Consider the following 288358-nt stretch of genomic DNA (forward strand, 5'->3'; position numbering starts at 1 on the left):
ACTTCTGGATTACTTCTGAAGAAAAGACAGGGGCAGGATAAAGAAGTCTTTAACTTGTGTTCCCTTGAGTAATATCTTCTGCTGGCCAGGATGAACAGAGAAAATGTCATTTTGGGCAGATTATAAGCAAGCTCCCTGACAGCTTTCTGATTACCTGGTCCCTTCTCTGATTTACCAGCTTTTGAGATAACAAAAGCATCTGGTATTATCTAGTCTTAACTTTCCTCAACTTGCCATGAAACTTGTGATTTTCTGTAGATTAGGATGCAGAGTTTTAGAATTCAAGCAATGTCAAATATCTTGAATTTGGTAGTGTCAAAAGCTACAGTTTTATGTGTCATGGCTTTGCTTTTTTCCTGGATGTGCAGACATGTGTGAGTTGATGGTGTCTGTGAGTTAGGGCCATTGGGGAAATGTGCAGGAGTTGCAGTGCATTTTTACTTATATTTTAATATTTGTCTTAGGAAACAGGCTTTAAGTACCTCTTCAACAAGTGGCTTGATGGCTGGCATCGCCATTACTGAGATAAAAAGTACTGTCTGTTTCTGCAGGAACAAATCTTATTTCTGAAAATGCACTAAGTAGTTTTATTAGGTTGATAACACATGCAGTTCCTTACACTGACCAACTTTTACTGTTCTATTTTCGGCCTCATTTTTAAAGAAAATATTTTTATAATTTCTTTCTCACCCTTCTTTCTGTTCTTCTTGGGAATAGAGTGAGAGCAGATTAACTTCTGATACAGAGAAGGTTGCTCCAGTCCCTGCAGAGCTGGGCACAGCTATGCGTATTTGCGTGGTTTGCAGTTTATATGCTATTCTGGTGATTGTCAGAGGTTTCCTCTGCTCCTCCACATAAAATTCTGTCTGAGATTGCTCACAATTCAGACTAAGGATGGCATTTGGAGAAAAGATGACTGTCATCTCCTGAAACCACGGAGAGAAATATTAGTGAACTAGGATGAGATTTTTTTCAGCTCTAGGTTCCTCTTATCTTTCAAAGTCTTCCATTAACACGTCTTTAACATTCACACCCTTGCTATCCATGTACCCTGCACCATCCATTTGTGTTCCTCTCATGGCACATTCTTTTAAGGTCATCTACAGTTTTCCACCATCCTGCCAACTCACAACCAAACACTGGCCTCGTTTCTTTATTTACTGCTTCATTCAAGGTCACTGTTGTGTTGTGTAGCAACACCTTCTCGTGGTGCAGACAGGGCTGACCCTTTTGTTGGCATCTTCTCTTGACTCTCAGATGAACCAGGAGGTCTGCCTCAGGTTACTCTGCCATGCATCACACTCAGCAAAATGTCATTGTTGTATCTAGAGGTGGACATGTTTGTAAGAGCTACAGAAGAATAGTAGCTGAGATGGTTATATAGGTACCTCTGTGGGTGGCATAGGCAAACAGGTTTATAGGTAAAGTGTTGTAATAAAATAATCAAAGTTCTGTGGTATTTGAATTCAAGTCAACTCACTTTCTGCACTTGAAAGTACCTCCTCTTTCCCAGCTTCTGGTGAATAAAAAAGTGCTAATTAAATACTCCAAATTTGACAATGAAATTTAAATTAATCACATGTCATGCATCTTTTGTTGATCAGACTTCTACAAGGCTTGGGATCATTACTGTTCAACCTAGATTTTGTGCATTGCAGATTACTAAAAGATTGAATTTCCTTCCAAATATAAAAAAAGAAGTTAAATTGAAATTTGCAAGGGCTAGAAGTGACTTTGTCATCTTGTGTAGGTGGTTAAAGTATATCTGTGCAGAGTAAAGCAATACGTCTTTATATTATAAATATGTAACATAATTTATAGCATAACAATGTTATAAGTTGCATAAATAATGTTAAGTGGCCAAGAGTTTGCTTGTCAGTGGTAAATAGGACTTGAATTCCTCTTTGGATATAGTGTATGTGCTATGATCTTCTAAAGCCTTATTCATACACATGAGGATTATTTATGTGTGTAAGGCTTTAAAGGATCAGATCCTATCATCTAAATTTGCAAGGCTTCGTGACTCTTTAGTGTTTGTTTTTTGGGGTAATTGCTGACAGAAGAGGCCTAATGTAGTAGAAGCCAAAGTAAATATCACAAAGTTTGAAGCATTAAAACTTCCATTTTAAAAGAGTATGGATCTGTGCAGGGAGGAGTAGGGGTCCATGCTCCTTTGTGGTGCTTAATACCATATTAGAGGTCTGACATGTTTTCAAACCAGTACTCTGGAGTGTTGAAGCCTCACCAGCTGCAGGGATTTGCAGAGCTGGAGGTGGAGAGGGGCCTACAAAGAGCCCATCAGCTCCTCTGCACAGTGCTGCCCTTGCAGGGGGCCATCACTGCTGTCTTCTCATTTGTGCCAGCATTTGGGAGAAATAAGGCATGGTCTTATATCTCTCATCTAATCTGGCTATTTGCTTTGCTTTCTGTGTAAGTTCTCAGGATTCTTTGTTTGTTATTTTTGCTGCCCTTTTAAAATGGAATAACATGCAAATAGATACAATTTCAGAGAAGCTTTTATAAATTTTATACCCCCGTCCATATGGCAAGAACATAAAATATCAGCAAATAATATTATTTTCTGGATCGCTGGCAAAATTTATGGAGGGAATCTGCTCTTAAACTGCAAGACAGCAGTTTGCAGTCTTTTCTGTACAACATACTGTCTCTTACTGTGTATTTTGGCAGCACTTGTAATCTCCTCCTGCTCTGTAAAAATATAAGACCCTTTTGTACAAAGATACAAACATTCAGAAGGGAGCCTCCACATGCTTGTCTTATTGGTCTGCTTAGTATGATAGATTTTTCTCGTACCCTTCTCTGAAGCATTCAAACCTACAGTTTTGCTTTGACAAACTCTATTATATAGAAGTTGGTAGCAGTGTTCAAAGCCAAGGACTTGATTGGCAAGTTTTAGCTGTGAGTAAATTTTCACAGCTGATCCATAAATCCCCAACAGACCATTAGGAGCTTCAGAGAGGCTCTGGCAAACTCCCCTACAATAATTGTAGTTTTAAGTTTGTTATATTTAGTTTTCTCACCTCTTAGCTGGATGCCAGGGGGACCTCACTAGAAGTAAACCAGCTCTGTATTTACTTTTTTTCTCTCCAAGCTAGCAGTTTGCACAAATAGCACAGCATGGGAGGAGGGCTTGCTCGTTGCCTCTTGGTGGACAAAACAGAGACTGACCAAGAGTTGTGTGAGTTGTGACAAATGGACCCCAGATCTGGGGTTAGACATTTTAGTAATTCGAGGAGACTTAAGTACATAATTTTTAGCCCTCCACCTCCAGCCCCTGTTCTTAAGACGTAACAAAACCATCAAGGGAGCAGAAAAAAATGCATCTTCAAGAGTTGTATATAACTGTGTGAGACAGAGAGGCAGCTCTTAATTTAAGTTCCCTGAGGTAATTGTACTTATTTATCTGTAGTGAAGCTGGCAGAGTGACCAGCTTTTAGGAGTCAGCACTACTCTAAGAACAGAACTGCATGGGTGGCAGTGGTGAGGGCAGCAGGCGTTGATGGTGGGAGTATTGCTGGATCTCCTGGAAGCCTGGCTTGGAGAACACATCCCCCTCACATGCAGGAAAGCCAGTGCTGTAGGGACTGCATTGCATCTTCAGTAAGTCCTGGAGAATGCTTCTTATATAGTACTGCCAGACAGCCTAATAAAGCCAGAGAGGTTCCTATCATTCCCCTGCATTTAGATCCTGCTGGGCAGGCTCCAAAGGAAATTCAGACTTGACTGCTTGTTTGAGCAAGCAATGAATATTTTTGTATGTTTCCTTCTGAAATCAAAACTGCTTTGCCAAAAATGTACTTGCCCCTTGATGGAGTCTGGGTCTCTTGCTGGAGGGCTGTGTGGAAGGAAGGTGTGTCTGCATGGCAAACTCTTTCAAAGAGTATTTTTCCTTTTTCAGAAGATAGAAAAATAAATTCAATGTCTCTGTCTTCTGCCACAGAAAACCAGCCTCTCATACCTAGAATCCATGAAGGATTTGTTTACACAGGAAGTTGAAGGAGAAGCATTACCTGAATGATTTAGGAAGGGAAATGAAAAAGAATTGGTCGTTGAATTTTCAATATTTTTTTTTTAAATTTAGAGCAAGAAAAGCAGAAATCTCATTTATATTAAAAGCTCTTTCAAACAAAAATGCCTTCATGTTACAATTTTAATTTAGGAGGATCAGAAGCTTTGTTGATTAAGGTCTCGTTAGGATAACGATAGAGTAAGTAACTATAAATAGTGATGCGGTGAGTGATGATCTCTTCCTACAAACTTTGTGTTGAACTTAAGCAGGAGAAAGGAAAAATATCAGCCAACAACCTTCTTGCGAGGGAGCATCTCTAAAATAGAGGGGTCTGTAGTAAAACAAAAGGACTTGGTCATCTCTTCAGTCTTTAATTTTAAGTGCTTTAACTCCATTTGATGCAAGAAGTCAAGTGGAAGTTGTCATTCCAATGGTGGGGATAGAGTGCTCTTGATGCCTGGGCCTGTTTTGGTATCTGACACTTAAACTAGAAATGCTAGGAGTGATAAGAGTAAATGAGCTCATTTCATGTGTACAAATGTAATGCAGAGCGTGCTTCTGCTGGGAGAAAAGACAGTGACCTTCATCTGAACAGCATAATGGAAAAAAGTTTTCAGAACTGTATGGAACTTCTAACATAAATTGGGATTGGGTTCGGTGGGATTGTAGGAAAAAAACACATTGTGGTAATTAAAAATGCAAAACTGTGTTAAGATTAAAACCAAAAGGTATCAGTTATATGGATGTAAACAAACTACACATCTTCCTAGGCTTAGCTGCCTAAGTATTGTGCTCTGCTTTATTTCCTCAAGAGCTGAATGGATGGGAAGCAGGTCACTAAAAGGGATGGCATGGTCCTTCTGTGCTTTTGGAGACACAGTTCACTAAGGCACTCACTGAAGATCATAATGGCAGAGCATCCTCACCTAGGAAGTGCTGACCAGCAGGTTGTTAATGCAAATTTCAACTGACTTGCTTTTCACTTCCCTGGCAAATAAAGTTTGCAAATGCTTGTTCACAGAAGGAGCTGGAATGAATCAATGGCCAGTATTAATGCATGTGAAATTTTGCAGGTGGAGCCTCAGCTGAGTCTGTAAATAAATGCCATATGTAAGAGAGGGGATGTTTCTGATTGTGGCTCTAAAATACAAGCAAGGGAGTGTGACTGTTGAAGAGGATGAGAGACTTTAGCAGGCTTGTTTTCACTGCAGGATTAACTCAGACTCCTGCCTAAGTTTTAACCATTGTCATCTATCAAGAAAATGAGTCTTATGTAAAAATGTGCTTTTGTGACGCCTGAGGATTTGGGGGAGAATCTGACCTTCACTTGCATAGCTGACACTTTGGGAAGAGTATGTCAGAAAAATAATCTACAAGCTGGTTAGCCTTCATTTCTACTATTCCCTGAAGGACAGAAAAGTTTTCAATGTGATACCATTGAACAAGAAGAATTTCAGTCCTGCCCTGCTGTGAAAATTTGCCAGCCTGAAACAGTGTTGGATAGGCAGGGCTCCATCAAAAGGGGGAGCTTTTGCTTGGATTAGGTTAATCAGAGAAGTGTCAGGAAGGTGAAATGTATGAGGGAGATATACCCAGAGGAAGAATCTTCCTTTATTTGGGAAAAGTCTCTGTACTTCCCCCAGCTTCTTTGGGAGAGCCTAGGCGTTATGCCAGCATTAAGTCAAACGACATTTCTTCCCTCCTGCACCCACCCAACTTTCTGGTTGGTGTTGACATTTTTTTCCCAACTCTTAATTAAAATGAGGGTGAAGTTAAGGTGCAAACTCAATCATTTGCTTTTCCCTTCTTATGATAGAAAACTACAGCTTTAGTCATTGCAGTAGGTGACTGATGGGAAAACAAAATGTCTGTTCCTGCGTGGATGTTATCTACCTGTGAAGTGGCCAGAGCAGTAGGGACGTTCTCTAACCTCTGTGTTTGTCTTTGGAAGTGAAGTGATTTGAAGAAGCAAACCAGAACTTTTTCCTGGTCGAAAGGGTGCCTAGGCTTATGTACGGCCACAACAGGATATTAATAGAACATACTGCATTTCCTTCACATAAAAATACGAAGGGCACTTTGCTGAGAAAAAATCCTGCTGTCCCTTTCTGTCTTTGGGACCAGCTCATCACCCAGCTAAAATTAAAACATGAAGTCAGGCAGTTCTTGCTCTCTATTTTTAAACTGCCTCAGCATATGAATGTGAGTGTGAAATCTTTCTTTAGGCCTCTCTTAACTTAATTACCTACTTATTCAAAATATTCTCTTCTCAAATTGCTGAGCTATAATTATATTAATCTTTTCTGTAGACACACTTTTGCTACTTGATGTTTGTTTAATTAGTTTTATGCTTAATTTGTAGTTTTGTTATTATTTACAGTGATGGAAACTTCATGGTAAGTGTTTAAAATCTATTTTGATATGTTAAAAAATTAGCAAGTAGATAAGGTTTTTGTGTATCTGCTCCATGTGTTCTTCTGGAAAATATAATGAGAAAGTGCACTTCAAAAAAAGGTATTCATATTAAATTAAAGGGAATGTCTTCTTATTCTTTTTATTCTTTCATTTCTTCACATCTTTTGCTTTGTGCGGGGTTATTCCTATTTTATTTTTGTTTTATGTCTTTTCTTTTGTTTGTGTGAAAGGGGTGATGTGATCCCAGAACAGGAGGTGCAGTGGAACTGCTTATACACCATAGATTTGTAGCATTTTTCTGCTGATTTAGATATACTGAATTCTTCTTCTTGCATTTCAGTTTGGAAAAAAGTCTGTGCAACTTCCTTTCAAACTGAGCTGCCTTTGCTTGCCTAGAGCTCTGCTGTTTTCCAGTGGCAGACTCAGCCTGCAGAGGGTGTGCTTCCTCCTGCAAACCTTCTCTGCTCCCAGCTCAGTGACCAAAACAGCCCGTCCATGAACACGCTGTTCAGAACCCAGGGTGGCATCCAGAGGTACCAAGGAAAAGGCTGTCTCTGTTCCCTGTGGCATTTGTCCCTTGACTTCCTTGACTTTCAGCTGCTTGAAGCACAGGCTGTGTGACTACCTCCCAAGTGACCCCTGTCACTGGAAAGGACACTCCTTAGAGAATACAGCGCTTCTTTGCGTACTCACGTAACTGCTCTTGGTCCTAAGCAAAGTGCAAAATGGAAAAAACCTTCTCAGTGTTTTCCTGGTTCATTTGCTTTTGTCAGTGGGGAGTAGCTGTGGTGTCAGGGATTTTGGGAAGAGTTTTCCCTGCAGTTTCCTATGTCTGGCTAAGCAGTGAACACATTCCACTGCGTGGGGTCCTTTGTGTTCTGTCAGGTAGATGAAGTTGGGTGAGATGATCGGTTTTAAAAGGCATCACCTTCAACATCCACATAATCCTGCAGGGTGCATATGGGAGTCTGTTTGCACTCCTACCCTTGACAGCTAAATGAGTAAATGGCCTGCTGTAAACTGTCTTTAGGGTGGCTGGTACCTGGGCATGGCAGTAAGTGTGATTACATCTGCCCAGGCAAATCCCACTTTGGGATTCAGCCTGTTCTGACTGCTGGACTTTCACACATCTTCTGCTTACCAGAAATACTGGGGATTTCATAGATTTGGGTATTTGGATGACAGCCCGTTTCTATCACTGGTGAGAAACATGTTGCTATTCACAGTGGTTTGTGTCAGTATAGTTAGATAGCCAGACAGTGATGTTAAGTAACACAAACCTGGAGTCACAGTGTTTTGGACACGTCTTCCTGTGCCAGTCTTGGTGCTTGGAACAGTTTGCCCATTAATTTGTTCCAAGCTTCCACCCCCTCCCTGCCCTCTCCAGAAAACCCTTGGCAAACCATCTCTTCTGTAAATCCTCCTGCCTTGGCTGGCTGCTGTCTCTCTGTTCATGCTCTCCTGTACTGCTGCCCATTTTTTACTTCAGACTGAAAATTTGTCAGCACAAAGATTTATGTAAGCATATTACATCCTGTAAAGAAATACACAGACTGCTTATTCTTTGAGAAATGTAAAATTTAATTTTCAGACTTCAACAGAGATGTGATGCTCACCTAGACAATTTTAAAAAAATAATGCTAACTACATTAATAGATTGCCTTTTCTCCAACTGAGACTGTAGTCCAATGTTAAAAATGCCAGGCTAACAGTACCTGCAGAACTTCTGCTTCTGTCATCTTTGTCTGCATCTTCTGCTGCTGTTTAGCTTTCTAAACTGGTTAGTTTTGTATGTTATTTTTGTAAACGAATTAGTGAAACACATGCTTGACAAAGGCATCTTGGCAAAATCAGTGGGTTTTAATGGTGTTCACATACTTCTGTGCTTGAAATGAAGCCTGAAAAATTTGTCCTCTGGAATGTTACATTATGTTTTGGCCACTGGAAATGAAGCACCTGACAGCGTTAAGCTATCAGAAGGATTTCCAGTCATGGGCAAGCAGTCATTATGTATATATTGATCCACAGCAGGAGATCTGGACAGCTTTTGATGTACTAGTGCTCATCTGTTCAATATGAGCTGGCTATCAGGACAGCAATTACTTTCAACATTGATTGAAGAGTACTGAAAAGGAAAGGAGAATTCTATGCATGCAAGTCTAGAAGAATTGCTGATTGTTCTTCTAGATTATCTTAAAGGTGCATTTCTCAAGGTGGCAAAAAGAACTATTTTTGTTATATCTATGCCTGTTTAAAAGTTTATTACCAGCTTTATTTTATTTTAAAGCAGACACTTTGAATTCTCTAGTGTCCTTTTCAATAGATGGGGTTAAATAAATGGAGAATTAGAAACTATCTGTTTTTTAGCAGCTTGAGCATTTATCCATTTGTTTGAATGCTGCAGAGTTCAGATGAGCAGATTTATTAGCTGAGCTTAACATTTGGTTTTAAAAAGACTATAAAAATTCTAACATTTTTTTCATATTTGGGCTTTAAATTGTTGTAATAGTAGACTTAATTTGAAGAATTTCTTTTTATTCCAAAAACAGCACATGAAATGTATTTGTTTAAGTGGGTAATAAAACTAAGGAGCCAGGTCATAAAGGACTTTTCACTGAAATGAATAAAAATAATGGTAAAATTCCTGTCATGTGATCTGATAATGAAAGCAGACTTTCTTGTGTAGCATATCATGCAGGTGGAATAGAAAACATCTATCTCAGTGTTAGTAATAGAGATGTGTGTAGCACATTAACATTTTTATGTGTGTGTGTGTTTTTTAGGGTGTGTATGTTTGTGCACTTATATGCAGTTTTGTTTTTGTGAGGAGCTCTTGTTTTAGATATTATGCACAATTTTAGCTATTAATATTACTAACCTTTCCCAATGTATAAATACTCCTGGTCTCCCACACAGCTGCTGTGTCATCCAAAAAGGCCTGTGCTCCTTTCAGCAGTCAGTTGTGTAAAATCAGTGATGGAACAAGGATGTATATGATAAACTACATTGTCCAAAAGATCTTTTAGTCTCTTACCAAATTTCTGGGGCTGCCTGGGTCAAAGCATTGATACGGTGGAAACTGACTTTATATTTCTAGGGCACAATTTTAGAAACAAATGGTTTGCTTTTTTCCATTTGAGATTTCAGATTATTGCATGACCTGTCACATGACCTAACTTTTACAGTAACTTCTAGAAAGTACTCCTTCTGTAGGTTTTACCACATTTGTAATAAATTTGTGACAGGGTTAGCCTGACCTGATTGTTTGAAGAGCTGGAGATCATGGAAGAGTTGAGATTGTTGTATCAATGTGGCTTTGTATGGAGAGTGTGTGCGTGTTCATATATATATATAAAAACACACACACACACATATATATATATATATATATATTCATACACACACAGACATAGATATATTTTCTTCAGCTGTGGATAATCACTCTGTTGCATATCTCCTTAGGGATACTGAAGTCTTGGAAGTAAAATGGGAATGGCTGCCTGGGAAAGCCAATTCAGAGGTTTCATTTACTGAGCTCTCTGCAGGTTGCCCTGTTAAGGGCTTGGCTTTATCTTACTGGAAAAAATATCTTAAGGAGCATGGTGGGATTTGTCAGCCCAGGGCTATTTGTAAAGGGGATTCACTGTGAAACTAAACTGCTGCGTGCTGTTGACCCCTGTTGGCTTTCAGCTGTGGAACAAGTTTCACAGAAATGGATCTGAGGGCTGTTGGGCAGAGTTTGCTTCGCATGTCAGAAGCTGTGCTAGTCCCTTGCTGGCAAGGAGCAAGGCTGGCTTCTCTTGTAGTGAGCACGTACATCCTGGGCCAGGAATAAGCTAGGATGCTGGACATTCATCCTGGGAAAAGTGGGTGACACTGAAGGCAACTGTGACTATACAAAACACAATGCTGAGTTGCTCTGAGGTGCATTGTTAGGGCAGCATTTCTCTTCAGCAGCTGACCATGAACAGTTTTTTCTGCCCATCAGCACAGGAGTAGTGGATAGACCAGGAATACCCTATAGCCCCTGGGACTGCAGTGGCTCTGCCCACTGCCAGCCTGTTCCACCCACTCCCTGAGCTGTGACCCAGCTTTCTGTGTTGTTGTCTAATGCCATCACTCTTTAGAGTCTCTCTGTACACCTAATTGAGGGTGCTAAGCAGGCACTGGGGAATGTTCAAATCACCTTGCTGGCCCTGGAAAGCTCTATCCCAGTATGGTTTCTCTGAGCTAACTAATCCACTGCAAGAGTGGATTTAGCAAGAAAATTTACCAGTGGAGATATACATTGGTACATAATTGGTTAAGGATATAAGCTGAAAATCGAGTTTGTACTTAGGTATGGTTTTTATTAAGAACAATATCCTACTTAGGATTTCAGTAACATATTTTACAAATCACTCTTCAGATGCTCTTTCTGGAACTCAAACAGTCGCGTTATAAATGAAGAATGGATTCAGGAGGCTTCACAGTATTAGTGATTATATTGTAATGCTTTCCAGATGGTAGAACATGATGTAATCCATACTGCCCAGTTTGTTTCACTGCACTGGATACTGTTATACTCTGTAAGTAACCAAGAGACTCTAAGAAGCTCATCAGGCTGTTACGAACAATAGCTGGTTAATCCATATGTTCTTTATTATGTTATGAAAACTGCAGATTAACAAATCACTTGGTGAATGCAGGAAGATTGATTGCTGCTCAAAGCTCTTCGAGAACTGGATATGCAACTCGGATTAGTTTAGCTCAAGCTACACATTGGTGAATGAATTCCATTTTCCTCAGGGCTATGAAGTAGTTTGCATCTGTTCAATTGCAAATTCCCCTAGCTGCACTGGGTAGTTTTGATTCCTCTTTGGAGAAATGGCAGGAATGTTGATTTGTTGCTGTTTACATTGATCTGAAATAAAATCACAGCATTAGCATCACTGGTTGTGTGGGCATGGTAGCTAAGGTCAAATTAATTGCTGCTTGCAGTTGCTCATAATTCTGCCAGTGTTCGTGCAGTAATGTTGTTTACTAACTGCTGCTTTTATTAGGCTGACAGACCATCATTTGAATGGCAAACCCATCAAATTTAAGTAGGCACTTAACTCAGGATTTTCTCAGCATTAATTGAAGGCGCCAGGGGTACTGTGGTGGGACAGGTGCAGTGTTGCTGTGAAGAGGGAGGATTTGAAAAGTACATGGGGAAGGAAAACTCCCTGTGCATCCTGACATTCAGCTGTGTAGGGTTTCTCACTTGAACCCACATACAAGAATTGTTCAAGGGAGATTAGGGCTGGGATAGGAGGTTTCAGTCTGCTGGCAGTTAACCTGTAGTGTGGGTTTTGTAGGCACTTCTTTAGGCTATCCTACCCTTTGGTTAAATCCAGAAAAATGGGATTGAGAGAAGAATAGCAAAAGAGACATAAATATATGGTTTTAACTAGCTTCTGGAAACAAGAAAATTTGCTGAGGTGAGTTTAGTATCTTGTAGTTGTCTAAATATCCATGGAACATCTGCCCATAGGTTGCCATTGGCAGGCTCACATCACTGGGTTAGTTGATCTGATCTGGCATAGCACTTTCTACCCTGTCTGTAGACTTTCAGGCAAGGAGAGTTGGAACAGGAGCTGAGAAACACTGGAAAGAAGAGCAATTTCCAGCACAGTTATTTTTTAATGGTTGTGTGATGCTGTTTTGCCTAGTGACTCCCTCATCTGGTTTTTATCATGCATGGCATTAACTGGTATCTGTTTTTATTTTTTCTTTATCAAGTCTCTGGGGAATTCCACAGTTCAGTGTCAGATCTATGCCTTGTAGGGAAGGATGGAAAGAGGAGAGCTTTGCACGATGCACATGTCTCATTTTACAGTTTCCTGATGATCTTCAGTTTGGCTGCTTGTAAGGAGCATTTGTTGTTTGTAGTCACTCAGCCAGGCTTGTTTATTGACTTAGGTTGTCTTTGCTCACTGCAGTGTTGGTGGTGATTCAAGAGCTTTGCCATTCTGTTTGCTTCGCTTGTCCTCTGAAACAAAATTAATGACAGTGGCTTTTAGAAATTGAAGGGTAGCAGAGGCTTATTTACAGTTTTCATTAAATATTCCTCCAAGCCCAGGGCAAGAGCTGTGATGCTCAGTTTCATGTAATCTCTTTGCTTCTTTTTGCAAAGAGTTTGTGGTGAATGGGCTCACCAGTGATTTAAGGGCTGAGGGGACAGAGGTGGGAAAAGGTCTTGAAAGGATGCTGTTTTCATGCCCTTCTCCCTTTCCTCCTCTGCTCCTCAGCAACTTTTTCATCAGGTTTTCTCCCACTCAAAATCTTTTTAGTCTTCCTGATGTCCTGCCATATCTGATCTGCAATATTCCTAGTTTCTTCTCCTTTACCAAGCCTTCTTTGATTTTAGATTTTTTTTTTTTTTTGGTGTAATAATTTGCTGCTTCTTCCTCAGCAGTTGAACCTTGTATATAAAGCACAAAGTAGAAATATTCATTGCATCTTCCTGTTTGTAAGAAATGCCACAGCAGATTGGACACCTGGAAGAGTTTTTGCACAGAAATCCAGCTCACTGAATTGGTTTAATATGGTAGGAATAGAAATTCAACATTTGTTTGACTGAGAGAGACCAGAGATTTTCAGACTTGATAGAAAGAGAGTACTTTATGTTCTGGAAATATAATATGTATCCAAAGCCTAAAAATGTTCTATTAACAGCAGCTTTCTAGCATTACAGGGTCTCTCCTCAAAAAAACAAAATAATTACTTCTTGATCAAGGAGAGAGCAACTGCAAAAGACATTTATCTTCCTGAGGAGGAGTAGGGAACCTTCTGTGATTCTAGGAACCCTTTGCTGTATTTTAAAGAGGCTATAAACTGAGTGGGGATCCTGCCTGGGAGGATTGTTGGTGTGCAGAGCGCTGCTGTAAGCATAGATTTTGTGTTGGCTCAGCGCACAGACTGCCGGGCTCGCAGCCGTAAGCGCAAAAGGTCAGGATCACATTTAGCCCATAACTATCAACTCTGTGATACACTATTAGTCATAGAAACTTGAGAAATTTGTTAGATACTCTGAGTTTGATTTGGATATCTCAGGACAGTTTTTAAAATTCCACTGTAGTTTAAAGTGGTACTGCCAGTAGGAAAATCAGTTGATCAAAATACATTGTCTTTAAAATATTTTACTTCTCGTCTGCTTTTTGTGTATTTACCATCATCTTCTAATTTTAAAAGAGCAAAGTTATATGTCAGTGTAAAAGCTGTCTGTCTAGAATAGGCATATATGGCATAATATAATAGATGCATGAAAATACTTTCATGCATCTATTCAGTTGCAGCAGTACTACAGGATCATTTTAGCACAAATAGGTTAAACAATTATTCAGATACAAGTGAGATTTTTTTTTATGATGCAAATGTTCCTTTAAAATTCTTAACTACATTTTTCTCCCCTCCTCAGCTCTCAATTTCTAATTAATCCAAAATGGGCAATTTTTGTTAATCAGTAGTGCTGTACCGTATTTTGTCGTTGTTTCTTAGGAGCTGTGTTTATCTAAATCCGCCATGTCAAACTGTAACATTTATAGGAAAGCTACAGAGCAAACCATAAACATTTATCCTGCATAAATCACTTCAGTCATTAAACATCAGGTTGTGCGTATTAACCTTGCCCTTTTTCTGTTTAAAGGGGGAGGCTTTTATGAAGCAGTCACAGGACATGGTCTTTTGTTCTACTTAGAGAAAATTTTTTTTGTGTGCAGAAGTCATAGGACAGGATATCAAACTGTATTGTTTATTTATTTCCCATTGATAATAGATAAGATCAAACCAATAACCATCCAGAAGTCTTGTCCTATGCAGAGACTCTTTGAGTAGGTTAGTGGGAAGTGGTGTGCAACTGCCATGTGAATGGGACAAGCAAAATGGAAAATCATTTAAGTTTATCCATCGGTCAACAGTAACATACTGCGGCACATCAGACAATTTTATTGTAATTAAATATTTTCTATTTAGATCTAACAAAATATTGTCTCACATTTGTTCATATTGTAGCTCATTCTTGCTTACTCTATCAGTGTATTTCTTACCTCCAAGACAACTGCAGAAATGTCCCATTTTCTGCTTGTTCTCTAGATATCTGGAGCACAGAAGGTGAAATCATTAGCTCAGGAAGCCGATACTTTATGAGTAAATTTAGAATTGTTTCCCATTCTTGCATGTATATGTAGTGAAGAAAGAGAACACATGTTTTTATTTGTATCCCATCAAGAAGATTGCATGTCACTGAAAAAACCCTCTTCCAAAAGCCGGAGTTAATTTTTCTAGCAAAAGAAATTCCCGTGGGGTTAGAATCTCAGATTGGAGACAGGCAGGTCAAATTCTTTATCACTTCTAAACTAAACATATATAATATTTAGCTTAGAATTTAGTTTCATTTATATAATGAAAGCTATTTAGGCATGCTATTTAGGCATGTCTAAATCTTCTTAGTGCTATTTTGGATTATTTTTTAGAGTATATACTGGAAAAACTTTTTTTTTTTTTTTACATTAAATGACTTTTTCTTTAGCTTAGGCTTGTGTATAATTCATTAATTTAATTTAGTTCAAATTTGTGAATATAAATTTTTTACGTAAGAGGAAGTCGCCTTCAAGAACAAATGTAAATGAATAATGTTAATTTCATTGGTTTAGTGGGTGTTTTTGTTCTGTTCTATACACTGATACATTGTCAAATGTGATTAGTTAAATACTAGTTAAATTACTTAAATAATTAACTAATTAGTTAAATACTACTTAATAGTAACTGAAAGCACAGGTATTATTTACATATGATTTCCCTCCTTGATTTAGTGAAATTTTTGTTCTCTCTGCAACTATTCAATGTCTTAGAATTCCATTGTACCTGAAGATTTTGAAAGGCAAATATTAATTATTTTCTGAAGCTTTCTGATCTTGAATTTAAAACACACTATGAAATTTATGTTTGTGTATAGTGTTGGAAAACAACGTTTCAGTACTCAGTCTATAGAACAGATGATTTTAGAATATATGATTTTAAAATAAAAGACTTTCCTTAAAAAAGAAGAAAAAACTTTCTTATGCAAGAGAGCTTTCCACTGGAAATGTTCTTTCTTCTGTTGGTTTGCAAGGAAATCTGCATGTCTCAACTAAAAAGCATCCCACCACCTTTTTATTAATCAAACTGCATATCTCAGAATCTGGTTTATTAATTTTATTATTAAATTATGAAATTCTGTAGTGGAGAAAGTGTGAATCCAAAATCTGCCTATTCGACTTAGATAAAATGAATTGATTTGTAATTGAGAACACCTAGTGGAACCTGACAGATAATCTTGTTCAATACATTTACTAGGTCCTTCATCAACAAACTCTAGTTTACATTAACCTACAGATTGTCCTGACCTTAAGTTCCGTTTCAAGCACTCTGTTCCCTTTCAAAAGATAAATTTTCCATAGGCCAGTGCTTATCTGCCTGGCCTCCTGGCTGGCTGGGATTTAAGCTATACTGGCTTGGACAACACAAGCAGTTGAACCGTGTGTACTCACATGAGTGCTCAGCAAGAACATGGGGAATTACTGAGTTTTTATCAGAGGAAAGCAGACAAAATTTTATAAGAGGAGAAACGCAAAACCAAAGATAATGAATCAGAAAAGGTAGTGTGTTCATTTGACTTGATGATACTGGTTTGTTAAAATTGCTTGAAATAGCATTTGGTAGTTAATGCTATTTTTTCCTTGATAGATAAGAAGAACACAGTGTATCTCACTGCTGTGTGGCTATCCAATCTTTTGTTAAGCATTTGTACCTTCGGTGTGGGATATTGAGATGAGTAAAAAGGCAGAGGGAGGTGTATGAGTTTTGGTTTTAATTTTCAGTGGAATAGGTTAGTGGTGGTTTTGTGAAGACACTATTGAAAGCATAATGTACAAGAGAACAGTCTTCACGGTAGGATTTATTTTTCTTAATTGCTTCTATTGCTCTTGAAAAAACATGCTTTTTATTAAATAGAATTCAGAGTTGTTCCCAAATGATTCCACAGCAGATGTGGGTGCTGTTTTTCTGAAGTGCCTAATGTGGTTTGCAAAACAACTAAGAATGAGATAGCTGTGGAAATGTTCTCTGCTGCTTTCAGATGCAGACAGTCTATTTTTGACCTGGAGACCAATATCAAGCCCTTTGGGTTTTTGTTAGGTCAAGGGGGTGGGAACAGAAGGCCTTATCTCTTTTTTCCTTTGTTGACAACATACCTTTATCCTTCCTGGGTCCTGGCGTGTCTGCTTGATAGTGCTGGCATTTAAAAGACCTAGATAGGAGAAGTCACAAACTTTTCTCTATTTTTAAGGATGTTCATTAAAGTCTTTAGCAAGGCTTACTGAGCTACAGGGCTGTGGGAGAACACTTGCTAGTGACACCAGGAAGTCATAGGAAATCATGCTTCCTTAAACAGAGATCTGTTAAAAGCATGAAGTAGTGTAAACAATTTGGAAGTATAAAAAATTTTTTTAAACATGATTTATTTGTTTGATTATTGGTTTTGTACAATAGGTGTACTTTCAAAGTGTATTTTTATGGTGCATTTGGGATTTTTTTTTTAAATTAAGTAGTTAATTCCTTTTAACTCATTTTTAAGAAGGGCCACTGCAATTACATAATGTTTCATTTAAGGAGAAGTTAGTTACGTGCATTATTTTAAAGATTTTTTTTGTTAGATAAGTGGTGAAAACTTAATATAGACCCTCATAAAGGTAAGGCATTGAGGGAAGCTTTGGAAAGAACACGAAATTCTGTACAAACTGTTAGAATGCATGAAAAGATGCTTTGTCTGTGCTGGCATGTGCTAGTGGGCAGATTCACTCACATTGTTTTATGATGGGTTTTGTTAAACCATTTAGTATTTGGCTGGACACTGCCCCCTGCCCCAAATTCTTGGACCCTGCAGTGTTGAAAGAGCAAAGCAGTTTACCTGCACAGTTGCTTCTCTGTCTCTGTTTGTGGGTTAATAATAAAGTATTATATCTCTCAGAAACTTTATGTTTTGATTGGCTTTATTTATGTTGGTATTTTAAAAATACAATTAAATAATGTAAATAAAATGTAACTGTGAAAATTTATTTTTTATTTTTAGCTATAAATAATGCACAAGAAGAAAATCCCATAAGAGACTGTGCATTCTTATCACTATGAATAAATATAGGTGGTTTTGGCAAAGTGGTAGTTTTCCCTCTGATTTCAGTCTCTTACATATTATAGCAACTTCCTTTACTGGAAGGGAAGGGGCAAAGAGAAGAAACAATTTATTCAAAATAGACATTTAACTGGTGAATGGTTCCCTATCTAAAGACACATTTGCAAAATTTAAGCAGAACTTTGAAGATGGAAATGAAAATTCATGAACTTCTGTGTTAACAGAAAAATGAAATGTTCTTTGTCTGTGTTCAGGCTGTATAAAAATGTAATTGTTAATAAGTAATGACTAAGTTGCTTTTGTCTCTTCAACTTAATCATACCATGGAAAATAAATTACAGGAATACTTTCCTCATGGTAAATACAGAAAACACTTTTCAGGAGTTATGGAGGTTATTTTATGCCAATTGTTGACATGCCTACCAACATGAGCAATTATTGTGTGATTTGCAATAGTGGAGAGTTATACCTGAAAAAGAAAATTAAGGTGACAGATAATACATATTTGACCTTGTGTTAGTGAAGCCTTGCAGAAACTACTATTTAACATCTTCATCTATGTAATTTTATTAGTCAGTGGGCAAAAATCTCTGTATGAGGGGAGAATTCTGCTGTGAACAAAGGAAAACTGAAATTCTTTCAAAATGAGTTCTTAATCAGAGAAAACATTGTTATCATAGAGGCAGTTCATACAGTCCAGTAGTGCCAGTATAAGGTCTTCTCTGATCATCTTCAATGTATTACCTGCTTTCTGTCTAAATGGTATTTACGTGCAATATTAATCTCATGGACGGGGGCAAACTGTTTTAAAATGGTTAGAACGAGTTTTATGAAATCTAACTCAGAGTATTTTTGTACTGAATGAAAAAAAAGTGCTGCAGGTTGGTATTGAATAAGGTTAAAAAATAATTAGAAGAGCTGAACTGATATTTCCTTGATATCATACTTCTTACTTACATACTATAGATAATTTCTGAGTGTCAGGCAAGAAACAGAAGTTAAGTTGAAACCACAGAATAAATCACAGCCTAATTAAGCCCCTGTTTTTCCCAATGCAAAAAAGGTCTTCATATCTTTCTGGAGAAATTTGTTGGTGTATCTCATTAATAACTATTACCATAAATGGTTTCTCTTGCTGTCATCCCCACAAGTGATACTTCTATATTGACTAAAAGTGGTCCTAGTTATTTACTAAAAATCCGAATCAGACAATGTGGTCACTCCTTGTCCTGGAGTTTGTAATTCTTACTACACAGATTTGTAAAATGCTCTTATGAAAAATTGCAAATGCAGCAGCATAGGCTGCTCTGAAGCACTCCCTAACCCTGTGGAGTGTAAATGGAGGTTAATCCCCAGTGCCTCCTAGGACTAGATGAGTAGATACAGAAGTGTTACCTGTTAAATACTGTGCTGTCGGTTTGTTCGATGCATTGTACGCGGCTCCTGGTTAGAGATCTGTGGAGTTGCCGAATGAAAGTGTCAACGATTTTTAGTGTCGTTCACCCATTTTGCAACTGTCAAAAAAAGGAAAAAAAGGTTAGAAGGAAAAAAAAAAAAGGCAGAAAAAATGAACTGTGGTAAAGAATGAGCTGCTTTGGTCCCAGCCAGGTCCTCGCCACCTCTGCAGTTAGAGAATTGTGATTATTTCTTTAAACCACCTATCTTGAAGGATTTAAACAGCCAAAATATTCCGCTTGACTAGCAGAAAAGGCTTAACATCTGCAACACATTGATGTTTTTTATGTTAAAATTTGTCATGGTGACTTTTAAAATTTTCCAAACCCCAGCTTTCAGGCTCTTCATGTATCAAACAGGTAATACAAGTCAGCAGAGTATCAGAACCATTCCTTCAGCAGTATTTTGCTGTCCTTCGCTTGGAGTTTGCTTTCTAAAGCAATGACCCGTGTGTTTTTATTTTAGCTGGACTGAAAGCTGGAAAGGTTACTTTTTTATCAGATCTTACTGGTTTGAGTAAAATGCTTCCCAGTAAATGGAGTGGCAAAGAAAACTCATAATTTTGTCACTGTTGCAGCGTTGTGTGACTGAAAACTGGAGCTGCTAAACTGCAGCAAAACTTTTCAGTACTGGCAGTGACCTGCTGTGTACAGCGCTGGGAGCAAACCTGTGAAGGAGTTTAAGGTGCAAATTACTCATTTGCACAATACATGAAATATCACATTGATGTGACATGAAATTTGTTTATCTCAAATACTCCAAAGCCATTGTTAAAGTACATTTAATAAAATCAGAATGGAATTATATCCTGTAGGAATAATTAGTTCTGGAACAGTTCTTTACATGTGTACTTAAAAAGTGCCTTTTTACTCAGTGCATATATATTACAGGCATATAACTAAGCAAATCATGCTGTTTTAGAACTCCAATAAATTAACAAATTATCCAATAAATTTTACCAATAGATATATCCTGTCTTATTACCCTCAAAGATCAGGAAGCAGCATGAACCTTTCTATTTGAGGAACATGAAAATGCTTTTTTTATTCCTCTTATTATCTTCATCATATCTCTCAGTGAGATTGTACCAAAAATTAATATTTTAGAGACTCCTGTTCAGCTCTCTCAGAATTTTAATTTTATGCAAAGTTTCCAAAATCAGTTGCCTTGAGATTTTCTGTATATTATTCATTAATTCCCCTGGAACGTGAAAATTTCTATTTTAGAATTAGCAATTCTTTCTCTGAATCTTTGCTTCAGGAAACCTCCCAGGGAATCTTCTGCATGCTCTCTGGCATCTGAGCAAAATAGGTGTTAATATCCATTATTAAGATTGGTTAGAGAACCAGCAGAGGGAATAAATGCTATATTTCTCAATAAAATGGCTAAAGAAAGAATGGGAATGTTGGCTTTGTTGTGCAGGAAAATTGTCTCATTGCATTCAGTTAGTGATTTCAAATACTCCTTTATGAGCAGACTGCATGAGACAATTTAAAGCCCAAGCCCAATTAATTCTCATCAATAGATCTTCAATCCTAGAGATGTTATTCATGAAAATTCATTCACTTGTATTTTTGGGCTTGAGAGAAAAACAAAACAAAAAGCACCTTAAAATGAGCCAACTGTGAAACCTGTGGAGATGTTGGTAACCTTGACCATTCTCATTGAGAAATGCCCCCTAAAGAGCCAGTGGAATTAGCAATTTTCCTTCCTTCATAGCACAATTGGGACAGAGAAACCCCGTTTTCTCTAGCAGAACGCTTGGACGCCCTCCAGTCAACTGGGAACAAAGAGTTGTCTGTCAGGGTCCAGGGAGCCCCCACATCTGCTCTTTAAACAGGATGTGGGGAAGGGTAAAATCCTCTCCATTTGTGACGCTAACACGGCTTTGAGAACACCTGGAATTACCAGACCCAGCATTTGAATCGTATCTCTCAAGCTGATTTCTGATAGACTAAATCCCTTTGGAGGCCAAGTTTCTATGTTGTGTGGGAGATTGGAGTTCGGGCAGATTTTCCACTGAAGGTCCTGAACCCTAAAATCTGAACCCAGCCCACTCTTGGAAAACTGTAAAATAATTTAAACAGCTTCTGGGAGACTGTTTAGCCTGATTCTAGATTTTATTTAAATAAAACCAACAAAACAAATGATAAAACAAAATAACAAACAAGCAAAATCTTTGAGTAGTTTTTACTGCATTTCATTGTCCACTCAAAATTTTGTAAGCAAAAACAAATTGATGCCTTTTTTTTTTTGTTGATTGCTTTCTGGTCTAGTTGATTTAATTTGTGTGAATGTTCAATGAAGCAGAGTACATTAAGCACAATCAGGTTGTTTAAGGAAGTTCTTTCTGTGCTTGAAAGAGTGCTAAAAAATACCTGCACATTTTCAGTAGAGCATGAAAGTGTTTCCTCTGATCAATGTGCAGTGAGAATGGCCCAAGTACGTCATATTAGCAGTCAGATTTTAGCGGAATGTATTTCAACAGTTTCTCAGATAAATGGCTAGTTAATAAAGGGAAGAAATATTTTGGCAGACAATTTGTATTTTTATATTCTTCATATAAATTCATCTGTCTCTCTTTCCAACTAAATATGCTGTCAGATAATGCTGTCAAAATTTTACATAATAGTGCTGTTTACTTTTGTTATACTCAAGTTTGGTTTTTGTAGATCATGTCAAAAAGATTTGTTGGGTATGTATTATTTTGTTTGTTTCATTTGCAGTGGGGAAACCATAAATGGGCTACTCTGGCCTGACTCTGAACACTGCTAGATTTAAGGAATACTTGTTACAAACTTATCTGGAAACTTATAAAAACTCTGCTTTCTATTTCAAAGATTTTTTTTTTAAATCAGTGGCCTAATTGCTTGCATATTAAGTAGTAATATAAAATAAATTTTAATATAAAAATAAAGAATCTGCTTCAGAATACATGTTGTGGTAAATTTTACAAAACAGTTGTAGTAAAAAATAGTGGTTACAGTCATCTTTATTTCTGGAATTTTGAAGTTTGTAGGAAAGCTCTGAAAGTAAAGGGTTGACAACCATAATTGAAATTGTGTTATTGAAACTAGTAGATAAGTATATTAATGACCACTTTTTGTATTGATTCCTCGTCATATATGATAGCATATAATCTTAAAAGTATATAAACTTGTTTTTGATGTTTTTAGTATTGGAAAAACCCTGCAATTAAGGGGGTGATGTAGTACTTGTTGAGGGGCAATTGGGTGTATTTATTCTTGCTGTTTCATTTCTATGGTAAATCCCAAAAGTTAAGAATGCTCATGGATATTTCAATCATCTGAGTTTCTGCTGGTTTTCTTGAGTACAAGTCTCAGTGATGTGCTGGGAGTATTAAAATTTGTTTGTATTCAGCTTAGGTTGCTAAGAATGAGTTTTGAATTTCATCATATAATTGTCATCTTAAAAAAAACCTTTAAGAAGCCACAAATTACAAAAGAGTTAATACCCTAGATGGATTTGTTACATCCTTCTTAGCAGAGAAGTCTGCAAAATACTGAAACTATAGCACTGGACATATCATAAGTTCAGATAAAGATAAGATTGTTTGAAGGATTAAATTTTAAATCTAAAAAAGGAAGGAATATTTTAAATGTAAAAAGTTAAGCGCCAGAAGGAAAATCCTGGTGACACCATTGGTGTTAATCTGGCTGGTTCACAGTTTGCCTTCACTCTTTCTTCTGACAGTCCTAATGCCGTGTAATCCTTCATAACCTAAAACTGGCCATGCACTTCCTTTTACTGTGAAATAAAATATCACCTAGAGGTAAAAAGAAAAGAAAGAGTAACTGTTATAAACAAAAAACCCAATGTAAATAACAGATGTTTTTCTAATTACTTGGGAGAAAGTATCGTGGTTGCTATACCTTTAGAATAATTTTCCATTAGTATGCTGTTGGCAATCTATTAAACATTTAAGAAATTTGTTTTTCTGAATTGCTGTTCTGAGATGATTGAGTTGCACATACAACTAGAAGCTGCTATGCTGTTGGCTTGTTGGAATAAAGCACGGTGAAAATAATCCTAGGTGTTGGCTGTCATAGTAGGAAAATCTTATTTAAAACACTTCATTCTTTGTGAATTCTCTAAAAGTGATTTTTCATATGTTAGAAGCTTGTTTTTAAAAAATAGTAATACCTAGCTTGAATTGATGTTTTGTTACCTTTTTCAGTCAAGTATTTTCAAACTTTTTTTTTGTAAATTTTAAGTGTTTTTCTAAGAATGATGGTATAAGGAAAGTATGGCAAATATGAAGGACCATTGGTTGGTAGTAAAGGAAAAACAGTATGTGAGAGTAGTTAAAATGTTACATAATTTCTGTTTCTCAGGAGTTAATATATACATGTCAATACTGGCAATGAAGAAATTTTCTTGAAGTCCTCACTGAGCTCAGCAAGTTCTGTGCTGTCCAGAGTGTACAGGCAGCAAGTGCAAACACATTTTGATGTTATAGTTAAAAGTCAGTGTACTACAAAGATTGAATAATATCAGCTTTTTGTGTCAGAAAATTCTTTGATGTGTCTGGCATTAGATTTTTGTGGGGGGATATATATATATATATATATATATATAAAATAGATCATTACACAAATATTTTTAATTACTACTAGTCCATGTTATAATAGAGAAGTCAACTAATGGTTATGCTTAACTATTACAGTGGGTTTAAGGGTGCATTTTAAAATTTTTAAGGATATAAATCTGGTTTTTTTGCATGTGTTTAAATATATTGAAGGTAGATGAGTTTTCATTCAGTTGTATAATTGTACTTTTTCTTTATCAAGCCATTTCTATTCTTCTACCTTAGGGGAAAGTGTTTGCCAAACAAAAAATATCGTAGTGTGTTACCCACACACTTGAAAACGAACTGGAAATAAAGAGCAGTCATGTATTTTAAGAATTCCCTGTCTAGAAACATGCATATTGTGCAGTCTCTTCTTTCTTTTTTCTTTGTGTTTAGGAGGCTTGGAACTAAGTGGCTTTTTAAAAAGATAAAGTTTATATTAGATTGCCTTCAATTTTTATATCCAAACCAACTACCAGTGCTTTCTTTTCAAGTACTTTTAAGGAACATGCAAAATAAAAATACCTGACAATTATTTTGTAACTCCTGTAAGATCTGTAAAAAGCAATGGCTGGAATCTACGGCAGATGAAATTACAGACATAGCAGTAACCTACCATGATACTGCAAGAATTAATTAAAAGTGTAATAACTAAGTAAAAGCATAAGGATGTTATGTTTCCCACGATATTTAGGGCGGGAGCAGCCTGTCGGTGCTAGGACAGAGCGGGCAGTTGCGGTAAAGCTGTGGAATTACCCACCTGCCTCGGCCGTGGGGGCTGCTCGGCCCTCGCTCCCCGGTGGCACCGCTCGCGCGGCCGCTGGGGACAGGCGGGCGTCCCGCGGCCACCTCGGAGCCAGAGCTGCCACCCGCGGCACCGCCACGGCACCGAGAGCTCCCCGGGCCGTCCCCCTGCGCGCATCTGACAGCACTGGGTGCCTCCACCTCAAAGACTTTGTCAAGGATTAGAGGGCTTTAGCAAGGGTTCTGTGGTTTCATTGCCCCGAGCGCTGGAAAATGCAGTTGCAGCTTACACGGGTAGAGGTTACAATCCGTTTTGAAAAATGAGCTACTAGAGGTCCCCGTTACTCTGTGGATTAAATAATGTGAGTTGAAGCACCACAAAAAACCAAAATTGGGGTGGAGAGAACAAAGGGGAGAAGTAACACTGACAAGTAAACTGGGCACACCGTCTACTTCTGGAAGTACTTGGGTTGTCTTGACTCAAGAGTAAATATCTTAATAGTTATTTGCCAGTATATATTTGGCTAGTGGCAAGGCTCTGCAATATCTTGCATCATTTTAAATTTACATATTAATTAAAAATGGAATGTTTCATTCCCATGTGAATGAACTGGCATATTCTCTGAGTGCAGTTTAAAAGATCAGTATTATAATTTAAGCCATAGAAAACACAGGTGCAGAGAACATAAATAAGATTGCACATGTTATAGCCATTCCATATCATGAACTGTTTAATTATCCTTCTTTGCTTGTAATTGAATATAGCCAAACCAGGCTTGTGTTTATGAATAGCAATGGGTGATCTTTCTTACAAGGTTCCTTTATGAGATTGCTGTCTTAACTGACACTCTTGACCAAAAGTCGTTTTATTACCTTTAAGACTGTCAAGATCAGTAGGGGATTCTTTTTTCACAGCTTGATATCAGATGAGACTAGTGTGGCACATGGAAATATTATTTGTGCTAAGATGTAAATGATTAAGTTTTATAGCAGAGAGTTAAGAAAGCTGGCAGCTTTTTCTTTTTAAATAGGCATGAAAAGCATTGATGTGCGTCATCAATAGTAATAATCGTCTCTAAGGAAAAAGCACCTGCCAGGAAGCTTCATGGGGCAGGGAAAGACTGTCTGTGCTCACACCATGGCTTTTAGTGTAAAGCCCAGTTGGAAGTATGAACTTGGACGTTTTTGTTGACATCTGCGCAGCAAACAAAAAGAAAAAAAAAAAAAAAAGATATGTCCGATTTGTATTCCCAGTGAATAAACATCTGTATGACCAAGCCTGCCTATTGTTCACAGCAAACGAGTCTGCAGTACTTTAACCTCTGGAAGAAATCAGCATCATATGGTGTGGGAGCTACTTGGGTTTACTTCGACCACTTCTGGCTGTGTGGCTGTTGCTTGGTGCATCAGTAGGATGAGGGTGGTTGGGATGGCTGTGTTTTCCAGTAGTCTGAAGACCTCTGGATTTCAGCTTTCTTGACAACTGGGATTGTATGGGGCTTTTGGTGGCCTTCTCAAGCTGCTTAAATGGCCACGTTTTGCTGTGAGTTTGCCCATCTTGGTAATGTAGAAGATGTTGGACAGAAAGAAAATATGAAAGAGGGGTGAAATTCAGTGTCAGAATTGCAGTCAGCATGTTTACTAGTAATTAAGAATAACACTTCAGAAATAACCATATTGCAAAACAGATTTGCCCTCACAAACGAGAAAAGAAAATATTACTTTTCTTGAAGTTCACTACATGGAAGCAACATACGCACATTTTATGTGCATTTTTCAGTTTGGGGAGGAGCTAAGTTTTTTCAGGCTGGTGTTAGGCTGGAGAGAGGTTTTCAAAGAGGTCACCAAACTGTTGGAAGAATTACTCTGACATTGCTGCAGTTAGTGAGTTTGTCATGTTGGGGCACTGGAGTGACATTGAGGCTGGTTGATCTCTTCCAGAAACGTCTGAACTCGGAGAATGACTTTAGAGGTGATTGTAGTACGCTGTATCATTTACATAACTTATCTATCAGTAACACTTCCCATATTGTCAAGTGTGTGTGTTATAATATGCCTGCTGAAAGGATTGGGTTCAAAGGATAAACTCTGACAGTGATGTGGACTCTATTTGACCTTGGCAAAAGGTAAGTACCTCCTCTGTGGTTGTACTGCTCTTCATAAAAGAAAAATTAAATGTCTCCATGAGTCATTTCTCCTTCCCCTACACAGGCTATGCAGGACTTGTAAGAAAAAGGAGCAAGTCTGATTATAACCCTTAAGCTTTTGATGACAATCTATTTTAGTTTTTGTTTATAAGCATTTTATACTGTTAAAGACTTGACTCAAGTTTAGGATAAAGGACTGAAATAGCGGGGATTTGGGTCACTGTTGATAGTCAGCAATGTCTGTAAGTGTGGCTTTTCACCAGTTTTCATGCTATATTAATAACAAAGTTTGAGAGCAGTGGTGGGACCTGTCTCCTTGCCATCAGCCCTCAGCCTGTGTGCCGGATGTGTCAGCACAATGCCGCTGGCAGATGGAAGAGTTGCAGTAAATATGCACAGTTATGGTTTAAGTGAAAAAGCTGTGGGAAAGGAAATACATTAATCCACTGTGGCTGTTTTTGCTTTTATGTAAGCCTCTGTAATAAATTGTGAGTTTTTCCTGGACTAACCCTTTAAATTTCTAGATTCCTTTCTTGATTGCAGGAGGGAGTAGAGCAAAAATTGAACTGTAGCATTAAAAACCTCCCAAAACCAGAAGCAACTGAAAATTGGTGTAGCAGATCACAAAATGCACTCTTGCCTACAAGTGCATTGTTTATTTAGGTAGTATGGAAGTGGAAGTGATGTTTAGGAAATGCTTTAAACCTAGTAAAGATCACATCCCTGCATCTGGGAAGAGATAAACTTGATGAATGATTGAGTCTGAACTTGATATTTGAAAGTATACTAAATGTTTGATCTTTTAACTCTTTGGGGTTTTGATACCTTCTTCCTACATAATCAGGAATTTCACTGAAAGAGTGTATCTGATTCTTTTTCTTTGATATTTGCAGTTTTAATAACATTTAGCATATATTTGCTCAGGCCAAAAAGGAGAATACATTGAAAATTTTACAAAACTTTATTTTTTAATTCAAAAGTATTAATATAGTTTTGTGCCTCAGACACCTAATTTTAGTTTTGATTCTTATGTCATCATCTTGTTATTTTTGCAGTCACTACCATTTTTATATCCTGAAAGGACCTGGTATGCTAAGAAGGAAATTTCATGTGCCATACAAATTTGGAGGAAAATAGCTTTTCCTGTCCCATTTCCCCTTCTCCACTTGTTGTAAATCACCTTTGAGGTACATGAAATCTTTATTCCTTACTTTTACATTGACCCCTGCCCAGTGTGGCAGCAGTGCAGGATACCACAGTGGTTGTTCCAGTGCAGGGTCTCCAGTGTCTCCATATGGTTCTGAGGGAGGGGTTTAGGCTCCTGCTCTCTGCAGATGCCACAGCTGCTGTTGTGGCATGTGGTATGGCTGGTTTGCCTGTTTGATGTTGGTGTGGGTGTTGCTGCAAGGGCTGGTGACAAGTGGCTGTGCATGGAGGACATGGGTAGCAGGAGCCTAAGCTTTCTCTGCTGAAATGCTGTTAAGGTGGAATAAAACGCCTGCTCAGAAAGGGGTAGGAGTGGCAGAGATTGGCAGTCATCCAAGCCTAATGTATCTGCAAGCTGTGCCAGTTGCTTTGGGTACTTGTTGGGATGGATGGAACTGTGGGCAGAGCTCTGTGTTGTTACATCTCAACCCATTTCTTGTGCTCAAGCCAGTTTATTTTAAGCTATCTTGAAATATCTCTATGCTGCACCATAGTGGGTAATGTATGCAAAGTCATGCATCTCACTGCTATCAGTTGCAAATTACTCTCCTGTCACATGCAAACCTTACAAGGAAAAAAAGATAAATAGATGTAAATAGTGTAAGACTCAAGTTAAACTGTTGCTGACTTTTAAATATTGCTCTCTTGCTTTCCAGAAACTTTTGTGGAAGCTGGAAATACTCTAGGAAAAGGTGGCACCTAAGGACACTGCTGAATTAAGCCATGGCTTATGTGTGTCCTGTTGTGCCAGTAATTTCATATCCTCCTAAGAGCTTGTCTATCTTCTTACAAGGGTTTGATGTGAACAACGTCAGGGCAGAAGCTGATGTAAAATATGTATTACACAGCCAAGTCATGCACAGTGAAATGGGTAAACCCACATGCATATGGCCTGTGGGCACCTCCTCACTGGTTAAATGTTATTTTTGTCAGGTCTCTTGTGGTATTTATATACACAATCAGTTTTGTTCACCTACTTGTGGCTTCTCACTGAAAGCACATTGAAAAAATGCAAATATTACCATAACAAGCTAAAGATCAGGAAAACTGCATCAGAGATAATTAAAAAAAAAAAAAGTTATGTAAGTATATTGTGAGCAGAATAACTTCAACTCTCAAAGCAGCTTTTGTCCTTAGGAAAAAATCCTTTCCAGAGGAAAATTTTCTATTGGCCAGTGCCAGCGCTCATGCAGATGGGCACCTAATTCCCTTGAGAAGGGGCCATTGTAGCCATGTAAAAAGGAGAAGATGCAGATGTTTTCCTTGTTCAGATCCTCTCCTCAGTTAATGTCATACTATGCACCATGTGTGCACCGTGCCATGCGGATCCTGCAATTCTAAGAAAGGCTTTCTTTAAACATACACTGCAGCATTCCAGAGCTCTGGCAACATGGATCCCCATCACAACCTTTCTCCTTCATGCGTCTTTTCTAGTGCTTGACCCGTGCCAGATCCATAAGTATCTTAGGAATTAAGTTTTACAGACTAATTTCCCTTGCTGCTTGTTTTCTCATGTAAGATGTCTTTCTTTTCCTGCATGAGTTGCATTTATTGGTAGTTAGATACAAGGTACAATTTCTTTTTCACAACCACAGGATAGCAATCCAAAATTCCATCAATGTTTGCACAACTTTCTGCCACCTTTGCATTTTGGGATACAAAATGTGAATCTCTTTTACCCCGCAAGCCGATAGATTGCTTTTCTTCTTAAGTGTTTAATTGTTCTGTGACTTGTCAAAGTGAAATATGTTTCCATCCTACTAGAGTAGGGGAGAAGTTTTTTGACCTCAAGAAAACAGCCTGAAGAACAGCCTAATGTTTTGTTCAGGCAGTAAATTGTGGTTCCAGCCTCTTGTCTGAGTGCCTTGTAATCCATGTCCCTAATGGAAATATCCACTGGCATATGTAGAGACTGAGAGGAAGGATTATATGTGTTACTGAGTCTATTTCAGCATCAAGGAAACAAACTCATCAGGTGGGGGAATGAATTCCTCAGTCTTTTGTGTTTCAGAAATAACGTATTTAATTACTTAAAAGCATTTTTAAAGTACCTTTTGTTGCATGAGAGGACAATGCTGTCTTTCTGATAAATGCCCCTACACAGACTACCACAGGCCATGACATTCCCCTTACCCCATCTTGATGATCTGAAAATCTTCCGTGCTGGAGCATCTGCTCCAGGGCAGTTATATAGGAAAATCAAATAAATTCTGTGCTTTGTTCCCTGGTGGATACATTTGCCAGCAAGTTATACAATAAGATTGTGTGAGAAAAGGGTGTTACACCAAGTCTTAATGGGATCTCTTCCCTAGGAATAAGAAAATTAGAAAGATATTAATGACAGTGCATAAAGGTATTGATGACAAGAAGAAATGGGACTGATTCTTGACATAATTATATTATCTAAGAAAGGAATCTTACACTAATCTTCAGAAAGGTATTGGAAGGCCACTGCTTAATCCCTGTACATTATATCAGAGCCGTAGGTCTGCTGCACTTGAGCTGAAGAGCTCCCATTCTCCTTGGTCTGTAGCAGCTTTTCTTGGGCTGTCCTGGAATTTGGGGCCTGATTGCATGATGGGATAAACCTTCTAAATTTGGGGATCATCTGCTGTTTTGTTTCCCAAAACACATTGTTCTTCTACCATAGTTTTAATTCACATTTTACTGCCTTTTTTTTTTTTTATATGAGCATGTGGGAGTAGCACTATTTTTCTGATCCTACCCCTAAAGCAGCAGGAGCCATGAATGTTCACCTGTATAGCATTGAACCCCCTTTAGCTGAGCAAAACAGAAAGCTTGAAAATGAGTTTAAAGGGGACAAGAGAGGCAGGGATCTGATGTACAGGAGATATAGATTACCCTACACATGCAAAGGTCACACTGCCAAAAGGGCTTTTAATCTCTCATCAAGACATCATGAGAGTCTGAGGAGATGTACATCAGCCAGTTGAACATAATCTTTAAATTGCCAATTTCAGTTTCTTACTGTTGGTTATCTTGGTGTATTTTAGCACGTTCATCAGAGGGCTGTGAGGCTTTCAGCCTTTCCCTGAAGAAGTGATTATTGCTGACAAATGCGATGGAAGGTTTGTTCATCAGTAAGTGAATATTCATCGTAATGAATGACATTAAGTATGCTGATTAAATAGTAGTGGCAATCAGCAAGTTCTGACAAAATTAGCACAAAGTGCCCTGTTTTTTCTCTTGATGACTCAGATCTCTGAAAACCTGTTAGAACTGAATCTCTTTCTAAAGAGTTTCCCTGATTGTTTATGAAGGCATACCTCAACACATCAGCGACATCTTGTCCTTGTTCATCTCCCCTCTGCTCTGTTAGTCCTCAGAAGCTTTCCAGAGCCCCAGGCATGGCTCTTCAGAGGGTTGTTCAAGCGTGCTGGAATGCAAAGTGACCTTTGCTATTAACCAATGCTATGGAGATCAGTGGGAATGCAGCAGAATATCCCAGTGGTAAATCTGGAATCCTTAATTTCAGTTGTGTGTATTTTTCTAAATCACTTGTGCAACCAGGCTGAAGTTTGGGCTCCATGTGGCTCAGCAGTGTAAGCTAATTCAAGAATTGTGAGCAAGTGTTACTTTTTAAAGTCTTCTGCAGTTCAAGCTGCATTGTCAGGAATATGAATTGGGAAGATATTTAATGGTATCAATAACCAATTGAATGACACTGCATAAAATTTAATTCACTTCAAAGATTTTTGTAACAAACTTGGCATCTCACACAAAAGCTTCATAGCACAAAAGTATGTGACAGTGATCCATAATGAAATGTAATGTTGTTGCACAATCCAAAGTGTTTGCCAAGGAGCAGAGAACTATAATCTTCACAGAAGAGAGAGATAATAAGTTGTTAATCTATTTATTGTTCTAGCTACTACTATGAGCAAACATCAGATTATTTTGAGAAGTACATATGTATGTGAATATTTGTAGTAAGTAATTTCTCCCGCATTCCATTCCAGGGCAAGATTATTATAATGTGCTGATTTTGGCACAGAAACTGAAATCATTTAGAGGATAAAGCCAGTGTAGAATGTGTCAGCTTGCTTGTTAAAACAGTGTCCCTCTATGAAAAAACACAGCAAGTATTGTGTGATCATAACTACTCTGCTGCTTCTTGCAAGCATTTAAGATACAAAACTTCTGACTTGTTATTTTTTAATTCTCAAATGAACCAAGTAGGATCTTCCTTTTTGGGAGAGGCACTGGCTCTGAATCTGTTGCTGCATTGTGTCTGAGGTCTTTGCTCACAAGGCTGAGCTGGAGGAGCTCTTAACAGAGAAGCAGGAGTTCCTGGCAGTTTCAGCAGCATGTGCCTGAGTTCCTCGGATGGAGCCAGTAGTGGAGCCAGTGCTTCACGTTCCTGCCTCCACAAATGCAAAATGCAATCATGCACTGCCCAGCACCTTACTAAGATGGAGTAGATCAGCCCCAAAAGCCCTGTCCACAGCCAGCTCTCCTAGGGCTTGCCAGGTTGGTGGTTGATGGTGGAGAAGCAGAAGCCCAACCTTGAAGACTTTAGTGGTCTGGCAGGAAACCACAGGAGACCTGCGAGGGTTGTCTTGCCCTGTTCTTTTGCAAAGAATATTTTGATTGCAAGTGAATTAAAGACTCAGAGGCAACATTTTTAAAGCCATGAGTATATAGTTAAAATAATTTATTAATTTTGGAAATAAATAGAAATCTTTCTATTGGCTTCATCAATCCTGTTATTCCAAACAGCAGGATAGTTGTTTCTAATTGCTCTGAGTGTACTAAGGACTGACATTGAGGAGGTCATGGTAGTTATTTACATGATAGATAATCACTGTGTAAAATTATTAGTGTTAGTATTCATTTAGGCATGACAAGTGACACAGACTAAGCTTGGGTTTTCATGGACATTAATTGCAAGAAGACTTGTGTTCACCCAAATAACAAATAGGAATTCATCCAGAATAATTTGTATGGTGAACTGGAGTTGGTGAGGAATGGAGTGATCATTCTGTTTTGAAAGTCAGATTTCAGATTTGTTTTCTGTGCTTATAGGATGGTTCCAGGTGATGCTCTGCACCTGGTTTAGACACAAGGTGATTTATGCATTATTTTTCATTAATTGATTATAAAGAGGAGAAAAAATGGGATTCCGTTTTGACTTCAAAAGCTCTATTCTATTCATTAGGCTTATTAAACAATACTAAACTTGTTTTTGTTTCTTGTGGTAAGAAGTCTTAGAGAAATGTTACCAATTGTTCCCAATCCAGGCAATCCAAAATCCAAATTATAAGCATCATGTGACTTTATTTGTTGACCACCAGTTTTATCTGTTGACTGTAGAGGAAACCAGGGGTGATTACAAATCTAAGCTTATCATATTTGTATTGAAGTAGGTAAATATAACGATGGCAGTATTCCCAGGGAGAACTTCCTTGGTTTGCAAAACCATTAATTCATTGTTCCATCCTTTTTTATTATTACAGGGCTGAACTGTAGAGCAGGTTTTCTGGGCTGAGATGAAGTCACTGTTTAATAGAGCAGAGAAAAGCTGCAATAGAGCAACTGAGTCCTGATCCTGTAGATCACTACCTCTGATCAAATTCTTGTATTTGCCCAAACCTGACCAATTTAGATCTTTTTGCCCTTTGCAACTTCCTTCAGCCTCCTACCCTGAAGAGTCAGCAAGGGAGAGGTGGGCCAGGAGACTCTTTTAGAAACATCTTCATGAATTTGGAGTGTTAACGGTGGAAAACAGGAAACTAATACAAAATCATAAGTAATAAAGGCAGTAGAGATAATTGACAGTACTGTCAAAGTAAGTGGCTTTGCATTTCATATCTGAATACTTCACAGGGACTTATAATTATCTGCAAGGTTAATTTGAGATGAAATAATACTGAAATTGATAAAATGTGAAGCGGTGGATATACAGTAACATATGCAGTTCTCAGGTCTGAGTTCTCAAGTTCTTTCCACTATCTTCTGCAGATGGGCTTGTTTTGCTTTCCAGGTAATTTGCCTGTTGTTTCTCAGGGGGTTCCTGAGGGATTTTGGCCCTGCATGTCCGAGCCCTGCATGGGGCTTCCCTTTTGATCTGAGCAGTAAGAAAAGCCTGTAAGTCTGAAGGCAGCTAGTCTCCTGTATGTTTCCAGAGGCACAAGGATGGAAAGACACTCTTGAGAAACACACAAAGGTCACTACTGCTGTGTCCATTCAAGAGCTTTATGGCTGATGGAGAAGGGTTAAATGTATTTGCCTGTTGGAGAGTAATACCCAGTTGTCACTGATCATAAATAACCTAAACTGCAGGTGGTCTTTGGTATTGACAAATGCAGACTTTATGACCTATGTTCAAGCTAGTAAACACTTCGGTGCATCTCTGTGCTAGCTGGGCTAAAAATAGACCCTAACTCCAGTGAAATCTACTTTAAGAATTTCTGTGTTTAAATAACATTTATTTTTTACTATCTGCACCGCAAGAGAGAATGAGTAAGAGGCCGTGATCAAAATAAGTAAAATCCTTATGGAAAATTAAAAAATTTAGGAGAGGAGTGATTGCAGTAGCCAAGTGTGAAGGCTGGAGGCCAACACTATAAAGATGTGTTTAGATTTGTGTCTTAAAATTACAGCAGTGCTAGAAGCAAGGAAGCAATATCCTTGCAATATCTGTAAAATCTCAGTCAGCAAGACTGCCATTCGCTTGAAATTGTTTCTCTGTGTTTAGATTAATTTTATGGTGCAGGATAGTTACTTTTATATGATCATGATTCCAATTAATGATTAGAAATCAGGGCTTCTGCATATAGTTATGAATTGTAGATGCAAGACAGGAAAATGCAACAAATCTTAGAATAGACAGGCAATCCACCCTTGCTGCCACGTTTCTAGAATTTGCAGTTATTTAATCTGTGCATTGTTTCAAACAGTAGCTACCTGAGCTTCAGTGAGCAATGAACCTCTCTGCTGTAGAGCACTATTGATTTAACTTGTGGAAGGCTTACTGAAGTCATGTGTCTACACCTCCTGCTAGTTAAGTATGTGTGTTAATTTGTTAAGATTTATTGAAGAAAATGCCAGTGTCATGGTCATGCTTTGGGTGGGTTTGCTTGATTCCTGTCTTTCTTCTCCTTGCTCTCCTGTAAAAAGTACATTGTACTCAATAGCCAACAATCCAAAATAGCAAAACATCATTAAGCAGATGTACTATAGCACATAGGAGTTCTTGAATAAAGAAAAGATTTTGCAGATTGAAATACCAAAAGCTAATTATGGGGAGGCAAGACCAGCAATAGAAGTCTTTAATGTGGTAAATCCAGATTGAGGTGATTTCTCCAGCTCTTAGTGTTGCTAGATGGGGGGGGGGGGAGCTGAACAGCAAGAATTGATTCTGTATACTTCTGCATAGTACATACCAAAACCTCTACATTTTGGGGTGGCTGCCAGGCAGTAAGATATCAAGAAATATTTTGCCTGGAATTTGTAGCACTGGAAAGTGCTATCCCCATGCAAGCAGGGATGTTAGTGGAAGGGGTGGGATTCACTTGCATAATTTTTCAACATCTCAAGGCTGTTGCTTATTCCCTGCGGGGAGTGGGAAGGAAGAAGGAAAGTTACTAAAGATCAGCATGGAGAAGTGCTAAGAATATTCCCAAAGAGGTGTTTGCTTTTGGTTTGTTGTTGGTTTGGTTGTTTTTTTTTGTTTTGTTTTGTTTTGTTTTGCATTATTATGAATTCAGATTTATCAAATTGTTTGGTCTGACAGGTCAGTTTGTCTACTCACACTTATTCTGAAAACTGTGTGGCTGCTAAATTGACATTTTATTAATTCTAGTGCCCAGAAATGAATCCATGCTGTCCTTTTTAATTAATGGCATAAGATACCAATAGTTTTGGACAAGTGTGGTCCAGTGTCCTGTGGATCTCAGTAATCTATGCCTACCTTCATCCAGGGAGCTAAGTCGTTCTTTTATAAAAGCAGAAGAAGCAATAAAAGTTTGTATAGAGTTAATTTAAGTGAAGAAGCACGTGTGCATATCTACTCCAAGAAGGACCTGTAAGACAGGTTGTGGTAATAAAATTATTCTGTGTTTTTATCGTTGCAGGGTCTGGCTCTAAGTATTGAACCACTTGCAAATGTGTTTAAAATAACCCAAAGGGATGAAGGGAGGTAGAGTGTTTCTATTGTAAGGTTGGCTAGAGAATTTTTTATAAAGGTTACTCATACTAAATTGCAGCACACAGAGTATTTTCTCTTTCTAGAACTACTCTGAATGGGAAATGGAGAGAGAGGAAAAGGTTCCTTACATACATTCTTGGATTTATGATTTTTGGCGTACTGAGTTAGGTTCTTGTGCTATGCTCTGCATCTTGTAACAGTCACCCTCTGCCCTTCATGTAGCAATGTACAGCCCAATTCTGCCAGATCTGTTTTGGCTCCTGGGAAGCAAAACACAATTTGCTCATCCACACGTAAATGTTGCAAACTGCAAATTACACAGGAGCAAATGAATCCCTTTTTGCATCTGTTTCTGTGAAAGGTTTGATGTTCACATTTATTTATATCCCCCAGTCCTTGCCAAGTGTATGATGTAATTTCCTAACTTGTGGCCTCATGACTACTTACTGATGTTATTCCATTTCAGAAATAGCATGAATGAAATACAAACTTTGTACACCTAAAAGAAATCTTGTCTTGTCTGCTTCTTCCACCTGTCATGTCTCTGTATCTATAGAAGATGCTGCTGCCATTGCTGGCCTCAGAGATCATGTGGTGAACTGCTGCTCCAAGGACAGTTCCTGTATAAATCATTCTGTGAGAAATACAGAATACCTTTTCTCTTTTGTGCATAAATATATGTTGTAGCTTCAAGGTTCAAATACATCCCCAGACACTGGTGCATACGGTTTCATCCATTTACATGTGCATTTAAGTTGGTGCAATAGCCTTCCATTTCTTCAGTTGAAGGGCTTAGGCAATTTTAAATCCACTGCCCTTGTAAAAACAATAATTTTATGGTTTGTAGCTGTGTGGCGTGTGCACAGTAGGCTAAGCTGATTGGTAACACCAAGGTTTCCCGTGAGGCTGGTGGGATTGACAGCCACAGCTTGGTGATGAAGACAGATGGAAATCTGCTGTGTCTGCAGGCTGTCATGCCCAGCAGGTCTTAAGGCTGCAGCTATGTGAACACCAGTCACACAGCAAAGCCAAGGCCCCAAACCCCTGGTTCCTGGAACTGGTGGGATATGGAGGAATGAAGACAGTTTTCCTTAAATACCTGTTGTTGTTAAGCCTCTTGGTTTGCTGCTTTGGAGAGCCAATGTTGGTATTAGGCCAGGCCACGATTAGTGCAGCAATCCCATGGAGGTGAGGAGGTATATTCATCTAGGTATATTTCTCATGCTTTCCCTAGGGAAGGTCTAAGCAGCATCTGCTTCACTTGTGTTGTTGATGCATCTGCTGAGTGTGTGTCAGGTAAAACTGCTGTCACTTGACATTGCTTGTGTGGAATGACTGTTCCCTCCCTCCATCAGCTGGGCCAGGGCAGGTGATGGCCAGGGTTAGTCAGTGGCTGGATTTGGTCTTGTCTCTCCTGAGGCACTGGGATCTAAGTTCCAGTTTTAATCACTATGAAGAAGTTTTCCCTTACTTGTCTGTATCTTCTATGACAGATAACTAGAAGTGGCACATTTTTTTCAACCAAATATAAAAAAAATGTTGTTTCATGCCCATCACTCATCTGCAAGAACATTTAGAAAAATATGTCATTCTCATTTTCCTTTATGTTTCACATATTTTTGGTGGGTTTTTTTTTGTTATTGGTGTTTTCACTAATTTTAAATACAAGTAGGGACCATGTAAATAGGAAATATGTGTGTAATTCCTTTATATTATCTCTTTTTTTTAAATCATGCAGTTGTAGTTACTAAGTATGAGAGAATGTAATACAATTGTTACCTTTGCATAATAATATCCATGTTTTGGTATCTGTCCTTAGTCTCTCCATCATAACTTAATTTTAGGTTTGCAGTTTGGACTTTCTTAGCTTTTTAGTCTTACCTGTACAAGATGTCTTTTGATGTAGTTAAGAAAAAAAATCCTTGTTTTCATTTTAGTTCAGACCTATAACCAGAAGATAATTGTCAGGAGAAAGGAAGAAAAGTATACAGCACCTTATGAGCTGTTTTCTTATAAACCAGTAGAACTTGCCCTAATAGCAGAGGCCAGGCACAGCTCTGGGTTGTATTCCAGGGAGCTGCAGATCTCTCTGCATGCAGTAACCTTGTACCTTGCAAATTGGAAGGCAAAGCATGTCTAACATTACAAGAAGCAGATATAAAGGCATTAAATTAACATTTAATTTACTGCATTGGGTGTTATTGCTAAGTCAAATGTACAAACTGAGCTTGGCTTGCAGTGAGCAGATTGATCCCCTAATACAAAATATGTGTGCTCACATAGCTCTGATGGGCTGTGGGAGACCAGCAGGAGGGAACTGATATTCTCAGTGATTTTAAGAAATGTGTATTACTAAACCCTCAGGGAACTATTTGTGTGATGAGGGTCATAAAACTCATGGGATACTTCAGTGGCTGAACCAGTGCCAGGTCAGGCTACTGTGACTGAACAGCAGCTTTGAGTACTCAATGCAACTCTTGCAAGGGATCTCCTTGCAAGCAGCCCCAGTGGAAGCAGGTTTTCAGAGCTCTGTCATTGTTCTTTCTGGTCCCTGCCTTGCTATATGGTGCCTGTTCACTTCTCATGCTTTCAAAGGCCCTGGTAGTGCACGTGTGTAGTGCAATGCAGTTTGCTGGGGGTGTACTCTGTGACTTCTCTCTCTGCTCATGTGCTCATCCAGACCCTTAGAAAGGATGAGCACAAAAATAAAGGAATGAAGCTGGATGTTATAGTATTAAAGAATTGATGAGTAATTCATATCCACTGAGTTTTGACTGCATGAGGATTAATTTGATAATCAAGGTCTGGTAAAGAATCCATTAAATAAAGCCAGAGACCAATGGGAACTCGTCTGTTGTATGGCAGTATGTGGGAGGAGAAGGAAAGCAGATATGGAATATTTAAAAATGGGCCATTCAATGTGCTAGAGATCTGATGCAGCCAATAATAACTCACTTAGCATTGCTAAAAAAAGATAATAATCTTTTAATGCAAAAACCACAGCACACAATACCAGCTGAACCCATTTCAGACGTCATGAAGAGGGATGCAGATGCATTGATCAAGGGAGTGAGATTTGGTGGTTGCCTAGGGACCAGTGAGCCTGACCTACTTCCCAAAGAGGAGGCAAATGCTGGTTTGGATGGCTAACATGCTGATGTGGCATTTCAGAAGTGCTGAATTTCATCTCTCTGGGGAAAAATCTTCTGAGCAAACTTGATAGAGAAGAAAAATTTAGAAGTGAATAACTTAAATTGAGATTTTGTAAAGAAACCTTGCAGAATATTTACTGCACTCTTCCCACTCAATAACAGAAAAATCATCAGGGATATTCGCTCTGGGAAGTATAAAATAAAATCTATGGCTTATGGAAGAATTTAGATGTTTCAGGAGAATGACACTAGAAAGGACTGAGACCCAGTTCCAGATAAAGACTGTACAGGAGCTAGAATTGATGCAAAAAAAGCAGAACTGTTTGAGAAATGTCTTGCTTTCCAATATATATTTAATTTCCCCTTGGAAAAGAGCACGATAACCTTGTTGTATCGAATCAAAAGGATACAGTACACTGAAGTCAATATTTTGTGAGAATGTGGTAATGTTTTTCCTAGTAGGACTGCCCTAAAAATCAACCCATTTGGCTACCTGCACTAAAGAATCTGAAGTTGGATCCAGAAATTCCCAGGCATTTTTGCCATGAGAGTTTAATTTAAAAAATCATGGAATGTGGCAAAAAAATTCAAACAGAGGAAGAAGGCATATGTGTTGGAAAATTATGACTGGAATTGTCTGTGTAGCTCTAGTGTGATTAGTTCGATACAAGCAAGGAACAATATTACAGGAAATTTTAAGGTGAATACAGTTGATAAAGACTGAAGAGGGTAGAAGTGTAGTTGTTTCTGTCAGTGTAATCTTCTGTTAAAAGGAGTTGGCTGATTTTTTTTCCCCCCAAGATTTTTGTTTTGTTTGTTTACATTTGTATATAGATAATGAGACTTCATGTTTGCCATGTATTTTGCTTCATATTTCCCAGGCCTTTTATTTTTAGGGAAGAACCACATTATCTCTACAGCAAATTTACTGTATTAAAAGCCCCAAACTTTGAAATGTCTGAGAAGCATTGGCAGTAGTGAATTTCTTTCAAATAGAAATATTTTCATAGAAACTTGGAAACAGTCTTATTCAGCAATTCCACCAACAGTTTGGAGTAAACCTAGATGCTGCTCCCTAGAAGCATAAAAATTGCTGCAGTTTTGAATAACAATATTGTAACCTCAGTTTGTGCAGCAAGCTGGGCCCTTGTTAACGCAATATGTTCTAAAGCCAAATCCAAAGCAGTAAGTAGAGAAAAGGATATTTGAGTTAAATTTGCACTGCAGTAGTAAGGGAAATGAGATCAAAACGAGTGGTGTTTTGCAGAAAGTCTTGCTTCCACTCAAATACGTGTTACTGGGTTAACAAGGTGAAGCCTCCCAGGCTGTGGTTTGCAGGGTAATGTAGGGTGAGCCAGTGGTATGTCCAGACTTTATTTTGCAAACCTGTGATTTTATGCAGCGTAATGAGAGGAGGAGTGGAAAAGGCAGATGAGGCAGTGTCAGGATTGAAGCAAAATTTACAAAAGGAGAAGACTGAAGAAGCTGTTTTCAGGTAAAGATAGGAAATCAAGTTGCATTTATCCAGTAGGGAGGCAGTGAAAGGATTAAAAAGGTGAAAGTGGTGAAAAGTAAAATCTCTCATCATTCCCAACTGCTTTGCTCCCTCCTCCACTTTGATTTGTGGCTCATGAGCAAACATTTTTGCTAAAATCCTTTTTCTGTTCCTATTTGTGTCATGGAAATAATCTGATCACCAGTAGTCAGCTGTGAGTACTGGCTCCTCACTCATACCACAGCATCATTTCCTTTTGTATTGCCCATACCTGTGTGAGAACTAAAACCAAGGCAGGTTGAGGATAACCCTGATTTGTCTGTCTTGCTGGAGCAAACTGAGCACCATGTGAAGAATGCTGAGATATTTGATGGCATGCTGGTCTCCAAGCTCTCAGACAGGGGATAACTTGCAGGGGTTTGATGATGCCATAAATAGGGTTGTCCACATGCTGGTGAGCAGCCTGTGATGGGCTGTGATAAAGGTCACAAGTCTGTGAGTGTCTGGATCCTGTGTGCTCACTGTGGCAGTATCACAGGATTGTCTGGAGTTCTCTCTCAGGCTGAAGATATTTAGGCTCTGTAGGGGCATTGTCCACTGCAGAAGAGGACATCCTGCAAATACTGCATGTGACTCAGCTGTTTTGTGTTGTCTTTGATGTGGAGGAGGCTCATAACTTACTGGAGTGTGAAGAGATGTTTATCTGGCTCATTTGGTTCATACTGAAAGATTGTCTTCTCCAAAGTGTGTGTGTGCATGTCACCACAAGGATTTTTGCTTTCTTTTCCTGAACATTTTATCCTATGGTGAGGGTGAAGCAAATGCTTCCTTGCAGCAAATGTGTAAATGTAATTCCATACTACAGAGCTTCATTGATGTGTAGTGTCTGGGGCTTAAACTGACCAAAGAATTCCAATATTGCTCTTACTGGAAGCAACAGAAATGGTAATTGATTTCTTCCACTGCCTTAAATCCACCAATAACCCACTAAAAGTTAGACATATGCTTCAGTGGCTGGGAAGAATTAGTGAATAAGAAAAGAGTGACATGATTTAATTTTTTTTATTTTTTTATTTTAGTGTATAGCCTTTTCTTCAGCAAGTTTTCAGCTCTAATCATGGATGATAATGCCACTTTGAAGATACTAGATTATCTTGTGAGGGGTTTTTATAAAAATTCGACAAGGAAATCTTAAGTTTGTGGTCCTATTAGGTGTCCAGTTCAGCATTTGAGAAGGCAGATGTTTGTACGCTGTGAAACATCAGATTACAAATGATGAAGTTCCTCTGTGCTTCTCCTAAATCAAGTTACATTAGCTGAATGAGAGTCTTGAGCTGAAATTGCTCTGGTTGTGTAGAGGATCCTGTGCTTTTGCTGAGGATGTAGATGTTGTGAAATATTGTGAAGCCAGTGAGCTTTGCCCTGGGCCTGGGAGGTGAAGCATTTGCTGTTGATAAACCAAAAAAAGTAAATTTTAATTCAGAGCTTTGAAACCTTTCATAGGTAGAACTTCTATGTTCATGTTAGGCTTCTTGAAAACACTGAGATTTTTTTGCATACCCCACTAATTTGTTAGATTTAAAACAGGTTCTTTCTCTTTCTTCTTTTAACAATGCTGTGAGCATGTAAAGGAAAATTTCCTCTGAACTTTTTTTCCTGGGTTCAAGCTGTTTTAGCTTGAGCAGATCCTGCATTGCATCCAGCTCATCTGTGTGCTGACTGGTGTTTGTAGGCAGCTTTCTCTTTGCCTCCTCTTTCAGCAGTAAATGGCTGCTAGGCCTCCCTGATGGGGTCTTTTAAAAAGTAAAAAAGATCAATGTGTGTACAGAGTACTTCAAAATTACAAGAGAAATGAATATACAACATTATTCTGTTGAAGAAAAGTTGTATTGTTGGTAAGCACTCCCCACTCTGCAAGAAAGTCCCACGCTGGAACAGAGAAGGTACAAGGGCAGTATTGTTTGCGAGTCCTGGCATAAATCTCTGTCCTTGCTGCCCCAGCACACTGGAGCAATGCAGAGGCAATTGCTTTAGTGCAGCAGGCAAATTGCTTTGTGCAAGCAATTCAGCTGCTGCTCATGAGAAACAGAACTGCAGAAGCTGTTTGACTGACTTTCATATAAATGAAGCGTGATCAGAAGACATTTCTGGTGGAGTTTTGAGTCCCAAAGATTTCACACTTCTGCGCTGCCCTGTGCAGATGCCAGGGTACTGATCTTGAATGCTGGCCCAGAATTCCCAGAGAGTCAGTGTTCAAGTGCTGGATGCAAGCTAAGAGACCTCTACAGATGGTTGCAAGGTGGTTTTTTAAAACACTTTTGGGAATGTGAGAGCTGGCACCAAAATTATTTTGGAATGCAGTCCATCAGAAAGATGTGATGCAAACCAGATTTCCGTGTGCTGTTACAAGTCAGTACAATATTAATCTGGTTGAATTAGAATGAGCATTACTTTATAAAGAGAGCCTGTTTTATGGCTTCTCACTGATTTTTATGGAAGCCTCTGAAACACGCCAAGGCATAGCAATAATTTTTGGAGATGAGCTGAATTTGTTCACTGGAAGAGAAGGCACTTAAAGGGTTGCTTTCCTCACTGGTGTGAATTTTACAATTTCACTGGAAAATTGGCCACTTAACTGTCTGTGAACTGGATCAAAATGCTTGTCTAGCAAATCTTCATTCATTTTGATGATGATCCAAGAACAAAGGCAGGGAACTGGAAATACCTCTACCAATTCATGTTCTGGGTAAAACCCTCTATGAATATCATTTCTTGGCTCGATTTTTATGGCTTCATGTGTCTTATAAATTACTCAGACATATCTGTAGCTGTAAAATTATTTAGCAAATGAACTTTTTGTGAACTGGGACATGGAGTGTTTTAAAACTTTAAATGGCATCTTTGGTAGAAGAGGTTAAATGCTGAACATTAGAGAACTTAAGGGAGATTCAGAGCTTTGCAGAGGCTTGGTAGGAAGAGGATGCTCTTTTATGGCACAACATCTAAATCAGGATGTATTTCTGTGTCCCAAAGTGTCATCCAAATCACATGCTGCAGCTTGTCTCTTTCCGGTAATGCTGTTGGACATATTGTCAGCAACACCGAGTATGTTTTTTCCCTACCTCACTCTGTGTGTGTCAACACATTTAAAGCTGTGATTGAGAATCCTCTGTTTAATGTTTCATAAGTTTTTGGGTTACCTTACACTGAAATAAGCCAGTCTTCATCTGAGAGCACTAAACTTCATGTACATCCCATTGCTTTTTCAAAATAAAAGAACTCTTGAGAATGAACCATATGTGAAATAATAGAATCAAGTGTGTACTCCTAGGGAAAAGGTTGGTGAGGAAGCTGAAGTTGTGTAGCTGAGTGGGAGTTTACTTCTACAGTATGTTGAAAAATGTCATAAATGTATTCACAAATTGTTTAAATTCTTAAGGGAGGCTGGAGGGTTTCTAACATGGCATGTGAAGATTTACTGCCATCTACTGTGCAGTTGAACACTGATTATGTGTAACAGATAAAACAAAAGGAATGAATTGGGTTAGTGTACATTTTTTGGAAGGGGGGCATGGGTTAGGATTTAAGGTATTATCCCAGACAGACTGTGGGGTTTGAAGTTCTGGCTGAGCAAGGGCAGGGTGATGATGCAGAGAAGAATCCAGTGCATCAACTTCCAGACTGTGTGTGTGACCAAGTGGCCAGGCACAGCCCCGGGCTCTCCCACCCGGCACTGCAGCTACAGATCCGAGGGGTTTCTTTAAAGATGCCCTGCAAGTGTTAGAAGAACCTGCAGCTGTTTCCAATGGATCTGACTTTTATTATCTTCATAAGGTAGGTACTTATTCCTAAAAACCCTTCTGAAGGTGATACTTCTTAGCACATTTATACAAAATAGACTCTTAACCAGAGATAGAGATTTTTTTTTTTTAACCCCAGGTAGAGTGGTTAAATTCCTTAAAATTTCTGCATGTTTTATTAAGATAAAAGGCAAAATGCTGAGTGAGAAATAGTTGAAGTGTCTCAATGCTCTGGCAAGGAGGGGAAACCTAGTAAGTGGATTCTTGTTAGTTACTGCCCTCCCACCTGTAATAAGGAGCTTTTGAGCTTCTCTCACATACGTTTTGCCATGATATGTGACTTTTTACTCCAGTGTGGATCTCTCCTTAGTACATAAATGAATGGGCTTCTGAGCTCTTTCATCCTGCAGCTGGGGCTGTAGGTCCCTTCATGTGGGCCAGGAATTCAGCCCTTCAGATTACTGAATTCCTGTGCCAATCTCAGGCCAGTTGTCTGCCTCCTTAAACCTGCTTCTGGCTCTACTCTGCCTCTCGTTCATGCAGGCTTGTTCCAAAATTTGGAAGATGCTAGTTAGGTGTCTGTGCTGGCTGCTGAATCCATAGCAGCTTGGCAGTGGGGGGAAGCAGGTGGGTGTTTAGATGTGGGTGCTGCCATTGAGACTTTCCTTTCAGGATCATTATTGTGCTTCAAACTTTTGCTAGACAAGTCTTTGTAAGCTAAGAGAGAGATTAAATGGTCCTCCAGCATTAGTGGATCTTTTCCTTACATCAAAACCATGCATTTCTTTTAAGAATTATTTAAGCCTACAACTAGAATTGCAATTTAAGGCAGTTCTAGGCAATGAGGAAGCTGTGGTGAACTGATCAAGAAACTCAGGCTGTTGTTAAATCCTTTTCTCTCCGAAGCAGAAAAGTCCCAGGCCTTCTTCAAGTAAATAGGTCTTCACCTATTTAGATTCAATGTTATTCGGGATAAAAACTGAAAGCTGAGTTTAAGATGTAGAAAAAAGCCCACACAGGTTTATAGTGCTGCAGTAGAAGGAATAATTTAGAAAAGTATTCAGAAGGCTTCTTCTACCTTTTGCTTCTTGCAAGATTGCAATTTTTTCCGAAAAATTCTTACACATGGGCTTGCAAATGTGCTGTACCTCAGTGCTGTACCTTGTAGTGTTTTGGCAGTGTGAGGAGTTCTCATTTTCTGCTGCATCATTTTCTTCTACTCTGTAGGATCACTGGTGTGGGTCTTATTACAGCTGTGTACAACCACAGCTCTATTGCATCTAGTTTTATGTCCTTCACTTTAACAGTGCAGTAAATTCTGATAGTAATAATGCTAATTATATCAAGAAGGAAAGCAAACAGGGTGGCATTAGTGAGGAGTACTTTTTCACACTTCTAAGACATCATTACAACTATCTGAAATTTCTTATAAAAATGCCTCAAAAAAATTGCATCTCTCTCCTCTCCCCCTTTCTACCATGTTGTATAATCTATTTATCCTAATTTTTCTAGCAGTTTGCTACAATTAGGAAAGATTTCCAGAAGGATAAAATTGTCTGATCTAACTGAGGCTGTTCCCTTCTTCCTATAGAGAGTTGAATGAGTCTTTGTAGTCCTGTTGCTGAATCTCTGACAGATACAGGTGTATGTCAGTTGTTAATTTAATTTCTCTGTACTCACTATCAGATTTCCTGATAGATCACCCCTAAGGCCTGCAAGGCATGTTTAAAAAAATCCCACTGCTTATAGAAAACAGATCCTGGGAGACTGATGACGCATTCAGATCATTGTGAATCATGATGTGGAAAAATAGATTTTTCTGGATTGCTTTTAAGAGTTCTGCTCAGCTTTATCATAATTAAGCCTTTTCACTGTGGTATTGGAGTTCAGTGTGAAACACAAAATAACTAGTATATTATTAATGCTGTTTGCTCTTACTCTGTCAAAAGAATACCTCAGGGTGCCTACTATTAATGAGATCCTAGGATCATGGTAGGGCCTGTGCCTTTTTGTTTATAACCATAAAGGAACCAGTATAGTAGAAGTCCCAGTGTGTATTTTTTGCTGGGTGACTTAATATTGTGCTATTTCAAATAATGCTACTTAAAATTGATGGGTATTTTTAGTGGCATTTGGAGTTTTCCCATTTAAAACACAGCAGTGTGGAATTTGGTCCTTTGTGGGGAGGATCTACAGCATCTGCTTATCTTTTCACTCTTGCTGTGCACCCTGCTGCTCTAAAACCTGTGATTCCCTGGAGCAAATTGGGGTTGTAAGATGCAGATGTAGAAAAGGGACAAGGATTCTAATCCCGAAGGAATTTGGCTTTTTGGCAGTCACTATAGGCAGACAGGTGTGGATGACTTTGGAGCTGGCTTTAGGTCTGTCACTCGATAGGGCTGCTAATGAGCTGTTTTATGCTTCCTTGCTGTAGTGGATGATGTTGTAATTCCGAGGATAGAATCAGGTTTCCTTTCGGGAGTATTGTCTGCAGCTCCTCAAGAGATCTCTGCCCAGGATCTTTCATGGAGCTGTAGTTAAAGTCTTTTCTTATGCACACATATAGTTATTCTTTTAGTAAATAGCGGTGCCCACCCAGATACTGGTATGCTCCAGCATAATGCAATGAATTACTTTCTTCATGCCTGATGGGAGGGAATTCCACAGCCTAATTGGCTGCACAGAGCACTGAGCAGGACCAGAGCATGGGGAATGCTGTCTTGCAAATGACAAAATGCTCCTTTACAGTCAGATGCAGAGCGTGTCAAAGTCTGTAATGAGCCTGACTGAATGTTTAGCAGTGTAAAGGCATGGAAGTTTGAGAATTAAATTGAAAAATTTAATTCTGTCACAGTGGTGTGACAGAATTGCATTGTAAATGCAGAGGCTCCCATGTGACCATTAACAGCATCTCCTCAGATCTCTAATATGTTACAGCAAATGCCCAGAGGAGGCTGAGTCTGTACTGCTGAGATCAATAAATATTTTATCTTTGGGTGAAAAGAATGGTGGTGAGGAATACAGCCTGCAGTGCTTTTTGTATTTACCTTTGTTTTCCAGCAATTGAAAGCTATGACAAAGCATACTGAACATTTTTGTTTGTTTGCTTACTCAAGAGTATGAAAGCCTGACTAAATATGTGTCATCTCTGAAACACAGCTTTAGAAATAAATCCAAGATTTTTCCTCTTAAATTGAAGGAAACTTTTAATAACTTTTTAAAATTTTTTTCTTCACTCCTAATTTTCTTTTCTTTATTCACTCTTACACAACAGTGTTTTAAAAGGAGATGGCCAGCTACTTTCAAAGCATTGAACAGTGGTGTTTTGTTTGTAACCTTTTACCTTGGGACAAGAAAAAGCAATCACTGAAAAGTTTAAAAGGCTTCATGTGTTTTTTTTAATGTGAACAGAAATCAATTAGAAAGCTTTTATGGGAGTAAATAGTTTTCAGGTTTGGAAAAAGGAAGATCCAGTTTTTTTGGAACATGCCCAAATCTGTCTGTATTCCTAACAGGGCTCCCCAGGTGTCTTCTGTAAAAGAATCTGACTTCAGAGTGCAGCCTTCACTTGACGTATACTGGAATTTTCAAGTGATGTATATGAAATATTTAAGTATCTCTGAGTAATCCCCCACTGCTCTGCTGCTCTGTGATTATTTAGCCACTGCTGGGGAGGAGGGTAATGCTGGAAGGGAGGATTTGAAGGTGGAGGGAAAAGGGACCTTGGATTTTAGTGCAGAAGGCATTGCACTCACAGGGAGAAAGAGGGACAAGAGAGCAAGTGGGCCCCAAGGCTGATAAAGTGGTAAAGAAAAAGAATTTCCTGTGCTGTGAAGAGTTTGAGGGTGAGGACTTTTAAGAGAGGCTTCAAGCCCTGGGATCTGCAGAGCCACTTGAAGAGCTCTGTCAGGGTGGAAGGGATGAGGGCCATGCACATCTTATGAAGGTGTGGGTCCCATTAATTTAGACAGGTGATGCATATTGAAGTTCTAGCTGTAACCTGATGAAAAGGCATGGATAGGAGAGTGGCAGGATTTGGCAACCAGATGCTGGAGGGAAGAGGAGAGGATCCATGTGGATAGCAGGGGAGGAAAAAGGACAAGCAGGTGGAACTGCAAAAGATCCCTTGTCAGAGAAGAAAGAGGGTCAGAAGTAGGAGAACCTGCTAGAAGGTTGGGGAGATACACCAGCAGTTTGCTCTTGCCTGGATATTTGTTGAAACTATTTTCAGGTCAGTTTGGGAATACGCACATTGATCTGATACTGTTTTCTACCTGTTTTCTCTTGTACTCTTTATCCCTTGCACAATATGAATTAATTCATGGTCTTTCACTCAATCCAGTGGAAGACATGGAGAAGGCAAGTGCATGTGTTCTCTGTTCCTCTTACTCCTTTTTTTTCTTTCCTGTCAATACTCTTAAAAGCCTTTATTGCAGTTTGTAACGCTGTTTTTAACTCTTGTCTCTTTAACATTCTGAAGCCAGACATCCCCATCTAGTGGTTATTCCACCTTCACTCACTATGTACCACTTTGGGAAGAAGGATGCCCTGCACATAGAAGACCAGCTGTAGCCCCTCTGTTACTTCAGTGCATTCCTTATGGGTGTCTTAAACTGCTGTGAGTCCAGAACAAAGTACTTACAATTTTTTTCCCAAAGGAAATTTTTTTAGTCCTTAGTGGGAAAAAATTTGCTGGTATATGGAAGGGAATATTTTAGTACTGCTTATGACACAGCAAATACATATGAAGATGCTTGTCATCATAATTGTATGCAGAAAATAAAGCAGGATCAGTCTTGTTTGTTGACAAGAAAATGACAAAAAGAACTAGTTACTAGACATTGCTTTGTGAATTAAATTATTGCATTAAAGTAAAATTGTTGGGACCTTGTAGCACGTATAATAATGCAGAGCAATATTTCTGCTGCGTGTAACCCTTTGTGCCTTTCAGAGAAAAACAAAATCTCTTGTTTTTCTTGTTGGAGTCCTGCTTCCAGAAGGCCTCACCATAACTCCCTGTTGAGTGGCTGATGGGTGTTGGTGGTGGCTGTGAGTCAGGAGTAGTTCAAGGCTGGTCTTTGACTGAGAGGTGCCCAGGCTGGGGCTGTAGTGCAGCCATCTGACCCTCCTTGGCTGTGGGGGAAAGGGTGCCAACAAATGCAATCATGCTCTCACAACCTGGGATGGAGAGACATTTTCAGGACCTCTTGGGATGGGAGAAAGAGGGCAAACCCCCCTTTTATTCAAAGGCAAAGTCAAGGTGTGCACCAGGTGTAAACTCCCATCTTCTTCCTCACAGGAAACTTCATTGTGCTTTCCCCACCATGGGGTCTCCTCCACTTGGGGGCAAATAAATCTCTCATGGACTTCACTGCAGGAATGGAAACAGGGTTTTCTATTTCTCTTCAATCTTTAATTAATTTTGCTTCTATTCTTGAAGGCCCTTTTACTTTCTCTACATACAAACATACATATTCAGAGATCACAAGATAATTTGTTGGATCCCTCACCATGCCCTGAATTAAAAAGTCTTCAGGGTCAATCAGACTTGCTTTATGTCAAGAAGTGCTAAGTGTAGCCAGAGCTAGAAAGCCAGAAAGGAGAAAGAGAAAGAGGCTCTCTATCCCTTCTCCTGCAGTGGGGGAACATCTTCAGAAGTGCCTGGCTGAGGACTGGGTGCAGAAGCTGCTGTTTGTGTCAGCTGAATAATTCACCCATGTTTATTGCTGGAAATGGTAGTAAGAATATTCATCTGAAATTCTGAGAGTTGGCTCCATTTCCACCCTCAAATGAGTATTTTTAACATGTATTCTATATGGAGAGAGCTATTTACTGGAAATGTCCTACTATGAAGGTGCTTTCTGTTCCCGAAGCTGAAGCACAAGTAGTTCTGCATTACATCTGCTTTGATTTTATTTTTTGTAATCTGTTAATGACTAAAGAGCCATTGGGTGGCAGTATCAGCCAGTGGGCACCACCAATAGTTGCTGAGCTAAATGCAAAAGTCTAGGTAGGAAAGCTGAGAAATTACAAGTTTCTTAAGATGGAAAATGTACATTGGTTTCTGTTTGAAGAGGCTGTGTTTGACTCCACACCATATGTGTTTTGAAAATCTTTTAAAATTAAGTATGATCTCTTTGCTCTACTTTCTTCAAAAGCAGAAGTCTTCATTTGAAATATCAAGATTTTTTTTTTTGAAGAAACACCTATGAATGTGGAATAAAATTAATCTCATGCTAAGAATAAAGGAAACTGCAGTGCAGGAGCTCTGGTTGGTGTGTGCCTTTAGGGTTTGCTTGCACAGGGGCTTAGGTGCTGTTTGAGCTTGGTGTTCCTGAGCTGAGCACATGCATCAGGGTAATAGCATCTGGGATTCACATCATACATTTATTTTCATTTTCATTTTGTTCAATTTTTTGGTTAATACAAAGCTCACTTGTGTGTTCAACTTCATGACTGGAAAATAGCATTTGTGGTGACTTACTATTTAATTCTACATTTGGAGGCAGCAGACTTAAAATACCAATGTATTTGTGATGATGTAAAATTTGCAAAACTGAGTAAGAGTGCCTAATTTTAGGCTCTATTTCTAGCTAAGCTTGTGTTTTCTGTGATAGGAATTGTAGTTATTTTTGTCATGGGGATGGTGTCAGTTCCATTATAGGCATTTTGACAGAATTACTGTTGTATACTTTCATGCTGTTAGATCTCAGTGCTCTCTCCTAAGTTCAAGGCTGGCTAGACCATGAATGCTGCAAGCAAATTTAAACTTGTTCATAATATCCTTCACTTCACAAACCCCATCCTGATTCTGAATGAGAACATTTTGAGAGGAACCAAAAAAAGCCCCCATGATCAAGCTGTTCACATCTTGCTTTCAAATGCAGCAGATAATGCCACTTGTTTTAGCTTAGTCATGTCTGGGGGAATGTCAGGAGTCTGTATCACATGAGCTGCTCCTCAAATTTCCCAGCCTGCATCAGCATGTTTTCCTGGGTAGAAGCAGAGTGGAGATGTTATTAAAATGGTTCATCCTAAATGTTATCATTGATATTAATTCTCAAGCTTATTCTGTGATTTTCATGCAATATTTCACATTTACATTCAACTGATTTATGTGAAAATACTTTAGTATCTTTTTTCCCTTAAAGTATGTGCCTCAGATGGAAGAACATACATTCTAACCAACCACTCTCTTTGTGTTTTTGCTGACAATTTCATCTTCTGCTCAACCCCCAGACTTATCACCCTGGGGCATCTTCGAGCCAACATTTAGCTTAATTTTAAACAGGTGTATCCTTCCCCTGATCTGTTTATAGACCTAGTGCTGCTTGTCCTCTTTCCCTCCTTGGAGACCAGGAAGCCCAAAGGACCATTGGCATGTCCTTGCTCATGCTCCAGGTCAGCAACCTTCTCCTGAGCAAATCCAGACTGCAGCAGAGCAGGGAGCCACCCAGTACAATCTGGGTTTGTTCCCTCCTGCCTTTGTGGCACTGGTGATAAATGCACCCTGCCTGGACGTACTCCAGACTGGTGAGGTCTTTGAGCCTTTCCCCCTGAGCATCACTTCAGATGCTCAAGGGCTGCTGTACTCACCACACCAGCTGTGCAAAACCTGGAGAGGGTGAGAGATGAGGAACCAAAAAGGCTGGCAGCACCAAAATGCTGGGTTGTCTTATGCCTTGCCATCAAGTGACTCATATTCAGGACAAAATCTGCTCAGTGTGTTTGACTCTGCTCCAGAGCTCTGTTCCCAGGGTCTCTGATCCTGTTTCAAGAGGCAGGAGTAGTTTGGCATTGATTCCTAGGGCTTCAAGCCTGTGTTTTGTCTGTCCTCTCCCTGCAGTCCCTCCCCCATGGTGCACTTGGAGTTGGATGCCCCTCATGTGCCCATATAGGGAAGGGTGTAACTATCTTGTTGACATTGGCTAATCCAGGCAGGCATGTGAAGGGGCAGCAGAGTGTGATGCTCACATGTAGAGTGGCAGATGGCACTTGGGACTGGCTGTCTCCATCACACCCCTCAGGACCGACATATAAGACAGGGAAAGAGCTTTTTTGCGTACCTCTGCGTGCTCCTGACAGAGTTGCTGAAGAGGTGGGCTGTCTAGCTCTATCTACTGAGCCACACTCATTCCTAGAGGAGAAAATTAATGAATCTTTCCTGTGCTGCAAATTCATGGCAGTTCTGCCATAGTTTTAATTGCCACAACATCAGTGCATTGTATTAGGTGAAAATAACTGAGCAGGACCAGATGTCTTGCAGAAAACACCATCCTGTATTGGTAAAAGCTGGCCTAGCTGGCCATGCCTTTTTCCAAATGTATGGCCAAATGGGACAAAACTCGATTAAATGATTTGCTACTGAGTTTTCATCAATGACATCTATATAGCCCTCTAACTTATTTGTATGTTAATGCTGGAATGGGCAGTGGAGCTTATTGTGTGTATTATTCTCTCTGAAGCTCCAGCAATGACCAAAGGCTTTGCTTTGAGTAGGCAAGTCAGAGGGTGAAAGTGTCTGAAAGTATTACCAACACAGAGAACACAGGCCTGGATCATAGCTGGAAGACCTGACTGAAGGCTTACTAAATCTGACAAGAGACTTTGAGACCGATCTGTTGTACAGGAGGATTTTAGATACTCCAATTAAGTAAATGAAAACTGATACACCTATGGAAACTGCTCAGGATCTCTTTATAATGGTGCTGAGCACTGAACACTATCTTCACCTGCTGTCCCAGCCACCAAGTTATTTCCCTGTGTGATAATGAACCACTGCATTCACTGTGGAATACAATACAAAACCTAGTAGGAACAGCAGAGAAATAGGAAAAACATCATTAAAGCAGGTGACTGTGCTCTGCCCTTAGATGGAAGCAGCCAGCAGTAGTGCAGGGGGCCAGCATTTCTCTGCAGTGAGAAGGCTTCCACCTCTGTTACACATATGGATGACTGGGGATTTATTGGTTCCACTTAAAGTATAACTATCTTCTCTGCTAAATTGTATTTTATGTGCAGCAAAAACACTTGTTAGAGTATTTTATTAGCACAGTCTTTGAACCAGGTGGAGAAGAAGCGTGAATGCTGGACACATGAGCAAATCTCAGCTTGGTAGAGATTTTCCTAGCTAGAAAAGACAACTAAACAGTTGAGTCTGACCTCAGGTGTAACACAGATATTTCATACTGTGTGACCCAGAGGGTCCTTTGTCATCCCAAACCCAGGTTTTACAACTCATCCCCTCTGATATCAGGATTGACCTGGACTCTGGCAGCAGCACTACACTGTGATTTCAGTAATATATATTGGCAGATTTGATGCTGCCAATCTTTAAAGCCTCAATCTCTACAGGCACTTGAGCATCTAAAAAAAAAAAATTAGAAATATTGATGTGGCCCTGTTTTATTATCAAACGGTGATTGCACTTATAAACCCAGAACACTATGTTAAGGTCTGTCATTGTTTCTTGATGTCATGTTAAAAAGTATTTATGAAGTTTGAATGGTCTCGCTAGTGGTTGTTCAAAAATGTCAATGTCCAGATGCCCAAACATTTTGGAATCACAGTTGTGTGGAATATTTCTGATCTTCAACTTACTAGTTTAGATACAGACATGCAAGACCCATGTTTAGTTTTCCTGTCTATCATAAAGAAGTTGTAGATGAGGTTGTCCAATTCCAGCTCCAGTGAGGAAGGTGGTTTCCTGTCCTGGTCTGTAGGACCAGGCTTTAATGCTTAATTAGGCTGTAATGCTGGCTACAAAAAGAATTGTAGCTTCTCTTTTTAAAAGAATTTGTTTGATTATTGCTATATGGAGCTGGATGGGAGCTTAGGAGGAGTGACTGTCTGTGAGTAAAAGCAGAAGAAATATATGTGAATTTTCTGCATGCACTGTGAAAACAATTTATTAAGGTTTTTTTCTTGGGTGAAGAAGATAATCTCTGTTTTACTGTGCATTACATTGTAGATGTTAAGATAGATGAAATGCACTCCATTTAAAAAAAACCCACTCATTTGGTTGTTTTAGAAATATGGGAATTCTTACAGCAAATCCAACCACAATTCTCTCTGCCAGCATCTCATTTCTTAGATATTATAGAAGCATGACACTAAAGCTCATTTTTGTGGAATATGAAGATAAGCTTCTTCCAAACCCCAGTCTGTAGAAGGTGGTTTATGCCAAGAGACTTTTAGGCTCATATTCCATCCGAATATCAGGATGTGTTCTTTATTCAGTAGTCTTGTCTGAGTGGGGATGCTCTCACATGTGGAGATCTTGGTCCAATTCTTTTTCTAAATTCTGCTGTTTAAATATTCAAATTGATCCGTCACATTTCTGCTTGGCTTGCGCTGATGCATCTGACTTCTCAGGATGTTTTCAAAATGACGTACTGATGGTTTTTGTAACAGTAATACTATGATCCAGAAATTCTGGAGATGGAGGCAGAATCTAAATTTTTTTTGATGCTTGCTGTGATAAAAAGAGATTTTTAAACAAGTGAAGAGACTTCAGAGCCCAAAATTTATGCTTAGGTGATTTATATAAAAAGATTGACCGCTAAATTACAAAGTCAAGTGTAAACAATCCCAAATTAGAGTGTTAGAGAGGAAATTTCCTGAAAAGCTGCATCAAAGGACTTACAGCTCCTCATCAAATATATTCTTGCCTTTGACTTGATATCTCTCCTTGTGTGCCAACTGCTTAGCTAAAATCTGTTCTCACCTGTATTACTTCATCTATGCTTTTTCATTTTTTGATCCAAGTGGTGTGAATGGTTTTTTCCTGACTCCCACTAATATTTAAAGACTGCCAGTGAGCCTTTCTCATCTCACCAGCCCCAGAGAGCATCATATTACCTTAGCAGAGGGCATAAGGCAGTTAGGAGGCCTTGCATGTGCCAAAAAGGTGGGTATTGGGACTATCTGAAAACAATGGAGATGCTCCCAGCTGAAATTGAACCAGCTGAGAGACTTCACAGTCTCTCTCTGAAGTGCATCCACTTTCAAAATTAATGGGTTTTTTTGATCCCTTCTGATCACTTAAGGTTGCAAAAAACCCTAAATATGCAGATGGAAGTGACTGTTAACTGATTTATTCTGAATGGCACGTCTTTCCTTGTGGACAAGTAGGGAAAGGACTAGTTGCTGGTTTCTTTCTCTTTCTTTTTTCCTCCTAACTTAGCAGATAGATGAAGTGAGGACACGCCACAGGGATGAGACTTGCCAGACTGCCAGGAATGCCACAGTTTTGGGGCACGTTCTTTCCCTGGGCCTGAAGGGAAACACAAGTATCTGATGACAGATGAAAGTGCAGGTTGGGGAAAACTCCATAACCGAGAGAGTGAATTTTTTCCCTCTTTGGAGAGATCAGCAGCCACGCAGCCTGTGTGTTAGGCAGTGTTTTCTGCAATCAAACTGCCTGTGTTACTCTCCTTGCTTTTCTTCACCGTTGGCCTGCCCTGACTCGGTGGAAAGAATGCCAGTCCTCCTGCTGACAGGGTGCAGTTGGCTGGGCCGGCAGCTGCGGGCAGGGAGAACCTGCAGCGCTCAGTCACATGAACCTTGTGCGGGCAGCGGTGGGGATTAGCTCTGCTCCTGGCCGGAAAGGTCCCCGTGCGGTTCCCAGGCTGAGCTCGCCATATGTGCTTCACATGATTGTCCTGAGGGTGACACGAAGCTGAGAGTTCAGATTCGAGTGAAAGTTGGTTTGTGTTTCTTCACCCCGTTTAATGTAATGCAGATGCAGAGCAGAGCATGAGGGCGCCTGTGCCGAGGGGAGATGTGACAGGCTGTAGAAAAGCCCTGTAGCTTTTACTAATTCCTTCTCCTTCCCCTGAATTTTACGCTGTTTCCTGATGGGAGTTGTATGTGTGAAGGAACCCCCTTGGACCACCTGTTAGGTGCCTTTCCCCTTTCAGTCATGGTCTTTGCCGTGTCTTAAACATTGGGGGTTTTGTATTTGGAGAAAAGCCAAAAACTTGAACAATAGTTTTCTCCTTTTGAGGGGCGGGGAGAGCTCTCCGACGTGGAGCAGGAAGGAAGAAATAAGGCAAGAAAAAATTAGAAAATATGGATGGAGAACCCTCCGGTCTCCACTTTGAGTGAGTGTGAAGTATTGCAGGATTATAATTTTTTTTTTTTAAGGTAAGAGGTGTGCACTTGCAGGCTGATTTAGTTTGTGGTTTGCCTTACTGTGAGGTAATTTTGGAAATGGCATCTTCCATAGAAGGATCATGTCACATACGGAGTGCCAGTGCTATTGCAAAAGGTTTCCAGACTAATGCTGGAAAAAGGAAGTTTAACAAGCTCTTGCTGTAAGAAACATTGTCTGATGGGCTGAAGAGGCTCATGTTCCTGTGGCAAAATGGGAATATTTGCCTTATTTTGATCTTTGGATATGAGAGAACAGCTAATTTATTTATTAATAATAGAATTTATTTCTTAATTGACATGTGTACTATGTCATGCTAGAAGCAGAGACAGCAAAATGGAAGGTTTTCTGTCTAGGTTAATTTTTTAATAGTGTGAAATATGGGAAAGATCCTCGATTTTACCACCTAGATGTAAGGCGTAATATATTTGGGTTTATGGAAGTGCAAAATTTGTTCTTGGAAAGCTTTGATTTTTCAGGAAAAGGTGGATCAGCAATAAGAAGCCTGCTGAGATAACTTGCTGAAGGCTGCATGCGGGTGTGCGGGCTCTGCGCTACCTCTTGCTCTTGCTTTGGGGTCCCAGCACAGGGAACCTGTGGCACAGGTCAGCACCCGTACACTTATGGGGCAGTGGATGATGACTTTTCCTTTCGCTGAGTGTTTCCGAGCGGGCGGAGAGCTGATTTGAGCGATAATATGCTCGAGCTAACAAATATCAGCAGTGTCTTTCCTCAAAACCTCAACTCTCCTTAGGAAGCAGCTAGCCTGAACATGGACAAATTGCTGCGGGGATAAAATGTGATGTATTTGAGTGCGTGTTTTAAGAAACTGTTAAAACTTCAGCTGGTTAATGCTTGTTGCCTTTCAGAGCAAGGGCTTGCTTTGTAAAATTCAGTCTCCCTCAGTCTTCATTAGTGAGCCGTGTTTTTTCCGCAGTTTGCGTAATTAGAGTGTGACCCTCTTCCCAGTAGGATCCCATGGTATTACACTGTACAGGAGCAGGGTTTTGGTGCTGATACTTGAAAAGATCAAGAACATATGGCATAAACATCAACCGATATTGTTTGCCATCCACACTTGCTGCGTGTAATGCAACAGGACCGGCTCCTGGTGGCCACGTGATCCGCCTTCCAGTCCTCCATTTGGGGTGGGTTTTTTTGTTCCTAAAGTTGTGACTTTCTGGAAGGAAGCTTGTAAATAATCAGGGTGCAGAGAGCAGGTAGAATGTCAGTGGGATGTTACTGGGAGGCATGTGCGCAACGCTGACATCGGCTCCTGGCCGCGCTCCCTCCGCACCAGCTCGCTGCTCCCGGCAGCCCTTCATGTTGCAAGAAGGTAAGATCATGTCGTGTCACCCGTGTCCACCCACCGAAATGCCTGTGTCCCCGTCCTCTCAGCAAGGAGGGACACTAATATGCCAAGTGGAGTATCTTAGCGATCTTTAAAATTGAATTTTGAAGTTCAGCTCATTCCGTAACGAAGGGAGAAGACAGGGAAGTGCAGCTCTGGCGGCAACAGCTAACTGGGATTTCAGATTAAGGATACGGTCTGCTTTGGGCAGTAGCTTCTTATCGTGCTTAGCTTTTTGTAATAAAGGGCTTTTAGACTTTAAAAGACATTCCACACCCAATTGTATCCTATTGATTTGCCATGGTTAACCACCCGGTAATAAGCCTCATAGTCTGTGTTAGTAGACACAAAGCAGAATTATATTAGTGCTGTTTACAACCAGTGGGCAAAGAGTTATTTGCAAATTGTGGAAGAACTCAAAATACCAAAATTTTTTGAAGATGTTTGAATTTGGAAATGCCTTCATTAGGCTATGAATAGAGTTCTTTGAAATAAAAAAAGAAAAAAAGAGGAATCAAAGCATTATTATTTTTTGTTTGTTTTGTCATTTTATCGTTTGGAGTTTTTCTAATTACTGATACTTTATACTTTGAGTTTTTTATTTTCAGAAATAAAGTCTGGTAAAAAAATACAATAATATTAAATACAATAATTTTTTTTTTTAAAGAGCAATAGCAGTAATGGCTTTCTTAGACATCTTTCCACACAAAAATGAATCTGGGTCCTAGGGTGTTTTGCAGATAAAAGATACATCAATAACTCAAGGTGTAACATCTACTGTACAGGCCAGTGGGATAAATATAAACTTATTTTTCTTCAGTCATGTAGGCTACATAGACATTTAGACAATAGCTACTCAGCAGAGCATGTGCATTATAGTAAAAATGGACAGACCATCAAGCAAAAATTGAGAGGAAATAAGGCAGTGTTTAACCAAAAAGTAGTGGCCGGCCGTCTCCATTGACAGTTCTGTCAGCAGGACTGGGCAAATGCCCAGCTCAGTGTTGGGGATAGGTTAATATCTTCACACTTTTTCCTTCCTCACAGCTGCCACATGCAGTGCTCTGAAACCTGATATTTTTCATCAAAAACTGATTCTTATTTTCTGTCTTAGTATACTAATCAATTTTACTGTGCAGAGCTTGAAGCATATTAACTGTCAGTAACTCCTAATTAATACTGAAGGCAGACAGAAAGGGAGTACAAAATAATTGACGTTATTTAATACAAAATGCCTCTTCCAATTTTGTTTCCTTTGTGGAAAACTCTTTTGGTTCCTGTTCAAGATTTAAGTACAGTCCTGTTTTATGTTTTGTTTCACAAGGTTGATTGAATGACAGTTTATTATTTAAGACAATAAATTAAACTTCTCAAAGCCAAAGAGTTGCAACAGTTCTGGCACAGGCTGTTTTCTGCCAGAAGAAACATGCTCAGGTCTGATTCATACAAGTGTTGCCCTCTAACTTAAGAAAATTAAGAAAACCCTCTTCTATATCTTTTAAGATACACATTAAATTTCTTTAGCATAGAAAATGGAATTCATTAAAGAAAACAGTGAGCAACATTCATTGCAAAACAGATAATGAAAGCTTCTAGGCTAAAATACACTGCGTATTACTTCTGTGTAACAGTATGAATATTGTGGCCTAGTATTAAAGCCTGATTTCAAAGAGATCATGGAAAGAGAGCAAACTTCTTTGATGTTTTATGCTTAAATTAAATATAACCAAAAAGAGATACAGAAGCATTGCTCTTGTTACAGTGAAATTAGGAAGGCTTTGCAACATGCTTCAGTAACAGCTGAATTAGATTGGGGTTTCACAAAGTTCTTATACAATTTATATATACCAGTAGCATGTGAGAGTACCTAAACAATAGGAATTTATAACATTTATGTTGTTTTAAAATATGCATAAAAGGGAAACAGAAAAATAGGCCGAAGTATATAGTCATGTAATATAAACATCTTAGGAAATCCACAGAGGTTCTGGTTTTCTAATCATAAATCTGATTGAAAAATAGCTGAAGTTTCAGGGGCTTTGGTTGGGTTTTTCAAAAAAATTATTACTTTAAATTGCCAACATTTCAACATTAGCAGTAAAAAGAAAGTAAATCATCTCGGCCGCTTCAGATAGGAGCTATTCCAGCATTTCTGCTCCTGCACTCATGTGCTATGTTGGTTAGTAGCTCATAGCATGTAAACAGCTTTTAGGGGAGATGGTGATACTAGATTAATTCTGAAATGATTGTGATGCCCCTGGGTGACTTGTGGTCACCAGCTGTCACTTTTCAGCTGACCTAGGGTACAAACAGGTACAAAAAGAGCCCAGGTTTGCATGTGATTTCTGTAGCCTCTGCCAGAGACTTAGTTTACTAATATGCTTTTTCATTAAACTTTTCAAATGTATCATTGGCACTAATATTTAAAAATAAAAGGAGAGTTTATTTTTTTTTTCCCCACAAATGGCAATCCTTTCTTTGAACACAAATGAAGCTACTTTAGAAATAAAAATCCTTCTTTGTACTCTACGCTTTTCACAGTTATATGTCATTTTCCTGTCTACAAACTGAAGATATTACCTTGGTAAAAGGGCTTTTATATTGTCTTACATTACTGTGAAATAGAAATGGCTTATTCAAATGAGGAATTATCCACCTACCACATTATGGCTCCTACTTTCAACAGACAAATGAAAACAGCTGTGCCTCTAGGCACTGCAAGATACTGATACATTCAAACTTATTATTATTGTAGTGGTTAACAATGTCATGCAGAGAACACATTAAAATGAGGTGTGGTGAGATATTACTGTAATATCTCTTTTAGTAAATACTATATGTCAAGGATTATTTTTCGATTGGGCATTTGTCTATGCACTCATGTAATAAGCTTTAAAGGGTTTCTGACTGGAGTTTTTTCTTTTTTAAAGTCTGCATTTTCTTTTCTTTGTTACATTAAAAGGAGGTTTCCAGATCCTTTCTCCCCAGAATTCTGTTCTTTCCAAGGGGAGGCCGGGAGCAGTGCTGGAGCACGGAGCCGTGTGGCAGAGCAGCAGCGCTGCGGGGCAGGGGTGCATCTGCTGGAGCCCCTGCCCTGTTCCCAGCAGTTACCTGGCTCTGCCAATGCTAATCCTTGTCCCTGCCTTTTTGCTAACCCTGTGGATTTGCATTATGGTCCATATCACCTTTTCTCCTGCTTTTCATCCCCCAAAAGACCTTCTGTGCTCCGTGGTCCCAGGCAAGTCCCTGGTGCTGTTCTGTTGGCAGCTTGGGGCAGGAGCAGGAGGGGGTTGAGCACTCAGCACCCCGACACCACCACCTGCACAGGGCCCATGGCTGTTGGGGTCCTGAGTTGTTGGGGTCCTTCAACACCCCTCCTTACAGGACCCCTACTGGGATGCTGGTTTGCAGGGATCATCCAACCAACCAGGACTTTGGTCAGTAAAGGGTATTTGAAGCCTAGTTGATAAGAGCTGTTGCAGGAAGGGGGCTGGGGGGCAGGCACGGGCAGGATGGCACTGCCAGACTGTTATAGCAAGCCCTGAAACTCCACAAAACTGTGACACAATTTCTCTGCTAATTTAGAACTTTGCAACATGTTACTGAGGTCACTGATCTGGTGCTATAGCTATTTCTGACAGGTTTTAGTGTAAATTTAAAATCAACTTTGAAAAATATTGTTATTTAATTTCAGTAAATAAAGGATTGCATTTCCTTGGGAACCACTTGGAGCTAGATGCTTGCAGTATAGCTGAAGGAAATAGTATGGCTGCCTACTGAAATTTAAAATACAGACCAATGTTCCTATATGCACACTAATGCTCAGAGACATCTTTGACATACTGTGGCACATCATCAAAACCAAACAATATTTAAATATCATGAAACATACAATAACTTTCCCAGCTTTTGGGAAATAATGACTTGGAGCCTTGGGTTTATGTAGTACCTCTGCTAGACTGTGTGCCTTATTTGATGAACTTTACCAAACTAAATATTTGTGGAGAGTTGCATTGCGTGAGGGAAAGCAGAAATAAGCTCAGGATGCAATCTGGAGTTCCACACGATAGAAGAAGCATATTTTCAGGATAAAACATGTACTAAGTAACATATACAGAAAATGTGATGGCCAGCACAGACCTCGGTGGTACCTGATATTAGTCTTGTGCTGTAAGTGCCAGTTGTTTTCTATGGCAGTGGATTCAGCAACTGAGAGCAGCTAGAACAAAACAAAAGCAAATGTTGTTGCAAAGAAGCCAGAACACGTAGTTGATTTTAAACAACAATCCAAGTAACTTCCCCAGAAATATAGAGCAATAGTTGTTAATAAGAAATCAGTCTCACCAGAGGTGATCCACCCTTTTATTCTTGCAAATGCAAATATGTTTTGTTGGTTTATTTTTTTAGCAGAAGTGACTTTCAGGGAGGAAAAAACATGGTCTCCTAAGCATGCAAAGCAGAGCTTCAAGGTGGATAACATGTCCTTGAATTACTGGTGTTTGGAGAGCAAATGGAGAGTGTGCCACAGTTTCCTTATTGGGAACATCCTTAGTTTATTTGATGCCTTCATTGAAAACTTGGGTGAGCAAATTATCCATTAAATTGGTGCCAAGAGGAGAAGGTTTACAAGTGCTCTGGAGGCACCATGGAAATTCAGAGTAATCCTGACAAACCAGATCTGACCTAATGTGGATGCAATATTGATGAGGATAAAAATGAAATTGTGATACAGTTAATCCTTTGGACAGTCAAAAAAAGCAAGGACTGAACTGGTCCTTATTGTGTGGGAGGTGAGACCAGCGGAGCTCCCAAGATTGCTCCCAACCAGCATATCTGGGCAATATCCCTTCAGGAAAGGGGTTGGGTGTAACAGGGAACCACAGGGCTGTGCTGTTATAAAGAAAAGCAATCAGCCTGGGATTGCAAACAAGGGCAGCACACAAAATGTGTAGAGAAGGGAGCTGGGATGATTGCAGAGAAGGTAGGATAGCAGCAGCTACAGGTGAGAGAAGCCCTTCTCTGTGGGCATGGGGTGATGGGCCTAGGGTGGCAGCAGACAGCCACCATAGGCTTATGGTGAGTTTTATAAAATTAAGGGGATTTTAGCAATTAATTATCCCTTGAGGTCATGAAATATCTTAACCCAAGATTAAACAAATATGTCCCAAGTGGTTGAGTTCAGCTTGATCCTGCTTCAGGAACTGGTCTAAACATCCTTCTAAGATCACTTCCAATTTTATTTCTGTGATCAAAACAAAGAACTGTTATCCAAGAAAAAGCTACTGTGTTTTGCCCCTTTATCTTGTTCCTTTCTTTGTGAAAATTGCCTGGCAAGAGAACCCTTTGGCTTGAAAGTTTCAAGCCAAAACGAGCAGAAGGACTCTTGGTAGGAGGCAAGCACTTAACTCCCATTAGCTTTGTAAACATCAGGGTTAGCAGCTCTGTGATAACATTTTACATTTCATCTTCTAGATAACTGTTAGGTTAGATAATTGTCTGGTTAGTAGAGTTTAGCATTGCCAAACATGCAAAACTCACTTGGCAAAGCACATGTATACATTGGCTGATGTTTTATTTTGCTCTCTCAGTAGTGTAATGGAAAGCTTTAGAAATCATTATTTGGGAACAGAAAGCTTTTACTTGCAGCTTATACATGTATTAAAGTAGCTTAAGGTTTTTAGTGCTCCCCATCATTAGCTGAACTTACTGGGAAACATGATATCTTTTTTTTATCATTTCTAACCAGAACTCTGGAAAAAAAAAGTTTGGTGGTAGATGATTTCAGAGCTTAAATTATGAAGGTGAAGGGTTTTCTCCTTTCAGCAGTCTTTCCAAGCTTTTATGACCAAGAAATTAATTTTACTTAAACAAAAAAAGCCCAACAAAATAACTGCTTGTGGAGCTGAAGGGAAAGTGAACAGTTATTTAGTATCAGCCAGAAACAATCTAAGGAAAAAGTTCCAGAGTTCATTTTTTAACCGATGCTCCAGTCTTTTTTGGTATAATTGCTGGATTTATTCAACAGGCAAAAGTGAATAGAGACCCTGTATTATTTATAAGATCAGCAAAACAGCATCATATTAAATATAATAATTAATTTTCATTATAATTAATATATGTTGTGGAGTTTGCTAAACTTTGTCTTTACTCCTAACAGTGTTTGAAATATGATGTTGTAGTTCTCTTGTTTTCAAGAGGCTGGATTCTGTCCTCACATACAAACATGCAATTTTAATGAAGCGCTGTCAAATTATACATTTTAATTTGAAAACCACGTCTACCCCTAATATCTTGCCAACGTCATCATCAAACAGTTGATTTGTATATTTTTAAGGCATTTTTATTTGCTTTTTTTGTACAGTGGCAATTGTTTTGGATGAGTTTAGAGAAAGCAGCTCAATATATTTCTCATAAGTCATGCATTACAGGGAATGTAATGTGTATGTTCACCTTTCTACATAACAGAATGATTTTGTGCTTGCATAATTAGGAAATGGTTCTGTGTGATGTATTCAGGAGTCCTGGCTCATTAATTTAAAGTTTGCTAACTGATTCAGAAGCAGTTTTAGAAAAACCAGCATGCTACTGCACACATTTAAATCTAATACTCTACTAGTGCAGAGTGATGATACGTTTAGGATACTTGGGTACATTAATGTCCTTGTCATTTTAATTCTGAAATTTTAACATAGTAATGCAGACTGCTTGGGGGGAAAAAAGGGCACACTCTGGAACAAAAATTATTAAAAATTTCTCATGCGAATATTTTGACAGGTGTAATTATATGTAAAGACTTGTCTCGGGGGGGAATGCAAAAAGTCTTAGAATATATGCAAGATTCGTGGAAGATACAAGAAAAATTCTGCACTGCTATGAATTAATTTTTTTTTAAGAATTCAAATTCACACCTTATGTGGCATTTCAAATATTGTGAATATATAAATAGTTGCAACTCAGATCATTAATTTATTAGTCCAGATTTTTTTTTTCTTTCCTAATTTTGAAAAGTGCTGGGCAGCATTTTGAAACCCTTAGTTTTGTCAGTTGAATATCAAGCTCCAGGTTGCTGGTCTGTTCTAATAGACATGTTTTGTGGTCAATCTTTTCATCACTCTTGTAGACAGGATTGCTCAAATAATCCAGCCATCTAGATACCTTACCTCTGACACTGTTCCTGGATAATAAAAGCATAATAAAGATTACAGAGATAGCAGGTGGGCTGAATTGATTTATGGTGATATTGACCTTGCCAGTGTTTGCAATCCCATTGTGAGTGCTGCGATATCAATGTACAATTTCAACTCTCATCTCAGAGCTGTGTGAAAACTTGTCTGGATTATGGATTTCTTTGCCGAAACTGTGTGGCAGCACTCCTGCCTGTCATTATTTCAGCAAAGAAAGACCATTTCTGGCCTTCCTTGTGGTGCTGGTGTAGGCCAGCTGTACAGCGGGTGTTAAATAAATAATTGCAGAGGACAAGTTCTGTTTACTTTTTACATTGCTGACCTTATAATCGGGAATGTTTTGCACGGGATAGAGCTAACTCTGTCTGACGCAGGCCAATTCCCTGAGCGCTTGATGCAGAATGAGAGCTTCATTCAGCTGCTTTCAATCATCTTGTGGCAGAGACCCCCCACGAGCAGGTGGAGGCTGCCTTTTGGTAACCTGAGGATGAGCTGGGGGTGGGAGGTGTGTCCAAATGGGGAATGGCACCCACAAAATACCTTAGCTGAGTGCTATCCTTACCTTGTGTTTCCACTTTCCAGTAGGTTAGTCAGTAGCAAGATTATTTACAAAATTATGTTATGAAATACATAAATATTTTGGTAGTAGAATAGAAAGAAAGAAGCTTTCAAAGCTGTGCACACTGGTCTGGTGTATCTCTTCCATCGTTATTTCACAACAGAACAGAAAACCTCAAATCTGGGTATCTCTCTAAAAGATGCTTTATGTACAGCTCTTCGCCAACCTTCTATCTCCATATCTGCTTTCCCACTGACCCAAGAACAAGCACTTCCTTCTTTGCATTGGTTAGATGATAAAATATTCTGTTTCCACTGTGGGAGGATAAACTTAGCAACCTGAAACACTGCTAGACATGGATTTTGAAAGTTTGGCCATTCCCAAACCTATTGGTGCATGGGAACAACTGTTCCCTCTTATTCTGTCCCTCTGTAAGTGGGTTGGAGGCTGTGGCTTTTTCATACAAGGTTCATTTTTGGTAAGGTTTCCTGCAGCCCCAGTCTTTCCTTGGTTTGAACTGCTGGCTTGCAATCCAGGGATGAAGCCAGCAGGCACAGGGAGCTGGTGCTGCCCTGCTCCACAGCAGGGTCCAAAGGCTGTTGGTCTCAAGTGGCCAGAGCATTTCCAGTGCAGCTGTGCAGGGCACTCCTGGCCTTGCCTTTGCCATACCCAGCAGCAGATCCCAGGAGCAAGCACAGAGCTGGGGAGAGCCAGCACCATGAGCATTGCCCAGGCTGGGGTGCAGGTTCTTGGAAACGGTGTTCCAAACTTGGTCAAGACATGAGGCTGAGGCAGCTTCAGGCTTGTGGCAGTATCAAGTGAGATGGCTTAGCTGGAGAGGGAGCCTGTGCCTGTGTCCAGCAGGTAACCACCAGAGCTGGGAAGTGGCTGCAGTTGTTGGGATAAGCACACTGCTGCATAGGCTTGCAGCACAGTGGAATTGGTTGCTGGGAACAGGAGTCATCTGTGGCTCCTGAGCTGAAACCATTGTACTCTGCTGGCTTTTCTTTTTGAGACCACTGGGCAGATCTTATTTGCATGCTTTGTAAAAGTTTTTAAAAGAGTTTTGCAGCTACTTAAAGGACAAAGGGTATAACTAGCTATAAAATGAAACTGTTGTCAGGACTGTGGTAAATGTTAGAAAACACACCATGAGTCAGGACACTCCAGATGCTGGTGGCACAATACAGCCTAGGCACAGGGCCATGCCATGGCCCCGGTGGCAATGACAGTGTGTGTGCCATTGTGGCATTGGGGCTCATTGAGCCCCTCTCACCACATGCACCCCTCAGCAGCTTTTGTGGGTCCTCAGGATCTCATGGGCTGGGGTTTGTGAGGCTCTCCATGTTTTGACTGTACTTGCTCCCTGACTCTCTTCCATAATCAAATTTACAGCAAACTGGGTTGTAAGTGCAAGTCAGAGAGTAAGTGATGGAAACCACATGGGGAAACAAAAGGCACCTCAGCTCTGAAGCTGAGCACTGGTGTCAGCCTGTGCTGGCAGGGAGTCTGTCATTACATAATGATGCATTTATCCGAACGGTGGTTTGTGTTTTGGGAGACAGATGTGCCTTGCAGTTGCTAGTGGAAGTGAAATGTTAAATATGAAACCCATTCATTTTCTCTTAGTCATACGTTGGATTTAAGCAGATGTTTTCCTAATTTGTGGTTTTCAAATGTAGCATGCTGACAAGACATTTATCATTACTACAGCTTCATCCATGCAGTTTAGCAAATTGGCCAATTATTAACAGTGAGGGTTGCATGGTGGTTGATGCATAGTTCCTGCTACTTTGAAAGGCCTCAATTGAAACTCAATACATTTTTACAATATAAATTAATTGAGCTTTGGACCACATCCCTGTTGTGTGAGTGTTCTCTGCTCTCACTGTCAGAATGAACAGCCATTTGTAATGCTATGAGTAGCTGTGCTGTCTGTGAGCAGAGGTGGTGGAAAGTGAAGGATAACATTTTTCCAGTAGGAGCATGAAAATGATAGTTTGATGGTGGTGCTGTGAACTGGTGAGATGTCTCAAAGGTGTTTCCCAAAGCAAAGAGCCACCATATGCCTGAAAAATTCATCTTATGTTTTCCCAGCTCTCAAGTTCAAGCAGGCAATTCAGTAATTTATTCATCCCATGTATGAGACTTGAAGGACAACACTCAGTGTACCTTTTATTTCTAGGAAGTATAAAGACCTTGAATTTCACCAGCTGGCGCTGCAGAAATTTTGTCGTATATTCAAGCTGAGCAGGGAAAACTCTTGAGGACAGCTTGTTTGTAGTTGCTTCTCATTCAGTTTTTTTCCTCCTCTATATTTGCATTTGCAAAACTATAGGCTTTGTTACAGAACAAGCTGCTGTGCAGATTAATAACACAAGGACTGTAAACAAAATAAATGCATGTGGAATATTTTCTCTTTATATAGCTAGATGTGCTAGGTGGGAAATACCTGTGGGGCTGGCTTTAAAATTCTGTTTGATGTCCTCTTCTTCACATCTGTCTGCTTTGTAGGAAAAGGAAATAATTATGGTATCACAAAATCAGCCAGGATTAGTGATGTCTCAGCAGGGAAACTGGAGGTTGCATGATGTGCAGAAAAAGGGGAAAATTGCTGATTTGGGGATGGTGTGGGAGGGCCTGTATGGCCTTTGCTTTCCCTGAGTTTGGATACACCAAACCTTTGGCAGCAGCTGTGTATCCCATGCTGGGTTTGAACAGGAGGTGGGTGTAGGTAGGCATGGGGTGAATTTGGCTAACCCAGATGCTGATCCTTTGCAGCGCTGCCAAGCTCCTGGAGAAGAGTCCATTCTCTGTTGGCGCCCCGAGCCCCCTGCTCCCCTCGCCGGCGAGCCTGCAGCTGGCGCAGCTCCAGGCACAGCTCACGCTCCACAGGCTGAAGTTGGCTCAGACTGCCGTCACCAACAACCCAGCTGCTGCCACTGTCCTCAACCAGGTGCTCTCCAAAGTGGCCATGTCGCAGCCACTCTTCAACCAGCTGAGGCACCCCACGGTGATGAGCGCCCCGCAGGGCCACGCTGCAGGCCCACCCCAGGGGCCAGGCATCGCTGGCTCGAGGTTCCCCTCTGGTGGCATTGCCTTTCCTGGCCAGAGCCCGGCCTTAGCTGCCCCAGGGGGAGGTCTGGGAGCCGTCCAGGCCCAGGCGCCCAACGCAATTGTCATGAATCCCTTTGGAAGTGTCATGGCTCCGACCTCTGGCCAGCAACCCGTGGTGGTGGGTCTCAACAAGGCAGGTGCTTCCACATCTACTGCTGCAGGGGGCTTTTATGAGTACAGCAAGCAAAACGCTGTCACTGCCACTTCTCAGGTGTTCGCCTCAGAGGGGGAACAGTCCAGCCAGCACGGCTTCCTTGCTGGTGGCAGCCACACTGCCACCCCAACAGCAGGGCCGCGCTACGAGAGTCACTTTGGGGCTCCCGGCCAGCTGCAGCACGAGGCGGCAGCGACGTTTCCCAAGGAGTCCTACGGGGCAGCAGCACAGCACGGTGCAGCACGGGCCTTCCCCAGCGACCCACACACGGGCTCCCATCCGAAAGGAGATCCCGGCCCTGTCTTGCATGGCAGCAGTACAAGCAACCAGTGGGAAAATATCCCTAATTTCCCCAGCCAAAACAAGTCTGACCTCATGCCCGGCGACAGCCTGTGGCCGTCAGCGAGTCAGCAGCAGTATGAAATAAGAAACGAGCTGTACAACCCCGAAGAGCCGACACCTGACACAAAGTTCAGCACGGCCGCCCCCCCCGCCTTCGGCCGCCTCAACCACAGCGCGCAGAGCTTCGGCAGCCCTCGCATGAGGCAGAAGGAGGAGCGCAGTGGCGGCACGCCCGAACTGCCCACCCGCTCCCTGCCGCCGCACCAGCTTGGCGACCTCCGCGGCGTGGCCCCTCTCCACTTCCCCCACATCTGTGCCCTGTGCGACAAGAAGATCTTCGATCTGAAGGTGAGTGGTTTGAGGGTGTCCCTGGGCACGGTTCATACCCTTGAACAGGCTGTCAGGTGACTGATCTGGCCACCAGCTCCCACCACCCCTCACTGCCAGTGTCCATCACCACAGAGGTGCCCTGAGAGACCCAGAAACGAAAGTTTTGCTGAGGGCATGGTACATCTGTTTCATGGCAGTTACTGGGGCTTCGAGATCCAGTTTTGTTCCACGTGCGCCGTGAAAGACAGTGAGATTACAGCACTGAAGTGAGGAACGTGAGGTCTGAGCTGAGGTCCTAGCTCACCTCATGGGCCCGGAGCGAGGCGGGGAGGAGCTTGAAGCTGATCACCCAATACTCAAGCCAGTGTTGCAACCCCACATCCGTAGTTTCATCTGCTTCTTTTTTTCTGATCCCAAAGGCTTCCCCCTAACACAGCCTCATGGAAGCAGCTTGCTTAAACAAACTGGTGCATTTTTTGGGTAAACTTACTTTAACAATTCCTCTGTAAGAAATTTTTCTTCCTTGTGTCTCACAAGAAAATTTAGGTCTCAAGGTCCCCAGGGACTTTGACCTGAAAGCAAGAAGCTGCTCAGCTCATGTGGTACAGACTGTGTTCTCTCTCACTTTTCTATTCATACTGCCAAGGGAGCTCCAAATTCAACCTCACCCTCAAGAAACGGCTTCCCAGTTTCCCAGGCAGCGTGTTGTAGGTCACGTTATTTAGGTCACGTCTGGAGAAGGCCACTTAAGTGGCCCTCTGAACCCCACAGCCATCCATGGTTGTTCTGGCCTCCTGGTGAGCCCTGCTCTACAAGTCCTTATGACCTTTTCTGTCACATCACAGGACCAGCAGCTAACCACAAAGGCATGTGTTCTCATGCTGATGGTGGCCTGACAATAAAGATATAACAATGTGTATGTAAGAAGGAAAATGGCCAGCAGATTAAATAGTACCTGATCCCTCCACACCCTGGGGATTTGGGATATTTGAACATAATTGCTCTCATGTTTACCTTTTATTCTATTAGCAACTGCTTGCAAAAAGTTTTGCTTTGGTTACTGCAGCTTGTGGGGCTGGGCTGAAGCAGACCCTGTCTTGGGCATGCTGGGCATTTCTTTTTTTCATTAAACACTTAAAAAGTGCAGGGGGAATGCCATAGCAGTGAGTTTCAGATCTGTTAGTTGGTATTTAATGCCCTGCCTCAATTGAATCATAGAAATGTAAATAGCTAAGTGTACTTTGACAAATGTTGCCAATCTAGTGAAATAATAAGCACTGTCCTGGCTGCCTTGAATACTGAACACGTTCTTTATAGACATTGCAGGAATTGAGGGTGCTTAGCACCTTGCAGGATGAGGTCTTCAGCAAGAGTGAAATAACTTCATTACTAGAAATACCCTGAATTTAAAAGCTAATACAGAGAAGGTTTCCTTTTGTAAAATAATTGATAGTTTAACATTCAAGTAATGAATCAGTAAATGCTTGGCTCTGACATCACATGGTTTCTTCAGCATCTCAGTATTGTTTTTAGAATAAGGAAAACTGAATGGAAGAATAATCTTTTGTAAATTTGTCTCAGAATTTTTCCTGTGTTCATCATCTCTTTGTTTTAACATAGGACTGGGATCAGCACATTAAGGGAAGTCTTCACATTCAAAAATGTATGGCTTTTTCAGATAAGTAAGTATTATTTTAAAGTGAATTCTTCAAACTGCATTGCTAACAGAGTATCCCTTACTTCAGTGGTTTTCCATTGGGAATTTATTGCCTAACAATGAAGCTTTAATATTTTTGGTACATCATGCATGTCCCTAAAGTTCTTTTCTTTCTTTTCCAGCACTGGTATCCGGTGTATGTTAAGCTCAGCAGATGGAACATTGCATTTATCGCCCAATAATGCAGCAGTTTTCAATCCATCCAGTATTGAAGGTGAATGATTGTATGTGCAGTAGTTAAAAACACTTCTTTTAATTGAAAGGGAAATCAGTCTCTGAGGAGAACTGCGTTTTTAAAATGAAATGTGATAAAAGTTTCCAAGGAAAAATTTTGAGAAGTTGAGTACAAAAAAATTGAAAGCCAGTACTGTACCCTTTAAAATATGAATTTATTTTTCTTTCAAACAATAACTTGTTTTCATACTACAACAAAACAGTGTATAATTTGGTGTAGAGACTATGAAATTATTTACTATGTAAATGGGGCATTGCTTACTGAGCACATTAATGCAATTAATATGAGCCAAGATTTTAATGAAATGTGTGTGTGTAATCCATTATTTAGATTATCCACCAAATGTTGGCGCATCTTTTATCACTACACCAACAAGATCCTTTGGCCAGCCAGGTCCTACATTTTCTTCTCCTCCATCAGGGGTAAGAGTGAGTACCTAAGCAAATTGATGTCTATGTTTCTTGTAGAAGATTGTTGTAGAAGCCACTTCTGCTTACTGGAATTAAAACCCTGAAGGCTTTCTTTTAGACAGTAGTCAGTATTTACTCTGTTATTTCAACTTCTCTGCAGTTCTTTTATGCTTCTGATTTTGACCAAATATGAACTTGGTTGTAGTTTTTGTTTTGCTTTGTTTTTTCCAGTGCTAACAGTTGTTTGCTTGTCAGAGTTATTTGGGGAAGTGGGTTAACAGATTTGTGTGTGTTTTCCATTGACTTTTTCCCCCCATATCTGAATCTTTTTGAAGGTCAGCTTAAGTTTAGAATGAAGATTTGGATTAATTTTGAGTTACCTTCAATATTGAGCCACCAAGCAACCTTCTATCTTTCTGGTTATTTGTAGCAATTGCTCTCTGCCTCTCTCACACTGAGGTCCTTCTCCCAGGTAGCAACAGTGGCAAAGACAGTGGCTGCAGCTTCACTGTTACTCTCCTGGAGGTCCCAGATCAGCTTTTCTGGATTAGCTTTTCCTTAGTTTATTTTAGTGTAGTATCTATATCCTCTGCTGTCACTGGTAGCCTTTCAGCAAGTTTGTTTTGATGTGGAGCCTTCCATGGTTTAGGTTTATTAGTCCCTGCCCTGCATTCAACACAGGTACCCAGTTTTATATCGCTCTAATGCACACTTGAATTCCTAGCTCTGTAGTCAAAAAATGGCAGAAAAAAGAACCAACATTAAAAGGAGTTCTTACACTGACAAAGCAGGAACATTTTAAAAGAGAAAAAAAAGGCAAATAAAAGCAAACCATATTCATAATGAAAATACAAAGCTGTTAGGGTTAAAATGAAACTCATCACATATCAGAAAGTTACAACTAGAGCTGGACACACCAAAGACTTATGTTAGGGCGTTCATGGAATAGCAGCAGTAATCCAGGGGTTCAACTTTTCACCTTGTTAACTTTTATGTATATATCTCTCCTGATGTGGTCTCAGACACTCTGAAAAGCCAGGCTGAGTTGTGTCCCTGTGGCACTCCAGTTCACATCAGGCACTGCTTGCAGAAAGTTCACCCAGATTTCCTTAATCCAGCCAATTTTCTACAGTGCAGTTTTACTGTGCAAGAGGTTATTTGAAGGGGTTTCAGCTTCTGCCTGTCACAGCCACTGTGAGTGCAGGCCCGCAAAGAGCAGAGCTGCTCATGACAGCTGCCTCCAAGGTCAGAGGTGGACTAGTAGTGGGTGCAGAGGAATGTTCCTTTTCATCATGTCTGTCAACTTCACAACAAATGAAATCACTGCTAATACCAGTGTCATTTCTCTTTAGAATCTGTCACTATTTATCATTTAAGCTGCCTGAAGAAGTCCTCTTCTGAATGACCTGCAGTATTTTGAGACATAAAAGAAACAATAACTTTGATTTTCCTTGATGCTGCAAATCCCTTTTTTCTTCAGAAGCCTATTGGATGAACAGGGAGCTATATTAGAGGTGTTAAGACTGAGTTTGCCAGCTGTCATTCACTCTGCAACCCAGGTGGCTTATAATTTATTACACCTTTGCACGGTAGTATTCACTTTCAGCTAAGCTGCTGCCATTTAACTGAGCAGTAGGAGATTACACTTGACCCTGCATGTAATCATAAACAAAGTGTTCAGATTTCTGGAAGAGCTTGCTCTGTGCTGTCCATCTGCAAATAACTCTATCCCTCTGTAAAAGGCAAGTGCTACCAGTCTTCACTTGGGCATGGTGAGCCATTAGCACTGGAGGGATGAGGTTGGCAGTTTCTTACTATCTTTAGAAAAAATTTCCTGAGAAGCTTGAGAAGGGGATAAAAAAATTTGAAAAGCAAGAAGCAACAACAACAAATGTAAGAAAGCAGCTGTAATAAAAAATCACCAAATTGGATGGGTGAAATAATATTGTAAATAATATGAGGTACATTTTGCTGTTGTACATAATTTTTTTTAGATTTTTTTTTTTTTTTTTTAATAGGCTTGCAGCTGCATTGGTAACCCCTGGCAGACATTGGTTGCCAAGAAAGTTAACTTTGAGTCTTACTGAAAATTACATTCAACACCTGGCATGCAACAGCTCCTCTAACTTCCTGATAGTAAATAGGGAAGGTGTATATTCCTTTTCTGGCCATGATTTACAGCTCTGTTTAATGAATGGATCCAGTTTAACTGCAATCAGCTGACAACATTATTGCTTGGTACAGCCTGTTGATTTCTGGCATGAGTATGTGACCACTTCTTAATCAAGAACTACAGCAGGTTCATGGCATAGCATTTTAATTTAAGCCATTGACAATTGTGGGGAAGTGGCAATCTTAATCAAGAACTACAGCAGGTTCATGGCATAGCATTTTCATTTAAGCCATTGACAATTGTGGGGAAGTGGCAATGTCTTGCAGTTTTTTGATTTAATGTACTGAGGGCTGTGTGTGGGAACGTGGGCTCTGGAGCCAAGGCACTGAAGAGCTGAGCCTTTCTAGTCCAATAGACTCTTACATACCATCTTTTAAGAGAGCTAACAAAACAAACAAAAGAAGGTGACTGGTGACCTGGGGTGTTCTTACACTGGGACTGCATTTGATCTTTCCTTTTCCTCTAGCTGTGGTGGTGTTCTTCTATTCTGTGCTACATGCTGCCTTGCCAGATGGGTGCAGACATCACTACCTTTTCTGTTCAACTGGAGTTGAATTGCTTCATCTTTTTTTCAGGATCAGGTCTTAGGTTTTTATTCTGGCAGAAAAATAACATACTTCTGGACTTTTGCATTTCTTTGACTTACCTTATGCAACTGAGTGGGCTCTGTGAGATGCAAGCTCAGTAGTAGATCACTGTGTAATGCAGGGTTCTAGTGCAGCAAAAATACAGAAATGGTTGAGTGGTGAAGTGTGGAGGGAAGGCAACAGGATGGAGGTGTAAATAAGATAACATTAGCTCTGTAACTTGTGAACTTGCTGACAAGCCAAACATTTGTGATGGCTCTGGTGAACATGATCCCACAAGATTACATGATTTGCATCTTCCCTTGAATGGCACAATTTTAACTGAAGGTAGAGTTACTTCTTCAGTAAAATCCTAGTGCAGAGGTCATAAACATGGAGGTAGTCTGGAAAGATTTAATCCTGTGTGAGTGACGTTTTGCTTGTCATTAGCTATGGTAAATTAACATTCTCTCTGGCTGTACCCTTGATGCCTTTTGCACAGGGAGTGTAGAGCCTGCTTCCCATGCCAAGGAGACGGGCAGCTCTTTCGGAACTGCCCCAGCACTCCAAAATAGACTTCCACCCTTGGGAAGTGATCACCACTCCAGTGCTCTGTGCCTGAGCCAGCCCAGTTTGGGAGCTCTGCCTCTCTGCATGTCCACTGCTCACTGTGCCCCCAGGGGGAAGTCCTTCTTCCTGTTTGTTGTTGCAGTGAGAGGGAAGAGTAGCAGGTTTTCTAACCTCAGGTTCAGCTGTGTGTCCTCTCACAAGTCAAGTGGGATCACTTTTACCCCAGGCCCATTCTGTTCCATGAAGAAGGATTTAAATTTAGTCCCTGCTATCCTGAGCATCCATGGAGTCACATAAACTGATTTCCAATATCCATTAATTCAGCAAGGACTGCAGTGAGCAGTTAGTTTTTGCAGGAGTATTGTTGATCCTGTTTGAAGGACAGTCTCCCTTCTAGAAATCCTCTCTGGACTTTGCAAAGTCCAAGGATGGAGACTCCATTGCACTGCAGCTAAACATTTTCATTTCCATTTGTACTTCTAAACCAGGATTGTAAAATGCAAGTTTTAAAGATTATCTTTTCTTAATAGCAGGTGAGCAGAGCATTTAATTTTTTTGCGGAAATGTAAAATGTAACATAAAAACATTGGTTTGAGTTGGATTTTTTTCCCCCAGTTTCCCCAGAGGAAATCTACGTTGGGTCGAGTTGTTCACATTTGCAACCTCCCCGAGGGAAGCTGCACAGAGAATGATGTCATTAACCTGGGCCTCCCATTTGGAAAGGTCACCAACTATATCCTCATGAAATCTACCAATCAGGTACTGTACATTTGGAGTTACCAGTGTTGACATCTGTTGGCATGAAGACATAAACATGAAGACAAAGTCTTTGGGGGAAAACCTCTTATTTAGTAATAAAAACTTAAATATATGGAACCTGTTCTCAACGTGAAAAAAAAGTTGGTGGTCACTGAATTAGATGAGGCTGTAAACATGACCACATCTAAACAAGTTCTTGTTTAAAAATCCTGGCAATCTCATTGAAAAAGTGTTGTGAAACTGCACTTTTACTAATTTTTTTTTAAAAAGTTAATTACTTCCTGCCTTCTCTCAGCCATTTGTTAGCATTACTTTCAGACTTCTCTTGTTCTTTATAGTAGCTTAAGTATACCCTAAGTATTTTAAGTGTACCAGTGGTGTAAGCTGGTAAGAATATAATATCTTCTCTCACATTCCTGCAGCAGACAAAATGGGTGGATGTAGAATCCATGCTAGTGGAAAATGTTTGAGATTATAATGTGTAAAAATCACAGAATCATAGAATGATTTGGGTTGGAAGGGACCTTAAAGACCATCTAGTTCTAACCCCCTGCCATGGGCAGGGGGACACTTTCCACTGGAACAGGTTGCTCAGAGTCCCATCCAGCCTGGCCTGGAACACTGCCAGTCAAGGAAGATTAGATACCAGTCATTTAGTTTTTGACTGAACCACCTTCTAAGGTGACATATTGGCTTTAATAGCTGGTTTGAAACCATTATTTGCAGTTAAAGAAAGAATGAGAAATGGACTGAGTATTATCATTTCAGCTTCAGGCCTGGAAAGCTACCCAATTTTGTACTATCAAGACATTTTGCGTGAGAAGCATCCAGAGAAAATTTACTGTGCTGCCTTTTCTCTCTTTTACTTTGTATTCTTAATTATGTAATAGATTGTAAAGTTCTCTCCATTTGTGCTAGGCCTTTCTGGAAATGGCTTACAGTGAAGCAGCCCAAGCCATGGTACAGTACTACAAAGAAAAACCTGCCATGATAAATGATGACAAGTTACTTATTAGAATGTCTAAAAGATACAAGGAATTACAGCTGAAGGTAAGATGGTCATTCTTGATCAAATTATATGAGTTTCCATGGCACATCTGGAGAATACATTTTAAAAGATTCTTGCTGATTACTCCTTTCTAATTAATGCTTTAATATGATGGAAAAATAAATATATATAAATTAAGGAATGTATATTATTGATCTTTTACACTGGCTCTTATTTTACATTGTATCTCTTGGAAGAGACCCCATTTTCTATTATCCTTTCATATCATTCTTTCAAAAATCCCTTCTGAGCTTCCTTGTGAGCAGGCTCCCTACATTGCTTGGTCTAACAGATGTCTAAAACTCAGCCATGTGTAAGATACAACATGTCAGCAAAAATAAGATAGTTCTGTGCTTTTAGTCAGGCATTAAGCCCAGAACAATGCCTTTTTCACTGCTTCCATGCTTGAGCCATAGCAGTCTTGACACCAAGCAATGGTAACAGGACTAAACAGAATACTGATTTCTTTTTATTTCTTGTGAATGATCTAAGTTATAGAGCAAGTGGGGTTTTTTTGTTGTTTGGTTGGTTTTTTTGTTGTTGTTGGTTTTGGGGGTTTTTTGTTGTTTTTGTTTGTTTGTTTGGTTGGTTGGTTGGTTGGTTTTTTTCTTTTAACATAGAGTCAAACCAGAGCAATATTCTTTAGACTTTCTGTAGAGTGGGTGACACTTCTGTTCTGGGCACTTGAGTGACATCCAGAGATCGCTGCTCTTGTGAAAGTATTTATAGAGTCTTATATACTGCCATGTAATGCTAAGAGAGTAATTTTATTTCATGGTGACTTGGACCAGAACTGGCAATGCAGAGCTTAAGAGCTCCATATTGTATTACCTAACACAGCACAAAGCTATTTTGTAGAACAGCTCTGTAATGTTCCAATTTAATGTTAAGAGTCCCTTTATGAGCCTTGGGGAAAAAAAATGAAGGAACTCGGATGGTTTGGCTTGATCTTTGGGAAAGCCTCTTTCTCTCCTGTATGTTTATACTAGCTTAAGGAGACTTAAAATGAGTTGCCAAAAGTTCATAAATCAGGGCAGACTTTCCTAATGTGGTACAGGGAGGGGTTCAAATGTTAGGTGGTGGAGATTGTGCATCTTGACAGAGAGGCAGGAGTTACACAGGAGAATGTGATAGTTTGCCAGATTACAGAAAGATTTTTCTGCTTTTCAATGGCAGCTTTTCACATCATAGAATTCTTTTGCTTTGCAAAAAAAGAAAGCAAATAAAAATATAAAGAGGGAAATATGCATGAGCTAGCATATACTGCTACAAACTGCTGACTTCCTGCACAATTATGTTGCTCCTCTGTGTGTGCTCCAAGTGTTTGAGCAATTGCGAGCACTCCAGCCTGTGTAGGGCATCCTACCTCAGAGTAATCAACACCCCAGGATACATCTTGCATTTAGCTTGTCTGAAGCTCTCCTTGTCTAAACATAGTCCTTTAGAGCTATACTGCAGAATGAATAACTCTGAGATTAAAAGAAGGCAGTTCATACCTAGAGGATCAGAGATAGGCTGCTATACATATTTGATTCTGTATCAGAAAAATAGTCTGGTTTGTTTCCTCTCCGATCCAATTCCTAGAAAATGCTCTGTAGTGATTGTGTAACAAGGTTTGAAAACAAGCTAGTTTTCAGAGCCTGTTCAAGCAGGCAGATATGAGGAGAGACTGCTACAACGTAATGGAGCAAATTTTCTGTTTGTATCATTTTACTGCTTTGATCGTGCTGTTGAGAAGGCAACTGCAAACGCGAGTGTAACCACAACACTGAAACCAAGTATTTCTAATCCTAGTATAATTGAATAAAGCATGGATACTGTTTCTTGAAGGACAAATCACCTGTATCAGCTTGGAGAGTAGAGCAGCGTGCTAAACAGTGTCCTTTTTTTTTATTAGAAACCAGGTAAGAATGTGGCTGCTATAATCCAGGACATCCACTCACAGAGGGAGAGGGACTTGCTGCGTGAAGTGGACAGGTAAAGTTTCTCCAAAGTTTGGAATTGGAAATCTATAAATCTACAGGTAGATGGAGCATTATCTATGTGCTTCTCTCTTGTATTTAATTTGTTTTCCTAATTGGGATTTCATTTATAAAATAGTGTATATTTTTATATAGTTCAGTAGTTGGTACAGGGCCTGTATAATGAGATCCAATTGAAACTGTGCATGTTATGAAAATAATTCTTTCCTACTGATTATGTCTCAGAAAGTATGTCTGGCATGTGAAGAGCATAAAAATGAAACTGTTCCACTCTCCTCCCTGTTGACTGAAAAGCATAAAGGCTGGGGATGCTTTGAGACCAAGTGGGAAGGAGGTAGTTCAGATTAAAATGTATTTGGGTACATTTCTGATCTCTCTGACTTCTGGAACTTTCAGCAAAACTGGAGAGGAATCACAGTCCTAAAGCATCTCTTTTAAACAGGTGGCCTTTGTCACTTTTGTGTCAGAGATGCCCTATCTGAGTGAGTATTATGGGTATACACATTAGGGTCATTGTAAAGGTATTAACATATTATAAGCTTTTAATGCTAAACCCCTATGAGATGCTTTTAAGAATGAATGAATATATTCTTGACAGTTCTGTGGGGATTTAGTTAAGCTCTGTGGCTATGACACTGCCTTTTCTCCTGTTCACTGTTTGCAGCTGTGCAGTGCATGTCTGTGAAAGGCCTGGGGTCTCAGGTTCGCAGTCCCCGGGGCAGTCCCCATGAGCTTCCAGTGTACAAGAATTGGTAGGCAGCAGTGGGTCAGCCAGTTACAGTAGCTGCCTTTTCCCCCTGCAGCAGGTACGGCACTGAGAGGCCCCGCTCCCGCAGCCCCATAAGCCGCTCGCTGTCACCTCGGTCCCACACGCCCAGCTTCACTTCCTGCAGTTCACCACACAGCCCGCTGGGGACCAGCAGGACCGACTGGGGAAATGGGAGAGACGCATGGGATCAGTCCCCCTATTCTCGACGGGAAGAGGAAAGAGATAGCAGAGAATGGCGAGAGAATGGGGACGAGAAGAGGGACAGGACTGACACGTGGGTACACGAGAGGAAACATTATTCCCGACAACTGGACAAGTTTGATTTGGATGAACGGCTTGAAGGAGGCAGAGGACACCGAGAAAAATACTTAAAGACTGGTTCCCCTGGGTCCCTTCACCCTTTATCTGGCTACAAGAACAGGGAAGATGACTATTATCGAAAATCCTCTAAGTCAAAATCTGACAAGTTTCAGAGGCAGCTGCAGGATTTACCTGGGAGATCTAAGAGAAAGGAAGAGGCAAAGTTAAGGGAACGCAGGCATTCTTACAGCGAGGACACTGCCAGGGAGGATGCAGCTGAACAGAAGCACAGCAAATCATCCGAGGGCTCCAGGCAAAAACAAAGTGATAAGAATAAGGTGAAGAAAGCTGAAAAAGACCAAGAAGATGCTACTGCTGAAGGCAGTGATGTAAAGGAAACCAAACCTCCTGAGAACGAGGTAAATAGAGATCTAAAGGTATATGTAAGAAGTTTAAGTGGTGAAGTAATACATTTTCTGAAATATCTTAGAGAATTTGTTGTGGGTGTGATGCCAGCAAGATGATATGTTTTTCCATAATAAAATTAGGGAATGTAGTCATAGAAGAAGTCTTGGGAGGCCATGTTGTCCGTGTTTTTGCCTAGACCATGCAGATCTATTACACTCTTGTGGTGTTGGGTATATGGACATTATCATTTTGTGTCTAGCATAAAACTTTTGAGTTACAAATGAGGGGATGGAGTCAGACAGCTGAAAATGAAACCAAGTGACAGTCTGCTATTTGCATGCAGGTTGTGTGTGAAAAGGCAATTGTCCTCCAGCTAACTCTGTGCAGAATTCCCCATAGCTGCTCTTTCTGCATCCATCACCTGCTTCCGCTGCCAGTGAGGAGGATTGAGTTATCTGGAAATTAAGTGATACTTTACAGAGGTGCACAGTATTTATACAGGGAGGTGGTTCCTATTCATTCCTATTCATTCCTATTCATTCCTATTCATTCCCCCTATTAAAATGGGGAATGAACTTTTAATGAGAAACATGTCTTTCTGGATAACTCAACAGAGCAATTGTTTCTATTAATCATGTGTCCCTACCCTCAACTGTGGCAGAGATAATTCATACCACTCCCTTCAATGTTCTGGCAGAAATCTCTTCCCATGACAGAAACCACTGAATCAGCTCACCTATAAAATTATGCAATCTCTGGAGAAATACTTCCAGTGGTAAAGTGGCAATGTTTGTGGGTTTGATTCTCCACTGGGAAGAAGTAGGAGGGGGAACACATCCAGATGCCTCATTTGCTCCGTCTCAGTACAGCCCATACTCACATCCCTACTGCTTGGGGATCTGGTTACTGGCTCTTGGCCATCTTGCTGCCCCTGGAGTCCCCCAGGGATAGCTGCTGCCATCCACCCCCAGGTCTGTTGGCACAGGAGGCTGCAGAGGTGCTTGGCTGACCAGGGCTCTACCTCTTGCTTGTGCCTTTGTGCTGCCGGGGCCATTGTCGGTTGTTTCCAGTTGATCTTCGTCTCCTGTGGGGCTAAGTTGGTGGAATTTCCTAGATTTGTAACTCGCTAGTCTGTAACCAGCAGCAGCACTGCCTCATGCCATAGATAAGCATGTTTGTACCACCTTTTATCATCTTTCTCCTTTGGCTGGTATTTTACTATGATGTGTGGTTCCTTGGGAGGAGATGTCAGAGAGAAATGTCAGACAGCATCCTAAATCACACTCCTCTGCATGTTTTCCAAGTTGTTTTACAGTGGCTTTGCTAAAGACACACCTCTCTGGGGACTATTGCTAGTAATTTATTTTAAAAGGAAGCATTAGTTTTGTATGTTTTGAAGTCACTTTTGCTTTGTCCCTCTTTTACTAAATACGAGGTAGTACTGTGGTTTTCTTCTTCCCTAGTATGAACTGTACAACCATTTCCATTTTCAACTGATCCTGTGTCAATAAACAAAATGGTTGAGGTCTTCTGCAGAGTTTAACACTGCTGCTCTCCTTACCACATCTGAGCCAACATAACAAATGTGGGTAGAGAACAGAAGAGTGGAGGCTGGAAATTTAAATGAATTGACATTCTCCCCCACCTGTCTTTCAGCCAATTCTGTGATATAAATTACACCTCTAATTTTGTTTAAAATTCTTTTTCTTAATTCTTGTTTGTACAGCTCTACTAATGGAATTTATTGTTGGGTCTTTTCCCACAGCCTAGTTGACTTGCATAAACTTTAGATATAAAGAATGTGACCTTGTGAGTGACTTTCCTTCTCTAAACCCAGAATAGAAACATACTAGAGCACCACTGTGTGTTGCTATACGTGTATATGTATTTATTTTAGCTTGAAAAAGAGGAGCAAGTTCCAGTGAAGAGCTCACCTTCAGATAATAAACAAGGAAAAGAATCTGGAGAGATTCTGGAAAACACAAGGAAAGAGAAGGTTGGTGACACATTGTTGGTGTAGCTTCTTTGAGAAAATGATTGAAACCTCAGGTTTGGTAGAAGGTTCTCCCAAATGAAATATTAACCCCTCATGAAAAACCACATAAAGGGGCTAGAGAAGGAGGTTGTCTAAATTAGCTTGCCTTATCTTGACCTCTGCTTTAAGGGACAGCTTTTCCTGAAGTCTCCAGAACTCTTTTTTTAGTTACTCTTTGCTCATGTACATTGCTTCACATACATAGCGCTTGGCAGGGGCAGCTGTGAGGAATGTATGCCCAAGTGAACTGGGTAACTTCACAAACCGTGCCCAAAAATAGGAGATGTGGTCAGTTAGTGGGGAAAGAGGGGACTATGATGAATACTTTTTAGAACATTGGCCTTATGAACTATAGATAGTAGTCTCCTGATTGTTTCTGGTTTTAATTAAATAATGCCTTTACAGCACCCCTACTGCTGCATTGCAATCGGGGACAGCAATGTCCCTGGAATTCCTCCAGCTTCATTTCTGTAGGGTCATGGGTTGATGGTCAAATATGGAAGATATTGATATCTGTTGCTGCAGAAAACTGATCTCCTGGCAAGAGCAGTGCCACCTCACAGAGTTTTCATGCTGTTTTAGGATTCTAGGAGGGGAAGTGTGGGAATGGCCAAACAGGAGGAGAATACAGATTATTAATAGATTGTGTGTACACAAGGAGTCTGGGAGTTGAAATCTAAGATGCAAGTGTGCCTTAAATGTAAGATATACCTTTTAATTCTAAAACTTCTCAAGTCCAGTGTTAGTGCCTGTCTTGTAAGTCTGAAACTGCATGTATGAGGTATTTCAGGATATGTGCCTTGGGGTATAGCTGTAAACCTGCTTTTTCCTAAGGTTTAGGCCAGTGGCTCCCAGCACAGTCCCTGGCAGAGGGATTTTGCTGGTGGAGGGAAATGACTGCAGAAGGAAGCCATGTTTTCTCAGTCACCATGTGAATTTAAAGGACCTGGTCCAGGAAAGTGAAAGCCACCATGGCTTGAACGGGGTTCAGTATATTTTCATTGCACTGAGAAGGAGGCAGAGGAAGGGCAATTGTGCTACGTAGTAGCATAATTGCATGACAAAGGGTGCCTTGCAAACGTTGTGCCTTGCTCTATTGCTTACAGAAAAGCAAGAAGCAGGGGATTGAAGAGACTGCAATCCCCAAGGCAGTTACAGAATCTTCACAAAGAGAAGTTTATGTGATAATTCAGTAGCGATTTTTTGTCTTTGTGCCTAAGGTTTAAAATCACAGCACCAAGGCATATCACTCTTTGAAACTAAAACACAATAGGAGTTAGGCATGGCCATATCAAGGTTCTTCCTGGTTTCAAGGACCACTTTTTACAGTGATTGTCTATAATCACCAATCTCTCAAATGTTTTACATCTGTGACAGGACCGAGACTGGGAGAGCGGAAGTGAAATAGAAGGTGAGACCTGGTATCCTGCTAACATGGAGGAATTAGTCACAGTAGATGAAGTGGGAGAAGATGATTTAATTATGGAGCCTGATATAACTGAGCTTGAAGAAATAGTCCCAGTTGATCAAAAAAATAAAGCTGCTTCAGAAATGTGTCCCTGTATGTCAACCATGTTAGAACTGAAAAATGATCACAGCCACTTAACAAGAAGTAAAGACAAATTTGCCCATAAAGCTTTAGAAACAAACTTCAGAACAGCAAAGGGCAATGCAGCTTCTAGTGGCTGTCAGGAAGATGATGAGGATGATGATAATGATGATGCTGTAACTGAAGCATCAAGCCTAAATCTGGACCCTGAACAGAAGCCAGAGGAATTGAAAGAAGACCAATCTGCTAAGGAGTCTGATTGCCAGCAGAAGGAAGGAAAAATTGATAAGAGCTCCGACACTCGTTTAGAGCCTGAAGATCACCAAATACCTTCTGTTCATCTGAAAGAAGAGACTCTCCAGCTCCCTGATACATTTATAGATGATTACAAACAGATGGGATCACAAGAAGCTGAGAGCAGAGAAGTTACGGAAATGCTCATTAAAAACGCTAGTGAAGAAACAAGACATGGAAGCCAAGAGTGTCCAGAGGCCAAGGGTAACTACTGCTTTTTTTCCCTTCAGCCTGCAGAGAGCCTTGCATGTTTTCTCTGAGAGTAGACTGAAATTTATTGCTAACGAGAATAAGTGTTGTTAATAGTATCAAGGCTTGTCCTTGGAGCAGCTTAGTAAAAGAACCCCAGTGCCTTTGGCCAAACTAAATCATTAGAGCCTCTTAGATGAATAGTGAAAAGGAAATATGATAAGCAGCTTGCAAGCTTTCTGAAAGGCATAAGCTGCTATAATTGTCATGTCAAGGTTCACATGAGTTTAGCTGAAGTCTTTCAGTGCCTTGCTAAATTTATTTTGAATTGTCAATGAAATGAGTGACAGTCTCTGAAGGTCAACAGAAAAGTATCTGCAATGTCTGGCTGGCTCCTGGACAAGGTGGGTATTCTTACACACTGTACTGAAGCATTATTAATGTGGATATCATGCATAGATTGTTACTTCTCAGTCCCTATTCATGCAAATATATGCCTTTTGCCAGGACTTGCCTTATCATGTCCTGTTATCTACTGCATGATGCCTTTAATATAACTGATAGGATATGCTGTGAGATAATGTCAATAAATGTAATCATAGCTACCTATTTATATTTTAGCTGTCAGGAAAAAAGGGATCTTGAGGTCTGAAAGTCAGTTCAGTTCCTTATCATGATACTTCAGCAAATGGGCTGTGCATAGTGAGATGAAGTGAAAAACTACATTGAGTATGTTGGTCAGAAATGCTCTTTTTTAATTGCTGCCAGAGCCCATGTGATGGACAGGGGCTTTTGAAAAGAAGCTGATGGAAGATTTTTGATAGTGCAATGCTGGAAACATTTCACGTGAACAATTGATTTTGAGCTAACTTCTTCCTCCAGGACAGATTTGAAACTCATTGGTTTTTAATACTTGCCTGATTGGCCTGAAGACACCTTGCCAGACTTTGCATGTTTGGAGATAATATTGCCATGGGACTGGGCAAAGTTGGCTCTCCTGGGCTTCCTGGGCAGCCAGCTGATGAAAGAGTTGGGTGTCTCAAGAGCATATTTACTAGTGTTTCCAGCATCTCAGCTTCCAACTTGTCAGCAGGGAGCCTGGAAGCTCCAGGGCCTCTCATGCTTCCCAGGTTTCTGACATGGACTTGTTATCTGGGATCTGCAGTCCAAGGCTCTAGGCCCTCTACAAATGCAGCTGCCTGCTCAAAAGCACAGAAGTCAACTGAAGTGGGGCTTTAGTTGCTGCAAAGGCCCTGAGTGCCTAAGCTTGCCAGCTTACTGGGGGTCTTCCAGGTTCTCTGCTGCAGTATTGGAATCCTGGGGTAGGTTTAAAGTTAACTTGAAAGTCAACCAGTTAGGATTTTATATTCTTTTCTTTTGCATTGTGCAATAGACATATTTAAAAGTGAAGAAAAATTCATTCTCATAGCCAGAAACTGTAGATCTTTGAACTACAGACTTGAAAGACAGGATGGATTTAGTTTGGGCAAAATGTGCTTGTTTTATAAGAAAATATATCCCTTATTTAGGTGAAATTTGCAATGCAATAGAAATTTTGTCAGGGCAAGTGAGGTAGTTCTTTGATGTAAGGACTGAAAAAGAGGAATCATACCAGTTTATCTGTATTTCTGTAGCTCTGTGATAGCAAATTCCTCTTATTTTAAAATAAAACTAATCATGGGAAGGGACATCATCTGTTCTTTTGACTGGCTAAATCTACCTCAGCAAATCAATCCAGTGTTTCCACATCTTGAATCTACTGCTGTGTCAATTAGCGTCAGCCAGCAGGGACCAACCATCCCATCCCTACTATTCAGAGACCAAAATCTTTCAGTAGCTGAGAGCCATAAAGCAGGTACCATCCCTTGGAGAAGTGAGGATGGGAGAAGAGTGGCTCCAGGGAGAAGATGCCAATGATGCTGCAGGGATCCTACAAAAGGCAGGTTTGGAGAATTGTATTCATCAGGTCCTGCTGCCCCCACCATCTCAGCAGCCCCTGTGTCAGCCCCGCTGCAGCACTGATCATGCAGTAATATATGTGGTTATAAAGCTGCAGTCAGGCCATGCTTCTGCCAGAGGTGTGTGATGTTATAGCTTTAGATAGAGATTAAAATACAAAACCCCTCCAAACATAGCATTAAATTAGAAATAGAAAAATGGTCTCCTGGGAGAAATCAGAGTGACTACACACCATAGTACAGCTGCTGGAGTTGCACCAAACAGGCCTCTGATTGGAATGGAAAAGCATTTTTTCCTGATTTTACTTCATTTATAGATCCATCCAGAAAGTGTTCCCAAGAAGCTTACAAACGTCTCTTTAATAAACTGTTCTCATTCAATACATTTATTTATTTGTTAAGCAAATTCTAGGTACTTGGAAATGAGATCTCTGGAATACCCGGAGGTAGAGCCTAAACAAAGGCCCTCTGCAGCAGGCTGGGAACAAGAGGACGTCTTCACCGAGCTCAGCATTCCCCTGGGTACGTTGGGCCGCCCACTGCAATACCCAGGGCTTACAACAAGATGTCACTTTAAGGCTACTTGCTATATTTATTTTTCAGAACAGATGTGGGGAGGGAAGGAACAGAGTATATGGCAGACGGGTAGCTGTTGAAAGAAACAGCCTTTTGATTCTAGATCATTGCTAATTCATTCCAAATGAATGGCAAAAGGCAGCTGATGAGATGAAATAAGTTCCCTTGGACTATATATGAAATACATATGAAAAAATACTTAGTAATTTAAAAGCCTTTGGCATGAAGTATAAACAAAAGTATTGGCTTTACTGTGTAAATACTGATTATGAGCAAAACACCTGGAAGAAGTACATCCTCAAAAGCAATCTGTGTAACTTGAACATGTATTTACTGCTAAAAAGTATTATTGCTTTTATAGCCTTTGAGGTTACAGAGTGAAGTTTCCAGTCAGTATTATGACAAAATAGATTTTAAAGCATGTATATGTAAGAGAGAAGAGAAAAGGTATGTTTTCAATGCACAAGATTTTAAAGTGCAGCTCAATATTGCAAAATTAGGGAAATCAGAGAAGTGAATCCAGGATTCATTCTTCCTATTCCTAATATTTAACTAAATAGCACATTTTTTCTTTGAAAACAAGTATATTATGGGAGGGATAGGATTTCAACTGACATTTCAACTTTAATGTAATTCAGAATTTCTCAACAGGTGTGGAATTTGTGGTGCCTAGAACTGGGTTTTACTGCAAGCTCTGTGGGCTCTTCTATACAAATGAAGAGACAGCAAAGACAAGTCACTGCAGGAGTACTGTTCACTACAAAAATCTCCAGGTAAAAACACACCTGAAGCTACCTAACAACAAGCTTGTGGAGTGGTTTGTGTGTAAGGTAGATGATCCGATAAAAAATTAGTTTTTAGTCTGTGGACAGAATTCAGACGAAGTGAAATTCAGGCAAACAAACTTTTCAGTAGTTCCAATCATTAGTATGCTAATTTCTCACTCTCAGGTCCTTGAAATCAACTTCTGGATCATAGGTAAAATGAGGCCAGGTGATAATTTGGTCTTCTCATCTACATTTGGTCCTTGTGACTAGCACAGCACGCAACTCAGATCATTAATTCCCTGTTTCAGAGGGTCCCAGATGTTTCTGTCACTGAGAGTGACCCCAGCAGTAGCAGTGTTCAGTACATCTTAATGTCAGGAGCACTAAACATGGCATTTGTCTGATGACATAGCCAGAGCCATTTCTGTGCTGGTGTGGGTTTCTCAGCGTGTTTCAGCTCGCAGCTCTCTGTGACATGCAGGCTCTGCAAGGCGTTTCCTGTGACCCGCTGAAATCCCCTCCCTGTGTGCAGAGCACCCACTGCTGGGTCATTTCCATCGGGATATGCAGGAGCCTGTCAGTGCTTGTTGCTCCATAAGAATGTAACAAAAACATGTCAGCAGTTGATAACAGTGCAGGGAGACCATGTGTGCCTGCAGTTCAATCAAAGACCTGCCTCTATCACTTTTGAGATGCACCATCAATAGAATCAGTCACAACGGCCTGACCATTACCTGTCCCATTCTCAGGGCTCCTCAGAGGAGAAGGCCTTGGCTCCCACCCCCAGTCCCTGCCTGTGAGCAGGGTGTGTACACTACATACACACTTGTGCTGGCATTCTCATACTCTTAGCAAAAGTCATGGCAGAGCAAAACAGAGCTGCTCCTCCTTTCTCTGCTTCTTCCCTCTGCCCACAGTAAATGCAGTAACTCTGCTTCTGTTCAAGTAATAGCTCTCTTTCTTTAGGTGGCTAGTAGGCATTGACACTCACAATCAAGTAATTTCTCTGGGAGAATTTTCTTCTTGGCTTTCCTGAAGTTCCATAGCTGTAATTATACAAAGGCCTCTGGCCTCCAAAGGCTTCCTACAGGGCTCTGATGCTTGCTTATAATGGACCCTCCAAGTGCAAGCTTGAAAAACAGGTGCCCACTTTGCATTCTTTTTTTCGCTTCATACAGAAAAACCCAGAGGGTTTCACCAGAGGTAGCATCATTCAGTGCAGGCTGTGTATCCCATGCAAGTCTGTCTCTAAGAAACTCATTCTAAAGAAAGATTGCAGCTCTTGCCCCTGCCCCTGGAGGCTGGTTCTCTGCGAAGAAGAGGGATTTTTCTTTTTTACTTCTCTAACTTATTTTGTTAAAGTCATAAGAAACAGGCCGAACTAAAACTGACTTAGTGTGAAAATAACCTCCTTTTCTCCCTATTAAGCCATTTCCCATGAGTACTGTGGTAGATAGCTAACACTGACTTGAGATAAAAGAACAAAGACTATAAAAGCTGTTAAAATTAAATCTGCCAAATGCAGTAATAAAAACAGGCTGTTCTGTTGAGCCATAACTCTTATCTTGCTACATACAGGAAGCAAATGTCTCGTCCAACTTTTGCCTGCTCAAATGGAAACTTAGCAAATTTCAAATCACTGTTCTGTGTTGCTAGAACCATTTTAGTGTCCATAATGATCATTTATGCATTCTGCAAGGAATACGAGGCTTCTCCTGTGATGATGCAAGTTAACAAGTGTATCCATCAATGTAGGAGCTAGAGACTCTGATTGTAGTGGAGCTATGGGAGTGCTGCTGCAGTGTTCCTGTTCTCCTTCCTGGATGCCAAATGCCATCAACCAGCGCCAACAACAGTGTCCCAAATTGTGTCACAGCTTTGAGTCTTTTACAGCTGATTTGCTACTTGTTGTCTTTCATGTGGTCTCCTTGAGCCGCATCCGAAATATACGTTCAGTGCTTGGATTTGAATGTGACACTGAACAGCTTGTTTGCCAATTTTCTTCCAAAAGCCTTGTTTATATGATGATAGTTCTGTCTTGAAGTAAGTTTAGTCAACTTTATCTAACTATGATGCCCCTCAAATAACATCAATCACTGATAAAAAAAAATTAGCTGTTTCTTTGCCAGCCTTGCAGACTTTTTGTAATTTTTAATTCTCTTCATCATAATGAATATTTGTGATATTTGTATTTACAGATACACTGCAATTCCTATGTCCAAAAAAATCCATATTTTTGCCATTCCTTCCTCCACTTCCTCCAGCTACAGAAAGCTGTCACCATTCATCAGGTGGTAGCTACCGTGGCAACTCAGTGCAGTATTTCGTACTGTTTTCCTCTGGCTTTATGCAGTATTTGTCAAAACTTGTATTTAAATAAAAAAAACGTACATTTTTTGCTTGACTCCCATTTTGCTATATATTAATCTGAATCTCAAATTTCAAATCTGGTCTGTTTGATACTCATGACAGCTGGCAACATCAGCTAAAGGTATTGGATAAAACTCAGTCTTATTTTGGTCGGTGCTCATGAAAAGCCCCAAAAGCTTGGGTTATCCGATCCAGGGACAAGTGTTAGTGATTTATTACAGTTCACGCTGTACAGAACACGTATCCCAGCCTTTATGGTCCCTATATCTCTGTATACTACTGTAACATTTACTCTGGCTTTTTGCCACGTGGAATTTTGCACCCAGAGATCAGGACTGAGAGTTGTGTAATTTCCACAGCCCAATGTCTCTAGTCAGAGTAATAAGGGTGCAGTCCATGGGTATGTCCATTCATTACCATTGCTGAGTAACTTTCAAATGAACCTCTTTTTTCAAAACTTGTATTTATCTGAGAGAATGTGGCAATTCTAACACAGCCCTTATTTTTACAGCCATTTCTCATTTAATCTCTTTCCCATGGATGCCAAAGAGTAAACTGTACTCTGGGGAAATCCTGCCAGTAGAGAGAATATTGCAGTGATGTGAAAGGATCTTTTCAAAATAAATCAGAACGAGTAAATAGCTAGGAAAGGAGTTTTATGATCCTAATAATGTGTAGATCAGTTATTCTTGAGTATGATGAAGGTGATGTGTCATTAAGAAAAATACCTCTACATTATTATGTTGGAATTTCCCAGGTGTCTTTGCACCAGCTGCTGCTGAAAAAGCTTCTTTCCATCTATTTCTATGTCTGCTGACCTTGAATAAAGAGTTTGAGCACTATTTTGAGACCCATACCCATTCATCATCCATTTTGTGTGCAGCTCTGCCAACTAAGAGCACTGCCAAAAGGCTGAAAGCCTCACTGGCCATGTCTGTTCTTTTAAATCTCAGTGAAAGGCTTTATCTTAGAGAAACACAATAAAGGTAAATACTCTAGCCAAACTGCTAAATTGTGTTGATTATTACTGAGTGTGATTATTCCCTTAAAACAAAATGTTCTCATGCAAAAGGTGTATCTCTGAGCTGGACATGCTGAAAATGTAATATATAAACTTTAAATCAAGACTCTGAAATCACATTTATGTTCTGACACACCAGTACTTTCCTGGCAGAATCCAGTTGACTCAGTGGAGTAAGTTCCTGCCCTGTAGCACAGGGCAGTAGAGAAGAGGTGAGGTCTGGTCACAAAGACTGATGGGGAGTAGAGTCCTCCTGGTTTGGTCACCAGTTCCCCCCATGGCACACAGTAAAGCTCTGAACTTCTGAGGCTCTGCATGTATTCAGGTAGTTTACCTGACACAGCCATGTTTTCTAGCTTGAGTTTTCACCAAAATGGGGCTTCTGTGTGCTTTCTTTCCTTTTGAGATATTGGAAGAGTTAGAGCTCTGAAGAGGCATAAAGAATCCTGTGTTGAATATTTTCAGTTTTGGTAACAGTGCTTTGGTTTTTTTCTGTGATTGCAGAAGTATCTATCCCAGCTTGCAGAAGAGAGCCTGAAAGTGAAGGAAGAAGGCAGCCCTCTGCCTCAGGATGACACTGGCATTGTTCCTCATTTTGCAAAGAAAAAACTATGATGCTGATCAACTGGAAGAGCTGTAATGAGTGAATGCTGATACATTTTGTTTTTTTTTTTTTAATTTCTATGATATAACTGTCAATTTGCACTGTACAGAGGAGGGGAAATAAAGAGCATGTTCCATGCATCTATGCCCAGAGTGCCATTAAAAACCAAAATGCCTGAAACTGTTTCCCACGGTGAAGCAATGCTGGCATATCTGTTAGAAGTGGAGCAATTCTTTCTCACACTCTGCGTGCTGGGAGTGGTTTCCTAGATTAAATCAGAATTCTCAGGGATTCTTAAAGTTTTAGTTCTGATGTAACATGTCAGGTCAGGTGGAGTACTTAGCAGCACTCAGCATCCTCCAGTGGACGCTGGAAGGAAAGGAGATGTGACTATTTATAGGCTTTAATGTTGCTTAAAATATCTTCAGCCATTTCACTCATTGCCCCAGTGAAAACTAGGATTTGCATTGGATATCTAAAACCATTTTGCAAAAACTAGTGAGTAGATGGCATAATGTAAACCCCATCAGCACCCACCTCCATGTCTTAGAGCTTGGTGGAATGACAAATGTTTGTGTTGTCAAGCACTGACTGTACACTGCCAGTGTTGTGCCAATTCCGGGGGAGCCACAGTCTGTCCCAGGGACCTCAGAGCCTGAACCCAGCACAGCAAGAGCAGTTCAAATGCACGTGCTGACAGCCAGCCTGCTCTGGTTTCAGCATTTTCCATGGTGTGGTCAGGGTGTTCTCCAGGGACCGTTGTGTTTGAAACTCTTCTTTTTGATAATTCTAAAGGGTGCCAACTTTGAGTCTTACAGACTTGAAACTCTCATGAGAGGCTTTTTAAAGTGCCACATGTTTGGACCATGTCTCTTTTAGACATTTTATTCAAGTTCCTTGCTTTTGGGGTCTTTTTGTTTTATTTAAAGCTTGCTTTTCCTCAGCTTGGCAGCGTTGAATTTTCCTGGTTTTTATGGAAAGATGCCAGATTTCTAATATTGTTTTTGTATTTTATTTCCCTGAATTTTTTAAGGTGAATACAACAACTGATGGCTCATGGAGCACTGCACTAAGAACACAGGATGCACCAGCAGCTCTGGCATTATTATGACCTATTGTTTCTGCACAGTTGTTGCTTAGTATTTTGCAAAGTCCCTTTGAAATGCACTGTACAAGTTTCTGGTTCATTTCAATAGGGCTTTGTGTACTAAAGTGAATATGCATGCAAACCATTGCCAGGATTGATCCCAGAGTTTATAAAATGCCCTGTGCAATCTGGGCTGATGGGGATTTGCAGGCATTTCCATTCTTTGCCTGACTCTAATATTCATCACAGTATGTTCTGTAAAAATTGCTGGTACTGGATGTCCTCTTTAGATGTTGTGCAGAGGAAACAGTTTCCCAGAAGGTTCTAGCTTTCCCTAAGAGTGACAGGGATGTTGCACAATATTGCAAAGTGGCTAAATTGCCAAAACTGCTTCCACCAAAGTATTTGTTCCATTTTGTCTTGTGCCAGCAGCTGTGCTCGTTCTCTGTAGTACACTGTAGCCAGGCAGTGTCTCTCAGAGGTGCCTGGTGTTGTTGCCTGAAGCCCTGTTCCATTCCATGGCCTGTGCTTTCCACTTATTTTTACCAGAGGTGGGTTCAGATTTCATAGTTGGAATTCCTGCTTCTTGCAAGTTGAGGGATTCTTTGCATCCCAGATTCAGACAGAGCCTACCAAACAACAAGGGGAAATGAAAAACATTACAGCCTAAATCCTTCTTTGTCCAGCTATGAAGTATGTGTATGTTAAGACTTGTGTCCATCAGTCATTTAAAAAAACTAGTTTAGTTTTAGTCTCAGAGGGGGAAGTTTGTTGTTTTGGTGGGAGCTTTTTTTGGTTTTTGGTGGTGGTTTTTTTTTTGTTTTTTGTTTTTTGTTTTTGTAGCAGGGGTTTGATTTTTTTCCCCTGTGGAGAAGAAAAAAACCCACCAATATTGCAAACCAGGTATTTTTCCTTCAAGGGTTGGGTTTTCTTTTGACTGTTTGTTTTTCACATTGCAGTGAAACTTGAGCGCAGGGCTGTTAGGACAAGAGCTTGTATTGCAGGCTGTAAGATGATGAAAATGGCAGTAAAGATTGTGCAATTGTCTTCTAAAGTGCAGTTCTCTAGCTGGTCATGTATCATCTGAATATGAAGTTCCCTTTGTGCCCTTCAGCACAAACTGAACACAAGGGAAGGAAATCAAGCATCAAATCTTTGAAGCTAACCCTGCTATCAAACTGGGGCTCTCACCAGCCTAATGGGAGCTTGTTAGACCATGTGGTTAAGCTTAATTGGATGTGAGACATAGTTGACTGTATATCAAAGTCATATGCCTCCAGCAGCTTTATCCCCAGGTAACCTCAAATGAGAAAAGTATCACTGTTATTATTCTTTATTTGTAGTGCAGCAGAAGCTACAGGTCCACTGCCTTTATTATAGGCAAGGCACAAATCCACAACAAAGACTTTCCCAGGCCAAAGAGCTTTAAATCACACTTTCTGAAAACAGACAACAGGTGGATACAGGTAGGCAGGGAAAGCAGCAGGTAACCATGAGATTTTGACTGGCAGCAGAAGAATAATTAAAATGAGTGTTTACCCAGGGGCTTATTTTTTGATTTATGGGAGATGATTCAAACTACTTTCCCCCTCCTCTGGTTCTGAACCAGGTTAATTCCCTTTATTCACAGCTTGCAATTAACCTCTTTTTTTTCCCTAGACAGTTGCATTAGGAATACTAATCCCTCCTTGATACAGTTGGTCCTGGTATCCTTTGGTCCCCAGCCATTTAAGTTTCAGTCTCCAGAGGTGGAGCCTTAACTGAGGCTCAGCAGGAAATGTCCTGGCTCCAGACACCTTGTTTGGGTCACAACTACAGGCCCTTGCTTGCCACTGAGGAAGGAGGTGGCTCTAGATGGCATCTCTGCCCTGTGCAGTTTCCTCTTCTGGAGGGAGATGACTCAGGTGAGCAGTGCAGGTGCAGAGCCCAGCCCCACAGCTGTGATCAGAGCCAGACATTTGTAGGGCTGGTTTGGACACCCCATCCATTTGGGCTCTGTCCTGACAAAACAGCAATCTGCAAAATCCTGGGAACAGCCAATTGGGCACTTCACCTTCTGAGAAGGTCCTTTCTCCCCAAAACCTCAACAGTTGAAAGCAATCCCAAGTCTCAATTAGCTCCTAATGATGCCCATGATCAGTTTGCAGCCCGATGCACTTTGAGAACTCAGAGATAATCTCCTTCCCTCTCCAACAGGCCATCATGCAATGCTGACAGGCACTCCTCAACTTGTCTCTACTACCTATTCTGCTGAGAAAGAATTCTGCTGTAGGCAGCCCCTTACCTTCCTCAGCTTGTGTAAAAATGTGTTGTTTCTTTTGGTTTATTAATTAAAATCTTGACTTTTTTTAGTTGGCATAATTTGTCATCACTATAATCCACGCTCTTTATTTTTATATATATATATATATATATGTATATAGCACAAAGCAGGCTCAGGTCTAGCCAAACAAATATTGATATTTAAAAAGGAGCTTTCTTAATATATCAAAACCATTTCAATACATCTCAACCAAAGATTGCACTTTTATAATAGGGATTATGTTTTTCATCTCTGTGAAATCTGCATTGATCTCAAATAGTCTTTAATGTCAATCTGCAACCTACTTCCTTTGAAGAAAAAAATGAAAGAATTAAACATTTGCCCCATTAGATCAGACAAAGTTTCACACTGGCTTTAACACTAAATTAGTGTTAGGCTGGTTATATTCAGGGTTTTTTTTCTGTTCTCTAATGATTAAGGCTGTGATTTGTTGAATTATACTTGAACTGGACCAGATGTACTATTTATTGAGCTTATATAATCTTGTTAATTTAAGTTTTGGTTTGTAAACAGTTGAAATTTGTTAGTACTTGTTTAATTATGTAGGACCTGTCACCAATATTAACTGATCTGTGTAACTGATTGCAAAGTGTTTCAATTTGTGTTTCTTAAGAACAAAGATTTTAATAAAGAGAATTATAAAGCATATACATTGGTGGGCAATTGTCCCAGAAACAACATACTTCTAGCTTCCCAGGGGATCTATTAAAAATCAAAGTGAACAAAAGATAGTTTAAGGAGTAAGAATGAAGCAGGGGTGTAAAAGGTTTGCTTTTAAATGTAATTTTTACAAGTTGTGGTTCGTGGTTCTTGCAGGGAGCTCCCACTGTACAGATTGTGAGTGATTGCCATCAGCTGGTGCTGAAGTTGAAGTGAGCACATCTCAGCAGTTCACTCTGTAATTATCATTAATTGTTATTACCCACTCCTGTCCCTCTAGATATGTCCTTACTTCCCTTTTTCTCTTTATTTCCAAATGAGCTGGGCAACCTGTCTGTTCCCACTGGCTTTTTGCTGTCTCCATCCAGATTGTCTTCTCAGTGTTCTGAAAGCATCACATAAAATATTGCCCAGCCAGGAACTTTCTCCATGCCATCTCAACCTACGTCCTTTAAGTTTACCCAATTCTTTTGTTTCCCTTGTCCTCTCCCTTTGCCTTTCCTGATTTATTTTTTTCTCAGCAGTGTTCACCCCAGTGCCACCCCAGCTATACAAGAGCCCACTTGTATAGCTGGGGTGGCAGCTATACAAGCTTTCCCACTCTGGCTTTCCCACTCTGGCCTTCTCCTGATTCACCACGCCACCAACCAGAGCTCCTGGGAGGAAATACTCAGCCTCAGCCAGGGTGACCTAAAGACATTCTTGTACTAAATATTTAAAGAATGCAAAGAGGACAAAAGCTGAGGGGAGACTTTATCACCAGATCTGATGAATTCATTCAGTGGAAAAAACAGAGAAGAAAACTGAGACACCAATGTCCGGTCCATGTGCAAGGCATGGCATGGGGCACTATCAAAGCATGAGCTACACCTCCCATCCCCCTCTCTGGGAGAGAAATGGATCCTGTCTGCCCCACTGAATGGCTGGGGAAATGGACAGAAAGGCTGGCAGTCAGTTTTCTGACTCTGCAGCTCGTTAAATCAGTGTCTTTTAAGTAACTGTTTTGCAGGTGAGGCACACATGTCATATATTTTAAGCACAAATGGTTTCAGTTCTTCTGTCCTGGACGTATTGAAACCTTTGTTTGTGTGAATGTCACTGGGGCTGTGAATCTCTCGCTCTAGAAATCAGGCAAATGAAATCATATATTCATACCAAAGAAAAAAAAAATCCAAACTCTGGTGTTCAAACACAATGTTTCAAGTCCATGTTTTGTAACGCTTAATATTCTTGGTGGAAAAGGGAACTCAGGTCTGGAAAACTTCACAGGTGAACAAAACATCAGCTTGGCCTTTTGACACAAGGCTGCTTGACACACAGTGCAGATCAAGGCTGTCCGAAAACAAGAGCCCTCTATGGGAAGCTGACCAGGAGGGAGGACAGGGGCATGCAGGCAGCTGGGGATGGTGCTGCCTCCTTTGGGCCAGGCTGATGTGGGGCTTGCCTGGGGGACGCTGCCCTGGTACATCAGCTGGGCTGGCAGGCACTGTGTGCAGCAACCTCCCCCTTCCTGCTTTTTCAGTGCCCTGGGACTGTGCTGTGTTTGTGCAGGTGGCAGCGAGGGCAGCCCAGAGAACAGGTTTGCCTTGGCTTATGTTCCCACGTCCAACTCCACCGGCCTCCACGGATCTGTGTCAATAGGGCGAGCTCTCCTCACGTGCTTCACTCACTAATGCAATGCTGCAATGCAAGGCCATGGTAGCATGTGGTATGTATTTGTGGAGGGGAAGTTCCCCTGGCTGGGGACAAAAGGGGGACTCAACAAGAGACTGGGATTCTCCCTAAAACATCTTAGTGGAACTAGGTAATGCAGCAGTGGAACACAAAATACTGACGAAGATCAGCATTCAGTGCCCTGAAGTTGTGTCAGGGGAAGTTTAGGTTGGATATTAGGAAAAGGTTCTTCACCCAGAGGGTGGTTGGGATCTGGAACAGGCTCCCCAGGAAATTGGTTTCAGCTCCAAGCCTAACAAAGTTCAAGAAGCCTTTAGACAAACAGCACATGATGTGAATTTCTGGACTGTCCAGGAGTTGGACTTGATGATCCTTGTGGATCCCTTCCAACTCAGAATGCTCTGTGATTCTGTAGTTGTCATTGCAGGGCCTGAGCTGGTCTTACTGACCTGGTGGTCAGCAGTCCTTCCCAGCTCTCCTGCAATGCCTCACCTCCCCTTTCCTTGCCTTCAGCAGAGCTATGGTGCATTACAGCACTGGCAATTTGGCCCCCATCTTTTTGGAACAGTCTTGTACTAATCTGACATACTCATGGCACCGTGGGAACCTCACTACCCAGATGCAGAAGTGAAAGAAACAGAGGTAGTTTCCATTTTTTCTTTCCTACCTGTCCCCTTTTGCTGCCAATGGGAGCAGGCAGGGGAGCAGTGGGGCCACCAGGCTCCATCTCCCACACTTTGAAGATGGTTTTCTTAGGGCTGATCTGCACACAATTGCATCAGCCTTCTGCAGGGTGAGATTTCTAATCAGATACCCAAAGCCAGAAGCTCTCTAAGTTCACATCAGGCCTGCTCTGGTTAAAGGGCTGCCTGTCAGGAGCAGCACTCAGCTAGCTACCTGAACTAGCTTCCTTTAAACTGAAATAGGAGCATACATCAATTTTTAATTGACTGGATCATCTGAATGAGTGGGCACGTCCAAAAGCTTTTTGTGAACTAGAAAGCTGCGTAGGGCATGCTGAATTCAGCCTATTAAATGTTTAAATAATTGCCAGGCACAGTCTTGGACACTATTCCTCAAGGTAATACAGTAAAGTATCAGTAGCACAGCCCTGGGTCAGGAGGCAGCTTTCTCAGCCTAATTTCTTCCCTGTGCCTTAGAAACAAAGGCTCTTGTTTAAAAGCTGTCCTCCCCTTGTTCCTGAGCCTTGTTTGAGGACACGCATATTAGTTCCACCTTCCTTAAACACTGCCTTGGTGTCTTTAGAAAACACAGGAAGCCTGTTTTGTTTGTGGGTTTCTTCTCTGGCTGGGCCGCTTTTGCATTGCAGCTGGTTTATCTTTGGCAGATAGCAACGTGTTCTTGGCAGCACATTTTCACCTTGAGCTCACGGGGTGCAGCCACACTGTGTTTTGCACACCTGTGGTGGAGAACTAGGAAAATGTTGCCTGTTTGTGTCAGTGCTGAGATGTAAAAACCAGTTTCACAGCAGAACTGTTAGTGCATTGTAGAGGTTCTGGCTCCCAAGGCATGGGCACACTGGAGGGTGGATGTGCATGTGTGTGCATGAGCAAGGCTTGTGCTGCCTTGCATGGACTTTAGCACTGAGCAGCTGGCAATGGGACGTGCTTCACTATTAAAATCACAAGTAAAGTTGTTTTGGTGTGCCCGAGCTGAATTTCTGACCTGCTTATCTACCCTGTTCACTGTCACCTCCCACAGCATTTTCTGTAGGTGGAAGCTGTGGTGACAAGCTTGCCAAGACATAGCCGCACCAAGACATTCGTGGGGACTTGGTGTCAGTGTTCCCCACGGTGCCCTTGCCACAATCCACAGGGTCTCTGGAAAGAAGGGAGACCTCAAACAGGTGTGCTCAATAGCAGAGTGAGAAGAAAGAACACCGAGACCAACAGCAAGAGCAGTCCAGGTCTCTCCTGATGCTAATAAGCATCAGCACCACTCCAGCTGAGCTATTCCAGTGCCTGATTCCAATTGGGAAAGATTAACTCAGGCAGGCAGAATGGATATGCTAGATATTGGTCTTCCAAGATATCAGCAGGCTAATGTCCCTGTGATTGCATGTTCATAAGCTGTGAGTTACATGCTCCTCTGCTTTTCTCTTCCTGCAGAAGCAAGTGCTGATTCACGAGCTGCTGCTATATTTCAGCCATCAGCACAACTCTTCCCAAACCCCTTCTGTGAGGTCTGATCTTAAAACCAGCAGTGAGAGTCTGGTTGAATTGAAAACTACTTGAGCACTAAGGTAAGTTAAATACTTGTTTAAAACAGCAGCAGATATGAACAGTGTGAGGGAGCACTGGGCCCTGCCAGCCTGGTGAAAGGAGGAAAAAAACTGGAAGAAACCCCTCAGAAATATTGTTCGGATATGTTCCTTCCAGGAGCTGCTCCATCTCTCTGCACTTGGGGCATGTTCACACCATAGCAAGGAATAGCACTCACTTTCATTAATCACTTCTTGTCAGCCAGGCAAAGTGGGAAGTAAATTCTGTTTGTTGAAAGCACCATGCAGTTGGTCTGAGAGAGTGGATGTTGGCTCAGCAAGAGCAGAGAGTTGGGGTGGGTCAGCTGGTACCAAACTAGAGCCACTGTGGTGTCTTGATTGCTTGTGAATGAGCCTGAAGATGCAGACAGGATAAAGCAGAGTGATGCTTATGAGGGTTTTGAAGCTCACATTTGCTCTTATTTGGTCCTGGAGGCTTTCAGCAAAGACTACCCACTGAAACAAAGAAGAATCACTTTCCTGAAATGGAAGGGACCAAGTCATGTATTCAACCTCTTTCAATACAATTCTGTGATCTTTTGGAGCCTTTGAATTCTTCTTTATCTACAAAAGGTTTTCTGCAGAGCAAAATGAGTTCCCAGAGCAGAAAGGTGCTCCTTTTCCAAGGTGATATGGGTTGTTGAGGCTTCAGGTAATGCTTCAAGGTGAGTTGTTATATGTTTCTAAAAGAATTTTTCCCACCACTTTCCTCATGTCAGCATTTCTAGAGCTCCAGTGTGTTGTGGCTGCTGTTGTTATGTAAGGATTTATGAATGGCTGCAAAGTTCAAAGGCATATTGGCAACCCCAAGTCCCAAAAAAACAGGAGTCAGCCCAAGCCCTGCCCCGTTTCCCAAGACAAAGTTGTTTGCTGACTATTTCTTTTCTTAAAACTTTTTTTAATTAGCCCACAAACTTTAGGATCTCTTAATTCACCTCCCAGGTTTTTTTTTAGCTTTTAGGTTGCACTAGTTTCATGGTTTGAAATCTTTCATCCACAAAACCTTGAGGGCTAGGGGCATACTTTGTTTATAAATGAAAGCTAAAATTCACTTGTTTCAGGAGCTGGGATTTTTAGGATATAATCCCCAAAGCATACAAATTGTGATAAAATCACAGGAGTTTCCAGCAGCGCACCATCTTGTCTCTTTGGAAGAGAATGTATTGGACTGCAGTGAGCTGCAGGCATCACTAGCTACTGTTATTTAGTGAGTCAAATAAAAATAATATTGTGGTTAAACATGAGCTCTGCAGGCCCAACTAAAGAAGATAACCTCTTCTATCTGCAGCGCTTCACAAAAGCGCTGCCTTTGTAATCCTCTGGATTAATGTTCACACTTAAGCACTCTGCCCCAGAAGCCTCTGCATCCCCGGCAGAGTGCATTTAAAAGGATAAAGGCTCTCTGGGATGCAGAGGAGGCTGGTGCCAGCCAGGCATCTCCTGGGACACGTGGTTGTGGCTGCTTCCAAACCAGGAGCATTTCAACCCAAGTAATCCTCCTTTCTTCCCTCTCATTGCTCTTGACTGTTGCTTTAATTTCAGTGTCGTGCTGCCTTTCACGTAGCCCCCCTCAGCCTGAATCAGATCCCTATTGTCTGTGTTGTCAACACAGCTGTTTAAATCCCTTCCCCCAAAATCCCCTGCCTTCCAGAAAGCTTCTGCCTGCAAGGCCCAGGCGCTGTTCTGAGTTTGCAGCTTTCTGTCAGGTCCTGGGCTGAGCTTGGATTCCTGTTTGGACCAGCATGAGGTAAAAATGGAAACAAACTCAGGAAAACGCTGCACTTGAGTAAAGCCTGATGCTCCCTGGCTGCCTGCTGGAGGCTGCTGCAGCCTGAGACTGGCAGTGCAGAGCGAAGAGAATGATTAGCATTATTAAAAATGCTTTGCAATTATGCAGCACCTTTTCATCTAAAGATTTCAAAGCTTCGTAGCACTCACACAAAGTTACTTATTATACCTGGCGTTTAGCAGAGTCAGGAAATGCAGGAAAGCAGCTAAGTGACTTGCCTTAGGTCATGCAGTAAGTCGGCGTCAGAGGTGGGAACCCAGCCCCGAAGTGCTGACTCTGTGGCTCATGCCCCAGTGAGAAGACACACCCCACCTTCTCCTGAAGAGAGAGTGCCAGGCCAGCTCCTTGGGGTGGGCAGAGATGGGGGAAGCACTCAGCCCAGCTGGAGCATCAGCACAGCCTGGGCAGTGCCCTGGAAACACCTGGCTGGGAGTAGCACCTGCCGTTCCCAAGCTCTACTCCATTCCCCAGGAGCCTCGTGGCTGAGGGGCTGTCCTGAGAACTCTTGTGCCTGAGGCTGCAGTCCAGCTTGCCTTGGCATGGTGTGGGGTGGGTGAGTGCAGCCAGCAACCTGGAGGGCAAGGTGTGATGCCCCTGGGCTGAGCATGGCCACTGCAGCCCCATCTCCAGCCCGATCCCTCCAGCCTGCTGGCCATACGCACATGGGAAGACCACAAGGACCTTCCTCAGCAGGGAACAATTCAACCCCGACACCCCTAGGGACACTACTGAGGACCAGAGTTGGTTTTCCCTGTATCAGCACTGCAGCCAGGCTGCTGTTCTCCCTCTAGCTCTTGCTACAGTGAAGGTGCAGCAGCACCGGCTCCCTCCAGACCAGGTGGTCCAGCCTGCCAAGGAGCCTGGATACACAGTCAGACACCTGCCAGGACTTCAGGAGATGTTACACTCTTTGGCCAGCTCAGCAGGCTGGGCTGTGGGAGGCACTGGGTGCCAAACCTTTATGCCCTGCAGCAGCAGAGCTGAAAATGTCACATCCTTGTATGCTGACACTTTTCTGGCTTCAGGCCTGTGGTAGGACATAGGGACAGTGTCCTGTTTTCTGGGAGGAAAGTCAGAAGGAGGGAGAGGAGAGGTGGAGAAAAAAGCAAACGTGAAATAGGGTGAAGAAAAGCATGTAGACATTTAGACCTCAATGGTCAGGAAAACGCCTTGGCTGAGTCTCTTGGCCCCAATGAGGTAACACACCTTGTTAGTGTTTACCACAAAAGGTGACTGGCACAGTTATATTTATAAGGTTAAAAAAAGAAAATTCTGAAAGAACAACTACGTCTGTTCCACCACCGAGCTGCTTATTTTTACCCTAGAACTATAATGAAAATCCACTCTGGTCAAATTTTTTCTTGGAGACTTGAGATGCTGCAGGTTTTTTTAGTCATAAACAGTACCCTCAAATGTTCAAAATATTATAATCCATTTATGAAGGCAGGCGTGACTGATACAGCTTCAGAGTTCCAAGGAGCATATTTAAATAAGTAACAGGAACTAATCCATATAGTCAGCTTTCCTTAGGAGCCTGGGGATTTACATGTCTAAATTTCACTGCAATGAGACTCCAGGATAGGGGATAAAACTCCAGTTAACTTCACTGGAGATAAAACCCAGGCAAGGGGAAATGCTTGGAGACAGATGCTGCAGTTGAATGAACTTATACCTCAGAAATGCTGCTTAGAATGAACACTCATTGCAAGGAGTCATTTTAAAAAGCAAAAGAACCAATTGGGTATAAAAGCTATGTCTCAAAAAGGAGTCAGAGTTTTGTCTTTTAAAGGACATTAATAAAAAATTGGGAAAAGTTTTTCCTCCTTGCATATGGCTGAAGAAAACAGGAGGAAGAAGAAATTATAGGGGATAGAGGTTAATATGCATTGGGTATGTGCAAAACCTGAACTCACACTTTGCTTTAACTTTTGCTGAGGATGTTAATCATGTGGCTGCAGATGTGAGGGATAATAGGATGGGAGTATGGAAATGTTTGGGGCCAGGATAGAAGCAACTCTCAGGGCTGTTTCCTGCGCTGAAGGCAGAGGAACGGGCTAATCCACATGCCAGAGCTCTGGAAGAACTGGCCCGATGTCTTCAACAGGTCCCTCAGCCAGGGACAGGAGCACAGCAATCCTGTACAGAAGAAGTGAACTGATTTGGGCAAGAAGAGGCATGAAGGTTTCAGCTTAATAGAATAAGAACAGATTCAGAAAAAAATGGTGAAGGAAAGGCTAGCAAAAGAGAGGTAGGTAAATGGCATGAGATAAAATGGGTTTATCAAACCTATTTATCTTTCTTGGGTAAGGCAAGCTGCAAGCCATTTGCTTAGTGAAGGAAATGGGGTGGATCTCACCTCTCTGGACTTACATTGCACATTTCATATGGGGCCACGTGGAAACTTCTTCAGAAAAGGGAGAGATGATTTTGCACATGGTATAATCCCCTTAAAGGCCTGGTGTAAGAGCAGCAGAGCTGTCAGGCTGGAGGGCAGTTACCAGGGGAGTGTTAAGCATCACTCTGCAGATCTGGCAAAGTGGTTTTGTAAATGAGCTTGGCACTAATGTTACTTGAGAATTGGTGAATTTGCTGATGACAGAAAATATGAAGCAACCTCAGGAGAAAGGAGGCTGAGAAAGGTAGATAGCAGAAAGTGGTGGTCATAGGCACAAATGACCAAAGCCTTTCCTACCAGCTCCTTGGCAGCTCACACTTTGATCACCAAGTAATTGACTTGTCAACAGTGGAAATAGGAAGTGAGAAATGGAGTCCTGGAAGGCAGCAGGAGAGGTGCAGCCCAGGCTGCATTGAAGGCTGGGGTGAGCTTGAGGAGAGGCTATCTCACTTCATTTTGCAAAGCAAACACTGTGAGCATGAGGCTTTCTCCACATAAATACTCCCAGGAAGGGATGAGGGAAGAGCTGATGCTACTAAGGGCCAGTGCTGGTACAGAATAAATGATCAAAAGGAGGCATCAGACATTTTGATTAGAAGATCATTACCAACCATTTGACAATGTGGTTCTGGAGTGGCCTCCCCACTGCAGTCGTGCATGCAAAATATTGAATTGCTTTGAGGATGGGACTTGGCAAGGTCACAATAAGGATTATATCACAGGATGCCTTTGATAGGAGACCTGATAGCACAGAAGTTCCTGTCGTCCTAAGCACAAAGGTAAATGTTCTGTAAGCCTCTGTCCATATAAATATAGAGCATATGATTATATACACACAAAAAGCAGGCACATGATTTATTAATCACAGGACCTCAGCTTGTCAAATAATAATTACAAGGCAATAACACACCTTGTTTTAATAAATGGCTCCCGAAGATTTTCTCCCACAGTAAACCCATAAAAAGAGGCAATTATTCTGAGGTGGAGGTGGCATTTTGTGTCTCTGGTTGTTAGCTTTTAAATGAACTCACCGTCTGGAACTCTTAAATCAAGTACTCCCATTTTTCTGCACATTTCACAAGTTCAGCCCTTTCCAGTAAAGCATCTTTTCAGATGCGTGATTGTCCTTTGTTAAGGCAAGAATGAACAGATGACAGCAGCAGCACGGAGGAGACATGCCTGGAACAGCTGAACGGAGCAAACCCGCTGCTGCCGCTGCCAGGAGGCTGTACTCAGAGCCCTGAGCAGGGCAGGCTTCTTGGGCAATGTGAGGGGCAAGTCCTGGGAAGCCTCGAAAGAGACAGGAAGGCAGTGGTTCGGGAAAGTTTTTATGCAAAGCCATGGCAGTGGGTGACTCTTCGGTCTCCGTGCTCGGGCAAACGCAACGCGATCCCTTCTCCAAGGGCGCCCAGCCCCGACAGGCGCTGCACACCCGGGTCTGCAGCACAGCCCCGCTCCCAGCTCCCGGATGGAGCTACACGAGGATGTTCAAAAGCAGCTCTAATTAGTGAGCATTAAAAACAGTGAAGGCGTGTTTCAGTACCCTTTCAACCTGGAGCTGACGCTGCCTGATGAAGAATGGGTGTGCTGTGTTTGCAGTTCATTTCATGAAGGCACCTTAGCCGAAGATGCAAAAATAAAAGTAGTCTGAAGGGAAAGAAAGCAGAAGGCCAAGAGACAGGCAACTGAACAGAGCAGATTGATTTAACAGATATGATACATTTTTGCTGTCTGCATTATGTGTGGAAATTCTTATTCCAAGTGATACAGTAACAGACTCGACTGTAATCAAACAGCACTGCTGAGGTGTCAGGAGCACAGATGCTGCCTATCGAAAATATTTAAAACAGAAAGTAAAACTTTGAAAAATCCGCAGTGGGGAGCGCAAGGGAAATGTTCGGTGGAGTTTCTAACCCAAGGCAACTTCTCTCTGCTTTTCACTGCTTTCTCTGGTGCGGGAGGTCGGAAGCCCTGCGTGAATCAGCCCAGCGACAGCTCAGGCAGAACTCGGTGAGAAGCAAAGGCCGGGCAGCCCGGGCAGGGCAGCGGAGACACGCGGTGTCCATTGTGCACCGGGCACGGCACGGGGGGAAGGGCTGCTCCACGCGTTTGGGGCAGCTCCAGCCAATGGATTCCTCCCCTGGGTGTTACGGGAGGGCTTGGCCTGCATGTGAGAAAGGGAGGGGAGAGTTTGAAAACAACCCAGCAGGCTCTAAAGGAAGGAAGACTGCTAGAAAGTGACCTGCTTGCCTCCGTGCAAGCATTTTGCTCCAGGTGATCGGCGACTGTCGGGGTGGAAGCGCAGGAGGGGCCGGGCGGCCGAGGCGCGGCGCAGGTAACCCGGGATGCGGGCAGCGGGGGCCGGCTGGACACCCCTCACTGCCGCCTCGAGCTGCAAACACACCAGAAACCCTCCAAAGAATTTGGGGGTTTTGTTGTTTTTGTTTTTTTTTTAAATTTTTTTCTATGTGAGGAGGAATTTTGCTGTTTTGTTTTCTCGGGGATTTTGGTGGTGTGGTTGCTATTAATATGTCTGGGGGAGGGCAAGAGGGAGCAAGTAGGTCTCTACAGCTCAGAGGTTAGCATGTGATCAGCTGTTTTCTACTTATTGCAGGCAGCTTTGAGGTTAGAAAGGGAAAAAGAGGTGATGTCTTTTAGTAGGCTGGTTGATACAGTGGAAAAATACAAAATAGCTTTCATGCACATCAGCTCTTTTTCAAGTCACAGTGCTTTAGAAATCAGAAAATATGTGCAGATGAGATTTTCAGTGATTGATAACCCAGCTGCTAATAGAGATATTCAGCAGAAGAAAGAAAAACCACACAATTTTCTTGTCTGGAGGTGTGCTGGATGGTTTGGTGGTTTTCATCTTCTTTTGATTACTGACCCAGCTTTTAGGCCTCTTGGAAGTGATCCAGTCCTAAACTTTAGCAGAAAATGCTTTAGCAATTTTCCATGGTGCTTTAAAAGGTGTAACTGGCATGATGCCGTATTTTGTGCCATCTTCTCTTGTGCAGGTTCTGGTTACTGTTTCAGCCTCTCTGTCACCTCTTTCTTCTTTACTGAAAAAATCTCTTCAAAGCCCCACTCTGCCTTGCAGGGAAAGCTGAATTCCACCATCAATGTTAATAGGTAGATTTTATTTTCCAAATCTCAGTGATGACACTGTGGTGGTTTACTTGGTATGCACGAGTCAGCAGAGGTGCAGAGAACAAACTAGGAACTATTTTTTGATTGATGGGGAAACAACATCTTTTAAAGCTGCCTCTAGGTTGCGTGTGAAAAAAATCTTGTGTGAGCATGTTGGACTGTTCTGACTTGAAAAAGTCTGCAATTTAGTGTCTTCATGAGCAAGAAAGGTTTTCTTTCTGTCATTTAGCTGATGGGGAAAGTATCATGAAAACATGGTTATCGTGCTGCACATTCTTTTAACAGATTGTTGTTTTAGATCTTAAACCTATTTTGGATGATTCATGCAGAGCCAGGCCAGTAAATTAATTCAGAGGCTCTTACACAAGGGAACTTTGGCTCTTATTTCAGTCAGAAGTGTACCAATCTGGAGTGGAATTATATGGGGAAAATATTTAATAATACTACAAAAGTCAAGTCATAATCTGGTTAACTGAGAGGGTTTCTCTCGCTGGCAGCTGGAAAATCCTGCAATGCACAAGTACCAAAGCAGAAGGGATCTGAATTTTCTTCCCTCATTGCTTGAGCTCTCCAGAGTGACAAATTAGGGAGAGAAAACAAAGGGTGAGCTGATTTTTGAGGAGGGGCCTGAATGGAGGCAAAGCACATGACAATTAGAGGAGACTGTCATCTCTAATTAGGTGTGTTCCCTCAGGCAGTTCGTAAAGAGTAAACAGGGTAAATGTGAACTAAAACAAGGTGGGAAGTTTGGAAGGCTGTGGACGGACATTCACGGTTTGGCTGTCAATCCCAAAGCTAATCCTTAAACCTGTGTGAAGCGTTTCAGCGGGGCAGAAGGTGGCCGGTGAGCGGCAGCGATCCCGCCTGCCAGCTCCGCAGCGGCTGAGGCGCTCCCCGGCCGCGCTGCCCCAACCCTGTCCCCGCGCTGAGGGAAGGGCTTGTGAGGGAGGCAGCCAGAGGCCTGAGCTCCCCTTCTTAGCAGAGAGAAACATACACAGATGAGAGGTAATAGGTTATTTTTTTTTTTAATGGTTTTCTTCAGAAAAGGCAGAAAAACAGACTTTTAATTAAAGTAGGACAGCACGTGGAGGAGGAACCAGGCACAGCCGCCACGTTTCCGCGGCCGCCCCGGTGCTAGCACCCAGCACCCCCAGGCTGGACGTGAGGAGCCGTTCTCGCACATCCCGGGGGCTGCCGCTCCACACCTGCCCCCTGGGCGGAAGGGCTTAGGCGATGCTGTCCCGGTGCGGGCGCTCTGGGCCGCGTCCCACAGGGAAATGGAGGGCCGGCTCAGGTGCGCCGCAGCCCCCCTCTCCGCACCAATGGCTCCTTCCCGCTCCCGCCCCCCCGACCCACCCGCGATGGTCGCACCCTCCCCGCTCTCCCCCGGCTTTCCCTGCGAGCCGAACGCGCAGAGAGCCCCGCCCGCCGATTGGCTGCCGGGCGGGCGGCAGCCAGCCAATGGCCGCGCCGCGGGTGGCCGTGTCGCTGGGGCAGAAAACACAGGCAGGCAGGGGGCGGGCGCGCGCGGGGGCGGGGTTGGGCGGCGGGCGTGCGCACGGCCGGCAGCGGGAGCGCGCGCGGCGGCGGCTGAGGGGACTCGGCCCGGCCCGCGGCCCTGAGGGAGCGGCGGAGCTGCGGGCGCGCGCACGGCCGGCAGCGGGAGCGCGCGCGGCGGCGGCTGAGGGGACTCGGCCCGGCCCGCGGCCCTGAGGGAGCGGCGGAGCTGCGGGCGCATCCCGGGAGCTGCGGGCTCTCCCGGGCCACGGCAGCCTCTGCCAGGCCCGTGCCTGTGTGCCAGTCCGGCCCCGGCGGCCTGAGCCCTCGGCCTCGCTCCCAGCGGCCTGCAGCCCTCGGTCCGTCGGCCTGAGCCGTCGGTCCCGCCCGCTCCTCAGCGCCGGCGCTGCGCCGCCCGTTGGTCCCGGCCAGCGGCACGGGTTTGGTAGGAGTACCGAATCTTACCGTGGCTTTTGTGTGTGTGGCTGCAGAACAGCAGCTGGTGTTGGCAGGTCTCCAAAGCTCCGGTAATGGGGGGTGTTCGCCTAAAGTTAGCGAGAAGGGAAAAAAGTGCATGCTCTGTGAAAGTTACTCAGGGATGCTTTGCACCTCGGGAGGTCTTGATATCTTTCGGAAGCTTTGTCCTGCTGCGTGTGTTGTTTCTAAAGGTTAATGTACCTGCTGAGGTAGAATTGCATGTTTGAGTGAAGTGCAAGAAATGGCAGTCTGTACAGAGCACTGAGCATCTTTCATTGGTGGATTTCAGTGACTTAGAAAAATACCCTTGTTTTATGAACTACTTTAAAAGTACTGTTCATATCACTGATTCATCTTAAAAAGTTGCCATGATTTATGTTCTGCCTAAAGTGGCTTCTGTCCATTTTGTTCCTGTATTATGTCTTCCAAGATGGATTCTGATGTTTTAAAGGCAGTATTGCAAATTATGTTCCATAGTTTTATCGGTAGTGCTGTGTGATGCAAGTCTGCAAATGAGAAAATGATGGGTTTTGGATACAGTGATAAATCTCAGCATCCTGATGCTCCAGAATCTTCTGGTTTGAGTTAGAGAGAAGGTGCATTGCTAAACTGAGAGTGTATCTCCTATCTCCTGATCAGTATGATATCAGGACTTGTAAGGCTTGGATATTCCATTATGCTTGTTATAATCAGAGTGGTACTACATGGAAGTTGGGTTGTTATTTGTTATGTTGCCACAGGTGGAAGATTTCAACTAGGGTCCTGTACAAGAAGAGCATTTCTCCACTTGAAATTTAGAACTTGGTTACAAATGATGGAAGCTGTGATTATTATTAACACAGGTTTTGTCCTTTTTTGTCTTTTCCCAGGAGGTGGACAACTGATGGAACGTTCCACTAGGAAGGATAAAACTGTTCTTTCAAGGTAGTTTGTGCGGATTAGACTGAGACCTGCACAGAAAAATATCTCAATTAACAGTGACTGGGAACACTTGAGAACTCCTGAATGATTGCTTGAGGTAACTACAAGAAGGTTTATTTAAAAAATGTGTGGGGCAGGGAACGCTCTTATTGCACAAGGCTGGGAACTGTTTGGTTGGCGTTAGGAAATACAGGACCATGACAGCTGAATGCTGTGCCCCAAACCAGAGTTTCTTTATTGCCAACGGTCTGTGATGAATCATTTGCCATTAATGGGTCTGTGGCAGGCAAGTGGGCATGAAAGGGGAAAACCAGGGAAGAGAAAAGGGGAAGGGAATGCAGTTGTTTGGTGTCACAATCTTGCCACTCAACGGTGAACAGTTTTCAGGGCAGCAAAGGATGAGATGGGGGAAAAAAGGGCTCCTGAATTCTCATGGGACAGACACAAATACCAGTAATGTTCCAAGGCCTGTGAAGGGATTTGTGAAAATCTTGCAGGTGAAGAAGTGTATGAGGGAATTCTGGGACTGCTTAATTTTTTGTGTACGTAAAGATGGATGATGCCATCCTCTTCACAGTCATGAGCACCTACTAGGAAGGGGAGAAAGAGGAGTAGAAAAAGAGAAGTGTTTAAACGAGAACTTTATCCCTTGCAGATGGAATGGTGGTTGCAAGGAGTGTTTGAAGGGTGCAGAAGCACAGATGTGAAAACTTGATAGCTATATGTACACCTACAGTAAAACAAACACTGTGTCCTTGAGGGGTGGATCAAAAATTAGCTTGTTTTCTAAGGGCTGGGCTGAACTCGATAAATTGGTACCATTTTATCAGCATCATTCACATGAAGAACGTTTCTCTTGTGGATGCAATTACAACATTGATATTGTACACTCATACAGATAACCACTTGGCAGAACAGGACAGTCTAGCTTGATAGAGGTGGCTTTTATCAGCTAAAAAAAGCTGTGTACATGGGGCTTTTAGCCTTAAAATAACGGCTTTTGTCCCATTTATAAGCAGCAGAACTGACAGCTGCTAAGGCATCCAGGTTTAGTTGTGTTGGAGGCTGGTGCTTCTCTCTTGCTACACCATTTACCTTCCCAGGAACTTTTCAGCTGCTACTAATAGTTAATTATAGCTGAAGCCCCCCCATTTTTATATTTGTGAGTGAAGCCTTTGCATTTTACTTTGATCTAGTGTTTTTTGTTCTTTAAGCTTCTCTGTTTCTGTTTAGGCCTTGGAGGGAAAACATTAAGGCTTTACATTTCACAGTCAGCTCTCTTAAGCAGCTATGGAAATAGAAAAGGAACACATTTATATTACCCCAACAGGTAAGTAATATATTCAGTTGTTTTGGGTTTTTAAAACTTAAAAATGCTCAGCTGACCAGAAGGGTTCTCTGTAGAAAAAATGTATCACCTGATAATTTTTTTTAACAATACTGACTTAGAAAAAAAAAAAAATCAAAAACTTACAGAATAATTCCTTCAATTGTATATCAAAGACTCCTGCTCTATTATGTTTGTTTAAAAATTATTAAAATAATAAAGTTAGCATTTCTGTAAGTTACTGGATAGTAGTTGCACTTGTCTCCTTATCATCTGAGTTGAAGTAGTGCTGGTGTGAAGAAAAGAATAAACTTAAAAGTAAAACATGTAGGTGTGTTTAAATTCTGGGGGTTTTTTTTGCAACAATTTATCTTAAAATTAGGGGAAACAAATGTTGAAGGGCTTGGCTGGAAGTGGGCTGGCATGGGAAAAATTTAGGAAGTACATGTTAGAGATTACCATGAAAAGGACTGTTTTGTCCATATCACACATTTATTTTGTGATGCTTAGTCAGGGTAACACAGATTCATGTTTTTTCTGTATCTTCCAAAGGCTGTGATGGTCTGCGTTGACTCTTTCATGTCAAAGAGTTTTAAAATGTTTTTTAGAATAACATGTATCTATTTTAAGATGATGGGTAATGCAGTTGAGGTGGCAATATACTCCATATGATTTCTGATATTTAAGCAGAATTAGGTTAATGCAGAAGACACCTTGGTTGTCAACATTGCAGAATTATATTTGGCTAATGGGTGGAAAGCTGCAGGAGAGCTGGGTTGGCAGAGTTTGGACAGTTAAAATTGGTAGAAGACTTTGTTAACAAAGGTAGCCCATAAAAACACAGATTTTAAGTGAGCCTGCTAGACTGAATGGCAGGGTAATGAGATAAATTTGGATAGCTTCTTAATGTATAGTAAGCAAAGTATTAAAGTTGATTGAAGACTGTTACTGCCTATATATGTATATGTTATATGGGGTGAAAATAAGAAGCTAGAAGGAAGATCTGCACCATTTTATAGGTTCTTATTATTTTATTTTATTATATAACTTTTTGGAAAATAGCATATGTGTTCAGTTTGCTCTTTCAAGCCTAACTAGGTAATTAATAATGGAGGACCAGTTGGTTACCATATTATGGAGAAAGAGGCTGCAGCTGGAAGTTACAGTGTTATATAAAACCCAGTGTAGTAGTGCAGTGAGAAATATTAATTCTTAGGGGTTGATGTTTCCTGTGGAGGATTTCCTTTAGTCTTGAACCTGAGATCAGGATTGTATAAGGAGGTTGGACTGTAGCCTCCCCTTTAATCCTTAGCTGTCAGAGTCAGGACTGACTTGTGTTAATTGTTGGCCATTTCCTTTGGAAACTGAGAAAGAAGTAAGTGGTCATTGAAGAGTGGAGTTTCTGAACAGCCAAAACTCAGGTCTAAACTGGAGAAGTTCATGGGAGACTGAGCATGAAGAAGAATTTGAGTGGATTTGACTGAGAGGAGCTGGTTGTTGCTGATGGGGTCTCCTGGGGAATGAGAGGAAGGAAACCTGTTTGGGTTTGCTCTTTTTTTCCCCTCTGTTAGCTTTATGCAAATCTCTCATTGTTTTATTAAAATGTTAGACAAACAGAGAAAGCCGCTTGTGAGAAATCTTTTCCTGGATGTGATGCATGCTTTTCTTTTTTAGCTTGCTGCAAGCATAAAAGGAATGCTTTTGTGGGAGTAATGAGTGGAAAGATGAAGCTTAGCCTGGAATGGCTGCATTATTGCTCAGCTGTAGCATTCACATCTCTGAACACCAGTATCTAAATGTTATTTCTTTGATCACAAAAGGAGGCGGCTCCATCAACTTCTGCTCCGTTTAATATAATCTTTGATATGGGTAAATACTTGGAGATTGGCAATATTTTATCAGTCCACTTGGCTTTAAAAACAATTTTTCATGAACTTGTTTCAAAGTGAAAAAAACATAATTCTGAGAAAAATTGCCAAGTGCACGTTGCTGGTGAGCATTGAATTAATATGTTAGCTAAGTTCAAATGTGAATTTTATATACTCTTCATATTCTGTAAAACTCTTCTGTAAAGCAGCTTTGGAAAAGCAGCTTCTTCTGAGTGCCCTCATATTGCTCTGCCAGTGTTGGGGCTGTGGGTTGTGTCTTTAGGACTCTACTCAGTTCTGAAGAAATGGAGAACAGGGAGCTGAGGCTGTTCTCTGTGTGTGTCTTCTAATTTGCAAGGACTCCCAGGGTACTCACTGGAATGTAAATAGGTTCAGGTGCTTTTTCTTTTTTTTTTTTTTTCTTTTTTAAATCTTAATTAGTTAAGAAGGGGAAGAATAGCTCGTGAAAGCTTTTGTTTATAATGTTCTACATAAGACCTTCTGCTGAATCACACAGCACTAGTGGGGGACAACTTAACTTTGTGAAATAAGACTTTAGACCTAAACATTAAATGTGCATTAGCTTCCTCAGAGAGTGAAGTTATTGTGCTTCTCAGTGCTCGTTTAGAAACAGTCTTGACAGAAGCTATAGTGAGGGACAATCCATAGAGAAGAGAGATCCCACTGATTCAAAGGACTGTACATTCTGTACAAGCTCTCCAAGCTTTGTAGTGAACAGCATTCCCCCCCCCCACCCCAATAATATCAAAACCAAAAAATAAAGTTAGGAATGTTTTAATTTTCTTCTATGTCTAAATTTTTGCTTTTCTTGCTAGCGAGCTGTGTTTGAAATTCCTTGAGTTGAATAAGGGGAATGTTGGCTGATGATTTAGGGAGTTAATTTCACTTTAGTGATGAGTCTTGTAACATTGGTGAGTTCCTACAGAATTTACTGTATTGGCAGTTTCATTTGTTTCTAAATCAAGGGAAGAGTGGGAGGAGTGAGAACGAGGCACTTAGATCTATGCACTTAGTTTAGATGGTTTTTGTTTAACAAGGGTGGAGTTTTCTGTGGTTTATGTATTTATGTATGGTTTTATTAATTTGCTCTCCAAGTCTTGACATCTGCTCTGTTTAGATTGTGGATATTTTGTGCAGGGGAATAAGGACGTCCTTATTACTGGAGTATGTAGACAAAACTTAAAAACAATGTTTGCCTTTACACTGTTGAAAACAAGAGTTCTATATGGTGTTATAATCCTTTCTAAATGCAATGTGTTTTGGTATTCTACCATAAAGCTGTTTAAAACTGTAAGATTTTTTTCTGTCTTCTTTTTAAGAATTTGAGAATCTAAATGATGCTCCATTTTCTGGTGATGAAGAAAATGGTGGGTCTGAGGAACGAAAAACTGAAATCAATGGAAATTGGATTCCTGCAACTTCAATTACTGAAGCCAAAATAAACGCTAAAGCAAAGAGACGGTTGAGGAAAAACTCCTCTAGAGATTCTGGGAGAGGAGACTCTGTTAGTGAGAATGGAGAGACACTGAAGATTGGAGTTGTACCAACGAGCCCAAAGGGGAAACTCCTGGACAGGCGATCCCGATCTGGAAAGGGAAGAGGTCTACCAAAGAAAGGTTGGTGTAGCTTAGTGAAGAGAGTAGAATGAGAAAGATAAAGATTTGTTCAAAGCACAGTACGTTTTTTTCTGCTGGGAATTGTTTTCATAAATCACAGTCTCTGTGCAAGCGTTTGGCTCTTTATGTTATTTAGTGGGTGGCAATAGCAGGTGGCAGCAAATCTAATATGTCAACATCTGTCTTTGAGGGGAGTACATTTCCTTAGCAGGCTTAATACACAAATCTGAACTGTTGGTGGTTCATGGGACTGTTACTAATGCAAATTTAAATAAAATTGTATTTGAAAATACAGTTTCAACCTTCAGGAGTTCTTGTGCATTCCATACTGCTTCTAATGTCTTACTGCAAAGTGAGGAAAAGTGGCTGAGGAAGTGGGAACTTGTCAGACAAACACACCCTCTTCAGCATATATTGTTAGTCAGGAGATGGGCACAAGTAGTGATAGATCACTTTTGAGTGAAAGAATGTTGTATTGAAATCAGAAGTGTTGTTTGTAAACTGGTGGTCCTTACTTACTCTCCCATATTTTGCCAGGTGGAGCAGGTGGTAAAGGAGTTTGGGGAACACCAGGTCAAGTGTATGATGTGGAAGAAGTAGATATTAAGGATCCTAATTATGATGATGACCAGGTATGCAAATAGTTTCTGTGCAGTGTTGGTTTATATTTCCTTTTATTGGATTTCAGTGGTCTTGTGAGTTAACATGAATGGCGGCCTGGCTACACTGAAATGCTCATTTTTATGCTCAAGAATAGATTATTGGCTAGTAAAAAGTCAGCTGGTGTAGAAGTCACAGTGTGATACTCACGTATCTTATCCCCAAGCCCTCTTTCTGTGCCTGAGTAAGCAGCATCCCTTTCCCACGTGTGTTCTCCCCTGCTTTCCCACGGAGGTGGATGTTGCAGTGCTGCTCCATATTGCACACAAACAAACACTGTGTTAAAATTGCAACACAGACTTGCTCAAGTGGGGAGGTTAGTGGGGACAGTATCCTTTATAGATTTTTCTCTTCCATGTATTCCCAGCCCGCCCAATGTGTTGTCTGCTTGGTATAAACACTTCATGAAGTTGATAGCTTGGACATTTTGTTGACATATCTTTATTTAGAATATATTATGGAAGATTGTTTCTTACAGCCATATTACTGGGAGAAGGGGAGAGAAAGCAAAGCTTATTGGGCAGAGGGGCTTTCTATCATTGAAAGGGAAATGGTGATTAGGAGCACAGCTTGCTGAAGTCTCTGCAATCACATCAGTTGCAAGACAGACCATCAGTACACTCTGTATGACATCAGCAGAACAATGGTGGTGTCCTTTGAGTAGAGGCAGTTTGCTGTAGCCATAGCTGCTGAAAGTATGGTATGTGAGAATATCAATACCTTCTTCCAGGATCAATTTTCACTAAAATTTGACACTTCACATTAACAGAAATAGCCATTAAAAATTGAGCTGACAAGTGCATAGAACAAAATTTAATGAAGAATGAACATTCTGTGTAACTTTGATATGATGGAAGGATAGTTTTTTTGATTTCTTCTATACTTCTTGATCATGGAAAGTTTTTTTCCATCAAACATTGGTTGAAAAATGTCTTTGATCAGATGTCTTTGTTCCGCTCTGTAGTATTGCTCTAAATGTTGGTTCTGTAGGTGCAGAGTAGGGAACTAAATTAGAGTGGGGAGATCTGGTGCTGCTGGAACCCTGCAGTACAGGTGATACATGAGGCAGTTGCTGTGTGCCTCTTTTTTCCCCCTTAGAGAATGCCTTTGCTCACCAATATTGTGAAAATGCCTTTTCTGTGATTTGTGCATGGCACCACCTGTCTGGTCACACAGTCACCAAGGAGGAGGGAACAAGGCAGGGTTCCTGCCTGGGAGAGGAGTGCCACTTGCAGGGGAAGGTGCTGTGGCACAGCCAACTCTGCGGGGCTGGGGCAGGAGCTTCTGTTGCTCTCCCTTCAGTATGGAGGCACTGGACCTCTGCTCCTGTGGCATCAGTTGAATCTTAGGAACAGAGTTGTGTGTTTACCATTGTTTAACAGTAAATTCAGCCTTTCAGTTGAATTCAGTTAACAGTAAAGTCAAAATACATAGAAGTATGACAGTTAGCCAGCATTATCTGCACCTTAATAGTGGAGGCAGAGTCTAATGTTTTTTGGCAGAATATTGACTACCAAGAACAAAGCATTAAGGATTAAAAAACCACCATTTTGATGCCATTAGTACTGCATAAGGTGCAAGAAAAGACAGTAAGGATATCTGCTTCTGTTGTCTTTTAAAACAGGAGAACTGTGTCTATGAAACAGTAGTGTTACCTCTTGATGAAAGAGCATTTGAAAAAACTTTAACACCAATCATCCAGGAGTATTTTGAACATGGAGATACTAACGAAGTTTCGGTATGTTATGTGCCTTTTTATTTCTTTGTTTTAGGGGTCAAAGCTGTAGCATACGGGGTAGTGCAGTTGCCAGCTATGAATGAGTTTATAGAGAAGTTGGCAAGAAATGTACTATAAGAATATCCAAGCAGTTATACTAATTATGTGAGCAGAAGCATATATGTAATTGTATAAGCACATAAATATTTATTTTGAGGTCTATTTATATACTTAAATTATAAAAATTATGAAATCTCATAGTTTTGTTTTTCAAATCTTATCTAGGAGATGCTGAAGAACTTAAACCTTGGTGAAATGAAATACAGTGTGCCTGTGCTGGCTGTTTCCTTGGCATTAGAGGGGAAGGCTAGTCACAGGGAAATGACATCTAAGCTTATCTCCGACCTTTGTGGGACAGTAGTAAGCAAAACTGATGTGGAAAAATCCTTTGATAGACTGCTCAAAGAACTACCTGAATTGGTGTTGGATTCTCCCAGGGCACCACAGGTATATTTGTAAATCTTTATGCCAGTAGTCAAAAGCTTTTTGTGGTTAAAATAGATCAAATAAAACGAAATAGACTCTGTGTTTTGAAAAATATCTATTGATTTTCTTACTGTCTGTAATCCTCTACCAATTAACCCAGGCTGTGTTTTCACTTTGAAACAGCTCATTTAAATAAAACCTGAAAACCAAACACATTATAATTATCTACTCAAAATTTCTTTGAAATTCAGCATTTAATTAAAAACGCTTCTCTTTTGTTGCAGTTGGTGGGCCAGTTCATTGCTAGAGCTGTTGGAGATGGGATCCTAAGCAGTACCTACATAGATGGCTACAAAGGCACTGTGGATTGTGTCCAAGCTCGGTAATTTCCTTGCTTTCTCTACAGAGACAGTTTTCTATTCCAAATGTCAAAGATGATGATTAGGAATTTACAGCTTCAGAATAAATCATGCAGTTCTGGAACTTGTTTGTTTGGTTTTTTTTTGTTTGTTTGTTTTTTTTTTAATTTGAAATGAAAAAAATCTGACAAAACCAACAAAATCCAGAATGACTCAAGTCAGAGGAGAAATACTGAGTTCTGAAAAATATATTAATACATTTGAGTTAAGTTGTCAGGTTTGTTGTCCAGCTTATGTTTGAGAGTGAAAAATGAGCTGAAAAAAAAGTGGTTATGGAAGGTTTTGTCTTAGAAAAAGCTTTAATGTGATTAATGGGTAAATATAGCATCAGGACAGCTGCTGTAAATATGTTGTGAAATACACAAGGGATTAACTGTTTTGCCTTACAAAGGTTTGAAGCCTGTGCAGTGATTTCCGAGACTTTCTCTGTAATGCTCTGTTTGTCAAGAAGTACAATTGTTTTCCGTGTCAGTGTGAGAAGTTTGAAGGAGCTATCTCTCACAAAGAGGGATGTTTTAATAATGAGTTTTATTTTTCTTACCCCCATAAATGTATGTTTCAGGCTTGATATGGAGGTGCTGAACTCCTGTTTCTTCCAGAAGTTGCATTTGCAGTGATTATAGTTTGGCACTTTCAGAAGAAAGAGCGGTTCTTAGCTGCCTACCTTGGGGGCTCAAATTGAGAAAATTGTCTGTCACTTATATAAATGTGTCTTGTGATTTGAGGGATTGTAGCCCGCATTCTGCACATCTGGGATGCTTTGCTGCCTTTGTTATTTCTTGGCCAGCCTTTCCTGCTCATTAAATCTTGGTGAATAGAGTTATTGTTATTGGCTTGCCCCCAGCATGAGGACTGGGAGAACTGTTCCTCCTTTACATGGACGGTACATACTGTATCCCAGACTTTTTTTTTTTTTGTCACCTCACTTCCCTTTTCATACTTTTTTCAATAAACTGGCAGGCATCCCTAGCTTGTGCTATTTTTCCAACTACATATTTACCTTCTGAAGTGTTTTCTTTGGCTTAAATTCTAAAGGTTTCATAATTCTTCAGACCCAAACAGAAAATAGTATTTCAGTAGAAAACTGTTCTTGAGTGTGGCAGCAGCTCAGGCCTTTTTTGTTTGAGATCTACCTGCCAAGCTGCATTCTTGGAGGAGTCTGGATACAATCCATTTCTGCATAAGAAAAATATTCAGGTGTTTTTTGCGAACATGTTTCATGTTCTGCATTGGTGATTTAATCAACTGTCATCACAACATTTTTACCTGTCCTTGATAGGAGCAGCAGTGTAAGGGTGACAGAAAGACAACTTGAGGAGCTTATTTTTTGCTGGTTTTTTGATCTGGATGGTCACCTGGAGTTGATAACCCTGACCCCAAAGATCTGGTAGCTTTGTCTGAGGAGACGTGGCCATGGGGGCAGTTGCAGATGCATTTATTGAAGTTCTGTAATCAGGTTTAAAGCACTGACTTTGCCTTTAGAGCTGCGCTGGACCGCGCGACCGTGCTGCTGAGCATGAGCAAGGGAGGCAAGCGCATCGACAGCGTGTGGGGGGCTGGAGGGGGCCAGCAGTCTGTGAAACACCTGGTCAAAGAGGTAATGACAAAACTCCCCACTCTCCAGTGGGCTGTTGCTCTAAGCTTACTTTATTGGGCTGGAGGGAAGAGAGACAAGTATCCCATACTGAAATGGTGTCTTACGTTATGAGTGTTGGTTTTGTTCTGTTGTTTGGACTTTCTTTTTTTATATCATTGATTTAGATGAAATAGTAGAACTGATAGAGATAATTTAGTTGATTTTGTAGTATTTGTCACTGGTGGGAGCATGCTAGTACAACATTCTGTATTTCATGTATATGTTTATTTTTGCTTCAAGCAAAACTTGTAAGCATTCAGCTTTTTAAGACCTCACAGTATAAAGTGATGAAGTTATTAAAAGAGCCAAGATGAAACTGGCTAAACTAGATAAACTATTCTTTTTTGGCATTGCTGATCAAAAGCACAGTAATAACTGAAAAGAGAGGGAGAAAGAGGAATGTTTAGAGATACATGCTATAAAGTGAGCAGGTCTAAAGGAAAAGGTCATGTTACAATTTCTAGCTTGGGAGTCTAACAGATGATAGGAAGCATTCAAGGGAGAGGATAAACTTAATGCCACCCACATGCTCCTTTTATGGTGACACAGAGCTTATAAAACAATGATTTTGGTGCTTCTGTATCAACACTGTGGATAGGTATTTGGCTTACACTGTGTTTCAGGTTACTGATAATGTCTCCATTTAATTAATGCCTAAATTTAATTACATTTTTAAAAGCATTGGCAGCAGGTTTGAGGAACTAACATGCTGCTGTGTTGCTAGTAGATTATCAAAATGGTTGACAGCTTTTACATTTTGTATCTAATTATTGTTGGGTTTTTGTTTTAAAATTGAATAGATTGATATGTTGCTGAAAGAGTATTTGCTTTCTGGAGATGTATTGGAAGCAGAACGCTGCCTTCAGGAACTGGAAGTACCCCACTTTCACCATGAACTTGTATATGAAGTAAGGAGAAATCAGGGTCTCTTTAATAATTGTTGGTGTTTTGATGTGGGCATGCAAATCATATAACTGGCATCTGAAGCTTAGGCTGCTTGTTCTGTTATTTGAATAACTAAATTGTTTCATGTAAAGTTAAAGGTTTGTGTGCTTATTTGTGTGTGCATTGTGCAACAAGTAAGCTGCTGCTGACTCTGGGAAGATCCAAAAGTAATTTCTGAGGGTTAAATAGTTGAATTCAGATTATTATTAGTTCCTGAAAATAAGATCTCAGTTTATTTTCTGCTGAGGAATAGCAACAAAGAAAATCCTCCCATGCTTTGTTTTGGTGTTTATTTCCTTCTAGTTTCAGATATCTGGGTATTCTAATGGGTGTTACCTGGTTTTGTTAAGTTATAGAGCTTCCTTTTTCAGGGTGGGATTGTTTCACCCAGCACATTTGTAAAAGCTTACATATTTCAGACCCAGCCTATATGGGAGACTGTTCCCATTTGTACTGTTTTATCTGCCAAATTGGGAAATGGTTGTTTACCAATAAAGCTGAACACCCACAATCTACAAAATTTCCTTTTCAGTAAATTGCATTGTTATAGAAAATTCCTTCACAATAGAACTACAGAATCATTTCTGTTGATGGGGGTTGTGCAGTATTGTAGATTTTATGCTTCTGGGTCCTCCTAAAATCACATAAGAAACCTCCATGGATAGAAAATTAAAACCCCTTGGATACAAAATTAATTTCACAAAATTAATTAATTGCCATCTGTACTGCACCAGCCATATGGATATAGTCATGTAGTGCTGAAACCAGAGAGAAGCAATGCTTTTCACTCTGTCTAGTCTTTTCTGGTTTTTCATACCTTTTATCTTATCCAAAGAATTTTCATTAGTTTTTGTTTTCTAATAATAATAATAATATCAAACTGAAATTGTGAGTGCTTGCAGAAAATGGGCTTTTTCCCCTAGAAAATTCATTATAACACATTCACTCCTTTCTGTACCTCATATGGTCACACACCTTGTACCTGAGCCAGTGTTTTCATTTTAGTCAAAACACTTGCATGATTTGTTTTAGGCCATTGTACTGGTTTTGGAGTCAACTGGAGAAAAGACCTTTAAAATGATACTGGATTTGCTGAAAACTCTGTGGAAGTCTTCTGTCATTACTGTGGACCAAATGAAAAGAGTAAGTATGGCATTTGGAGAACTTTGCATAAGGTCTTCCAAAATTTCCAGCTGCCTTTATGCAGTTAAATGGTTAAAACTAATCATCTAAAATGCTGAAATATTGCTTCATCTTTTAAATTTGTCTTTTTATCCGGTAGTCCTTTGTACCTGAAGTAGTACAATGAAGGCCTACTAATTACAAATGTCAAGTAGAGCAGTATAAAACTCAGTATTTTGCACAGCTGGAACTCAGTATTTTGCACAGCTGGAACCAACGGTGACTTCTCTGGATGAGTATAGGACAGCAATTCTGTCCCAGGGCAGACTGAGGACCACACCAACACTTATATAAAAATTGATCCAGCTGTGTTGCTGGTGGGAACTGATGAAGTCATCTCTGGTTGTCCCCCTGCTGCATAAACTTGTGTTGGTCATTTATGGCCACATTTGTTCACTTACATGGAAGACTTACTCATTTTCTTCCCATGTTACTGCCCTTGTAGCAACAGGCAGGTTAACATACAGATTTCCTACTGTCTGGATTTCTGACTTCTAAAGAAGTTCACAGTTCAGGTTGTGTTTTTATATAGATATTTGTATAATGGTATGGGCTGATATTTTATACCTTATTTCTCTGCTGACTTGTAGCTGCAATGCGTTAGGTTTGTGAAACCATATAAAAAAATAAATCCTCTGGAATGCAGAAGGGTTTTTAAAAACTTTGTAATAAAATCATAGAGTAACCCAATGATTATTTGAATCCTTACACTGCAGGGCTATGAAAGGGTTTACTGTGAAATCCCCGATATTAACCTGGATGTGCCACACTCCTATTCTGTGCTGGAGCGCTTCGTAGAGGAATGCTTCCAGGCTGGAATCATCTCCAAACCACTGAGAGACCTCTGCCCTTCCAGGTACTTCTTTCACTGTAGATAGGCAAAGGCACTGCTTTTCATTCTTATCATAGGGAATGTACAGAAAGCAGCATCTTGGGGCCAAAGTGTTGCTGATTGGAAAATGGAAGATGGACCAACAGTTGGACTGGTAAAATGTGTATTAAGAAGCTGCACTGATGTGAAACCTGTTGAAGCTGGGATAAATATTTGAGGAAAGGCAGCCTCCAGTGAATCCCAGGTAGCACCCCTCAGTGCTCCTCAGAGGATAAAGGCTGCCTCTCCTCTGGTTTCCTCATTTGCTTGGTAGAAATCAGTGCAGCACCAAGCTGAAAGATCCAGGTTATCACAATGGTCTGTGTAGGTGACAGTGGAAAACTGCTGGCTGTACTGGGGAAATGAAAAAAATAATCCTTTAAAAATGGTTTAAACTTATCAAGCAGCATGAGTAGAGCTCTAAGATGAGACAAGTCCTAATATTTATATAAAAGGGAACAGGACACTAATATGGGATAAGCTCTGCACACCCCATTCCTCATATCTGTCCTGTGATTTTTGTAATGCTTTTGTTTTTGGCTTTTTGGTGTGTTTTTTTTTTTTTTTTTTTTTTTTTTTTTTTTTTTTTTTTTGTTATAGCTTGGTTATTTGTAGCATAAATAATGCTGTGTGAACTGTACATAATCAGTATGCTGTTACCTCCCTTCTGGTCACAAAACAGTTAAGAAGTTTCATTTCCCCTGGGGAATATATGTAAATTTTTAAATAGGATGTTAATATTATTATTCACAGTTTTATGCATTGGGAATAGTATTTATTTGACAGGTCTTTTCTATTTTGGGTGTTTTGTTAGAGTTCTTAAATGTGATAAATTTGGATCTTGGAATGTTAGCATCTTTATCAAGAACAGCCTCCATTTGTGGACTTCACACTTAAAACTCTGTGTGTGTTGGTATCAAATGTTGTGCAGGTTTGGGTGTGTGGGAGGATAGAGTGTCATCACTGCATCAAAAGCTTGTTTATACTTTGGTTACCAGTTATATGTTGAGAGGCATTTTTGTATACTTCAGTTTTAAGTAGAAACCCACCATTCCTAGGTTTCCAAACCAGCATTTTAAAGCAGCTGAGCTGACACAGTGATCACTGCTAACCCTGCTGAACTCACCCTTCATATTTGACTTCCAAGACCCGAGAGAAGATTCTTCTCAGAGATAAAAAACAAGCAACACTACTGTAAATTGGTGAAAAGAGACTTTCTACTTTCTTACAGGGGCAGGAAGCGTTTTGTGAGTGAAGGAGATGGAGGTCGTCTGAAGCTGGAAAGCTACTGAATGTGAGACCTGCCTCCTGAAGCCTTACAAGCTGAAAGGGAACATAGCTCGCTATCGATATATACAGCACGCATGCTCCTCTGGTGTGTGTATGGATGCACATCTAGGACTGACCAAATTTAAGAGTTGCTTAGCACAGTTCGTATTTTTTTAAGAGCACATGTTTTGGGTACAAATTGTTTTCTTTTTTTTTTTTTTTTAATAGTTTTGTAAATTTCAGGAAGAAGTGTTCTTTCTTTGGGCATATAGTAGAACAACTAGCCACTCTGCTGTGGTGGTGCCTTGAAATAAGCTATCTCTGTATGTGCCATGTTTATGACCTAATCATTCCACGTGTGCATCGATGTCTGACTGCCGCTCGCTCTTTCCAGGACAGTGCTGTCATCATAAAATCACTGGTTTATACAAAGCTTTATTATAGAAGGGTCAAGTTAAGCTGCTGTGATCCCATTTCCATTGCTGCTAAAGAAATACTGTGCTTTGGGAGTTAAAAATTAGCAGTTTCTTTGTTTTAAAGAGCCCGAGAAAACACAGCTGGGGCACAAGACGAATTCATCTGTTTCAGGGGAGAACACTGGTTGGTTTCAGCCCCCATGTACCAAACTTGTCTTTTTTTCTATGTAACTGGAAAAGTGAAAAGTTCTGGTAAAACATATTAAAAATATTTTTTGTGAAGCTCTTGTTTCTGCCTCGTTTTTATTTATTTTAAACACAATAAATTAAGCAGTACATCTAATGCTGCCCTTTGGTATTGCAGTCAGGAGGAGAGCACAGAATAATTAAACTCATGGCAAGTGAGTATTTACCAGAATGTTTTGGAAAACACAACTGACTTGCGTAGGAGCGTCCACGCTGGCACAGATACTGCGAACGTGTCTTTGCAGCAGAGCTTGGTGCAGCCCTTGCTCAAGAACAAGATGGATCTAAGGATGACTCGCTTACAGAACTCGGTAGAGCCTCTCCTTTGTTTTTCAGTTTCATGTCAATATTTCAGGCATTCCGAAATGCTGGGAATAGCCATTCCAGGCCGAGAATATGCTGTGCTCTAGGAGCCAAGCGCTTCACTGCTCGAGCGGGTCTGGTAAGCCCGGCTTGGAGCAGGGGGGGGTTGAGGAACTCGCCTCCTCCCGCTTTCCGAGGGGTTCTGGTACCTCTAAAGACACGTTTAACAGCAGCGCCAGGGCAGCGACCAGCGCAACTTCTACACCAACAGCGCCCGACGCGCGGCCGGCCCGCCCCGCCGGCACCACCGCGCGCCTTCAGGCCGCACTAATCCGCAGCCCCGCTCTACAGCGGTGCCTCCGATCGCGGGCGCCGCCGGGCACGACCCACCCCGCGCTACTGCCGGGGCGGCGCGGCCCCCGCGGACGGCGGCGGAGCCGCCTCGGACGCCTGGGCCGCGTCCAGCGCCGCCCTCTGCAGCTTCTCCAGCTTCTCCAGCGACACCGACTTGAGGGGCAGGATCTTGGGCTTACACAGCACCATGGCGGCCGTGTCCTCCACCGACAGCTGCCCTGCAAAGGGAGAAAAGGGCTGTGAGTGAGGGCCGGGCCGGGCGGGCAGGGCCTGGCGATGCTCGCCCCCGGTACCTTGCTTGGGCAGCACCTCCCGCAGCGCTCCCGTCCCCTCCGGCATGGCGGCTCCGGCGCGGCACAGCCGCCGGGGCCAACTACAGCTCCCAGCTTGCACTGCGCGGCGCCACGCCCACGCACCCCTCCCCTGCCCCCCGGGGCGTGCTGGGAGTGGTAGGCCTAACGGGGCTCCGGCTGCCCCAATGCGCGCTGGGAACGGTAGTCGTTGGCGTGGCGCTGTGCTGGGGCCGCCGCGGGAGCGGCTCCCCTGGGGCTGTCCTGGTTCCGGGATGCCGCTCCCCGCCTCAGCTGTGCCGGGCTCTGCTCTGGGGAGGAGCCGTCCCACCTGCGCAGGCCTGCCCGGCCCGGCGAGCCGCTGCCTGCCCGCCCGCCCGCCAGGGCCCGCCGCGGAACTCAGGCTTCGAGGTGCTTTTATGGTTTATTTTCTGCTTCTGTAAATAAAATCCCCACCAAACTCCATCCAGCAGACGGGCGTGACCAGGGCGTACGCGTCCCGGTTTTCGTTTCCAGGCAGCGCCTCGGGATTCGCGCTGTGAATCATGCTGCTGTTTGACATGTAAACAGCAGTAAAAGCCGCTGTCTTTCTAAACACTGAGGGCTCAAATGCCGCCGAACCTGACGGGCCAGTGCACCGGGATCCCCCACAGGGGTCCGCCTTTTGCGGGATCTTTGCCACCGGGAGCAGCTTCCCTGGGAAAGCCCCGCGGGGAGCCGCGTGTGACCCGGGAGGGATTCACCTGTCCTGGGCCTTGGCCGTGCCCCAGCGAGCCCCGATTCCGGGATGTGTTGTAATTTTAGAGTTTGCTAATGAGCTTGCCTGTGTGCCCTGCACCCCCCGTGCGCCTGGGGATTGGCAGCTCAGGCTGGTAATCCTGCTAACCTGGCCTCGGCACGGGGAACGCTCCTTTCAGTGTGCTGGGATTGAGATCCGCCTTCTTGCCATGCACAGGGATGGCCGTGGATGAGTAAAATGAGGGGGGAAATTATCTTTGCTAATAATTGTTTTCCATTCTGCCTCGGTGGTGGTTGTCTGCGAGCTTCCTTCCCTCTGCTAGCTCAGGTAGAGCCTGTCAGCTGTGGGATCCAAGGTTTGCTGGGAGAGTAGTGATAAAACTTTTAACTTTCAGTAAGTGGCACCTCTCTGATGGTTATTTAAAGCCTCTGTCTGCATTGTTCCAGAACTATTTCCTTTTTCCTCTAGGCAACCTAGAGTAGGAAGCTGACAATTCCTCAGGTACCCAGTTCCACCTCGCTGGAAGCCTCTCCTGATGCTGGGTTGGAGGCCAGCAGAACCCACAGAGCAAGAGCAGGACTCCTCCTCCCTGCCTTGTGGAGCTGGCCAAAGGTAACTCTCCTGGGCTGCTCCTGGGCAGCACAGAAATGGGCCCTTTTTGGCCTTACTCACATATTCCACTTTCAGGTCAGAATATCGACGTTGGTGAGGCTGTAAAATGGATGTGCTTGCTGGGGACGTCCTTCTCTACCCTTTGAATTGCTCAGAAGCATTCTCACCAATTTCAGTGAGAAAAGTTCCTTTGTCTGATGTGCTTTTCCATGTGCCAGTCAGTATTTTGTGCTGACTGGAAAGGAAAGGACAAGGCACTGTTTTATGATGGATGTTTTTAGACCAGGGCATTTCAAACAGTAGATGCAATTTGCAGATTAGTAATTTGCAGTTGTTAGTTTGTTAGAACCAATCCAGCATTTTAGATATGGCCATGGCTAAAAATGAACAGGAAAGATACACAGTTATAACTGAAAACTTTGCACTGTGAAAGCAGGAATTATTCCTGTGGTAGCAAATATGGCCTGCAGAGCAACAGAAATGAGCTGAAAGTAAGATGCTGAAATCAAATTGTAGGTCAGGTTTTTCGCCAGCGTCCTTCACAGTGCCAGCGGCCACCTGGAGTCCAGCATTATGTGAACACTTGCATTTGGAGCCCATCTCAGTTGTGCAGGGAATCACTTTCCAAAAGCAGTTTTCCTGCCAACAGGGTTTGTTTGCTTGGTGATAAGAAACAATGGTCAGCTCAGTTTGTTGCTTGAGCATTTTAGTGGCTGAGAAGTCTGGCATCCTGTACTAGATCCATTTTCTTAGCTACTCAAATGCCAGCTTGGCAGCCTATCTAGGAAGCTGATAGCGCTGGGACAGGCGTGATTGTGGAGGTTGTTTTCAGCAGTTTCTAGTAAGTCTGTTTTTGAGACACCTCCTTCCTTTTTTTTCCTTTCCTGGGGAAAAAAAATCAGTTACCACTTTCATGACTGGGAAGTCTGGATGAGAAAGAGGAGGGAGGCATGGGCATGCAGCTCAATATCCTACTTTTCAAAGTGCCTTAAAAACAGGATTGGGTTTAGTTTTGAGTAAGGCTGGTATTTATTCATAGTTAAACCCCATTTTTTTGACCTTTTTGGCCTCTGGGGTTGACATGTGCTCAAGCACCCATTCATTTCTCTCACGGGCCTTTCCAGTTGCCAGGAATAGCTAGGAAGCTTTTGCCAAAACCCTTCCATCTGGGAAAAGCACCGTGCACTTGCAGTGGGACTGTGCTGAGTCAGTGCATTATCTTGGGGTCATTCCACAGGGCTGAAGAAGTCAGAACAAGAGTGTCCTTGTGCCCAGGTCTCAAGTTGTATCCCCATGGCATGAAGGTTCCCAGAGTCCTGAGACTCGACCTCGCAATGAAGCCCAGTGTTATTTGAGAAAGCCTGAGCGTGGTATCCATGGAGAGGACAACGTGCTCTAGGTTGCACATCCTTATTTTACTGATGTCACAAACAAGTTATTCTTGTGCACTGCAGAGAGCCTCACAGCCACAAAACCAGCAATAATTTTATAAATGATAAGCTTGTTTTCCTCCTCCTGTTCCCAGATACTCTGAGTGCAGCAGACAGCAGAGATGTGCATTGCTGGAATCCAGAGGGTTTCGTAATTTGGCAGCCACTTGCTGAAAGCCCTGCAGATGCAAAACAACACTTATTTCAAGTCTTGAGAAACATCTCCTACTAAGTAGAAGAAAAAAGCATTTAGGTGAAGCAATGTTGCCAGTCCCATTTGTTTATGAGGCTTGGGTTTTGTCTTTATACATTTAAAATGCTTTTTATTTTCCTTCTGCTTTTTAAGTCTTTCAAGTTCATGTTTTCCATATGACAAGAAAGTCTGGAATCAAGTTCTTACTTTTAAAAGCAAAAATTTGGTTCAGAGTCCTGTATAATCATGCAGCTCTAGACATGGGATGTTTAAAAATAAAGCCACTTTGACGAGAACTACCCATCTTGAAGGTGACTTTCTGTTCTGAGTTTAAGTAAATACTTTGTTGACAGCTTAAGAAGCTTTTAAGAGCACCTGATCTGTGTTTGCTTTCCACTTGGATCTCTCTCTCTTTTCTTCTTGTCTAAAATTCTAGAGCTTGTTTCACCTCTCTATGTGCTGATGAGATCAGAAATGTAGTGTGGCAGCATTTGCTGAACAATGCATCCCAGTGCTTTCAGAAATACACCTGCAGTTTTCATGCAGTTGTCCCTGAAGCTGCTGAGTGCTACCCTGGGACACAGAGCCCAGCTTCAGAGAGAGGAGGAGGAGGAGGAGGAAGGTGGTTTAGGTTTACTGGGTGGGGTAAAGCAAGGAACAGAAAGCCTGGTGTGGCTCCCTGTGGGAATCCCAAATGCCTTCAGAGCCTGAAGCTTGATTGCTTGGTGTTTAACCCAGTCCTTGTTTTTGAAAGGAAGTTGACAGACAAATGATTTTTTTTTTCAGTTGAGCTTTCTGAATATACTTATTTTAAGTTTGTTGTTTGATGCAGTTTGATGCAGATCCTCAAGCTGTATGCAAAAGGCAAGGAGACGTGCCTGGAAATGCATGATCCGAGGGACACAGACACAGCTTTTTGACGGGCTGCTCTTCCTGCTCACACCGGGTAAATGCGGAGACCTGGCTCCATGTAAGTCCCATTCTGGGCTCCTAAGCCAAATGCTCTACACTGGCATTTCTAGGAGGTTACTGCTCTACTTGTGTGGTTTGAATCCCTTAAGTCTTTGGCCCCATGCCCTGGAGTGCCAGCAGAGGCTTGCTGTAATTGCCCGTAAGTGCACCGTCTGTCAGATTATTGTTTAATTATTCCAGCTTCTCACCGCCACACACTGCTCAGTGTCTCTCTTGCTATCTTTATTTAATTGAGTGGAAGAAATTCGAGACTTGTACTTCTCTTACATCACTTTGTTTTTACTCATCCTCACCGCATCCTACCTTTTGTTTGCAGAAGTCAGTCTTCTATAGAGAAAAAAACCATTGTCAATATCTCAAGCATATGTTAGAAAGAGAATCAATATTTTAACACATGGTAAAGTCAAACCATAAATCTCTCAACACAGTGAAATGATTGTATTATTCTCCCTTGAAACACTGCTCCTCCCCTTGGGAAACAAGAGAGGGAAAGAAAACTCTTGCATAACCAAGCCCTTGTCCTCACAATGCAGGACTGTTCTTAGTCCTTCTCTCTGTGTTGCTCTTTCCTCTTCAAGACCCATCTTTCTCCAGCCCATCCCTGTTCATCTATTCCAGAGTATTACTGGGATATCAGCTCTTTTCCCGAGATCAACTTAAGATGACCAGTTCCACTGCCTACCTGCTGCCATTTCAAACATCTCTGTGCTTCCTCCCATCCTTGCTACCAGGCTCTTAATAATGTGTGTTGAAAAATAATCTTTCTGAGCTCTCTCTGACACTCTCCTTGTCTGTATGGCCTATAAAAAAAAACTGGCAACACTCTGACTGCTTTTCTTCTCTCATGCTCCCTGTGCCTGTGACAAATATGTGTCATTTTTCTGGTCTTACACTTGGCTTTCAGCCTCTGAATCAGAACACTCTTGTACAGCCCCCCACACAAAGATCAAGGCTCGGGTGCACACCACAATAATAGTAAATGCTAGGGTTGCTCCCACTCACTCTGCTCTAGTTTTCGTGGCTCTGGGCAGAAGGACTTTCACAATGTCCTTTTGGAAGATCTATCTGCACCTGAATGATTTAGTTTTCAGGGTTTCATTTAGAAATCCTCAGTTGAAACTCCCCCTTTACAGATGTACTCCCTGTAATGCCTGCCTCCCTGACTGATTTTTGGGGTTTTTCTTTTCGCTTCCTGTAACTGAATTGTAGGATTACTTATTTCATACTGCTTTTTGATTTTATTTTTCATCCATCTCTTTTCTTCAGGAAGGAGCAATTTATGTAAGAATTTCAGTGTGGAATTGACTTTAGGCTTTATTGCTGTTTGTCACCCTTCAGGAAATACATCCCTGGCTCCAGCACTCAGTCCCTGATGGCATTCTGAAAAGGAAGAGAAAATAACAGAGCTGCAGCTATTAAGACCAACAGGAAAATATTTTATTCAAACTCAACTTCTTCTTCCTGGGTCACTCTTAAGGAATATTTTTCTGATTTTTGTGAGGATGCGAACAAGGGTTGTGTTTGTTTGTTTGTGTTCCTGGAGACTCCCCTATTCAGCTGATCTTCATCTTCTTCCACATTTCAGGCAGCAGAGCTTGGAGCAGTGACAAGCTATAATCCCAAGGAAAACTGCTTGTGCCTGTGGCCTGGGTTAACCTGCTGGCAGTGATACGTGCCTGGGCAGGGGCAGCCATTTCACACAGCTCAGCATGGACGTGCTGCCACTCCCAGCCACTTTTAGGACACAGGTGAGGTGTTTACAGCAATCTCAAAAAAGCCTGTAATAAAGTTGTTCTGCCTTCTTGGAGCCACCACTGCCAGAGACCTTTCCCCTTTCTTGGCTACTGTGGGAGCCTCCTTCCCTCAGCTTCACACCTTTATCAGCTAAAATGATACAGTCAAGAACTGGTTGTGGTCAGGCTCTGTCTCAGAAGGAGGGGCTACACTGCCACTCTGTTGTGGCTGCTGAGAGCAGGAAGATCAGAGAGGACAGCAGGGAGGTGGAAGCCTGCTCCCTCTTTTATGTGGAATGGAGTCAGGATATGCCCTTGTATGAAGTTCAGCAGAGAAAAGCTTGGGCTGCCCTCGCATTCCTGAGCACCGTGCCATTCCAGTCAGCCTGGTACTAATCTGCACGGATCTCTGAAGGCATGAAACAACATGCAGTGCAAATGAAATCTGTGCTACACCACACCACAGTACTGGTGCCAGCTTCTTTTAGAATGCTGCCATGAGAGCCAAGGGAAACAGGTACAATGGTAGAAGATGCCTTGTACCACCTGCAGGCACAGACCTACAGCACTCGAGCAGCTCGTGAGGCATGTGAAAAGCTGGTGAATCCAGGGCCACTTAGACTTGAATGCACTTTCCTGGGGAGGAAGTGGCTTTTCCCTTGGAAAGCTCAACTCCCCAGGGTCTGCATGAGGTCAATGGAAAAAGTGATTTCTTCAGAATGTGATTCAGAGTGCCTAAGCACTGGGCTTATCTTACTGACTACAGAGGAAGCTCAACTTCTGTAGATTTAAACTCACTTTTGAGAATACTCATCCCCTCTTGCCCCTTAGTTGTGGGTGTTATGCTAGATCTGGATGGGGTTAGTCCTTGGAAGGGACACTACCTAATGAAATTCAGGTGCTGCAGACCAAAGCTAAGAGAAGCTTGTCTACCAGAGCACAGGGCGTCCTGTTGGATCCTGCTTTGTCCTTTTGAGTTACCCTGGGATGTCAGAAATGGATTTGCAAGTACAAGAAAAGAAAATTAAACCAAGAAAGGTTAGTTTCTTCATGGTTGTCCTGACTGGAGCTGGAATAATCAGCATCTGTTTCAGTTTAACTGAGTTTTCATTCTGGCCTTTCTCCCCTTTCAAAGTACAGGCAACTGAAACCTTTAATTTGCCCCGTCTTTCACTGCAGAGGAAAATAGGGGTTTCTAACAGCTGTTACTATCCTGTCTAGAATAGCTACACTAAAAAAATACGGTTTATTGTCTGTTGTGAATGAAAAAGCTCTTGCTTGTTTCTGTTGTTGCCTTGACTTTGAAAGATAAATTGTTTGAACTGGTTGACTCTCCGTTTGTATAACTGAAGATTAGCTTGCTTGATAGCCTGCTGGATTTGCAGTTTTCCCTTGCACTGAACAAACTGAAGAACTGCTGGCCTTGGGACAGCAGTTAGGACACATCACATACTGGGAAAAGTTTGTGTTCATACAGGTAAATAAGAAAATAACTTCATGCATGACATTCTGGATGTGCTGCTTCAGTGCTGATATGTCCTGTCTTTCCACCTGAAAGAGCTCTTGTAAGACCTAGGAAGCCTTTTTAAAAAATTGCTAGCAGACATGGATAGGTAGCTAATGAGTTGAAAGTAGAAGCTGGCAGGACCAGAAGTAGTTTTTACAAGGTAGTTCTAAAATACTAAATCGTGCTGCTTGTTTTTGGGAACGTAGGTACTCTGTCCTTTTATCATACATTTGCTTTGTAAAAACAATTGGAGAAAAAAGCAAAAATAACGTCTTTTCACTCAAGTAAGCAGACCTGGCTCTGAATATGTAAAAGGAAGTGACAGTAAAAATAGCAACATCTTATTGTACTGTAGTCCTTCAACAGAGAAGCACATTTTGAGGTTCCCCTTCTTTGCATCCTTCTTTGTATTGCAAAGGCATCTTGCCCCAGGCAGAACCTTTTGCTCTGGGGGGGTCAGAATCTGATTTCAATGGGACAGAACTTGGTGTCAGCCAGTGCACTGAGGATCAGCTTCTAGTCATTGACATGGGCTCTGACTCTCCATGGGCATCCTCCGGGTTTGGTTTCTGTGCCTTCCTCTCTCCCCTTCTGCCAAGTGGTCCAGCCTTCCCAGTTTTTGTCTACTCATAATAAAGGCAGTGGAGCCAAGGTGCTGTTCGAGGGGAAGACAGAAAAGAATTGCAAAGGCATACACTATTTCCATGATGGGCATGGTGCTCACAAAATTAAGTGGGATTTGTTGTGCCATCAGCCTTCAAAACATGCTTCTATCCCCCAGAATAACTAAACCCCTTGCAACCCTTGGCCAAGAGACTGAAGGCAAACTTCTGGTAAACTGACAATTCAAGGGAAAGGAATAGGATGTGACAGGAAGGTCTAGATAGATTGAGGTGTAGATGAGAGGAAGGCAAAACTTAGTGTGAAATTTTGAGATCTGAGACATGATAGTGGGAGATTGAAATACAGAAAAAAAAGAAAGAACAACTGGAAATTAGAGTTTTATGTTGAGACTGGTTGGCAAGGAACTGGCAGACAGAAGACACAGCAGAACTTCAAATAAGGAAAGAAGAAGGAAAAGAGTGGAAAGTCAGGGGGATAGGCAGTGACATGAAGAACCAGACAAGAGACTGGACTAGGACCTGGCACAGGGAACCAAAGTTGGAGGCCCTGTTGGAGATTAAGAAAGGAGAGACAGTTTGGGGAAGGAACAGGTGATCCAAGTCTGAGAGTGGAGGTGGGGCACAGACAGCAGGGAGGGAATGGAGTAGCAGGAGAGAGCTGTGGGAAGCAGCCCCACACAGGGCAGAGCAGGGGGTGTGGGTGGAGAGGGGCACCACGGGGTCTGCTTGCTGGGACATCCTGACTTGCAGAGCTGGAAGTGGAACAGAGTTTCCCTGAGGCTGGGCTTCATGTTGGCTCAGCCAGCAAAGAATTTGCCTCTTGTGCTGTCTGCCCCAGCAGCAGCACAGAAACCACTGGAGCTGAGTGTCCTTGGCCGAGGCAGCAGCAGCTGCCTGCCTGGGGGAGGAGAGCAGGCTTTTGGGTAGTTGGATGACAAAAATTTTACAGTTGGGAGGAGGTAGTGAAAAGGCCACATGACTGAGGGAGAAAGGGTCAATTCATTAGTCTGCCAGCCACTAAATTAAGAAAAGGCAAGTGGGACTATATATCAGAGGTATTTGAATTCGGTCAAAGATGATTCTGAAGTTGCTAGATTGACCTTGTGGTCGGCTTAAGCAAGCTTAACTAATTAATTGCTTTATTTTAGTTCATTGTGTAAGAGCTAGCTCCTAATAAATCACACTGTTTTGTACAAACATGCTTGAAACAACTGTGTAAATACTAAATAGCCTTAGGAATGGTCTTATGAATCCACTGAATAATCCAAATTCCAACACTCATCCTCCTCTGCTGCTGATCTGGATGAAGGATAACAGCCACTGCTGCGGTTTCTCTTTCAGTAAAAGGGGTAGATGTCTGTGCTGGACACACAAGGGTGGGGACACACAGCTGATGGCCCATGGAGGTGCTGTGATGCTGCATGATCCTGCACCAACAGCTGTCCTTTTCAGGAGCACAGGAAATGCTACAGGTGTTACAGGAACATTATGTTGCAAAGCCAAGCCTTTAAAAGTTAGGCAATGTCCAAACAAAATTGCCAGTGAAACCTTAATTCAGAACCATGTAGGTTATGAAATGCTCTTTAATTATGTTTCTCCTCCTGCTCGTTTCAGTGTGGATGGCAATAGTTCAAGGTCCTTGTACAGTCCTGTGGGGTTTCTGGGGCAACAGTCTCCTGATCCTGAGAGACCCTTCACTAATTCTTGTAAGGATTGTGAACTCCTATATTCACCCTCTGCTCTGGGACAGGTCTGTGCCCATGAGATCTGGGGACAAACACTGCTGATGGAGACTGGGAGTAGGTTGGAGCTGAGCTTTCCAGCATCCAGTAGGAGGGTATAAAATTACCATTTGGGCAGATTAAAAACAAATCTTTCATGCATGAATTCTGCCTTTGCAAAAATGTCTGTTAGTTCTGATTGTTGGCACAAGTATTGCCATAGTATCAGTCTAATCTCATATGACACATTTAAGGATTTGCAGCAGAAGGGTGGAGTTAGCAGTGTAAATTTCTTGGCTGATTTATCTCTTGTGACAATTGTCCTGCTCTGCTTTATATCAGCTTTTCAGAACAAATCTGGGTTTTTGAGTATAAAGTAACATTTCTTTAGATTTCAAATAATATTTTTTTTTTAAAGCAAAGTGAGTGGAAGCAGAAGCAGACTCTCTAAGAGAACCAGAGTACAAGTAGAATGTATCCTTCGTAAATATTTCAATACTAAGGCAACTGGGCAGTGACACTTTGCACACAAAGGGCCTGAGAAATGTAAAGGTACACAACAAAACATTCAGATCCTCCCTACAACACTACAGACTTTTAATGCAAATGACTGTGTTCAATTAAGTCACACAAGAAACATTTTTTTCAGACTCCAAGCTCTCAGAGCAAAGTGTGTATTTCCATGTCTTGTAGAGGATCCTGCACAGCCCACAATGAAGTTTTACTGATTAATAACACCAAATAAACATCCAGTCATTGTAAGAAATATTGTCACTAGGAAATTTCAACTGGTTTCTGTCTTGTGACCCAACAGCCAAAAATCCAATTCTGTTTTTAATGCTGTCCAGCATTTATTAGTAAAAGCCCACATAACCACATTGAACTGTCTGGTTTGCCAAAGACTCACACAAAGGCAATTGGCAGAATTTTGGTATTAGATAATTGAATGTGAATAGCCTTATTTCACTGAAACTAGCCCAGATGATTGGCAAAAGGTGTAAAAAATCTGATGGAAATAGAGGATACTCAGATCTGACTATCTGACGTGGCTCCCAAATTTACTCATGGTTTTGATTCTGCTGAAGTAGCTGCTGAACGTGAGTCTGTGGGCCCAGTCCAGACTAGCAAGTACTGAGATCAATTAGTAGACTCCTATTAATTTGAACGTATTTTAGAAATTATAAAGTTGAGATGCTACTGCAGTGTAGAATCCATCAAGGCTTGAAAGGAGAACTGATTGCAACCACCTGAGAATTTAGCATTAAAAAGCTAAACCTTTCTCAGCAAAATACTGAAAGATCTGTTATTCCAAGTCGTCAAGGAACTTGGTTTTAAAGCCCATCCTAAAAGAAAGGGAGACTGATGGCAGGGGCTTTGTCACACTTGGGTATATTTGTCTACACAGAGGTGTGGTTGTCACCTTCTGGTATCCCTTGCGAAGGCAGCTTGGTTAGGCTTAGGCTGAGATGTCTGCTAGAGGAAGAAGAGCCAGCAGATTGATCCGAGGTTACAGTAGCTGCCAGCTGGAGATGGTCCCGATTTTGTCGATAAAGGAGACACGGGAATGTCGCGGTGCCCATTTCTTTGGCGGTGTCTCAGCAGCTAAAGGCGCCTTGGAGCAGGAGCTGTGCCCTGAGCGTCCAGCACTGAGGAGAGCTGCTCCACACCAGCCCATCCCTCCAGAATTCCCGATCCTGGCTGCGCTGGGGGCCAACTCGCCATCCAGCTGTTGGAACGGCAGGAAAACACCTCCTGATTGCTCTAACACGTCAATGAACTGCACTGGGTCACCGACCGAGTTACGGGCTGCCCTCAGCCCCGGGGACATCCCGGCAGCGCTCGCCCGACGGCAGCTTTCAGCGGGATCTGCGGGGCCGGGCACCCACCCAGAGACCGCCATGGGACAGCTCAGGGGAGCCCTGCCCGAGCCCCGCGGGGAGCCGGCCCGCACGGCCCCGCACGGCTCCGCTCCCGCCGTCGCCACGGGCAACGCGGCGCTTCCGCCGTAACCTGGAAGCGCTCGGTGTCCGCGCTCGGCGGGCCCGCCCCGAGAGCCGCGGGAGGGCCGTGGGCGGGCGGTCCCGTGACGGCTCGGTGCGCACAGACGGTGGCCGGCAGGGCAGGGCCGGGCGCGGAGCGGGTGCCGAGCGCGCCACGGGAGGATGGCGGAGCCGCACGGTACGGAGCGGGCGGGCCGGGGTCTCGGCCGGGCGGCGGCTGACAGCGGGCGGCGGCCGGGGGCGGCGGGAGGCCGCGGGCACAAAGGCGGGGAGGGCCGGGGCGCAGGTGGGGGCGGCGGAGCGGCCGGCGGGGAGCTCGTGTCTGCCCCGGCGGGGCTGCCCCGCCCGGTCCGCGGGGCCCGGCGCAGGTGGGGCGGGCCGGGCCGGGCCGAGGGCGGCCATCGCCCCCGCGGGGCTCGGCCGAGGGGCTGCCGGGCGATGGCAGCGACCGCCACAACAACAACAACAATAACAACAAAAAGAAAGGAGGAAGCTCCGTCTTACAGCCTCACTTCTCCCCCTCGCCGCCAGCTCTCGGTGCCGGGAGCTGGCACGGAGAAATTGAAGCGAACTGGCGTGTGTGTAGTGGCGGTGGCGCTCCGGGTAATGATTACCGGCGTGCGGGTAATGATTGCCGCTGCCTCTGCCCGTGTCAGTGCGTCCCCCACCCTCTCGCATAGGCGTGAGGCTCTTTTCCTGTTTCACCCGATGTATTTATTGCGGCAGTTCTGATGGAGCCACAGAGACTGAACCTCGTTTCAAAAGTCGTCGCCTTCTTGTCTAGCCAGGTGATTTTCCCGGTATTTAAAACAGAGAGGTGTGACAGAGAAAAGCCGTGTGACAGCTTCCCGCGTATATTTGTGGCTGTAGAAGGCGTCTTCACCGAGTTGTTCGTGTCTTTCCCTAGGAAATGCTTCAAAGCTGTAGTAACCTTAGTAAGGTGAACGGCCGCGTTGACTAAAATTGCGACTGGGCGTGAGCTGCACAGCAATTCAGCAGAACTGAAGTTTGGTGAAACTGTGTGGCTGCTTCACTTGTCCATCCTATTTAGGAGCAGGTATGGACATGGAATAGAACGTCACCGTGTGTGAGAAAACAATTGTAAAGTGCTGGAACAGTGCTGGTAATCTTTAACTTGTGTTTTTGAGATGGGACTGTGGAAGCATTGAGTTCTGCACATGTGCAGACTTTTGAGGCAGAATATTAATGATCAAGGAGTTGTATTTGTGTATATTGTCATTGCTGCAGTACTTGGTGGGGATTTTTTTTGACTATCAGAATAGAAATTAAGATGGTTTTGGTAATTACCTTCAGGGTCTTAATATTCTACTGTTTCTTGTTTGCATGGTTGACTTTACATATTGTTCTTTTTACCTCCTAAACTGTGTGTTGGTTTGTTGTGTGTTTTTTTATTTTAATCACTAGTCATTATGATATACTTCTGTTTATAGCATCAATGGCTTAAAGTAGGTGATGGTCAGATTAAATCATAGTTATTTACAGCCTTATTTCAGGCATATGTTGTATGGTGATCTTGATATAAACTTAGTCTGGTTTTGGGAAAGATTTACAGTATCTTATGAATTTGTTATTACACTACTGTGCATACATTTTAATTTTAGTAACACCCTTATCATCTTAATTTCCCTTGGATGTTTTGGATTTCACTATTTTGTTTTCTGTGTAATTATTCTTTGCTCTGGATGAGTAAAATGGGAGATAATTTTACTAATTTGAAGCCATGTTCCTTTAATTTTAGGCTGTTTGTCGGCCATCAGCATTTCTGTACGTGTGGCAAGGCAAAGCATGTGTATTAGGCAAAACTAATTTTATATGTAACCTTGTAATACACAAAGATGATTCCAGACAAAGCTCTCCTTGTGTCCACAGCCTTCCTTTGAGGAATACTGAGGGATCCTCAAAGAGGATGCTGTCTTCTTCCACGTCCCTCTGCGTGCTCTTTCTAGAAACAATCCTCAGCATTTTTTGTTTGTGGTGATGGCAAGGGAGGGTCCATGAACAGTTCTGGTTGTGAGTAGCTGCTGTTCCCGGTGTAGTTTTTCCTTTCCAGGTGTAGTTTTTCCTTTCCAGCGTGGCATATCTGTAAGGCAGGAGGTGCTGGGAGGGGCGTTCCTTTGTTATGTTGACACTTTAATCGCACTGACGGGTGTATTCTCCTCCAGGAATTTTGTGTGATTGAAGGGATTCCTTCAGAGAGGAATATTTTCTCCAGCTGTCTCCCTGTGCCTTTAGCCTATGCACAGAAATTAATTGCTCGGAAGATCACTGCTGTGCGTGTGCCTTTTAGGAAACCTTTGGATTGATTGTGACTTGGCTGTGGCTTTCTAGAAAACCGTGTTTCTGCTGGAGCAGCATGTGTGTGGCAGTCCTGGCTTGTCACCGTGAGCCAGCAGCTGTGTCCAGCACCCCTGAAAGAGGTGGATGTAGACGCTTGCGTGTGTGCACGGTGCTCATGTATGGGAATTGAATTAGGGCTGTCAAAGCGTCTTCTGCACCTTTGAAATAAGGATCACATTCTGTGACCCCTTCTTGACAAGGCTGAGGAAGTGCAGTAAATAACAAAGCTCTGTTTTTGGAAGGTTTAGTATGGTAGCGAGGAAATAAAACTGCCTTAAGAGACAGTTGGTTCCAAAATACCACTGAGGAGAATTTGGGTGGGTGCTAGTAAGGAGCCATGTCTCTCTAAGAGCAGGTTCTCCTTCGTGTCTGAGGAAAGATGAAAACTTTTCTGCGTGGGAGGAGAAGGCAGTGTTGTCCCTTCCTCCGTCCCACCACAGCCCCTGGGAAAGCTGTCCCTGGTGCCCACCTTGCCCCTGCCTTCCCCAGCACCTGGGTTTGGGGTATCTGTGCTGTTCCTGGGTGCAGGAAAAGCTGGTGCCATGTCCTCATGTCCAGCCCTTGTGGCCAGCGGCATTTCCCACCCAGAGCGCTTCGAGGCTCATTGCTTTTGATTTTATCTTTCAGTGGATGCTCTTTTAATTGAAGTGAGGCTTGCTTCTCGCTCTGTTGTCGTAATACCTTGTATTTATTTTTACTGCATGCAACTGCATCTCAGAGGAGATATTTCTGCCTCTCGCTTTTTGGTGGGTTTGTGTGTGTGTGAGAGGGCTGGGGAGGATGCAGTAGCGAAGATTAAAAAGCCAGTTGCAACTGATGGTACAGATAAAAAGAACTCGTTTTTGTGGAAACTGTGCTGGCTGACATAGTCTAGTCTGTTTGATACAGTGGTCATGCTGTGTTACAAAATGGATAAAATGTAACAGGTTGATATAATAAGAAAGGTAATGTTTGCTGTATTAGCCATTGACCTTAATTCGCTTGTTTTTTGCTGCATTGCTTTGCCTTGACTCTGTTGCGAAATACACATCACGTACTATTATAAATCTGGGAATTCTCCAACATCAAATTTGGTTCAATAAAGGCAATTTCAGGGTATCCAGATCTCGGGATGAAAAGGGAATTTTAATTACTAAGTTTTTTTCCCATCGTTAACCTCCAGGTAATGTATCTTTTGTATAGAAATTATGGACAATTTATAATTTCTTTTAAAAAAGTGAGTTTGTACCATGTGGTGATTTTAGACTGTTTTAAGATTGTCGCAGTTTAAGAGGAATTTTATCTCTATTGCTCTACAAGAGAAATGAGAGAACAGAGCCCATCATATAATTGCAGACATGCTGACTGCTGTGAGGATATATTAAGAGGCTGTGAATTGGTGTAGATAAATACAAGGATGCACGGTCAAAGAACTTTTTAAAACAATCTGGCTTGCCTGTATACTTAGCTGTTTTGGTATTGTTTTACCATTAAGGTGTACATGTTGGAAAAAAAAGGTAAATACTTGAGTCTACTAGTTTGCTTTTTGCTTTCTCTACAAAAGCGTAGTCTGTTCTCAGAGTGGATGTGCGTTAGATCCTGGTTTGCTCGCCTGCCTCCCTTTATGTCTCAACCAGTGCTGGAGAACGGTTTTTTTTCTTTTTTTTCCACAGGAAAGTACGTACCCGATTTTTATGTACTGTTTTTGAGCCAAGTTGAAAGTTTGCTGCTGTGTGTTAGTGGTGGGGGGGTTTTGCCGGGAGGAGCAGCCCTGGGGACCGAGCTGTGCTCCAGCCCAGTTGTTGTCTTGTGGGACATGAGGCTGGTGCTCGCATGAAGTTGGTTGTAGCTTGCTCTCACCTTTGCTGTGCCAATCATCTGCGTGCTTTTGTGCCCAAGGACGCTTCATGCTCTGAGAGCGAGCAAGAGGTGCGGTGCGATCCAGCAGGCAGTATTTCCATGGAGCCCTGTTGATCCCGTAGATATTGTATCCGGTTCAGTGGACCTGCCTACCCTGTGCTCGGAGGCTTTTTGTTATGCATGCATCCTAATTGTTCTTTCTGTCGGCATTGTGCGCTGACTGAAGGGGCTGTGCACCAATGCAAACAGCCTTTCTAATACCTTCCGCATTTGCATTATAATGGCTGCATAACTATTGCAGCACATATCTCAATTCACTCGCTGCTTTGACTGCTGGGCTTTAAAATAGGTTCTTTCGGTAGCACAGATCTTGTTCGTGGTTGGTATTGCTTTGGACTGGGGTTCTGAAGTGCATCCCTATTAAATAGTGAGGCTTGTTTGTGATGAGGTGTAATTTTAACTTAGCTATGTTCTAGTCTCCCACTCCTTTCAGCCCACAGGTTGATACATGCACTTGGAGGCAAAAAAATTTCAAGCTTTAGCAGTTTTTCACCAACTATTTCTAAACTCACTATATTTGGGGTTGCAAAACATGTTTGCTTGAGGTTTTGTTTTGCATTAATTCCAGAAATCTTATGGAGGTCTGTGAGAATAGTTTCTACGTAAGGAATGTGAGACATTGTGCCACTGTTGTTTTGGTGCAGAAACATTTGTTGACTTATTGAAAGTGTCGATCCAGGGATGTGACTGAAAGCAGACACTCTTTTTGGGAACTGGTGGCAGATTGCCATCACCTGTCTGTCAAAAGTTTGCTTTACTGAGTTGTTAAACAGAACAGTGATTAGTATCACGTACTTGACTCTTAGTGATAGATGCACGGAGACTTTTTAATATCATCAGAGAATGCAGCTTTTCTTGTGGCTATAGACTTTTTATTAATGCAATGTGTCAGATTTTGGGAATGGTAGTACATGAAACTAGTGTTTCTATTTTTTGGCTAATCTGTTTTAATCCTAGGGTTCAGTCTGTTTTATGTGTTTTAGTGTATGAAAACTGTAGCAAGAAAGGTATGTTTAAATCAAATGTTAGGGTTTTTTTAAATAGATCTGATGTTAGTAGCTTGTCACTCTTCCACTTGTTTGCACATATTAAAGTAGTATGAGTTAATCAGGTTAAGGATATGCAGAATGAGTTTGTAAGAATTAAAATTTCAGAAACTGTTTTATGAAACAGTAAGTGATAGCATTGTAGAAATCCTAAATTTACTTAGGACTTCTATATGGTGATGGATGATTCACTTACATATGAAGTAGTGCTGTGTATTCTGTGCAGTGCTGCAAACAACATATGTATCACTATAATACAGTACTTTTAATGCTTATACTGTCAAAAAATTGTGTCTATTAGAGGTTTAGAATAACTATAGTGATGGGAATGAAAATGCAGGGTTAAATAATGTTATGTGAAAGCATAAAAATGATTTTGAAACCCCAATACCTGTGAACACTAAGCTGTAGTGGATCTTTAATGTAGAGATATATATGGATTTTAATTATCTGTTAGATATTACAGATAATGTTGGTTTAGTACATCAAGAAATATGGCAAAACCACTTCAGGATTTGCAGTTGTATTTAGATCCGTATTTTCAATGTCTCCATCTTAATAGGAATTAGTAATAAATCAGAAATTGAAGAGTTGTTTTCTGATAGTTTGAATGGTCAGAACAATCCATTGGTCTGGCATGTTGTCTTGACTGGGAAGAAAAGTAAGTATATTTATTACTTTTATGAAAAAATACCTGACTGGCAGCCAAAACAACCAGGACCCGATATTTGTTTGTAGCTGAGGTGCAGCAATGACTGTGGGGAGTCAGATTTCTCTCTTTTCCTTTTCCTTTCTCTTGCCTGTGCCCCAGCCATTTAAATCTTGGCAAATAGGGGATTTTTCTTTCTCTTTGTTATGAGGCTTCTGTCCTGTGACTGCCAGTAATGGTGGTCTGTGTAATTGTAGCATGTGAACTGTCCAGTCTCCTATATAATAATATTCCTGACTGTTGTAAATTTTTTTGATGCTGAAAGTTATAATCTGTTTTGTAATACACAGCATTAATCGTGGTTATTGAGAATTGTCCTGGGAGGAAATACTCATGTTGTGTCAAAATACTCAGAGCAAAAAAAAATAAAAGCTCTTTTTTACTATTTCTTAACTGTTGCATAGGCTTTTCTTTTATAAACAAAAGAAAGCTATTCAGTGTGTCACAACTTAAAGCTTACATTGCACAGTAGTGAAGGTTGAAGTAAATCTATAGATAATTAGCTGAAGCTCTGGGTACAGTGCAACTGCAGGTGCTGAGTAAAGTGCATTGTGCTATGGAAGGCTTCAGACTCTTGGCTTCAGTCTTCCTTTTTTGTTTGTGTTAGACCTAATCTAGCATCATTGCATCCTCATTAAAAAAAGAACACCTTGTAATCTCTCTCAATGCTTCTCTCCCAGCTCAACACCCCTCCAATCAACCTGCAGCTGTCCAAGGCAACAAAAAAATGGAGCAATCATTATTCTCTTCATTAGATGAGAAGTTGTGTTTCTGAAATTGTGGTGTTGGAGTTTTGTGCTTTGTTATAGTCCCCTTCCCCCTCTGCTGCAGAAAAGCAGAACTATGCATTTCTTTTAATTCCAAGGGATAGCTGCACAGCCAGGAGTATCTTGCAGATTGCTGCAAATACCAACTCCTGTTTAGAAGTGTGTAGTTACATGGAGGCACTGTGTGTAGCAGAGAGAAAATGACTTCACTAGCAAACTATATGTCTCCTGGAGGCATCAGGTGGCTTAATATGTAAACAAAAGTCCACTGCAGTCAAAAATAGATCTTTATAAAAAGAAATAGTGCAAAAAAGTGGCCTCCTAAACAAGGAAGTGGAGGGCTAATAGAGAATTCATCTATGTAGTCCTGCAAAATGCTGATCATAGCAGAATATGAAGGATTTACTATGAAATCCCATTCTGCTGTTTCTTCTGATGTAGCACTTAGAGTACATGACTTTTAAAAATGTAGAGAAATGACTGTACAATCAAAGGGTCTAAAGCCAAGAATATATAATATGCATAATTTGGAGTGATTTGAACAAATTTCTTATTGAAGGGTTGTATGGGTTAAATGAAACCTCAGCTCAAATGTTCTTGTTAATATGTTAAATTGTGACAATTACTTTTCTAATAGTTCTTCAAATCTGATGGCTATTGTTCAGTACTTACAAAACCCCAAAAATTACTTATTAAAGAGAACTTCATAATACTGGCAGTTGTATGAGCTTTATTTAATTTAAAATTGTAGATTTCATGAAAAGGGAAATTCGTATTAGTAAATAGCACAAATGAAAATACCTGGGAGCTTGTTTTAGTGCAGCAGATTTTGTTTTGGTAAGTCTGTTCGTGTCTTTTGGACTCTCTGACAGCGTGCAGATGACCACAGATTTCAGGTAATCATATTTTTTTTTCACGGTGAGCTACACATTTGCTTTTTGGAATACTCAAAGAATTGTTTGGCAACTGTCTTTATAGCATATTGTGTGTGACAGGCCTAGCTAGGAGGGAACAAAAGTTTAAATATTATACCTATGAGTTGCAATTCAGAATTTAAATACAACAAGATGGATTTTCCCCCCTATGATTTCATCCATAAATTTATTTTCTATGTTTTAGGTCATCATTAGGGACATTTTTACAGTAGTAATTTTTCTTTTCTCTTCCCTGTAAGAAGTCTTTAGATAAATCTTTGTAGTTTTTTTGTGCGTTTAGGCTGTATCCTGTCTTGTCTTTTAAAACTTATCTCTTTGCAGGGCAGCTCTTTGGAGAAGCCCTAAGTCATACCCAGCTATCGAGGTTTCAGTTACATGTTCTCACTGTAGTATCATGTTTTCTTCTTCTAAACCGAGATGCTGTTTATTGAACCAATTATCTGCTGGGTGCAAGCCAGAACTTTCTCCTGAAATCAGAATTAATGAATAAACAAATTCCTCTGGAAGGATTCCTGTTCTCACTGGGCAGTGACAGTTAACGTGTGACAAGGGCACTGTTTGTGTCCTGTCACCTCAGTGCCCGTGTGTGTGTCTGGGTCTGTACTCGGCCCTGCCAAAATCCGTGGGGTAAACTTCTGAGTATGGATCACAACGTTCACATCACATATTTGATGGTATGTCTGTCTTGGGCTGTTTTTGAAACCATTCCAGCTCTTGTGTAGTCAGCAGATGGGATGCATACGCCTTCATTAGCAAGCAGTTAACTCTGCTGGTAGGGCTGAATTTTCATCACGCTCCAGGTCTCTGACTTGGCTCTTTCTGCATTCCAGCTCCCACTGTTTGTTCTGCTGTCTCGAAGAAGAAATCGACAGGAGCGTTACATGCTCCTGCCCTCCTGTGGTAACGAAAACCCAAATGTTTTCCTCAAAATCAGGTTGTGTAAAAATAAGAGAGAGAGAGAGGAGAGCCAGGAACTAGTTTTTCTCTTCTGGAGCAGCTACTCACATCTCAAGATGTGCATTTGCCTTTGGTGAGGTGTTCTGCTTCAGAAGCCCAGGAAAAATCATCATTATTTCTGACTTTGCTGTTGCAGTATCAAAAAGACCTTGTAGCCTTTTATAGTCTTGAATAAACTTTCTTGCCTTTATATGTGATGTGTACTATCCCTTTTGCATTAGAGAAATTAAGGCACAAAATACAAGGGAGATTCTGACCAGCAGAAATGGCAATGGGGTAGCTCTGCCTTCCCTCCTGTGAGCCAGTGGGAGCTGAAACCCAGTCCCAGGACATGGCTTGGAGACACCAAGCTCACCATGGTTGAGGAACAGAGGTGGATCCCAGCCCCAAACTCCTCACTCCTCCCAGCCAAGTGGAAGGTGGAGAAAGGCAAATGGGCACAAAACCATGGCTGCAGGGAGATCTTTGTTGGCTGGGGGGACCACGGAGAGTAGCGTGTGTCATCTTTGAATGTACAGTGTGGTAACAAGTAGTCATGTAGCCTGAAAGGATCCTGAAATGGTTGTAATAATCTGTATGTGACCTCTTATTTCTTAATGATCCTCTGTATTAAGAATACTAAAAGAAAGATGCTCTCAACTTCAAAGCTTGTGGTGTATATAAACTCTGGGCATACACCCTCAGTGTCTGTAGGCAAATCTTTGTGTTGTTCTCAACCTGTAAAGTCTTGGAATGAGAAATCTGCGTTTGTCACAGCTTTCAGTCCTGTGATTTTCGGTGTCTACTGAAACTGGTTTGTTTTGTTTTTTCCACTTAAACCTACTTTATGTTAGCAAGAAGACTTTCACAGTTTGCATGCTGTTGGTTCTTTGGGCCAGCTTGCTGTCTGTCTTTCAGAAGTATTTAATATAAGCTGATCAGTTGTATACCATGGTAATCTAAAAGTATCCTTGAGAGCTGCTTGTACTGATTTTCACATTGCTTTGTACTTTTACAATGTGATTTTTGCTCCCTCTTCATCTTTGAACTACATAATTAATAGTTGAAATACCTTCTGACAAAAAGAAATGGTCCAGAATAATTTTTTTTTAATCTTGGCTGTAAATGTCTTATTTTGTGACACAGAAACAAGTTAATGCAAGGCAGAAGGGTGTAGAGAGCATGAAAGCTTCTCATTGCTGCTGCTTGTCTGTATTCCCTTATCCTGAGGTAACGTGAGGTATCCTGCCTCCATTCATCTTAATGCACACATTCAGGTATGTGTGCATGCCTGAACTTTTTCCAAGTCACTGCTATGCTTCCACCATTGCATTGCTCTCTTGGCAAGTCTAGAGGTATAAAGTTTTCTAATAAAAGTAGGGGGAGAGAGCATGGAAAGTTTGTATGTGAGTGCCACTTTGAAAATGCTGTTTCTAAATAGAAATTAATAATGATTTGAACTTTCTCGTGCACTTTTCCAGTGCTAGAGCAGTAACTTGTCATGTGAGCAAGAAGTTCTGCTTGGGTTATATGTGGCTGTAAAAGCTCATGGACTGAATTTCAAGTTTTCTTGGTGCAGAGTGTAAAATTACTGCTGAGACTCTTTAGATCCCTTCCAAGACTAAGTTTTCTTTTCTGTGTAAGCAACTTTCTCAAGCAGTGGAGGGTGAGATCAGTAACAGCTCTGGATATATCTTAGTTTGATTTTTATGTAAATTCAGTGTTGTATAGCCTGGTTTATAACTAAATGAGGCTAGGAACTCAACAACTAATTAACAAGTTTTCTTTTGTGGGGTTTTGCTTTGATGGATCTTCCAGAAGTACTTCAGGTGTGTGTATATATTCATCCACTACAAATGTGCTGCCCTTCAATTACCAGAAGTAAATGGCTAGAACCTGATTAACAGAATAGAATTAATTATGGTGAAAATAAAAATCTTTTCACCAGTTTTTGACCACTTTTCAGGTAGCTACTCCAAAATAATGTTATTGATACATTACAGAGATGATTAGTCCAGAATCGCACCATTTAGGATTCATTTGGATTCTCATTTTCCTTGCTGTCAAAACTCTTAATTACCAGCTAGTGGGCACTGTAAGTTCTTTTGTCAGTCAGATGTGGGAGGCTGGTTGTATGGCCCTTTTTCTGACCTCCTCTGATCATGGGCACTTTTCATCCAAGGCTGCTCCTTCTTTTTGATTATTAGTATCATTATTAATGTGCAGCTTTTACCACGGCCTAGTGCTGCCTAGTGCAGCCAAATGTAAGTAAAATATCCCAGCTTGAGTAGCAGTGACAAATGAAAGCTTAAACAGGTGATCACAGAGCAGAGTAATTAGCCAGTGGAAAGAAGTGGACCTTTTAGGTCAAGCTTTTAATTTGCCTTTAAGGGTCACTTGCCTTAAGTGTCACTTATCAGTATGAGGTGCTGACAATAATTGTTATTATGCCATTATAATTACATAGGCATACATATACATGTATATATATATATATATATATATACACACATACATATAAAAGTAGTGGGGGAGAATTACTTTGCACTTTGTGAAGTTTACCAAAGTCACTTGTGGATCACCCCCAACTTTATTTTGGTACTTCTGGTGACAACTAGTGGTACTTGAATTAAGTAATGTGGCTTTTGTGCAAACCTCCTAATATTTGAAACAGTATCTGGAAATAATAAATAACAAATGCAGAGCTCCTGATGATAATACAGATGAGGAAAAAAATTTAACTGGAACAGATGGTATTTTTTCAGCCTAATTTGGATTTGCTGTGTTCTCTCCCTTTTTATTTAACGGTCAGCCTTTTGTATCTCTATTAGCAACTTCATTTATTGTATATGCAGGCATGACTAATGTGTTGGAGCATGCAGGGCAGCATGGCTTGGATACAGTCCACAGGCCAGAACTGCCTTGCAGGGCAATGATTTGCTTCCTATTTCTAAAGGACAGGGAGAAGGGCTATTTGGGCAGTAAATACTTTGACACTGATTTTTTTTCTTAGATAGCACTTTGTAGTCCCATCTAGACTTAATGGTAGAATGGCTAAAGGCTGAAGGGCATAGACAATTTTCTAGCAGGTTCCTGCAGTTATGGTGTGTTTATAAATATGAGGAGAAGTGGACCCATAGAAACATCCATGAAGATACCACATTCTTCTGGAGAGAGATGAAGAGCTCCTGAATCAAAATAATAATTTATTGATAAATGCTAGAAGTAGGAACAAGATGGTGCTTCGTAAGATCATGCTGTAATGCAGCCCACAGTGATGAGTCTGAGTGTTGGCAGGGATCATCTGGTCTGGGTTTAGTGGTAGTGTTATTTGCTCTGCAAAATAAGCTAAAAGTTGGTTGTGAGAAAAATGAGCAGTGAAACAGTATCATCTGCACAGATCTGACATGAGGAATTTAGGAGTTAGTGGACAGCACACAGTGTGTCAAAACCAGGCTGTGGTTAAACCTTTCTCTCTCAGTCATGTTTCCAACTGGTAGTCCTCATAAGTATGGATCAAATTTAGCCTTAGAAAGCAAGAATCATTTAAAATGAAAATTTCCTTCTTTGCATCATGTCTGAATTTGATCCCCATAGGATGCTGATCTAATATAAAGTGATTTAATGTGTATATTTGTTTTTACAAAATTGTTAATTCCTGTTTATAGCATTTAAGTGTGCTTCAATACTAAGCTAATACTGACGCTTGTCAGACAAGTTATGCTACTCTGTAAGAATTACAGAAGCTTTTGGTTTGGTAGGGATTTGTGCAGCACACACTGACATTCAGCTCTTCAGATTGAAACTTCTCCGCCTCCTGTTTGAAGAATTATTGTCAGAGAATGTAAGAAGGAGGGGAGGAAGAAGGAATTGTGGGGGAGAGAAGCTGCCCCTGTCTGCACAACCTTATGCCCAAGAATCACAGGAGCTGGGGGCTGGTGGGGAGGAGGTTTTCTCAGATATGTGCTGATGTGCTTTAGCCCCAGATAGGAATAAAATAGTGCATGTAACTGGATGTTTCTTGCCTTGCAGCAAAGGGAGGAATGGAGCAAGGCTTGTGGTGGGATGGAGGAATGGCTCCCCCATGTTGTGCCTGGCTGGGAGGGTGGCATTGGCCGTGCCCTGTTGCAGGGCTCCCAGCAGTTCAGGTCCTGCTCCACACATCCTTCTTAGCCAGTTCTGATGTCCTGCCTGTCTGTCTGCTGCTGCTCTTTGGTTATTCCTGTACATTGTCAGAGTTCCTTGTAGCCTCTACCCAGTACTCCTGTCTCATTTCAGGTGCATGCTGGTGGTTTTCATCTCTCTTTTACCTGTACTGGTGTTTGCTCTCTTTTTCTCATCCTTTCTGTTTTTATTGGAAGTGTCATTTCTGTGATTTTTTTTCTTCCTTCCTCACTATTTTGAGAATGGTTGAGTGAGAAATGAACAAGCAGGTAGCAAGTATTAGTTAAAATTAGCTAATCAACTTCTTTGTTAAACTGATTTTTATTTATTTGTTTTTAGAGTTTCAGGTACAGTGTTTCTGCAGTGTTTCAGTTTCTTATTCTTTCTGTTCAGGAGCTCTGTTCTCACATCCTCAGATATGTTCTTAATATTCTCATACTGTTCATATATATATAGTACCCTTATTTTGAACATATTGTTCTGGAGCATATTGTCGTACTAAAATTTGTTCAGTCCTTCAAGTCAATTTGTGAGGCTGTATATTTTTTCTGAGTGTTTTGAGCATATGTCTAATACTTTTTGGATTACACTTGGTTTGAAAAGGACTCGCTGTCTTTTAATCTGAGTTGGTTCAACCTGTGCAACTCATGTGGATGTCTCTTAAGTGGTTGAAATACCCCTCTCCTGCCCTGTGCATTAGTGCAAAAATTCAGGCTCCATCACTTTGTTGAGCTGTTAGCTGGGGTTTGGGTCAGGGTCACTCTGCAAGGAGCTGAGAGCATCCTCAGCTCTGTGCAGGTCAGAGATGAGCAGATGTGGGCAATCCCAATGCAGGGAATCACCTGTTCTCAGCTTGTCAAGTTCAGTGCAATCCTCTGGTCCATCTATTCAATGGGAATAGATTCTGCAAGACACAAATATCTGAAGACCAGCAGGTCTGGTGAGACCCTGTTGTACCTGAGCTGCTGTAAAGGTTGAATTTTAAATGTTCACAAACAGACAATTTCTTGCTGAATTATCTAGACATTTATGACATCTGTTTTCTGTCTGAAACAAAGGCCAGTAAGGTGCAAAAGTCTCACTCAGTATAAATAGGCATATAGTACAATTTTGATCTTAATTTTGTTAGGATAGTGATGTGAACTTCAGTGTAGCTCTAAGCTAGCCTGCTTATTCATCAGTTTTTTTCAAATTTCCATTATCTTTTTAATTTTTTTGGAAAGTGGTGAGGTAAAAGGTATTGTTGCAATATTTATGCAGTGTTGTTTTATTCAGATTGCATCTAATTTTTTTTCCATGACGTTTTTCAGGTTAGCACTGCTGCTGCTATCTACTTCTGAAATACGCAAGCTTTTCAGGTGCTAAGAGTCTATCACTGAGCTGATTTTTGACAAGCAGAAATCATGTTTTTCACTGTTTCTAGGAAAATTGTAATTGAAGACATTTTGGTGGTTTTTTTTAAGAAAAGAAAAGGATGCCTCATCTGAACAGATTTTGAAGAATCTGCTTGGAAGGGATCATAGTGGCTTTCTTTTTGGTTTTTTTTTTCTTTTGAAGGAAAACATCTTGTTCCTGTGAAACGACCTAATTTATCATGTGTTTTCCAGAATTGTTAGTATATGTGAAATAATCTTTTAATTGGGCTCAAAGTTATGAGCAGAATAGTGTTCAGTGCTGGGGCTGAGGGTGTTTTTTGCATCAGGCTCTGTGACAGTGGGGGTGTGGATGAGGAGAATTCATGGTAGGTCTGGACATTTCATGGTTCATAACAGGAAGGTGAACAGATCTTTCTTTCTTGTCCTTGTTTGTTTCACTTTCATCTGCTATTCTGGGAAAGAAATCTCTGGGATCATCTTGGGAATCTGTAAGAATGTGGATGAACTTGCAACAAATTCAAATGCTGTCATTTTTGGGTTTTTTGTAATGCTAATGCATTCAATGTTGAGTGGGGAAGAAAAGATGTAAAAAGCTAAATAAAAATACTCCTAAGAAGTTATGAAAATTAAGTTTTCAATATAAGGCAATCAGAATTAGGTAGGTGTGAGTGAGATGGCTTCCAGTGCTGTAGGTGACCATACTTGTCAGAGTGTGTTCCATGCCTCTCTAATCACTACATACTTTTGCCATCTCCAAGAGCCCTTCTCCATGATGCAATGTGTAGAAGCAGGAGTGGTGCCTGTTGACTGATTATTTTCTCAGTATTTTCATGTCTGTGATACTCTCTTATGTAGAATTTCTGTCAGCTGCTTCTTGCCCATCACCTGTGCCTGCCAGCATCCCATCCTTGTTCTTGCTCCAGCTCCTGCCTCTTTCTCAGCTTGCCTGTGCTCCTGGCAGGAGCTTTTTCCTTTGTGTGGCTGCTGTGACCCGGAGGGAGGTGGGGAGGACAGTAGGAGGGTGTCTCATCTGAAAGCAAAGGCTTATTTGGCCCTTCTGGGTTTGACTTGCTCTGTGGGAATGCCTTGTATCAGAAGCTGTTGGTGTTGAGAAGGTGAAGCAGGCTCAGGCTGAAATACTCAGAGTATGAAATACTCAGAGCTTTGTTGCCACAGGAACTCCTTGTAGTTTTCTTATTAGACTTTGAGTGACCAGGAGTGAATATGTGGTGAAATTCACTGTGGCAGAAACATTACAATAGATTTGAAGTCCTCAGTCTAAACTGAAACTGCCATAGTTAGGAAATTGGTGTTAACATTACCTTCAACTCGAACAAAGCCATGTGCTTTTACCAGCTGTTAGTCTTGCAAACAGCTGAACCAAGTAAATTATCTTACCTTTTCCCTCTATTCTTATGTTCCCTCAAGGCCTCTCTCTCCAACCCCAAAACAATCCAAAAAACCCTGAGGGCTGGCAAGCAGATGCTGCCAAATGTCACCTTGAAGGAGGGAAGCCTTCTACAGATCAACATGTTTGAAGAAGCCTTTGCCACAGAGCCCTGGCTGTATGCAGGGCCACCTGAATCACCTCTGGAATGCATCTTGTTTGTTTCAATAATACTTCACTGCTTTCCCTCATTGTGTTTAATTCTCTTATGCTCAATGGGGGAAAGCAGTTGAAAGCTTTGAAAGAGGCTTGGGAGTAATTTTGGTCTTCATCACCTCCTCAGGGTGTATAATGGGCCTACATTTCCATGGTGCCATTAATTTGTGAAGTTCCCCAAGGTATTTCTGAGTTGCTTTGGCTTCTCCAGCTGTGGCTGAGCATCGTTTCAAGCAGTGGTGCAGGAACATGGAATCCATTGGAATGTGGTGCCCATTGGAATGTGGTAATCTGCTTAACCATGTGCAGTAATGCAGCATAAGAGGGTGAGGACAGGGAGGGAATAATGCAAAAGCCAGTTGAGACTGAGTGGGCAGAATGCAATTAAGCTCAGAAATGTAGCAGTTAAAAATGAGGCTCCAGCTGGAGTGGGCACACATAATACAGGGAAAATAGCATTTCTCTTTGACAGTTTCTAGATCTTGCATCTGAGTATTTGGATGGCAGAAGTGGTCGGTCACATCATGTTTAGGCAAATGGTTGCTGGAGAAAAGAGATGAGAATATTTTAACTTATATCTAGTTAGCTGAAACACAGCAATTTCTTTGTCCACATGTTATATATATATATACACACATATGTATGTTAAACTGGCCTGAATCAGTTGCTTTCACCAGGTAAAATGCATTTATCAGGAAGAGTCAGATTACAAAACCAAACAAAAAACCTCACTGGAAAGAGCACTGCTTGAGCAGTAATGGGTGAAGATGTGTAGATTTTTTTGACTTTTCATTCAGTCTAAATTTATTTTGGTTTCCTGTAATATTTAAATATATAATGTAAAATTTTGGGAAAATATACTGTCGTAAAGAAACAACTCTAGCTGATCATTGTGCAGTTTTCAAATAAATTTAATTTAGTTGTAATGAAGCAGAAATGTACACTTAGATTATAGCAAATTTGATGCTGATTGTAGTTGTTATCTTTTCTCTGGAAAGAATGCTGATCTGTTCAAGGAGCTAGATATTTTCTAAGAACTGATCAGATCCAAAATATGTTAATGATTTTAAAGGTGAGGAGATGTGTAATTGGAAACTTGTGGGTAAAGAATTTGTTTTGTACTTTGACAAAGACTTCTATGTCTTCCAAACTCACAATGTTAGTTGAAAAGTAAATGCTACTGCAGCTTTCCTTTTCAATGCATTAGTTATATTTAAACTAGGTGTTCAATAAAACAAATATGTCCAGGCTTTTGTCGTCTTAACTGAAGATCAAGAACTGCAAATATTTTAGCTAAAAACAATAAAAAAATTGAAGAGAGGCCAGCAATTGTTCAGTGCTGAGCTGCAATAATGTAGTTATTGTTTGCTTTGTCTCCTAGAACATAGAAGGTAAAGAGCCATCGCTCCTTTTCAACGAAGTGGTGTTAAAAACACATCTTCAGTTGTTTTTCAGATAGGCTTTTTTTTTCTAGCATAGTGTTCCTCTGCAAAAGGATCCAGTGACATCCAGTCACTTATTCTGGTCAGAAAATTTGAGTCACTGAATTGTCCAGCACTGAACTTTGTGAAGTCATCATGATTATTACAGAAAAGCATGTTGAAGAAGATGAGCAAGCTTACTGTGTCAAATTCAGAGATAAATAAACAGAGAACTGCTACAATAAACAAGATTTTTGGTAGATAATCCTGTGTTGCTGTTAGGGGCCAGGGTGGGATGCTACCCTTGATAGTAATTGTTTTTGTTTAGCTGTGATGGGGTTTTGTGTGTGCTTTGTCCCAATCTCTGTAGGATCAACACAACTTAATTTGTTGATAATATAGATAATTAGTAGATAATATGTTACTCTACTCTTGCTTTGTGTGTTTACTTTCTCTCTTGCTTGTAATTCATGTTTAGTCTCCTTTGTAGTAGGTTTTGTTTTGATAAGTTGTTTTTATTGCTCAGAGGAAATGATGAATGAATGAAAAATATTTGATGCTGGTTTGTAGTTTGTATCATCACCTTTGGTGGGACCAGTGCCATTTTCTGTCAAATTGGTAACAAAACAGTGTGTGCCACGTTGCTTCCTTTGTTTATAGGAGTTGTTGAGGGATCTGAATAGTTGTGTCTGGGTGCTGTGTAGTGGTAATAGCGAAAGGTTGTTTTATGTTGGAAATTAAGTTTTTGGTACAAGTGGGTGATCTTTATTCAGAAGAGAGTATTGGGTGGATTGGGAGTGCTTGCTCTTGCAGAAGGTTGTATGCCACTATAGCTAGAGAAGTTGTATGGTCACAAAAACAAGAACTGGGCTTTCCTAAACTGACAAATCCATTTAGAATGACCCTTTTAAGAGATATTAGAACATGAACTAAATCCTGGAAATTTGTTTCATCTAGAAAGTTAGGATTTTCAAATTTCTTATATTATGCAGGATTACGCAGCTTGCTGATAAAGCGAGTTGCCATGGAAATAGAGACATGCAGCTCAAAAGTACATACTAGGGGGGCACACATGTAGAAAGTACCTTTTTACATATTAAAATAAGCTGCTTCATGGAGTTGGCAGAATTCTTTGCTCTTGGAGTCTATTTCTGCAAAAACATGCAATGGTATTTTATAACTTGGCCAGAAAACTAGTGGGTTTTTGTTCCTGCAAAGGAGAAGAAGAGAGAGTGCTTCATAAAAATAATGTTGGAGGACACAGAATGAATCACAGTATGTATATTTTTGTACTTGCTAGGTGAGTTCAAAGGCAGGGCACAAAAGATTATTTTGTCCTCCTAGGAACTTAAGGCGTAGGTGACTCTGTCTGCATAGGTGAATTTCTGTCTGCAAGTGTGGAGCCTTTTCATCCCGACTGCCCTGGACTTTGGTATGTGACCTGGCACTTAGTGCAGGGAAATGCTTCCAGAGAGCAGCAAAGCTGGTGACCAGTGAGTGAAAAGATGGATTCCAAAGCTTCAAACCCAGCAGTGATGTCCATGTGCTTGCCCATTTGCCCTGGGAGGGCATGATTGTGTCAGAAGCTGGGATAGGGTGTCCTGAGAGATCTGCCTGGTTCTTCTGCAAGCGCACAATCATCAGCCTTCAAAATCTTTAGAAACTCACTTGCTTATTTATGGTTACTGCTGGTGTAACTGCACATAGGTTTATAATTAGGTGCCTATAGCTACAGATGTGCTTGCAAATTTCAGACACCACTAGTGAAGCATAAGGAAGCCCTTAGAGGTGGTCTAAATGCAGTTGTTGCCCCCTTGGGCTGAGGTTTGCTCAGTCATTCCCTCGACCCCCAGGTTTTGTTGGAATGCGAGGCTGGGTTACACTCGGCTGTTTGGCAGCCATGGAGGCAGCAAACAGTTGGGATGCTCTTGGCTCCAGTCCTGTGGCAGATGAAGATGTTCTGAAGGGCTTGGAGGGCTGTCAGGGCCCAGGCCTCCTCCTTGCCCAGCTCCACAGGCTCAGGCTGTGCCTGCAGTGAGCAAGCCGCTCCCTCAGCGTGAGAGGGGATTAGGGTGAGAGCTGTGTCATGTCCTGGGGTGTTGAAATCAGGCTGAATTGGTAGTCTGTGAACTACCATCTGCTGGCCCTCCACTTAGAGAACTGAGATGAATTTAATGGCCAGCCTTTTCTATTGAACAAGCCAACCAGGGTAGCTGGCACCATGACAGTATTGCCTTGCTGCCATTGAGCACCCTGTACTCTGGAATAACAGGTTTCTTCCCAAAGAAGAGAAGCTGTCTAGCTGGCATATGTCAGGAGCACTGCTCTTGTTGAGATAGATGAGGCTGTTTTTGATCTCTGGTGGAGTGATGACTGGTTGTTCCCCTGCTGTCTCCATACCTTTGAGTGAGGTTTTGTGTTTAGAGGAGCTGTGCAACCACTGGTGACTGATTCAGCAGTTTGCTCCCAGCTGGTCCGTGGTGGCTGCAGTGGCAGAAGCTGAAATGCACTTACACAGATGAAAACTCTGTAGGTCAGATGTTTGAAGCTAGCAAATTGTAGGAGAGAATGTGCTTTGTTTGCAAGTGACTAGTTGGCTTAAGCTGTTTGGGTTTCCAAATGAAAGAAGTGACTATGGTGGTTGAGGTTTTTCTGGGTTGGTTTTTTTTTGGTTTTTTTTTTTTTTTTTTTTTTTTTTTTTTTGCATATGTGGTATTCAGAATGGAAACTCATTGTAGCCACTTGGGCTAAGCTTTAAATTTCATCCATTGCTTATTGATGTGTTCATTTTTGTGTTGTGCTGGAATATGAAATGTTTTTGATATATCCCATGCTGCTCTAATTAAAAGGTAAATACTTTTAACAAGGTAGATTTTTTTTTTTTTTAGTCTGTTTGTTTGTGAAGAGGTGTTGCTGCAATTACCAGATAGCATTTGAACTCTGCCGTGTTGTTAAGAATCACTTAGGGCTGACTAATCAGAAATACCTATATCAGAATTGCAATTTCAGAACATTTTATTTATTATTATGTAGTAGAATAATTATCTGCTTACTCCAGAGCGTCAAGTATGAGCTGATTCCTTATTTCTTCGACTTGTTTTGTATTTGGAATGATCCTCTGCTGTTATTTAGGTTGAAAAGCCCTAGCCGTGGTGTGGGTTTAAGTTTAGTGCAAACACAGAATGAAGAGAAAAATCATTCCTATTGTGATAAAATTTCTATATGTAGTAAAAAAATTTCTTTTAAAATTTCTTTTAAAATGCAGGCCTGTATGTCTCTTGCTGCATTACAGAAGTAAAATTCTGTTACAGTTGAGTGTAATGTGTTACACTTCAGTGAAAATGATGCCTTAGATATTACATGTTGAGAATATCAGAAATGTTTATGGTTTGAAGTGCCTGGTTTGGCTACTGAGACACAGAAAGGGAACCAGTAAGGGTTTAGGTGGAGCTGTAAAGTGACCATTTTGTAAGATTACATGCCATGATGATTTTCCTTTGGCTGTTGGTTAACCTCGTCACTTGAGAGAGAAATGTTTCAGCTGTGGGAGACTCTTTATTTCAGTTAACAATTTCTTCTTCAAGCCATCTCTGTGAACTCACAGGAAACTTTCATATAATTACAAGTCACAAGACACTTGAACACGTCCTCTGGGAAGGTGAGGGACTGCTGGGAGTATTTCATGCAGGGAACAGCCTGTTCTGGGGGGTCCTACTGCTTTGCAGTAGTGGGTAGGAGACAGTTAAGGCTTTTACAGCCTTACTTGAATAGCAGTTGGCTGAAATCCTTTATCTCAAGCCTCATATTGTGTTAGATAGTGACCAGGAAACATCGGTATTTATATTGCCGAATTGCAGTGATTAGTGTAGTGTTATTCCTAGAACTGCACAATGTTCCTACATTACTGCACTTTTAATAAAGCATTTATTGCATAAATGTTTTTGATTGTATTGCTCAGAAAAACTGAAATCTCTTTTCAATTACTTGTACATAGTTAAAAAAAAAATTTAAAATTTACAAGGTAAATGCATTCTTCTTTTCCAGACAGTAAGGAAGGTGACACAGTTTAGGCTGAAGTAGCTTCTGTTTCTGAAGTTTCATCAGTTACAGATGACAGAAAAAATGAAATACATCTGGTTTATGTTCACCAGGCATCAGGAGGAGTGGATCAAAACTCTGAAGTTGGTTATTTATAGCTATTTACAAACATTTTACTTTAAAAAGGTAATACTCAGAACAGGGAAGAGATTATATTCCTTTACTTCTTTCAAAGTTTTTTTTCCCCTCACATACTGGGCCAAGCAAGAGTCTTATTAAATTTTCCAAGTTCTCTAGGACATAATAGTTAAATGTTTTTATGTCAATTAATATTGACAGGAAGTCAGTTTGAACAGCATTGGAAAATGGAAGTAGTTGGCAGAACTAGCTAATTTCACTTAATTTCCTTTTCCTAAAAATATCTCTGAAAGAAGCTCTCCTTTTGAGATACAATGAATGCTTGTTTGACTTTAGTTTAGAATTGATGGTGACTCTTGTCCTTTAACTGAAAGGGCTTGAAAAATATGCATAACCTTTTGGAACATATTTAACTTCCTCTGTAGTATGAGTTATTATACTAATGCCCATCAAAAGTTTAGGTACAGGTTTGACTTGATGTATGTGAGTAACCCCATCAGCTTGAATGATCTGCAGTTGAGATCATGTAGAGCATTGAAGACAAACATTTAATTACTTTCTAGGTACTATTAAAGTTATTGCTAACCAAGACAGTGAAATGCATCCAGATTATTTGGAGCACTTGCACTGCCGAGCTGCTTTCAGCAGCACTAATCTCCAGCAGTCTTTCCTTTCTGAGGCTCTTTCTAAACCTCCTCCAGCTGCTGTGCACATAAGAAATGAAACAAATCTCTTGGTGGGCCCTAAATTTGATTAAATTGAAAGCTCAAGAGAGCAGCAGCCCTTTGAGTATTTTGCACTTCGGGAACTGGATGAGGAGCAGTAGCTGTCCTGGCATTCAGGTCTCTTTTCTGTGTATTACTGGACTTCAGAAACTGTGTTGTAGACTCTTTGTGTTACTGTTTCATAATAAAAACCTTGTCAAGCCTTTGGGGCTCCCACCCTTTAGTCAGCTGTGTTTTTGCACTGGGAGTCATTGCATGTCCTATTACTGGCATTTTACAAGCGTGTAGATTATACATTGCTGAGAAGCAGTTTTAAATATAATCTGGTGAGGTTAGTAATCTTGAGGAGAGGTTAAATTAATGGATGGTGTAAAAGCCATGTGGAAATCTTAAGGATAGAATCAGTAAAGAACTGACTTGTGCTGCTTTAGGAATCTCAGTGCAGAAAACTTCCAAGTTAAAAACTGTCTTTGCTTGCTGCTGCTAGCATTCAGCCATGGTCCTTTATAACACAGCTGTCCAGAACACAGGAATTGGAGGCAATTTTTGACTTCTTTTGGGGGGGGGGGGTTATCTTTTTTTGATATTACAGTGTTTGTAGCACACTTGGTGATGCTGCAGCAACAATGAATCAGGGTGAAGGACTGCAAGGTACGTCCTGTGGCAGGTTCTCTTTCAAGCATTTTTACTAAACAGCTGGATTTGAAGCTGTGGGTAAAGTGACTGGTCCTTCTGATCATCTTTAAATAGATTTTCTTAACCTTTTAAAAAATTATAAATGAATATGTATATCTATATAGAGCAAACTGTTCAGCTTTGTGTTCTCCATGTGCATTTTTGTATTTGAAGGTAATCATACACAACATGACCACAGTTAAAAATGGTTACTTGAGCTTTGCTAAAAAATGTTTGTATTTATAGTACTTGCTGATGGCTTAAGTATGCAAAATATTATTTAATTGATTTTGATTACAAGCTTTATGAACTTGTGCAGAAGTAGGAATGCCAGGACAGTGACACAGTTCCTGTGAAGGTTTTAAGAGTATTTAAGCAAGGTGGCTGGGAAACAAGGGACCTTTCTTCAGCCGTGGATACTTCGTATCAAAGCTGAAAGGTGGACTAATGTGGAGATGTGAAATTATTGTTGCCATTGATTGTTTATTTTCTTCTGCAAAGATACGTTCCAAAACATTTCTACATTACACAGAATCACGAAGTTCTTGGGCATGTCATATGTTTTGAATTGAAACATGAAGAAAAGCTACTTTTCACGATTCATAATGATTTTGTAAAAATGTAAATTGGTCTTTATAGGTTTGAGACATCTGTTCACTTGTTAGGCTGCCTTGTATTCATTGAGGGGGAAAATTCAAGATATGGTAAAGATATATTGTGTCCTACTCCCAAGAGAAATTCCTTCATAATTTTGCTTATCTTGAAGCATAATATATTGTTTCTTCTGGGCTTTGGTCTGAGTTTTTGATAGGTGTGTTTTAAAAATCCTTGTGCTTGGCTCTTCAAAGCCTATGAAGCTGGTGAGAACTTTCTGCTCCACATGAAAAGCAGAGACCTGCAGTTCAGAGCTGGTCAGAAGAGAGACCTCAAGGCAAAGTGTTTGTGTTACTGAGCATTTTAGATTTTACTGTAGATTGAACTGAGATTCTCTTGTGCTGAAAGAATAAGCCTATACAGGTTTCTTTGAAGAGGCAGGCACTTAAAATTATAGCAGATATTTATTGGCTGATTGGGCATTGAGAGAATATTGATGTTGATGACCAGGGGGTTTTTGTAAGAACTAGGTAAGACATAAGATGGTGACTCAAATGAAGGCTGTATTGTTTAAGAATTGTGATTTTTCTTCCCTCACATATACTAATTAGTACAGTTCTTGTACCTCAGTGGGTTTTGTGAGCAATATGTGTAGTATTTCTAATTTAGCCTTGGGTTTTTCATTGACATTTGAACAGAAGGACAAATCATTAACCTGAGTTAGTGAGCACAGGCTCGATGTAGAAACACTCAGTATTTAACTGGAAGTTTTATATTTACACTAACTTTGGCTTCTCTTCTCTGTGTTCCAGAAATACTAATACGGAGCATTTGACCTGATCTCTACAGCTGAATCTCCTGATAGCAGGATTAGGAAAGAGTGCCTTCAGAACCAATATGTAGCAAATGGGTGTTACACCTCTGAAGCTCCCCCCTGGGTTCAACACTCGCATCTTTTAAGGATCCTTGTTGCCTCAGCATTGAATTTTTCTTGTGGACTTCAGAAACAGATTTCATGAGGTGCTTGCTGAACGTTGAGTCACCATGAGTAGTAATCTAGGAAAAGAAAAGGACTGTAAAGAGAAGGATCCAAAAGTCCAATCGTCAAAAGAAAGGGAGAAGGAGGCAAAGGCCTCTGGAGGATTTGGGAAAGATAGCAAAGAAAAGGAGCCTAAGACCAAAGGGAAAGATGCCAAAGATGGAAAGAAGGACTCCAGTAGTACGCAGCCTGGGGTAGCTTTTTCAGTGGACAATACGATAAAAAGACCTAATCCTGCCACAGGTACTCGCAAAAAATCCAGCAATGCTGAAGTGATCAAAGAGCTAAATAAATGCCGGGAAGAGAATTCTATGCGCTTGGACTTGTCCAAGAGGTCTATACACTTGCTTCCATCAGCTGTCAAAGAGCTAACGCAGTTGACAGAACTTTATTTATACAGTAACAAACTGCAGTGCCTACCAGCAGAGGTGGGCTGTCTGGTGAACCTGGTGACGCTGGCTCTGAGTGAAAACTCACTCACCAGTTTGCCTGACTCTCTTGATAACTTGAAGAAACTGCGCATGCTTGACCTGCGGCACAACAAACTGCGAGAAATCCCCTCGGTGGTGTACAGGCTCAGCTCCCTGGCCACGCTGTACCTACGCTTTAATCGCATAACTACTGTGGAAAAGGATATCAAAAACTTGTCAAAACTCACCATGCTTAGCATACGAGAGAACAAAATCAAGCAACTACCTGCTGAAATTGGTAAGTGATTGTACTGACTGAAAGTGTGATGCCGTTTTTATGTTCACTGCAGTTCAGTTAATTATACATAAACTGTCACTTTTCCAACTGCACTTTATTTAAAACGACATGAAATTATGCTCTTGATCATACTGTTCCACTGTTAGCTTGAGAATAGTCAATACTTTGTATATATATTTGTTTTTAAACAACACAAACCCTTTTTCTTCATCTGTCATTTTAAAATCAGATGTATACTGTTTTCATCTTTGCTTTGTACTTTCACATATTGTGTCTTGAGAGCCCAGATGGTTTAAAAAAACAGAGATACAGGGGCATTTTTTTTTAAGCTTTTTTATAAATCATTTATGAACTATTCCAAGTTATAAACACATTATGGGCATGTTACAGAGGGGTGTGACCACAGTAATACAAGGTAGAATAGGTAACTATTACCATGAGCAAGCTATTGGGTGCTGTAACAGTTAATAATCTAGGTTAATGATTTATGCAAGTGTCTGCCTTTTATAAGTCATGAATATATTAATACATGGACTCTGAAGTGACCAAATATTGTACACATGGCTGATGATTCTTATGACTTTGTAATGACTAGTATTTGTTTTTCCGAACATGGTTACAAAGGTTCAAAAGATGGTGAACTAGTGTGAAAGTGCATTGTTAATTTAAATGGTTTATTACACAAAATGTGCTGGATTAGCTGTATATCAGAACTTCTGTGTTGTTCCTAGTATGTTCTGCTTCATGGAAAATATGTCTTTATAACACTGTTTTCAAGCAATGTTTGAACAATGTGTGTACCCTATAAAAGTGTGATTCTGTTAATCAGTAGGGTTTTTTTCTATATATCAGCAGTTTTTAAAATGCAAGTATAGTTCAGCCCTTTTAGGGGGTGAGGGAATAGAAACTTCATGCAATTAAGAAACTGCTTTGACTTTTCTCAAGTGTGAAAAAAAAAAAACCCCGACCTTGTGAAAGCCCTTGCAGCACTGTGAATAATAACTCCCATGCCCTGTTTCCAAAAGCTGCTGGTACTTTCCTATTGTCCCAGCCAGTGTGTGAATGTATTGCTACTGAAGTGGCCCCTATGGTCACCAATTTTGCAAAGCTTGGGAAATGCTCTTGTTTGTATACCTGATAGATCTTTCTCAAGCCAGCAGTGTTTGCTCTTTATCTTGCACATTGATATGAAAGATACATAAGATAACATGTTCTTGATGGTGGGAATTCCTGGACATGCCCGAAACTGCTAATCCAGTTACCAGCAATGCCCAGTACAGAGAGCTTTGTCAGTGGTAACAGGAGTGAAGAAATGCACTGGTGATGCCAGCTGTTGGCCTGAGCCTTTGGCTCCCTGTGGCAGCTGCTGGAGATGCGTTCTGCTGGAGCCACAGGAACACTTTTTGCTAGGCAGAAAAGAAATGGATGATGTGGTATGTTTTCTGATCCATGTGCTTTTGGAATTGTCATAAGCATCTCAGCAATCCTTTGAATTTCCCCTGGGAGAACGAAGGAATTGCAATTTTGAACTATTTTGACACTTCAGTTTAAGTTCAACAGCCTTGTTGGATATTTTACTGATCAACAAATGATACTGAAAACCATGGGGCTGATGTTGACAGAAAACCCAGCATACTGCATGTTTCTACATTCATTGAAGAAATTTTGGCCAGTTTAGCTGGTTGAGCTGTTACACAATTGTCAGTATTTTACCTGGTTCTGTTTGTGGCTCAGTTATTAGTTAATCTAGCACAGAGCCATCTTCTGAGGTTCACCTGGGGATAGTGCTGCATAATTTTAGAGTAATACTAGTATTGTGTGAAGAAAAAAAATTCTGTGAGGTGATGGATCCTAGTGTTTGATGTTGTGCTTCAGAAACTTCTTTTCTGTGTTTGATACTGCAGACATTGCTGGGCTGAAACCTCTTTATTTCTTTTGTTTATTGAATTTGGTTTACGTGGAAGTGTGTAATGTCTGTATGTGTTTGTTCACAGTAGTCTTGAAAGAAGTCATGAGTAACTGCTTCATGGGAAAATTAGTAGGTACTTGTGTCATGAACACATGACTTGTTTCTTTTGTATTTTTTATTGTCTTGATATGTGTACAGGCAGTGTTCTCAGTTCTCTATAAAACCCTAGCTTGAAAACATTAACTACTTTGCTTCTGTCTTTGTATCCAGCAGTTAGTCCTGCCTTCATTTGAATTGTGATAATGCTCATATGCCTTTTTACGGGTCAGCATCTCATTGTGGAAGGCCTTTTGGAAGCACAAATGCAGGACAACTGTCACCCTTATGAAGAATTTCAAAGGAAAATCATCAAGTTCAAGCATACTTTTTTATTCAAAGTAAATTCCTCAGACTAGGTTGCCTGAAATTGAATCAGGTGAAAAGTAAAATTAATTGGTGTTTAAGTAACACAAATAATTTAAACTGCCCAGACACATAGTACAAGCATTTGAAAATCTTTTTCATCAGAGTAAAACCAGATGAAATAATTTAACTTCTGTAATTGATTTCTACTCACTTACTTTCGTGTTACTTTATTTGATGAAGTACTTGATTTGAAAACATAGCTGAAAAATGAAACTACTGAGAAGTGTATTTCTGACTTTCAAATGGAATTTGTTTCTTCAAACACTTACTATTTCTCTACATTTCACATATGCACTTCAAAAAAACCCCTTCCCTATTAAGTCTCAATGCTTTTAATCCCTTGTATGTTTTATAATACATTATCTAAAAACCATAAACTAGCAAGCCCTCATATTATAAGCTTGTAAATAACACAGAAATTTTTGTTCTGCAGAATGGAAAGTAAAATGAAGCCATTATCTTTTACAGCGCAATATCATGTGGAGCATTTCAAATTCTTTTTAAAAATGCCCCATTGTTCTAAGGCCTAAGGCTCACAATGGCATGCTAGTGTGCTTGTTCATATTTTTAAAAATTCAAAGCTTATGTAACCTGCTGGCTTGTCCAGAGAGGAAGAGTCTTGCAGCAGTTAACTGCAGTGTGCTCATGTTGCTGATCTGGTGCACACTGTGCAAGGAATCCTGGGTTTTCTTTACTTTGACTTTTGAAAGTAGATGTGCTACAAAAAGGTTGGTCTGGACAAAAAGAAAATTAAAGATCCAGACTTCATTTTGAAAAATGTTGCTATTGTTCCCTCAAAGAGGGATAGCATTAAGTCTTACCCTGGTGCTATAGACTTGTGATGGCTTTCTCTGTTACTAAACAAAAATTTTCAATTTTGTATAAGAGTAATTGGCTTTCCAGCTTTAGGACCTTGTTACTTTAAAATCAAGGGTCACCTGATTTGTAAGCAATCATCCCATTGTTTTTCTAGGAATCTTTGTTCTCTAGCCTTATAAAATAAAGTTTATTTTTCTTCTACTCTGGCTGAAATAAGTTGAATGTGGGACTTCTAAGTGCTCTGATAATTGAGACATTTCTTCCAACACCCAGTATGTCTTTGAATAGTTGATTTTTGTACCAGTGATGTTCCATTGTTCTTAGATGCAGCACTTTCCCTCTGTTGCCTACGTTTGTTCTCAGGTGGTCCTGGAAACTGCTTTACAACTGACCTGTTTAAGGTGTGTTTGTTGTTTTGAGGAAAACCTGGAAGAGGTGAACCTCCCACCTGAGCTGCTGGGAAATAAGCTAAAGTTTGGTTCTGTTTTGGACTTTTTGTTATTTAGCTACTAAAGACAGTTTAAACTTTATTTAGGTGACTACACCTGAGGAAAAGTTGCTTTGCATTTGAAACCAGCATTTTAGTGAGAAAGAGGAAGTGTTATTATCTATAGTTACTAAACAGCTGTGTGTGTTTCTGGTCTTTCCCCCTCCCCAGAATTAAGCACCTCTCATTCCATTGCATCCAGTTGCTTTATTATAGGTAGATACATACTAAATAATTTCTGCTTGTTTTTATCAGACTTCTCTTAACACTTTTCTAGCAACATCTGTATTGCTTCTACATTTTTAATGCAATTTGAAATTATTTCAGTCGACTGCGTAGTAAGCTGAGGTCTTGATGTACATTGTTGTATTTTGAAATGTAAACGTATTTGTTTGAATAAGATGTAAAAATACTTAAATACTGTTTTGGTTGTTGATGGTTTTTTTTTTTTTTTTTCATGTTTAGCCAAGAGCTTGGCAGGTGAATCAGTGGGAGTTTTCATGAAATGGATGTGCTGATGTACAACAGCTTCTGATACTGAAAGTGGCAGGATCCACTCCCCTCCTGGCAGCCTCCCAGATGCTGCGTTTGCTGTCTGTTACTTTAGGTAGTTGAAATGGTGTAGTTTAGATCAGCCTGGAGCTGATGTGGGAGGAGGAGTGGGAGAGCATGAACTGGAACAGGGAGAGCAGGACGCTTGGCCCTGAGCTGTGGGATCCCTGGGCTGGCTGCAGCTTTCTGCGAGCCTCTCTGGCAGGATTGCTCTTCTTTTGTGAGCGTGACAAGAGCACTGCAGGTGCTCTGGGGAAGGGTGGATTGCTGTCTGCAGAGAGCTGTTGAAAATGCAGCAAATTACGTTTTCAGAACCTTTTTCTCCCTTTCTCACTGCTTTCCATGTCTTGTACCGCAAGACACGGAAATAACCTGGGGTAAGTCACTGGAATTCTGGTAGCATGAGCTCAGCTGCACCTTACTGAAACAATGTTTTTATGCATAGTGGTGAGTATCCATGGATGAGAGTTTCTTGATGGTAAAGCTACTCTGTTGTTCTTTCTTACAACTTGCATCCTACCTAACAGTGGTGATAAATTGTTTCAGAGTGAATCTTGCCCTGTGTCCTGGTTCTGACTCAAGCCCTCAGCAAACTTGCAAAGAAACAGAATAAGTTTATATGTGAGGCTTAACCTGACTCCTTGCCCACATCCAGCTATTTTTGTATCAGGGATTTCCTGAGTCTGATGCAGCTTGTTTCTTTAGTAATTCTCAGTACCATCTTCTTCCAAAGGCTTGGCCATTTTTTTTTTTTTAAACTCCTTTAAATGCCTTTCATCTTTAGTAAGGTCTGCAAGTTTGCTTTGAATGCTGTTTCTGCCCATGAAGGTCACTGTTATGAAGATGTTTAATATATATATGTATGTACACACACACACACATATATATAGATAAATATATATACACATCCACACACACACAAGCACATCAAGTGCAAGGCAGAACTTACCTTTTCACCTGGCAGTTCAATCTCTGGTGGAATCCATGAAATAAAATCTTCACAGAAAGGTTTCCATGTGAAAACTTTGTCAAAAGACAGTCTGAAGGGATAATTGTGGGGATGAGTTCACAAGGTGGATACCAGCTTCATCTCCTTATCTGGTAAATTGTCCATTCCACTGAGATCAAAAAGTGGAAGATTAGAATGGAAGAATTTGAATGCTTTGGTGAGTCAGGCAGTCAGCATGAGAAGGATGAAAACCAGAGGAATTGTCTTGGGATGAGGCCAAGCAAATGTTTCAGTTTGCAGGCTGTTACTTAAGCAAGCTTTTTGCATTTCTTATATTTGGAGTTTTATTGCATTCCTCCATGTTGTGTTGAAGGAATTGTTTTGCACAGTCAAGTTGATACTATTTTCCTTGCAAAGACAAGGTTGCATCTTATACCAGTTTTGAATATTTTTGTCATGTTAGCACACACAACTCAAATAGAAATATTGTCAATGTGGTTGAAATTACATTTACATAGTTTCTGCAAGTTTCTTGAGACTCCAAATATTGTGTTTTCTGTCTGTGAATGTAACTCCTTTTCTGGGGAGAATCTGGTCAGGGCTGTTCTGCAAGGGAAATATTTTTAGAATGTAATTCGGGGAATCTGCCTACACCGGGCTAGGAATGTCTTTAAGACTCTCTTCTCTTCTTCTCTTCCCCCATCTACTCAATATTTAGATAATTTGTGGTTTCTTCACTGCTTTGAAACTCTTTTTCATAACACTTGCACCTGTTGTGTTTTCAGTAGTATAGACAGTGGACCAGATGTGTGCAGCCACATTAGTTCAAGTCTACTCACTCCATGCTGAATGTGGTGCCTCCTTATTAAATGACTTGTTAGTTGCAAAGCTTTTCAGTGATGCTCTGAATTTCATTTCCCTTTTTTTTTAAGCAGAGCTGATAATATAGAGAAATATTTGTTTACATTATTTGTGTCTAAGAACACCTTCCTGTGTTTCATCAATTTGAAGAAAGAAAAATGTGTTTCTAGGCTTAATTGGTGTGGTAATGTCTGCAAACAATAGTTGAGAAGGCTTTTATATATTTTTATTTTAATGTGATAAAAGCATGAAGTTGTGAACAGGAGTGGAATAAATGTAAGCATTGAGGTATGTGTGTTGGTCTCTAGGAGTCAGAGATAATGACTGCTTATTTGATCCACTTCTGGTGGTTTTCTTGAGCTGCAGGAAAAGTGCAGAACTCTTTTGACCAGCTTCAGCTTTAGTATCTGGGTTCTGATTCTTGTGAAAGCTCTTGTGGGGATGCAATTTTGTCTTGTCAGCTAGTCAAATTCCTCCTGATTACAGTTTCTTCAGGCTGGCTTTGGGATAATGATAAAGTAGTCCTGCCTTTTTGATCTGCTTGCAGAGCTTACTGGGATGATGCCCCAAGTGTAATTCCAGTAGATAACTGACAGCTTGTTAGAAGTCCAGAGTTGTTTTGGGTTTTAAAAAAAAAATTAATTTAATATTTTATTGTTTAGGTTTTATTTTATTTTTTAAATCAATGCTGCAATTATTTTAACTGTTTGAATACTTCAGTAAGTACTGAACAGAGGGAAAAAAAAATCACTTTCCTCAGGCTGCCCTTGCTAATGTAGCCTGGAAGGTGGTTAACCTTTATTATATGAGAGCTTGCTCCACACTGAAAATGGACAGGATCCAGATGTTACCCCAGGTTCAGCACCACCAGGACCCCCTGGTCCTTCCCTGCAGAGCTGTTTCTCACCTCCTGGTGCAAGGTTGTTCCTCTTTATAGGGTTATTCCCTGCTAGCTGCAAGACTGTGCTTTTGTCTTGGCACTCAAATGAGTTTCTGCTGTCCACCTCAAATCTTGCTTTGAGCCCTTGCTAAGACTTCTCTACGTTTTGCATGTTTGGGATTTTGTTTGAACATGTTTTTAATTTTATTTGTATTTGTTGCTTTCAGTTATAAGCAATAAATAATAAGTCTTAGCTGCTGTGTCTTGTTGAAGCTTGTTTTAGAGCAGATTTTGAGTCTTTTCAGCTGAGCTTCTGTGGTTTTCAGTGGTTCCCACAACTAGATCCTGGTGTGCATTCTGCATATTGAGAATAATATTACTGTGCTTATTTCTTACTTATATGAGTATTTTAACTTTGGTAGTCAGTAAGTCACTCATGACCATATAAAAATTGCATTCCTACTCCTTGGTAACTCTTCTGTGTAAGTTAGAGTTGTGCAGTAATAATTCAGAATGGCTCTGACTGCTTACCTCTTCTTTTGGCAGTTGGTAATGCAGAACAAAGAGCTCAGGCTCTCTGTCACAGTGATGTACTTGGATCTCATAGAGTTTCTCATAGAAAAACCCTAAAATTGTTTTTAATTTTTTTCTCTAACATCAGGAAACCTGTCCCAAAGACTTTTTGTAGACTGAAAATTCTCTTTCCTTTTTTTTTTTCCCTTTGCCAGCAGAGAACCAAGTGAAAGATGAGTAACTATGAAAGTTATGGGAACTGTTTGTAACTTGTTCCCACCATTGCTGATTTTGGATAATTAATTCTTACAAATTAGCTTACAACCAATGTTCTGACACACCAGACTGAAGTCCCACTAAAATTTGCATTCTCCTCTTCCTTCTACTTTCCATAAGAGACTTGATCCTCTTGCTGTGTCATCTGGCCTAGGATTTATCATGTTGTGAAGGATTTCATAATATTCAATCTGCTTAAGCATGGGCAGGCATGTCATTAATCCAGTGGCAAACAGACTACATTACAAATTGTGTTTGCCATCCAAGAGTGGTGCCCACTGACTGAATTAGTGATTGGAGACACTGAAGCCTCTTTGCTATTGACCTATTTACTCTCTCCAACTGTTAATTTTTGTGTACTTGAGTGTTTTTTTATGAAGCAGTGTTTCATGTTTCACATGGCCAAAAAGACCTTTCAGAGTTTTGTAAGTCAGGGCATGTAACCTGGCCCTCTTGTCATAACAGGCTTTCAAAGTTGGCGGTGAAATGGGACTATAATTCTGCCTCATTGTGCTGAAAATATTAGTCATTTCATTGTGCTGGCTTTTTTAAAGCAGGTGTATGTAGCATTGTCATACCACAACATTTATTCTTTCTGTGTATGAGAACAACAGTGAGGTGATTGCTCACTCCTCCTTTTTTAAGAACTGTTGAGGTGAATACTTAGCTGTATTTTAACAAGTTTTTTTTAAATGGAAGGTGGTTGGAGTCTTCACAAACTGTCTTCTCTGAAAAATGCATTTGAATTGTGTGATTTTTTAGGGCCTTTAAAATACAAATTTTTAAAAACTACATGCTATGCTGTAACTGACTGTTTTGTGAAGGTTATTTATAGAGAAACTGTTTTATGTTTTTCAAATGAGCATTGCTCCTACTTTAAAATCTTTTATTATCAAGCCAGCTAGTACGTGCAATTCTCATCTGCTTTTTTGGCAGACTTTGAGCTTTAATTGCCTTTTTTCCCCTTTGCAATCACAATGTAATATAGTAAAAAAAAAAGGCAAAAAAATTCTCTCCCCCTCAAAACTAACTCCAAACCCTAGCACCCTCCTAGTTGATTTTTTAGTTATTGTGAGGGTGCTTATTGCTTCAATGCAGTTGCAAGTAGTCTGTAGAGAATCCTTTATTCACTATTGTGAATTTAGAACTTGTCTGTTTTGGACGTTACTTGTGGCAAAGAGAGTTGGTTCATTTAACCTGTGGTTAGTATTTCCCTGAAGCAGTGCTTGTCTTATTGTAGTGATTTTGGGTGTCTGAACAGTATTTTACTGAAGTGATGCAGGAGTTGTCCATGTGGTGAAAAGGAATGGGTTTTTCTTCAGGAAACTGCTTTCTGGTTAAGGCTGATTTTGATCTGCTGCACATTTCTAGCTGACTTATTTCTGTTAAATCAAGATAAAAATGTGTTTCAGCAAATTTTAGGTAGTACACAAAAAAAGTGCAAATGTTAATTCCTTTACTATGAATAAGATCATGAACTCCTTAATTGTTAGAAATTTTTCCTTTTGTACCTGCACAAATGTTTGCTTTAGGAAAAAGACTTTTGCTTTTTTTTGATTTTCACGTATGCTTCTTACCCTGGCAAAGCAAAAATGACAGATTTCAGCTGTATCTTGGTGCAACTTACTTTAATTTTTTTTTTTTTTTTTGAGAAGCATTTCCTCAGTACAAACTGCCGCTGTTCTGACAATAAGAAGGACACTTTGACTCACTGAAACATCAGCTCCTGGGAAGAGCATGATGCAGATGGCCTCCAGTTGTGCCTCTGTGCATTTGCAGATCATTATGCGTTGTGTGGAGTGCTCCTGCCATGTGTTTGTGCGCTGTAGCTCCTGACAGAGCTGCTGTTGTGAGCAGCGCCTGCACAGCGTGGCCATTCACAGGGTGCTCACCCAGCAGGGCCAGCGCTGCCCCCGGCTGTGGCTGCTGCTCTGGTGGCCCCGAGCCCTCCTTGTCCCACGGCTGGGATGTGTTCGGCAGTGCTGGGCCCAGAGCCCTCCTCGTCCCACGGCTGGGATGTGTTCGGCAGTGCTGGGCCCAGAGCCCTCCTCGTCCCACGGCCGGGATGTGTTTGGCAGTGCTGGGCCCTGAGCCCTCCTTGTCCCATGGCCGGGATGTGTTCGGCAGTGCTGGGCCCAGAGCTCTCCTTGTCCCACGGCTGGGATGTGTTCAGCAGTGCTGGGCCCCGAGCCCCCCTCGTCCCACGGCTGGGATGTGTTCGGCAGTGCTGGGCCCCGAGCCCCCCTCGTCCCACGGCCGGGATGTGTTCGGCAGTGCTGGGCCCTGAGCCCTCCTTGTCCCACGGCCGGGATGTGTTCGGCAGTGCTGGGCCCCGAGCCCCCCTCGTCCCACGGCCGGGATGTGTTCGGCAGTGCTGGGCCCCGAGCCCTCCTTGTCCCACGGCCGGGATGTGTTCGGCAGTGCTGGGCCCCGAGCTGTGCTCTTGCTGTGCTCAGAGCTCAGAGAGTGAGCTTCTCACCTGGGAAAACAGAGCTTGGAGAGAAGACAGGGCAGGTGATGCTGGTGGGCCAGAAGACATGACCAGCATTGGTTTGTAAGGGACTGGACCCTTTTATTTCCTTATTCCTCTGTTTTCCTACACTTGTCCTTCTAAGATACATTGATTTCTCCTTTTCCCATTCCCTAAAGATACCCTATCAACTCTTACCATCCCTGGTTGCTCTTTTTACCTCACAGTAGCTCTTCAAGCCCCACAAGCAGTGACAGCCTCAGGCTGTGAGATGCTCTGGAGAGCCTTTCCATTTACACACTGTCTCAGGTCTCACACACTCTTGGCCCCTCAGGATTTTAGTATTTTAGCTCTCAGGCCACAGCTGAGAGAACTCTGTATGCCTTTGCATGTGAAGATGTAAAAAACCATTTAGCTCCATTGATTAGAGCATGGTACTCATGACATCAAGGATGTGGGTTTGGTCTCCCTGTGGGTCATTCACTAAAGAGCTGGACTTGATCCTGAGTTTCTCAGTTAACCTCTGTATATGTGTGTTGTTAGGGTTATGAAGTGATTCTGAGTCTTCCTTTCATTTTTATCTCAAATGGAGTGTTTAAGTTGATAGCCTGGGTTCATGCTCTTCACTGCTGTGATCTGAGTCTCTATCACAACACCCAACAGTTTTTCACCTTGTTAAACTATTGGATGTAAGGTTTTTTTTGCCATATGTCATGGAGAGCAACAGGAGAAATGTATGTTTAGTGATTTTTGTTGACTTGCATGCTCTCTGTTGTATCTCAGTAATTCAAGTGAAAGTTTTGAAAAAAATTGCAGTGCTAACAGCATTTCATCTCCCCTCTCCTTCTACCCTTAGAGTGGGCAATAAACCCATTTTGATGAAAGGCTGTCAAAGCTATAAGTACACTATAAAGTGTCCAAGAACCTGATTCCTTACTGAGCAGTGTGAATGAAAAACTGAATATTTCTTTATCTCTTGAATTCCTTTCCTTAAGGCACTATGCTTCATGATAGGGCTCTAACTTTTGATTTCTGCTCCAAAGTCTGAAATTTGTTGTGCAGTCCTCAATCTGTTTTAACATTCAGTATTTTTATTAAATGTTTACCAGTGTTGCTTTTTAAAATAATACCTGCATCTTTAATGTGACAATATTAAGTATGGCTATCCACATGAAACTAAAGTGTTTGGTTGCTCTTAATTTTCTAGAGAGACATAGGCATTACTTTTCATTATTTTTCCTTCTCAGGATTAGGTAGTAAGATGTTTGTTTCCAACATTTAGCTTGCTGTTGTTGAAGATATCAGCAGGTGCAAAAATGAAGTGCAGCACATGTTGCTGCAAAACCCCCAAGTATTTCTTAGACTTCAGCAGATGTAGAGTGGGAAGAGTCAAGTAAATGAGAACTCGGCATGATGAAATGGAATTTATGCCATATTTCAAATTTGACATTATTGGTTAAGGCCTGAAGTGAAAACAAATGAAAACAGCAATTGTGAAGTGAAAACTACTGCCCCGAAGTGTGTGATGGTTCTTGAGTTACCTCAGTAAAGTTTTGTGAGGCTTTTTTTGTTTGTTTAAAGGGAGGGATGTTTTAAGCCTTCGTCAAGGTTTTCTTCCTCCTATTGCATTCTACACTTTGCCCCCTTTTTCCATGAATAATAAAGATATGATTGCCACACACCATTAACTCTTGCTCAATTTTCTTTTACATTTGCTTTCCTCTGCATGGTAATGGCATTGGCATATGTGGGTTATGCAGTGCTGGATACAGCACATTAGCTCTTGCCTCTGGTTGCCTGGACTGCACTTGATTGCTGATGTAAGAGAGGGGACACACACAATGCTGGAGTAGCTGCATGAGCACCAGCTTTACATTTCCATCTTCTTAGTTTCTAGAAAAACATCCCGTTTTGGGTTAATTAGTGCAGGAAATAAGATATGTTAATATATCAGTTATATGTTAACAATCTAAGTAAAACAGAATTATGAAGCTTTGATGTGGACTTTTTTCCTGGCCTTTCACAATTGTTCTGTGATACATAGTGAGTGTTGTGGCTACATGACGCCTGAACTCTAGACAGAGTCTGAATTCATATTATTTTATGATTTATTAAATCACCAGTTGTGTTTATCTGCTGACCTAATGAGTAGACACTCTACACGTCAGAACTTGCCCAGGATAATCCTGCAGGCCTGTGAGAAAATCCTTGTGTCAAAGATACAATGCTGAAGCTTAAAATAGACATTTGCTCCTCAAAAGGAATTTGCTGCTCTTCCAAATTTGTTACTCACTGAGTCATGCTCTAATATACAAATGCAGTGACCTCATCTTTACTGGAGAGAGTAGAAGCTGTTCAAATGATATGCATTAATTTTACCTCCATCAGATGCAAAAAATGTGAATACATACACCTGTATTCATGCACACAGTTAGTATTTTCTTTTTTCAAACCCAACAATCTTGCTCAGAACAGAGTGTGTTTGACATAAAAATAGGTGGAAACTACTGTTGAGAGAGTTGTGCCTAGCTGTGCTTTTAAATTAATTTATAAATGCCAGAAATGAAGCAGTTCTGTATAAAGTGGCTCTAAACTCCAAGCAAGGCCAAACTTTTTGAATGCTTAACAGATAAGCCTTTTATTTCAAACTTTCATTTGCTGTAGGTCTGCTGGCATACACTTTACTTATTGTAAGTTGTCCTTTTTGTGATGACTGTCACCAATGTTAAAATATTTAAAACCAGTGTTCAGGACTTTGGATTATCTAGGTTGTCAGCCAGATAATTTTTCTGTCTCTTAATTGTTGATTTAATGTCTGAAAGTAATTCATTATATAAAAACAGATTTTAATTTCTCAAAATTTAGTACAATTCATTTACTAAGTGATGTTTTAAACTTCTCATCAGCCTGAAACAAGTATAAGATAAAAGTTTTGTACTTGTTTTCCACAGCTTGAACTGTCAGAATAAAAGCAACCAATAAATAACATTTCTTTGGAGAATCTATTAAAGCTTTATCTGAGCTTTTCAAAATTGTTGATAAGGTTTTAGATCTGACTGATGAAATTATGATCCTGTAATACCTTATTTTATATGTATAACTTTATGATAGCAGTAGCTTTTTTTCAGCTTATCCCAAAATCCGTCTGATTCTATTAATCTCTGTGTGGAGGTCATTGTTGAGAGCTGTACATTAAAGTCCTTTATGTTTTGGTTTTCCTGTGTACTTTTAGGTGAGTTGTGTAACCTCATAACGCTGGATGTAGCGCACAATCAGCTTGAACATCTTCCAGAAGAGATTGGAAGCTGCACGCAGATCACCAACCTTGACTTGCAGCACAATGAGCTCCTGGACCTGCCAGAAACCATAGGTAGGTGAAGAGGCTGGAGAGGAGAAAATAAATCACTATTTCAAAATGTTCATCAAGGAGAACAAAGTCAAGAATGAGTATTTGTTGGTGGTTGTAGAGTGACTGGTGTTCAGCTCAACACAGCTTCACACTTGAGATTTAAAGCTAGGTGTGCTTGTTACTTTAAATGTTACCTTAAATAATTTAAGAGTGAGAGTTGCAATGAAAAAAATCCAAATCCATTACTTCTAAATCTTAAGGTGTTCTGCGGTTATAAGCAAACATCTACTACTTGTTTGTTCATTCTGTAAGGAAGCTGAGCATATGAAGAAATGAAAGGCTCACTAATAGCTGAAGTGCAGTACTTTGGCAGATAATTTTAACTTACATCTTTGCCTAAAGAAAAATAGAACTAAAATCTTAAATGTTTTAAAATAATTATGTATATATTATGTTCTTTGGTGGAACATTTAAAAAATCTCCCAAGTCCACGAGGTCATTATGCTCTTATGCAAGAGAACACAGAGAGTTTGCAAGTTGCAACTTGCATTGGGAATCATAGACTAAGATAAACAGTCCTGGTTGGTTTCAGTATCTCATATAGGACAGAGCAACAAAATATGCCTTTTCCTATCTCATTAAATCAGTTTTAAACAGATGGCAGAAAAAGATGGCTGCTGTGATTTAAAAAGACTAAAAACAAGGCCATCATGATTTTAAGTTCTGTCACCAGAACATACTCAGTAGAATGAACATTATCAGTTTAATGGTATTCAGTGTTGAGTACTTATTAATTTACTTTAGTGCATGGTATAGTGAGGAACCATTTAATGACACTCCAGCTTTTCTTCTAGGGGTAAATTTTTGAGGATGAAGTTACTATGGCTTTTGGTTGAGAAGGTTTGACATGAGCAGAGTTTACACTGATGATGTATCCACTGAAACTAAACTTCTTTCCTGGACTGATATTTTTAAACTCTGGAGATCCCATTCCATCTGCAGTTTGCATCTAACTTACACCATTCATAAGTACAGGCTTTATTTTTGTTGCTATTTTGTAAATCTTGCTGGATGTTGTTTTACATAACACTTATGTGTAGTGTATGTGTCACATTTAGGGAGTGAGTTCCCTGGATAAACTGTTAATTATGGGAAAAATTCTCTAAGCAAGTGTGAGATTTCCATATTCAAGGCTTATAGACTAATGCTGTTAATTCCTGTGAAGAGTAATGGTATGATTTACTAAGTTGTTTAATGCCTGGTAGTCACTGAATGTCTCAAAGAGCCAGAAAAATCTCACTTGTAATATGCTGCAAGACTGTACTTATAGGGAAAGGTCTCTGGGTAGGAGAGGCACAAAGTTATTAGGCAGTTAAGTCACTTGTGATAGATAGGAAATTGCTCACTCTGCAGTCAAGATAGTTTGGACTCACCTATTTCTTCAGAAAGTTTCTGTAAGCTTAGGTGGTTTCTTTTGAGTCAGGTTCATACCTGGTTGGACTGGATTTCTGTTTTCTTTGTTTAGTTTTTCCCTTGCATTGTCTTTATAATGTGTAGAAGTTACTTGCTTTTAAATGTTGGTAGCTGTCTCTTTACATGCTTATCAGAGCTGAATATCAATGTTTTAAAGCTCAAGAAACCACCAAAGATAGCTGAATAATGGTAGGAGACAGGAGTGAACCATCGTGTCGTTAACCTTATCCTAGTTCAGTTTTGCTCCACTGGAAAATCTCTCTTGTAAACAGTAAGTTAGAAAAAAGTATTTAAATAAGAACTTAAAATCAGAAATCCATGTTTGTGCCTCCTGTAGTTTGCAAACAGAATTTAATAGTGAAGGGAAAGCTTTAGGTTCCATCTTAAATGATAATGATCAGCCTACATTTATGCATGTTGCAGAAAAGGCAGCCGTAGCCAGTTCAGCAACATTGGCTTTATTTCTTAGTCATTGCAGTTTTGGTTCAACATACGAAAGCAAGTTGTGGCATGATTTTTAGATTACAGCTTGCTTTGTGGTTGGCATTGTTCAGCGAGAAACTCTGAGTGCTGAGAAAAGCCCAGCGAGTCAATGGCGCGTGGCTGCCTGCGCACGGCTGGGGCGGCCCTTGGGCCTCTCCAGCTCTCACTGCACGTTCTGTCCCTTCCTGCTGCTTGCCATGACTGCCTTTTCTTGCAAAGTTTCCATGCTTCCAGGTGTCAGAATGCTCACTGTATGAGTGCTGTTAATGGTTCTCAGTTCAGTCAAACTCTGGGTTATAGACTAGGGACAAAGCAGACCAAGTACATTTGCTCGTTATAAGTATTTGATGTTCTGTGAGCCCATGAGCCTCCTGTTATGGACCAGGCTTTCCATTACTGCCAGGTCTGTGCCCTTCCTCCCCCACTGACACCCTTTTGATTGGGGCTTCAGTTTTTCTTGAGAAGAATGTTTTTGTCATGCTGCTTTGAAAAACAAACCGCCCCCTTTGCTTTTTATTTCTCTTTCCTCTCCATCAAAAAACCCTCTGAAAGTAACTGCTCAGCTATATAAACAAGCTTTGGTTTTACCACAGGAAGATTTCAGAATCTGCCAAACTTAAAAAAACCGCTTGTTTGGTAACTAACAGCATGTACTGAAATGTGCTGGAGCTGTGAGAAGGGGACGTGAGGGTGACATGCAGGGGAGTGGCAGGGAAGGGATTATGCATCAGCAGTGATTACAGAGGTTGCAGAGCCAATATACCCACTCTGTAAAAACACCAAGTTCTTCTCTCAACTAATGCTGTAGAAGCATGCTTTTGTGCAGTAACAAATGTCGATTTTAGATATTAGTTGTCAGGAAGTGACCTAATGCCTTGCTTTATAGATATTGGCTTGATACATTCATATCTGTATTTCTGTTGATTGAAAATTGTAAAGTACTTTTTATATTAGATCATTTCCTGTAAGAAAAATGAGCTTTGTGGAATGGCTTAGCACATTCCAAGTCTCAAGCCCAGAATCAAAATCATAGTGGGATCGTAGCTGTTTAGTGTTTTCATTGCAGATTGCACATCCCCCCCATGTCGTGATGAGTTTTTTTGATTTTGGAGGGTGGTGGAATTGTTAGCTACTTTTATTTACACAGTGTCTTATCTCTGTATACTTAGCTGGCACACTAATATATCCAACACAGAAGGTGAATAACCTACCATTTATATTAAAATTATTAATTGAACTTTTGAGACTGGCAACAAATTTTGGGTGGAGTAAATTGTTTCTTAGGATTACAAGATAGCTTAGATAATTTTGTCCTGCAAATACCACATAGTGAGTGTTCCCTCTTTGAACTTCTAATTTTAGCATGCTGTACAAATGTGTTCACAATTTCATATGTAAAAGCATAGAAAAACTGATTTGAGAAAGAAATATAACAGAAACAGAGTTACAGCTTTTAGTAATACCAGATTCTTCATCTGCTTTGTAATTTTCTAGTTTTGTGTGCACTTTGATTATAGTCAAATGTGCCATATTCACTGGCATCTAAGGCAACAGAAATTTTCATAAGAAAAAGAATAGTCAGTTGTAAATGTTCCAAAATTATACTTTAAAAGCACAGAAAATTCTTTCAATGGACACACTTTCCAGTGTCTGACATAGCACTGTTCCTAAGAGATGGTTAGGAAAATGGAAAGTGTATTTACAGCTCTGGAAGCTGAAATCACAGCTTTCATGAAGTTAAATACTATTTATTGATTGGTTTTGCTGGTTGAAATGTGCTCCAAACCATGCTTCTAACCTGCTTAACCCCAGTGTACCTCTGAGAGCACTGTTTTGCTCTTTAAACCTACAGGTGATGAAACATGAAGCAATGATCAGAACCAGATAGATGGAATTGGTACGACTCAGTTTATGCAAAATTGTGGTTGAGAGCTTTAAGTCCCTAGAAGCAAAGATATTTCTGAAGAAATGTGAAGCTAATTTAAAATGGTATTTTAAATTTGGTAGGTTTAGCAAAATCAGGAGTCTTGTTCTGAAATGTCTGAGCACCTGCCCCTCCCTCAGTGATCAGGGGCAACGTTCAGATGTGACCGATGAGTTTGATGTGGTTAATTACTCACTGTTCTGATGGAGCAAAGTGTAGAGGCTTCTGCTCCAGCTTTCACAGCAAGATTCATATTCTCAACATTTAAGCATGACCTGGTGCTTTGGTCAGTGAGCATTCTGTTTTGTGGCATCAAGCCTCTTTCCATAGGCTCACTTTGGGAGAGCTGATCAACGTTCGGTGCTTTGTCTAAGGTTTTGTTCTTGGACTATGCTGGTAATTAAACTTCTTTAATTGGATTCTGCTAGTATTGGGCAATTGCAATTAGTCCAGCCTTTTCTTTATCTGATTGTAGGCAATGGCTCCCACTCTGGTACTCTAATTTTTTTAATATTTTTAATTTTTGTATTACTGTGAGCCCTGTTCTAGTTCTCGTGGTGGTCTCATAAAGGAAAACTTCTGGTTCTTGTTGCCTTCAATTCTAGACTTAGTAAATGTAAAGTAGTGAAATTGACTGGAAAATGTCAGGTGGAGGGCAAATGGGAAGTGACTTGCTCATTTTGTCCTCCAAGTTCAGAAGGGCAGGCATGAGGCTGTGAGGTGTTGTGTCACACTAGTGAAGATCAGACAGTACTGCCTGTGATGGGCAGGGCAGATTTGGGTCTCAGTGCTTGCACGGACTGATGCAGATGCTAAAAGCTCACAGTGTGACATGGCACTTATGCAGAAGAAAATCATAACAGTTGCTTCAACATTTGGGAGGTCACTGTGGAATCTTCCCACACTCTTCAGGAAGTTTCAGGGTGCTCTTTCCCCTTTCTTTAGGTTCGTTTCCTGGTATCTGCTGTTGGACAGCGTTCAACTGCAGGGAAGATACAAAGTGGAACCCTGGTCTCCATAAAATAATTCTCACATTACTTAATTAGCTAAAATTGTTAAGATATATTCATTTGTTGTACATTTCATGTTTTCTTTATATAGTAGGGCAAACTTAAAAAATTAAACACATCTTTCACTTAAGAAAGGTTAATGTTTTTATCACATTGCCAGTTAGGTATAAACTGTTCATACAATAGGATTTACATTTATTTATCTCTTTACTTTCCCAGAAAGGCTTTTAATAATCATTTGAAAAGGGGAAAAAAAGACTACCAATGAAAAATTAAATTAAATAAATTTCAGTTGGTTTGTCTTACTGTATACAGTGTGAATTGAGTAAAATGAAATGCTTTCATTGATAGCTCAAAGTAAGGTCCAGCTTGTTTTTGTCTCTGTTGCAATGTGAAGTGTTTTGTATTTATGTTTTAATTAATACATTTCCAATGCAAACCCAATATAGTTAAATTCATATGTACTATTTCATTAAAGCTTAGGATAGCTTCTAATGGCTAATTAATTCTGAGTTTATTGATTCAATGCATTTATGAAAATATTTTTTATTTTGTATTTTGGTTGGATATTCATCCTAAGACTAGAATGGGGGCAGTTCATTTTAGTGAATGCATGTACCTTCACACAGTAATTAGATGCAGAGACCAGTGTGTACGGATGTGTTATAACTGCAGCTCAGCATTTTCGGAATGATTAGTATACTGCAGAAAGAAAAAGCCTATAATCTTATTTTCTTTATGTGAGAAGCAGGCACAAGGGAAGAATGATTCAAAGGAACACATCAGAATTGAGACAAGTGGGTCTGTGAGTTACTTGCATTTTGATGAACGCATATTAAATGAGTTTTGAGTTGAATTTTCATCTATACAGTTTCAGAAACGTGTCACTAAGAGTTTGTGCTCTCTAGCCTTATGCAGGTGTTGTGTGTGGTGTGTATTGGGTACCTGAGCCTTTGTTGCTCAGGTTTTGCAAGTATCTTATGTGCATCTTTTACACAGTCAGCAATGTTAGAGTCTGGAATCGGATTGAAAAATAACTGACTGCCTGTGGTCACAATTAGCCTTTTAATATTGATATGATGAGTGAAAACCTGTCTTTGGATGATAGCATTAGACTGAAAGTAGAGAGAGCTCTTTGCTATCTTCAGATGGCATTTAAACTCGTAGGGGTGGCAGAGACTAATTTTAAATTAATGTTAAATAGCTTTCTAATAGATAACATCTTCATCAGAACTCCTAGACTTTGCAAAAGGAGGATATTGCACTTTGGTTTGAGCAGGGCAAAAAATTATGGACCCTGCTGATTTTGGTAACTTGTGAATTTGATTTTGCCTCCTACACTGGGCTGCTTGGTATATCAGGAGGTATTGGTGGCTGAAAAGAAAAATTAAAATACACTCAAAGTCACTTTACTGTTAAACCAGTAAATTTATGTCAGACTTTGTATTGTGTTTAACTATACTTTTGTATTTGGAACAGAACAGTTATGCTTTGGCTTTGGTAGTTGGTAGTAATGATCAGGAGGAATTCTCTTCTCTCCTGCAGTTCTGCTAAGAGTGGTTGCCCTCCCACCACCATCACCTTTCTGTTTCCACTCCCATTTTTCTAGGGCATCAGCCTTTAGCCAGAGCATATTAAACATTAGGGATGTAGGGGTTGTAGAAGGGTTTTGTTGTCTCTCAGATGATGGTCGGTGACACAAGTTTTAATTTGTATAAACCTACAAGCTTCAACTTAGGAAGAAGGTGCCCCCAGACCAGATGAATAATGGCTGTGGGATTTTGTTCTTGTTTCCTCTGCAGCAGGGATCACTGAGATGTCTTTTGGGGTGTCTTGTTGGACCAGTCACTTTGTGCTGTTGCTCTGTGCTTGTGGAGCGCAACTGAAGGTTAAACGCTTTACCTGAAGCCTTTCGTTTTACTCTACAGCTATCAGGGACACTGGTTTGCTTTCTGATAAGAGATTAGATTAAACTCACCAACAGCTCCTTTCACCTAAAAATCTGTTATGCAGTTAAAAAGTTGTCACAAAGGGGTTGGCTGATATCTGGAAAACTTGTATATAGTAAGTACAAAGTGTGGTACGGGCATCTTCTGACTCAGGGCTATTTGAAACCAGGAGCCACTGTTGAAATATCTGAATGCAGTGTTTAATAATCTCTGTCCACAAATGCTCATCTCTAGCATGTCTGCTATCTCCCATACAATTTGAAATTTATTTCATATTATCATCTCACTGCAAGATTAATATCATGTGGTATATTAAATTTAATTAATGTATTTTTTTTTAAAGTGACATCAAGTTTAATTTTTTTAAAGTATTATTTATTTTAGCTGTACTTCTTGCTTTCAGTTAGTTAAAGATGACACCTGGTATCTTTTGTATGCAAACCAGGCAATTTCGTTTTTTGCTAGAAGATCCCTCAGTGAATTAAGCACATGGCACTCTATGAAGTAACATGTGGCCATGTAAAACATGTTCTTTAGTAGGTGACTGCTCATTGTGTGCCAAGTAGAGTCAAATCAAAATCTAAGAATATTTATACAGGTTAGACCATCTGAAATACTTAATAGTGCCATGTTGTTTGTAGTAGGTTCCTGCAATTTTCTGTTCTGGGCTGAAGTTCACATATACTGTTGATCTTACGGGATTTTGATGTGCACAGCTCGTATAAGTCCAATTTGTGTTTTTAACATTATCTGTACAAGTTTTGTCTAGTGAACAGATTTTTAAATTGATCGGATGCTTTTGGTTTATTTAAAAGAAAGCAACTGATCCTGATGGCAAATTAGCTTGATGAATTAAGTTTCACATTAATAAGGACCTTTTATCTAAGGATAGGGAATTTGAAGGATTATTTTAAGTAAGGGAGGGAAAGGAAGAGGTGGGGTAAATCTCAGAAGAAGAGAGCATTTATCACTCTGTTTAAAAAGCACTAGTAGGACTTTGAATTAGGAATTTGTATTTCTTTAGATTATTCAGCTTACCAGTTCTTTTTTCTCTTGATTTTGAAATACTTAAAAAAGAGATGTAGAGACCACTTCAGGTCGTCTTTCTAAAAAAATATTGGTTTGTTAGCATAGTTTTCTGCTTTATTTTCTGTCTTCTCTTTTGTTTTTTTTTTTGGGGGGGGGGGGATTGGCAAACACCTGTTTTTCCTTCGATTAATATTTTTGAAGTAGCCTTAATAAAGAATTAATTTAAACTATCTATTTCGCATCCCTTTTATAGTATCAGTTTAATCTAATATTTCTGGATTTGCATGCTACTGAGGATTTTTAATTCACTTCTGTGTAAATGAAGCAGCTAATCCTGAGAGAGACATAAAGTCACTCCACTGAAGGGATTATGAATTCTGTGCTTAGGTTGCTTCAATACTGAGAGCTGGCATCTGCTCATGGGTGTTAATGCTGTGCTGGTGAGAAAATGGTCCTGAGACAAGGCATCTCTGAGACCTGGGTCCCAAGAGTAACTATTTCTGACAAAAGTTGAACTAAAGCAAGTGACTTTTCAGTGACTTGCTTAGGCCTGGTGTGAGTTCAGGGCTTCGTCAGGCTTTGCAATCTTATTTTTAGAAGTACCACTGAATAAGGCAGTTGAGTTTACAAGGGTTTTCATAACAGGCTCTCTAAGAAAACAAGTTGGAAGGCGTTTTACTTGTTGCTTTTCCTGCTGGTATCTGCTTTTCAGTTGTGGTTATCAAACTGTCACGTACATGAACATCCAGTGCAGCGTTTTCTGAGTCATTACCTGCGAGGGGCTGGTTCAGAGCAGCTGCTGAGGTACGGCTCCAGTGACAAAAGTACAACTGCAAATGGTCCTGGTGACCGTCTGAGCTGATCATGATCAGTTGTTACCTTCCTTGCCTTATTCCAGACCTGGCCTGACAGCTTATCAGCAGATACCTAGTGCTGTTCCATCTCAGAAAGCAGTAGCTGAGCTGGGAATGACAGAGATGAGTGCAAGCACTGTAAAGCAACTCCAAATACAGGTATCAGCTGGGTAACCCTGAGCTCAGGGAGCTGTAAGTGGGATCATTTGATGATTCAGTGCACCAGGTGTGGTCTTGAGCAACTTGTGACAGTTTCTGTGGTAAAACAGTTTGTCACTTGGTTTTCATGCTAGCCAACTGGCTCCTGGAGGCAAATGTTAACATTGTACTGGTTCATTACTTTTAAAAAGAAAAGTTAACTTGGACACACTGGGCAGAGGGAAGAGCTGTCTCCTGTTTTGTGAAGCTGGGTCTAGGATCTGGCTTGTCCAGCATATGAAGATAAAAGCTGATAAGAGTTTCACACTGTGATGCATTCACAATCAGGTGTGTGTATGCACTCCAAGGATGAAAAGGTAGCTGAGTCTTGTTGACAGAAGACTGTGAGGCTGTAAATAAATTCTGGTTTGAAATGAGAAGGTAGCTCATGTTGCCTGTATCAGCTGGGCTCAGGACAGTCCTTCCAAGAGCAGTGGGAGAGGTGCTACTGATGCAGCTGCAGCTGAAATCTTACTGGTTTGTCCTCAGGAATAATTGTATTTAGTGCTGTGTTGTGTGAAACAATCACAAGGAATGTGGTATACACACGATGTGTCTTCTATTATGCCTTTGTGTGCCTTTCCTATGGAGAAGAAAGATAACTAGTAAAGAAACAGTGATAAAGTTCTATTAAGAAATGCTACTCATGATAAGGAGAAATTACTGGGAGCTGCTATTTATGCCTCCTTTCTCCTTATGATAATGTCATGAGGATTGCCAACGTGTGTCATTCTCTTCTTTATGGTACATTTTGACTCTCTCTAGTGGATGCCTTCTTTCATTTTTCTGAAATGCCACATTGCTGGTAGGAAGAGAGCCATGTACATACAGCCTGTGCTCACAATCTGGAACTGGCACAGCAATGTTGTATTGCTAAGCAACAGTTGGCATCACGCTGTCTACTTCCCTGTTCTTCCTTTTCTCCTGAAAAATCCAGATCAGCATCTAGCGCATGTTTTAGGTAGTGAAAAGAATAGTAGGTTTATATCTTACTTTGTGTGAAATTTGTTATTCATTCTTTAGTAAAATATTAACTAACAATTCAGAGAACTACAGCCAGGTTGTGCTTTGTTCATCCCTAGAATGGCAAATCCTAATGATCTTGGAGCCTTGCAATAGAACGTTTTTTGTGTGAAGTGAGGCCAGTTTTTTATTCAGCCAGTAATGCCTGATCTCACAAATACAGCATGAAATAGCTAAGTTATTTACAAATCTGTGTCTTTATACTAGTGGACTGTAGGATCAGAACAGGTCTTAATTATTCTCTTTAGTGTGTATATGCATTGCAGGATTTAACAGGAAAAGATGAAGATTTGTGCACTGCAGTGCAGTATTGATAGCCTTGGATTTTAAATGCCTTTTTCACATTAAGTGACGACTTTCTTTGCTGCTTCTATAAAACTTAATTTTATACTTGTTTAGAATCCAGCACTTTAAAAAATAGAACTCAACACCCAATTGAAAATACTATTAGTTAAGCAATGGTGTGTAGCTACCTGTTGTGACTTTGGTTGATGATAGTAAGAAAAATTTGTTGCCAAGCTTGTCAGATAATTATCAGATACACACTGAAAACTCATCCTCTTTTTTTCTTGATTTGGAAGATGTAGATGTAGAATATAGATTTTTGTTCTATATTAAGGGATTTGTGGGGTTTGGATTTTTTTCAGTTGCAGTTTTATGGGGGAGCTAATGTTTTTTGTTTTGTTGTTTTACTTTCACTACTCTTGTGACTTCTCTGTTTTAGAAACTACGGCGAAATCATACAACATTCTTTCCAGTTTCAAGTTTTTATTATCTACATTCCCAACTATTTGGTGATGTTGGGGCATTTATTTTGACTAGGTTCAGGAAAGAGATATTTTGTTGCTTTCTTTGTTGAAAGTTTTTCTCTGTGTAGCAGATATACTCTATATTCACTTCTTCCTTTGTTGTGCTCCAGTTTGTATAAGGTTTTTGTATAAGTGCACATGCACAGACAGTAATACAGCCTTCACTTAATGAGCAGTTAGGCTGTACATATTAAGACCCCTTCATCTTCTAAAATTCTTCTGGTTATTCATTCTACCATTTGTTAAATTCTGTGTTTCCTTTCTAATATGTTGGTCTGGTACTTCAATTTGCAGAACAAAGGTGTTGTGCCATGGGTGGTCCTAAAAGTGAGTGTAAACCAGCAAATGTTTTGCAAGGAACTGGTTGTGTGAATTAATTGTGTGTTCACAAGCTCCCCTGGTGTGAAGTCCACACCTGCACAGACACCTTTTCTGAGGAAGTCACCTGCACTGATGCCTTCATCTGTAGGCATGAGCCAGAGGTCAAGTTTCTTTGTACAATTTGGTAGTTGGCTTTTCAGTGAAATTCAAGGCCTTGGTATCTGCAGGAGAGGCTAAATGCCTCAGCACCCTATAGTTCAACATCCTTGAGCAGTTGGTTTTGGTCTTTAGTACTTGTTAGATGATAAGGGTTGGAGCTAAAGGGAGCTTCAGATGGGAAATTTTCAAGTTGCAAGTTTCTTGAGATTTTTATTCCCTGACAGAAAGACATATTGACTGGGACTATCAGCCTAGCAATATTCAGAAATATTTTTACATGCACTACTGTCCAGATTTTTGTAGACTTCCTCCAGACTTTTCCTTCAGTATCATTCAAAAACTTGAGAATTCTAAGGTTTTTCCTATCCCCTATTAAAGGTTTTCTTGCTGTTGGTAGATGGTAAAGCTGTGGGGTTTTTTTCCCCTGCAGAGGAAATTGTTTTGCCAGGACCTGAGTTGTATGATCCATGCCCAGGTTCTGGTAATATGATTCATGGCATTGAATGATACTGTCTGTATTTTTAAAAAGTCATTTTGGGATATCTGGAAAATGATAGTGTGTTTTGATGGTAGAAAGATCAGGATAGGAGGACTTTTACAACAGGACAATAAGATTTGCTTGCTTATCATATTATGCAGAACTTCAGAATTATATTTAATATGCACAATCTACTTCTGCATGGTTGACTCCAGCATTGGAAATCTGTGAATTTTCCTGTTTTGGGATGATAGCTCCATTTCACCATTTGAAATTTTGAAGTGTAGGGTGAGAGACAACAGAAGAATCAGAAGTCACACCTTGTTCTGTGTGTTTGTGTGATTCTCACAGCATGTTAACACCTGTTTTCTATCCGTAGGAAATCTGTCCAGTCTAAGTCGTCTTGGCCTGAGGTACAATAGGCTGTCAGCAATTCCCAAGTCTTTAGCAAAATGCAGTGAACTTGATGAGCTGAACTTGGAGAACAACAACATTTCTACTTTACCAGAGGTGAGGAGTAGAGGGAGTGGACTGGGGAGGGGATGCTGCTGGAGAACATCAGTGTTTTGTAAAGGGAGTGGAACAAGGGAAATTATTTCATCTTGCCTCTTAACTCTGAGGAATGCCCTTTGTTTTAACCTAAAAGTAATGTGAATTATGTCAGTTGTGTAAATATTAGGTATATTTAATCAGTATAGAAAGACCAGTGTCATACAACTTGAGTCAAAACTGGGGGCAGCACATGTGGTTGTATTTGCTGTGCTGTATCATTAGAAAACCTTAAATAAAGAGTTCAGATTCCCACCCTTCAAGCCATGTAAATGTTTCTCAGTGTTTCTGCTTTGTGAAGCATTAGTGCCTGGAAGTAATTGTTCAGTTGACAGAAGAAAAATCTGATATGATTGCTTCTTATTTTGGATATTTATTCAATTTCTTCTTCTGTTTTAATGATGGTCAAACTGCTTTCCTAAGCTGTCATCCCCACGACCCCAAGTCATCTAAATTACTAGTATAAAATGAGGCTAAAGGTTATCTAAATATGTATATAGCAAACTATAAATAGAAGAAAAAATGCATTTGGAATTGGGCAAAGTATTTACAGTAACAAAGGGCAGTAAGTAACTAATTTTCCTCTGATAAATTTCTGAGCTCGTCAATGATAGACTGAAACAGAATTCAATAAATGTTTGTGCAAGATGATAATTTAAGAAAATGCTAGAGTGAAAGCCACCAGGCTGCTTTTAGGATAAGAGCTAAGCTAGCCCACCCCACCCAGATGTGTTACAAAAGCAGCTGCAATGTAATTACAAAAAGCTAATGTGAGGAATGATTACTTGCTTTAAAACATATTCAGTCATAATACAAACCTCTTTGTAACTGTGCTGCCTTCTTCAGGTATATTTGCCCACAATATTTTAACACTTAAGTTTGCAGAAGTGTATAGTTTATACTGTAATCTCTTTAAAATAAAACATGTTGTGCTATAAGAGAAAGAACTGTGTTTGTAGAAGAAATTTCTGAATTTCGAAACATAGCTGAAGCTGCTGACACAATGCCTAATAAATATTTTATCTTAAAAGGATGGGCTGGAAGAAGGCAGCACTGCCACAGCTCTCATAGATGTAAGAGCATTGTTCTCTTTGTACTGCCAAAGCTCTCTTGCTTCCCTTCAAATGCATTTAATTACTCTAGGCTATTAGAGTGAATTAGCTAACATATTTTAGATACTTTTTTGGTATACAAGCAGCCTTCAAAACCAGCTTTTTGAAATGCCAAGATTCATCTGAAGCAATAAACTGTCTTTAGAGCTCAGGGACTGCCTAACCCTAGGACTAATATCTGTTAATTAAAGTAGAGGTAGAAACAATATTTCCTAACCAAAGATTATATTAATTAATGATTAGGTTAGATTAATGCTGATTTGAAGATCCATTATTTTATCTGTAGTGGGGGAAATACTTCTCTGATATTTGCTGAGAAGCCCCCACTGTCTAAAGTTTTAGCCAGGGCATGTAGGTAATCCATTTTAGATCTATTTTATTTACAATAATGTTAATAAACTTTATATACCTAATATAAAGGTATATAAAGTAAATTTTTAACTTTATATACCTAATATAAATACACCTAATATTTACACAATTGACATAATTCACATTACTTTTTAGGTTAAAAGTAATTTTTATTTATAAAAGTAGCCAAAGCTTTCCTGGTGAAACAGCAGAGCCATGTTCTTAAAGCATTTGCACTGAATATGGAGCTCAAATTGCAATCCAGAAATACTGACATTAGGAATATGGTTGGAATCATTATCTTGTTACTGCTCATTCCTGATTGCAGATGTTGCATTATTTATGGTATGTAATGCCATGCATAAATCTCCAATTTCTGTCATACTTAAGCAAATAGGGCTGGATTCAAATTGGTGTAGTAATAAGCAAAGGTGACACTTCAGCAGTAATTTAGATCTCATTATCCATCTCCACAGTTCCAGCAATGTGCTTGGCACGTAACTAACAGATGAACTGAGATATGGGCTGCTGGGATTTTGGAATCTAATTAGATTGTCAAAAGAAATTAAACTCTGGATTCAATGGGCAGCCCTTGCTATCCAGTTAACCTACAGGCTTCTTGCTTTTTATTTTTTAAGGGGGGAAAAAAATAGAGCAGTAACTACTTAGGAATATTTTAGAAAAAGGAAAAAACAATGGAATTTTCCAACCCATCCTATTCTTTTTCTCTGTCTGCTTATCTGAAACTATTATGGTATAATTACAAGACACTAACAAGATGTGATCACAGTATGGATTTTTATGAAGTTACCAAGGATTTGTATTGGAATTATCAAATGCCTCTTTTGGGAGCCGTTGTGTGGGGTTGATATTTCTTTGGGCTCCATTTTGATGTGGGTGAGTTGCTCGAGCCAAAACAGCTGCTGGGGATGGGATGGACACGCTGTCCCTGCACTCCTGGAGCAACATGTCATTAGAAAAATTGCTTTCAGAGGAGAAAAGAGTTACCAAACCTCCCAAACCTGTGCTTTTAAATGTGGTATGTTTGCTTTTTTTGTATCTGTCAGCATGCAGGGAGGAAGGGGGAAATAAGGTAGTGGCTGATGACTGTGAACAGAGATTGTTGCTGGTGGAAGTTTTATCAAATTTAACACTGGTTTGTGTGTTGCAACACTTCTTCAGGGGATGGATTTGAGGGGGAAAAACATTTCTAATTAGACCCATAAGGGAAAAGAGATGCATTCAAATAAATCTGTCCTAAGTTCTTGGGTGGTTTTCTTCTTTCTACAGGGTCTTTTATCCAGCCTTGTCAAACTGACTAGTTTAACATTGGCCAGGAACTGCTTCCAGTCCTATCCTGTGGGTGGCCCGTCCCAGTTCTCCACAATCTACTCTCTCAATATGGAGCACAACCGCATCAATAAAATCCCCTTTGGAATTTTCTCCAGAGCTAAAGTATTAAGTAAGCTGAACATGAAGGTGAGGCACAGAAACATGCTACTGTGTAAAATCAATGAGGAGCACTGTTTGCTGCTCCATGAATTCTGGCAAACTTAATAATGTAAGGAATGAATTTATCATGCTGAAGTGGATGCTGCTGCTATCACATATATAAATAATTCTGTATCAGTATAGAATTGTGCTTTCAAGATGTTTCTATATTTCTTTATGTTTTGTTTGTTAAGATTTTGTCACATTTGCTTAAGTTTAAACAATGAAAATAAGAAAGCTGGCTGCAAAGTTCTTGAATATCCACATCGGACACAAACATGTAGATTAGCTTATTTCTCTCTCAGACACTGTTACAGTTTACATTATAAACATAACTATGTAAAATAATTTTTTTTAATATTGTCTTTCAAAACCTAAGTCTAGAGACTTTTGGCTGTAGTTGAAGAGCACAGCAAAAGAACTTTTAGGTGTGCTTATACAGTTAAAGTAGGGAAAAAAGATTTTATTTTTCTGTTAATAGATTTATTTCAAGAAATGCTTGAGCAGTAGCTAAGCTCAGCTACTGTTTTAGAATACAGTTTGAGACAAATGAATCCTCGATTTGCATTGTCCAGTTTTTTCACATACCCATTTGTTACTTTGCCTGTTTACCACAACTTTGTGTGACCGTTTTTTGGAAAGATTTTGTGGTGTCTGGTCTAAATAAAAAATTTAAAAAATATTTTGAGCAGTAGCATGTTCTGAGTAATTTCAGATGCTTTTACTCTGAGACATTAAAGTATATGGGGGCTTTTTGGTTCTTTTTTTTTTTTGGTTGTGGGTTTGTTGGCTTTTTTCCCCTCAGCAGGGTGTGGGTTCTGGTGGGATTTTTTAGTGATGGTGTTTATTCTCTTCATTGGTTTGTTTGGTTTTTTTTTTTTAAACTCCGTATATTTTTAGGATTCAAACATTTGCTGATAGTGCCTTTGTAAGTTACAGTGAACTTTCTCTTCTTGAACTCACCATCTATTGTATTCAGCAGAAATAGGACAAAAGTTGTTTTAACCATAGTATGAGATTTTGAGAATTTTTTGCTTCTTATTTTTCCACTTCAGTTCATATTAGTAACAGAGAGTCAATTCTGTAACTCTAGATTGGTACCATTGATGTTTGGTGGAATTTGAAAAAAATTGGCCAATCACCAACATTTTGTTCTTCTGATTTCATTATCAACTATGTTGTTATGAAGTATTTCTATTAGCAGTTTGTTTAATCTGTCAGATGCCTTCCCAGCCTCTGGCAAGGGCAGACCCTAAATGTTTGATATGTTAAATCACAGGACAATCAGCTGACGTCTCTCCCCTTGGACTTTGGGACTTGGACAAGTATGGTAGAACTGAACTTAGCGACTAACCAGCTCACAAAAATCCCTGAGGATGTCTCTGGGCTTGTTTCTCTTGAGGTGAGAAGAGTAGAAGTTAACAGCTAAGTAAATACTTGCAACATAGGGATTCTCTACTTCAGGTTTAAGTAATATTATTTTTGGGTCAAATAAAGCTAAATAAATGTGTGTATCTGTGCTGTTTGATCCCCTGTTGCATCTGTTTGTGGCTGTCGTCAATGGCTTTTGAATGTTTAGGCTCTTGGTGAGTGTGCACAAACCACTACCTACAGCTATATTTTTAGCCAGGTAGAAGAAAAATGTTTCTCAGCAGGAATCAGTGTTGTAAATGCAACGTTGCTGAACTTGGTTCTATTCCTGGAGACCAGCATGGAAGCAGCAGGGATCAGAAAAACATAATGAAATGTCTGACAGCCAGGGGTGGCTTGAGTGTTGCTCTGTGAACCTCGTAGGCAGCCAGGTGTGAATTCTCAGCCTTTGAGGGGGAAGAACTTGCAGGTTAAAAGCATTAACTAAACCTGCTCTGTCCCCCTCAGCCTGTTTCTCAGGGTACCATCAGCACAGCCAAATTATTGCCTTGGAGGGACAGAAAGACAGAGGTACTTGTTTGGGCAGTTGAGGGGACATCGTAGGCTCTGTGAGTTGCTGGGAAAAATCTGTTAAAGAACTATAACAAATGGCATATTTGAAATTGCAAATTTCTAATGTGACTTCTTCTGTGAATACTTAATTATTCCTGCAGTGAGGGGCTAAAATTATGACAGAGTAATAGTTACTTAATAGCCCAGTTCCCTTTTAAGTGAAGGCTGTGGTTGATGTGATTGGGAAATTAGTAACCTCTAACAACTGGGTTTGCTGGTGGTCTGTCAGCTGCTGAAGCTGGAGAGCTGCTTGGTTTGCTGACCTGTTACCACTGTTTCTCTGTAATTAAAAAATCAAACACAAAGGGCTGTTTGGGCGGTGTTTACACAAAAGTGAAGGTTCCCACAGCAGTGCTAAGTCAGCTGCATTGCACGTAGGTAATACTGTCTGTTCCTGCCTTTGTTTCTTGATAGGCAATTAAAACATTACTGTTTTCACTGCTCCATGCATGTGTAGTGCATAAAGGATGGTCACTGAAATGCTGCTTATGCTAATCCTCTGGCACTGGCTTTTCTTCACTTTGATTTTCACTTTGATTCTCACCATGCCTTTGTTTTGTTCCTGCCTGTGGTGTTTTCATGTTATATGAAGCCAGTGAGAGTTGGGATTATTGGTAGAAGACAGGCACTTGCAACCTTGGCTGGTTGTGTGTGGCTGGCACGAGGGTCCATGCTGGCTGCCCTTTCACATCCTCATGTCTCAATGTGCCTCCTTAAAGAGCTAGATAATAGCATTGTTTAATCAGTAATTAATTACCTGACGACTCATGGTGCTGTTATGAGGCTTGATTACTTCCAAGAACTGCAGGGTTTCTCTGGAGGAAAAATGGTGTATTAGTGTAACCCCTGTTAACTTGCCTGTGAAATAATGAATAACTGTTAACTCTGCTAACCCTGCAAATAAGGATACACTTCTTCAACCTGGGGCATTTATAATTCAGCTCAGAAAGGAAGAGAAAAACAAGAGGACATCACCGTAGTAGGCGTGGGTGTGTGATGGCAGCCCATTTTGGAAAGCCAGTGTTCTGCTTAGGTGCTCCCATCTGTGTGTTTATTTGCTGCTGCTCCTAACCAAAGGGACACAGGGAGAAGAGGAAGTACTAAGCTTTTTAAGGAGGATTTGGCAAGCACAGCAAATAATGTAAAACATGATTATGAGATAGCTATAAGGAAGCATAACAAAATGATAGGCAAATTCAGGAAGAAATTGTTTTTCTTTGGTCATTTGAAGAAATAAGGTTTCTATTATTTTTGCTTTGCATTTATTATTATGTATAATAATATTTGAAAGAAGTATATCCTAAATGTATGTATTTTTATCATTAAAGACTTGCAAAAAATTATGTTAAATCACTAACTTGTTTTATTTTTTTTAAATGTTCAACTACTTCCTTAATGTAAATGTAGGCTAATATTGGACTTAATTACTTGAAAATATGAAAAAAAAAAAGTATTTTATTCTGTTATTTACTTATTTTGTTGCTGAAATTCTGTGTTTGATGTTTCTTTTTTGAGGTTCTTATCTTGTCAAACAATCTCCTAAAGAAACTTCCCCATGGAATTGGAAATCTACGGAAACTCCGAGAGTTAGATCTAGAGGAAAACAAACTGGAATCCTTGCCAAATGAAATAGCTTACCTCAAGGATCTGCAGGTGAAACAATAATTGGTCAAGATAAGCATCTTATGTCCTTTATTTACACCATGCTGATTTAATTGCAGCTTTTTGGATGAGTGGAAACTATTTGAGACTGGACATAGAAACAAAAGTTTAGAGTCTTGTGCAACTTCACCCACAGTTAGTCCCCATTAACAGTTCCCCAGCTTTATTAGTTAATACTGAACAAAACTTTTTTGAAGGTTTTAACTGTTGTACCATAAGCATAATACCACCCCAGGAATTATTTCAGTCATGCTCATGAAATCTTCTATGTTTAAGTATGTGTTTTATTAGGTACCTTTTTATTTTTACATTCAGTGATGCCTGGTAGAGATTTGAAATGTTGATGAATGGTTGAAATTTTTCTTGTTCAAATTCAGGAGAGTAGAACCCATTCATTTGTCAGCCACATATTTTGTTACTTGCTGTCGTTCCAAGCAAAAATAATTAATTTAATTTGTAAAAATGTGTTTTTCCCTTAGAAATTGGTTCTGACTAACAATCAGCTGACTACCCTTCCCAGAGGAATTGGTCACCTTACCAATCTGACGCACCTTGGGCTCGGAGAGAACCTTCTCACACACCTTCCTGAGGAAATTGGTAAGATCCTGTTGTCTGGTTTGATGCAGTGTGTCTGGGCAAAGCACATATCATAGGCAGCTATTTTCCCCATCAGTAAAAGCCTCAATATTAATTTGAAACTTCTAGATATGTTCAGCCTGATATGAAGGATATGCCACAGGAATAGCACTAGAGTGATGTGCAGATGAAGAAGGCATGGTTTGTCTCTTGCATCATCTTTGGTGAGGAGCCATTACAGCTGCTCATCTTATATGTGCCTCAATGTGAGAAAAATGTAAAATAATCTAAACCCAGAGCTTTGTAATTTATAAGCTAGTGGAGGGAGTTTGGATGCTGTGGAAACTAACTGTGGAATTAAAATCAGTAAGAACATTTAAAGTACCAGTACAGTTTACTTATTAAAGCTGGTTGTCCTCACAGATGAGAGAATAGTTACTTATTCTCAGGTGTGACTGTTTCATGTATCATGCTATCAGCTGTTTTCTTCTATAGCTTCTCCTTTTGGTTGGTTTGCTATGCAATGAGCCCTGCCTACTGCTTTCTCTTGTGAAAGATTAAATAGCCTCTTAGGTTATAGGAGTTGTTTACAATGTATAAGATTGGAAAGTGGGGAATATTTTGGGGAGGACTTTTATGATTTTGAAGGGAGAAATGGAAGTCTTAAGAAGGAATTACTCTGTTTTCCAGCTTCTGGTTAACCTGTATTGCAGTATATGTAGAGGCAAACTGTAAAATTTTAATTCCGAAAAAAATTTTCACACTTGTTAGTTCCATTTAATAAATTCATAAGTTAATCTTTCTGTGCAGAGAAGTCACACTCTTCTTCTTCTTTACTGTGACACATGACAATTATGGTTTCAGGTCTTTAATATATGGCTTCTAACTACATAAAAGGAATGACATAGATATTTTAAAAGAGACTAGATCCTGTATGGCATTAGTATTTCCTAGGTTCTTTTGACTAGATAGCTGTTCCATGTTGCCTGCACTTGCATAGCTCGTGAATGGCTATGGTGAATTCCCTTTCAGTTCTCTTATTCTCTATATTTACAGCTCTTTTATTATCTAAAGGAGATGCCCCAATGAATATTTTTACAGGGAAATTAAAGCAAATTGGTTCTTGCTTAGGTACTGGTGAACAGAACTTGCTGTGCTTGAGAACAGGAGTCTCACTGACTCAAGGTTCTGTGTAGGAAAGAGTCTTCAACTGGACTCAGAGCCTCTGTCTAAAAGTTAAAAACTGCATGAATCAAAAAGATACTACTACTACTACTTACTATTTTATTTTAACCAGGTACACTGGAGAATCTGGAAGAACTGTATTTGAATGACAACCCCAATCTGCACAGCCTTCCCTTTGAGCTGGCTCTTTGCAGCAAACTGTCGATAATGAGTATTGAGAACTGCCCGCTCAGCCACCTTCCACCTCAGATTGTTGCAGGAGGACCCTCCTTCATCATTCAGTTCCTAAAAATGCAGGGACCATATCGTGCCATGGTCTGATGCTCATCGACTTGTCCAATACACTGTACAAAATACAAACTGCATTAATGTTGTAATTGTCTGTATATGTATATATAATATAATATATGTGGTTTATATTATATTATATATATATAAATATATAAATAATATAAAAAGGCAAATTTAAGACTGCATTATGTGTTTCTGCTAATAGAGGAATCATAGCCATTTAGATTTTTTTTTTAAATTCTGTAAAAATGCTTGTCTAAGTTTTCTTTGCTGAACTTGATGGAAGTTGTCTGAATAATCTGAAAATGCCAGTTCATTTAAAGCAATTGCCAATGAACTAAAAGTTTAAATTTAAGGGACAAAACCAGTTTTGCTTAGATTTACTTTCAATTAAGAGAAATGTATAACCGTTATATAATGAACTTTTCTGTTTCCCCACCCTCCCCCTTTTTTTTTTTTTTGTGTCAAAACCTGAAAGGGTCATGTCCCCTGAGGTTGGTATTTTCTTTTAACTTATTTTGAGATTTGAAGCAAATGGTGTTTTTATATTGTTTACAGTCAGAGTAAATCACTGGATTTTGTTTTATTCTGATTTGCTCTGTTTTAATCAATCATATCTAGAGTTTATATGCCTCTGCTGATGAATTTTTATCAACCAGTTTGTATACTAAAAACATACTCATCAGAACAACTGGCAGGTGAAAAGGATGCAGTCAAAACAAAAAGAAAAGAAAAAAAAAAGCTTGAATTCCTTTAAGTCTTGCTTCCCTGAGTTATCAGTTGCAGGCATAACATATCTGAACTGAGCCTTTTGCAGTTGGTCTTTTCTAGCACAAGTAAACCTTTTCAGATTGGTAAAAATGTGGAGTATCCTCAGTGAAGAGCGGTTTTCATTGTGTGAAGTAACAAGTCCATGAGGTCTAACAGTACAGTTAAGTGACAAGGAAATAATATATATGTACATTTTTATTACAATGTTGAGTCATAAACTACAGCAGGCAATTTTAAGGATTCCTTGTAGACCTTGTACAATAAATGAATGTGTCTTACTTTTAAACACTGCAATATATGTAAGTTTTAAGGTTGGTTAACAATGTACTATGGTTTTATATCTTGACTTGCCTTGTACCTCCTTCCATTATGGAACTTCTGTGTCCAAGCACAATATCTTCACACTGTGCTGTTTTGCTGCTGAACTAAATGCACTTTTCCCCACAGCTGGGGCACTTGCTTCAAAATATTCAGTTCAGTATCTTGATTATTCTTTTTTAACTTCATCCTATCTGTTTCAGTATTAAACCGATCTGTTAAAAAAGAGGCACCTTTTTCATTTGTGCAGAGATGTTGGTAGCTCAAGAGAAACACTGTAAGTAGTGGACATTCAGTTTTATCATTAATTTCTTGGCTGTTTGGAAGGCAGAAGATGCTTCAGGGAGATTTTCACTATTGCTGCACTTGCAGTTGTCCTTTTTCAGGAGGGTAAGAACTCGAGGCAGTCACATTCCACGGTTACCCAAGAACTGTTCTGCTTATACTCACTGGAATTGCTGCTGGGGTAGTGTGACTTACTGGGCTGTACCTTTTGCACAAAATCAAATCAATGGATGCCATGGGAAATCTGTTTCACATGCAGAAGTTTGGGAATATTATTTCTGGCTTTCAGGCGTGCTTATTTAGACATATTTCCTCGATCTACTTGCATTTTGTTTTGTTGTATGTCTTTTCATTAACAAGGAGTAAGTTTTAAATGGAAGGCAGGTGGAGATATAAAACCTTAGAGGGCTTAAACATGCTGTAAAACTATTGTAGATGTCACTGGATTTTACTAAGTAATGTTCTATTCTTTCTCACACACTCTCTCTGTCGTTCCCCCCTTCCCTTTTTTTTTTTTTTTTTTACATCTACTGTAGCTTTTCAGTTTAGACTTTAGTTTATAAAAGGCTAGTTCCTTACAGTTCTGCCTGAGTTAATCTTTCTCAGCACTAAGGTGTTCAAATATGAAGATGCTGAAATGCTTAATATCAAGACTGAAATTCTGAATATACTGCAAAGTCCGTGTTTGTGCCCTCAGGTCCCTAGGGGGAAACTGGTTTGGTTAATATGGTTCCTTAAAGCAAAAGTGGCGACCCCTTGTGTTTCCAAACGTCTTGGTCTCATTCCCTGTCTGCTCCTCAATCCCGTTTTTATAAGAGTTCATGGGATTGAATTTGTTTAGTTTGTAAATATGTTGATTATTCACCTTGTTAAGGTACATGGTTAATGACTGTATGATTGGAGCTGACCCTCTCGCACACAAATTCCTGTGGAGAAGTTGGCTACCAAAATAGTGCTCATCACACTCACTTAAAAACAAGCTCTTCTTTTCAGTACACTTATAGGAATAAATAAAGCTATGTTTTGATTCATTACTATATTAAAACCAGGATATTTTTTTCAAACTATCTTTGTACTAGTATGGTTGTTGCAATGCCAGATAATCCTGAGCCCTGTTTTAGGAGTTTAATTTTATACCCTTTGAGGTGAATGCTTATTTTTTCAGTGTCTCAAGGGAGATTTGAATAAGAGCAGTGTGAGAGAAGTTCTGGTGTAGGAGAAATCAAGTCAGAAGAATCTGAAAAGTTCTTTAAAATGATCTGAAAGTTTAAAGCATTAAATATCTGGCACAGATTGGAAATACATGCATATAAATCCATATAAGTACAATACATGGATTTATATCCAGATCGATACATAGATCCCTATAAACACAGCCATTTTGATAATTCAAAATAGTCTTGCCTCCTGAAATAACAGACTTTTGCATTCCCCAGGATGCTGGATTATTAACTGGTATAGATTCTAGGTGGTTTTTTTGCCTGGTGACATTCAGTTGAACACACATACTGGCTTACACAGGTTTCAGAATTTTATTTGCCCATATCAGTTAAAGTATGAATGGAAAGAACTTTATTCTGACAACTGTATGTATACATAAATACAAAAATGTATTTGTGTATCTATACATGTGTGAAAGCATAGACAAGGTGGAGAAATAAATTATTTACAGCATTTTTGAAAATAAGATTGAGAAACAACTGATTCCCAGATACTTGTATTAAACATTATTCTCCTTGCTATAGTGAGGGAAATAATTTAGAACTGTTACTGAAAAATATGACAGCCTTACTTTGGGCGAAAATCATGTCCTTGATTACTTGTCCATAGCCAAAATATCTATTTTGTATGTGTCTGTGGCTGTGTACATACATATCCTGAATCATGCCTTGATTTAACAAGCTAAATTATTACAGACTATGTAGAATTATGAAAGTCTGGAAAAGTATAAAGCAGATCAGAGATTTGCTAAACCTTGAAAAGAAGGAACAGTTGCTCTTGTGACTCATGTTGGTCACATATTGCATTTTAATTTACTAAAAAAGAATGTTTTTTATAATTCTTTGCAAAAGTTTTTTAGCATAAGCCTTTTAAAATTTTGTCTCTTGCTGTCCCATATTCAAGTTTGGTACTTGGATTTTCTCTCCTGGTTAGTGCTTAAACCCATTGTGTCACCTGGAATTCAAGTGTCATCTTCAATCCTTGGAGATTGAGAAATCTCTTTTATTTAACAATTAGGTTATTTTTCCTCCCCCCTTTTTTTAGTCCCAAAAATAAATTAAACTTCTAAATCAGCACAAATCCATATCAGGACACTTTTCATATCTGGATGCAACGAAGAATTTTCCTGTCAGTGTCACACCTCAGCTGTATCAAAAGAAATGCCAAAACAGCTTCTAGTTAGAAACATGCAGTTGGTGGTAATTTGCACAACACAAACTTCAAGGCACAGTAAGGATGATTACAAACAAATGATAGGATCCAAAAATGGGTTTGTTTTCTCATTAGCAAATATCAAAAAATTATGTTTATTATTATTATTCTGATTTAGATCTTAACCAGGACTGCACAGGACCTTTTCTGTGGAAAAATATCAGACCACACTAATTTTGTGGTTAAAAGCTAAGTGAGAGTGTAAACAGTCTACAAAAATGTACTTTTAATCTGAATTATTGTAATGTTGTTATGTCTATATAAAAGATTGCCTTGCTTTTTTATAAGAGTCATTCTGTATCAATGCATTCATTATAAATAGTATATTTGTAAATAAGCTGCCACTGAGTCTTTTCAAAGTTTTCTAGTACTTCTAGTCTGACATTAACCTGGATGTAAGTCTACTTTTGCAGCACTTCAAATAATTAAGAACTATGTTCTCTTTAAATACTTATCACTCTTCAGAAGATCTCAAAATACAGATTTTCATGTAGAGCAATTACAGGAAACTTCAAAAGTTGGATGATAGTAACTTCTTTACTCAGAGTCATGTAGACTGGAGACCTTCTGTACAGCAAATATTGGTAAAAAATTTTATATTCATTTTGTTATGTTTTAGTGGGGCATGTAGTAAAAAAAATCCCACAGCTTTCTCTCTGATGGGGAAAATAAATCTTGGATTTTAGTGCAAAATGCATTTCAGCAGCAACAAAATTAAAGTAGGTATAGAATTGTGATGCCTAAAACACAGACACCAGCATTTAATCTTCAGGTTTAATAAAAGATGGTATTGCCAAGCTGCCATGGCACTGATTAAACTGATTATCTTCCAGCTCTGTCAAGCTCATTGCACAGACTGCTTCAAGAAAATCATGCTTACATTGTTCCTACAAACAAACGAAAATCCAGTGTCTCTGGAAGTCAGAATAGAAAACCTTCAGGGGTTGGGACGTGAGGAAAGAGGAAGAGGACTGCAGCTGGTCGCTTTAAAAAGTTGGTAGCAGCCCTCATAGTGTGAAGCAGTCACTCGTGCAATAATGAGTGCTGCTGTCATTTCATCAGGTCCCTGCTGATTAAAATCACTAGAGACTCTGATCAAAATACCCAAACTTTGGTCTTTGAGGTGAGTCAGTCCCTGTAACCATAAGTGATCTGACAGACTGAAAACAAGGCAGTGTGCTCACCAGCTGGCACTCCTGTGCCGTGATGTTGGACCACCTGCCATCCTCTGTCTGACAGGGCTGTGCAGATGTGCAGATCAGGATGTGTAGCTCCTCTGCTGTACTGCTCCAGGCCTCACCAACCACTGTTGGAAGGGCTTGCAGAAAGGAAACAGCATCTGCATCACTGCATTTAGTAGCCTTGATAGATGAAGCAAATTCACAGAAGAAACTTCATTTTTCCTTTCTCTTTTATTTTTTTTTAATTTTACATCTCTGTGTATTTCTGGCCTCTGCAACATCCTGTGTCTAATAATTCTACAATATAATTATGTGCTGGGTGAAAAAGTACTTCCTTTTGTTTGTTTTGAACCATGCCACCTTATTTCATTTGGTAATTCCTAGTTCTTGTAGAACTAGAAATTTATTAACAATTTTTTTCCTGTTCATCTGCTTTTTACCACTCTTGAAGGTTTTGGGTTTATGTCTTAGTTGCCAAAGACAAACCAAGACAGTTTATTTTCATAAATGGCAGCATTTTTTCTCCAAGTCATGGAGTTCGAGTTTTTTAGCTTCTCTTCAAACTAAACCTCTTCTATTCTCTGATAATTCCTGCTGCCTTTCTCTGTAGTTTTCTAGTCCTAGCTCGGAGTCTTTTCCCTGGTTCATGGCCTTTAGCAACCTCTTTTTTTTCTTTGTGTACTTCTACTTTGTGAAATGAAAGTACAGTTCTGTTATGAAAATTAAAGTTGGGTGGCTGATAAAGTTTAGTACTAAACTCTGGTGAGGAATAATCCCAGTAGGCAAGGGTCAGATTAGGATTTATACTTCAGATGCAGGCCATCTTCTGATGAAATTAATTGTTTCCTCTGATTAGCTATAACTGTCTTTCATAATCTCTTGCAACTAGGTATAAAAACCAGAATTAATATGAAATTTTTCATAGTGTGCTGTTTTAAATAATGCCAGGATATAAAATACTCTCTTCATGTGCTAGTAAGAGTTCATTGTTTTGAAAGATTTGACTTTTGAATATTTCAGCTGACCTTTTTAAACTGTCAAAACCCAACATTTTCTGTTGGGAAAATATTGGGAAATTTCTGATATTACTTTTTTTTTGGAAGAGAAATTGGAGACTACACTGGTTGGGTTTTATTTTCTTCTTTGAAGTCTTTGTAGAAAGCTACATAACAAATTCACATAGTTAAAAAAGAGAGAAGAAAAGGAATCTCCCTTGACCCTTCCATGACAGGGAGCATCCTGCCAACAACTGGTGTCAGCCAGAGCTTGGCAGCCACCTGGACTGGGGGAACTTTCTGGTTGTGACTGCTTTTTGTTCAGATGGTTGAAGCGAGCACCCCCAGAAGAGCCTGGCCTCAAGAACCATGCTATGTGGCTCCAACTGAGTGAAAAGTGAAGAATGTGTTTTGTTTCTGCCACCCCATGTCCTTAAGGCTGTACAAAAGGCCTCAGCAATATGCAGATGGTGTCTTGTGTGTCTCTGGCGAGACAAACAGATGACATGTTTGTGCCATTAATCCAGCCCAAGTGCTTCAGGATACCCAGTGTCCCAGCACTGCTCTCCAGTGACAGGTCCTGCTCTCCACTGGTGAGAGTTGAGCATTTTAGATACCCACTGTGTGTTGTTTAGTGTACAAATACTGCATAAAATCTAAACACTGGGCAGCTCTGTAGAGCATAGCTGGTGCTGTGAACTCTTTCTGATGGCCATGGAAATGAAAAAAGGCGTTAGAGGGCTGGAGATGGTTAGCTTTGATACAACTGGCACAGGCTGAGTGCCTTGAAAGCTAATTTGTTTCATTTTCACAATCCATCTCAGTCAAATAAAATACATCATCTCTTCGTTCAACCTTTGCCTCACTTCACATTGTAAGAGTGGGAGATAATTTGATTACCAAGATCAAATGATGATGTTTTAGAGGAGGAGCCATCTGGAGGTTCTGAGTGAGCAGCTGGCAGCCTGGGCTGCATGGTTAATGATCTATGTGCCTTGCAACTCTTTTTTTCTGCTGCAAAACCTTTTAAGAGTCTTTAGAGATCAATCCACCCCACTGCCTCCAAGTAAGATGCTATCTGCAAAATTGCAGACAAGTGTTCCCTTTTAAAGGCTCTTTCCACAACACCCTCTTTTTCCTCTCTATTAGTATAGTTTTTTTTTTTTTTTTAAGGCTCATAATGAATCCTTAATTTGCTGTAGTTTGTTACTTAGCTTTGCTTGGCCTAGTGCTGCTTTGCATTTTGTCCTGCATTATTACAGCTGTACTGCCTGAAGTGATTTCCAAACTTCATGTGGTCAGTTTTAATGGAAATACATTTTTTCATTGAAAATCTTAAGATGTTTGAAAACAGCCATGGTAAAGACAGTGCAGTAAAACTCTTCTCTCTGTATGACCCAAGGTTTTCGGAAGCCTTTCATCTTTTTTGGTCCTTGCCAAGTAATGTTAACTGAGTGGGAAGTTATAACTAACTTAGAATTATCTATCCTTGCCAGAGCAGCAGTGGGCAAGAAATTTAACTAGGTATGGATCTTCTGGTCAGGGAGGCAGCTCTGATTTCAGGCTTTTTAATCATCTCTAAGTCAAGCACTTCTTTTTAGGCCTGCTAGGCATTTCCAGCCTCCCAAAAAACCACATCAGACAGTGCCACGTGGTTCTGATGTGGGGGACCAGGAGAGAGTCCCAGCAGCACCAGGGAGTCAGAAGTTTGCCTGGAAAGACTGAAAGACACTGGAGGCAATTCCCTAAAAGCAAATTGAGCCAAGTGGAGAGTGGGTGGTACCCTGCCAGCCTCTCCTGATTGATGCTGTTGGTAGCCCAGGCTGCAGCTCCAGGCACAGCCAGAAAGACAGGAGAGCCCAGCCAAGATTCTTGGGTCTGTGGCTCCACCAGATGGATGGTCCTGAGGCCAGGCCACTGCTTTTTCTGAAGAAGCTTTTGAAAGCTGGGAAGGGCTGATGTCACTTTAAAACAGAACTGTATCTGGAAGTAGCAGAGTCCCCCATGAGAAGGAGGGGCTTCTGTAGCATTGCTTCTTTTTCCCCCCAGTGAGCTCTTCTATCAGCTCTGATCTCAGCCTCTGCACTTCTGCTGTTACTGGCCAACTCTCTTCATTCAGATTTCACTCTTTGGCCAGCAGCCAGGTATCTCACCCCCATGCCTTCCACACTGTGCTGAGCTCAAGTAAGTGGAGGAAGGCAAGGAGAGCAAAAAGATGCTGTAGGACCAGTGACTTCTGCCCCATGAACCTGTTGGTGCAGCCAATTCTTCTGAACTTGCTTTGTATTGGTTATGAGCCCCTTTTCTCCAGTTCTATTGCAGAATGGAAACACCAAGAGAAAAACAGGATTTGGGAACAGATGGCTGGGAGAGGAAAATAAAAAAGATGGAGCAGCTGCACACGACGCAGCTGTGCATTGCTGTACAGCTTCTCTGTTGGCTCCTTGGACACAGCCAGGTTTTTCTATTGTGTCTCAGAGTCCCTGTAAAGGGATTGATGTCTGAGTACTTGCCAGATAAAAGATTTGGCTTGGGGTACATGTCAAGACTCAGACAGGAATGAATTTTGATTAAATGGCAATTCTGTGGCCAATCTGTGCTCCAAACCATTTAGGAATGAGAATGGATGGTTTAATTTTTGAAGTGACACAAAATGCTTAACAGTGTGGTAAAGAGTTCTGAAATATGTGTAATGCTTAATAATATTCATCACTTCTGCTTTAGGAAAACCCACATGCTTCCACAGTTAAATTGTTAGTGAAGTATTAATAAGAAAATTACATTCTCATTTCATAAAGACATGTAATTCCCCAGAGACGTTTAAAAATTTACATTTTTAAAAGATATTTGTTAAAGGTGCCACAATTGCTTTTTACCTTTTTTTTTTTTTTTTTTGCACTGGTTAAGGAAAACAGAAACTGGATTGTAGTGAGGAATCAATGATGATCTTCAGTGACTTCAACTCCAGAGGACTTTGCTGGCCTGGCAGGGTGTCCCAGTGCTTAGGGACACAGGGAACCCTCCTAGGAAGGACGTGAGCCTGGTGGCTGGATCAGAAGGGCTCCTCAACAAAATGGTTTTGAGGTGCTGTCAGTTAAAGCTGGTTGCATTAGCAGTGAGCTGCCTTTCTGAAGATTTGGGAAATATTTTTAGCCTAGCTAGAATGAAAGGGATTTCAGTTGTGCTGTTTTCCCCTGCGTGTCTGGGGGCACTATGCCTCTGGAAGTGCTTGGATGCTGTATGGCAATTTCCACTTTGTGGTTGCTGCCCAGCAAATGGCTTGGCCTCAACAAGTAGAAAGAAAGAGTTCAGAGTGGGTTCAGTGCTCCCTGTCTGGGGAGCTCCAGTGTTTCTCATGGATTGCTTTGCCTCTTGCTCCTCCTGCCCTTGTGTTTCTCACTGGCTCTGACAAGCTGAACAGCAGAATATACATGAAGGAGCAGAGATTGCTTCTTTCCCTTCCCTCAGCTATGGCTCCCATCAGGTTTTCTTGGAGCAGCAGAAGGTGTTAAAGACATTGAGCCTTGTGGAAATGGGGATGGCATCCTGTGTTGATGGGAGCACTGACCTCCTGTATCCTTCATCAGAGTGCAAAGACAAAATTGTGGCAGAAGAATCTGCCATTGTTTTGTTCAGGGTTGAAAATAACTTCTCAGGAAAAAAAAAAAAAAGAAGAGTTTGCAGCAGCAGAGATTAATGCTTACTGACATGTGCTCGGTTTTCTGTTACACTTCAGGGAATGACATGGATTATTTTCTCTTGAATTTTGTATGGCAGGAATTTCCCTTGGTACCTAGGATGCTTCCAGGGAAAAGGAAAATCCGAGCTGAAAAAGTGCAGGTGGAGATAGAGTGCTTCACTCAGCCTGCTTTCTCTAAGTGCTTTGTCCTCATTACACATTACCACCCTTGATTCCCAGATAGGATAAACGTTTCCTGGGGAGAGAGCCAGTTTGTATTGCTGAAAAGCAACTGATAGTGCTGAATAAGCAAATACATCAAAAGCTGGTGTTTAAACTTAATTTGAGCCTCTCAGGGAAAAAACAAGTTTTACCTTGCTATCTGTAATATTCCTATGCAATATTCCCGTGAGTGTGCCTTGCAATCTGCAATATCCCTGTGATTGTGCCTTGCAATCTCCAGCATCCCTGTGCAATCTGCATGGGATAATTGTCTTGTAGGCAGTGTGGGAATGAGCACAGTGATGATGATGGATGCAGAATCTGCAAACCACTGTGAGGATGGAAACTCTGGAGAGAAGAACCTTTCCTCCTCTGCCCACCAGATGAAGATTGTTCTGCTCTGGTTTTGGCTCACCTGGCTATCACCACACAGGCAGGAAGGTGTTGGACCATGGACCAGCTGGAGTTCAAATGTGGGGCAGCACTTGGCCCTGCTCTGGGGGCTGAACCTGCTGTGACCTCCCCATTCTGGGTAGTTTCCCTGCAGGCAGGTGTCCTCTCCTTCCCTCTCATGGAGCAGATTGTGTGCAAGCGTTCCTGCCATGCCCAAGTGGGTGGATTGTGGAAAGGAGGCCTGCCCTTGGTGCAACTCTCCCCTTTGGCATGGCCTGATGGCAAAGGGGCAGCACAGGGAGAAAGCAGCTCTGGACAGCTGATGAAGGCAAACTCTTGCCAGCACCCCAGGTACTTGTAACAACCAGCTGAGTCCACAGTGAAGGCTTTTCCTTGGAGGTATGTGTCCCTTTCCACCTTTTTTCCCTTCTCACTGCACCCCTGGTTAATGACTCAGCTGAGGTGAGGAAGGAAAAGTCCCAACTTGGAAGGGCTCTGCTCCCCACGGCATCTTTTCCTGTGGGCTTGGCTCAGCCTGTGCTGGGTTTGATTGCCAGGAGACCTGGGTTTGCCCTGCTCTCTATGCTTACTGTCCCCTTGGGATTTGGGGCCCTTCTGAGGAGGGGCTGGGGCAGGAGAGGGAAGAACTGCTGCCTGGGGGATAAATTACAGGAGCCTGTGGGCTACAGTCAGCCTGGGGACAGCGGGGACACAGCGGGATGGGGTGGGCAGTGATCCATCTGGGAGGGGAGTCAGCCTGTGCAGAGCAGTTTGTACAGGGCTGTGATTTAGGACTGGGGCACTTGCAGGGCTCTGGGTGCTGCCTATGTCCTCTGTGTCCCCAGCTGAGGCAGCTGATCTAAGCACACTCTCCTTCCAGAGCTGCTGCAGCTCCTGGATGGCTCCTCAGAGTTATTTGCTTTTGCCACTAGATGGTGAGGTGAGGAGTGAGGGAAAGCACGGGAAGTCTCCCTGGGTTCCCCGGCGGCCTCGCTCCCTGTGAAACCACGCTGACGTGCTCTGCTTTCTGGGAACCCGCCAATTTCAGGCAATTATTCCCTGGACTTTTCACACAGCTCAGCCTTCAAGAACTGCTGCTGCCACCCTGACTCTTTGATCTTTTTAACTCCAGTGCTGCCACCCTGCATTGATGTAGACATGACAAGCTGTGTTAGACACAGATGACAAACCTGCCTGACACAGGGATGAACAGAAAGCTGTCTCCTGCTGGAGCAATTTACTTTGGTCTGGTTTTTGAAGAGGGTGTGTGATCTGCTTCCCCTTTCCCACGAGGACCTGAACCTGCTGTGAGACCCACACCTTGACAGGTGGGAATCACAGTCCCTGCATGGCTGCTCTCTGTTGTGCCATCTCTTTTCAGAGCTGTTTGCTTCACTGGAAGCTTTGCTCTGGCTGTGCCCGAGGAGTTTGGGGATGGGCGATGGACCGGAGAGTTACAGCTCACCCGGGGCTCTCCTGCCTTCCTTCAAAAGAGGGATTGAACAAATGCTGGTGACGGCAGCCCTGCCCCAGAGGTAGCAAAATACATCGTGGAGAACAGGGAGGGAAAGGGCAGGCACGCACATTTGGGCACTGGGGGGTGGAACTTGAAGGAATGAGTTACTCCTCAGCTGAGTAACTGAATGCCAGCATCTCCCAGCTGGGAAATTAAATGCTTTCAAGGGATGCAGTCTCAATCTTGTCTTAAAAACAGGCTGACTCTGCTCATGAAGGGGAGCTTGTTGAGCTGCAGAAACTTTATTGCTTTCATTCAGAGAAGGTTATAAGGTGCCCAACCTTTCTGCTCTCTGAATACTGGCCCCTGAATACAGGGTGCCACTCTGCATGCCCAGGATAACCTGCTTTTCATAGAACCATAGAATGGTCTGGGTTGGAAGGCATTTTAAAGGTCATCTAATCCAATCCAACTCCATCTTCAACTAGATCACGTGGCTCAGTGCCCCAGACAACTGACCATGAACACTTTGAGGAATGGGGCATTCACCACCTCTCAGGGTGAGCTGTTGCAGTGCAGGCTTGGAGAGCCATTCCCTTTGTGACTGGCTAGAACACTGACCTGCCTGCCCCGGTTCCAGGAGTGTGGCAGTGTTTCTGGCTTGGTTATTTCTTGCTGGGTATTGCTGCTGAGAGGAGTCTTTGCATGGGAGCAGATGAGGGAGCAAGGCTGTGTGCGGGCAACCTCCAGGCAGGAGTGGGGCCAGAGGTTGGGGAGTATCACCGACCCTAGGTCTGGCCAGGGCTGGAAGGATTTGGCTGTGTTTTCACTGTGTTTTGGCTATGTGGTCCTTAGGTATGGAAAAGCCCACTGTAGTCTGGTTCAGGGTTTTAAAAGAGGCAATGACTCAGTCCCCTGAGTGAGACAGTGAGCAGTATGGAAGATCCCTGTAGTATATTAGGAATGGTCCATAGACGGTTTGGTTTATTTTTTTACCATGTTTCCACAGTTCTTGGTTAATTTCAGTGGGATCTATCTTGTGAGCTGGCACGCTGGGAAGCCTGGCGAGGAGAATGGAGCTGCTCCCCAGCACTGAGGGGTGGCCCCCTGGTGTTTAGTTCTGGCCATGTTGCAGGATGCTGTGAGGAAGGAAAAGTCCCAAACAGGGAACTGAATAAAGAAAACAACACTTCATAAAAACACACCCACCTTATGCTTGGCACAGAGGTGTGTGTGTGTATTTGTGGGTGCTGCAGAGAGAAAATGCACATTTCCCTCTCCTCCCACAGGCATTGAAGTGCCTGAGGGACACAAGCCAGTAACATGCAGACAGCCAGGGAGGTTTCTTGTGCAGCACTCCTCCTGCAGTGCTGAAATGAGCCTTTTATGTTCCAGAGGCCACCGTGACACCAGGCAGAAGCAAGAGGGAAAATACTGAACAAATAAACCAGAGGCTTGCATGAGCACAATCCCCATGTCAGCCTCACCCCTGACTCTGCCATGCTATAATCTGTAGCATGGAAATGTTTCTCTTGGCTGTTGGTTTAGGGCTGTGCAATCAAATCTGGCAGTTAAAATCCTGCTGAACAGGGCAGGCAACCCAAACAGCACAGGAAAGGCAAGAAGAGCTTTCAAGGTGTTTGTAAAAAAAACACCTGAGGAGCAGGTAGTCACACAGCATCCATCTTGTGCTGTTTTGAGCCAGCTGTCTGCAGATGTGGGGAGTAAAGAACTGCCACTGTAGGTAATATTCAGTGTATCTCCTTTCCTTCCCCTCTGAACATCTGATACCATGGCAGCATCCCTGCTTGCAAGGGGATTAGGTGCTAGCACAGACCACTGCTGCAGCTATCAATTTCCTACTGATTTATTCAAATAACTTGGAAAAGTACATCCAGCAGCTGAGTTCAGAAAAACTCTGTTGAAAAACATGCCTGGCTCTTCAGGAGCTATTGCTGTGAGATCTGTGAAAAGAGCAAATCCCAAACTCTCATGTGCAGCAGGGGTGGGGAATGGAAGGGCTGTGGGTCTGAATGTGGGTAGAAAGAATTGTGCCTGGGGTCTCAAAGCAGCTGGAGGGGTGGCTACACTAGACAGTTTTTGAATTTAATTTAGAACTAGAAGGAAAATAGGGATCACAACATTTGAAACATCTGCCTGGAAATGGATGGTGTGCTTGCTCTATTACTTTGCAGTGGCAAAGCCAGGTTTGCCTGCAGAATGTCTGTGCCTCTTCCCAGATAGCTCCTATGCTGTTTTTCCTCCTGGAGTTAACACAGTAAAAGGGAAAATCATTCTTTTGTGTGACTTGGCTGCATCTCTGCTGGTTTGTCCTGGACATGCAGGAAAACTGACCCAATTGAAGCAGCTGTGAAGGGCTACTCAGTCATTACTCCAGAGGGGGGCAAGAGCCATGGGATTTCAGTGCCCTACTCCCAGGGGTAACTGAACAGTTAGTAAGGCAAATCCTCCTGAAAGACACCCTGCTTTGATACATTCAGATAAGCCCAGCAGCATGATCAAAATACACAGCTACAACAAGGGCTTCCTGCCATGGATATGCAAATATTGAGATCAGTGCAAATCACAGACTTCATGCAAAGCAAACTGTGACTGCTGTTTACCTCCTGTGCACAGCACCCACAGCTACAGGGCTTCCCTCTTTTATGCTTGTGTCAAGTTGCTCTTGAAAGCTTCTGCTGAGCAAAAATTTCTGCACCTTGTTCCAGTGGCTGCCCCTTTCATGTGGTCCCCCCAGGAGTCTGCCATGCCTTGACACAGTCTTAGGTTTGTCCAGTCTCTCAGGCCTGAATCAGACTGTCTAAAAAGCAACCCTCAGTACTTAGCTGGTATTTTTTAAATTTTCCCCTGCCAGAATCTCACTGCTTTTCTGGAAATAAACAATTCCTGGGGCTGCTTGCTCAAAACACACATTTTGCAGCTTATTACCATAGCGATCTTTCCCAGAGATTCTCTCTCCATATGTGGATTGCTTCGTGCCGTGAGCAGCTCCCAGACCGCACGAACGTTTCTCAGCTCCTTCTCCCCGAGAGGCAACAGGGCAGGGTGGTCCCAGTTCCCCGCAATGGAGACAACGCTGGAAGTGATGCTGGAGTCGAGGAGTGGAAGAGATGCATAAACATGGAGGCAGCATGCCTAATTAATGACCTGAAACCAGCTGGAAAGGTCAGTTTGTTTGCGGGGGCCGCGCTCCTCGAGGCACGCGTGCTGAATGCGAACTTGGCCTCGGAAAAGGGCACTGCTCCCTCCCGGGATGGAGGGAGGAGAAGGAGCCATCACAGGAGGCTTGACAGCCTTCAGCCTCCCTCATTAGTGTGCACCCAGGCCGGGATGGGTCTCTCTTCAGCCTCCCTCATTAGTGTGCACCCAGGCCATCCCCCCTTGTCTGGTGAGCCCCATTCCCCTTGGGGTTCTGCTGAGAAGCCAGGCTGCTTTCTGGGGAAAGGGCAGGCTCCTGCAGGTGTTTGGTGTGGGATGCTGCAGAGAACAGGCTGTTTTCTGGGCTCTCTTGTCAGGCACTTGTCGACTGAGTTTGATCTGCAGATTCTTATTACTCATATTAACGCTGTCAGCAGCACACATGCAAAAATTGAGCGTCTGGATGCAAACGTCAGGGAATTGACATAAAAATGTTCTTTGCTAGCTGTTCTTTTGTCCCTGTGGAACTTTACTCTACAGTGTTCCAGGGGCTAAAAATTCAAGTTTCTTGCCTAATCCCAGGGCTCTGGTAGTTAAGGCTTTACGAATATTACAAATTATCATCAGGCACGGTATAGACTTGTAAAGACAGCTGTCCTGTAGGACAAGGTGTGCCACGGCTTGTCAGGTGAGATTTCAGGGTACTTGCCAGCCCTTGCAATTTCTGACCAGCCTTCATCTCAACACTTGGGCAGAGCCGTGAGATAACCTGCAGAGAAAATCAAGGGGAGACAGCATTACTGAGTCACTTTGCAGACAGTGCTGAGCACTTCTGGTGTCAATAAAATCACAGAGATGTCACACGCACAACAATGGTGGCAATGAGAGGAAAGTGCCTTTGATGAGGCAGGTTTTTCCCTCTCTGAGATGAACACAATGCCACCCCAGCTGTTCCCCACTTGCAGAGAGCTCTCTTTCTAGTGGTGTTTCTGGGACAAACCCTTTTCTTCAGGCCTTTGGCCTCGTGCTCCCCTCGAGCTCTCTGTCCCAGCAAACTGAACTGATCAAAGCTGCTTTTGCCATGCAGTGGATCAGGAGCAACTTTGTTGGCTGTGTTTAGCTTCAGGCAGACTGAGGGTGTCTAGCTACAAAAAGAGACAGAAAATCAAGGCAGCTGGTCATGCTTTGTCATTTAAATTGGCAGTCTGTCTGTGCTGGGGAATGCAGAGAGCATGGGGGGAAGGCAGGGTGTTTCCAAAAAGGCACCATCCCAGGTCTGAGCAAAGCACCTCAGACAGTCCCTGGTGAAGGTGAACTGTTGGACCTGGGATCAAACTGATCACACAAGGGGTTGATCATGCAGGCAGGGCACAGCCTGCACACTTCCCTGTCTGGGTCCTTCCACCCAAGCAGTGACCAAGGAGGCTTCTGCCAAGAGTGATGAAGACTCCTTATCCGAGGAAGACCCTCTGCCAGGCCGAGCAAGGCATCTGCAGAGCACAGCAATCCCCTGCAAGCAGCAGAAGGCAGGAAGTGTTTGCAAAGTCCAGCACATCCTTGACCTCTCACCTGGCCTTGCCACAGACTTAGGTGACTTAGTCTTCTCATCCTTGCAGTGAAATCTGTGGTTGTATGTCACTTTTACTCTCAGACAGAGATCTTTTCTGTGGGAATGCCAGTCATCTTGGGTTCAATTTACAGGCTTTAAGTTACTCTCTGCATTTTGCCCTTTTCCCAGACACCCCAGCGCAGTGGGCCCTGCACTCATTTGCTCAGGCAATGGGATTCCCCCTCTTTTTCCCTCACTCAGCCCTGTGCCAGTCCCAGAGGCTGTGCTCTCTGGCTCCCAGACCCTGTCTCTCCCATTCCTGTTCCCTCGCTTGGGCGTCACTGCTCCTGGGCCTGGCTTATAACACGGTGTGTGGCACAGGGACAAAGATGACAGGCCTTCCTCCCTGAAGGCTTTCCTCTTGCAGAGGAAATCGGTTCATTGGCCCGAGCATTCAGCACGGCAATTGAGAGCAGCCTGAATCTGGAGCACCAAGTGAGCATCACTAGAACCATCTGAAAACGAGAGAAAAGAGGCAGTGAGCAAGAGATTGGGGCTGGAGGCCATGTGCTCTGCAGGTGAGAGATCTGTATGTGCTGGGAGCTGGCAGTGTCAGGGCTGGGTGGGATACCTGGAGCATCGCTATTAATCCTTTGCTGTTACAGAGCTTCCACTGCTGCTGCAGCCACGGAGGTGAGTGATGCCAGCCCCGGTGCTATCGGGGAGGCTTTTCAGCTGTGTGGCACCCTGCGAGGCAGCTGCCCGCCCAGGCCTGCTGCCCCGGGGGACTGCCAGGAGCGAGTGTGCTGAGCCTGTGCTGTGGCGTGGGGCCGCCGTGGGTGCCCGTGCAGCGGGGCTGAGCCGGGCTGGGGTCGGTGCGGCGGTGCGGTGCTGCCCCGTCCGCGGCTGCCGTGCCCCCCCGTCCTCCCCTGGGCCGTCGGGGGAGCGCCCCGGGGCCGGCGCTCGGGCGGCGGGTGCAGTGAGGCGCCGCGGCCGCCAGGTGCCACTGCCCCCCCGCGCTGCCCGGGGCCGCCGCCGGCAGCGCCCGCTCCGCGGGGACCCTCCGTGCGCCGGTGCCTCCATCCCCGCGGGGTCCCCCGCCCTCGGGCCCGGCAGCTCAGCCCTCCCTGGCTGACTCGCGGGGCCATGGGGAAAGCGCTGCCCTCGGGGCTCCCAGCGCGCACGGCCGCACACCGGAGCGGAGCCCGTCCGTTCCCCGGCGCACACGCGGAACGGGGCGGCCGCTTTCCCTCCCTCGCGGCCCGGCTTTCTGCACCCCCGGCCGGCCCGCGGAGCCTGCGCAGCGGCCGCACGGCTGTCGCCTCCAGCCGCCCCCTCGCACGCCCATCCCCGGGGACAGAGGGGCCCGCTCCGCGTGTCCGCTCCTCTCTCCGGGCGGGGCGGAGAGCCGGGCTGGGCGACACCGTGGGATGGGGACAGCGTGACAGCGGGTGCGGGTGTGTGCGCGGAGGTGCCGGGGAGCGAGCGGGTGTGCAAATACAGGCGGTGCCAGCGGGTGCGGTGTGTGCGCGGAGCGGGCGTGAGCGCTGAGCGGGGGACGCGAGTGTCCGTGTGGGTGCAGGGTGCGCGGTGTGCGAGTCGGGCTGTGAGTGTGTCTGCCTGTCCATGTGTGTCTCTGTCTGTGGCTGTGTGTGTGTGCGTGCGTGTGCGCGCACCGGGGGCAGCTCCCCACGTGGGGCTGACGCGGCAGCCCCGGCCCGATCCGGGGCTATAAAGCTGCTCGGCGGCGAGCGAAGCAGAGCAGCCGCGGCCGGCTGCAGCTCCAGCCTCGGCCCCGCTCCGCCCGCCCCGCCGCGCTCGGGGGTCCCGGGGCAGCGCCCAGCATGCGCCGTGCCCGCCCGCAGCCCCCCGGCCCCCGGCGCGCCGCTCTGCCCCGGCCGGCGGCACAGTAGGAGCGGAGCAGCCGCGCGGAGCCGGGCGCGGCGCGGGTGGAGCCGGGGCGAAGGGCGGGGGTGTCCGCGCAGCCGGGGTTGATGTTTAACCTGGAGCGCCCGTTCACGGAGAGGGGCCACTTCTTCTCCTCCATGGAGTACCAGCGGCAGCTGGAGGAGGAGGAGGGCTACCCCCCTCTCGGCACTAATGGGACTTTCAACGACAGCGGGGCCGGCCCGGGCTGGGACGCGCCGTACACTCTGCACACCACCATCACTCTCATCAGCCTGGCCAGCTTGCTCATGCTCTTCACCGTCTTTGGTAACGTCCTGGTCATCATCGCTGTCTTCACCAGCCGGGCGCTCAAAGCCCCCCAGAACCTCTTCCTGGTCTCCTTAGCCTCAGCTGACATCCTGGTGGCCACGCTGGTCATCCCCTTCTCGCTGGCAAATGAGGTGATGGGCTACTGGTACTTTGGTAAAGTGTGGTGTGAGATCTACCTGGCCTTGGATGTGCTGTTTTGCACCTCCTCCATCGTGCACCTCTGTGCCATCAGCCTGGACCGGTACTGGTCCATCACACAAGCCATCGAGTACAACCTCAAGCGTACCCCGCGACGCATCAAATGCATCATCTTCATCGTCTGGGTCATCTCGGCTGTCATCTCTTTCCCACCACTCATCTCCATCGAGAAGAAGAGCGGGCAGCAGGCTGACCAGGGGGTGGCAGGGTGCAAGATCAACGATGAGAGGTGGTACATCATCTCTTCTAGCATTGGCTCCTTCTTTGCCCCCTGCCTCATCATGATCCTGGTCTACATGCGCATCTACCAGATAGCCAAGAGGAGAACAAGGGTCCCGCCGAACAAGCGGGCGGAGCGCCCCGAGAAGAAGCAGAATGGCTTGACTGACAAGGAGCACCTTCCAGCCACGGCACAGCTCAACGGGGAGAAGGCAGCAGGAGGCAGTGGCGGGCAAGAGGGAGAGGTCAATGGCATCGACATGGAGGAGACCTCTTCCTCTGAGCACCAGGAGAACAACCAGTGTAAGAAGTCGGAGAGACCATCGAGAGGAAAGACCAAGACTAAGCTGAGCCAAATTAAGCCCGGGGACAGTTTGCCCAGGAAGACAGAGGAGGAGAGGAACACCAAAGGGTCCCGCTGGAGAGGCAGGCAGAACCGGGAGAAGCGCTTCACCTTTGTGCTTGCAGTGGTGATCGGGGTCTTTGTCATCTGCTGGTTCCCCTTCTTCTTCACCTACACGCTGATGGCCGTCTGCGAGAGCTGCTCCGTGCCCGACACCCTCTTCAAGTTCTTCTTCTGGTTTGGTTACTGCAATAGCTCCTTGAACCCCGTCATCTACACCATTTTCAACCATGACTTCAGACGGGCTTTCAAAAGGATCCTCTGCAGGATAGAGAGGAAAAGGAGTGTTTGAAGGACCCTTTGCTACCGGTAGGACTAACCAAGACTTTGTAGGAGTGTAAAGAACGTCTCTCTTGGGCTGTGCTTGCATGGGATGGTTTCCTTCAGCTCGTGAGCAGGAAGCCTTTAAAACCTGAGATGAGCCTGTGGGAGCACCGGGCAGCAGCAGTGAGGAGCAGCAGGCAAGTGGAGGTCCGAGCTGTGGCATTCAACTTGCCAGGGGAGGATGGCCTTTGACTTGCTCGGTTTATTTTGTTAGTTTTTTTTTTTTCTTTTGCCAGAATCTCTTGGTGGATATTCTCATGACTGCTTAGTTTGACTCTTTAAAGGCAAACATTGTGCAGCTCTGCAAGATGAACAACAAAGAGGGAGTATGCCACACCAGAGGTGTTGGCTTTTTTATTTTATTGTGTCTTTTTCCCCCCCTATTGTATATGTAATGAATTTTGACCCCCTTGTAAAATACAGTATTGTATTCTTGAATTTGAATGTCTTAATTTTTGTAAGGCAAGCAGCTTTGAAACTGTGAATGCTTTAATTATCTTTGATACCTTAAAAGTCTCTCTTTTCCTACCCCCTGCAAAGCCCCTCACTCAAAACCACTGACCAACTAGAGCCATCCTCCTACCTGACAGTTTGATAATATTACCAAAATTCCCAAATTCCTGGGTTTTTTTTTTTGGTTTTTTTTTTTTTGGCTATAGGCTTAGGACCACAGACCTCACCAGACTGGCTATTTTTGTTGCTATTTTTTGAATGTCATACCTGTTTCTGTTTAATTTCTGTGTTGCCTGTGACACAACACAGCTGAGATGGCACCTGTCATCTCGTTACTCGTGAGAGCAGAGCCCGACGGAGCGGTGGCTTTGCTGTGCAGGCAGGGATGTCCCAGGCAACGGGGACAGTCTCCCTTGCAACGTGAGCCTTGGGACCCTGCCAAGCTCCCCAGAGTTAATCTTGTTTGATATTGTGCCACTCTGCAGCACTGAAATGTGTTCGATGCTCACTTGCTTCCTCCACCTCAACTGTAAATAGGTAACGTTTCAAAGCAAACAGCAGGGCTCTGCATATCATGTTATCTCATCTGTGCTGATTTGTGATGGTTTAACTCCTGCAGGATTTCCTGCAGAGGGGAAGGGGTTTGTGCACAGTGGCCATTTGTCTTTCTCAATTAAGAAAGAGTTCAGTTTTTAACCTGCCAGTCTCATCTTTCCTAGGAAATAGGGAAGCATCCCTCTTTCAGTCTTATACAAGGCAAAACTCTGAAATGGGAAACTTAACTTCCAGTTTCTCCATTATTTTATAGTGTAATTAAGCTTTTTTTTTTTTTTTTTTAATCCAAGTGTAAATATTGTGAGATTGGAGCAGGAGAGAGAGTTAATACTGCTTTTACACTCTTTCCTGAAATGGCTTTCAGCTCTTTGTGCTAAAAAAAAATCCAAAACAAAAATGGACAGAATAAATCTAACATCCTTGTGCCATGAATAAATTTCTGGAGAACATTTATAGGAAAAACTTTTGATTTAACACAATAAATAAACGAACCTACAAGTCTTTTAATGTTAGGAAAACAGCTTTATCAAATGCTGACAAGTCACAGAAATGGTTTGGAGAAAGCAAAGTTTCTATACGTTGAATGTATAAATGAATTTGCCTTCTCTGGAGTTGTATGGTACACAGGAAGAGACTTTAAAAATACATTTTTACTTTTGGAAAGTGTTTTGTTGATTTTGCTCTCTCTTTTGACTTTCTAATTAACTCCAAGTGTCCCTGGATGCATCTTGGGACTTGGAGAGCAGTGTTTACATTCACTTGCATTTTCAGAACTGAATCCTCAAGAGGTGAGGAAAGCAAATAAACTGTGCTTTAATGTAAAAAAAACAAAAACAAAACCAAACCACGAGCAGAAGTTGCTATAATGGATGATTATTTTTATTAAATAAAAAAACGTTTACAGATCAAGTGTGAAAATCCTCTGAATAATGTTAGCTGTTTTATTGTATTGTATTTTATTTTATTTTCTGAGCTGTTCACTGTAGCTTTGGTCTTGCCATTTTTTGAAGAACACGCTGGGAAAAGCACTCGTGTTGTCTGAAAGAGATTGTCAGCCCAGGTAGGAACAATGGCTCTGTTCATTATGCAGTGGCATAATAACAAATGAGTCCTTGATATTTCCTGGGTATTTCCACCCCCCTCCCCTCTTTGTGCCACGGAAAGAGCATTCATGTGTTTGTTAAAGAAAAGAGCGTAGGGTTTGAGGGTGTGATTTGCACCCTGGGAGTGCAGCCTGGCACTGCTGCTGGGGGACCTGCCTGGCATGGCCTTTGCAGCCTTTGGGAGGGTTTTTAATTATCAGTTTGCAAATGGGATTAGAAACAATTAGGCTGGAAGGCAACATTTTGTGATATAAGCAGGAGTGCCCACCTGAGAGGCACTGAGCTCCCAGCCCCCAGGAGCTAGAGCTTGCTTGCCCTTCCACCAGTTCTGCCAAGACCCTCCCTGAAGGAGGTGATGGGGGAATGTTCTCCCACCAAATGTGGAACTGCTTCTGGTGAGAAAATAAATGACCAGAGCCCCGTGTGGGAGCTGCTGATCTGGTGGCCCCACTCTGCCAGTGCCCCAGGGTTGCAGTTGGAGGTGCTTGGCATGGTGGTAGGGGGCCAGGAGCATCACTGCTGGGTGTAGGGCACCTGATGGTGGCCCAGAGATGAACATCTGGCTCACCTCATGGTGGCCTTTGCAGGTCAAGGGAACTTGGTTTGGGTAGAGTGTCCTGCTTCCACTCTGGTCTTGGCTGACCCTGATGGCCTGGGAGGGTTTTACAAAGCAGATCCCATGGGAGACTCTGGGTCAGCTCCTGGGACACAAGGTGATCCAGAGCCATTGATTGCACTTGCTCCACCCCTCTGACTGTCAGTTGTGCTTGCTGCCAAATCGCTAGAGTGGACAGCAGAGTATTTTGGACAGTAGAGTATTTTGCTGGGTTTGGGGCTGGGAGACTGAGGTTCTTCTCCTTCTCCCCCTGACTGCCTCCCCATCACTGCTTCCAGGTCATTCCCTCACAAATGACGCATTAAGGGAGGTAATGAACTTTGATTGTTTTTTATAACCTTTTATTTTGGGGCTGAAAGGTTAATGGTGTGGGGGGGGGGAGGGGGACCTGTCTCCCCAGCTGGGTGGGAGCCAGCCAGGCTGGCACAGCAAACACCAGGCAGAGACTCCACTGCCAGCTCTGCCCTGGGAGAGGTTTCTCCACCACTTTCCTCTGTGGGGTGACCCTGCACACCACCCCTTGTGTGGGGGCCCCCGAGGAGGGCACAAAGGTGCCAGACAAGGGATGTGCAGGAAGGGCTCAGGTAGAGCTGGTCTGGTGGAGCAAATGTCCTGAAATGCTTCTGGGGAGAGCTGCATGAGCAGCAGGGCTGCCTTTGCAGAGACTTGTGGCTGCCTGCCCAAGGCTTGTCCCTGATCCCCTCAGAACTACTGATGTATTCATTTGTTTCCATGGGGTTTTGGTCCATGTTCTCAGGGGGCCAAGGAGCTGGCCACGTAGAGGAGCCTCTTTCCAGTGAGGGAGGGACTTGGCCTGAGTCACTCTGCTCACACAAAATGAGTTTCCCACACCCAGAGGAGCCTTGGTGGATTTCAGACAGTGTCCATTGGCCTTCCTGTGCTGTAAGTACCCCCAGTCCCACCCTGCAAACTCTTGCCCAGGGGAAGGCTCCCTCTGGGTTGGGTGGTGGCCCCTCTGCCTGTGCAACTTTCACCTGTTGAAGCTCTTTGTCTTATTTCTTAACATTCTCTGTTCTTTGGAAAAGTTCAAAGTCTGTCGAGATTGCTCCATTATTACAGCCAGTGCTCTGGCAGAGAGCTCCACTTGCAGCTCTCATCTTCTCTGGTATGAACTGCTCTTTGCAGCTGGTTTATAGGAACATCTCTTGACTTGTGAGATGTTTGTAGTAGCTGTGGCTTCTGTGCCTTATCTCAAGTTGTAGAAATGAGGGAAGAGAGAGCAGAATTTGTGTCAGCCCAACCCTTGCAGTAGCCACTGGTACTCCCTCAGCTCACAAATGCTCAGGACCAGATCCCAACCCCTCTGGGAACAGAAAGTGTTGTAGTCTGAGCCCTGGGAAGCCCAGGTGAAATTCCATCTGGGGATCGCAGTGCAGGGAGGCTGCAGCACAATCCCAAAAATCCTCAAGGCTGAGCAGAGGGGATGGTGAGCAGGGCTGTGGAGGACACAAAAATCCATGCCTTTTTTGTGTCCGACCATGGCTAGTCCCAGGAGGGAGGTGTCATGCCAGAGGAGAAGGCCTGCTGTTGTGGAGCAGGGATTGTTGAGAGGTGTTGGACGGAGATACTGATATTTGAGCTGGTCATTCAGCATTCTTCCATCTTGGGACACCTTCTTGGCCATTTCAGTTGTCCCTTAGGAGAACTCACTTCCCAAGGAGGACCACAAATATTGAGGACACCATCTCACATCCAGGAGTATGGGGGCATGAGGTGGGTCTCAGCACCCAAATCCAACAGAGAGACATGAGGATAGACCACAAAAGGGAGCAGGAAAACAACTCCTTCATTTGACCACAGATGTCATAAACCAAGGTATAAACTTGTTGGCTTAAACTAGCTTAAAACTGCTTAAGCTGGCTCTAGTTTAGTCTGTTAGTGTGATCATCAATTCCATGCTGGCTAAGTTGGGAGAGAGCATCTCTGTTGGCTTGGATCTAAGGTCCTGCTTTCCTTCCGTGTCTCTGAGGGTGGCCTGTAGCAGATTTTAGGGAATAGTGAAGAGCAAGGACCCTTCCCAGGAGGCTTGGGGGTCATTAGGTGCTCTGGGATTTCCTGGGGCCAGCAGTGCCTTTTGCACTGGTGGAGAAATTCCACTGACATGTGTTTCCTGTCAGCAGCGCTCTGCAGCAGGAGGTCTGGAGGGCTTTCACAGGCATGTTTGAGAAAAAAAAACAGGAGTTGGGTCTCTGTGAGGGTGATGGGGTGAATGGGTTTTATCAGGAGGTAAGACAAGCTGACCTGAGCATCCCTGCTTCCCTGTGCACTGCCTGCAGCCTTTGGCCCAAATTGGTTTGGGCGCAGCCCAGGATATTGCATTTGCAGGAGCAGCCTTGAGGTCCTCCAGAGCTCCGTGACCTGCTGCAGGGTTCACTCCCAGACATGAGAAACATTTGCTTTAAGTCAGCTGCTACATGGAGGAATACATTGCTCTGTTGCTGCTTGAAACAGTTGTGTTTTGCTGGACCATGACTTTATGGCCTTTTTTCTTGCTTGTTTTTCAATTGCTCCCGACAGAAAAGAAGAAAAGAATAAGCTTCTCATTGCTGGACATCTCTGATAAAATAATTTCTGGTGAAGGCTGCCTTTTCTTTATCTGTGCCTGTGGCATTGCTGCAAAGTATTCCTCTTAAGTTTGACACCTTAAGGTGCTACTGAAAGATTCCCCAAGTAACAAATGAAATAAATATATAAATATTGAGGACTCTGCACCCAAACTTCTTTTCTGAACTGACTGAACTTTTTTGCAGAGTGAAAAGCTGAATTCTGGTCTTTTGCTACCAGGATAACTTTTGGCACTAGAAGAACTAGGACAAACTGTTCCTCTTGCAGACCAAACCATGCAGGGTTGGACCCTGAGCGTGGCAGACCTGGCAGCTTGGCTGCTGGGATGCTGGGATGCACCCTGCTGGAGCCCCCCCTTTCCCAGCTTATTCCTGCAGACACAATTCCTGGATAATCTAGTGGTACGTCCTCTCTGTGTAAGGCTGAGCTTCTTCTTGGTTCCATGATGCAGATACTTGAGCTGAAATGGCTCCTTGAACAGGGTTTGTCAGATTGAAGTTCCTGGTTTTAATTTAGGCAACCTTTCCTTGGCACAAACAGCTCTCCATGCTCGTTGTCTCTGCTGTGCTCTTACCCAGACAAGGCACACTTCCACAGGGGACACCAAATGCAGCACTGAGCTCTTCTTTTCCCCAGGGAGTACCCAAAACACAGAGAAGTGGCATGACCCCAGTCAACCACATGGCCAACATGAGAAGGGAGTGGAGTCTCCCTGTTTTTCCTTGGTTATGGGTTTGACCTGTGACCTAAGCACAAGCCAAAGATTTATACTTCAGAGATGTTAGTTAAAAGTAATCCTGCATTTGTTATTTTAAAACAAATATCTTGTGGCTTTAAACCAGCCTCAAAATCTAGTGGGGACAGAAGAGTTAAAATGTCCAGTTCAAATGAAATCACCTGACTTGCTTACTTTGAAAGATTTACCATCCAGGGCCTTTGGCGTTGCTGTCTCAGGGTAATGAAGATACATCCGACACATTCTGAGAAGCAGGATAATTGCTTTCATCAACACCAGTCAGTGTTTGGGTGAGATGGCTTTTAAACAGTGCAGCAGGGAGGAGAAGAAAAGCTAAATGCTGCTCTGCTGAGCTGGGCACGCACTGAGGAGAGCAAGGTAAGCAGTGCTGGATGCAGGGCAATCTTTCATCACTGTTGGCTCTGTGGGGGCTAATTAGAGACCGTGTTCTGGCTGCTGTGACTGGTATGGATGGGATTTGGTCCAAACAAAGTTTTCTGTAGTAAAATAAGATGGTTGTAGCAACAGATGCCATGGTGGCAACTGCCTTTAAAGCCCAGCGTTAATTGGCTTAAACCTTTGCATCGGAAATGATCTGCTCCTCTTGCAGCTGCTGCCCATTGTTCCCAGAAATGTCTGTTCCTGACCCTGCTGCTGGGTGATGTGAGAGATGTGCAACTGTGTCAGGAGGGTGGTCAAGGAGTAGGAAATAATTCACACCAGTGACATCCACCTGTGAGAGGCCTGGGTTTTATTTGCCCTAAGCCAAACAGCTGTTTTCATCACCTTGGCCTCATGGATTCCCACTGCTGAGCATGTAGGAGTGACTGGGGGTGGGATGAGGGCACACACTTGGGGATGTACAAATGGAGTCCATGGAAAATAAAACACAGAGAAGCTGGGTGTGGAAATGGTTGCTGTGAACCAGATGATGTTACTATACACCCATCTGCAAAAGCATTCAGCCTGAAATGCTATGGGAGGCAAACAATCCACCACAGCAATTCCAGCAACTGAGAGCATAAAGATAGGACCCTCCCCTCTTATTAATTGACATCTCACTTGGGATTGCATAGACTGACATCTTCAAGTTATCAGATGTTTGGAGGAAGAGGTGAAATTTTAGCTGTTGTTTATTCAGACCAAGATTTAATTAATATTAAATAGATTAAATATTTTATGAAATAGACTGAAATGAAATATTTAGATCCCTCTTCCCCCCAGATAGCAGCCCCAGTGGATGTTTATGTGGGCAGTAAAGCTAGAACATCTTCTGAATGTCAGAGTGCGTTCAAAGATCAGAGTTACATGGGAGTATCTTCTGTGGATATGAATTAAATTTCTCTTAGATCCTTGTCTTTGGCAGCCATGTGGGAATGTGGTTTTCCTTCCTCTGAGATTATTGAGCCACGACCTTCTGGGACTTAGGTGCCACTTCAGTGCAGGCTGTCACCCAGTTCTCCTGCCACATTCATCTTCAGTGGGGAAAGAGGCCTCATGGGGAAGGGTTTTCTCCCATGCTTCTCATTTATCAGGGCAGTGAACTGAAACTGAGAAGAAAACAGCATTTCTTCATACAGATTAATTCCATTCCTGAAGAGGAAAATGTGGAAAACCAGCATCTTGCCTGAAGGAGGGCAGCTAACTCCTCACCAGTTGAGCAGGCTGGTGCTGTGTATCTCCCACCACAGCAGGAGTGGGACCACTGTCCCCAAGTCAAAAATCAGCTGCTTGGCCTTGGTGGTAAATGCTAAACTAGAATTAGTCTTGCTGTCAAAATCCACCTGCCAGTGAGTGGAGACTGAAAAAATGACCCTTGGTTTGGTCCAACCAATGATGGCTTGGAGCTACAGTCCCTGCCTGCCTGTCATTGTATCCATCAAGTGATGATGGACACTGGGAGGGGAGGGGCTGGGGATGCATTTCCTCCAGTGCCCAGTTTCTAGGGCTGGAGTTTGGCCCCTGTGCTGGCACTGGCACTATTGTAGCCAGAATTTGCTTGGTTTGGACTACATTGAGCTTGTTTTAAAAGTATGTACACTATCCTAGCCGGAGTTTTCTAAACAAAATATTGTCATATCCCACCCAAAAGAAGTTGTGTGCTTGGATAGGACCTCCCATCAAGAGTGAGGGTAAATCCAGGGCTCTTGTTGTCCAACAGACCACTTTGGTCTACTGGAATATTTCAGAGGCTTTAGCAGAGTAATGGCTTGTCCCTCTCACCTCTGCCAGCATCACTGCAAGGGGATGAAGCCAGTGCAACCCATTCAGAGTGGTTAAATGACTTGCTAGAGGTTGAGTGAAAAAAGCTGTGGTAGATTAATAAAATATGGCTTTAAATAATTCAGCATGGGCCAGCTGATGAAGCTTAACAGGACCAGAAAGCTGATCTCATTCAGCTTGGTGTGAAGCAGTGCCTGGCCAGCTTTTTAGCAGGAGGTAAGGGATGTTGAGGACCTCTGGGAGGGGGTCTCATGCTGTGTGGGCATGTTTGCCCACCCCATTACTAATCTCACAGTGGTCCTCAGGGACTGGTTGGGGATGGCAGCTTTGTGTTTGGTGTGGTGGCAACTGTTCTCTGTGTCCTTTGGTGTCTTTAGGGTTCCTTTTGGTTTCCTGACAGGAAAAGGCATCCCTGGTCTGGGTGGGCTTGTGAGTCCATGCTGTCCATGATGCCTGGGAAAGGCAGCTCTACAATTTGCTGGACAAGAGAGCCTGGATTCCAAGGTCACAGAGGCCCATGATGATGGTCCTTGCTTCAGGTATGTGCATCCCCAATGCTCACAGCATCACCTGAGGGGCACCTGCAGACCCCTGGGGAAGGAGCCAGACTGTGGGACTTCCAGCCTTACTCTGCCCTCCTGTTCCTGTTCCTGCAGACTGTGCTCTCCTGAACTCTCCTCCTGTGGCTGCAGGCTGACTGGCAGTCTCTTTGCAGACACCAGCGCTCCATGCTTGCCTTGTCTCTGGATGCTGCAGCAATACCTCATTAAGTCCAGGTCTTTTTCTAGGAATCTGCTGAAGAAAATCCAAACAAACCTGTCTTTGTTTTTATGGCTTATCTCTGTGCTGCTGAATTGCCTTGAGTTTCATTGCCAGCAGGCAGCAGAACCCCCAATACCCATCAGGGATGTCTTTTCACTTATCCTGCCAGGTTTTCTCAGAGCTGTAAACATAGCCAAGCAGAGAAAACCATTTCCAGAGCAGATTTCTGAGGGCCCCCACAGGACCACAGCCAGGCAGGCAGGTCAGCACCTGGGAAAGCCAGCTCTTGCTGGCAGCTCTCCTCTCCTTTGGGTGAATTGCACCAGGCTCTTGATCTGCATTGTTAAATGCAAGGGACTGGTGTGGGCCGACTCCCCAAGGCTGGGCACAGGTCTTGGGAGCATGGATGCATGGATGTCAGTGGCACCAGGCCAATGCTGAATGGACTTGATATCACTCATATATGGCCATCAAATTGGGGCTTCCTCTGCTGGGGAAGAGAATTAGGTGATAGCTAAGCTGATTGTATTTTTGCCTTGTGACACAGAGAAAGGCTCAGGCAATAGGAGCCCAAAGAGAGTCTGGTTAATGTGCTTCTGGAATTGGATTGTTTAATGCAAACAGCTTTAGAGATATGACTAAAGTAGGAAAAGAAACTTGGAAAAGACCCCATTTGGGATAAAAGCAAAGAAGGCTATTTTTTGCAAATACCAGTATAGCTTCTTCTAAAAATAATATCTTGGATGTCTGCTCGAAAATGAGAACCAAATGTGATTCTGAACAGTCTAATGCAGCCTGTCATTTCAGAGGAGGAGGGATGGAGACCTCTCATTGGAGGCAGGGGATGTGCTTGCAGGCTCCAGTGACGAGGCAGAAACCAGCCTGTGTGGAATCCCAAGCACAGCCCTGGAAGGAAACGTGGATGGGAACGAGCAGCATTTGCCCACAGGCTGCTGAATTGCAGGTTTGCTGTGTTGGCAGCCATCTTCAGTCATGGCTCTGGGAAGATTTTTGGGAGTATGTGGGAGTTTCTGAGGATCAGGAGAATGGCGTGCGGGTGGCCATGCTTTCCCATCAGCCGTGGCATTCGCATAAGAAAAGGAGTAGCCCACTGTTAACTTCTGGTGGTTTTAATTCTCTAAGCAGGAGCAATATCAAAGGTTGGGGTAGAAGAAGGAATGGCCCTTGCAAAAGTCTCCCCTCCTGCAGCGTCTCAGAGAGACAAAGGTCACATCAGAGCTGTCTTTCTGTTCAGCTATTTCAGGTCCTTTTTGGCTGTCCTTGCCTCTCTGGTGAACTGTTCCTGAGAATCTTGTAGAAGCAGCAAGGAAGGTTTCTCTTCTTTTTGCACATCTTTGCCTCAGCATCTCAAGCAGAGTTTTTTCACCAGCCAACAGCTGAGAACACTGTGTTCAAAGTGAATTCAGGTTGCAAACATCGATGCTGGTGCCAAAGCCTTGCAAATGATGGAAAACCTTCAGGGTACCCTTCAGTACTAACTCAGGCAGCATCCAAGCAGTTTTGGAGTGTTTTCATAGACTTCTCCCTAGTTTAATATTAAGCTCTGCTCCAACTTTGCCCTTTCCAAGCAGTGATCCAGCTGTCCTCTGGCCCTTCTATGAAAAGCTTACCAGAAGTTTTTTCTGCCTTTGGAGTTGATGAATGTGGGTGTGTTTTATTTGAAATGTACTGATCAGAGCACTCCACCTCAGGCAGGGGTGCAGGGACATGCAGCCTACAGAGTGCACAGTTCTGCAGCCCTGCCTGATGGCTTCACCTGCCCTTTGCAATGTCAGCTGGGGAAAGGCCTGCCTGTTTCCTTTATGACCAGTGTCTGTGATGAGCACGGTGATGAGGCACTGAGACCACCAGCCTGTGGAGTGTTTGTATTGGGTAGCACTGGACCTTTCCTAAGTATGAATCAGAGTCTGTCTCTGGAGGGAAACCTTTCTCTTGGATCTCCTTAAAGGGGTTTAATTCATCTGCTTCTGCCTGTGGATGATGTCATGATGGGACTTAGAGGCCAGGAGTCAGCAATAGGTGATCTAATGGAAAAGGTCTGTAGGTGATCTAATGGAAAAGGCTGTACTTGCCCAGGGGTTTGTAGTGGCCTCAGCTGCTCTCACCTTTGTTAGCCCATTAGACAAATCCTCTGGCATGGTGCCCAAGGCCAAGAGAGCTGTCAGGTGGCACAGGGAGGGCCAGACAGTTGTATACACCAAGTCCCTTGGGCTGAGGGCAGTGAGCAAGCTCTCCACCTTGCAAGCTCAGAGCACCCTTGGTGCTGCCCTTGCTTGGTAGTCTTGTCTCCAAGATGATTTGCCCAAAACCACACTAACCTCCATGGGACTTAAATAGACCCTGCAAGCTGGAACACCCTATGTCCTGCAAGCTGGATGCTTCAAGTCCTCACTACTAAAGAGAGGAGCTGCTTCAGCCAAATTGTGCCTGAGCTATCACAGGGACAAAGCTGCAATATTTCTTTGAGCTCTTTTGGAACTGATTGAATGACTGATGGCAGTGTTGGGAGCTTTTTGGTACCCAACTGGGATGTCCCCCTCAAAACCAAAACAACACCAGAAGGTGTTTTTCTTGTGACATGTTTTGATTCTGTCTCTGTGTGTAGTTTTTGTGATCACTTTGTTTTGCCCGACTGTGTTGCTCTGGGCATGATGGGGAGGAAAATCCATCTTTCAGTAAGTACTTCTCAAGCCACCTGCTGTCCCAGCAGATTGCTGCATGTGTCTCTGTTCCCAGAGAACAAAACCATTGTAAATCTGAATTTTCAGGTCGTGTTCCATGCCTTCTGCTATCTGATCCACCTCACAGTGCAAAATTTTCAGCATGTGTTGGATGCAGCCCAAAACATTATGCTATAAGCATGAAACAGCTGTAATGTACAATGTGAATCTCATGAGCAAAGACTTAGAGGATTTGGATTTCCAGGCCAGTGGAAGAAGAACATCCTGCAGAAAAAACCCTTCTGCAAGGCCCTGCTTTTTTCTCTCTGAGACACTGCAGGAGGGGAGACTTTTGCACTTGCCTGGGAAAAACTCAGGCACTGTGCACTAAGTGCTCTGACACGCACCCTAATCCTTTTGCCATGGTACATGAAACTTGAGTGTGCTTCTCCATCCCCAGCTGCATCAACAGTCTTTGCAGGCTTTATAATTGAGCTCTGGTTTTCCCCTCTTCTGGATCCCCATTCTCTAGCCTTGCTCTGCAAGGACAGGGACTAAACCTTCTCCAGAGCTGCTCAGTGACTGTATCTATGGAGGAAGCAGCTGGCTTTGTAGGCAGGTGTTTGCCCATCTTTATGCCTGTCACAACTTATTAATGTGTGGCATGACTGCTGTGCATATGGAAAGAGCCCAGCACTAACTGCTCACTTCCTAGACTTGTCATCCATTCCTTCTGCCAGGTCATCTCCACTTCAGATCTGCTTTCTTTTGGATGCAATTTTTTTTTTTTTTAGTGACAGTGCCCTCAAGGATTTTGGCAAAAGAAAAGCAAAATGGAAAAATCTTTCTGGCAGGACCCATTCTTCTGACACAGCAGCAGCTGCTGTGGAGGAGAGCCAGCAGCAGGGATCCTCTTTGGAGGAGTTTACAGGCTGAGGATCAGAGCTTGTGCTTCTGTCCCTGCTTGGTAGCACAAGCTGCCTCCCTGCAGGGAGAGGTGGTAGCCAAATCAAGCTTGAAATGTGACATTCACAGCTCTAATTAGATATTTGCAGTTTCACTTTGATCCAGAACCCAGCCCAAGCAGGTGAATGTGCCTCTCTTCCAATGCTTGCCAAAAGGTAGTCTAGGAACTTCCCCAGTGCAGTGACCAGCCAGTCCAGGACTTCATAGATTCAGCCTGTTTAAATGTCTGCATTAAGGCAAGCTGAGTCACCCTGAGCACTCACTTTCTCTTGTCCATGGTGAAGGGAACCTCCTGGCCATCTCTAGGAAAATGCTTACTCTAGAGCTGCCACACTGGGAGAGAGGGAATCTGGTCAAGGAGGGAATAACACAATTTCCTTCTACCTCTTGTCCTGGTGGGCTCCATCCAGCTCTACTGCAATAGGCTGACCATTCACAGCTCTTCATAATTTATTAAACCTTTACTGAATATTTTAATAAGCGCAGCCACAGCAGAAAAAGAGAAAAGCTTGGTAGGTATTTCTCCTGAGTTTGATGTTAGGATATGTGAGCTTGGCATGGGGCTCTGGACAGGGACTGGAAGGAGACTGCAGAAGATGACAGCAGTCCATCGTGTCTGATTTCATGGGCTGAGGAAGCTCTTGGGTGCAGGTACATGATGCTCTCAAGGGTTTGCTGCTCTCATAAACCAAAAGCATGTCTAAGTTTTAAGGACAGGTGTTTTTCCTTCATCTTCCCATCTCTTTCCCTTCCCCACTTCACACTGTTAATCACACTGGCAGGATGCCCTCCGGGCTGAGACTGTTCCGAGAGCAGGGTGAGAGGAGGATGCTGAGAAGGAACAGCAGGCTGTACATTTTTCTTCTCTAGCATGATTTAGCCATGATTAATGCACATGGAAAATAATCAGTGCATTCAGCCTAATTCTGCAGAATTATTGAAAGGATAAAAACAAGGGGAGAGGAGATATTTTGCTGCTTTTAATATATTTTTAGGAAGGAGGGCAGGTGTCATGTGAATCTGGTTAGGTGACATCAGCATCTCATATTAAGGCAGGGAGCAAAATTTATCATCACTGTTTTTCCTTTTTGTTTTTTTGTCTGCAAAAGGCACTGCTAGTCTGAGCTTTGGAGATCTCCCAAAACCAGGTCAAAAGAAGCTCATTCATCATTAAAACAACTCAGTCTGTATTAAAGGGAAGAGGGATTGTAAACGGGGAATTTTTGGAAAATGGGATTATTATGCCTTACTCTGAGCTGTTGATCTCCTCAGCCTTTCCACCTCTCCTTTCAAAGTGCTGCCAGTGGGGCTGGGTACAGCAAATTGCTCCTGGTTCCTGGGGAAAATGCAGGAGCTGGGGCAGGCAGACAGCTGGTGCCTGAGCACATCATGACAATGTGGTGCTCATCTTCTTTACACACATCACCAAAGCTCTTGTGTTTTAAGTTAGGTCAGCTATGGCTGCTTCTATTTTGCTTACTGCTGTGATCTCTATTTATCCCATTAGGAAGGAAAACATCTTGTTTTATGAGCCAGAGGTCTTGTAAAACTTTCTTCCTCTCATGTGTTAAAATGAAATAATAAAATATTGGTTTACTGGAGAGATCTTAATATTTCTCCAGATTATATAATGAACTAAATAATACACAAAAATGACTGGTATGGAAAATATTAGAAAAGCCAATTTTGTGGTTTTAATTGTGTTCCTTTCTGGCCCAGGTAAGTGTGTCAGCTACTTCTTTTAATTGTGTTTTTGAGACTTTGAATTTACACTTTATGTATTTTCCATTTTCTTGTAATTCCCATTTACCTACACAAAATTAGCACTTCTTTTCCCTGCTGAGCTTACTGCTATTGATTTTTTTCTTTAGTTTAATAATTTTGCAAACTTTGATTAGGGCTTTTTTCCTCTGTAGGTTTCTATAGGTGTCCTTGCCTGTTCAGAGAGATTATTGCCCATAAGTGCTTTCTTTCAGAGTCCAAAGACAGAATTTCAGACAGAGCTAGGAGCCATGTGATCTCTGAGTCAAACTGCAAAGAACAATTGGATGCCATGGCATTTAGCAGTCAGGCTCTTGGTTGTTGCCTCATCACAGATGAGAGCAAGGCTGAAGCTGCCTCCTGCTCTGGGTGGGTGCCTGGCTGCCCTCTGGGGCCATTGGAAGCAGTGGGTGCCTGAGGCTGCACTGCATGGCAAAGCCTTGAGATTGGGACATCCAGGGAATGCCCTCACTGCCTTCCTTGGTGCTGGTGGTGCCTCTTGGAGGACTGCAAGCATGTAGCTGGGGACTGAAGGTGGCACTGGTGTTGCTGTGAGGATGTGGCAGCCCCAGGGGGCTGGGTCACACTGGGAACCCTGCTGGGGTTTGGTTCCTGGGGGAAGCCTGACCTCAGCAGACCAGCTTGTCACATCATGGTTAGGTTTATTCCTTCAGATGATCTGCAATGATTCCCTTCCAGCAGAGAAAGGGGATTTGCCTTTGCACCCTTGCATATCAGGGTGCCCAGGCCTGGGTGGAAGGGTGCACAGAGAGTTGCACCCTCTGCAAGAGAGATGGATTTCCTGTCCTGGAGAGTGGGGAGCAGAGTGAGGGAACAGAGGTGTCCAGGTGAGCCTGAGCTGGTGCACACAGCCAGGTCCTGGGTGTGCAGCTCTGTGCTCTGTACAGGCCAGCAGAACCTTTGGAGAGGTACTGGGGCAGGAGTCGCATCCCACTGAAGTTGGCTGAATGCTCTTCTCCTCACAGATCAGCTTCAGGAACATGCTGTAGGTCTGGAGATTGGAGTGGAAATTATAGCTAGTAATTTTAAGCTTTAGGAGGGAAAAACTAATGTTATATGTAGTGCAATACATATAACATTGGCCAGACCTGAATAGTCTGGAGTAAATGAAGAGAACAATCCCATGTGCTCTGCCATGTGATGAGACTTCCTCAGAAGGTCCAATATCCTCAACAGCCCAGGGAAGAGCAGACAGATGTTGCCAGGGGCTCAACTCTTGGAGTTATTTTGCCCAGATGAACAGCAGTGATCTGCCAGGTGGCCTAAATGGAGTGGCCCAGTGCTCCTTGCTGCTGAGTGACCAGCCAGCAGTGGGTGCATTTCCATGAGACTTGGAAGAGACTGGGAAAGGCTGGAGAGAGATGTGGCCCTCCTGGTGCAGTCTTTGGGCCTTGACTCACCAGAACAAGCACAAAGTTGTTAATGCAGATGCTTTTCAAATGAGTAAATGCCAAGTGCCTCTGCAGGGTATGGTGGTCTGGTACTTGTCCAATGTATTAAGAAGGAGATTTGCTTTTGACTGTGTAACCCGCCCTTGCAGAGAAAATCCACTGAGGTTTTTTTCCCTCTCTTTCATGATAAGCACAAGAGCCTGTGGTGGTCACAAGATCCCTTCAGGAACATCCTGACTCAAGCAGCTTGTGGCGTTGTTTGTAAAAGTCCAATTTTCTTTTTGAGGAAAATCAATACAGCTCATTACTTAGCCGAGAAAAGAGCCCTGTGTCAGTTCCATTGGAAGCAGGCCTTGAGCAGGCTCAGCCAGTGTTTGTAAGCCAGACAACAGGCTGATAGCCTTTGTCTTAAATTATCTGTTCCAAACTAAAACTGCCCCACTGAGAAGAACGATCAGCTTCCCGCAGACCACCAAAAAGCTGCTCAACAAGTGAATACCACCAGCCTTGGGCAAAATACGCACTGGAAAAAAAAGTAACAACTCAGAAGACACTTTTTTACACCTGCTGTGATGACTGTAAGTTCTCATGCTGCTTCTTCATTATATCCTTTCTTCTAGGCTCTGGCCACATCATCAAGTCTTTTCATTTCAGTGCTAAGATGCAAGATACAGTGCTACAAGGCTGACAGCCAAATATTCTTTGTTGAGCCTATTTTGGGTGGTGAGACACAAGTCAGGTGCTTGGCCCAAACTTCTGATGAGTTCAAACCACTTGTGTAAATGCATGAGGTGTTTTAAAGCAGCTTTGGAATCTGAAAGGGGTTGTTGGGTAGACAGTGCCCTTGCTATTACCCTGTGTGTGTTTGTGGCTTTGGGGACTGCACTCTTGGTCACTGTGTTTATGCAGGATGTGGACTGGGGGCATCCTCACCTGCAGTAAATACATAGCCTGGCTACTCGTATGAGCAGTGAAAACTGCTCCTTGCTGCAGCCCAGTTTCAGGATCCAAGACTATGATCCCTTCTCAGAAGTTTGTTAGTTTGGAAAGTTGGAGGATGTATTGATCCTGTGTGAAATGGAGAATGCAGAGAAAAAAATGCACATTTTGGCTGCTGAGCAATAAGATTGAGGGCTAAACAGTCATCTTTATGGTTTTGGTTTGAGATCTGAATGAAGAGAATGAGTGAACAGAAATTTAGTGGAGGCATTTCACTGCAGTAAGTTCAAGGACAAGGTTAGTGAGATGAAAGGACCATTTGTGCATGGAGAATTACTGAGAAGGTAATGGCTGGGGTACTTACTCAGCCAGCCACGAAGAGCTATAAATAAGGATGAAAAGCTGATAAATTCTGTTAAACAAATTCCCTGCCTTAGCTATTCACAGGCTGTTTCAAGACCAAAGTGGATAACAAAAGGAAGACTGTGGTTATTTTAAGGGACTAATCACCCAAGAAATCTGTCTTCTCTCCAGATCACCTTTGTGGTGGTTGCTCTTGAGAGAAGATTTTGGATGCGTGGAATGCTGGTGAGCTTGTCCCTGCCTGTCTCCTCTCCATTAGGTGGGGAGGGGTGGCTTCCACCCTCATGCCCTGGGATGAGCAGCATGCTCTGGGCTGGGGGAATGTGTCCCAGCAGCAGGGAGTGGGGCAGTGCTTGCAACAGCATTTTGTAGTGCACTGACCTCTTGACCATCTCCTGTCTGCATATGTGTACCACCAGGTCAGGAAAACCAAACCTGAAAGGGATTTGCATCCTTGTCCCCAGATCTGTCCAAAAACCCTCTCTTGTTTTAGTTTCCATCACTGGTTGGTTTCCAGTCTTCCTCTGTACCAAGCCCTTGATCTCATGAGCTGTCTTTAAGAATTGATTCCAGATTCTAGATAATTTCAGGCTGTAGAGACTGTGAACAGATGACATTGCTTATATTACCAGTGTTTGAGGATGGCTATGATTGCAGTACATATAACATTATTTATTATTTGACTGCAATTACACTAGCATGGGTGGTGTTATGCCTGACTAGCTGATTAATCATCTGGAGCAATGAGTAAATCTCCCCCTCTTTTTCAATAATTAATTTGTACAGCTGGATTGCAGTTGGCTGAGGGAGCATGGAAGTGATCAAGGCAAACAGAGAGGTGTTTGGCAGCTTTAGGCTGTCAGAAAGGATGAGCATATGGAGCTCTTGGGGCAACTATTCCCTCTGTGATGTAAACTGTAGCTTGAGCCAGCTCTGACCCACCTCAGGGAGCTACATTTCTGTGGTAGGTGACCAAAGTGCTGCAAACAAGGTGGTCAAGTCAGAGTTATAAGGTCTGGCTTTGAGGGTAGGGCCATTTAAGACTGTAGGATGCAAAGCTCTTTCTTCCTTGCAAGGGTTTGAGAGCCCTTTGCCAGTGTGTTTGTAGCTACCCAGGAGTGAAGGGGAGAGAGAAATTCGTTACTAGAATTGGATTAAATACCTGCTGTGCTGGGGACTAGCCATGATGGCTTAGGGCCACTGCTGTCTCCAAGCAGGTACAGTGGCTTTCTGCTTCTCCCTGCAGTCTGAGCAACATACATTCAGTCAACAGCAGGACAGATTGTCTGAAAGTACCTCATGGTTTTTCTTGTGAGCATTTACAGTTCAAATCAAGAGACATTGCAGCCTCTCCCTTCCTTATATGTTGATATTCTTTGTTCTCCTGATACAGCAAAGATCAAGTTGAAATATTTAATGTCCTCCACAATGCAATTATATATGGCTGGTTGCAATCAATTCCCTCTGCCTCATGCAGTTTGCTGTTGTTTTATCCTTTCCTTCCCTTCCTCTAAAAGACATGAGGTTTTCATTTGACAAAAGATAAAGACTGATTTCCACTCTACGCAAGGAAAACTGAGTTCCCAAATCTCAGTTTTCACAGAGGTGAATTAGAGGCGATTAAAGGTGGTGGAGGCAAGAAGACTGAATAGAAACACAGCCCTGCAGCTTAGTGGACACTGCAGGACAGGGAAGAGAGGACAGACACCGATGCCTGCTACAGTGATGGCAAACCACTTGATAAAAGCAGTGAATCAGCAGCTCTGAACAGCTTTTCCCAGAGCTGTGGTTTATCCCTGCAGGACACAGCTGTGTTCCCATCCTGTCAGCCTCTGGTTGTATTAAGCTGAGCATTTCTTCACCATGGGCTGAAACTCTACGAGTGGAGGGTGTTCACACCCATCAGGCAGGAGTGGAGGACACCCCAGAGCACAGTGGGAGTGAGGCACCAAAGAGCCCCATCCATGGTCCTGCCTGCCGTGCCCTGCCCAGGGGCACTTCTGCCACTGCTGTGTACAGGTGTATTGAGACCACAACACATTTCTTCAAAAATCAATCAGAATTTTCATTACACTTTAGTCTTTGCCTTACCTGTCTGAGCCTTACACATTGTTATGTTTGTGGCTGCTCTCAGTGCTGGTGTGGCTTTGTTTATGATACAGTCATTTTTTACTTTCTGCTTGCTAATATCTCCTGTTTTACATTCTTTCCACATCAATCTAGGAGACCAGAGATAACTCAGATGAAAAGGAGTCAATTATGTGGTGCCTGGGATACTCGTAGTCTGGACTTTATGACCCAGGAAGTTTCTCTCTGCACCATGCTCCCAATTTGTTGAATTTTTTTTTTCTTCATTAATATAAACAAATAACATATCCTGGATACTCTGCAGCCAACAGAGCTCACTTTATTGGCAGTAACTGACTTAGAAGCTACTATATCTCTGTGAATTTTAATATCTATCTATCTAACTATCTATCTATATTTATCTATATCTCTCTATCTTTCATTCAGATAGGAATATTTTTTTTCATTTTACTTTTTGCTTTTTTTCACTTCATCATCAAGTTGAAAGCTTGCTGACACTAGATTCTCTGACAATTTCTGAAATTAACTCAAGCTAGGAACTTTCCATTGTTTTCTATTTATGTGGTGGTATTTTCCAAAGCTTTCCTTCCCACTTCATCCTTGATTGGCGTGCGACCATGGATAAGGCAGGAGACAAGTTGGGTCAGTGCTGAGTCCTTGGGAACTCTGCAGGTGTCTGCTGGGAGTGTCAAACTAGTGATGCAATGGATTCAATTTACCTATGATGTATTGCTGCTGTCTTCAGGGAGGTCTTCACTATGGACAAATATCTCCTGCCAGTGTGACTGCAATGCTCAAATCTTCCCTTCTGACCAGATTTCTGTCTAAAACAGAAAGCAGCCAAGCAATAATGACTGTGCTTAGGTGACTTTCAAATTTTTATTATTTTGTAAAAAAAGGATGAGCAGAAGCTTATAACTTTCAGTGTGAGAATGCATTGAGAAGCAGAAGGTTTGAATTAAAGTCACCATTCTTTTTGATCCAGTATTTGGAATTTAGATGTGGGGATTTTGTAGGGGAAGAATGCACCTCATCATAAAGTGCTAGAAAACAGTTCTTCTTTTGAAGTTTTGTTTCCAGACACTGAAACCCCATTGAAACATCCTATATATCATGCAGTAAAATGCTATATATTATATTGTTTCTGTACCAGATGAGATTATAAATGAGCATTTTCTTCTCTCTCTTATATTTGAGAGCAGACTGTTTGTTATTTGTCCTTTGTAATGTTTTACCTGGCAGAGGGTTCATTTTTAATTTCTCTCCCTGTGTTGAGTTGCCTGTGTGTCTCTGCCCAAGCCTGGCAGGGGTGGGGGCCCATCCTTGACCTGGAGAATGCACCTTGTTTTCCTCCTAGAGGCTTCTCCTTTGGCAGTCACCCTTCCCAGGGGACACTCAGAGTACTGGTGAGGGAGAGCTGGTTGCAGATGTGAACTTGCAGGCTCCAGGGCTGCTACCCAGCAGACCTCACCAGAAGGAAAAATTACTGAAGAAAAAAAAAATAAATAATGCAAACACAGGCCACAACAGGAGGAGTAGCCTTAAGTACCTTAAATTAGGGGAACTGAAAGTCATCTCACTGCACCATGACATTTTAAGTGAAGTCATTATAATTAATCTTCTTTTAATATAGAATAATAGTCTAAGAAAATGCAACGCAAGCCATACTTCTCCTGCTAACACGTATCCAGGAGACAGAGTGGATTTGAAGTAAGGTGATCTTTGTTATATGGTAGAAATAAATTCCTGAAAGCAGCAATTGATCGATATGGAGAGTGGCAGGTAAAAGCAGCACAAATACCTTCTCTAAAAGCATTGGATATAGTAATTCCCACAGCACCAGGAAGATGTTAGCTAATCAGATACACCATAAGCTTCACTATCTTGTAAAAAAAAAAATACAAAAAACACAGGAAAAAGAGAAAATCTCTGAGAGTATGGTCAGCAAGTGACAAATGAGTATGCTGGGACTCCCTGGAACAGGGGAAAGCCATGGCCACAGCTGTGACTCATTCCTGAATGACCAGGGCTGAGTGGCACCAAGGAGACTGTTTGCTTTCATGATGCAAGTGGATGTGTGGCTGTGGCACCTACTCCAGGCCAGTCTGGAGGGCAGCTTGGCAGCATGAGAGTGACCAGCTGGTGTTGAAGAGCCAGCCTGTTCTCCTTTGTGCACCTTTGAGGCATCTGTCTGCCACTGACAATAGGTACAGTAAGTAGGGAGGGTGTTTGCAGGGGACTCTGCCATTCCCCTTGGTAGGCAGGAGGTCAGGATTAGCAGATTGACCTACTTCTGGGAGAATCCATGCACAATTCACAGCTGTCACTGGTCCTGCAGGAACAGAAGCTTCTGTACCTAATCTTGATCACCACTTTTCACACCCACCTACCAAATATATTGTAGAGATTATATTATACTCCTGTGTAGAGATGGTGGTGTGTTCATCACAGTTTATACTTCATTCTGGTTGTATTATAAATTCTGTCTTCCACAGATATAAGTACAGATCAAAAAGGGCACAGAAGTGCTGAAGTGCAATCCCTGTCTCACCAATTTTACAGACCAACAGTACCCTCAGATGGGCTAAAATCTTCTCCTTGATGCCTACTGCTCACTAAACTTCTTTGCTCTCCAGTCCAGCATTTAAGACCCTGCCATTTATCCAAGCTCTGGCACCTGTAAGACCCTCTCTATGCTGATTCAGCTCACTAATCTGGCAGAAAAAATAGTACAACAGAAAAGAGGTAGATGGTTTATGCTGAGTTAATGAGTTGAACTCACCCCTGGCTTTGTTTGTGTAGGCCAGCTGTAAATCTCCTTCCCCAGTGAGATGGTGTTAATTCTCATCTCCAATTTTAGCTCATCTCTCACATAATTATCTTCTAGATTTTCTTTTGATGCAGGTAAGTAACCTGGAAAGTGGAATGTATACCTTTTCCCCACCTCTGCCTGGAAACATTTTTTTTTTGTCACTGCAGGTGGAGCCTGGACTGAATATTTTCTCCCAGAACCACATGGAGCTGGGCTTCAAGGGTGCAAACTGCTTGAAAAATGGAAAAAATGCACAACACAGTAAGTGTTGGGAAGGACAAAATAAGGTTAAATAATGAAACCAATTTTCTTGTGATAGGCTGACCGTGAGGCTGGGCACCAGTGTGTTGTTTGTTTTTCCTTAGATTTGTATCTTCCAGAGCTGGTTCGTTAATTTTTTCATTAAGCAGCTATCTGTCAATGCACTGTGTTTTAATTATGCTTCCTGCATGAGTGCTGGTCTGATCTAGTGAGGCAGGGAAAAGCCTTCCCTGTAGGACATTTCCTCTAGTCCAACCTCTGGGCTGTCCCAGCCTTGTTGCAGGGTTTAGCCCCTGTGCAGGGATCAGGCCTTGGTGTGCTCAAGCAGAACCCAGGCAGGGAAACATCTCTGTCAGTGTACAGCTCCTGCTGCTTTTTTAGGAGTGTCCTGAGAGCATGGAAAAAGAGATTGAGATTTGATGCTGACTGCTGGGCTGTGGAAATGTTCCTGACAGTGGTTGCTTTCTCTTTTTTTTCAGCCCTCACCTGCACATCTGCTCTGCTACCAAACCTTTTACTTCCTTCTGTCTGAAGCCCCTCTAAAAGCTCTTTCAGAATTATTTGCCTCTATTCTCATATTCAACCTCCATCTCTCTGCAGAGATGCCTGGAGCAAACAGCTTCACCTGTACTGCAGCTCATGAACTCACTTACGATCTGATTCAAGTGCAGTTATTAAAGGGTAGTGCTGCTCCATTGTCTTGAGTTATATCTATATTGCACAATGTAGTGGAGATTTATCAGACTAACCATAATTAATTTAGTTAGCACAATAAGCAGTTTAGCCAGGCTGCCATGGGGCTGCTAAAGGGCTCATTTACCCCTTTAGAAGATCAACAGAGACAAATCTTAATCTGGTAGGTGCAATGAATACGTTCAGCCAAAACTCAAGCTGAGCTACGCTTTCCAGAAGAAACCAAAAAACTATCATGAATAAATCCATAATTCCATAGATTTATTAATATTTTACCAAATATCCTCCATAGATTAATTCATATTTTATATCCATAGATTTTATTCGTGGAGTAGGGAAAAAAGGAAAATTGTGAAAGCTCTTGTTTCTTAATTCTGGTTTTACTACTCGCAGTGCTGAAAGGACAGTTTGCACCTGTGTTAATCAGCAGGGTCTCTTTGCTGTGGGCACAGAGGTGTAAGAGAGACATTGGCAGTGAACATGTCCAGTCTGATACTGGAAATAGGAATCTCACTCTTAAGTGTGGGGACACCTGATGTAGCTTTACCCAAGGAAAGGCACTGTGTGTGAGAAGCACTGAGCTGGACAGGAGTCAGTGCACAACCAGTTTGTGGGAAGAACTGTGTGTGCTTGTGACTGCAAATGAAGTAACTCCTGTTCAAACACCCAAGAGGTACCTGGGATGAAGGATAACTCAGAAGTCAGGTGTTCCCACCCTGAAGGCTCTCCTTCCTATCCCATTTATTAGTATGCTCCATCTGTCATAGTCTGCATTAGACATGAAGGGATGAAATCACCTTTATCATTTCCCCTCCCACCTTTGGTGAGAACTGTTTGTGCTTTAGTTGATCGAAACCTGCTGTGGTTGTTTTCAGGACTCACTAATACCAGGATTAATCTGAAGCTACTGTACAAAGAGTGCATTCTGGGACCTCTGACAATAGACTTACTGTGATACTGGTCTCAGCTGGTGTGGCATCCAGGCTTGAGTACTGTGTGGTAGAACTGCACCCCTGTGCATTATCCTCTCCTCAGATCAAACAGCAGCTTATCCTCATTTAAATTGTCCCAGAAGAAAGGAAAGCTGGAGCACTGAGCCTCTAATGGGTCAGCTTGCAATGAGCATTCATGAATTTTAGAAAAGTCTTTCACGAGACCAGAAGCATTGGGAAGGAGAGAACCACAAAGGAGATCACGGACTTGCTGTTGCCTAAAAAGCTGAAAGGAGAAGAGCAGAAATACCACAAATACAGCAAGTCTCCTTCTCCAGGCAGCAGGGCATCATAGCAGCAGACAACACAACTTTCCTCCAAACACATAAAAACGGGCATGACGAAAGCAGGAGATAAAGGACCATAGGGTTATGCTGGTAGAGCCTATTCCACCCTTGGGCAAGGGCAAAGACTATGTTTGGTCAGGAAATGTGGAGGCGTCACCACATTCCAAGTGCTGGGTGCAATTATGGATGCAGTAGATCTCCTCTAGGATGTGTGCATGGGGAAATGTTTCCCAGAGACGGAGCGACTTCGATGTAAAAATTCCTTCTTGTCTCATGGGTTGTGCCAAGGAAAACAACACTGGGGCAAGGCAATCTCACAGCAGGAAGAAGTGAGTCCATGAATGGGTCCACTGTAGCACCATAATGGGCATGAATGTGTGCTGGCTCTTTGCACGTGGGAGAACTGGAAAAGGCTTTGGGCAGAGCCCTGCCCTGTGGCTGGTTGGTGGTGATCCCATCTCAAAATAGAAGATGGAGAAGGCAATGATGATCTGCCAGGCTTGGCAGTAGTGGCAGAGAGAAGGGAAAGGAAGGGAGGGTGGAGCGACCAAAGAAGGCGAGGAATCATGTAAGTAAAATACCTTTTAAAGAAAATCTTACATCAATCCCTGTGCTACTGAACCAAGACAGTCTCAAGTGAGAAGTCATTAGAGTTCATTACCCCTGGCAACCTATGGCCATTAATTCTCTCTGGCAGCAATACCCAAGGTTGGAAGAACATCCAGGCTATGGCTCTGACTGCTGGGATGCAGAGACAAGAGAGGGCACAAATACTTTCCTCATAGATGTCAAGGAACTTGAAAAAGATAAAAATGGTGCCACAGGGAAAAGAACAGTTAAATGAGCAAGGGGAACAACAAATCACTGGCAGGCATTGCTCCTTCTAGCACCAAAGTTCAGTGATCCACAGGATGAAACGCCTTTTCTGAGGATGACAGACATGCTCCATCTATTGTTTCATCGCTCTTTAATTTTCCTATGTTGTGACGTGAATTCTCAGTCATAAAGCTCCTTATTAGCTTGGTCTTTAAATGGTCCAGTGAGGAAATCAATCTAACTCAACACTCCTTCCTATATTGAAATGGCCTGAGAACTTCTGAGTTTGGTTTAAACCAAAATCTCTGAATTTTCCTCGCTGTTGCAAGGCAGGATGGTGGTTCTTATGTAATCTGGAAAGGGGATTTCTCAGCAGGTTTTCTCTGTCTTTGCTTTCAGGACCATTCTGCCTGTCTTCCTGGGAAAAATTAATATCTTGACACCTACAGCTATCAACCCTTGTGTTTCAGACCCTTTTACCCCCTAGAAGTACTGTGTGCCTTGTACTTAAGGGTTTTCAAGCCAAGTCTGAGGTCATAATCTAGATTTCAATAACAAAGTATCTTCAAAGGGAATGTTTGATCTTTCCCTCTGATACTCATGGAAATTCACTTAGGGTCCCCTGCTCCTCTCAGCTCTGGTTTTGGCGGCTGAGAGAGAGGAATGCTCTCTCACAGAGTGTACCTGTCAGCCACTCTTGATCAAAGCCTGGCAGCTGGTATCCATCCAGAAGCAGAAAAGTAAGTACACAGGTGGAGAAATGAGGATCTGAAATTTGCCCTTGGGTAGCCAGCCTTCCGTATCAACATTGTGAGTATTCTCAGCTGTTAAGTGAAAGCTGAGAAGATAAATCCCAAATATAAGAAATTAAAATCAATAAACTCACCAAGTTCTCCATGTCACAGTTCAGACTCATAAAGAGATACAGCCACTAAATCCCCACAGTGCTCCTCTTTCACAATTGCACACATTAAGGAAAGGGAGGAAAGAGTTATATGAAACATTTGTCTGGGTATAGGAATCAGTTATCTTAATGATGCAATATCACAAGGAAATATTGTCTCATTTAGACATCTACCAGCTACAGTCACTACAATGCTCCCAAAAGAATGGTAATTATTCTCACAGATGCCTAGAAATTAAGAATTATACTTTCACTATGTTTAATATCCTAGCTGGGCTTTCAAGGATCATCTGTCTTTGTAAAGCTTTGGGGATCTAATCCAATTGCTTTTTGCCTGTCATTGCTTATTTATAAAACACGTATCTTTCTGGTGATACTGTGTTCCAGTGGATCTCTCAGAAGCTGGAAAAATGGATGAACAAGATAGATGTGATCTGCTCATCATGCCTCTAGGACTGCATCCTGTCCTCAGCTGTCTTATTTTGCTAAACAAAGGACATACCTAAAAAATGCATCAGCCTCAAGATCTTCATGCCACAGGGTAGGGCAGAGACATAGCCACCTTTTGGTAATTTGTGCTGATTGTTCTGCTAAAACCAACAGCCAGCTGGTGATTTTTCACCTCAGCTAACAACATCTGCAAGGTGTGAAACATTTGCTCACCCATGTGCAGAAAAAGAATAATTTATAATGGATTATTTACAAGATCACACCATTATGGAACAGCATTACCAGGAGCCCCAGAGTAATGCCAAAATTGATAAGCTGTGTAGAGACAGCTGAAATGCAGCCATTCCTCAAGAGAGACACTTTAGTGCTTGGGGATGTCACATGCATATGCTAATGATAAAGACAAAATATTAGTGTAATATTAGAGGATGAGAAAAAAAGTAATCTGTATAAAACTTCCCAACCAAATCTCTGAGATGTGTTGGCCACTGTGCTATTTTGAGAGTTTTCAGTAACTCATCTAGTTTGTGTTCCAGGTCATAAGTTCTCAGCTTGAATTTTTTGTCACTCCTTATTTGCTTAAAATTAACCATATGTTTAAGTGCTTTCAGGTTGGAAATGTTTTTGGATAGGCAGTCTCAAATTTCAGGCTAACAAATGCAGGTAGAGTCTTAACATCTTCTTATAGGAAATAACTGGCAGAGCCTTTCAGCCCTGAGAGCTCTCTCTCTGAGTAGTCTAAAGTATATTATTCTGATTAACAAACCATAAGATGGATTTCTTTCCAAACATCTGATGCCACGTTAATACTTTTCTTAATAAAAAAAAAAAAAAAGGAGGAAGCACATATTTTACATTGTTGCTCTGATGACTATGAATTATTGCATATTTTACTTGACTGCTTCTGTGGTTTTGTACAGTTCTAGGAACATGAAGAAATAATTCTGAAGATGGCTTTAATGCAATACTATAAAAGTTTGGATTCAGCTGACTACCAGATGCTGAGTCATAAAGAGAGAGATGTTTCAGAGGTAATGGATTATGGATAGAGTTTGTAGGATTCAGTACTTATCCTTATTCAAAATCATTGATCTAGATCACCAATGTTTCCTTCTTCTCCAGGATCACTGTCAGTAAATTTCTGGTCAATCTGGGGGAGCATCTGACCCTGTCATAGCAGCAGCACCAGCTGGTGCAGGTCTTAGGGCAGGAGAGAGACTGAAAAACCAGCCAGTGCATGAAGGGGGGAAAGATGTGCTGAGGGTCTGGAGAGTGAATTAGGGAAAAAATGGTCAGTTTTCTAACATTTCTCGATTAAATCCTGCCCAGTCTCTTCATGAAGCACAGCTGTCTGCTATAAAAGTAAAAAGCCAGCACAGAGCAACAGCAGAACTGTGCAGGGGGAAGTGCAGCTGTATGGCTCCAACAAATCTGGTGGTAAATGTGTGTGTCAAGGCACGGAGCTCTGGGCTCCCCCAGGTGCTCCCAGGGCTCTCAGCTTGGTCTTTGTCACCCAGCTGGGGCTGCCTCTCCAGGGAAGCAGCTGCTGTAAGGATGGGTGGAGTGTTTGGCTCCACCTGCAGTTCTTGTGGGATTCCAGCCGTGTCGCTGGCTGGCTGGGCTCCTCTCACGCTCTCTGTGCATGCACACAAACAAGGGGACAACGATGGCAAAGCACAAGATGGGAACTGCAGCTGTCAGGACTTTCTTGGTTCACACAAGGAAAATGGAACTGAGAGAAGGAGGGCGAATCCCTGATAAAGAAAACCAGAGCAGACAGAAATACTAAAAACAGGGGGCCTTTTAAGGCTTGAGGAAGTGTAAGGAAAAGAAAATGGTGTGGAGGCAGAGGAAGAAAAAAGAGAGGGACACCAGAGAGAAGCAGTGGTGTTCTTGATGCTGCAGGATCACAGACCTGATGCCTGTGTGCTAACTGTGCTGGGTTTATAATAAACATCAGACCTCAGCATCTGCATTCAGATGAGCTGAGAACACATTCCATAGATTCCATAGCACTTGTTGGGGAATGTTGTTTTCCTACTGAGACACTTAGTGACGGACAGGAGATGAGCTAGTGGTCTCTGTCTCCATCTTCTAGCAGAAGAGAATTGCTGCAAAACCAGAAGTCCTGAAATTTCCAGCTGATCTGTTCAATCTCTGTTTTAATTTTTGCTGGAGAGTTGTGAAACCAAGCCCTCAGAGTAAAGTGAAAATGAATCTATGTGAGGCCAGTAGCTGTGGGCAACTGGAGGGACAGGAAGGAGAAAATCGCGCTGGTGGCTACCTGTGGGCATGTGCAAAGGAAATAATTTAAAACCACAAAGTGTTGTAGAGGCCTCTAAAATATGTATCTGAAAAAGAGGCTTCTTAAAAGGCATTTGCTAGTTCTGGAAAAAGCAGCAATTTGAGTTCAGAGACACCTGTGAGGAGGTTTCCCTTGCTATGCTTCCATATGCAACACACACACACAAAAGGAAAAAAAGGACTGGAGGAGCTGTAGTTATTGCTGCATGGGGTGCTGAAGCTGCATTCCTGAAGGAAGAAAGGTGCAAAGGCAAGAGTGAAAGAGAAGCAGTCTGTCTTGAGCAAGAGGACAAAGACCTGATTTGCAGGGAGCCCCTTGGTGTGGGGCGGCACCCACCTGGTCCTTGCCCGCCAGGTTTAACCTGAAGACCCTTCAGCTGCTGGAGGATGCTGGGTTCCTTTTGCAGCAGAGCCTTGGGGGTCAAAGTGGAACCACAGGACAGAGAGATCAGTGCCAAGCACCTGCTTTTCAGTGTCTCTGATGCTCTTTTTTAAGTCTTCAACTTGGCAGCTGAGAACTTCATTAAGCCTTCACTGTGCTAGAGTAGTTTTGTCTCTAAGCATGGCTAGGCACCTGCCTGAGCCCAGCTCAGTCCGGGGCTCCTCTGGAGGCAATGAATCCATGCAAGGTGGTGTGTGCAGACTGCAAACCAATCTACTCTGGGAAGTGACCATGGCACTGTTCACTATCAGGGCTGATCCACCAGCCTGGCATTAGCACCAGCAGTGACAGTTCACAGAAAGGAATTCCTGAGGTTTACCCACCTGTCATAGGCTATGGATAAGCCTTTGGGAGGTTGCTCAGTATGTCTTTTTATCCCAAAATGTCTCATCTAACAGAGACAGCCGCACAGGCTAAAGCAGATGGCAGTGTTATTAGGGAAAAAAAAACAGGGGAATTTTGAAATGGCAGATTTCTGGTTTTCCAAGATCAGTTTTGAAGAGTAAAATGTTTGCAAATTTGTCCTCTACAAGGTGAGCCACTTCTGTCCCTGCCATTTGCATGGGCATGAGAATTGGAACTCCTTATCTGTACTGAAATGCACCTGTCTCCTTCCTGTCCTCCCTCCCCTGAGCTCTCAGTCCCAGAACCTGAGTTCTTTCAGTCACTTACCTGGCAGGTACATGAAATGCAGCGTTAGTTCAAGGACATGCACTAATAAAATAAACATATCACAAAAGACAACACCTGGTCAATATGCTTAACCTTTTCTGCAGCAGATAAGCTTGGAAGGAGTTGATGAAGCAACATCTACTGTTATGTTTACAGAGTAGTTGCATGTTACTAAGTGACTCAGGTGAAAAGGATTCATCCCTGGTCAGTCTTCTTTTGCTGTTATTACAGTCCAGGGAAGTACACTTTTATTCAACTGCCTGTGAAACATGGGGTCTAAAGTGCAACAAATTGGCCACTAGCAGTCCTATTAAGAGACATAAGTGCATATTACTCATTTTATTGTCTGTGTGTAATCTGAGGCTTTCAAATTTCCCTTGAAAGCCTTGGCCTTGTTGCCTGTCCTCACCTGAAGCAAAGGTGATGAAGCTCAGGGGTTTTGCAGTTGGACTGGCTGCTGTAAGGTGTTGGGTCTGGAAGCGTACGTGTATTCAGGACAAAAACTACCAGAGGCTGTGAAGGTGTGCTGGGGACATTTCAAGGCTGTTGGTGGCAGCCTATTATGTTAGATGGACTATTTCTCCAAACCAGTTTGTCTGTCAGCTCACGTGATGGCAGCATATGGCAGCTTCAGGAAGGGGAAAGCAAGAACTCTTATGGGGACATAAGTGCCTAAAATATATGTCCTTGGTCTGTGGTGCTCAGATTGTACATGTTACAACTCTCCTCATCTCTGGCTATACAGATTCTGAGGACTCTGATCACCCTGGCATGAATTATTTTAAGGAACAGAATGACTGCTTAAAAATAAGAAAATGTGTCTGTGGTCCAAGATCCTTTTCAACCATCTCATTGTTTCCTCCTTCACTGTATTGCCTGCTGCCTCCCAAATACTGCAGATAGCCTCTAATTCCATTAGCTCTGTCTATGAGTGCTTAAGCTGCCCACTAGCATCCTGTCACTAGGAACAAACTTCCCCAAGGTGAATTATTACCCAATTATGGAAGTTTTGTAACCTTTTCTGAGGCATTCAGTGCTGGTCACTCAGTGCAGACAGGGCTTTGATTGATAAGGACTAATGGCAGGGCAACGTGAAGGAGGAGCTTTCCTTGGAGCTTGAATAGCAAAGCAGTAGTACTGAGTAGCTAGTACAGAAATAAAGCCACAGGTTTTGCTTTTTGTCTTGAAGAAGCTGCAATTTAATATCAATTGGGATGTATTATATGAAGGTAAAGAAGAAATCAGAGAGAACCATAGCATCTGAACAAGGTTGGAGCAAAGAGGCATTGGGCAAATTCTCTTTCCTATTTTCTTGTGAATTTGTATCATGTCATTTGCCAACAGAACCAACAGAAGGAAAAGGGGTTTCCTGTAGTATTAAGTTATCAGACTGGAAAACTTAAGGAATCCAAGAAACATTTTGTTTCTTGCTACCTGTCTTTTTGATCACAATACATATTGCATTAATATAAGTCATGGCTGTGCTACACAAAGTGCCCTGCAAACATACCACAGCAGACCTTCACCTAAATTGTCATGGAAAATCAATTTAATGATTCTCTTCCAGCTTTGTGATACTTTTAACCTGGGACAGCTTTCTCAAACTATGTGAAGGAATGGTTTGGGGAGATGTGGGGAGAAGTGATGTGCAAGAGATGGTGACTTATGGGCACTTTTTACCTCGTCAGAAACAAGTCATAGACTTCACTTCATTAGGAAATGTAATTTCTGCTTGGGTTTTGAGGGACTTGAATGATTTGAGAACAACGTATGTGAATGAGTTTACCAATTCAGATCATTCTGTGTTCATTGACCATTGGTGGTGTTAATATTGACCAGCTTTAGCAGTGGGAAAAAGGGAGGGAAGGGCAGTCCTTAAAAAAAAACAAAAAAGAAAAATAGTTGGAGATATAAACTAGCTACATGCAACTGAGTCCTTTGTATGGTATCCCCTATTATATAAAGTATCACAAAGCTATTTATGGATGTTGATAGATATGAGAGGGGAGTGAGTTGGAAACAGAGCAGGAAGTTACAGATTGTGCAGTCTTGCTGAATTATTGGGGAATATAGTTCACATCTCTTGCTTTCCCAAAGTCCATAGTGGAGTGACAAATGGCATACTGCTGTTTCTTCTGTTAGAATCTGGTCTCTGTCAATTAGGTGTGTAAAGAAAATCTGCAGGGATCCTGGTAACACTGGGCAATGTCCAGACTTGCAATTGAAGCAATGTACGTACAAAAGAGGAGGGATGAATATCAATCAAGAATTCCTCTTGCTTCTAGATTTTAAATTATATTTCTGTGTATCAGATTCTCCTGGGTACAGCTAATGTAGAAAACAATGTAGCCTTCTTGTCACTTGGATAGCAGCAGAATAGCACAAAGTGAATCTAGAGCCTGATATACAGAAGGAAAGGACTAAAACACATCCTTAAGTGCCACATCTACATGTCTTCTAAATACCTCTGATGCCATGAGAAGGCTGACCTAGAACAGAGGCTAGACTGAGTTAAAGAATAAAGTAGGGATTTATTAAAAGGCCTCAATAGGTACACCTTGGGCAGCACAAGAGCCTGGCCAGGGTTACAGCCAAGATGAACCCAAAATGGTCACAAAATGCGTGACCAGTCACAAGGTCTCTCACTTTTATAAGTTTTGGTCCTTTTGCATATTGGAGTTAATTGTCCAATTGCAGCTTTAGGTTTTGAAGTGCCATCCTTCAATTCTGTTGTTTATGCTCCTGAAATTTGTATCGAGGTCCCAGGCTAGAAAAAGAAATTGTTTTGCCTCTCTACTCTGTGAAGAGACTTACTTTATATGAAGCTCAGAAGTGCACACTAAACCAGCACAGAATCTGAAAAATAGAAAAGCTAAAACTTAAGGCATTAACTCCAGGGATGGTGATTCCACCACTTCCTTGGGCAGCCTGTTCTAATGCCTGACAACCCTTTGGTGAAGAAGTTGTCTGAATATCCAGTCTAAATAGACAAGATAATCTGTTTCATTGCCTTCCCTGGGACTGAGGTCAGACTGACAGGTCTCTGGTTCCCTGAATCCTCCTTCCAGCCCTTCTTATAAATGAGCTTCACATTTGCTAACTTCAGACTCACTCTGGACAGATAAAACAGAAAGCAGCATAGCCTTCAGTATTGCAATCTGGAAAGCAAAATAATAATCAAAAGGGATTAAAGTGATAATTTTTAGTTGACAGATTTTGTTTGTAAAGCTACAGTAATCTAATGGGGAACCTGAATTTCATGGAGAGAGTCTGTATGCTGCCCTGGGATTACTGGATTGAATAATTGATGGAAAATGAAAATTCAACTGCATGTAGGATGGTGAAGTACATGGCCAGTCTGTGGCAGCCCAATTTTTTTGAAATGTCTCCAATCCCACCAACACACTTCTGAGGGAAGCTTTGTCTTCATCCCTTGCTCCTGCAGGAGAGCAGGCTGGTTGGTACGTGTGAGTCAGACCAATTCTGGTAAGTCAGCTTGGATCAGATATGGGGCAGAAAAAAGCTGCTCCTCCAGGAGCACAGTGTTATCTGGTGGGTACAGCTGCATTAAAGAGACTTAGCCATTCTGGTCAGGAGATTTATTAACTCTTCATCTCCCCAGGGTTCGTCTCACAGAGTTTGTACAAGGGCTGTGCTGGCTCCCAAGGCAGGCTGCTCTGAGAAGAAGCCAGGGCAGCTGTTTCCTCTCCTGAGGCAGAAAATGCCCCCAGTGAGTCTTACAGCCCAGGTTCATCCAGGAGGCAGCACATGTGAAAAAGCTTTGTGGACCTCTTCGTGTGTAGATGTGAAAACTTGTAAATGATAGGTGTGGGCAAATGGGATCATCAAGGTGTACCCCGGAGATCTTGCTCAGGAGCTGCACCAGCATGAAGACCACAGCCAAGGACAGAGTCTCCCCCTTGTTTGCCTTCCCATTTCTACCAGCCAGAGTGCTCTAAGTCGTGGGAGCAGCAGAACTTTTTGGTATTGGAGATATCCTACAAGCCATACCAAAATAAAAGTATATGAGATGTTTAATACTGAATAAGCTTCAGCACAGCTGCAGACTCATCAATTATTATGTTCTTGGCTCTCATTTTGTAGGCAGATCTTCAAAGTCAGCTTTGGTTTATTTGACATAATTGCTGTAATAGTACCCATCAGCTTGTTAATGTAGAAATCTGAGGTATTTGGCATTCAGGTCAATATGTCATACATAGATATTCCCTATTTTTGCACACTGCTTGTTAGTATAATGCTCAGGAATGGACTAATGTCATGTAAATAATTTAATCAGGGCAAGATTATTAGATCTACTCACCCCCAAACTCACATTATTTTTAAAAGCCATATTTCAATTCACTGGAAGCAGAGAAGACTGCACATATAGAAGGCTGCTTCACAGCCAATCTACAATTTTAAAAAAAGGTAACCCTTTGGGAGGGTCTAACTTCATTTGTAATTTCTTTGTCTTCAGCTCAGTGGAGCATGAAAAAGAAACAGTTCCTCTCCCAAACCCAGCCAAGCACACGGGTGGAAGCTAACTCAGGGAAAAGCAGCACAGCACAGTCTCACAGCCTGGGTGCTGAACAGTGTGGCCATATCTTGGTGCCCACATTAACAATCCCATCCCCACTAGGAATTTGATATGTTAGTCAATGCTCATCTCAGTTAGGTTTATAGAGCTATGGAGACTTATAATTGGTTCATAAATTCTTTTCCCTAGGCCATTGTTACGACTGTTATTGCTAAGAAATTATTTGGCCTTTCTGTTTCAGGCCTTTTCCGCTAGGGTCCTGTAACTTTTGGTTGCCTTTTACTTACATAATTCGTTTCTTTTCTACAGAATATCTTCCATTTTCCTATAAAAATATTTTCTTTTTTTTTTTTTTTTTTTTTTTTTGCATAAACATATGAGTGGGAGTTTGTTCATTATTCTGGAAGAGACATCAATACCATTGCCTTTTTTATGCAAAAGGAAAAGCCAGTCAAGGAAGAGGTTCAATTACATCTTTTGGTTTGTGTTACAGAACTGATGAGAGGGATACACTGGCAGATGTAACCTTGGAGGCCAATGTTCTGGGCACCCTGGGGTCCCAGAGGAGCACAGGAAAAGCACCAAGCATGAGAGAACAGGCTGTCCTTTGGGCTTTGGACTCTGTCAGGTCACAAGCTGTGCACAATAAAAGATGCTTAAACATCCCCATCTCATACTGCAGGGTAAGTTACCTTTGTACTGCTTTGATTTCTTCTGTATGAGCTATAATCCCGCTCCAGAAATACGCCTTGAAGTTGAATTTACACTGAGAAGAGGCAAGAAGTTGGAGAAGTAGTCACCTCTGTGTATCTCAATTAAATGTACCTTCAGGATGCTCTAAGGGAATACAGAATATGTGCCCAGAGACAATAAAAAACCATTTTGTTATTATTATAATTTTTATTGTTATGGTTATTACCAAGTATTAGTTTATTTTACCTATGAATTCCTGGCTGAATTCCTCAATGAGTCCTTTTGGAATGCCTCTGTTTCTGTGTAGGTGTCTCCATCAGCTCGGGGCATGGTCACAGCATTGCTGTTGGATAGCTCATATGCGGGAAGAGATCAGAAACTTGGACAGTGATGAACAAAAAATAAGAAGTCAAGGTAAACATTTCACTGCCTTTTGAAGGGTCCTAACTGAAAACTGATGTGTAGGGTGAGAACTTTATCAAGGAGCAGATCATCACCATTATACTTGGGTTCAAAATACGGCAGCACCTCAGTGTTATCAGCTGCCATTAGCTGAACTTGTGATAAGATGATAGCTGACTGTGTAAAGGGTCTTGAAAAGCTTTTTGAAGTATTTGGAACTGGAAACCTTGGCATAGTTTCCTTCTGATATGGACATGGTTATGAGGCTTCATAACCTGCCTTATTTCAAGCTTTGTTTAATACCCTCATAACTATATTAAATTCTCCATTAAATAGGCTGAAGTTGAGGATATGAAGACCTGCCCACTATACATGATCCTGGATGGGAACCTGATGTATTTTCATTTCAAGTTTTCCTTGGTTTTATTGCATTTTTGATACATAGCAAAGGTATTTCTGTATTTCAATGTGTTTTTTTTTTAATTGTTCTTATTCTAATTGTGTAAGGGGAAGTTTTACAATGCAGACATGCTATATTACTATCTCTATTACAGGAGTCCAGAACTATTAATCAGAATTCCCCAAACAATGTTAGTTGTAGTGAGCAAAGGGTAGAAAATGGGGAAAGGAGCAGAGAGCCACAGCTGCCTCTCTGCTTCAGAGAGCAGGCAACTGTTCCAAATACAAAGATCAAACAAAAATCTTCACATTCACTGCAATTTGATATAGGCTAAATTCACTTTAGGCTTAGATACCTATCAGATTGCATCAGCTTTTTCATCTCTGCTGCAACAGGAAACTTTGATTTTATTTCCAAGGGACATGAGTTTGGGTTCCTTCTAAATTATGTTGAGTATTAGGGCCAGTGAAAACTGTGACTGAACTCTTCTATCCTCCTCCATTCAATTTCATGCCTCCAATTTCTGTGTTTCTAATGAAAGGGATGTTTACTACCAGGCATCTCACTTGAACAGATTTGGCAAGCTGCTGAGAAATGTAAGTCGTAAAACATTTGATATGAATGATTTTTTTCTCCATCAAAAAGATCTTATGTCAAAAGTGAAGACAAGTCTCTGCTTTTGCTCTTCCTAATTACGGGATGTTAGACATTAAACATTGAACTGGAAATCCAATTACATGATTATTAATCAGATGCATTTTTTTCAACTTGGGGAAAATAGGCTAAGTGAAATATGAAAGTCCACTGGGAAACACTACCAATTAAAGCAATTAAAAAAGGACATGGAATTCTTAATTTTTACACTTGGCTAGAATGTTGATTGACTGGGCTTGACTCTCCTGGGAGTGGGTTGGTGCATACTTTTTTATTTGCTTCTTGATATCACATGCTTCTGTTTCCTTATGAAGAATAATTAATTTTCTTTGCAGGAAAATTTACTTATTGTGATATGGGTAGCTGATCATGTTTAAAATGTTGGATGAGGTTAAGCGATGCCTGTCATTTAACATTTCCATTCACGGGGAGAAGCACATATTCCCTCCTCCCTTATTCTGCAGACAGACTTTCTGACAGCTGAAGTGTAGCCAGTAAATTTCTTTTCCATTAGTTGCAAATTGTATAACAATATACTAAAGTAATTACATCATAAATCTTCTTGCCTTGAAGTTAGGCTCTGTGGTACACACTCATAAAATAGTGCAGTCGCAAATAAAATCACTGCATCTGTGTATATTTGTCTTGCAATAATTTTTCTGAGGGTGGTCTATAACATTGACAAATGGGAATTAAGGAGGAACTAAAAAGAATTCAGTGTTTCTTCCTTTGTATAAGAGAGGGGCTATGGTTCTTCAATAATTAGGGCTACCTTGGAACTACACTATGGTCAAAGCAAAGATTATTGCCAACAGTCTCCTTCACTGTGCATTAAGAATTGAATATAATATTCCCTTGATCATCCAGGATATGGTGAGTCTTGTTGGAGATCTGAGTTCAAGACAGTGTTGAAGCACCTTAGGAGAGTACCCGGTGTAGACAGAATACCTCTAGGATAAATCTAACCATTGCATGGCTCTAAAATGCTTTGAATGTCAGGGAAACACAAATGAGATTATTTGCACAAAAAGAAGTAACTGCTAATACATCTATTTTTCTTAACTCCCTAGAAAAGAACAGACAGGTTATGTACCCAAACCACTCACTTGGCAACTGAACATGAACAGGCATCATTTAGCATTCACCACTGTGTTGCAAACTGTGGCAATAAAATTATGGTTTCTTGGCAGTTTTGCTCCCAAAACCAAGGGCAACCTGGAGATAAAGATCCCTGTAATCCTTCTGATACTCCTTTAATTGTGCAATAGGAAAGTTTCTTTCCTTTTTTTGGGAGAAGATGGCAGCAGAGGTCCTTTCCCATCCCATCCTCCTTTTCCACAGGGGCTACCAGATATTCAGGTTCTTATATTATTTATTTTATAATATATTCCTGAAGAGCTCTGGATCCAGCTCTTCCACTGCCAGGCTGGATTTATAGGAGTGCATGTCAAGTTTAATTTGCTGCAGTGTGTATGGATCAGCAGTCAGAATGTGTGAGCTTTGTCTCTCCCCAGAGCGATATCAGTGCTGCCACCCACTCCTCCCAAATAAGGGACAGCATTTATTAAGTTATTTCCAGGTTATTTGTGGCTCATTTCCAGGACCATATCTTGTGTTATGGTGGCACAGAGGGAGAGGGCGATTCATAGTGGAAATCAGATTGCTGGAGAAAACAGCGCAGGAAAAGCTTACTCTGAAAAAGGCTTCACTAGGGCTTCTGATTCTGCATAACACTGCAGCCATGGGTCAGCCATGGCAGCAGGAGCCCACCAACCCCAGGAAAATGGGCTTTGCTATCCTCTGAATAACTACCCTCACATAGACAACACCTCTGACTGGGTCTTGAAAGCTTGAAACAGCAATTTAACTGATCCATCTGGGAACCAGGCATGTACAGGAGCACCAGAGAGATATTTTCCCTGCACGGGAAGTGCATTTGATTATATTCACTATATTTGGTGTGATTTGCTGCACTCAGATATTCAGCCGCAATTAGATGGTTAGAGACTCATCATTAATCTTGACTCTGTGCTGCCTGTCAATCTGTTCCCTTACATAGCTTATGGCACTGTTCTGAATATTTTGATGAGGAAATATCCCTGCTTTGGAGTGATTGCTGCTGGCAGGATTTCTCTCTGTATCTCCTGTCAATATCTCTTCTCTTCAACCTTTTTGGATAACTGTCTCTCAAATGACAATGATTATGTCTCTTGTCTAAGTCAGAGCTCTCTCAAAGCCCTGCTAAGCTGGTGTCTGGACTCCCCCCACCTTCAAAATTATTTGTTCCTTGATACCTGAGCATATTCCTTGATGAAATTTCTGATTTTTTTTTCTTCTTCTCACCTTAGGATTTCTTAGAATGTTCAGATTCATCGAAGTTACCTTCTGCTTTCTTCCTTCCTAAAAAGGCTCATATTCTTGTTGCCTTTATGATATTCAAAATGCTGTGAAGTTTATTTTACACTCACTGGCCTTCCTGCATTTTAACTCATTCTTTTATAATGAACTCTCTAGAGTCAACATATATTCATGTAGAAGAGCTGTCCAATCAGTGAAGATCCTATTGTCACTCTTCTACTTCCAAAATTAGAGTCCTTCCTCAAAAAATAATAAAGTGTTTCTCAGTCAGAGTACTGGATTTACTGAAGAATGGGCATTGAGAGATCACTTGGAAAGCATAGTGCTTCTGAAATTTGTGGATCTCCCTCACAAGCTATACCCTCCTGTGGATCAAAAAGCTTTGAACAAAGCTATAAAGAGGGCATTTTGTGCAATTTAGCATATAAGTGCTCTGAAGTTTTCTTTCCCTGAGAGAATCTCTAGGACATCTCTTAAGCTTCCTGATGTTCAAACATTTCTGTGTCTCTGTTTAAACACATGTGGATTGGGCTCTTTTTATATTTATGTATTGATACAGGAGAGGTGGATACTGAGACATCTCTCCTTACTTTACTTTCCACTGATGAATAAAGAAGCAAATCCAGATTATTCACAGCACATCTTGCCTTGCCTTTGTTTATACTTGGCATCAGGATGCAGCTGTTCTGACTCTTTGTGAGTAAGATAAGGTCATATTCATCATTCCATGTTTAAACAATCCTTGTGTTTTCAGTGTCTTGTAATACACATCCTACTAAACCATTAAACTATCATCTCTGTTGGGTTTCTATAGAATTTTTCATATTTCCTGCAGCTGATGAAATGAATGATGATGATGTATTTCTTACCAAAAGCATCTGTCATTTAAACTCCCACATTTCCCCCAGATTTCAGAGCTGTTACAAGTCAACTTAGTGCCTTTTATCCTTCAGTTCATGAAGACTGACAATGGTGTTTAAGTGGTGTCCAAAGGATACCTCCAGGTATGTGTTATTTGGGCTAAAATATGGATTGCCTTGTCAGAAGTTCAGCTTCCTCTAGAGTTCAGGCTTTATGATAATCTATGCAGGTCAATTCTATGCAGTTATGGAAGAGCAAACAGAAGTTATTTCTATTAGCTCCTTTGAAAAATTGCTTATTGGACATGGAAGCTGGGAAGTTTTGCTTTATGAAATTGTGTTTTCTTTGTCTTGCCCTCTTTTTGGCAGCTGCAGAGATATTAAACACTAAATTCAATTTGTTTTCTAGTTCCATGGTGGAATTTGAGTAATTGAATAAGTATGAAACAAGTTTAGATTGCCCAATTCTTAAAAGAACTAAAAGACTACGGTGTCACCTGAACAAATGCTGATATTTTTAATGTTGGAAATTAAATTTTATAGTATCCAGATTATTATCAGAAGTGGGAAAATCCATGGGAAAAGACTGTTTGGCTGGGATAGGTGGAACTGAGAGTTATTGGCAGATGTTTTTTTCAGTGTGGATTCACAACCAGAAGTTTTCAAAGTTTTTTTTTGTTTTGTTTTGTTTTGTTTTGAGGGTTCTTTTTATCCTCTTGATATCATACTTTATGTCTCCTGGTGGTTCCTGCAGGGATAATACAGGGGCCTTCCAGTGAAAGGTGACACTTTGGCAAGGAGTGAGAGAGATGAAGTTGATTTGTGCAAAGATACTCTAATAATGACAGCATTAAAAGCTGGATTAAATACATTCATCCTTTATTGTGTCTTGATCCAAAGGACCTGCTGACTCGTTTCTCACATAAATGTCAGGATATTTCACAGGTGGGGTGGTTGAGGCAAGCACTGAGCACCACTCAGGTAGCACAGAGGGAGATGCTGATTCTCTGGAAGAGACTTCCCTGGCATTTTTAATTGACCCTTAAAGATGACAGTCTTAGTCACTAAAAGGAACCCCAGAAGGACAACAGCTGCCTGGCTCAGTGTAGTTTGTTCAGTTTCTCTGTGTGTTTGTATTTATGTCTTATACTTGTGAGTATATTAGCCGACTTCAGCTAATTTAGATGGAGGGGCACAGCTCAGTAGGACTAAGGATAATTCAATTCTCATGAGGTTTTTGGAACACAGCATCTACAGATTGTGCCAAAGTGAAAACTAATCACTCTGAGAAATTGTATTTATTCCTTGGTTGTACATCTCTAGCAGGGTAGTTTCAAAAGAAATGAGGAGCCCAAAAGAAATGAGGAGCCCAAGGACTCGCTTTATATATATACTGGAGGTGTAGAGCTGTGTTAGCTCTCTGGTATGGGCCAAAGTCACCTCAGTGGCAGAGCAATGTTACTTGTGAGATGATTTGAGATGATTTGAGCTTTTCTACCTTGCCTACATTCTGCCTCATAAAATACCACAGCAATGAAGCAAAGGGGGAGCGTGGTCTCCACTAGAGACATCTCTGTGACATCAGGAACTGAGTACAGACAGTGCAAACCCCACCACACAACACTGAAATGAAATGCAGCACAGCCTAACCAGGGTCAGCCATACCTTCAGCCCTTACACAGCAGTCAGGGAGATGTGTTGGTCAGTGAGCAGCTCCAGACTCTGTGCAGTCACCATTATTTGTATAGACTGCATGTAAGAGCTCAGTGGTTGTTGATGATCCCACCAGTCTGCAATGTGAACATCTGAAAAAACCCAAGCAGATTCCACCTCATGGAGATAAGACATCCCCCTGTATTTTTGTTTTCATTTTACATGTCACTGTTCCCTCATCTTTACTGCCTCTGGGGAGAAAAGAAAAATATTAAATGCCTTCAGAGTTGGTTCTTTAATGGTATACAGCAGCAGATACCTCAAGACTTGGAGAAAGATACAGGGATTTGAACTGCTGATTGAAAATTTAACTGAGACCACCTTCTCCAGCATGGGTGGATTTCAGAGGAGCCATGGAGTGAAGCTGCAGGGAATGGTCTGGTATCTCTATCGATATGGAGCAGGAATAGAGGATATGTTGGGGCTGAGCTTTCTGCTGACCCTCCTAGGGCTGTGAAAGCCTGGTCTTTAGGAATCACAAAGCAAAACTGCAGTAAGGGCTGCATGCTGGCAGCTTCCCATAGTGAATTAAATCTTTGTTTTGCTGCAGAAAGTGCTTTAGCAAAGCTGTGGGGTGTGACTGAGGGGTACCATAGCCCTCTAACAGGACTGCCAGCTCAGGCTGTCCAAGGGACACAAAGGGACCAGGCTTGAGGGAGAAAAATTTGCTTCTTCCACCTTCTTCATTTCACAAGAACTCCTCAGTGAGAAAAGCTGTGACATGCTGGGAGGAGCCTTTCTTTTTTGTTTTCCCCTACACCTTCCTCATAATTAGCTCAGTTGTTGTCTGCCACAACCTGGACTTCTCTCTGAAGTGCTGAAAATGTCGAGGCATTTCTTATGTTTCTCAGTATAAGAAACCACAAGCAGCAAATCCTTTTATCATTATGCAGCATTATGAAAATAATTTCTCCATTTCCATAGGCTGGTGGTGCCATTGATTGTGCTATTCTCTGGCAGTCGGCGCCAGACTTATCCTTTCAACCACATCAAGATTACCTCGCTTTCCTCTCAGCTCTGTGATTTCTTTCTTGACACTCACTGCTAGACCACAATTTGGACTACCTGGTTTTCTCCCTTTAAGTATCCTATCAGGCTTCTGCTTTTGTAGGAACTCAAAACAATTTTTTTGTTGTGGCAGAGAACAATGGAGTTTCAAATGGCTAAGATGAAACATGAAAATCTTCTAAAAATTCCAAGTGTCACTTTTTCTTCTCCACTTTAATGCTTGATGCTCTCAATGTAAAGAAGATGGGCCATTCCTCTTTGCTGGAGGTTTCAGGGATCTTGCAGCAGAGTCCCTGAGGCTTTGTTGTGGTTAAGCAAAATGCATTTACTGCCAGAGGGCAATATAATTAAGAAAAAAGTCAATGGTAAATAATGATAACTATTTATCTTATTTGAGGCCTACAAAGCAGCTAAAATTGAAATTGTCTTCAAATAGACACAAGATAGACTTTGTGCAATAAAACTCCCAAATCAGCCTAAAATCTCTTCCTAGCTGGAACAGCAAGAATCTGGAATTCACTTGGTTATGAGGCATAATATACCAGATTTAGAACAGTGTAACTCAATCCCAAAAATGGTCAAACTAGGAACACAGCTTAATACAAAGATTAAAAACCTATGCATGTGTTTAAGCACATTGCAAAATTGTTAGAAATCAGGAGCTTTCCCTGTTTTAGTTGCTGGGTGCTGAAAACTCGGGAGTATCTGCAATGGCAGATAGTGAATAAGACAATTTTCTTGAATTGGTGCCTGAAACTACTAAGTCTGTGAGCACTCCCAGGAAAGCGATCCAAGGATTGATTTGAGAATCAGCACATCATGAGACCCTCTGGGAGCCTTCCTTCAGTCCTTCATAGATTGTAAGGCTCCGGGCAGCTGAATCTCAGTCATTAAAGCTCCTAATTCTATCCATTAGTACACTCATTAATATTTCTCAGTAACTTGGGATACAACATTTCTCATGATAAGTTTGGAAAAGTTTTCTCTTCCATCTAATTTTAACTTAGAGACAGCTGTAAGGAAGAAAAGCTCACCACTGTGTGGAAGAAAATCTTATTTGTAAAATTTATGTTTGCAGAATCTGTCCTTCTGGGCAAAGCAATTAGAAGCATTTTACTTTAGAGATTAAAATCCTTCATGAAGTTGTTAAATGTAGGAATATTTAACTTTTGTCATTGGGCCCAGCGTTCCAGCCTGGAGCATATTGAACTGCTAAAAGGAAAACAATGAACTTTTCACAGCAGGTCTCAAAAGAAAAAACAAAAAATACTGAGAAAAACTTCAGGGAGCTTAGGAACTGGATAAACATGCTGCTAAATTGTTCATATGCTCCAGAGATGGATGCCATTAGAAGACAGCCATCTTGAATAACTGCTTTTGGGTAGAAAAACAGAATTGCAGGACTAAAGAATGTCTGGAATGGGAAGAGACCTCCTGAGATCTTCTTATACACCCCCCTACTCAAGCAGGTCCACCTAGAACCAGTTGCACAGGACGATGTCCAGATGACTTTTCAGTATCTCCAACAGCAGGATCTGTTTTCTTCCACTGCATGTGTATATTCAAGTATACATAGGCATACTTATAGACTTTTAAAACTTATATAAATAGAGCTTATATATGCACATTTATATATTTATGTATGGATAAACACTCATATATGTATATATGACCATGTATTTTAACAGCAACATCTGGGTGATCAGCAGGATTTTGATGATTTGCATTTTCAGAGATATTCTGTAAACTTGAGGGGAAAAGCCCTGAACTATTTGATTCCACTGAGAAAAAAAAACCTTCAGTGCTAACCTAGCAGTGTTAACTGCTGGCCGGAAATAGTGAGCAACAGGTCCTCATCACTTACCATGATGTCATTCAGACCTGAGTTCACATGCTAAACATTTGCTTTTTCATCTTGGCCATACATAAGAAGACTCACTAAGCATTTTTTTTTTTTTTTTAATAATAAAGTTCATTCATTCTTAAGAGGAATTTATGGGAGTAAAGAAGTAGAGGCAGTAGACTTAAGAGACTTGGAGGCCTGTAGGATGTACCCTGTGCTGCCAAAGTCAATACTCCCTTAATACACAAAACGAGGAGTCCTCGGGCTCCAAGAACAAGTAGAAGAACTTACTTTATGCAGGTTTTTGCTTTAGCTTCTCATATGGGATGTAGAATTTTGGTTCTTGTGTGCACAGCAACACTCAAGTAATTTGACTTTCTCTTCAGTGTTCTTTACCACTTATGGGATACTTATGGCACATCCCTGCTGATGTTGGTTATTTCTCCTCCCTCTGATTTCCTAGTTGTGCTAGCAGTCATTGAAAGCTCAGTAAATCTTTCTGGGTAAAGTCGGGATGGGGCAAGCCCAGAGCAGTGCTGGAGTGTATCTTCTGAGTAGAACCATCCAGTCAAAGACAGAACAATATAGTTAGAGGGAAGGGGTAGAAATAGCCCATGGAGAGACAGTCTAGCCTGGAGAGAGGGCATTGAACACCATGTATTTTGAGCTCTTCTGCTTGGAGGACTCTCTTGGGGTACTTTTAGTACCCTGTGGCTGTGGAGGATTTCTCAGCTGATGATACCTTGCCCAGAAAGAGCTGATGTGGATGAATCTGGTACCTTCACTGACAGTTCAGGTGCTTTGGTTGCAGCAGCATTTCCTCCTGTGCACAGCAGCATTGGGGATGTAAGCACAACCTCTTCTGCTGGATCACACCCTTCCTGCTGCATTCACTCCCGGCCTTCCAGCCCTGGCAAGGGAGTGCTCACCAAGTGAGGCCAACGGAGCTGGCTGACAGAGAGCCTTCAGACAATGCTGACAGGCCAGGCCAGCAACTTTCCTGGCATTCCAAGACAAATTCCACCTATGGATTCAATGAGACTCCTGGCACAAGCAAAACTCAGAGGATTAAAAGACATATCTTCTGTCTCTGCCTCCTTGCACTCATGTTCCTCCAACACTGCAGGCACCTTTCTGCCTCAGCTCAGAACTCCTTGTTCTGCTGGGACTTCTGCATAACTGGAGACTTCAAAGGCTTTGCTTAATTTGTGTTTGCACTTCCAAGTACTGAATGAGGTTGTAAGGCAAAGGTAGGTCCCTTCTAAGCATTTGTGTGTAAACATGAAAGTTACAGCCTTCTGCTCCTTGCTCCTTTCATCTTTTCAGGCTCACAGATAAAATGCAGTAGGGTTTTTGAACTTTACAGAAAGTTTTAATAAAAGAGTGACTCAGATGTTCTTCTGTTGAACTCCTCTTCTCTTTCACTATTCCTTTTGTTTTGGCTTTTTCTCCCCTTTCCTTTTTCTTCTGCTTCCCATCTCACTTTCTTCCATCTAATTCTTTTCAGCACAAGTTTCAGGTGGTTTTGATGGACATCTTTTTGAATTTTGTGGGGCATCAGGGCTCTGCACCTGGGGACCTCATTTATTACAGCATCCAAATCTGTCCACTACCCAGTCCCTGTCATGTTGGATGCAGGTGAAAATTTGTGGAAAAGGGATTATTTCAGTATTGTGTTGCCAGTTTACCTCCAGGTTGCCATGGGGAGAAGTACTAAGGATGTCTCTCCAGTGACAACAGAGAGAGCACAGAAGATTAAAAACCCCAATTTTCAGTCTCCTCACTCCCCCCTCCCATATTTGGGAATCAAGAAATATTTCAACAAAAAGGTGAGAATTGGAACAGGATTAACAATGATCTATCTTAAAGGGAGATTCCTTTGAATGCTGTCCTATCATCCCAGCAACAAAGAAAAATTTCTGCTCTCTCAGGTTCTCAGCAGCTTCCCAGCTGCCTTTTCTGTAACTTTGCAGGCAGTTTGGTCTATTTACACTAAGTTTAATTTCTTACATTGACACCAACTGGAAAGCAGCTTTACCATATAAAATAGCACCAGTTATTTTAACTGTTGGTACTCACATGTCTAGGTTACAGTGCCTGGGTAATTGTAACAAAGATATTAATATCAATATTAGAGGTAGGATGAAGGAGTCCTGAGACATTTTGTGTTTCACCCACTAAATCAAAGATACAGAGCAGCTGCAAATATTCAGGTCAGTGACATGAGATATTTATTTTGTTAGTCCCAATTTTCTTTTAATCTTCTGACAAATATCTGAGCAACGAATACCCTAGTTACAAACATCTTCTTTTAGATATTTAGGCATCAGGACTTCTGTGAGTGAATCACACCAGTGACTTTTGGGATGAACCCCTTAGGCACATGGCTCCTCTTGGAAGTTTTAATTATTTGCTTGACTTGACTTTTGTGTCAGCTGGAATCTGATAATTTAACTGATATTAATATATACTGGTGCAGCTGTTTATCTTTCAGTACTTACTCTATGAAGAATTGACAGAGATTTGCTGCTTCAAAGGTTACAAAGAGCTTAGGTCCTTGAGGTATTCTTTTATACTTTTTTATGTATTGTTGAGAGCAGTAGCTATAATTTAACCATTCTGTGCCTGAAACACTTCTTGCTGAACTCCATCACAATGGCTTCAGTGGCTTGTATGTGGAGACAAAAACAGCCTAATATCCTGCAAAGTGATTAGCTCTTCTATGTGCTTGCCAATGTGACATTCACCCACAAATACCTAAACAGTTTCCTGAGACTCAGATACTGGCCACACTGATTAGACTAGGCCAACAATACAGGATGTTAGGTGAAATATGCAGCTATTTTTTAAAGAGTATTTCAATGAGGATTTTTCTTAATCGGATAGTATCCACTGCCTTAACATAGAAGTGCAATGCAAGGTTCCTTTTGAGGTCCACAAAGAATTCCTTAAAATCATGGTCAGATAGTTGCAAGCAGTGAAATCATCATCTCTCAGGTGAGAGGATGAGATTTTCTGATACCTTTGAGCCAACCATTTCCGGAAAAGACTGTGTAGGATAATCCATTTTATATTGCATTGCAGGTTGCTGGAAGCCCAGTAGCTTTCAGTTTCTGTGGTTCAGCTAAGGGTAGGTAAATTCTTTAAATATGTATTAGTATCAATGTACATTAATATTAAAGATCATTGGTGATTTCTTGGGGATCTGTGACTGTACCTTTGCTAATGAGTGATAGAGAAACCTTAGAAATCTGAGTTTGTTGCCGAAAGGAATGCACTTTGAATGCTTTTTTCCCATTCATTTTTTTTTTTTCATTTCTCTTGTTGCACTTTGCAGAAAATCTTCTCAGAGGTCTCTGGGGGATGGTGCAGGGAGGATCTGTAAGCCTGCAGGACAATGTGGTCTGTATCTGAAGAACTCCCCCTTCTCATGAAGCTCACCTCCTCCCCAGCCTCACTTGGCATCTGGACAGCAGCCACCAGCATGTGGCACATTAAAGGATTAAGGCTTTAATAACAATTTTTAAATGCTGTTATTAAACGGGGACTTCCATCCTGTAGAACACTTGAAAAATAACATTTGTAAAACTGCTTCCTGAGCAGTATATCCCCTTTTCCATTATCTCATCTATTTGTATGCTAATAACAATTCTTCTGGCTTTCTACTCTGTCTCTGCTTGAGCAGTTCAATGCTGAATTCATGATTCTGTGTTTTGTGCTGTGAAGATTTTACTTATGTTTCAAAAAAAATGGTATCTCAATAATTAATTACAGATAAATTATTGAGAAAGCAGCAGCAGGTGCAAAGGAAGAGTGGTCTGTATCCAACACAGACTTTAAAACCAGATATCTTTGAAATATCCCATATATATATATATACACACACACATACACACATACATATGTATATAATTTTCATGTTCAGTTATCTGAATGCTTTCCTAGCATTTGATGCTTCATGTGATACCACAGACTGCTGAAAAAAAAAAAAGCTTTTTCTATCATACTATGTACATAATGAATATCTGAAAAAAATGTCTCCCAAGAGAAAAATATACCAGTGTGTCTAGACTATGCTTCTGTGAAGAAATTCCTGCATATTTAGGAAGAACAGCTCTGCTATCAGAGAAAATAAGTGAAGAGTAGACATGTAATTTTGAAATTTTCTGCTTATTTGAAATGTTTATATAATCACAATATTTAGGTATATTAGTAACAGTCCTGGACTTACTGAAGCATCACTGCCTGCTGAAAAAATGTTTAACCAACATTTTAAGTATCTTTTCTGATGCAGACAGGACTCCCACTGTTCTCGTGCATCTCTAAATCTCAGTAAGAGTTTGGATACCCTGTCTTAAACTGAGATAATAAAGTTATATTAAATTCCCTGTTAGTCACTGGCTCAAGAAGTGGTTTGGGCTGGAACAGACCTCTGGAGGTTGTCCAGCCAAATCTCCATCCCAAAACAAGGACAAGTCCAAAGGCAGGTCAGGTTGCTCAGGGCTTTGAGCAGAGCATGGAGAGTCCACAGACTCGCTGGCCCTGTGATTCAGTGGTTTTTGCCATCCACAGAGAAGATTTATTTCTTTGTGTCCTTGTGGTCTTTGTCCCTCATCCTATCCTTGTGATTCTTCAAGAGGTGCCTGGCTCATTTTTTATAAAATATTTTCAGGTAGTAGAAGACAGCAACAAATTCCTCCTGAAGCTTCTCTCTGCCAGACTGGGCATTCCCTGTGCTTTCCTCCTCTCGTCACACAGCCTGTGCTCAGCCCCAGCCTGACATCCTCCAGCTGGGCCCTCCCCAGGATGTCAGCAAACGTGTTACTCCTTGTGTGTGCCACACACACGGTGGGGAGTGGGGACTTTTACTGCAGCTCAGGTGACACACCAGGTATGTCTGAGCTCTGAGCAGTGCTGGCCACATCCAGACACCTACATTATGTCCTGATATATTCACCTATATAAGTCTGTGTTGGTAATATCTATTGTCTGCTCCTTCACATATCTGCAGAGAACTGGCTTTGAAGGACTAATGGTGGCAGGGAGAGTCTTCCTCTTTAATATTTTACAATATTTAAGATATTAGACCATGTAGGTAATTTCAGGGCCTAGTTCATCACAGTTTCTCTCTCCCAGAAAATCCATCTTCAGAGATCTGCTCCAAGGCGCAGGGATGCCAAAAAGAGTATTTCCATTGACGTTTGTCCTCCTTGTTTTCTATTCTAAAGTAAATCCAATTTTCAACTAAGCTTTCAACTGCATTTGTCATAAAACATGGGCCAATTTCACTTCTCAGTTACTTCAAGGAGAGATGATGCCAAAGCTGAGCTTCTGTTTTTCTGAAGAACAACACAAAAAACAGGCTCCTTGTTAGCAACACAAAAAGCTCTGCATGGGGAAATGAGCTGTCCTTGGAATGGCACAACTGATATTTTAGCCTCAGGATCATTTTCTAATGGTCAGAGCACAATTTTAAGCCCAGAATATTGCAATGCATTTAAATATCTGAGATCGAGGTTAAACAAGATCTACTAATGTAAAACAGAAATGAAGAAATCACATCTACCTTCTTCATGACAGAATTGACTCATCCCAGGAATAAACAATTGCAAGCAGTGGGAAAATAAAACTGGCCTGTCCATGCCATGATCTTGGCTTTCAGACCTTCTTCTTCACTGCACAGAGGGATGATGATAGATGAGGTGACTGGCTTAGTGGATGACAGGAGAGAGGTGGATGTTGGTTATCTTAATTTTAGGGAGTGACTTTCAACACTGTTTTTCATTAGGTCCTCAGATACAATCTGATGAAGTAGGGAAACAATAAATGGAAATGACATGGAGTGAAACTGGCTCTGCTTAGAGAGAAATTCAGAGCAAGGCTTTACTGTAGCTGAGAGTTTGTGTTTATAGCGTAAAATGATGATGGGCTCATCATCATTTAATTGTGAATTATTCTACAGCAAAATGTATGCTTTTGTGCAAACATTTTTATCCTAGGAAGAACATTTTTGTTAAAGTATTTGAACCTTCAAAACATTCCAGTCAATTTATCTGTAGGATGGTAAACCCTGCAAAGTACTCTTGTCCTTACTAAAGGATCAATGAAATTGAAACTATCTCAGTATGCAAGTATTGACTTTTATTCCTAGCACTGATTTAAACTGTAAAGGCCTATTAAACTAGAGATCAAAGCATCTATCAAAGAGTTCACTTAGCTCTTTAAAAAAAACATACAGTATTTAGAAGATAATACAAGGAAAGTGATAGAAAATACAGGTTTACAATTAGTGATGGAAGCTTAATAAGTGGTCAGTGTGCTAAATCTTGCCAAAGGGAAAGTGGCTTAGACTTTGCCTTGAAAGAGAATAGCATGAAAGACAAAGTTTTTTTGCACTTTTGCATAATAGAAGACGAAAAACTGACTTCCATAAGAAGTTTGAATCAATATTGAATGCAAAATCTGGGTGTGAGTCCTAATCTGGTATCTTCATCATAAAACAGTCCTTCCCATGTGCTGTACAGAGACGGGGATAAAATATTCCAAATAATCCCTAGACTGCACTTGAATTAAGCAGCATAAGGCAGGGGACACCAATGTGCAAGCAGCCATAGGGTGGCATGAAGATAGATGGTGTCTGGGATGAGACAGGGCTAAAAGAAGAGAAGCAGCATTATGTTTTTTCCATTACAGTCAGTCACTAAAACCAGGAATACAAACTGAAGATTTTTTTTTTTTTTGTTTTCAGCTGGCACAGAGAAGTCATATCAGCAGCCATACAATTAAAGCAACCTGGCTCCTCTCATGCACAGGGAGCAATTGTTCCTTTTCTTGCAGAAGGAAATGCACTCACGTGTGCACACACACTTAAAAATATTTTAAAAATGTTAAATTTGACTTCCTGGCTAGTTTGGAAATTCTCTTCAAAAATAGCTCTCATGATTGCAGGCTGGCAGAGCTGTTCCTGCCTGGATTTAAATGGGAAAACTCAATTAGAGTTTGAATCTGTTGCACTGAAATGGAATTGTCTCTTGCAGGCAGAGCTCAGTCACGGACACAGTAGCATGAATGAGAGGAGAGAGAGAGGAGGAGGTTGTGCCATTGTGGAGGGCAGCTTGTGGGGGCTCTGAGCTGGATTGTTCCCTGTCCTGTCACTCTGGAAAGGAAACTTCATTGCACTTCTCCAAACATGTTCAAGGAAAAGTAGCTTCAATCAGGCTTTTTCCTGGAAGGTGCCCTGCTGGGTCTGGGGGTGGCAGGGACTGGGCACTGAGTAGCTCACAGGCAAAGCAGTGACTTGCTCAGTGAAGATTTTTACTTTTTACCTCCTTTTACTTTACCTCTCTGTCTTTGAACAAATATTCACACCTCCTCAGGCTCTTTCCATCAAGTTTAAGGATGTTATTTGTATTTCTGTAGTCTAGAAATATTTGTGAGGAACTTGGGAAGGCTGGAGCTTGGGCATAGGAAAGTTGGGCTTTTGGTGGCAGGTTCACCACAGAGTCCCCCTCTCTCTCCTTGACTCTGCCTGTGTTCCATTGCAGTCCCAAGTCTCTCCTTGTGGTTTCCACAGCAGGCTTTCAAGATGTGAGGGTAATCCCTTCAATACTGCCTCTGCTCCTGAGAGCCCTGAGCTGGCCTCAACATTTTTCTCATCATTGTGCATTGAGATCTATGTCTAGAAATGACCTGCTCCTCCTTGCCTCCCTTATCTGGGATCTCAGCCTGAGCCTCAGTTGCCACTTGCTCTCTAAGTCCTCTGTGTTAAACTGCTCCTCATAAATAGCAGCTTCCAGCACGAGTTCTTTAATCTGTGGCTTGTATTTGTGTGTGAGAGGGAGAAAACAGGTTCATTTCCATCAGAGCAGCTGGCTCCTCTGATCTGCCACCTGGAGACTTGGCTGACAGGGAATGTGTGTCTGCAGGCAGGGCAGACCTGTGCTTCTCCAGCTGTGCCATCTCTGCTGTCACCCTGCTGGCACAGGCAAACACCCCTTTCCCCACTCCTTTGGGACCTGCTGGACACAGTTACTGGATTTTAGGGGTTGGGAAGAAGATGCACAGCTCCTAGCAGTGCAGTAGGCTCGAGGGATTCTCCTGCAAAACCTGCAGTGAAGAGATTCACTGAGATTCAAATGTGTTCATTGACGTGGGTGAGGAAAAGGCTTGTTCATGTGCGGGAGGGGATGGTGGGCAGGCAGGGCTCAGTCCACTGATTCCCTGCCCTCCTTTGACACTGCCATCCTGTGCTACAGACACCCAGCTGGAGATGTCCAGGAGGGCTGTACTGCCCTTTGTCCAGGGGAGGAGGGTGACATTAATTAAATGTTTTGTTGTTGGCCCTGGAGAACCTGTTGCAGAAGAAGTGTTTCCTTTAGGCATGTTGTGTAGGTGAGAGTAGGTGGAGATGAAGGAGTTTTGACAGCCACACACTCAGAGGAGCCCTGGGTAAGGGTCAGTGCCCTGCACTGATGTAGTTATAGCCCATCCATCCTTCAAACAAGTGCTGGTGAACGCCGTAAAACTCCTCAGTGCAGGCTCCTGCTGCTCTTGCCTGCATGGATGGATGCACCTGCATGGTCTGAACTCAGGTGGTGTTACCTGTGCTAGGGTTACCCTGTCCTTGACATGGAGCAGCCCAGGGATGTTTAATAAACTGTGGAAGTTATTGTAATAGCACTCTCCATACTCAGAAGAGATCATGGACTTTTGGTTTCTGCCTGATTTAGCTTTAGTTGTTTTTGTTGGGTTTTTTTTTCCCCCACCGATAGGTTGAGATGTTCTTTGGTGTCAGTTTCAAAAGAGTAAAGGAGAGAATTTGGAAAAAATGCCATCTGTGACTTCTGATAGCTGGAAAAAGCAAGGGCAGTGAGCAAGGCAAGAGCCATAGTTCTGTGGTCCAGAGGAATTTTCAGCAGAGAGCATTCACAGCTGTCTGAGGCACTTTTGCAGGGAAGAATCCATCTATGCCACAGCTGTGATGGGGCCAGCAGCTACCTGATGTTCCTGGGACTGAGTAGGGTCCTCAGCAAATGTCAGAGCTTGTCAGTGAAAAGGGGAGATTTTTCTCAGTGTACCAAATCCCACAGATTTTTGAGACAAGCAGGCAAATTTTCCAGAAAGCTCTCCTGAGAAAAACTAGCTGAGCTGTGGTGGCAAAAATGGTAAAAAATGAAAAACCAACTCACAGCTCAGGCTGTGGCTCCTGCAGGAAAAGTGGTGGCAGCAGGTCCAGGGAGAAAGCCCAGGATGGATGAGATGGGAACAGGCACCAGGCCCAAGAGGGAACAGCTCTGCTCACACACTGCAGACACCATCCACGTGGCCAGCTCTGGCTGCAGCAGGAGCTTTAATGATCTCAGAAGAGAAAGAGCTGAAATGAAACAGTTCTAGATGTGCTCTGAGCTTCTCTAGAAGGAGACAAAAGAGGGGCAGGCGGTTCCAGCAGAGGCTGTCTGCACCGCCCCTCACCGCCCGCGGCAGGGCTGGCCCGGCCCTGCTGCCGGCTCCGCTCCGGGCCGGGGCTGTGCAGGGACCCTGGGCCCGGCTGGGGGCAGCGGGAGGCAGCAGAAGGGAGGGTCCCTGCCCAGGGAGGGTCCCTGCCCAGCCTGGAGCCGTGGAAAGGGGGTGCCAGCAGCCAGCGGTGGCCGCTCACAAGGACCAGGTGAGGAGAAATCCATCGCGGAGTGTCAGTGGTGGGCCCGGCTGTGCGCAGCCACAGAGCCCTCTGGTGTTGCCGGCTGGGTTGCAGACCAGCCCGTAGATCAGCCTGCTCCTTTCACCAGACCGAGCAAGGTAAAAAATGGGTGTTTAGGGTTTATTTGTCCCTGTTTAGAAGTTTTCAGCTCGTGGGTGTTTCTAGAAGGCAAGAATGGGAGGAGTGAAATGATCCCTTGTTGGTAGGAGTAGGAGGTATATTCTGTACAACTTCTAAAGAGCCATACACCCGGAGGCAGAGTTTACTCTGGAGCTATTCCCATGTGCTAACCATTATTAATTGATTGATTTTTCAGACAATATTATAGCTTCTTGAAGAAACCCAAGCTGCAAGAACTTATTGTTTCATCTGTAAAAAATATTTTTCTAACAACCCCATCCCCCCAAAAAAGAAAGCAATCAAACCAACAAACCAAACCCAAAAAATTTCATTTTTTAAATGTGGAAAATATTTTTTTTTTTTTTCCTTTAAAGCAAAGCCTAAAACACACCCTTTGTCTGAACTGTAAATCTCTGAAGACTTAAAGTTCAGGCAGCCTTCCTTTGGACCCATCTCCCTTCACTGCTGTCTCCCTTTAAGGGAAGCCACCTCAGGCACAAGGACTTTGCAGTGGAGGCTAATGTGGTACCAGGAAGCCCTGCTCCAGTGGAGTCCCCAGGGTCACAATTCTGTCTTCCCCTGGCAGTCATACATCTGGACAGGTTCCCAGAAATCACAAGCAGATTAAACATTACAGGATCTTTTCCCTTCCTGACTCAGGTATGCTTGCCTCTCTAATGGTTGCAGAAAGTATAAAGCCAGGAAGGACTATTAGATCATTTTAATTTGCTCACTGGTAGTTTTTTGTAATGTCTTCTATTAACTAGAAATTAATTAAACTAGCAGGCACCACCAGCAAGGATAAAAGGTGTCATCAAAGTTAAGAATGCTTTAAAGCAACAGTGGGAGGAAAAAAAGGGGTAGAAAGTGATTGTGAAAACATTTTACCGTGCTGCACAAAAATGCAAATTTGTCCTTCCCTCTGTTGGCACTAAACTGCAATGAATCTGAACAGGGAGAAAATTATTTCCTGCATTCAGATCCAATGGTCTCCAAACCCCTGATAATACAAACAAAGACTGAACGACTCAATCAGCCAAATACAGTGCAAGGGAGGTCTTGTTTTCAATCACATCCGCAAATGGCAAACAGAGCTGTGTGTCAGTCTGTTCTTTTCCTACTTACAATCAGTGCAATAGACTTTTCTTGTGTATGTCTAAAATGTTCATGAGTTTAGAAGCAGGTGGTGAGGGTTCAGGAAGCTGATGTGTGTTTTGTAATTTCCTATCTACTGAAATAGTTTTTCTAATAATTCAAGATGCTGTCACATTAAATAAAATTATCCCAATGATGATGCTCTGTATCTATCAGCTTCTGTTTCAATAATGTAGCCTGAATTTTGGCTGCCTAGGATCAATTTCTGGATAAAAAGAAATCCTGTTTTTCTTTATATTGATGCCAGCACGATCCTATTTGAATTCAGTGTTGGCAACACAAATGTAAGAATGACGATCTGTTGTAGTGCTCCCATTAGTTTACATTGATTAGTTTATATTAATTTTCACTTCAGCTGTTGCAATATCACCTTACCAAAATATTTGGATTGGTTTTTTTTTTAGATTTTCCTTTCAAAGTTTAATTAAGTTAGTTTATGAAAACATTTTCACTCATTGCAGATTTGGGAAATACTGCATTATTTCAGAGCATAGCTCTTGGGTCTCTTTTTTTTCTTGTCCTCAGAAAAATGTGTTCATACAAGACTAAGAAGTATACAAATTGGAAAAACAATCAAAAGAGCTGAGTATTACAGCATGACTTTTTAGTGTCGTGTCAAGACAAATGAGGTGCTGCCCAGAGTGTTCTTTGCTATAGCTTTAGTAATGTTTTTTTTAGTGGGATCCTTGGCCTGGCCCATGATAAAGAAAGTTATTATGTCATTTGTTTACTGATTCCTTTTCTTATTGTCTTGCAAAGCCACCTCTTCTCCTATCAGCTCTAATTGAATTGATTGCCTATATTAGGTTCTTAGATTCACCATATGCTCTCTGCCTAACAATATTTATTTCAGATTAATGGTAACATCACAAAGAGCAAGTGAATGCAAAGCCTGTAGGAGAGGTCACAGAGCATCTTCTTGTGCCACATGGTGTTGTAGCTCTCCTGAAAGCTACCAGGTGGGTGTTGCAGAAAGTTATATTCTTCTTTTGAATTTGAGGAAAGTTTAAGGAACTGCAGAGTCCAGAGAAAGAGAGAAATGTCATTTAAACCGTCAGGGAAAGAAGCTCAAGTGCTGTGATTCTCAGCTCTAAGAAAGTCTGTAAAAAGGCCAGAATTTCAGGACTTATATCTGAAATGTGAATTTTGCTTCTCTATTCCCACTCATCTCTTGGTATTTGGTATGTTTTCATGGATTACTTAAAAAAAAAAGGATCTTATTTGCAAACTATCTGTGTCTGTTTCATGTTACCCTTGCCAGAAGGTGTCTCACTTGCATGATCATTGCAAGGACCTGTAGGATCATTTACACTCCATGAGCTATCTTTAAGTGCACTATATATTGCTAGTTGGTTTAAGATGATGTATTGCAGCCAGGCAGCAAGATAATTTAGAGAATATATTAAGCTAACCTGGGTGTTGTGAGCAAGGCTTGAATAAGCACAGCAAATGTCACAAAGTCTATTTAGCAGCAGAAATATTTTTTCTGATGTAGATTGTGTTGAAAAGAGACAAAACCGCTAAGGAAAAGTGACAAAGAGAGAAGGAGGATGAAAGAAAAAACTGACCAGTGAAGGGAGAGGAGGTATTTGGGTACTGCAGGGATTGGAAGGGCTGAAGGAGATGGGAGTTTGTGTGTGAGGGAGGAACAGAGCAGTGGGGTAATGAGGTCTGGATGGGAGAAGAAATGGCCGTGGAAGGAGAAATCTGGAGGGATCTCTGATTAGAGGAGAAGGTGTAACCAGGAAAAGGGATTAGGTGTCTCAGGCCAACAGCTCTGCCAGTTGTCACATCCCTCTGGTCCCTTATCCAACTGGATCCCATCCACAAGAGATGTTCTTGCTGGGCTGAGTCCTGCCCTGGCAGGAGGCTCTGCAGCTCAAATTACAAAGTTATTAGCTCACTTGAGAACAGGAGATGTGATGGAATAAGGGGAGAGAGGAAAGCATACCTAAGAAGTTGCTTTAATGAATTTGGCTTTCCTCTTTGAAAGTTGGAATACACGAAAGATGTTTCCAAGGAAGCAGGAAAGCTTGCTTAAGGAATGGATTATTCAGAGCTTAAAAAGTGTTGATTGCAAATTGCTGTGTGTATGCTTTAGGTTGTTAAGTGTAAAGAGCTCTTAATAACTAAGCTAATAAACTCCTCAGTGTTTCACCTTGATATTTTTATTTATGTCTTCGGAAATATGCTAACTTGCTGCATAAATAGCAAGGCATACTTCCTCTTGGAGCAAATGGAAAACACACTCAAAAATTTTTTCAACATAGCAAAAAATGAGAGTTTTTTCATTGACTTTATTGTCCTTTGGTATTTTTTCTGTTTCCTGTTGTCCTCAAGTAAACACAAACTTCACCTATGTGATCTTTCTGGAGTATCTAGCAGATCTCTGCATCCAAGTGACACGTGAAACCTGACAGCACTGATATGGGGTGAAGGGAGGGCTTTTAAAATGTGGATTAATTTAAAATGCTTGAAGATTTAGGACATTTAAAGATAACCCTAGCCAGTTAACTTGATCCCTTAATTCCAAATGCACGCTCTTGCCGTCTTCTGTTTAAGGAGCAATTCACAGACTGACTTGCAAATAAGATCTTTTTCTGAGAAGTGAGAGTTTACAGTGAGTTCCCTTTGTTTGGTGGGCAGAAAGATCTCGAAAAAGCTGTTACCCAGCTACTCTTAATGCCTTTCCCCTGAGGCAGACAGGGCATATTTGGGCTCTGCTTATTGATCTGTGTTATGAAACAATTACAGTAGCATTCATGAGCCTTGAAAGCCATAAGCAAAGATAATATGCACACTTCACTTAATTCAATAAGTTTGGTGGGGGGTGTAATAGGCCTCTTGGAGCATAGCTTGAGGAAATCATCTTGGTTTACACTGCTCGAGGAGGCTCTGATAATGTATTTAATTACAACAACAATAAAAATAAGGCCACCTGGGTTATGTGGTGTTGCAAAACCTCTGCTCTCAGCTGTCATTCACACCAGCCTTGGCTGGCTCCAGACCTCCTCTGTGCCTATGCCTTTGGGAAGAGAGGGAACAAGTGCACCCCTGCCTTTCTCCTTTGTGTTGAGTTGGCAAAATAATTCAGGCAGAAACTGCCTCTGTCTGGCTCTGCACAGCACCTGCTAAAGAAAGGTCTCATTTTAGCTGGGGCTCTCAAACATTACAGTAGTACAAATAATTTCATGTAATGATTTCATTTTGTTTCCAGTCCCTGGCTTTATCCAGAGACTCACAGTGGAACTATTAGGCATGTCTGGAGTTGTTATGAACCTCTTTTCCCAAAAGTGATTTATCTGACTGAAGGTAGTACAGTGTAATTTTATGTTAGCCTCTGATTTTTATTCTAGGAAAGCTCAGCTCCTGTCCTTCTGAAAACCATCTCAATAATGAAGACAGGAGCTGCTCTAAACCCAGCCACTGTCCCTTCAAGCTGGGCTGGTGCTGTACAAAGCCAAAGCCTGCTGCTGGATGTATATGCTGTGCAGGATGTGAGGAGCATCTCTAGCAGAGAGCAAGGGGGAGGAATGGGATCCAGTGACTGTACAGGGAGTAACAAGACTCTGATCTACTTTGTGAATAAAGCAATAGAGGGGACCAGCTTTGCCTTGATGGAGGGTACATGTGGGCCTGCAGGAATAATTTGAAAGGGTTGGACTTTGAAAAATACTCTGCAGCCAAGCTACGAAAGCCAGCATTGAGCTGACCTTCTTCTTTAAGCTCCTGGCTGATGTGTTACAATGTCTTTTATTGCTCAGTTCAGAAAGCCTTCCTGTGAAAACATGAAACCTCTTTGTCACTCTTATACCCTAAGCCATCACAGACAGCCATTTTTTGCCATTCAAGTAGTCTGACACAGGAAGGGTTGGAGTTTAGTCTCACGTGGAGCTATCACCAATGTTGCACTGCTCTGTAGCCAAAGCCCACACTGGGAACAGCCACTGAATGTCACACAGCTGATTGATATGGCAGAGTGGTGGATTTTGGGATGCACAGCTTTGGGTCCTGTCTTCCAGGTTTGCAGAACCTCAGAAGCCTAAGCAGAAATGTGTGGTCCTCTTTGAGGCTTTGTAGGTTCCATGTCCCAAATGCTGATAGCAAAACAGAGGAAATTTCAGGTGCTGAGAGTGAGAAATTGCAAATTCTCATTCTCTGCATATGTACTGCCAACAATAAACAGCTATTCAGGAGCACCTGGCTCTTTGGCTAGTTGACTTGAAGTCCTGTAGCTTCAGTGAATTTTAAAACAAGCCTTTTCAGGGTATCTTCAAAATACTGGCCTCTGGCAAGAAAGATCCTCATTTGCTGAAATAATCAAAGCTTGGCATATAAAAGCCTCAGCAACCTTTCTGCCTTTACCCCAGCCCTAATTTAATGCCCTAAAGAATACCCTGGTAGTTGTGGGGTCTTGCTTCATACAAGCAACTAGCAGTGAGTTGGTCCAACAGTTGTCCTGGAAATACCAGGCTGTCTCTTTACCCCTGTCCTTCTCTTCAACCTGCCTGTCATTTTTGTTTGTTTGCTTTTGTTTTTCCTTCTTGGCATGGGAGAGCTATCACATTTGGGATGTAGATTTCTGGGGCCATGAAAAGCCAGAGAAAACTGTAAAAATGTAATTGGAGGCTCAAAATTCAAAATCTTAAGCTTGGTTAAGGAAGCAAGTCTGGGCAAACAGTGAGTGCCAGTGATCTGCTGTTTTGAAATTGAGAGCTATCTTAGTGGAACAGACTCTGCTTTGAAGCAGGTAAAATGTATCAAATGTACCACCTCAGACACACTTCACACTGACAGGCACAAGCTATGTGCAGATTGGTAAAATCTGTCTGTGTTTTCCCTGGTGTTTTTCTTGAGTACAAGCATTTGTTCTACTTTGACTTTAATTAGTCCCTCATAGTGCCGCTCTGACAGACTAAATTAGGTGTCAGTAATAATATACTTTGTAAATGCTATGTCTGTACAGAAATTCTCCATGCCAAGGCTAGGATTATTTTCCATGTCTATTCACTGCACATAATTATACATTAATGTAGGAATAAATGTGAAACACCGGCTAGATCTTAAATTGTGCCATTTCTCAGGTGTTACTCCTGCTGTTAGTGGCTTGTCCACAGGGCAGTAAGTCTGCTCCTCAGTCAAGTGAAAGAAATGTTTAATATGGAGTTAAGGTGTAGCAATTAGCACTGGAGTCTATTCTGAGCTGATGTGTTTATTTAGTAGATCTGATCATGAAGTGCAGACACTGAGAGTTTTTGCAAACATTTTCCTGTCTGCTGTGTTTTTCAAGCTATGATCTTCAACATGATGCCTAGTTCTGCTCAACTGTCCGTGTACCCTCGTTATGGGTCAAAATCAGTTCAAGCCAACTCCTTTCATCTGCTGCTATGAGCTTTATCTGAGACACTTGGTCTGTTTCAGATCACAGACTTGAGCATGAGCATGAGTTCAAGTTGCAAGGTAACACATAGGCTGTCAACTGAGATTTTAAGGTCAAAATGGATCTTTGAGGTATTTATAACATTAAACACAGAATTTCCTCTGATTATTCCTGTTTGGAGTCCAGCAGGTCATGTCAAAACAGAACTTGTAGTGCTGCTCCTGTCTAAACTAGAAGTCACCAAGAGGCAGAGATCCTGACATCTCCCTTTGCTGATTGTCCTGATTCCAGGTCACCCTTATTGTTACATAATTGTGTACTGAGATAATGGAGAACCACAAGAAAACAGAAAAACAGTTGTAGCCTGTAAAAAGCAGCCCCTTCCTTTCTACCAAGGAAAAGATGCTGATTTCTACATCACCAGATAAGAAAATGAGGATTATTCCTTATTGAAACTCTCGTTCTCGTTCTTGTAGCTGACAATGAAAAAGATAATCACTGTGTGTTGAGACTTCTCTGTGACATTTCAGAAAGAGGTACAATGTAAAAATAAGAATATTATGTGCTTTTCATAAAAAGCTTAATAGGAAAACTTTGTCTACTTTTCTTTTTTACTTGATATGCTTTGAATTTATTCAAAGAATTTAGAAAATTCTTGGTAAATAACAAGTCAAATGACAAGTTTTTGTTTTCTTTTTTATCCTTTTACAAACAGAGCTATACCTTTGTCTGTGTGTCCAGTTCCTTTTCCTTTAAAACCAAATTCAATGCTGCAGGGAAATTAGACTGGAGTCGCATTTTTCTTTTTTCCCATATTTTGTAATGTCGTGTTCTAAAATTTGCTGCTTATGAGACCACTTCAAAATATTCCATATGAATGGGAACTCTGCAGAAATAACAGACTTCAATTTGTCTAGTGGGCTGTTGCCTAAAGAGAGAGAGTCTCATTGTAGCTTCTCAGTGGTGGCTGCTTTCTCAATAATGAAACATGAAGAGCAATTTTCTTACCTTGCATTTATGCAAACCTTAACAGTTGAAAAATGGGAAACTTTAAAAAACTTCCCAAACAAGACTTCTAACCATTCTTCAAGCCTCCCAGGGATCAACGAGCTTTGTAGATCAATGCTGTTATTACATGAATGAGGGGACTTCAGAAAGCCACCATATAGGCAGGAGCCTATGGTTTGTGGCAAACCCTATTGGAAATGAGCATCCCTTATCCCTTTGTGACTTCCTATGCTTTTCAAAAGGGAGTAGTTTGAGAAGTGTATGGGATTCAGCATTTATAATGGAATTTCTAACAAAACTCAGCATATAAACTGTAAAAAAGTATTTAAGCAGTTTGAGTGAGACTCAGAAACTGGTTTCAAAAGCATTTCCTGAAGGTACAATCACTTCTGGCCACAGAGTAGAAACACTTATGCATATCTCTGCACCCTGGGGCAGTTTTCAAGAATGTACCTAATGTTAAATCTGAACTCAAAGGGCTTTAATTTTACTGTTTGATGGGGGGCACTCATTATGCAAATAAGATATCCTTTGGTCAGCTGTCTATATTCCAATTTTTTTTTTTTCTGTTTTGGAAGGATGCTAGTTTAAAATGGAAATTTCCACATTGAAGTTACCTATTTAGTCACAGCTTTTTAGTTGCCTCAAAGATGTGAAGTGGAACACAATCAGATACAAGCATGATTAGTAAACCCCCATCCCGGCATAAAAGGAGTCTTGTCTCAGTTTGGCATGGCCACTTTTATAACTTCTCCCTGACAGGGAAATTGCAGCAACCTCCACTTGTCCTTGACCTCATGGCACAGGTTAAATATCCTTGGTTGTCTCCATGTCTGGCCTTTGGTGCCCAGCTACATCCCATACTTCCTGACCTACCTTCACAATGGGCTTCTGGGGTAGGGACAGTTTGGGCCAGGGTTATAATGGTAGTTAATGTCTCTCCTTTTGCAGTATTCTTGCTTTCCTCCTGACATTTGATGTTTAAGAGGGACCTCAGTCCAGTCTTCCTGACCAACATCTGCAGTGTGACAGACCCACATTGAGCTGTGGAGATATGGCCATGTGAGAGGTAGGTGCACATTTTGGCCCATGGGGTCCATTTTTCCCACCCAGTGGATTCCATGACTTTCCCAGATGTGGACAAGCATGCAGGCATGCTGTGTCTGGTGTTTACATGAGGTAAGCAAGGGCCTTATTCACCACCAGCAAAGTCAGAGAATGGGCCAGAAGAGACTCTGAGGACACATCCTTTGCTTGTACAGTTCACATGCTATGACAGAGCCAATAGAGTGAGGAGATTTTACATCTGCAGGGATTTATTTTTTCTGCTTCCAGCACTAGCACTTCTAGCAGTCTCAGAAATATTATGGAGAATTTAGGGGGTTTGACCCCCATCCCCACCGTGAAATCTAGGGGCTGTTAGGAACCAGACTTTAACCTCTGGAGAAAAGGCAGTCCATAAGGAACATAAAAAATTGAAAAGCAAGAAAAACCTTTAAGTAACTTAAAAAACTTATTCCCCATTGACTACTGTGCTTCAGAACATGGAGGCAGGTACCTGGACATGCATCTCCAGCAGCTCAGTGAGAGTCTGGTGCAGCCCCTCCCTGGGAGCAGTGAAGGAAAAGAACCATCCTTCCTTCTCTGGTGCCTCTTGTTTAGAGGAAAACATAAGTTATCTGACCTAGTACCTGTGGTACATTCAGATATTTCCTCCCCAGGCTGAGTTTCCTTACAAATAACTCTCATTATTTGAGCTGGGCTGGTGGTAGGACATCTGCTTTCTTACATCCAAAAGGGATTTGTTGTGTAGTTCTAAGGAGAGCTTCCTCTGCTGAGTCTGGCTTGCTTAATTAACAGTTTGTGAATTGCTTTGGATCCATCTGGAGGAAGATCCTCCTGAAATGGGGCTCGTTATTCTAACAATGCAAACCCACCTGGGTGAGCAGGGCTGGGGGACCAAACCTTGTCTATAAGGCAGATGCATGGCCGGGGATGGGAGGCTTGCTGTGGGGGGAGCAGGTGGCTCCTGTGAGTCAAGTGGGAGCTCTGCTCCCCTGGGGAGAAAAGCAACAGCAGCGCAAGTGCTGAGACTGACAGGAAAAGTTAGTAGAAGTGCTTTCCTATGTTGCTGGGCACAGCTGCAGCAAAGTGCTTTGCTGTGCTTGAATACTTAGTGTTGCTGAGCTTGCAGCTGGAGAGCTGCAGAGCCAGGCAGGGAAAGTTGTACACAGTGAACTTCACTTTCCATCCAGCACTGTAAAGTGATCAGGGTGAATGATATCAGGACTCCAGGTTTTCAGGAGTTTGGGATGAAATTAAACAACCTTGGGACTTTTTCAGACAAAGACTATAGAAGCAGCTGCTGAGCAGCCTGGCACACGGATGTGGCTTGGTCTCCCTCTTTCCCAGGCATTCTCTTTGTCACATGCTGTGCATGGTTGAGTCTAAGGGCGGTCAAAGCTATTAATTCCCACTTGCCTCTCTTTAATTCTGTGCAGAGGAACATTGGGGCAGGGCCCTCAGAAGTGTGCCAGGCAGCTCCCAGGGTAATGGCCCTTGGCATTGGCTCTGTGGTTACAACTGCTTCTGCTTGGGGTGTGCCCTGCTCAGCTGTGCCCCTTTCTCCTTAAAGGTTCCCACTCCTTCCTGCTTTGTTTTGCCAGGAATAACTTGAGTGCAGTGGTCAGAGTGTCTTCCTGTGTTGGCTAGCACATTTTGGAAGGAAGAGAAATGCTATTGCTTATCATCAAATCATTTCCCATAGGCTTTTTATTCACCTGCAGAGGACATAGTGAGCTATATGTGGGGAAGGCTGCTAAGGATACACTGTTTTCTTCTCTCTGGTATCTGGATCATGCTTGGTGCAATTGTAGGATCCTTTGAAGCCTAGCATCTTATTTTTCTGGCACTTGGAAAAAATAGACCCTGAAAGAGGAACAAGCAGCAATCCAATCAAAAACATATTTTTCTAAAATATGCATAAACTTTCCCTTCCAGTAAGAAAATACCCCAAGGACACTGGATCCTCAGCACTGAATCCAAGTCTTTAGAAACAGGATGCATAAGGCAAACAATGCTGCCAAGGTCACGTGCCCCATGCTTCAGTTGCCTTCATCCTTGGAGGAAATGCTGGGGCTGCCAGGAAGATCTGTGCTCCTGAGATATTTCAGGGACACACCAGGAGGAGGAGAGCCAGAACGCTTGGTCTTGCTCAGGTGGACGAGTGCTTCCCAGTCTGCTGTGTCCACAGCTGAGCAGGTGCAGCTCCTACACAGGTTGGACCTTCTCTGTTTTTGTCTAAATATGGGTGTGGAGTGTTTTCTGAGCTGGGATTCATTACTCTGCTGGCTCAAACAAAAACAAGGCTGTGCTTTCCTTTTCTGAATCACATTGCAGGCTTTTTCACTCTCCCTGCTGATTTTGTTCTAAGGGAATACCAGTGAATTTTCTGGTGTTATACCAGAATCAGGCATTAATATTGGATATTTTAGGACTGGATTGGTATTTTTTCTTACTTTCTCTTCAGAAATGAGTTGACAAAGTGCTAACATTGGTGACCTGCCTTTACACAAACATGCTCTGAGTTTCACTGTGCATTTATAGCCTGTCCAGATGCAAAAACTTATGGAAAAGCACTCCTAGACATAAATATGTATTTTCAAGAGGCATAAAAGATGCTGAAGAAGAGGTTTTATGAATTTTCCTTTAGAAAACACCCAGGTGCTTAATTAAAGGCCCAGAAACAGGCTTTTCAAAAGCTACAGAAGGGTCTTGACCTATCCAAAAAGTACAGTGAAAGAGAAAAGAAAGGACATGAGAAAGTGACTTCATTTTACCTCTATGCCAAGGAAACATGCTCGTATGATGGCTTCTCCGAGGTTATTGGGAAAGGGGAGATGGGTGGCAGTACCACAGCACTTATCCTGTGTTCCACTTCTGGGGTTTTTGAGAATCCAGGAGCAGAGATACTCAGTGCCTTTTGACATGAGCTTTCATCCTTCCTCAGAGAGTTATGGATCTACCTGGTGTACCTGAGGTTGCTTAGCTGAAAATCAGCCATGAGGCAAAGTGGGATGAAGATAGGTGATGCCTTAAGTTTTAGCTTTTATATTTTTCAGATTCTGTGCTGTTTTATTGTGTAGTTCTGAGCTTCATATTAAGAGATGGTAAGATCTCTTCACAGAGTAGATAGACAAAACAATTCCTTTTCTAGCTTTGGACCAAGGACAACAGATCCAAATTTCAGGCCCAAGAGCATAAACAATGTGGACTGAACAGAGAAAAACAAGAAGGGTGGGACTTCATAACCTAAAGCTATAATTGGACAATTAACTCCAATATGTTAATGGACCAGAACTCATAAAAGTGAGAGACCCCGTGAGCGGTTTGTGCATTTTGAGACCATTTTGGTTCATCTTGGGTGTAGCCCTGGCTCTTGTGCTGCCCAAGGTGTATCCATTGAGGCCTTTTAATAAATCCCTACTTTATTCTTTAACTCTGTCTTCCCCTCTGTTCTGTCAAGGTCAGCCTTGACAAGGCAGCATAGGAAAATCTGCCAGAGGACAGGAATAAAACCCCATAACCTGACTGTCAAAGGGAATCAAGCTCCTGCTCTGTGCAGTGATACAGAAGCCTGGTGTAAGTCATAGTAGGGCAGTCTCAGGACACTGTCAGCCACAGACATCTGGCAGGTATTTTCCTATTTTGGACTATTTTACTCTTTCAAGTATCATCACACAACTTGGCAAATTCCATTTCCTTGAGTGTTTCTCACTTTCATGACTGTGAGAAGGCTGTGGCTGCTGTGGGATGTGCCCATATGCTGTAGAGCAGGAACTGCTCCCAGGCAGCTGGGATGGGTTGCTTATGTGCTATGAAGATTCCTGTCTTTTGCCAGGAAAAGTCAGTTGATGCTTTATTAGGTAAAGTAAAAATTCAGAATAAATTTCAGCAAATGAAATAAACCTTGACTTGATGAGTAACTTGAACATCAGCTGCAATTGAATATGCTACTTTTAAAATGAGAGATCAGCTTCTTTCACCTCTTTGCTATCAGTCTATATTTCTCAAGTTTTCGTAATTGCAAAAAAACAAAACAAAAAAAAATCACCTTTGTTTTTAATGCATTGAAAAGTCCAGGGAAAGACTTCAAGCTGAGCATTTATAATAATTTCACAGAAATCATTCCAGATTTATAGCTGAGTTCAGAGTTCTACCTCAAGTACTATTTCTTTTTAAGGTGTATCTATCATTTCAAGAGACTTTCTAAAGAGATTTAAATCTTTTAATCAATTTTCTTCCTTTTCCAGGCAGAATTTAGTGTTTGTGCTAAATTACCTGCGGTTTGGATAAGATAGTTATGAATTCAAATTGTTAGAGACTTACAAAATCCAGCCAGTACTTTTTGTAAACAACATCACTTAAGTATAAAATGTTCAAATCTCTTTGCTACTCATAAGTTGAGCAATTAGTAGATGGGCCAAAGGTAAAGTGCAATAACTTCACTGAAGTAAAATGAACCTGGGCTAATTTCCTTTAGGTACAATCCAGCCCACTTTTCCCTTTAGCACCATGTTATTCTGCTTTATTTTCCATAACACTCCTTATGCTGGCCTCTAAATTTCTTTGCAAAAAAAATGGGGTTTTATCTGCAACCTCTTTGGTCATAACTTTTGCTTTTAGTGTCAGAATGAACTCATGATTTTTCTCATAATTAAAAAAGCCATGAATGCTGCACTTCCATCTCATCTCCTAATAAAAGCTATAGCAAACCCAACAGTAGGCATATTTTAAACAAGATAAAGCTGAAAAGTGCAGTGATCTCAGTGGTGTTTGCAGTTTAGGAGCTGCAAAAAAAAAAAAAAAAGCATTCATGGTTTGCATAAAAGATAAGTGCTTAATCCTGTTTTCATGGTGTCAGTGGGAGTTCTGCCACCATTCAATAAGGGATGGGTCAGATCCTTAATATATTTGATGAAATATATTGGCTTGTCCAAGGATTGTAACTTTCAATGCACAAAAGCACACATAAACTGTGGCCAAAAAAACCTGAAAATAAACAAAACTCCTGTCTCTGGTGGCTAAACAATGTCTCAGATCCTGCTTTGAAAAGATCCTGCTTTGAAACCGAGGCTGTTTTGTGTAAATGATTGAGCAGGTTCAGTAGAGAGGGCACAGACTGATATTTTCCCTGGGAGTATTTGATGTAATGTCCACATTTTGCTGCACAGAATAGTCTGATCCAAAAAGATTCTGATAGCACAAGAAGGATGCTGGCAAGGCCAAGAGACTTAATGTGGAGCTCAGTTTGTGTCCAGGACTCTGCCTGCAAAGGAACCCTGTTTACACCTTAGCTGTTTCTCTGCTATGTTGGCAGGAATATTTTCTTTTCCTGAATTACTTCTTTGATAAATAATTTCCCTAATGTGATGCCCCATGTACTGCCCTGAAAGGAGGTTGCAGTGAGATGGGTCACTTTTCCCAAATAACAAGTGGAAAAGGAAACTGCCAAAAGATGCACCAGGGGAGCTTTAGATTGGCTACTAGGAAAAATTTCTTCTCTGAAAGGATTGTCAAGCCCTGGAACAGGCTGCCCAGGGAAGTGGTGGTGTGGCCATCCCTGGAGGTATCTATAAGGTGTGTAAATGTGGCACTGAGGGACACAGCTTAGTGTTGGACTTGGATAAACAATTGGGCTTAATGGTCTTAAAAGTCTTTTCCAACCTAAAAAATTCTGTGATTCTATATATTGTGACAGCTGATGCTCCTATATTTCCTTAAGGTGATTCTGTGCTGCATTGTCATTGCTATGAGGAAGAATGGGTTTGCAGAGAGATCTTGGAAAACTATTTGAGTTCTCAAATTTCCTTCTGTTTAAACTCCATGCCTCTCATTTTCATAATGAGAACTGAACAGGAAAGGCAGCAACATAGTTACAGTTTTGTTTCTCTTTAAGTACAAACACTTTTTTTAAAATTACTTTTTAAATTTCCTTTCTGAGCTGGAAGCAGAGACACTTTGTGGCCAAACCAGATTCACAGCAGGATGATTAAGCACCATCATAGCCTGGTTGTTAAGGATCCTGCTGGGGAGAATTGCCAAATATTTTGAGTGGTCCTGGTATCATGTGAATACAGCTCCAGTGCAGTCATGCAGTGGTATGAATGGATTGTAAAAGATTCTGAGTGGTCTCTCCAGAGACTGCCTTCAGCAGCAGGAATCCTTCTCAGCTCAGAATTAGACCACAAGACACCACTGCCTGTCTGATGAGTGTTTTGTGAGAATTTTTGCTGTGGTTAATTGTGAAGAAAATTCTGCCCAGATGATGAAGGGACCCAACACAAGTGAAAAATGTGTCAGGAATGGAAGAGCTCCTAAGGGTTCCTTGAGAGCCCAGGTGATCCTGCTGGCTGGTGGTGCTTTGCTATTTGAAGCAAAATATATGAAGCTCATGACTCTGCTAACCTTGTTCTTTGGACAGTGTGTTTCATTTTCCACATTTGTCAGTTGGATGTCTTCCTTGAAAATTATGTTTTCTTGGAAAGAAAATATAGTAAGGGCTGGTAAGAAACTGACAGCAGTGCAATAGGGTTACGCAAAAGAGAATGTAAAGAATATAAAATAATTGACTTTTGCAAATCTGAGTTTTTTTCATCCTTGTATCAGCAGCTTAGCATAGAGAGGCTCTACAGGAACAGAACTTAGGCAGTAAAGCTGTCACAGCACAGACTTTGGATAGGCAGAAATAATTCCTTTTGAACCCAAGGTCAGTGACAAATACAGAATCTAAAAGGAAAGTACAAACCTTAAATACAAAAATTAGTATCTGCATCCTCACAAAGGAGAATTGCAGTTTTAAACCAAGATTTTTTAAGCAGACTGTTACCTCCCATTGAGGTGGGGACTTGGATGTACCAGACATTTTAGAAATACATTTGCAAACGCGATCTTTGTTAAGATCTTCTAGAATAAATTTCTCAATGTGTAAGGTATAATTTTACATATCACTGTGACTCCATGGGTAGATTTTCACACAATTACTTGTGCACAAAGCAAAGTGAATGCTTGAATATTTATTAAGCTTGGGTATACATTTCAAAATGGACCAAATGAAGGATAACTGGAGAGTTATTGCTGAGATCTTTTAAGGTATTTGAGCAATTCCCTTTTTTCTGACTTGCGGCTAAACATTTTCAGAGTCTGGTGCATTTGTGTCTCACTCTAGGGTACCAGTGTGTTGTTTGCAGTGGCTTTGCTTTTCAAACAATCCCAGGTAGTGTGAGGATGGTAATGAATGTAGGAACTTTAATATCATTGAGTCTTAATACACTTTGCATTGAAGAGAGCTGAAAGGGACTAGATGTCTGCTTTCCTGAGAAAATCAGAAAAAAATGTCACTTTTTATCTTGAATCACCAAGAATAGTGTTTTTGAAAATCTATTACTTTGTATCTCAGTTTTTCCAATATTAGGTCTGAATTTATATTTGCATAATTTGGTTTATTATTGTACAAGAAGTCCCATGCTCTGTTTCCATTTTTGATACTCAGTTTTACTGAAATCAGTGTGTTCCCATGAAACAAATTTAATCTGGCACATTTTCTGACAGAAAGATATGTTTTTGAAAATCTTTAACTAATTTTAGGCTTCAGCATACAAATGTGATTAATCAAAAAGTCAGCCCAAAAGCCAGCACTCTGTAATGCCAGAAAGGCAACTAAGTGGTGTTTGGGTTGTAATTGCAACCAAGCAGAGCAATGAAACTGGAAAATAGGGCAATTACATATACGAAGTTGAAATGCATTGAGTTTGCACTGTATGTTCTTTCTTACACTATCTGGAACAGTTTGGGTGCAGAGAATTCTGTCTGTGGGCCTTAGATAATTAAAGAACTCTCCCAAGGAAAGGAATTCCATCCATATTGTTGCCCTTTGGCTCAGGAGTATGTCTCTGCCAGGTGTGGTGTGGCAAATAGGGTAATCGGAGTTTTCTGGAAAGGGGCTTCTCCAAATTGCATGAAGTGCTTCTAATTTTCCTTGGCCTTACAAGCAAGGCATGAATTTCCAATGAACATTCGAGAACTGTGAGCTGATTGATCCAGAATTGAATTTGACATTAAACAACTGCTTCTGGAACGCCTAAAATTCGCTTCAGGTTTAGTGATTTTTGGGTGCCCAGGTTATTAGCTGCATCTTCCAACAGACAGGGCTCTAGTGAAACCTATGCTGTTCTACTCAGGTGCTAGTAAGAGTAAAAAAGAACAGATGGATTGGCTGCTAGCTGCCATCCTAACTCAAAATTTAGGAATGCACCAATTCTTTCTGCCCAGAAGAAAAAAATCCCTTTTGCAAAGATTTTGGCCTATAACACCATTAGTTGCTGTGTCATCTTGGTAATTTCTGAGCTCCTGTATTGTAGTTTCTTTTTCTATTTTTTGCTTCTTCTCTACACTGCAGACTAATTATAGCAAAGGCCTTTTATTCATGTGTAGCACAGAACAGCATCCTTTTTTTAATAATTTGTTTTGTGTTTATAATAATGTCTGATATTTTTTCCTGTTTGCTTGGAGTGAGAATCAGTGAAGATAATGCTGAAAGAAGTCAAATGTTGGTAGGATGGTTTCACACTTTGAAAACATGCAAAGATAGAAAAAGAATACAGAAAATACTTTTAAAAAATAACATTATCAGCACAGCAACTTTTCCTATTCTTCAAAATTTATTACAAACCAGTTAAGAAGCTTATTGGAGAACATTTCTTGATAAGTCCTGGGTCAGTACAGAAACAACAGTAAAGAACTCTGGATTTCTGCAGGAATGGTGGCTGCAGACAGACAAGTCAGTGAGGTCCCCAGAGCTCTTTATCCTGTCTCTGATCACAGCTAGGGAAGGATGCTTGGGAAGCATTTTAACAGCAGTGCCCATAAGGTCTGGTGCAGCCCTAGGTATATTCTTATTTCTTTTCCACGTTAGAAAAACCTCG

At 41.7% G+C, this 288358-nt stretch overlaps 5 protein-coding genes and 1 long non-coding RNA gene across 10 annotated transcripts; 5 read left to right on the forward strand and 1 right to left on the reverse strand.

Annotated features, from left to right (window-relative positions):
• Positions 1-68408: 68408 nt before the first annotated feature.
• On the forward strand, positions 68409-100483 carry RBM20 (RNA binding motif protein 20). Its single transcript, XM_059852292.1, has 12 exons — positions 68409-69605; positions 75874-76017; positions 76936-77067; positions 78963-79042; positions 79854-80535; positions 82422-82520; positions 83937-84606; positions 86952-87071; positions 87777-87898; positions 91788-93525; positions 99761-99894; positions 100348-100483. Exons 1-10 carry the CDS (start codon positions 68409-68411, stop codon positions 91896-91898), a joined length of 3357 nt encoding a protein of 1118 aa, XP_059708275.1. The 3' UTR covers positions 91899-93525; positions 99761-99894; positions 100348-100483.
• A 5790-nt stretch (positions 100484-106273) lies between these two features.
• On the forward strand, positions 106274-124856 carry PDCD4 (programmed cell death 4). 2 transcript variants are annotated; one of them, XM_059851954.1, is made up of 13 exons: positions 106274-106431; positions 110090-110238; positions 111375-111471; positions 114677-114973; positions 115511-115605; positions 117258-117371; positions 117636-117857; positions 118121-118218; positions 119738-119852; positions 120692-120799; positions 121869-121979; positions 122735-122874; positions 124121-124856. In XM_059851954.1, exons 3-13 carry the CDS (start codon positions 111432-111434, stop codon positions 124179-124181), a joined length of 1401 nt encoding a protein of 466 aa, XP_059707937.1. In that variant the 5' UTR covers positions 106274-106431; positions 110090-110238; positions 111375-111431; the 3' UTR covers positions 124182-124856. The 2 variants fall into 2 exon arrangements, with proteins under 2 accessions (XP_059707937.1, XP_059707938.1); XM_059851955.1 differs by lacking the exon at positions 106274-106431 and adding an exon at positions 109062-109188.
• Positions 124857-124860: 4 nt separating this feature from the next.
• Positions 124861-125905, reverse strand: BBIP1 (BBSome interacting protein 1). The gene is made up of 2 exons (XM_059851957.1): positions 125771-125905; positions 124861-125695 (listed from the first exon to the last, which is right to left on the reverse strand). The coding sequence occupies exons 1-2, from the start codon at positions 125814-125816 to the stop codon at positions 125520-125522; spliced, it is 222 nt and encodes a 73-aa protein (XP_059707940.1). The 5' UTR covers positions 125817-125905; the 3' UTR covers positions 124861-125519.
• LOC132330073 (uncharacterized) lies at positions 125625-134012 on the forward strand. Of its 3 annotated transcripts, none has more exons than XR_009487221.1 (5): positions 125625-125716; positions 126975-127118; positions 128644-128801; positions 129574-129711; positions 131052-134012. It is a non-coding gene; the product is annotated as an uncharacterized LOC132330073 (long non-coding RNA). The 3 variants fall into 3 exon arrangements; XR_009487220.1 differs by lacking the exon at positions 125625-125716 and adding an exon at positions 125979-126178 and having other exon boundaries at positions 130980-134012; XR_009487219.1 differs by lacking the exon at positions 125625-125716 and adding an exon at positions 125984-126178.
• Positions 134013-137337: 3325 nt separating this feature from the next.
• SHOC2 (SHOC2 leucine rich repeat scaffold protein) lies at positions 137338-200962 on the forward strand. 2 transcript variants are annotated; one of them, XM_059851953.1, is made up of 10 exons: positions 137344-137475; positions 138205-138354; positions 161494-162428; positions 175842-175979; positions 188048-188178; positions 190971-191159; positions 192451-192573; positions 194670-194807; positions 195296-195413; positions 196690-200962. In XM_059851953.1, exons 3-10 carry the CDS (start codon positions 161726-161728, stop codon positions 196896-196898), a joined length of 1749 nt encoding a protein of 582 aa, XP_059707936.1. In that variant the 5' UTR covers positions 137344-137475; positions 138205-138354; positions 161494-161725; the 3' UTR covers positions 196899-200962. The 2 variants fall into 2 exon arrangements, with proteins under 2 accessions (XP_059707935.1, XP_059707936.1); XM_059851952.1 differs by lacking the exon at positions 138205-138354 and having other exon boundaries at positions 137338-137475.
• A 14173-nt stretch (positions 200963-215135) lies between these two features.
• ADRA2A (adrenoceptor alpha 2A) lies at positions 215136-218587 on the forward strand. Its single transcript, XM_059851958.1, has one exon. The coding sequence runs from the start codon at positions 215304-215306 to the stop codon at positions 216636-216638; it is 1335 nt and encodes a 444-aa protein (XP_059707941.1). The 5' UTR covers positions 215136-215303; the 3' UTR covers positions 216639-218587.
• Positions 218588-288358: the final 69771 nt, after the last annotated feature.

This window comes from Haemorhous mexicanus, chromosome 7 (assembly GCF_027477595.1).
Source record: "Haemorhous mexicanus isolate bHaeMex1 chromosome 7, bHaeMex1.pri, whole genome shotgun sequence".
In the NCBI taxonomy this organism is placed as follows: Eukaryota; Metazoa; Chordata; class Aves; order Passeriformes; family Fringillidae; genus Haemorhous; species Haemorhous mexicanus.

What these genes read in the sequence shown, in the direction of transcription:
- RBM20 (XM_059852292.1), top strand. Translation starts at nt 68,409, where the DNA reads ATGCTGATCCTTTGCAGCGCTGCCAAGCTCCTGGAGAAGAGTCCATTC. An exon ending in CCAAACCTCCTGAGAACGAG is followed by an intron (nt 80,536 to 82,421) that starts GTAAATAGAGAT and finishes TATTTATTTTAG; the next exon opens with CTTGAAAAAGAGGAGCAAGT. An exon ending in AAAACACAAGGAAAGAGAAG is followed by an intron (nt 82,521 to 83,936) that starts GTTGGTGACACA and finishes CATCTGTGACAG; the next exon opens with GACCGAGACTGGGAGAGCGG.
- PDCD4 (XM_059851954.1), top strand. Translation starts at nt 111,432, where the DNA reads ATGGAAATAGAAAAGGAACACATTTATATTACCCCAACAG. An exon ending in CTAATTATGATGATGACCAG is followed by an intron (nt 115,606 to 117,257) that starts GTATGCAAATAG and finishes CTTTTAAAACAG; the next exon opens with GAGAACTGTGTCTATGAAAC. An exon ending in AGAGACCTCTGCCCTTCCAG is followed by an intron (nt 122,875 to 124,120) that starts GTACTTCTTTCA and finishes ACTTTCTTACAG; the next exon opens with GGGCAGGAAGCGTTTTGTGA.
- BBIP1 (XM_059851957.1), bottom strand. Translation starts at nt 125,816, where the DNA reads ATGCCGGAGGGGACGGGAGCGCTGCGGGAGGTGCTGCCCAAGCAAG. An exon ending in GGAGGTGCTGCCCAAGCAAG is followed by an intron (nt 125,696 to 125,770) that starts GTACCGGGGGCG and finishes CTCCCTTTGCAG; the next exon opens with GGCAGCTGTCGGTGGAGGAC.
- SHOC2 (XM_059851952.1), top strand. Translation starts at nt 161,726, where the DNA reads ATGAGTAGTAATCTAGGAAAAGAAAAGGACTGTAAAGAGAAGGATCCA. An exon ending in TAAGTAAGCTGAACATGAAG is followed by an intron (nt 191,160 to 192,450) that starts GTGAGGCACAGA and finishes GTTAAATCACAG; the next exon opens with GACAATCAGCTGACGTCTCT. An exon ending in CTGGGCTTGTTTCTCTTGAG is followed by an intron (nt 192,574 to 194,669) that starts GTGAGAAGAGTA and finishes TTCTTTTTTGAG; the next exon opens with GTTCTTATCTTGTCAAACAA.
- ADRA2A (XM_059851958.1), top strand. Translation starts at nt 215,304, where the DNA reads ATGTTTAACCTGGAGCGCCCGTTCACGGAGAGGGGCCACTTCTTCTCC.